Consider the following 210920-nt stretch of genomic DNA (forward strand, 5'->3'; position numbering starts at 1 on the left):
CCCACCCACATTGACTCACATCAAAACCAAACAAGAGCTTCAGCCTTTTCTCGCCTGTCTTCTGCAGCTCCACCAGCACCCCTACCTCCAAATCTTTCCTGTAACCAACGACATAGATAAAAAAGGCAGGCCCATCATGCAGGCCCATCATGGATCCTGTCTAACAACCATGGGATTCCATTCCTTGTCCATCTCTTGGACGTTTTTCTAATCATCCCCACCCCCCATCACCACCCGCTTCCAGCCTGGTCACTCTGACGTCAGTCTTCTCCGACCTCGGGGTTCCATTGTCCGCAGAGAAAACAGAGGGCCCCTCCACATCCCTCAAGTTTCGGGGAATCACTCTCAACACAAACAAGTTCCAGGCTTCACACCCGGTCGAAAAGCTCAACCGAATCAGCCTTCTGATCTCCAACTTCCTCTGTGCCCCGTGCTGTACCAAACATCACTTTCTTTTACAACAACCAACTGACTCACCCGCACAACATCCATTTGTACACCGATGCTGCTCCTTCTGTTGGTTTTGGGGGTTTCTACAATGGAAGATGGTTTGCCGCAGAATGGCCCCCAGAGCTCGCAAATGAATGCCAGGTCGCTTCCTCCGCGCTCTTCGAAATCTACCCCATAATAGCTGCTGCTATCCTGTGGGGACATGAATGGTCCTGCAAGGACATTCTCATATACTCAGACAACCTTGCAGTCATAGATATAATAAACAAAGGGTGCTCCAACTCCTTAGCCATCATGCCATTCACATGATGCCTAATCTGGCACTCCGTTACACACCAATATGTTCTCCGCACAGCCTACATTCCTGGTTACGCTAACACCATCGCTGACTCTCTGTCCCATTTCTCGTTTCTAAAGTGCAGAAGCTTGGCACCTCATGCAGATGTCTTCCCAATGCCGGATCCTCCATATTCAGCACTGAAATTCAGCTTGTAAATCCTGTGCTAATACCCCTGATAGGCGACTCCCAGAGCTACAGCCTATCACTCTCAACCCTCTCTTCCTACCGGACAGCTTGTAAAAGCTTCCATTACTTCCACGACTAATACAACATTACCTTTCTGTCATTCGATCTCATCACCTTGACTTTTTTCATCACTTACGCCCATTCTATCACAGCAATTAAAACACACACCATCAAAGCTTACCTTAGCGGTATCAGCTTCTTTTCCAAGCTAATAACCGGCAGTTCGGGCCTGGCCACCATCCCGAGATAACTTCCCTTCCTAAAGGAATCCTACATCAATCCAGCCAGAAGCCCTCGCTGTCTTCCTCCTACCACCAACTTGCTGTTAATCTGCCTCCACACCATCCGTTCTGGGTACGGCACTCCTCAAGTTGCCCGAACCCTGGAAGCCATGTTCTTGCTTGCTTTTTTTGGTGTCCTCAGATGCTCCAAATTCACTGCCTCAACCATTCACTTCGTCTCAAGCCACCATGCATGCATTCAGACTTGTCTCGCTTTTCAGAGTACACCATGTATTCTATTTAAAATGAACTAAAACCAATCAATCTGGTCCGCCTACACCCCTTCTTCCTCTTCAAGGTCCAGTCACCGCTGAATCCTTTTGAAAGCCTTGCTAACTTCCTGCAATTCTGAAAAGAATGTCAGGTCATAAACATGTAAAGTGAATGTGGTTAAAAAACGTTTATTGTAGAAATGTCACTTGGTGTCGTGCTGATAGACAGTGACAGTCATTGACTACAGAGCTGTACCACTGTAACATCGGGTTTAAAATGCCCCCACCATAGAGGAGTTAGTCTGTTGGCCTTTGTGACCCTTAGAAGAAAACTGAAAAGAAGTTTGTTTGCTCTGCAGGCCGTTTGTGTGTTTCTTTAGTTCACAGCGTCGTTACGTTATTTTCTTAGTTTATCTCTAACCAGACATGTAGCATGGAGACGAAGGCTCTTTTAAACCTGACACAGGATGTATGTCGCTGATGACAGAGACAGTTGTCTTGGCTGGGTCACAGTGACAGTGGGAAACACTACATTAACATTCAGAAACACTTTGTAACTATCATAGCATTGTAGGCACTTGTGAGCAGACTACAGGGTCACTATAATGTATTTTTAAGCGGCTATAAATATTACCTCCATAACGTATCTGTGACTGCTTTATAAACAGATAATGGATCATGTATAAGAGTGAATAAGCGACTGTTATACAGTAGTTGTTCACAACAACACTGTCAATGCAAAGTCTTCATATCTTCTTAATGTCAAAAATGTGAAGTTAAAGGTCCCATATTATGATAAACAAGTTTTCGATGGTCTCTACATATATAAACTGGCCACCCACTGGTGAAATGGTGCACCTACAGGCTGTTCAGATTCAGCTCCTGATGTTATGTAGTGTAAAGACTTTCATTGGCCGGCCTCCTCTGCATGGTGATAGGAGATAGAAGAGGGGACCCGAGGTGAAGTTGGGTGTGTCCAGTATTACACAAGCAGTGTTTCGCAATGTCATTGCTCAGAGCTAGACATGCAAATTACTCTGTTGTTGGTTATAAAGATCAACATCAGTGCCCATATTCTGTCCCAGCTCCAGAAGAACAGAAAAGACAGTGGTTGTGTTTCATTTTTAACGGCAATGTGCTGGCTACACTGTTTTTTGTATGTGTGTGCTAACCACTTCACGTCAGACTGCTTCAGTAACGAGGGTCAGTACAAAGCTGGCTTTGCCTTGACACAGATCCTCGTAAATGGATCAGTCCCACACATACGGGACCCAGCAACTGCACCCGAGCCACAGGTAAGTGGCACCACGTTTTGATAGTATTTACAGTTGCCCACAAGTATGGTGGAGTCAGTTTGAAATTGGCTAACTAGTTAGCTCTGTTTTGGTCCGCTATGCAATGGCATTCGAAAAGAGTTTAATGTTTAATATTATGAGGGAGCTTAGTTGCCACAGTAAAAAGTCTGGAAACATGTGCAGACTGGAGACATACTATGTGAACAGTGTCCATAAGTTTGGAGACTCAAACACAGCTTTCGCTAGCTGTTAGCGATTAGCTACATGGTAGCAAATGTAACAACACATATGAACAAACTAAGTAACATATTCATCAACATCTTCAGGAGCCTCTCCTTCTGGGTCTGAATCTGGGTCAAACCGGTGAAAAACAGTAAAATATGGGACCTTTAACTAAACTTTTGTTTATACTTTTTCACTGTTAGCAACAAATAAAATGCTTCATAAACCATTTGTTTAGCAACAGAATAAATTCAGCTGCAACTTTATAAATGGACTTGTGATGGACTATATAGTAAATATCCATATATAATTATTATTGTTTGTTGTACTTATCTTTAGAAGCAGTTTGTAGCCTGTATAAATACATCAGACAGGTAGTATAACACAATATATAACATGATAGAAAATAGATTGTAAACATTATATAGATAATAATAGGTTTGTTATTGTGAAGCCTCAGTGATCATTCACGCATAAAGACAAAAAGACTCTGCAGGTGATTCTTTAATTAAATAATCCATTGCCAAAAGTAGCAGCATGAACACAACCAGTGAAGATGTATATCTGCAGTAATTATCTGATGAGCGATGACTGTATTAATAGAGTCACAGAGGGGTGTAGAGCTCACTGCTGTGAACAGGAGCAGCAGAATGCATCTTGCATGAGTATTTAGTTGTGTAGGAAGACTTTAATCACTATAGATGAATCTATACACAGAGACGGGGGGGGCGTCCCTCAAGGCTTTAACGTTGGACGCCTGTATTTGTATTGTATAAATGTTGCATTTTTGAGAGAATCTCCTGCTCTTCATTTAGACTGCTCATTAATCATTTCCTGCCTATCACACAAAAGCCTCCGTCAGGGCCAGCGAGCGAGTGGTTGGAAATGTATCACCGTCTTGCATGGCTCCACAGGTTGCTGTCATTATGGCAGCAGGGAGGCATAAGGGCAGAGGAAGCGGAGATGGGGGGGGATCCAAAAATAACCTGCCAGAAATTAGGTGATCTGAGGCTGTTCACATGAATGATGGATGGATTTATAATGTGCTCTCTAATGACCAGCTTTTATGAGCCAGCTGAAGTTTTGTGTTCTCAGATTCAGAATCAGAAAAGTGCCGTTTAGTACGGAGCAGATCATCATTTCATCCTTGACTCTTTTACTGGAGAAAGCAAAAGAAAGGCGCTCTTAAATGTGCGTGACTGTGAAACTCTTTTATCAGTTCAAAGCAGACGCTGCGGCTGCTCATAGGAACTGTATTTCTGATGTGGATGTGTCAATCGTATCATTGATTAAGAGCCAGGTAATCCATCTGACGTGGAGATTATTGGATCAGTAGAGCACCTGCTCCGGGCTGATTCCCCTGAATAAAATGGCTGTGTTAATCCGTATAGGAAGAGGCAGTCCTTCAGGCTGGAGCAAGGACAGGGAGCGCTGCCTGCCGGAGATACTGAGTGGCTGTCTCATATTGGTGTTTTTTGAGGAATCAGGGTTTGGAAGCAGAGAAGAGAGGGGGGTTGTGTGGCTTTCAGTCAGTCATAGAGGGTAATTTAAACCAGATTTAGGTGAGCTGTCTTCAAGGTCACGGCAAATAGAGGTGCAGGGAGAAGCAGAGGTCAGCAGTGCAGGCTGGGGAAAGAAGTCATTGAGACAAATTTACTATGAGACGCTGTTGAAATGTAACAGCCCTTCCAGTTCAGTGTGTTACTTTTACCATTCTGAGCAACATCATGAAAATGGCTCAGCACTATTACTTGGAGATATAAAGTAACCACGCGGGACAGTGGTTAAGTGTTTGTTTTACCACTTTAAACAGCTAGAATAAACAGCAGCATTCATCAGCGCACAGACATTACTTCCAGCCATGTCATTCATGAGATCCGGAGTCAAATCTCTCAGGTTACCCTTGCTACTGTCAAATGTCATGTTTTACAACCACTGGCTTTTATTACGGCCCTGTGGCGTCCGCACAATGGGCCCCACTGTGGAATGTGCCGTAACGCCCTCGCCGCTCCACGTATGCACTCACATGCAGCCGCAGTGACGCATCGTGTAATGGAGATGGTTATATCAGAGGCAATGCCCTATGGCAGCACTGACATGCCACTATAAGTGTATGTTGTTATTGGAAAAAAGCAGAGAACTGAGCGGGGTCATGGCTGCTGCGTACCACCTCATCAGTCAGCCCAGCAGCCCAGAGGACGGATTGTTTAAATTTGGCTCTGCGCCTCATATTGAGTTACGTCCAGATGGTCGATGAGAAGTTGAGAGACGGGTTCTCGCTTGGTCAAGCGTTTGGCCAGTCACAGCTTCAATTCTGAAGCAGCCAATCATTTCACATGACATCCTGTAGGCTCCTTTACTTAAGCCCTGAGGGGCAAGGGAAGGATTATTATTTTATTTTGATTTTGATTGTATGTGAGTGTTATTGTAATATTCATTTTGACCACAGCCACCAAAGAAAATCTCTTCTGCCAAAACCTTTTTTTTTCTTTTTGTTTCACAAATTTGTGAAAATTTTTCCTGGCATCTTTTCACAGACGGAAAACAAATGAAAGACTCATAAACCTTTTCTTCACCAGTTCTCGAGTCATAAACACAGCAGACAAAACAATTTAGATCAGACTCACAGAAAATTGATCAGCAGAAGAAAAAACAAGTCCTCTCTCACCCCTCAGGGCTTCTGTACTTCTTCTTCAGACCAAATGAAAGAAAGAAGTCGTGCTGCTGATCATCATAGATTCACTGTGTATGTTTAGTTCACTGCACGAGGTCACTAAAATGTGCTCAGGCTTATTTCATGTAAACTGTGGTGAGTCTTTGAGCCAGATGGCTTCCACACCACATGAGAAGTGGTTTCACCTGCAGTGCAATCAGACTTCGGGTCCATGGGTACCGAGTCATTGAAAACGAGCTGACATGTTTCTGCTCATGTGTTTTATTACTAAACATCGGCTGAATGTTTCCATGTGCTTTCTGTTTGGAGTCCCATGAATCATCATCTGCTGAGTTTAACCAAACACGCTGTTTTCATCTGGAGAAGTTAGATTCTGTGATATTTACTGTCACTCGTGTCACATCTTTAAGAACTGTGAGTTAAATGGACACAAGGAAACTGTAAGGTCTGAGACAGTTAAGTTCAAATGTATTATCACCCCCAGAAGTACAAATACCTTGTTACAGTACTTAAGAAGATTTCCAGCATTGGGCAAGATACTTGGAAAGTGTAGTAATCTAAGCCCCCAGTTACTCTACTTTAAATTAAGGTTTATACTTAAATTAGACTTTTTGTCTCGGGATCAATTCATATCCGTCCTCCTCACCCTCTGCCATCTTTCCATCAAGTAACGTAACGTGTATCAAGCTCACCTGTCTGTTTTCCCCTGCGGCTGAGACATTGTAGGCATCAGTCCAAGGATTGGTTTGTGATGTCACCATCATACAAAAGTGCTTCTGTCGGCTCCACATACATGGCGCTGGCGTCACTGACTGATCCTTTTATGTCCGACAGAAATCTCCGCTGCGCTGAGCTTCAGAGATGTTTGGAAAAATGTAGCTTGTGTGGACGCTACCACACTACTTGGTCAATAAAAGAGCTAAGCTACTGAGAAGCTATTTGATTCAGAAAACAGCGAAACATCACGCTACTGAGAAATGTAGTTAAACTACAAAAATTACCAAATAATAGCTGGGGCGTTTATTTGTTTCAATCACTTAACAGACCAGGCATTTAATAGGGCCCAGGCGGAAATTTGACAGGCGTTTAATTCAATAGTTGTACTTTTTCTTTAAGTGAAGTTGTTGCAGCGGAGGAAACAATTTAGCCAACCAGCACTCACAGCGAACTCCTCATCTCCGCTGTCACTCACGGTGGCGTACATTTGTTTTGCCATCGGCCTGATCATTTTGCGGGACACTCTCTCTTGGCTTGCCCGTTTACTGATAACCGAGTCCTGCATGTTTATCTCAAGCTCCTCACAAGCCTTCTTCCTACCTCCACCAGGCAGCCTGGCCCTTTTTCTGTCCTCCTCTGACAGGCGCTGAAGCTCAGTTTTATTTTTTCACCTCTCACTCTCTTGGGGTCGACAGAGAAAAGTCTAACAGCTGCGTCTCCTGAGTTTTCCTCTGCATATTTTACTAACCCTTTACTTTTTCTTTTTTTTTTTTGCTGCTTCATGGCCATGGCAATCATCAATGTGATATTGACTGACAGAAAGCAAGCACAATACATGAAAAAGGCAAAAAAGAAAAACGGTAGTAACTCTGCTACTTCCTACTTTTCCAACAGCTGTGGTCTTCTATGCCTTTGACATTTTCTATACAAGCTTTTTACTTTAGTTTTAATTCAGTTCAGTGAATTTGTCAAGTATTTTTATTTGATTGAGCACATCACGCATGGCAAACGTAACGTAAAGTAAAAAGTGTGAACAGATAGAAAGGGAGAATGGAATGGGGAGAAAAGGCGTGGTGATGTCTCGATGTTGCTGCTCGGTCTATGTGTCTATTTGACGTCCTGGGAATGAGACTCAACAATCAACGGTCTTTGTGGTGCGTTCAGAAATAGCTGGGACAAATCTTACTGATTATACCTTTAAAATCAATTGTCTTTGAATGATATTAATATGACGTGAGCTTCAGTTAGCTTTGACCACAAATGTCCTTCAGAGGGAGACTTTTTCCTCTGATACTCTGAGTAAATTTCAGAGCATGTACTCTATCACTTCACTAGAGTAAGTTGTGAATGAGTACACTTTTCAATAGTCTTTAAGAATCTGTGCTTCTAGCTGAGTAAACAATATTTGTAGTTCTTCCACCTGTGTTCAGCTGCATGTTTTAACACTTTCTGAGGTTGGTTACATAAAGATCATGATTTGGTTTAACATTTCTGGTTCTGTCGCCACAAACATCTTTACAAGTGCCCATGTTTTAGAAGAAATGTGCTTGCTTACATGTTTACTGGTGTATGCATCACATAGCTAAATACCAGAAAAGTTCAAGATTAATGTTACTTTATGTTGAAACTTTATGTTTGTTTTAGATAATTCTCTATTTCTCTAATTTAGCTTAAAATACCTGTTTTGGATGCCTGGATATGCTCCAACCGAAAAATAGCTGGTCAATATTATGATATCCAGGTGACTGGGCTCTGTGCGGCCTCAGTGAAGAAATGACTAGAAGTGTGAAAAAGATCTCCAGCTTTATATAGAAGATGTTTGAGGTTCATGAGCTCCCAATACGCCGACTGAATAACATACGAAAGCAGTGATGTGTGAATTGTGTTCCTCAGGCATTTACAGGACATCATGATTCACCAGGATAATCTCTGATATGACTTTGTTGTGCTGATATGATTCAGGAAACAAAAATTTGAGTTGTGTATTTATAGTTTGTTCTTTATAATGATTTGTATCCATCTCTTTTTATACTTTCATGCTAATCTTAGATGGATTTTTGATGTGCATGAGTTTCTTTTGTCTTTGGTGTGTTATTCCTTCCAGTATTTAGCTGTTTCATGCCTTTGTTGGATAAATAATGGATGGAGGGGCAGATTTCCTTCTCTCTACTTGTGACAGTGTTTGGTCAGTACCTGTTCTAATTGCAGGAGTAGGCAGACAAAGAGAAGGCAAACAGACACAGAGGAGAGCTGTGAGCAGAGATATGAGCCTCTACAATGCAGCAGTAAAGTGAATCTGGGGAACCAGATGATGATGAAGATGATGATGATGATGATTTTGTAGATGATAGGAGGGCAGTAACCATGAGGAGGAAGGCAGGAGAGTCTTGTGCATGAAGAGAGAGGAGAGACAGAATGAGACAGAGAAGGATTCAAAGACCTTCGGTAGAACAAAAGTGGAGCGGGGACAGCAGACATCAGAGGAGAGGATATGAGAAGAAACCCACAAACAGTCTGGAACCAGACAAGAGGAACAAGATGACAGTGAACGAGTTGGACAAGGAGAGAAGAGACGACGACTGTTCAGATCCACTGTGACACAGAGATACTGTGATACTAGATAGTTTTGTGTGATGTGGGAGTTGCCAGATTTATAAAGAGACCAGCGTAGAAATTGGATTCACGTCAACGTCCGATTTAGTCAATGATTTTTAACCTGTCTCTGCAGTCAGTGTGGGTGTGGGCCAGTCTAGTCACCAGGATATAATGTGAACAGTGAACATGTCATAGGCCACGTACCATACTGTAGTACATCACGTCCACGTGACATGTTTGACTTCAACTATGGGAGGTGGAGTTACAGGCGACCAGGCTGCCAAAACAGATGACCAAAGACTTTGTAAGCGTGACACCACTGTTTCTAAAGAGACTTGGAGACATTTCCAACTGTGTTTGACCAAAACCAAATATTTTTCGCACAAAGTCGGTCGATCTCTTTTGTGTCGACAGAACCAACATTTTTAAGGAGACCTATGGGCATTTCCAAAAGAGGTGCTCTAAGGTGATCCACGATGTTTCCATAACCTTACCAGAGCCTTGTGGCAAGAGAGAAAGCGAACACTTAAACTAAGCAATGGTAAAGTTTCAACATGAAAAAAGAAAAAAAATGAATTTGTCAGTGGTTTTGCAGAAACATGTTTGGCTAAGATTCATTCTGGTGATTGTGTCGAGGAATGCGTAGGTCAAGAACGTGAATAAATGTTCATATCATGACATAGGTAAGTTGTGTTGTCAGTCTGTCTCACGACTGCACACGGAGGCCTGGTCCTGCCCTCCAATTAATATACTACATACATACGTCAAACTCAGACTATATATCTGCAGAAAACATTACTTCTCATCAGTTTGCACCTAAATATCTTGTCTTTGTGCTCTGATTTAAAACAGGTCTAAAAACATTTGCATCACATTATTTTCTCATGGCACACAGCATCCCAGCTGTTTTGGGGAATTGTGGTTGTATCATCATTTATCACAAAAACCATGATACAAAAATAAAATATCCAAATTACAGTGTATTAACTAAAAGATTCAGTAAGTATAGTGTACAAAAATAAATAGAAAAGACTGACTGACTGACTGACTGGATGGATGGATGGATGGACGATCTTTGAAAACAAACGAACAAAAGCAAAGCATCAAATGGTTGAAAACATTTGTTAGATTACACTTACAGCTGTACTCCAGTTCTGTCACTGCGTTTATTGCATCATTTCCTGTCAGTACAGAACATTAAAGGACTGGAGTTTCTTGTCTAACAACTGCACAAAGTGCCTGCTGTTATTGTATTAAAGCACATCTCGTCTGTACAGTGGGATGAAATCAGGACACACAATACTAACGTGTCCATTTGATGTGACTGTGCAGATGTAAGAGCTCAGAGAACAAAAAAAATGAGGTTAACTGTATTTTTCAAGCGTATAGAATTTTATGAAACATTTTGAGGCTGACTTGTTCCGACACCGGCTGTAATATTGTAATAGCATATCATTCATAAACCTGGTCCATAATCATTAACTCATCTGCAGACTACTATCATATGAAAGTGGCACACGCGCTGCACTGCCTCTGTTCACACACTGACAAGATATTTAACTGTCCTCTCCCAGTCCCATTCATCATCATGGCTGTCTTTAGCGGAGAGGAGCACATTTCCTCTTCCACTTCTGTCTGCAAGATGAACAGCTCCTCTGGCTCAGCTCCGGCTCGCTCTCTTTTTATCTTTCTGTCCTCTCAGCGTCTCTCTGCAGTTGGACGGCGCCGCTGACGGCTTCACAACTTCAAGCTGTCGGGTCTTTCAGCTTGAAGCACATGTATTGTTGCAGTGGGATTAACGCTGATGGCCATGATGATGCTCGTACATAGATTAAAGAAGCGTCGCTGCGCTTCTATTTTTAAAAGTGTAACCCTTGTAATCCACCAAAGTGAGCAACAATCTTTGAAATGTGTGCATGTTCATCACGTCAGCCTCCCTCCGCCCATATCAGAGTCAGAGCACAGATTTCATGCTACAGTGAAGGCAGCACACACACGTCCAAAAGGCTTTTTTTTTCCCTTTTTGTTTGTGAAGAGCGTGCACATGAAAAGCTTTTGAAGTAATCCATGTGTTAATTGCTTCTCCACAATGTAATCTGGCCACAGTGGAAGAAAACAGTCAGTGGTGAGCAGAGATAAACCATTGTTGTGATGTTTGGTTGAGATTTACTCCATTGTTGTGGCTGACTCACCGTGTTCAAGGTTAAACTGGATTCTGTGAACCCTGGAATGCTCCTCGTACACAGAGATGTGTCCTTCTTTTGTGAGGATTTTATACATGTTTGTATCTCGGTCAGTAGTCCAATAATATACAGTTTAGTTCACATGTATGACTGTTCACATATACTGTACTTCAATAATGTACTGCTTTTAAGTGACTTCAAGTTGGAGAAATAATTACCTCTCCTCATCTTAATACTTGCATCAGGTAGTGCCTTTTCTGAAAATATCAAACAAGCAGCTCATAATCGAGGCATCTGGTGCCATGGTTAAAGTCAACTTAGATATTTAATCAAGATTACATCTGTCACTCATTCCCGGATCATGAGATCCAAACCCAGAATAAACCCTGTTTCTTTATGTTGCACCTTTATGTTTCTTTAGGTTCAGTTTTCAATGCCGTGCTCATGGTCTGGTTACGTTTAGGCAAATAAAAAATACTTGGTTAGGTTTTGGTTTTGATACCTGTGTTGATTACCATAAACACGACTGGAAATTGCCTCGATGTCTGCTTAAAATGATCCAGCAGTTTCACACTTACAAATGTTGAAACCCAGCATCTATCCAAGATCACTGGCTCGGCAGCCTTCTCCTCTGTAACCCCACCATCATACCCTCCACCTTTAGTCAGGTCATATACATGTAATGTGAACATGATGTGAGCTACTAAAGTGAATGTATGTGTTGTTTGCAGAAAGTTTTATCCAGGTGACAGGGCTGGAGAGCCACACTTTTATCCTGATCACGTGAACTCTTGCCATCTTTAGGTTGCCTGTACAAGACGTTTCCAAGTGTTTGGCACAAGTCTTCAGTCTAAAAGTCGACACTTGAGGTGTTTCAGTTTGTGACACATGTGCATCAGCGCCTGTGGTGAACTTTGCCTGAGCTCTATAAACGTACAGCAGGGACGCACTCCCACGCTGTGTGTCCGTCTTCGTCTGTCAACCCATTTAGTCTGCTGAATAATACATGTTGCCTGGTTTTAATCTCCTCTACCATCAGTGTGACCTCGTCTTCCAAAAATGTTAGATTTTCTCCTCTCGTCCCCGTTTATTACTGACTAAAGCCTCATTTGTGCTGCATTACATAAGAAGAAATCATAGGGCAGGCACATCAATCAAAGATGATGGGAGCCTAATGGATCACAGGTGCAGAAACTACAAGTAGGATTCTTAGTACCTTCTTAAAGTTTTCATGTTCAGGATCTTTTATTAATGGAACACAAGCACACATTCAGGGATGATCTTGACCAAAGTTCTCACTCTCAAATATATTTAATATTAATGAGGCCACAATGAGGTCACAATTTAGAGAAGGGACCCAAATGCAGGAAGTAGAATAAACAAAATGTGACATTAATAAACTCACTGCAGCTGGAGAAAGGCGGCTGGTCCAAGTAAATACAAGTCCAACTGTAATTAATCTAGGAGTAATCCTAACAGGAGTAATCCCAACAGGTGTAATTGCAACAGGAGTAATCCCAACAGATGTAATCCCAACAGGAGTAATCCCAACAGGTGTAATTCCAACAGGAGTAATCCCAACAGGTGTAATCCCAACGTGAGTTTTCACAACATGAGTAATCCCAACAGGAGTATTCCCAACAGGAGTAATCCAAAAGGCCACCAAGGTAAATTCCAGCAGGCAGGAACATACAGTCATCATATAGACAATCCTGGCAGATCAATTTTCATCTTAATAAATCACTATGACAACGAAGCCACTGGCGCAGATATGATATATCAACAGGGGGCACCGCTCCACCATCATGCTCTGGACTTCTGACAGTACCCTTAGTTAGCATTTGATAACATCAGTGGGTATGAATCCCTCTTAAATACACCAATTTGCAGCCATACTTAAGAAATGATTGAGGTTGACGCAGGTGACAGATTTGTGATCACTGAATGGCTCCGGCTCTTGATTGATGGCGGTCGGGATGTCAGAACAGGGCGAGGCCTCTGCGTCTTCATCCGGCTCAGAGCGTGACCTTTCTTCTTCCTCTCAATCTTCGTAATGATTCATCGTCCTGGAGCATGCTGATGAGTGCTGAGCCTACAGTTCTGGCTGATTGATGAATGGAGTCAGAGCGGGATGCTTGTCTGTGTCATGTAACATCTTGAGATGCTCGATGACACTGCGTCTTTAAGTTTGGAGTTGATTAATTATGATGACTGAGTGCTTTAAGAAAATGTACATTTGAATAAAATCTTTGGATTTGTGTTTTCACATAGACCTGTGTGTGTGTGTGTGTGTGTGTGTGTCTTTGTGTGTATTGTATGGGAACCAGCTGTCTTTACTGGGAGCACCATTTTCACACAGGGCTTGGTTCCAGTGATCACTGCTGGTTTGAGTGCTTGACTTGCCTGTGGGTTCGTTGTGTGATTGTTTCTTAGACAATTGTGTCCTGTAATAGAACAGACACACACCGCTGCCTCTCTGAGGGCCCCCTCCTCAGCCCCCCACCATCCCACCTGGCATAGCTGTCAGAGGCATGGCTCTGTGCCTTGGCATGGAGCGTACCATCTCCCTGGCACGTCGTCCGGTTGCGGGACTGAGGAATGGCACCGTGCCAACTGGGGCTCCTCCGATCATTGTGGTTGTCCACTCTTACAGTGCCCAGGGGGGGGCTGTTCCACCTGTTCAGTGGGAACCTGAAGTGCCTCCGGTGGCCTCCATATGTCCCCCAGATTCACACCAGCCACTCACGGCACTGATGTGTGAGTCTTCATTAGCAGTATCTTAGACAACCCAATCGCCGCAATACATGTTGGCATGTGTATTTCTAAATGTTTGTAACATTTGTTTAGGTTCAGTTTTCTATGTGATGTTGTGGCACTTATCCTGTGGTCTGGTTCAGTTTAGGCACAAAAAACACTTTGTTCGTTTCAGGAAAAGACAAGATGTTAAAGTTTAAAATGCTTTAGTCTCAAAAAACACAGCTGGAGATACCTCCACTCCCTGTCAGAAATATCAGATATTTGTCAGCAAGGCTGGAAATTGTCCCAAGGTCTCCGGTAAATCATCCCCTGGTGCATTTCTGCTGAGACTAGGGGTGTTGAGAGTATAGCAGCACCTCCTGAAACAAGGCATCAGAAACACCATCAGCTGATTACAGTGACTCACAGCAGAGAAGTAGAGTCCACAGGATATAAAAACATTCTTCAATCATGGAGTTGAAAGTTGCTCAATTCTGTGGTTTGTCTGGTGTATGAACTCTGCAGTCTGGTGTCAGACTGCCCCTCACCTGTAGTCAACACCTGTCTCCTCACTGCGCCGCAGTATTATGACCTAGGAGGCTGTTTTTCTGTTTGCATTTACATGTTCTTTGGTGATTTAATCACAAGATGGACAGCGTTACATCATATCACTGAAACAAACGGACATCAAGAACTTCATGTATAATGCATGCTGAATTAAGAAGAAGGTCCAAATAATTAAGATTTCATCAGTGACAGCATTTCACAAAGTTTATAAAGTTTCTCCTAAATCAACAACTCACAAAATTGAGCAATTTTGTAAAGGAGTCTGGGGATTTCTCTCAGCTCTGTGCTGTAGGACGTTGCTGCTCCAGTTTGCCGTATGCTGTAATGAAAAACGTTCTCTGCTGGAAATTGTTGTCAAAAACTATTTACTCTAAGTTGATTTGATCATTTAAAATGAATACAAAATTCTTAAATGTTGCACACCATTTACAGTAACATCATTATATAGACTGACCCCTCAGAAGGGGGCGCGTCCTTGCACTGGTCTCATGGTTACAAATGTTGAAACGCAGTCTCAAACGGTGGTCACTGGTTTGGAAGCCTTCCTGCTTAAGTCTACCACCATCCCCTCCACCTCCTGAGAAGACAGTTATGTCGTAAACATGTGATGTTATATGACACGTCAGTATGATACATAGCCTAGAACACATCCAAATGTGAACATATAAATGTGTTGCAGAAACATTTCACTGACCGAGCGACATAAACACAAATACTTTATGATCGTGGAGTTACCAGGTCAGGCAGACAGCTGCCAGCCTACAGCTTGACAGCCTGTATCTTTTTGGTAAAACCAACTTTACACCTCCTTAGGTTGCATCTCTTCTCCACATGGTCAAACTTTTTTGTAAAAAGTAGCCATCACAAGCTTTTGACACAACAAACACAAATATAAATATCCAGAGGTGTCCACTGGCTGTACTAACACCACCACTGTCCTCTCCTGATGTCTGATGATGCCATGTTTGCTACAAATGTCAACCTCGGACTGATCTGTGGTCTGTAGAAACAGTCATTGTTGACATTATGTGCTGGTGATTGCCAATGTGACACACATTATTAAATCTGTTTTCAAAAGAAAGTGATGAATTCACCACACTACTCTACATTGAGTCACTATAATGTAATAAAAGAAAATGATCCTGTTTGTTGGAGACCTGCTCTCTTAAACCAGCCCCTCTGAGAGAATCTGCAGTACTTTTAGGGAGCAAGTCATTATTAATCATTAAGTCGTTGTTTGTGTCCAATGAGGAAATCACTAATATTTACTGACTCACTCTGCTGTGTTCACTATAGACAAACCAGGAATTCTGCACAAAAGCTGACTTTAACTTGTGACTAACTCGAGTCACAAGCTGCAGCTGTTCTGCTGTTCTGTCAGCTCAGAATGTATTTGGTACATATGGTAATGATTTTCCAGTTTCCCCTCGGCATATTAAATGTTTTGCAGTTTTTAAGCGCTGCACCAGGAATTTTGGCACAGATGAATGAGAATATTTGGAGCTCTATTAACCTCCTCATGTTGCTTGAAAGCTGTTGTAGTCTCATCCTGACTGCCAGATAACATATAGAAGCACAGAAATGATGTTACTTTTCAGTTGGGTATTTGGGTCACCCTCCCACTTTAAATAAAAAATTAAGTATAAGGAATATTTATCATATTGTACAATAAGGCATTTAGGTGATTTTGAGGTCTTGGTTGCATGCTGCACAATACTGGCGTCTTATATATTGTTTATTAAATAATATTGGTAAAGATGTAACTTCAAACACAGGATTAAGTTGCCACTTTGCCGCCATCCGACCCCACTTGAATTATACCATAAGCTATTGGTTTTCAGTGCTCTCACAGCGTTGACAGACTCTGTCGTACATTTTGGAGCAGCACTGACATTTGAAAAGATCAGACTGGTGTGCTGAAATATTCTCTTTATGCTTCACATAAATGTCTGAACTGAACTGCTATCTTCTCCCTCATGGTGGCTTGTGTTTATGACACTCACCGAAAATTTCTATAATTGAACATTTCAAGATCATGAATTAGCAAAACTGATCTTAAAAATACATATGCTTTTGATAACAGCTCCAGTAAAGCTGGTGGAATGAATCCAGCAGTCACAAGAAGGATCTTTTGTTCTGATCACGCTGATACGGAACAGAAAGAATAGTAATGTTCCTAAAAGACCTCAATACTTCAGCGAAATGTGTTCCCCAGCTAGTGACTGCAGCATCCAGCTCTATCAGCCAAGCTCACTGTCTTGGAGGGTTATGAATGGCTTAATTGGCAGCAGCACCGCGAGTGTCACACAGAAAGTCGGCAGTGAAAGAGAGGCTACTGGAACAAAGTCCCCAGTGTAGTGACAGTGTCAGCAGAGAGTCGCTGTAAGGCGCTCTGTGAGTCAGTTAGTTAGTGAGGCTTCAGAGAACAGAGCAGGTTTATTTCCTGTCATCACAGGCACATAATTACTTTCCAACCCATGTCATTGTGAAAAAAAGACTCAAGAGTAACTTGTGGGTGGAGGAAGGGTCCTTCACTTCGCTGAAAGCAGAGACAACACAATAAAAAAACACTATGATATTAATAAAAACATGGCTAGCGCAGTAAAAAGTAAAGTAAAACACAACCATAGAAATCCTGATTGGACCAAGAAACCCTGATCTCAGTGCTGTGAAAGAGTTAAACATTCACCTTGTGTTTATATTCCTGACAAAAAGGGGCAGCATATTACCAGAGTAACTGCTACTAACTGTATATTTGTATACACCCGTGACTGGTGCTACTGTTAGCTTGTTAGCTCAGTTCGCACTGCAGCTAGCTGAGTATCAGGGGAATGTTGGTGGAGCTTTGGAGAAGGAGGTTTTCAGGCCTGGGGCTTATTTTTTTTATGACTTAAGTTTTATTATGTTTTGTTTTTACATGACCACCAGCAAACAAAACAACAACAACAACAAAAAAAAAACAAACAGTGGGCACCTTGACCCAACAGAAACACAACAAATACAACAGAACAAAACATAAAGCCCAAGGCAGTGTTGATGTGACTGAAGTAGAGACTTTAGCATAAAGTTAGTCCAATGTCCACTGTACCACTGTCACATGAGGATCCATAATCTTTAAACATTGAAATCCAGGCCTGGGGCTTATTGATGAGCAGACATAATGTCAGAACTGTTATTTCTTCACATTCTATTGGTCATTTTATTTACTTGTTGATTGTCTTTAACCAATATTCTCACATATCACGCTTTGTTTTTCTATCACTCTCCTTTCCTCCTTCTTTGCCTCCATCAGTGAGGTTCTTTGTCTTGTAGTGTAGAGTTTCCACAGTAAGTCCAGTTCAGTTAGACATCTCACATTTGAGATGTTTATTATTGCAGATAAATATGGTCAGAGTTTGACGTCTAGCCTCCGACCTCATCACTATGTAGAGATATGTTCGACCCAGTCTGAGCCTGCAGGTGGCTGCTGGCTCAGTGGTGGGGTGGAGAGATCGTGCAGCAGTACTGAGGCGGGGCAGCGGTGGCATCAACAGGCAGAGAGGGAGAGATTGGAGCGTTCTGCAATTTAAATAGACCATCTCACCGACAGGGTGTGGTTGGTTGGTTGGCTTGTCATGTGTGAGCAGTGTGTGAGTTGTCTGCCTGATCCATCTTGCAGATGTTGCATTATTTGTTCCACTGTTACCTGGGATAGTGACCGGGGGAAACTATGGCTTTTCCTGTTTTGGTTGCACAATGACGTGATGTCTTGCTTTGTGCCCAGATGAACTGCTAGTTTTGTGTAAACTCCAGCTGGCATTTTCTTTTGTCTGTGGTCAATCAGACAAATTAGGTCTCCGATCCAGCATAGGTGAGATAAGAAAGCATCAGACATGCATTTAAGATGAAGGATTGGTTTGCGTAGCATGAGGAGCTAAAGCCTACTGTGCATTTAATTTAAAATGACAAATACATGACCTTGATTCTTTCTTTTTCCATTTTCAAGAATGAACTTTTAACCCCACTGTTACTGGATTATTATTAGTGCCGCATCAACTCATCCATCCATCCATTATTTATGTCCAGGCAGGGTTTGGGGGGCGAGACCCTGTTCTTACACCGTGGGTGAGGAGGGAACAGCCTGAACAGGTGACAGTCTCTCAGCTGGCCGACACATTCAGACGCAAAAGCATTCATGCTCATATTTACACCTGCATGGAACTTACGTGTGCTCTCCAACTACCCACGAACACTCAGGGGAGACATCTTAATGTAGTGTTGAAATTGTTCACAGTTCAACTCTCTTTAGCTACTTTAAAGTAAAATCTTAGAAATGTGTAACAACTATTCTCTGACTAAAGATACAGTGGAGGACCAGCAGCCTGATCAGAGAATGACGTCACACTCGCTTTGTGTGTTGTGATCTGAGCGTCTGAGTGAGAAATAGGCAGTGAAGTTGCAGGATCTTCATGCATATTTTATCAGCTCCTCCAAATTTAACAGTTCCATCTGAGTTCTATGAGAAGTGTGTCTTCAGATAGCTCTTACAATATTTTTTATTGTATGTATTGTTTGGTTGGTGGTTTTGTGTGATATCTAGAGGCACTACTTAGTTAAGCCTGACACCCGTCCCTCAGTACAGGCTGTAGCCCTGTCTCTGTAGCAAGTCAGGTTTTTACAGGGCAGAGGTGCTCACCTTACACCCAGCCTTCCTCTTCTCTCATCCGGGCTGAATGTTGTGTATCTCACCTTTAAATTTGTTGTGTATATCTGTATATTCTATAAATCAGTGTGTTGCTAAAGCTCTGTGTGTAGTGTTGTGAAAGTTGCTTTAAAGGTGCACTTTAAGAAATCCAAATCAGAAGAGAAAATTCTTCATTGATTATTTTATGCCTAAACAAACTAAATGATCAAACTCTCTTTTTTCTCATGACTTAATAAACAAACTGGACAACACAGTTTATACTCTTTTACTTTGTTTATATGTGGCGGACCCTGCCACCTGTCTAGCTTCAAACAGTGTTATGCTATATAACATACTATCTGCATGTTAGTGTTGGTTATATCCACTCTTTCACTGTTTTGTCAGGTCAGGGTCCCAGTCGCTGCATCCTGAGCGTGGTTCAACCCAAAGACAATCGTGATGTGTTCAAAAAAATACACAATGAGCAAGGCGAGGCATCTAATGGTGGTGTAGTCACAGCAGAACGTGTGTGTACCTTGTGCTACAGGTGCCGTTCATGACTACAACTACAACCTACCTGGAGAAGTCTCTATCAAGCTCCGTCTCCTATAGCACAACATACAAAGCAGTTATCTTCCTCATTTGACCTTAATTCCTCCAGTGGACACGTCTTGTCTTCTTGTCTGATCCTGTCTTTCTTCACTCTTTCTGCTTATTTTGTCCCCTGTCGGCCTTTCTGAAGCAGCTAACAGAGTTTAACTGAGTGCTACATTCATTTTGAGATCGTGTCTACATTAACCAGCCTCATATGTTGTGGGGATGCATGTATCCCACTGTATTTACAAGCCTGATGTGACTTCATTTAGTATTCGCGTGTCGTCGGATCGTACCAGTGACTTAATATTCTCTTAACACAACTTCAAGTGCAAATATATTTCTGCTATATTTCACCTTCAAAGCCAACCGCTCAATCTCCTGGGAGCGTTTGTCACACCACGCTGCACAAACGCCTCGATTTATACAGCAGCTGGTGCAGTAAATGTGCTGTAATTGCACAGTCACACATGGATTCGGGTGTGTTCATAGTATCACACCAAATCTATTCATCTGCAGTCCATGTGATAATGATGCTTGCCGTAATGCCACACCACCACCTCCCATTTGCCTCTCAGTCCGTCTGCATGTTATTTAAGGGTATTGTTATAATGGCCGCTCACTGCCCGCATGTGAGTCACTCTCCCTCGGTGCATTGCTGCTTGATTGGAGGAAATGCTTTTGTGTTACGAACTGATTTTTTGGGCATCAGCACCGAGCTCCTGCAGTAATGACCCGTGCTGGGAGGTGTTACGGGAGCAGATTTGGAGGCGCTATCCTGTTAACAAGGAGCCTGCTGAGACAAGCTGCGAGCAACACTGCGTGGAGATGTGTGATTTGAAGCGAGGCCTGCTCGTGCCAGACAGTTGGTGATCTACGTACCACGTTCCTTTTTTGTTGTTATTGAATGTGACAATGAAAGAGAGCGAGACTGCTTCAGCAGAGGAAACACAACAACATGAGAGGTGGATGCTCATTTTTTGAGTTTCTTACTCTGTGAGTTGATTTTTGATTCTTTTGTTTTCAACATATTAACATATTGATATTTATGTGCCGTCCTCTGTCTTATTTCTGCCAAAGGAAGCTCGACACAGATCGACTCATTCATTATCCTTACTGATTTATCTGTCTCCTTGGTGATTTGACCTTTTTATCCTCATCAACCACAATCATAATCTACAAAATAACAATTCCATTAATTAGCCTTATTAACCTCAAAATGAAACCCCCTGGTTTTGTTTACCAGCATAATAATGAAGCTCTGAACAGAATTAGTTTTAAGATGAAATCCTTGGCAACCCTGCAGAATAACACTCATGTCTCTAATTCAGATCAGCTGTTCCTGATCAGCTGTTCCTGTCATGGTCTGGGTTTTTGGTTTTAGTGATTTACTGTTTCATTTTGTAGATTATGTCCTCATGTGTCATGTTTTACTTTCCACTTCCTTAAAACTAAACTCCAGTTCAGTTTTGTGTTCTTGGAATTGTTTTGTTTTGTTGCCCTACTTTTGTTGCTTGTACTCTGGATTTTGGCTGTATGGACCTCAGATCATCACATCTCACCTGCCTGTCTTGGTGTTTTGTTTAATTCACTATTACAACTTTCAGTGACTTCAACAATCAAGTCAGAGTTCAGATCCGACATCATGGCTCTATGGCACAAAGAATTCTCAACATTTCCTTATGTTACGACTGTACATCTCATCCGGTTATATTTTCAGTTCATGTTAATGCTGAGCTTCTGATCTGGTTATGTTTAGGCACAAAACCACTTAGTGAGGGTTGATTATATCCACTTGTGATAGACAAACAGATGTTGAAATGCCTCATGGTGCCTCGTCAGAAGTATCCAGTGGTTTCACTTGAGCATGTATTGATACGCAGTCTCAAATTGCCGTGAAGGACTTGACAGCTTTCTGTGACTACACCACCATCCCTTCCACCTCCCAATATGACGGTCAGGTCATAACCATGTAATGTGAATGGTAGATGAGATGTTTTGTAGAAATGTCAACATGGTACGTAGCTGATGACATGTACAGATGTAAAGGTATCAGTAATTTTGCAGGAACATGAAGTGCCAACTTCTCATCCAGGCTGTGATTTCTATTGGCTGGACTGTAATGATATTAAGCACACACACTCACACAGGACAATGAATTGCAATAATGTTGGTGGTATCTTTACTTTTCATCAAACTCCACCGGCAGCTACATTTAGCATTTGTCCAATTAATGTCAGAAATATGTGCAAAAATTATGACATTTCCATCAGCCGTATGTTTGGTGCTAATTGGCAAATAGTAGCACATTAGCACTCAAAACTTAGATGCTGACAATGTGCTTAATGTCATTAGCATTTTAATTGTGAGCTAAATGCAGCTTCACAGATGTTATGGTGCTGTATAAATCTATATGTAGTTGTGCCCTTTAAAACAATACAGGTAAACCCTATATTGCATTATATATATATATTTGTTGAGCTTCTGGTTTCCAGCACACTTTATATTGAACATCTGTTCATCACTTATTATACTTCTGACACATGCATCCAGTCACATCAGTCTCAGCGGCAGCTGCTAAGCTCCAAAAGCAAATTGCCCCTATTATATAAGCCTCTCCATGTTCTACTGTTCAGATACAGGTAGTACACTTACAGTAGATGCAAATGGCTGTGCCTTACTTACATGACTGATACCTAAATAGAAAAAAAGAACATTGCTACCTAAGGAGAACAAAGGAAGAACTATCCATCACTGCTGAAAACCACCGTGGCTCCCCCTGTGCACCGTAGGCTACGTGCAGAGTAATCCTCCGGGGGATGTATTCCAGACATAATGAGAAAGAAACATCGGGGTAAACAAATCGACTTTTTTTTTGCAGGCAGGCCTAATTACAGGGCAGGAATAAATAACTATTGGAGCACAGACAGGCACGCTAGTGTAATGCATTGTAATGGGCCGTGGGGAGTTAATGCGTCATTTTTCTGCCTGACATGTTGCTGTGGCACGTTCACTGCACAGTGAGCTTCTCTGATCATACAGATGTTTAGCTGCTCTGGCATGCTGATGTGACATGGATTGTTTTCCAGTCACTTCTGTGTTCTTTTAATTTTTACATTTTTTCTGTATGTGCCAAAGACAAACCGCCAGGCTCATTTCGAGCACATATTACTGCAACCCAAAGGCCAGCAAACCTTTCTGCAAACTGCGGATATGTTGAGGTTTAACATTTCTTTATGTTACAACTATACATTTGTTTCTGCACACCACAGATACATCCATACATACGTGTCACAGGCTATGTATCATATCGACAGTTGTACATGTTTATTAGAAGACTTTCGTGTATGGAGGGGGAGGGTTGTGGTTTCCAGCTAAGTTTATGGTGACCAGAGAGGTGTTTAAAGCAAAACCTACAATGTTTCTAATCCTTATCAAGTGTTTTTTGTGCCTAAACTTAACCAGAGCATAACCACAGCATTGTGACAAAGGAAAAAAATAGAATTTAACTTAAAGATGCATAAAGTTGCATCATAAGAAGTTTTAACTTCTCTGTGGTTTTTGCAGAAACTGACTTGTTTGTTTTTCAGCCAGTTGCTGTTTTGCGTATTTTTTTCTTGTGACAGCACTGTGCTTTTGGTCCTGTTAGACTGCGGAAAAGATCATTTTGACCTAAAATACCTGATTTGATCACACAAACATGGCTTAAGTTGTCCCAAAAGTGGATATCTTCCAAAGGTCTCCTTAAAAAAATCCAGTGGTTCCAGAGTTACAAGTGTTTGAACACAGTCCTGAACAGTGGTCACTTGCATGGAAGCCTTCTCACCTGTATCCACTTGTTTCTCGTATTTTGTCACTGAAATCTGTATATTCTGTTATTCTGTTGTTCTGTTTTGTTTTTTGAGTCTCCTTAGTGAGCCGAGGGTCTGAGGACAGACAATGTCATACACTGTACAGATAATAAGGCCAACTGAGGAAATGTTATTGTGATTTTGAGCTGCATGAATAAACTTGACCTGACCTGCCAACATTTTGCTCTAAATAAAGAGATTCACATTAACCTCGTTGTTTGAATTTGAATATATGACTTTGGAAACCTTTGCCCTTGGACACCCTTAAAGTGGGGATAACACAGAAATGTGTGGCTGCAGATGCATCTGCCTTAAAAATACCATGGCGGAGCAAAACGTCTGGGTGTGCCCGGGGCTGTCTGGCCCAAGTGTCACTCCGATAAGCGCTGGAACCGTTGAAAATATTTTCACTTTTGTGCATTTCTGGAAGAAGGCATGTCATAAGAGATGGGTGCATCCCAGACACATCATATCATCATCGGTTTTTCAGGTCCAGTGAAGTTTCTTTTTTTAGCACAGCCACCCAACCTCAAATAACCTCCTTCACTTCTGCTTGTTTCCCAGAATGCCTTTCAGAACACAGTGTGGGGTCTACCCTTGTTGTTACTCAAAGGTCAACATGTGAACATACATGTGTCACTGCAGACACACCCGTAACTCAAACACATCATGTCATGTGAAGGTTCTACCTCTGTGTGGTGAATGTCTCAGGTGAAGGAGCCAACTGAAGTGGAAACACAGTTACATTTAGGTTCAACTGAACTGTTTCCTTTGTTATGTTTGTTTTTTCTATGTTACATTATTTTTTTTTACAGCCCAAACACACACCACAGAAAACTGAAACAGTCCTTCTCCTTACAGTGACTCATAATAGGCATGTTTATAAGGTTTCTTAGTCATAATTACAGCAGAAAAAACAAAGATAACTAGATCAACAAACACTCAAAATGATAAAATAAAAAAAAACAACAAAGTAGTAGTTTGGTCTTTTGTGGTTCTGCTGCTTTGGAAAAAGTACAGTCACATCCTCAGTTTGACAGTTTTCATTCTTGACCTTAGAAACAGCAAATTTCTCAACATAAGGTCCAACTAAAATGTCTTTCAACAAGCCCGTTGTACTAACACAAAGTTGTCATCGTTGTCGTTTCTTAACATCAGGACAATTTCAGGCCATGTTTGTGGTGACAAAAAATGTTTTTAAACCAAAAAAGCATTGTTTCCAAATGCTGTTTAAGTGGATTCTTTGGGTTCTGAAAATTGGACATAAGGAAATGTATCATTTCAACACATCAAATAAGAATATATTTTCACTATATCTGTTGTCAGCAGAATGTACAATACCAGTATTTACTCTAGAGATTTGATTGCATGTTATGGAAAATCATTATCATTATAATTATTATTACCTTTATTTAAACAAGATCAATGAGGACAGGGTAACAGTTTAAAATGGAATAAAATATACAAAATACTCAGAGATACAAAAAAACATGAATTAAGATATAAACATATTTACATAAAACACCAAAATATATATATATATATCAGTTTAACTAACACAAAAATGTGCTCCATCATCTTTTTAGAATTCTTTAGAGAAGCTCAGTCACTAACAATCATACAGACGACTGACACACGTCGTCTCTAACAGCTGTTTTATGAATCTACATGAGATTTTCTACGTACGAACCTTCTCATCACTCACTGCTCTCCTCACAAACCAAGATGTATCGGTGACGCTTGCAGACATAAAGGCATGTTTTGGCAGTGACTGCTGTGCCGCCGCTCACTCGCTCTCAGTCTGGTCAGAGCATTCAGGCACTTCATGACAGATGAGGTGGAGTGGAGGGAAAAAAAATCCCAAAACTGAATATTCCTCTCGCTGTAATCGTTTCAATCTGTTCTGCCAGAACAGATTGCGGTATTTTGCTTCCCTGTTGGAGAGCTGTATATTTCTCCTCCCTCCATCCCTCCCTCCCTCTCTTATTTCCTCTCTCCCCTTTTCCCATTATTGCAATATGGCACTCTCCATTTCATTGTCAGTGTGGGCAGCGCGGCTGTAGCATAGACTCTTACATTGTGCCGAGCCCGCTGCCCACCTCCCTGGTGGAGGCGTATGATCATCCATCATGGATAAAACATTATGCTACACCCATGTGGCCACAAGTTCCTGCTTAGGCTGGAAATGGGGGGATAAGCAAGGAAGATATGCAAGTAAAATTGGCCACCTACTATCAAAATGAAACACTTAAGGAAACCTCCAGCCTATTTGTCAGATCAAATTGAATGCATTTTTCTGGACTGAGAGAGTGTGGAACACGCACGACTAGCTGCTGCTTCTTGTTTTATATTTTCCAGTGATCTCCGAGCCCCATTTAAAGAGTTGCAGTCCCTGTTGATTGAGAGAGCCTCTGTAAGTGGCCGTGGCAATTCCAACAACAACAGTGGACCTCCTCTGGCAGGAAGAAGGCCCTTAACCACAAGGGCCGGGGCTGGAGGGGGAGAGGTGGGAGGTGAGCCAGGAGGAAGGCAGCTTGCGGTCGTACATCTTGGGAAGACTGCATGTGTTGGCCAGACAGCCCCTTAAGTGACTTCACCTCATCTCAATGGTGCTCATTACGAGCGATAGAAAGCCATCCATTCAGGGCAGCAGTATAAAACAAACCAGCCCCATCTGGAGAGCGGACAAGAGGGTGTCAACATGGGCCTGCAGAATTGATTGGGTTGTGTACAGCGCTGTGAATGGTCGAGGGGTTGCGCAACTCATCTTTTTAAATCGGTCTCTAATTTTTACACCCTTCACTCTTTGGTGTCACAATTACCGCAGCATATTCTGAATTATAATGTATTAACAGGGTTCCCACAAAACCTCTAAATATTTACTCATGGAGCAGAAAAAAAACACTCAAGTGCCTCCGCAGTTGGCCGCTTTAAACATATTTCAATGGCTATAGCTCAAAGTGGGGCACCACCACAAAATCCACACAGCATCAAGTATTCGTTTTGAAGCCGATGTTTACGCTGCTCAGTTTGGTAGCCCAGCGCCTCCAAGCAGAGGGCTCCTGCTGGGATGAAGCCTTTTTTTTCACAAGATGGAGTCTAAGTGAAGATGGGCAGCAGACTCTCGATACTGCATTATCCTCTTCTGTCAATGTGTTTGAAATGCCAGATGTGACAAATTACACCGTCCTTCAACCTATCATCTGCCTGTAAATGCTTTTTTGCTCTGAGCACTGCTCTTGAATGTACATGTGTGTCTTTAGAGTGTAAGAATTGCCCATATTCAGAAATGAACCTCAGACTGAGTCCCTCACGCCTGCAAGAGGCAAAACCACTGAATTGTGCATATGATCAGAACAGATCCAGCCAACCAAGTGCTGTGGGGCTTAATGGCTTTGATTTGAATTTCTATTCCTTTCATTAGAAACCATTGACATTTTAAGCACACCTATACGCTGCTGTCACTGACTAACCTTTAAAAAGAAGAGTGATGTCTTTCCTGAAGAGACAAAAGCCAGGAGAAAAACCCACGTTGACACACTCTCCTTCTTTTCAGTCTGCGTTACAGCCAGAACCCTAATCCACCTAATTAGGAAAACAACTCACCAGGTAAATTCAATCTAAAATGAAAATGTAGTCTTTATCAGTTCAGCCCCAACGTTTCATAGTCACACAGTTCTGGAGCTTTTCAGCAGAACAGCGCTGAACAGCTGAAGTAGGGGACTTGTGTTAAAACAAATAAAAGAACATGAAGATAAAAAATAAAGAGGCCCCAAACAGTTCATCCAACGTAATCCAAGTCTTTGGAAGTCCTGAAACTGAACGTGGTCAAGCTTGTACACCAGCCAAGTCACCAGGATACCATGTTTCTGTGAACCACTGATATTTCCCAGGTGGACATTTGTTCCAAACGTTGCGTATCACGTTCAAATCAGGAGGTGGAGGGGATGGTCAGTCCGCCCCAGGGCAGCTGAGGCTACTATCGTATGACTGAGTGTGAATGAATGGAACCTGGAACCCTGTCAGAGTGCTTTGAGTGTCTTGAAACGCACCATACAAATCCATTATGGTGGGGACATTATTACAACTCAACATGACAAAGTCGGGTGTTAAATTGAGGAGACCTGTGACAAAACAGGCTGGTTTTCACAGTAAATCGGACCCATCTCCTTCTGTGATCGACCAAAACAGCTGTTTTAAGCCAAACCATGATTATCTTCCTAACTCTAACCCTCTAAGATAGGAACGGAAAATCCAACAGACACTTAAAAGTTGTGACATAAAGAAACAAAACTCTGGGTAAACTAGCTACCATTCAATCAAGTGATTGTGTTGTATGCACCCACAAGCAAGACAAATAAATGGTTTGCCTGTAGGAGTTTTAGGGCTTAGGATTTTTAGGATTTGTACAATTGCATTCTTTCTACGGTTTATTCAAGTGTTTGACGTGCCCGTAAACACCCATACATTCACTATGTTGGTGTTTCAAAGCAGCCTCAGCTGTACCTTTGCAGTATGTCAGTTAAATATTGCATACTGCATTATATATGTAGCTCTCATGGTGTTGATAAATATGAAAGAGAGTCATTTTTCATGGAGTGAGGTCTTTATCTTTGATGTAATGAAGTCAACACTGCTAACAGGGCTGGCTCGTGTGTGGTTTGAAGCTGTTTGGTAGTGTAGTGGTAGGATGTCTCACATCCCTGCTGGTTACTTTCAGCTCACGATTCTGCTCCTCCTTGTTGACGCAGTCTGACTTTATTTGGCATATGCTGTCAAGATTTATCTCCCTGTCTCCCCACAGCATCGTTGGAATTCACGGTCTAGGTCTGTGGTAAAACTGAGGCTCATCAAAGCTGATTGTTCCTCTTGAGATATGAAACAGTTTTACACCTGCTGGTTGGTTGCACAGAATTTGGAGCTCCTGTTGCTTTGAAAACTCACATATCAAAGTGATTATGTCCAGACCTCTGACACAACTGCGCGTTATTAATGTCCCACCTCTACTGAACTGCTTCTGATTGTGTGACTTAAGTGTTTGTATACTTTTCCCTATTTGTCTTTATCACATATGGTGAACACATTTCAAAATCACTGACTTTGTGCCAACTATGTGCCTGAGGGTCTGCTTGCTGGATTCCTGATCAACTAAACTGTAAAAGTGTCCAGCAGCATGATCCATCAGTTACCATCAGGGTTAAGTTCCAGTACAGCAGAAAAAGGAGAATGCTCACGCAATCACACCCTCCCTCCTGTTTATAGTTCTAACATCATTCTGACTAGGATGACGTCTTCATGTGATTGCACACACCCGCAAAATATTTGTGGATGTGCATTACAACCTCAATTCAGAACAGTTGTGTTCCTCGCCCATCCTCGCATGCAAATGAGGATTCCCCTTTCATACCCAGTCATGATACTATCACCTGTTACCAGTGAGCCTGTTCACCTGTGGAATGATACAAACAGGTGTTTTTGATGATACCACAACTCGCCCAATCTTTTGTTAACCAAATCGCCAGAGCACATTTTAGCAAGGTGCATCTCTGCAAACCAGTGATTCGTTGAACTTAGCATTTCTTTAGGTCCAATCTTAGAGTCTCTTTTACAAATTCCCATGGTTTCAAACTTACAAATGTTGTCCAAACTTGTTTTAAACATGTCACTGGTACTAAAGTCAGAGCAAACATATATTTAAAAAAAATAATGAAGTTGATGAGGACAAAGATTATTGTAAATATTATCTTTGTATTGTTTACACTTGTTATAACTGTCTTAGATTCTGTTAGCATTGTGCATACTTCTGCTTTTCTGTTTTCTCTGTCTTATATTTTGTTCATCATATGTTTTATTATTTCCTTTAGAACCTTTAGAAATCTGGATAAAGGTCAAGAGACTGTTTTACTGGATAACCTCTAAGTGCCCCCCCACCACCACCACTCACTCACTTATATTCATCGGTTGTCATTCTTAATTAGTTTCAAAAGAATGTAATATTAGATTTGGCTATTTTAAAACCAACCCTTCCGACGGAGGTCGGCACTGTGGATTTTTTAGCCATCCAACAAAATCCACCATTACCTGAATTAATTCGAGCTCAGGCTGTCATAGATTCCAGTTTAGGTGGTGAGTGTGAATCTGCTCCTCTTCCTCTCCATCCTCGTCCTCTCTATGACTTTTAACGTCAATCAGGCCACTGGTTTCAGCGGCTGCACCCTGCGATATTTCAGCTGCACACTGAGAGGTAATTAGAACAATGAATGCCAGCATTCAGGAAAAGAGCAAAGACAGGGAAAGAAAATGCTGACATGTGTGAGATGAGCTGTGCCAGGCCCTGAAAATATGCCCAGGCAAGCACATGTATGATGGGGGTCTCTGAGTGCACACCGGCTGCTTCCTGCTCCACCAAGTTATGTGGTGCGCAGTGGCAGGTGAGAATGCTCCATGAGGCCATGTGCCGCTGCCATCCTTAGCCCTGGGTCCGGGCCAGGTACACAGCAGCTGTTTGTCTCCGTGGGCAAATAACCGTCACACACACAAAAACACACCCATGCATGTCGGTCAAATGTGTCAGATTAGAAGAAATATCACGTCCAGAGTGAAATGTCCTCCTTTTACTTTGGGGTGAATGCGATTAGCCCCAGGTGAACTTAGATTTAAACTTAAATACACAGGCTTGAACACAGATGATGAACTACCACTGATGGAACGTAACAAAGTACATTTACTCAGGCACTGTCCTTGAAGGTGCAAAAGGCAATTCTGGAGGCAGACAAAGTAATGAACCAAGACACCTGTACTTTACTCGAGGGCTTCCTTTTCCTTATTTACTTTGTGGATTGAATCCTGCATCAGAGCCAAAGAAGCACATCAATAAATACTTTTATTCACAATCTGCTTTAGAATAAAAAAGCTGAATATGATCCAATGATATCCATATGATTATCAGATACTACTTTGCTCTGATGCAGCATGCAATCTGCAAAGTAACTATTGACTAAAGTTACTAAATAAATATAGTGGAGTGACAGTATAAGGTAGCTGAAGAGGAAGTACTCAAGCAAAGTACAAGTAAATCGGTACAATGCTTTGGATCGTCCGGTCAGTACAATCAGTGATCCACCGACTGTCTTTCTCCAGAACTGCTACTTTCACCTTCACGTACAGTACTTGAGTAAACGTCCAAGTAAAAGGATGACATTTCAATCCTGAACCTGAAGTGATATTTCCTCTAATCTGACACATCTGACTGACATGCATGGGTGTGTATTTGTGTGTGTGTGTGTGTGTATGTGTGTGTGTGTGTGAAGCTATTTGGTCATGGAGGCAAAGAGCTACAGTGTACCTGGCCCAGGCCAAGACCTAAGGATGGCATCTAACGGGCCAACCCAGAGCATAATATATGCAGACATGTAAATATATGTCTAATTTATTTGTTTCTGCATCTTTATTTTTTTTTTATAAACTGCATTTACTGCCAGAAAACTACATTTCTACTTCAGTGCATTTTAGATACTTTTACAAAAGTAACATATTAACACAGCATCTTGTTTTAACTCGAGTACTGCCTGACTGTCACTTGTTACAACGCTGTGAACTACACACATTAAGCCAGCACAGACACCAACACTGCTGTGATGACCATAAGAGTCGAACCTGCTCAATAAATGGTTTCTTAACTGAACTTGTGCTGTAATTTATCTCTAGAGCTGAACCTTTGTATTCACTTGATGGGATGATATTCCATCCAGAGTGTAAATAATCCTCAGGATGCACCAAATGCTCCGCTAAAGACGCCTCATCCGGCTCAACTACAAGTTGAGCTGCGTGCCTCTTAATCTGGTTCTAAATGAGATCAGGATCATGCTGGATCGCATTCAAGTCAGTGCCAGTATCGGTAATCCACACCAACCGTTTCATCTGAATAGCTGATTTGGTGATACTATTGGGCATTATTAGAGTTGATATTGAAGAGAAGATGCTGTGGCATATAATTAGTGATTACATTTAAAAATAATGTTAAACAGGGCGAGTGTGTGAGTGGATTTCCTTTTAATCTGTACTAACAGCCTTTTTTTCTTCCAGACATTAACTAATGGCAACAGCAGTCTTGCTCATCCTCGCAGTCCTCAAACAAACACACATGCAGGAGGCTTAATGACGCCTGAATGTGTTTTACTGTACATATGGTTGATGCTTTCAGCAGAGTTCAAAATATTTAGAAACGTTTGAAACATTACGCTCAGCAGCTGCTTCAAGTGCAAGTTAATCCACCGTCCTTTCCGTGCGGTAATCTAATGGCCATTTCCTGGACTACATGGTTGCCATTACTTGATTCATGATGTGAATATCTCTTTAATGTTAGAGATTTCAGATTTGGTATGACCTTGTTCTTTAATCTGGAGGAAGTATGTTCCCAGAACATGGAGCAACAGGCTGTGGGGAAAAAAAAAGGACAGACTATTAAAGAAGCAGAGGTCAGTTTGAGCCCAGCTGTGTGCATGTACATAATATAATTGGCCCGTGGATGTGAACGGACTCTAACTGGCAGGTTCTACTGTGGGATATATTGCTTCATTATAAAGAGCAGAGCACACAGTAAAAATCTGTGTTTCATGTGGGGATAAATGTTTTGATTTCTAACCTGTGACCTGTGGAGGAACAAGTGTCAGCAACTACGTTAACATGGCTGCTAAAGCCAGTTACAAGTTAAGCCATGACTATCTGTCACACTGGACAGTAAATTGTCTTTACTGACATGAATATCATGTTTTATGTAAAACAGCTGCACCTACCTTTTAATGCAGATTCTCAAGATTTGGAGCAAGAAATGAAAAGGTTTCCTTCCTTTTGAGAATGTGAGACGTTTTTGTCTCAGATCCACCAGACGGAAATACAACTTTAATTTAAAAAGAGACTTGCTGATAGAGCTGCACACATTATTGGTTAAATTTAGTAATGAGTAATGTGTACAATCACGTTTTCCTGAAGTGTCTTCCTTGCATTATAATCTATGACCTACTCAGATTTATTTAAGTGTATTACCGATTATTATCATCTTAACTTTTATGTGAAAACTTTTTTCAGTGATTATAATGCAAAAAATGACGCATGATTGATTGATAACCACTAAATTTCTATGAAAATGTACTGTTTTGGTTCACTGATGTCATTTAAGACAATAAAGTTCATTTTTAAACTGTAAAATATCCTGTTTCAATGACATTAACACTTCGGGGATCACTGAAAATAATTTGAGTATATTTGTCGATGTATGGATGTCTTTTTTCTCCTGAATATTTGTATTAGCAACACCCCTCAAATTTGTCAAAAGTCAATGAAATATCTTTCAAGATCTACTTTGAATATATTCTTAAATTGTGTAACCAATGGCAACCAGTGTGGAAAAACAAAATAAATGGCTGATGCACAAAGGTCACTTCACTTTGAGGTTCAAGCAGGATTATTTAAAGCAGCATTATGTAGAAATTGACATTCATGCAATTTGGCACCCCCACAGTTTCTGGGTGCAAGACCATGTTCTGTATCGTGAAGTAAACATGTATGTAACATGTATGTGACACCATCCACACCATTACACAACGCTTTGCCATCCAAATGATCTATGTTTGTTTAGTAGTTAACAATTAATACAAGTAGTATTCTTGTGAATGCGTTGTGTATTCAACATGTTACTCACTTACATGGTGTAATTCATTCAGTCAGTCATAATTAGCCTGTCTGGCCTGCGTCTCACCAGGACACATGGCAGTCTACAGATGACACCATGAAGCTGAGAAATAAAATGACAAATGTATAAGGAAAAAACGTCGTCCCAAGAGGTGAGCCTTGAGGCACTCCACTCCGTCAGTGGAGCAGAGGCTGAGAATCAGTAATTGAAAGTGAAATTGTGAAACGTTGACAGTAAAAGTGAGCAGCCACAGAGACACACAACAGACCGAGGCTCTGTCGGGCTGTGGGGGGAAATGGTCGTGATTAATGTGTCATTGATGAGTCAGACCAGTGGGGGGAGCTGTCCTATGGGCCTCAGTGAGACACTCCTGTTGTCCTGTTGGGTGACACAGCAGTGTTGGGATATCACTTCACTTTCTGAACAGGCCAGCCTTCCCTTTTCACTTCTTCCTGAAGCCAAGTCACAAGCTGATGAAGAATAAAGCACTTATTTTGTCTGTTTTCATACCAACAAATCTTCCTCAGGAAGTGAAAGGTGATGCAGACGTCAGCAGATTTTCACCTTGGTTTGAAAAACAGGGATGTATGCTTTATATCCTCCTTCATCCCTCTGTTTTATAACACCCTTGGATTATTTTAAGCAACTTAATCTGAAATTTAAAGGACTTCATCCTATTTTATGTTTTCCAGGCACCATGTGACATCATCTGCTGGAGTAGAGTTACAGATGTTGGCCTCTGCATATGTTTGTATTTCAGTGACCATTATAAACAGGAAAATATATTTTTTTTAGCTATTATTCAGGCTACATGTAAACTAGATATGAGGACAGCTACAGGGGGCATGGACATGTCCTTGCAGCTGGCTCTACTGTATGTAAGCTGTTCAAGTATCAGACTATAAAGAGTAGAAATGTCATCTGCTGTTCTCTAGATTCACTGCTTTTGAATTCACGAGAACTGGTTATAGAAGACTCTTGCAGCGTGAATTAAGATCATGTTCTACTGCTTTTGAGATTAATCCCTGTCTGTGTCCCCTTGAGAGTCATGAACACTCAAGAGCAGTGAAGGATAAACCTCCCTAAATTCAGTTTATCCACATTTTTATTTGCTAAACTTCAGCTGACATCAACTTTTATGGCCCAGATTTACAACATAAAATATACAGCACTAAACAATGTCTAAGAGGTGTCAGTAAATAAATGAGACTACAGCAAGTTTAGGGATGTTCACAGTTTTATTCTGAAAATCGAATTCATCTTTTTTATTGGCAGAATACTTTGTGTCAGCCCACACCACACAAACATCACTGATCTAGAAATACAACAGATGAAAGCAAGGTGAGGTAAGATGAAAATCTCACTGATATCAGGCAAACATAAAAACATACAATGGCATTAAGCAGTCTTCAAGCACTGGTGTGGCAAATTAGTATGACTAACCTGTAAGCAAAGCCCTCTTACATACATAACCATTACACATTCAAAGACAACTTACAATTATTTTCCTCATTACAGTTTGATTGAAGGTCGAGGTAAGAAGAAAACTTCTTCACAGTTCAACTTTCTCCTGTTTTACAGGCGCATTTACAGACAGTTAGCTTGTAGCTCCATTTGCACTTGTCACATCATAGTTATTACATTTGAGCATCGTTTAGGAGGTTTGCATGGATGATTAACACAATCTGAGTGACAGGATCAGCTTTTGGTTTTGATTGACTTGTAATGTTTTTGGATTTTGATCAGTTTGGGTCTCTTGAGTTAAACTGACCAGAGTTCTGGAATTAAGACTGGGGACATTTCCTGTTGAGCAATGAAAATATCAATATGTGTTTTGTATGTGTGAAATAAATAAGGATTCATGTGTTCTGACCTTGGTAACTGTAATCAACAATGATACACGCCCACTGATATTGAACTATGGAACACTCATTAAAGAAAATGGTCAAAGTTTAATATAATATGAAACACATAAACTGTGATGGACAGAGACATCTCTGTATCTGATCTGAATCAGTCTCCTCTGTATGCCCTCGTTCCATCTGCTGGCCTTGTAAAACAGCCTATAATTTAACATTGCTGTCTGTTTTTAACATACAGTTAAAATTGGGGACATATCCTGAGACAGCCACTAAAAATTGGGACTGTCCATGGAAAATTTAACTGTTTACTTGCTTATCTTTATATGAGAAGTGTGTTCTGTTTATTAGTTTATTAGAACTGTCTTATGTTATAGCCTATGTTTTAGTTGTTCAGTGCTTCATACTTAGGAGGAGATGGCTCACTTCCGGCAGCCATCTTTGTTTGGGTCAAGAAAGGAGAATCTTTGGAGGGATAAATCCAGAAATGTCAGCTGATGTTAAATATCAGGGTTATGGTTCAAAAATATATCCTGCTTTAGCGTTAACGTTAGCTTTGGAAGTTGAACTAGCTAACAAGAAGCTAGCTCATCACCAATGCTAACGTTTCAAATATGACATATTCTGATTGCTGGTAAGCCACATATTAATAAAAAAAAATGTTGTTATGTATATTTTAGGCCACTAAACTTCATTGAAGTGAGTCAAAAAAACAAAACAGTTGAGAGCGCAGATTGAAGCTAAAGCTATGTTAGCCCTGAGTAATGTTAGCAACAAACTGTCCCAAACAGTATTTATCTTAATGTGAATATCGAATATATATTGTGTTACTAAACTTAAATTAAGACAGAAAGCTTATGGTGGTATACATCGTGTGTGCTGGACTTAGAGTTTATTAACATTGTCATTAATGTTGAATACTGTGCTTTATTTTCGCACTCAAATAGACGTGGGCGGTGTGAAAGACGAGCCGGTGTCTGCGGACTGAAATGCCACACCACAGTTTAGTTTTTGCCTGAGCACACAGGATCCAAACTTCCGTGTGAGTCCACGCCCTGTTTTCCGGGGAGCCGGTGGAGATCCAGCCCTTCAACACGCTGCTCCCTTACGTCCCGTCCGTGAGCAGTGAGGTGGCCGCGGCGGAGATTTCTCCTTCTGCTCGGATCTCATCTTTTCTCCAACTGAGCTCTTTCTGCCCTTTTACGCGCTTGGCGCACATCGGAGTAGTTCATCCGGCGCCTTGGTGCTTAGTCGCCCGCAAATCTCGTCGTCCTCGCGCTGCGACTCCGTGGCAATGGATTGATTTCAGTGTTTTTCCTCCGACCTCTGCCTCGACCAAGTTGAGAAAACAGTCTGTGTAACCTGCGGCTCTCTTTCCAGCTACATGTTTCATCCGGCCAGTTTTAAAAGTACCTGGCTCCCGATGTTTCTGCACATTTTAGGACTCTGAACTTTTCTCCCCCCCTTGTGCATTTCCAGGAGGCGGCCGGGGATTGTAAGGATTTCTTTTTTTTTCTTTCTTTTTTTTGAAATCTTCTCCCGGGTTCCTGAAGCCTGCAAAGATTTATTCGTGAAAAGTGATGGCCGAGCGGGGAGCTCTGTCGCTCCTCTCTCTCCTCTGTCTCACCTCTCTCTACACGGAGACCACCGCGGCAAAGCATGTAGACAAAGGTAAGACCCTCACCGACACTGCTGCTGTTCTCATGTGTGTCTGCGGCTTCACGCCTCGATCCAACTAACTTAACCTCCATCGGGTCGAGTTGGGAGGAACAGAAACAAACGGAATGCTGGCTCTGATCAGACGGGGAGCTAGGAGGCTAATTCTGCCCCGTGTGGGTCAGATACTCTTCCACCATATACACAACTTTAAAACCAGGAGACTTTCTCCTAACAGGCATTTAGACCCAGACCAGATCTTTACAGCCCCGTTCGAGGCTGAGAAGCAACACGCTTCCAGCCCGTCCTTTTGTCTGCACGCAGGTTGTAGTGGCAGAACTGCTCCCTGGTTCCTCTGTGTATGTCTGTAGAGATCCAGACATGCGGTGTGGTTCTGTCTCTGGACTGATACCACATGTGTGTGTTAGACAGAGATCCATGCATCTATCTGTGCTTGGCTGGCCCCGTGATCATGGAAATGGAAAAAGGATGGCAGGTTGAAAAAAAAAAAAAATCCACAATGCAAAGAGTCATTAGTGTTCAGTGTCAGGTAATAAGCTGCCGTCATCAGTCCAGCAGACATCTCATTAGTTTGGCGTCAATACACGTTTAGCTGATGGATCAACAGAACCAGTTCATTTGCTCCTGTTAATTGTTTTGAAGAGAGGACACTGCACTGCAGTGTGCACTGCTCACTCCAACTGGTGGTGTTCAGCACTGAGACATGTCACTGGCATTACAGGTGATGCCTTGATATTAGAGGTATTGATTGGTGTCTGTATGTTTCAGCAGAACCAGTCACAATCTGCTATAAGCACTCTCCGAGCCATGAGTGCCTGGGATCATTTGGAAGCGGTGAGGGAGTCGCTGGAGCACACAGCTCCAGCCCTTATCACAAACCCTATCGCGACCGAGCCATATCTTTTATCACTTGAACTGCTAGACACCATCACACAGCAGCATGTGCTCTGGAAAATTGTGAATGTAACCAAGTCTTGTGCAACATGGCCCAGTTTCTTTTCATTCTCGTGATATGCAAAATAGTTGTGTGTGTGTGTGTGTGTGTGTGTGTGTGTGTGTCAGACTAGGCAGCCTGTGCACCTTTTTGAAATTTTGTTGTTTATTCTAAAAGGAATGAATGTGCAAAGAAGAAGGGGGTTGGAGTGACAGGCCTGAGCGAGCTGCTTGGCTCTCTTGCGTGTGGGGCCTGATAAAAGACCCTCTCCTGCATGAAAAGAGCTCTGCAGTGGTGGAAGAGGAGATAGAGAGGGAGAGAGGGAGAAAAAAAAAAGCCCCTCCTTGGCTTTGCTGGAGATCAGTACAAAAGAGAGAGATGGGGGTAGGGTGAAACAGGCCGACTGTCTGGAAAGTAATAAAACCAGGAGATTAAGGGGACCAGGGAGTTCCTTTGGGAGCTTTGATTGATTCCAGAGAATTGGACTGGGACCCACACGCAGAGAGAGTCTCAAATTACTAATTGTGGGGTCCCCTTCTCTGAAAATATCTGTTTATTCAAAACACATTTCTTTGAGGTCCTGACTGTGGCCAGAATTTATCTTTATCAAAGTTGGCAGAGTTGCAGCCCAAACCTAAAGAGTTTCAGCCTGCGTCGTTTGGTGCGGGCGCAGATATGAAAGATACGACCTGTAAGAGTTAGAAGTGCTGCCTTTTTCAACCACTTCCTCCTCTGTTGCTAGAACTTCAAAAAAAATGCCTGAAAAAGTTTGCCCTTTGTAAACAAATCCCTGTTAGAGGAGTGTAAAAGCCATTTAGGCCCTATCTTATCTCCAATCCTGCCGGGAGGGAGCTGTGTGCTGATTGTCTCCCAGCGGACAATGCAAATAACTTGCTGAAATGTGTAAACATTTGGCAACCCTCCCTCCTCTCAGACCACTCACCAGAGTTCTGTCCCCACAGACCACCTCAGATGCAGCTTCGCCCAGACTTTATAAACAACTGCCGTTTTCTTTGGCACATTTAAGTTCTTCTCCGTTGACTCTGCTGCTAAGAACATAATTTACCACCATTGTGTGATTGTGTTTGGAAAGCCCTGGTGGTCCCACACCCCAGTTTGTAGCGAGGCTAAGTAAGAGAGCTCAAGTTTGGATTTTATTCATCCTGAATTTCAAGAACAGTTCCATCACCGCCCTCATTTCACAGTGTAATCTGTATGCAACGTGCAGTAAAAGGCTTCTGTTCCAGCCAATTACACACGTGAATTTTACAACTTCATCTCCAGCTAAAAATGGCAGAATCTTTTCCTCATATCACATCATCTTGTGATGAGATGTGAGGGGGCGTCACGCAGCGTCACCTGCTGTCTCTGCTCTATAGAGTATGTTGTTTACTGATCATTTATTTATGGGCTTCAATCGCTCATAAAGTCCTAATGACCTCCATCCACTGAGGGACGAATAATTGCACACTTGGCCAAGTGTAGGATTCATCTGCTTCACTAATGCAAACCACTCCTATTTGGAAATGCTACTGGCTCGCAATGGCCGCTGATGTGGAGGCCTGGCTTGTTTCTGCTCTGTGTTCTCACGTAAAAGGCGGCGTGGGGATGTCACCACTTTGAGACCGCGGTTGAAAATAACGTGTTGATTGTGCCTTGTTCCAATTTGGTTTCACAGCAGCTACATCTGCCTGTCCGGGGTTTGTAGGGGTTAAATGACAGCTATTATTGAAATGATTAGTCCTAACAGTCACAGCAGTTAATCACAAGTAATTGGCGGAGGGGGGGGGGGTGTTGATCAATAACCTCTGAATAGATGCCTTGACATCTGCTGTTGCATCTTTTGGGAGGTTGGGGTCATCACCCGCTTTCAGCTTTTAGCTAACTATTGTGGCTTTTAAGATTATTGGCTTTTATTTCATTTAACACGGATCTCAAGTTTAATTTACTCATCAGTTGTGCGGAGAGTGACAGCATTTTCGAGCTGGGTAAACAAATCTTAAAATACTATTCCAATATTTTCGGTTTTATACCAATAAACCATATATATATCAATATTGTCAAATCTTCTCAGTCATAGATATTAACACAATGAGAGTTTTCATAAATAATCATCAGTAATGTGAATATAATGAAAGATATGGATAAAGACAAGTATTACAACAAGTCCAGGAAATGAAATCACTTTTCTGTACAGCAGCCTTTAAAACCAGGACAGGACAACACTTACCATATCACAATATATGGTCTCATTTACAGTTGAATCTGACCTGCAGGTAATATTACCCCCCTTGAAAGCTCAACTGGTTTGATCCCATTCCTCACAATATCAAAGTTTCACACATCAGCTGTTAGTCTGGATGTTTAATGCTTGTACACCAGACTGAAGCTACATGAATTCTCTCTCCATGCTCTATGAATTTTAATTCAACATTTTTCCTTATGTTTATTGATCACTACTCAGTATGCTGTTTAAACCCGTTTCTTTAACTAGCATTGTGAGCCCCCTGTGTATCTGAGGTGCAGACTGGGCCGGCTGTCTCGTGGCAGTGAAAGTGGGGCTGTTTGAGTGGAGAGGAGTCTAAAACTCAGAACGGATCAGGGCCAAGTCCACAGCTTCTGCTGCCCCCCTGCTAGGATGAAATTGGCTTTATCAGAGCTGCTACTAGTCTTGTGGTTCAGAAGATCATTACTTAAGTCTGCCTTTTTCGGTCTCTCCACTACAGCCAGTGTATCAGCCTCTCCTGCTCCTTTCATTCTGGTACACATCGAGTGGCCTTGAATTACTTTCTTAGAGCTCTTCGGAATCCCCCCCCCCCCACCACCATACAGTGTCAGTGTCGATATTTTATTTGGTCGTGTGTTTTTCCTTTGTTTGGATTTTGAGGCTCTGGTTCTTCTGCAGTATTTATTCATTATCTTGTATACCACCAGCAAAACAATCAACTTTTTAGAGAACTCAGAATCAGTTTTTAGGGTGACTTTGATTTTCATTCATACTGACACTGCAAAAATATTGATATCGTGAAATAATTTCACCCTTATTGTCCAGCCCACCAAGTGCATTCTCATCTTTTATGAGTGTGTTTCTGCTCTCTTAGTTTGTTGTTGTCGGTGACACCACAGGTGGAGTGTGATGAATTTCTCCACACTGCTGCAATTTCCTTTTCTTTTTTTTTTGTTTTGACGTACCTACCATCCTTTTTACAATTTTCTGAGGAAGCTAATGCATCCAGTGAGCTCCAGCACAGAAAAACTAGGTGATGTTCACATCACAAGCAGCAGCTTAAGGAGCTGCAAATGTTTTCTAAAAAAAAAATGATCACGATACAATATGTCATTCTAAGCTCAGTAGATGACACCAATTTATCAATCACGTCTACAGATTGAACATTCACTTGGTAATAATTAACTGCAGAAGTTAATGATGATGATTAATCAAGGTAATAACTCACGATGTTTGAATAAAAACATGATGTTAAAGTTTTTTTACTATTTGTAATATTAGTAATATTCACCTGCATTTTAATGTAAACAAGTTTCTGGTTCCTGGTTTACAAGCTCCAGCAGGACATTTTGTATGCATTAGTAAAGAATAAAGACTTTTCTTTGAAGGAAAAAAACAAACAAAAAAAACACCAAACAACGTTCAATAATCAATTTCCTGGGGGAAGCCCTGCTCCCTGGACATGGGGAAACCCTTTCATTCAATATGGTGCAGAGGGGTATACAGTAGGTGTTGTCCTGAACCATCACATTTCTCTGTACTTTGAAAGCCAGCCTATTCAGTGCTATGATTGGTTGGTTCACATAAAGCAGCTTACATCAAGGTGTTCCTGCTGTGACTAAAGCAATGTCAGACGCAGCACCTCTCCAATCCGACTGCTGTATGTCTCCTTTGTGTCTGCCAGTCCTTTCATGTCAAAACAAAAAAGCTGAAAAAAACTTTTAAAAAAAAAAGTTGAATTGTGTCAAGAGGCCTTAAAGCTGTCCACACTTCCCTGTGTGATGACTCCTCTGAGACTTTATAGTAACCTGAGGGACATTACATCAACAGTATTTACAAAAAAAAAAAAAAAAATCTAGAGATGTTGCTGCGAACATTTTCCACTCACTGTTTTCTAGTTTTTCTTTCTTTTTGCTTTTCTAAAATGGAACAAAAATGCAAAATGTCTAATTCGCTGTGGTGCTGTGGTGCTCTCCAGGACTCTGTTCTGCTGTGATTGAATGATGCTTGGGCTTAATGACCTCTGGGAGAGCAGAGTCTTTTCGGTTTCCATGGCGCTAACGTACATAGTGGAGTGCGGGGAAATCATACAGAGAAGAGACTGGAAACTATGGCTACACTTCAATATCAGTGCAGTTTATCATATTTGTCATTATGTGGTGAAGCACTTCAGGTATACGGCGACTTGAGAGGTGCTGCAGAGAACTGAACTGGCCTCACTCAAAATAATCAACAGATTAATCTACACAAAGGTCAGCGATAGTTGCAACCCTGGTGTGTAGCAATAATAACAGTAAATGTAAAAGGATCCAACACAAAAGCCTCAAAGGGATCTGATTCATTGAGAAGCTGCACGGAAAGTCTTTTCAGTTCCTCGTCTGTTACGAGGCATTACCTTGACTACCACTGACTGCAGGTATGTGGCAATTGTACATGAAGGTTTTATGTTAAACCAAAACAAACAATTAATCTTCCTGATGTACAGATACTAGCACCATTGTTCCCTGAAGCTTTTACGAGAGCTGCACATAAAGTCTCCAAAAAGAACTAAGTGAAGGTTGTATAAATAGCAAGTAGTAGTGTTGCAGCTTGACACGTTCTATAATATTTATGTTCTGCTACACTGCAGTCACAGTTGGTTATGTTCTTCTGGACAGCGCGCCACTGTCCAGTCTTGCACTGCCTACAGAAAAACTACAGTAGCAAAGCTGCCGCGCTTCAAGAGCATGTCTTTTAAAACTGCAGCATGACAGCAGCAAATGGCAGAGTGTGTTAGATTTAAGGAAGAATTATTTCCCCCTGGCCTGACATTCAAGGAAACCTTGAAAGAATTGGCATTGTGGCCATTCCAAAGGAATGGTTATACCAGCTCAGCAGGGTGGTGAGGTTTTTTTCCCCTGAAAATTTTCCTCAAACTTTGGCTATTTCGGTTCTGCCGAGTCTCCTGTCGTGGTGTCTCCTGGCAGTCGTGGCAGCTGCACAGGATTATGACACATGCAAGCTGTGCTTGTCAGATGAGCCTGGACTAATGAGTGCAAGACTCTGTTATACATGGAACTGTTTTTCAAGCCCTGGGGGGCATATTACAGGCATTTCTTATTAAAATAAGATCATTTTTAAATCCTGTTATTTTATTTTTTGTTTTTACATCTCTAAAGCAGGACCTCAATGACATCTTTGTGATTACAAGCAGATAAAGAGTAAGGCTGGCTTTATTGTATCGTTTGTCTTCACCAGCAGACCCCCGTAATGTTTGAAATCAATAATGAATAGTTGGAATTGTTTGAGTTCGTTAAAATCGTTTGGAATCAGATTTTTAGCTTTCAAAGCAGACACACAGCGTTTTGCGTTGATGGTGTGAAAATTGATGCTGTATGTGTTGTGGGATGTTACAATATTGACAGATTTTCTGCAGAGGCATCATCTTACAATGCTATTTCATAACAGTTACTCCAACCCGAAGAATAATAAGCCACAGTCATTTGGAGAAAAATTCTTATACTCAAAGATGAAAAGCATGAAACAAATAAAGTGTAATAACCTGAACAGGAAGTCGGAGCACGTTGCGAATGACAGAAGCTGCAGAATGAAACTACTGAAAATTAGGCTTTTCAATTACTTATGATTTTGCAACTTGTCCCCAATCAGCTGTTGCTCATAATGACCATAAATATAATTAGCATGATTTATATTTGACACAATTGTGATGTGGCATGTTTCATTCCTGGCAGCTGCCCATGTCATAAATTAAGAGCGACTGATATTCCTCTTGAAACACTGATTAATAACCTTCAATTGGATGCACTGTACCTGCTGGAGTTCCAACATCCTGCAGCTCTCAGACATGAATTTATTCTCTGCCGTCTCTTTGGAGGACGTCCAGGGTGTGATGAATTAACCTGAAAGTCTTCTCACTGGCGAAGATTATGGTGTAGTGCAGTTGTTAAGTAGCTTGCGCTTCAAAGAGAATGCAGGCAAATGAGAATCAATGCAGCTTTGCCAATATGATGATCCGTGTTCATCGTAATCGTCTAGTGTGGATGACGCAATTTGAATCTTGTATTCCAAACAGAGAATTGTTTTAATGGATCCTGGGGCCTTCAGTTCAGACTGCGGCTGATCTATTTCATTCAGCAAATTGACTTTTATTTTATTTCTAACCTCAGACGTTGTCACCCTCTATATATTCTCCATGTTACTGGTGCTAGGTTAACCAGTGTGTGTGTGTGTGTGTGTGTGGACGATATCTTACATATACATTAATAACGTATGAATTACTCATGTACACATAGAGCCTCTCAGCCCTCATTCAGTCAAAGAAACTTTTCATGTGCGCGAAGGGTGTGGGGGCAGTCAGTCACAGAGAGACGATTGTGAGCGCCGCTCAAATGAGCTGCCTGCCATCATCTTGTGCCCGGCCTGTGTCTCTTGGCAGCTTTGGACTTGGTGGGATGTGTGTGTGTATGTTTGGGTGGGTATTTGTATAGGCGTATGCCACCCATCTGGGGTTGAACAGCTGTTTTTATCAACAAGGTTCAGAGAGTTTCCCTTCTTGAACTCACTCTCAAGCTGAAAAAAGTGTTTCCCTGCTTTCACCGAGAGGATGGGAAGAAATTAGACCATTTAGACTCGAGTTGATTTTGTATAGCAGCTAGCAGCCAGCATTGGCCCTCTTTCTGTATCTCATACTATTTATCTTGTTAAGCCATTTTTTTATTGTGATTGCTCAGTTTAAAACAAAATTATAGCTTTGCACACGGTTGTGAATTGCTAAGAGCTTGGTGGTTGTGTGGTTTTGGTTCGTCAAAGAACTTTGATTTCTAAAAATGCGCTTATGAAAAGATTTTAAAAGGTTCACATGACGAGCTGATGTTTCCCAGTGGAAAATATTGACGTGCACTGGAAAACCCTGTTGAGTTTCACAACTTTTTACTTTCTTAGATGCCACACGTAACCCAATTCAATACCAGTGCTCCAACAAAGATTTCTAATTATGGTGTCTTTGCAATAGATAATGAGCTGCTGCGACTAGTGCCTGAACAACTCTGTTTGAAGTTGCTGTAATTCTCCATAATTTTCTTGGTCCGTTTTACAAGCCAAGAACTGATTTATCTGGTTTCTGTAGTGGAAATCCATAGAAACCACTTGACTTTTAAACATGGTAGGCGTAGTGTGTTGAGACCTCAGCAAGAATAGAGGAAGGTGTCATTTTTAGTCCAACACAGTACTTTTCCATGGCATGCAAAGCACAGCAGTGTTCTGGATTGTTGAGTCTCAGACGTTTAGTTTCAACAATTTAGGATTTAGAGTTAAGACCAGCACCGACTCTGTGCTGGTCATGTATATATCAACTAGTGTCTCAGGTCTTCTTGGGGCCTTTCCAGCCAACCTCACAGGATTTATTTTGATTTCACCTGCTGCTATGGTGACCCCCGGAAAAATTCTCCTGGTATTAGCTGATGTTTTTGCTGCTAAAACCAAGCTGAAATGCTTCTTTGAAAAAGTTCAGATTTAGATAGAGGCTCCTTTGTGCCGTTGGGAGCTCCCTTTTGGCATGGCGCTCCAGTGACTGCAGCGACTTCTTACTGTGTTATTGGAGCCAGTTTCTCCGCAGCTCTGAGCTCATCTGAAGCTAACAGAGGTCAGCTAAAATGGTGAAATTACTGCTTGAAGCCTTTTTAATACACTGACATGATGTAATGGAACTGGCAGTGTCTTTTTATTCTGCTATTTTGGCTCTCCACAGTTGAGCAAATGTGACCCTCAGCACCACTTACTTGAGAGATGATGGCTTTTCTCCTTGTTGTATAAATGTTATGCAGCTTTTTACACAAAACATGTGGAGTTTAGCCTAATTGTGCCTTTTATATTTGATTGAAGTGGAAAATAAGTTTTACTGTTGATAAAAATGTCAAGGTTTAAATGCGGATTGTAGTGCTTCTTTTCTATTACAAACATTAGCAAAAAAGGAGATTGTAGATGGTTTTTCATTGCTTTGATCAAGAACCTCGTCAAGTCAAGTCAATTTAAGCCCAATATAGCCCAAAATCCTAATCAGAACACCTCAGGGAGATGTACAATCTGTACAGTATAAAAGACGATCTGTCCTGTGACCCTCGATTCGATTAGGGGGGAAAACTCCCTCCAAAATTACCTCCAGAGTGCCAGAGGATGGATCCCTCTCCCTCTACTATTTGAATCAAGTGAATTATACGAAGTATGTGTGAAGAACGTGGATCCAGGAGGATGAGCGAGCAGGTTGTTGTGTCGCTAAGTAGCAGCTGCGCCGTACGCCGTCCTCTACACAGTGGTGACCTAGATGAGGACAGGCCACCACTATCCTCTGTTCAACTTCTTAAAACGGCAGAGTTGTTTTAAGCTGAATTGTCTGTGAAGTGGTGCTACGATTACCATGTGACCGTGCACCCTGACAACTTTGATGACAGCTATAAAATTGGACCCCACTCCCTTTGCTCAGTTATGACCGTCTGTTTCTTAATGTGGATCCCGGTCCTTGACCTTTTGGGAAGATGATAATTTCCGGTAGTGTCTGTTTTATGGAGGCAGATAAAGACAGGGTTTGGCTGTGATATGAAACCTAAGATTCTGAGACATGGTGCAAAAGAAGGTTGCACAATTCTCACATTGTGACTCATAATGCATTTCGCTCAAGTGCACAATTGATGACATTCTTGGGCGATTTTGTTGAGAATCATCTTGTTCCCTCTCTTAGTCACCATATGCCGTAATCACTCTCACCCCACATAGAGTACAGCTGGGTTTCAGTCACCGTTGGCTGAAGCCACACAGAACCTGAGAGCAGCATCTGGGAAGACACAGTCTCCTGAGCTGTGGCTAAATACAGACATGACCTTCCTCTGCCTGATGTGGGGGAGGAAGAGGAGGATGAGCTTGGTGAAGAATTATAAGCAGGTTGAGGCAGGGCAGTAAGCTTCCAGAGGTGAGGATTTTCATCCAGCTTGAAGTGTACACAACGGGTAGTGATGGAAGGCAGCTGCATCAATTCCCTCTGATTCCTTAACCATTGTCCCTTGAACCTTGACTCAGCTCGCTCGGCCTACTTCAGAGCCTGCGACAGGTCACTCAGCCACAGCACACAACACCACCATGGCTGCAAAATGGATGGCAGCCAGCAGGGAGCACCTGCGGAGGCATAGCAGGCGAGTAGCATTCCATCACAGGACCTCGAGACACAGATGTCATATGAGACACGAGGGACATGTTTGAGTGGGGGATGGGTGGGAGGGCCAGTGGCAGAGGTTTTGGCATGGTGGGGCAGTAATGGGGTAGGGTAGCAAGCCAGCTGCTGCCAACAGATTCTTAATGAGGTGTCCCATCAAGAACACGGGGAGAGGAACATTAATGACTACAGCTAAACTAGTCTGTTCATCTATCCCCCTCCCACCCCATTCAATCACACTACGATGAGGTGAATGACATGTTTGGGTACATGGTAATTGGGTTTTTCTTCCAAGCCAAATTTGAATGCCCTTTCTGTAATAAGGCTCTAGTGAGTTCATCTATTTGTTTTATTGATTCATCTGTTATTTTTTTAATTGGTGGATTAATTGTTTATTTCGCACAGCCAGAATTTCCCAGAGCCTAAGGTAATGTCTTTCATTGTGCTGTTGTGTGAGACCTACAGTATAAAACACAAAGTTAATTTACTGTGATTTAAAAAAAAGAAAGAAAGCAGTAAAGCCTCACAAAGCTGGAACCAGCGTTATTTTGCTGTTGTTGTTGTTTTTGCTTGATAAATTACTCAAATGAGCAATTGATTATCAACATTGTTGACAAATTGTTTAATTATCTCAGCACTTGTCAGTAGGCAATCAGCCAAACGGGGAGTGCAAAGACTTGGAGAGTTGACAGGTGTTGTAGTGTGGGTGTTTGTGAGATGTGTGATTCAGGTGCCATGGCTGCGCACAATTAGAATCTTTGACCTTTATGAACAAATAAGGCCACACAGTCGCTTGATGAGTGAAGTAACAGCTGAAAGAATGACCGTGTTTATTTGGGCGGATCCCAGATTCAGCAGAAGTGTCTTCTTATGTAAAGTGTGAAACTCTGCTGTTCATGCGCTGCCTTTTCAACATGTATAACAGACTGTGGAGGTGTGCCATAACCGTTAGGTAGAACCATTAATATGGGATATTTCTCTTGTAAAGGACAATGAGTTCTTTTGTAACATTTTTCTCTGCAACCAACAATTCAAGTGCTCGAATTGCTGGTTTGGGAGAAAAGCAAAATGTTTTTTCCGCTTTCATTCTTCATTTACCTGGAGTGGTCTGAATTAGTCCTGAATGCATAAGCATGTCATCCATGCTTTCAGGACACCTGCTGAACAAATTCACTCAAAGAGCAACACATACACAGCACAAACACACACCCGTGCAGAGCAAGATCCTCAAATATGTCCTGCAGTCTGTTTCTGCCATATGCCGTGTAATATTGTAGTGAAGTGTAGCAAGTCTAAATGAAAATTCACCCGACATTATCTAATTAAGCAGGTGTGAAAGCAGCTTAATTCAAGTCGGTTTTGGCACTACCCACTGGTCCATTTTCAGCGTGAAGCAACAGTTCATTCAGCTGAAAAGATGTGGATACTTTCATTAAGCTGGGGACCAAGTCACACACTTTCATTTCTTCTCAAAAGAAGATGTCAGAAGTAGTCTTGAGTTATTAAGGGTGGTGGTTTTATTAGCCACCGCTAGTCCGTGGGGTGCTTTTTGTTGCGGACTGACAGGGGACTTAATAATGAAGCTCTCTAACCCAGTGAGCCCTGAATCAGTGAAGCCCCTCTTCCCCTTCTTTGTCCCTCTCCCAATCCCCCCACAGTGCCACTGCATTCCCAGCCTGGCGGGGCAGTGTCTCTGGGCCAGGGCCATGTCACGCACCCCCTTTGGCCCCAAACGACAGTGGTGGGGGGGTCAGGGGTTCAAGTGCTCCCCGTGGGGGCGATGCATGGGACGCCTAGCGACGCTGTAGCTCGGCCCCTACACTGGCTATGTCTGTAATTAATTTCTAATGAGAAAGAAATTGGCTGACCTCGCAATAGCTAGCCTCTTGGCTCTAGCTGACTATTACTGCCCCTTTCCCATTTTGGCTTTCTCTCACACAGACTTCAAAGGACAGGCGAGGATAGCCCCTCCTGGCTCAACGCTGATAGTGAAGCGCTCAGAGAACATTCCTTGCGTGCTAGACGGAGGTTGAGTGTGGATTTTATGGGCTGTGTTTCTGCCAGTCCCACACATACCTGTGGCTCATACGCATGCTGTAGAAGCTAAGCAGTGTTAACCCCTTCACACATGTTATGTCAGGATACAGCTGGGGGTTATGAAGATGGGGAGACGGTATCAGCCAGTGGGAAATCTTAACTGCAGTTTCATCCCATGACCACACTTTGCGTCTAGGACTCATCTAATATGTCGGGCCATTCAAGTGGTCTCAAAGGAATACGCTGACATTTTGGAAAATGCACTTATATGTTGTCTTATTCAGGGTTTGAGTTTGAAAATCAATAGCAATTTAATTTCTGCACATTTAATATGGAGAGAATGCTTTGATGCATTCAGCTTAGCTCATCAGAGAGCCTAGAAGCAGGGGGAAACAGTCAGTCTCTCTCTAAAGTAAAAGGATTAGCTACCCAGCAACTCTAAAATTGTCTTGTTTACCAGCACATTGTATATTTTTAGCAAGAAAGCCACTGTGGTCACCGGCACATCAAAGACTTGGGTGCATTTTGCTCAGCAGTTAAGAAATGTGTCAAAGCTGGCAACTTTAAACTTTTCAGATGCAGGGTGCAGCATCTGGCCTCCGGGTCCAGTTGTTGTTGGTACGGAAGTCGCTCCAGAGTGTAAGTTCACTGCTCCTTTACATACAATTTCGTGTTTTCTTTCTCAGCATGTGTTAAAGATACATATCCAACCTGTGAATGTGACAGCTTTGGAGCTGTAAAGTTCCTTTTAAAATGTGTTCACTGGTTTGGTAACCTGGTTAAACAAGGCACCTTTGGAAATAAAAATTGAGAAGATCGTCAAACAAATACAAGTAATCTTCCCATTTAAAGACACTTGATTAAAGCGCAGTATCCGTGTGTTGTGGGTTTTCTGGTCAACACGGCGGCAGTCTATCGATAAGATTTCCTGATGGGAAACAATTGTGTGAAATGCAGGAAGCTATTAGGAAGCCAGGGAGTCATGTCTGTCCCTGCTGAGTAAATAGTGTCTACCCCTCCGCCCCCCTCAACCCCCCTCTTTCATCCACTTTTGAATGAGCCCAGCACTTGTAACAATAAAGGCAGGAAATGAACTGTACTCACACAGGAGCGTGCAGGATGCTCATTGTGTTCCTAATTGACCAAACTAGGTTGGGTGATAAAAGCAGACTTTTCTCTTGCTTAGTCGAAAATAGCTCAAAGGTTGCGGCACACAGTAGGTGTGGTCAAAAGGCAGCTAATGAGGCAGCATTTCATTGCATAATTTCAGATTTTTTTGGGGCTGTTTTGGTCATGTCAAAACTGACCTAGTTTGAGTGAAATTGGAGCTCACAGTTTGAATGCAGCCTTGCATTTCTTACACGCAATATATAGCACGCTTATGCGAGCATGTGATGGAAAAACACGTCACCTGTTGTTGTGGTACTGTATGTGCTGTATGCGACCAGTGGCGGTCCTCTGTGTCAACCTGTTTACTATTCGCTAACCAAGCATGCCTTCAACATGCTCATTTTTCTCCGTGGAATGCAGGCGTGACTGAAAGCCAGACAGAGTGTTACTTAAGTTGTCACCTGAGAAGCCCTCCAGGGGAAAGTTGTTTTGTCCTTGAGTGTAGACCATAAGCGTATTTGAGCTGACCTGCATTCAGAGAAGATTGGTAATGTAGTTTGGATTTAGGTTGTCTACTACCAATCCTTCTACTCATTAGACAAAATTGTGTGTGTGTGTGTGTGTGTGTGTGTGGCAGCAATGCCCACTTTCCCAGCTGAGCCGTTTTTTCTTCCTTGAGCATCTGCTTTTAGGTAACATGTGCCAATTACTCAATAAGAATCAAATTAATCAAATGAACCAGTTTCCAATTGCCTTTCTGTTTTCATTGTTGGGCAAGGGATCAGTGGCTATCTGGCCCACATTTTGTGCTTAGTGTAATTGATATTTGCTTTACCCTAGATTAAGTGACAACTAAGCAGGTTAGCATTGAGGATTTTCCCAGATTAATTCCAGGAGTCCAATCTGAGTCCCCTGGCCACTCTCCCTGTATCATCCCAAATGTCTGCCTTACCTGGGATTTACTAGCATATGAAAAGGAAATGAGATCAAGGGTGGTGATAAATCCTGCAGCAAAGCCTCCCTCAGACAAAATGAGATGCACACAAGGCCTCGCCAGTCACCAGCCGCTCATGTCCTCATTTCCGATAAATTGAAGGACTACCCCACATCCCATCACCTGAACACCCAAATATCGGAGTGGAGCTTTGTTAGCTAATGCCGCTGTCAGTTTGGCCGTGCGTTTCTTACACTGGCCTTCTCGTCTCTAATGATATTGGATGCAGAAGTGAAACGTGCTCCAGTGAGGCCATCTTCCTTTTGATGTACTCCATTTAGTGTCGACCGATGTGTTACACTTCACACCACAAGTCTTTGCACTACGCTGCCCATTCATGTGGTCTCTACAGACTGTTAGGTTCCCCATGTCCCAGCAGATTTGCAGGCAACTAATTTAGGGGTTGTTAAGTGATTTAGCATCTGTTTTTTATAGGACCCTTGTGAGCCACAACTGCTCCCCCCCCCTTCTGCCCATCACTATCTATGCCTGTGGCGTTGAGGCTCGCCTTTGAATTTCAATCAGCCTGGGATGCATTGTTGTGTTTATTTGAGGGGGATGGTTCAGATGGGGCGTTAGAAGTAGTAACTGGTTGTGTGTGTCAATCACATATTCAGCGTGACCAATGGGCAGCTCATTGGAGGCTAGTTGGTGCGTTCTCAGGGGGCACGATACTTTAACTGTTGCCCGCGGGGCGAACCCTGCCCTTCATTCTTCACACATCGCCCTCCCTCCCCTTGTCATCCAGTACAATCAATAACAGCCTCACCCTCCTTCTCTTTCCACTTCCCTCCCCCCTCCGACTCCTCCTCTGGTCAGCCGTTCCCTGCTTTCCATTTATCAACACTGTGTTTGATGTTGGCTTCATCATTCTCTGTCAGCCCCCTAACACCTCCATGTGCGTAATTGTATTAGATTCGTCATGGTGGTGCGGTTATTCAGCCCGCCCCAGCTGGTACTGGGCCGAAGGGCTGCTCCCCGTGTACCTGCAACCCCAGACTGGAGTTTAAAGTATCTTTAGTGTTTAATTAATTTCCATACAACGTTGCGCAGTTTTGGTTCAACGACTTCCCCGGTACTCTAAGGTACATTGCATTCTTTATTAAAGCCTGTTTTCCTTTTCCTGATTCTCCACTGTTCTCAAAATCCAGTGAGGCGTTAAGTGTTGAGCTTCCTTTTAAAAATCAAACCCCACAGCGGGCATGTTGTGGAGGACGACAGTGAAGATCCCTGCATTATAGTCGTACTGTGGGATATTTCTTGAAAAATGAATGGGAAAGTTTTGCAACTTGTGCTCATTAGCAGCCTATTTCTAGAGGAATGTCCTCCGTGTGAATATATTTCACAGTTACACGTTTTATTGCCCCCACAAGAGAAACTGGCATTAGTGACTGAAGATCTGTTGTTAGGTGTGTTTGTGTGAATCTGAACCAGGGCAGCGACTAATGATTGTTTATTTCGTTATCATCTCTTCACTCAGTATCATAAATATCAAACAAAGGCAGTAAATCCTCACGTTTCAGCTTTGAACAGATGAAGCCATAGATGATCAAAATAGTGACAACTGATGGAGTAATTAAAGTTAAAATGTTGGCACGTAAGGTGTGTTTCTTAGGCTTTAGTTCTGAAGATCAATGTAATAAACTGCAGATGTATTCTCACTCTGGAATCAGTGCTTTATTGGAAACATTACCGATAAATCCCATTTCATTGCGCTCACCTTTGTCTCATCTAATCCCTTCATCAACTAACAGGCGTCATTTTCCTTTGTTGGGCTGTTCTGTGCAACCTGTTTAGTCAGGATAATCTCTAAACCAAACCTTTGTTGTTTTTTGAGAAACAGTGGGAGGATGCGCAGGGAGTGAAGAGAAAGACGATGTGCAGAGGGAGAATGGGGAATGGGAACGACTTAAGAGGCACAGTGAGAGAATCTGTCTTTGTCGATTACACACGCACTACAACCTTGGCGGCCACATTAGATCTCTTTCTCCATACACCAAACTACCATCAATAATGGATACGGCTCTCTAGCTCTTTTGCTTCTCTTCCCCTCCCCCCCAGCGCTGCCCCTTAAGGCGTCTACCCTCTCTCCCTGTCCCCCCTTCACTGCCACCATCCTGTCCTACCCCCTTCCCCCCACTGTTCGAGCTGTGAGACCGCTAGCCAGGAGCCACGGCAGGTGTACATACATCATCATGGCACTGGCCACACAGCCTGCAGCCTCCAGACCGTCATCATCAGACAGACAGATCCACCTGCCGGAGAAAGAACATTGTTGAATAGTTGAGTGTGTTTAGTTTCACGTTTTTTAGCAGCCGGTGTTCAGATTGGTGGACATACGCTTGTTTTGTTTCTCCTGACAGAAACCTACAGACAATGACAAATGAATCACAAATACATTCTGTAGAGATATTCAGAGCAAAATGGAGTGTATACAAGCAATTCTTGTCAACCCTCTGCATGCACAATGTAAAACAGCTTGTTTTATTAATGTTATTAACTGTTTGATTGTCACTTCAGCGTTGCATCTGTCATTTGATCCAAGATAACGGTCCCTAAACAAAAGCTTATCAGACTTAACCCTTTCATATTCTTTCCTCACATTACAATATAAAGAAGCAATATTCTACTTTTGTAGTTTATCTTAAGATTTATCTACATCTCTGAGCCCAGGAATAAACACAAAAGGAAAAATCCATAACTGCACACAATAGCTTGCGATTGCAAGTGACACGATTTTAACAGCACTCGCCAGACCTGACTGATCTGTTGGATAGTAGGTCCATTGAAATCAGGGTTTGTCAGCTCACTACATTATTTGTCTGTTGATGGTTACACCTTTCGCACTACATAGCAAAATAGTTGCCATATTTATATATGTATAAATCTGTGTATATATGGATATAGATACAGATATTGTATTTAATCATGTCGGTGTTTAAACAGAAGGCTAAATGAGCAAACCACACACTGATGAGGAAATGACATTTCCAGACCTAAGATTAACAGTGACAAGTAATCTGGTTTAAGTCACCATTTTAGGACTTTGACAACTTGTCCTTGGATTTCATGCATTACATGGCATAAAAGTTGTCAGATTTTATAGCCATTTTCAATAGTGCACAACCACGTGACACTGTAATCACGTGTCTGTCTGATCATGGATAATATCATCAACAGACGGAGTACATGTGACATCGGAAAGACACTAATGGCATACTAATCCTCTCACCGTGGCAAATGAAAGATATACATAAGCAAATGGGACCTAGATGTGTAGCATCATGGTCTCTGGTGTCACTGCTGGCTTTCAGAAATCCTCTTGTCTTGAGATCTCATTGTCTCAGATTATGGCTGACACTAAAACGGTATGAAAACAGTTTGTATTCTCGGTAGAAAAGGTACAAGCAGATATGTCTTTTTATCCAAGAAACATAAATCCCTTTCATCTTATCATTATTTTGTCGTGGTGACCTGTTGTGGGTGGTGTTGTTGGTCCTTATTTAATGCGTGCTTCAGCAAGCTCCATCAATTCAGTTATTGATGAATTATTACTTAACGATGGCAGGTTGTAATGCTCGGACAACAGCATCCTCACATTTGATTGCAGCAGATGTGTTCTAAAGCAAATTGTGTGTCTCCAGTCACTCATGTTTTGTTTTGAGTGTCTCTGTGGCAGGTAGTAAATCTTCTTTCAAAGACACCACCAAACGCTTTGGGCCCATTACGTCAGAAACTGGACCTGGTCATGGATTGTCACGGTCAAACCAGAGTACAATTTAAAAAAAAAAAAAAAAAAAAAGAAAAAATCAATGAATAAAGGGGGGTTAGATGATGGAAGGACTCCCAGTTGACAGAATAAGGACAGGTTTACATCACTCGTAGTGGAGAAACCATATTTCCTGCCTACTTCTCTGGGATTATCCTTATCTGCTGTAGCTGTAAACATGCCCTGCTATATTTGTGATAGTGTTAATGTAGTTTAAAGCACTGCGTGCCTTAATGCTGCTAAGTGGTATGACACCATCCCCATTAAAGTGATGACTTGCATAGAGGAAGGAACATAACTGTGACCTTAATGGTTTTGAGTTCAGTCAGCGGTCTCACACTGCTAACCATATAAACTCACTCTATCTGTATGGAGCAGTATTAGGCGTGCAATTCACAAACAATTGCTCAGTTGCTGTTAAATAATTGGTGACCTTTTCTTCAAGGGAAGTTCAGAGGAATGCAGTGGAGACCAAACCTCTGTGTATCAGATTAACAGATGTGTGCATGTGCCAACACCACACAGAGGAAGGCGGGATGCAGCAGTTGGGGGTTAGGAGCATTGCCTATCGGAATTTGTTTTCCTTATCCTCAAGGGATCATCCTCCTCTCTCCAACCATGGTGATCTGTCTTCCTGTCATTCTATTGATCCCCTTCAACGCTTATTGATATGGGGAAAGAGCCAATGAGCTCGCGTTGGGAGGCAGGTGGCTGTTGTTCGACATTGCAAAGGTGTTTAAATGGAATAAGGGGAATGATTCACCAAGGCCAGAATTATATTTTCAGTGCTGTTATACCTTCCATTTCTGCCTTGAAAATGTCTCCCTCAGAGGGAAGAGACTGCGATACGAGAATGTAAATAAAACTGAAATATCATCCCTGCGCAGCCAGCCACGGAGGTGTGTTGGTGGAGATGTTTGACCTTGTGCACATGGATGACAAATCCCGTTCAAGAGGAGAGTACATAGAAACAAGGATTTTAATCTCCCAGCATCAAGTGGCACTGCTGAGAATGTCAGCTTGCTATCAAGCTGCAGACGCTCTCCCTTTGCATTTTGCTTATCAAACGGGAGCGGGTGGCGGCTTCTAAATTGTTTAGTCAGCTGAACATTAAACATATTTCAAATCCATTCTGGGAAAACTACATGTGCTTTTTTTCTTTATTTCCTCCCATCCAATGTTGTCCTTTAATTTGAGCTTCATTTACATTCATATTGAATTTGTTGTGAGCCATATGCTCCCTGACGTTGTCATGGGATACAGAGGCCAGGCTCATCATTTCCTTTTCGGAGGCAGCTGAGCACATTCATTTGTGTTTGTTTTAAATGATGAGATAAGGAGATGAAAGGTCCTTTCTCAGGCGGTGGGTAAATGCTAGATAAAAACCAAGATGGTAACATTTTCCTTTTTCCATTTTGGTTTGACATATGGAAGCAGCCCACAGGTTCTCTTTCGATGTAATGTTGGGTTTCCATTAGAAAAGAATTGTGCTGGTCCACATGTGCTGCAAGTTTTCAATTTCCTGGACAAATGGGAAAAATTCCAGTCACATATTAACAGTGTTTATTGAGTTTAAGAACAATTCACAGGGACTACTGATGCCGTGCACCACCAACTCTAAGTGCTGGTGTTTGACGACTGGGGAATGAGAGTCAACAATCCACTATCTTTGTCCAGAATCGCTTTAATGCAATTCAAATAGTGTGTTTTCACTATGACCGCCGAGATATAAATATGTTGGATTTCCACTGGTGTTTCAGGTAAACAAAGTTTTTTGTTTTTCAGAACAAACAGACGGCATGTGAAAATGCCACGCAAAATGAGCAACAAGCTACTGCAGTGAGCTCTTGGTATGATCCAGTCTTGTTACTAAATCTCTGCACGAATAAGCTGTAAATGAGAGGTAAAAATGACTAGTTTTGATGGACAATGACATGTCCTTGGAGACTCAGTCGTGGGCACTTGCCGGGCAGCAATGGCACAATCAAGGGACTATTGCACACTAATTTACAGCTAAGTTTACCTGGCACGCCCCAAAACACACTCCAGCTTCTTAAGCATGGGATGGTCTGGCAGGATCTCTCCATTCAGCCCTCCTGGACTTGTTAGTAAATCAGCACCATTGTGAGGTGCCAGAGAAATGCTCCATTAATAAGCACTATGCCTAGTCAAGTGGCACAGGAAGCACAGGGGTCAGACCCGCCTTCCAATCATTACACCTCATCCACTTCCTAGTAAAAGGCCCCCAGCCACTCAGCTACAGGTCGTCATGGAGACCCAGGACAGGGAGCGGAGAGTTGGGTGGGGGTCGGGGGCTGGAGAGCGGTGCAGACAACCATTAGCAGCCCATTCCATGGTAATTAACGATCATCCCACTGGCTCAAAATCAGGGTTGGTGGAAAAACAGACACAGAGCTCGCTGTCTGAGAACAAATGTCACAGCAGCAAGAAATATGTCTGCGGACTGGAGAGGGGAGCTTAGATGTTTTTTGTTGTGGCTGGAAAATGGTGACAGGATGCCATGAAAAGCTATCCTGCCGTGCAAGAGGGAAAAATGATGGACGGGAGGTGTCCCTCTTCACATAAGTCTGTCCTCTGTTATTCATGACAGAGTAATTGACAAGAAGAACTTTGCCTGATTCCACGTTTTGCATATTCAACACCTTTGACTGGTGTCTATCTGGCTGCACTAAGATAATAACATGTCTAATGGAGTTATGGGCACTGTTCACATTGTAAATATAAAGCTCACATTATTGGGTTTGTAATCAAATCTGAGGTCTGCTTGCCCTTAGGGGATTTTCAGTCAACTGGCGAGCCAGGCAGCCAATCAGCCAGCCACAGCGGCTTTGAAGTGCCAGCCGACCAAACTACCCATCTTCCCCCTCTCTCCTCAAGCAGATAGCTCTTTGCGTGCGGCAGCAACCAAATGTGCATACACTCAGACACAAAAGCAATTCTGTGGGCAAATAAAAATGCAAACAAATGCCACACAGATGCCCATGTTTGAGCATGCTGCTGGGCATAGACAATAACATGGTACACACACACACACTCGCATCAGAACAATTGGTGGCACACAGACAAACATTGTTGCCACACCATTCAGTCAGGGCCAGCTCTGCTCCTCCTGACAAGCATGCTGTCTGGCTCAACACACACACACACACACACACACACACACACACACACACACACACACACACACACATACACACCTTTATCACACAGACACATTGGACAGATTAAGAGGAATTTTGCCAGATTGATGTGCATGTGGAAAATCAGATGTGATTGCAACAGTGTTCAATGGCCTGGAGTTTTTGAAAATCACTGATTTGTGTGAGACACAGTATTAGGCTACTGGGATAATAAAGCCTAGTGGTACATTTCTTGAACTTATTTCAAGTATTCCATGTTCTTTCACAAAAAACTGATGAGTTATGACTTGACAGGTTATAATTTGACAGGAAGGTTGACAGTTGTGTTGACAGGTATGCTAGTTGTTAGATGGCGTTTTGAACTATGGGTTTTATCCTAGGCTAATCTTGTTGTGCAATATTTGCAACCCAGTAATAAGATACATAAAACTGCGGGATATAGCTTCAGTTTTTAGGCTTCCATTTTACTTTTGGCTAAATTAACAAAAAGGTTTGGTATTACCAGGTACTGTCCAAGCAAGTTAACCCGATCTACAGGTTGAAATACTAATTTGTAACCTGCAGTCAATTTTTAAAACTGATTGAATGGTATTTTTACATGAATTATCCACACACAACTGAATGTACATCAAATGCTTTAAATGCTTCAGATTTTTGTTGACAACAGTTATTCTTATCAGAATTAGAGCATGCCTCTACTATCAGGTGTGTTAATTCAGGATATGCCTAAGTTAAGGTTTTAATTGTAATATTCTAATTAATGTTACACAACTCTGTGGTTTTAATTCATCAATGCCAGTGTTTTATACATAGTGATTGAAAGCTGCAGCAGAGCTAATGGACCTTTTTGACTCTCAAAGTGTGAAAAATGTGCGATGAATAAAGATGTAGAATAGCTGTCTTTTCATTCAAAAATATCAGAACTCTGAATGCATTCATGGCTCAATTGAAACTGAGCATTCAGAAAAGCTTTTGTATATTTTAGACTGTTCATATAGTCTAGAATAAAAGTGCCATTTAGTGAACCAAACTAAATAGTATTCTGCCATCATAACCATTCAGACCTTTGCAGTTCATAGTCTACATTCAGCAGGTCCAGTTAGTGATACAGGCAGTAGTTGTTGATATTCTAGACATTCCTGCTGAGGGATGCATTATCCTCTGTGGCATGGCGGCGATTCTAGCATGTCTGTCACCCACCGACTCATCCCACAGGCGCTATCAGTGCTCAGCCTCTCACAGGCATGCATGTACACACTGTGTCCCACTCTCTTAATCCCTCCCTCCCTCCTTCCCTCTCTCCTCCTCTCTAACTCCCGGCTGCACCTCTTATTTCCCTTTGCCTTACCTTTCCCCCCCTCCCTCCTCTTCCCCTTTTCTCTGCCTTGCAAAGGCAGTGGAGAGTATTATCACCAAGAGACCGTCCTCCCCTTGGCTAGGCTAATGCGGCCCGACCGCACACATACGAACACACTAACATGCAGATACTGTATATAGACACAGAGCGAGAGAGCAGCCTTATCAGCACCCACTGGTGTCAGACCCTCAATTAATTTTGTCATTAACTGAATCCCATTACTCCCACTGCCTTTACAATGCCATGACGTCTCACCCTCTCGGATGGAAGACACCACCAACACTCATGTATTATGCTCTTATTCACACACACATCTACACAGCATAACACACACGGATGCTTCATTCTGTCCTTTACCACTGACATCCATTTACATCCTAATGATGGAAGCAAATCCCCTGTGCGACCATATGACCTTTCACCCCTACTTGCCAGTCACTGTGAGCATGTTCAGGTCTGTGCAGCCTATCTGCCACCAGATATGGAGAGATGAGACGGAAGGGGTGATGGATACAGATGCAGACAGGCATGGTGAGGAGGAGCAGGGCTGGAATAAGAAAGGAGAAGCAGGGGGGTTATTAAGTAAAAGAGAGCACATGCTACACAGAGATGAGGTGAGAGAAATGGGGTTGGGATCCTCACACATCTCCTATTGTTGTATTATATTATGTTTTGACCTCCTCAACATCTGATGTGTTGCTGCAGCCCCTAGGCTACATGGGGACCAGTGGTGGTGAAGCTGTTTTCTAGACTCACCAGCTCATTTCCTTTGGAGGGAACTGCTTGTGGCCCGGCCCCTCTCATGCCTGATACCGATTTCCCTCCTGCTGCTCACCCTTGTCTGTTTCTGTAGCTCTTCTCCCCCTCTCACCACAATGATCTCTGCCACAGCAGGCTGCGGTGCAGAGTAATCCGACTCCATTTTGAAACCCAAGTGGTGTTGTTTTGACTTTTCTGGCTCATGGAGAAAGTGATCTTGGCTTGAGGGCACAAAGAGACAAACTCTGTTTCTTGGGAGTTCAAACTTCCGGAGTTTGAATCCCAAATAGTGCTGATTTTGTTATTGTTTTGGAGAAACTAATTGATGTTACACTGCAGTTCTGTCTGTCTTTTCTCCTCGGGCCTTGGTGAGTTGGTTCCCCCCCCCATCTTACATAAGACTTGTATTTTCCTTCCTCCTCTGTCCCCTTGCAAATAAAAGTTGCTTGCGGCGCATTCTGTGGGTTTGAGTGAGCTGTGTGCGTTGGGTACTGTGTGCTCATGGCTTATGGGTTCGAGTCTGGTTCAAAGCTTACACTGCTGTTTAGATTATCCCCGCATCATACTGGAAATAATACAATACTGGCGTGTCCTGCTGGTGCATTTGGCTACATATGCTTTGAGACCCCTGGTGTTTGAATTTGACCCAGGATGTCTGTCACATGACTCCCTTCTCTTCGTCTTCTACACCTCTATACTGCATTTTAGGGATGTGTGATTTAGGGGAAATTAGTATCAGTTATTATGATACAAGCAAAAACAATGTGCAACACAATGTTGAATCATTCTGTTTAATACAGTGCTGATAATTCCCCTCCAACACATTGTACAATGCTTTAAAAAAGACGTTAAGAGAAAGTCTTTCACAAACATCTGGCTTTTGTCTTCAGTTGAAAAGTGTAAGATCAGCATTCGCTTTCAGGTCAGATGCCTCTGCAGTAGTCATGGGTATTTATCCACTCCAGCTCCAATCAGCAGTGATGGAAACTCAACACCCAAGTGGACACATTTATTTTTGCCATTTTTCCAGTGGTATTCAATGACGATTTTGAAAGCTCCAGACACTTGCACGAAAATGAGTTTTCCTCAGTCTCCTTTTGAGCAGAGGTTGAACACCACTGAGTCGCTGTTAGGTTTGAAAGAGAGACTTAAAGTAAAAGATACTAAAAAACAGGGACCACCATAGAAACTGAAATAAAACGAACTGAACTGGGCAAAAGAAAAGAAATCACCAATTTTCAAATTATCCCCTAATCCATGCTGACTCACATGGATCTAACATGTAATATCCCAGTGTGCTAGCTTGTACCTGCTGATGATACATCCCTGTCCCATGTGCTTGACTGGTAACTCTTCTTAGCATGCACTTTTTTCGCTCATCTCTCCAACTCAACTATTCCCCTTCACAATCAGCCACCATTCAGCCTTTGTGTGCTACATATTTATACATGTGTGTTTTAGTACCTTCACCCCTTCTTCCCCCATCCCTACCCCTAATTCTGTGTCTCCTCTGTCCTCCCCACCCTTGCCCAGGGGGCTCCATAAATATCATTTCATCCCGCGGAGCCGCTGACACGCTGCAAAGGGCCTACGATAAATAATTCACTCCCCTGGTGCAGGGCAGGCAGACTCCCCTGCTTAGGAATTCAGCATGAGTCTGTGTATGTTAGGGTGGAGGAGCTTGTGGTGATGGTGGGGGGTTGCGAGGTGGTGATAACACACACCGGACGTACAGAGTCAACATATTCTGAATACTAACACACAATTCATTGCGTATAAAGAATTGAAATAGTTTAGCGGAGGTTGTGGAGTTCTCAGCCTTGAGCTCCCCTCGCTCGAGAGTGGTCATGCAAACTAAGATGGCTTTTCTCACTCATCCATTGATCACTACCCTGCTCTTATACATACAGTAGATATGTCTGGAAAAGCCCTCCTCAGCCCTGAAGACCTGCTCTTTTTGCTCTCCTCCCCCTTCTTTGCTCCATCTTCCTGCGTCGTTCACAGCATGCTGAATTAGGTTGATCTGGGGGATTGTGCACGCACCATCACCTGCCCTCTTAAACTACCGGTTCCCTGATTTATTGATGATGCTTGGGATTATTAAGTCCAATCGCCTCCTCTCTGCTTACTGAGCTGGCATGAGCGCTGAGCCTCCCCAGTTATCTGAGGACCGAGCGGCAGACAGTGGAGGAGACAGTAAGTGGGCTTTTGTGGAAGCTTCGACTCAAGAGTTGGAAATCAACACCAGTCGGCGTCAGACAAATTCTGGTGCGAGTTGGCAAACACTGACAGACACTTTTCATTCTGGTTGTTAGATGTTTTACTGTAGGGGGATGCGTGGTAGTGTAAGGGAAGATGAATGGCAGATTGAGGAGGAATGTAGTCACTGAAACTGCGCTTTCTGTCAGGCTGTGAGATGAACAGTATGTGTGTGTCTGCTGCCTGACTGTGTCCTGTGGGTTACATGGCTGTGTATACACCATAGCAGTGTATGTTCAAGGCATTCCTTCACACTGTCTCGACAGGAGCTTCTTATCCATGTTCACTTGCTTACTCACCTGGCCTCAACCTGATGAGGACTCTTATGATTTCTTTCCAAATATATTGATCTCCTCCTCCTTCCTGTGAAGCTCAGTGTTGCTGCTGGTTGCAGCTTCTTAAAAGTGAGGATTTGCTGTTTTCCTTTTATTTCATTTATCATTTTTCACAGTGAATGAATAGTATTTGGTTCTCAAGAAACAACGTAAAGTTGCGTCGGGCTCTGGGAAATTGTGTTGGGCATTTTGAGATTTCTTTGTTGACAGTTCAGAGATCAAACGGTTAATCGGGAAAATATCCAGCAGATTAGTCAATAATGACAATAATCCGTCATTGCAGCCCCATCTTGAACAGCAAAAAGAGGCATCTACTTACCTGTTGGCCTTTTGTCTGTCGATGATTTTTAACTTTTCATTATTATTTTTTGATCTATCTGCATTTATACAATAAACATGTAAAGAAGAGGAAGTCTTGTCCCCGATGTCCTCTGGCCAGAACCAGCCAGTCTCATTGAGATTGAGACTGAGAATGAGTTTTGATAAGACAATCTGACGAATGGTCTTCCTGATGAAACATCAGGACAGCTGTACAACTTCATCAACTCCACCATACAAAGCCTGGCTACCAGTGGATCCACTTAAAGGTATGATTTGAGCCTGCCATCTCGCAATTTGATTCTGTTACAACAGCCCCTTTTATCTCAAGATCCTCACCACTCTCTGGCCCAGTTGTTTGTGCTAGCAATGGTGTTTACTTGTTTGTCTGAAGCGTGTATGAGTGCTACTCCAATACAACACACGCGCTCACACTGCAGGCCCACTCACACCACAGAGCTGCTGTAAACAATGTGGCGAAAGGAAGAAGTGACTCGCACCGTGGCTGCAAGAAGGCAGAGGCCACTAATGTTTAGCATTTCATCTTCACCCTCCGCCCTCCACCCGTTCTAATGGATGCCAAGGAAGGAGAGAGAGTCTTGGATTTGATTAGCCTCAAGCTGCAGCCTCTAATTGCCCCTTCCACCAAAGCCATATTGAAATGATTTATTCATCATCAAGCTCCAAACAGTCCCTTGTAATAGGCTGCCAGAAAATAGGATGCTCAATCCTTGCTCCCCTCCCGTGCACTATTGTCTCTGTCATAGGAGAGGATAATGGGCGTGATGTTTCCATTGCTAGCAGGATGTAGGTTGATGTTTACAGCTATAATAATGGTGGATACTACTGTTGTTAAGCAGTCACTGAGTGTAGGAGGGAAGGCTATCTTGGCACAGTGGAGAGATACTGTCTTTTGTGCTACTGTGCTGCTCTATGCTATTGTTGCATCTCATGTGACTGTGATTGGCCTCAGACCATAATGGATCAGGTACAACAACTGTTACGTGTCTTTTATGTGTTTAATTTGCATGGAAAAGGAGCCTAGTCAACCCTCAACAGTTCATTTTAAAGCAAATTGCACGCAGAAACTATCTATCCCCGGCTCTATACTACTTAAGCCATTCCCCTTTGATCTCAAAACTGAGGGAGTTTGTTAAAGGTTTTCCTCTGAAAATGTTCTAAAACTTTTAATCTCTTAGTTCTCAGCGTCTGCATCAGCCTGCTCTTATCCCTTATCCAAGAACACATTTCCACACCAGTGGGGCCACGATCACTGTCGATCCAGGCAGAGGAGCCTCTTAAGTAGTTTAATATGCCTTTTAAAGAACACACTCCACTTGGCTTTGGAGCTCTAAGATAGGACCCGACTGACACTGCGCTTATGGGGCTGATGCCAAAAGAGATATGAGAGAGAAAAACAGTTCTGATATCGATATATGAACCCACGTTTTTTTGTGTTGCATTAGTTGTCAAACGCATAAAGGCAGGATATTTTACAGTTCTACAATGAACTTTACAGAATGACATCAGTCCACTGAAACAGTAAACTATATTGAATAATTATAAATAATCTCATGTTGAAATGATCTGTGCAGGGCTAATATTGGCCAAAAGATATCCTACAACATATTGATCAGGCTAAAATTAATTTTATCCATGATTTATGGGCTAAAAGTGGTGGACAGCAGAAGGTTGAGACTGATGCACCATGTTAGTTTCTACCGGAGCACTCCCCGTATCTCTAATATTTACTGTATTTCTTCTTCAACTAACCTCAGATAAAATCTCCCTGGACGACAGTAAGTCACCTTGATGTCACCCGAAAACTGAACAGCCCCACAGAGGATCAGTTTAACACCTAAGCAAATCGGCTTTCAACAGAGTTATATTAATATGTTATTGGCCACCGGCTAGCGGCAGGTTAAATATAGGATGCTGGTAGTGTGGGGCTATTGAGGTGACCCTGTTACTATTCAAAGGGAAACAAGAACCCAAGCACGTTGGCTCAGTTGACTTGCTCAGGACTGGCTTGCATGTAGGCCAGTTGTGTGCCCTGTTGTGCACAAAGACTGGCCATATGTAGTGTCACAGGGTTGGCCGGCCCAGCAGCTTTTCTCATCCTGATGGCAAAACAGCCTAAGCAGTCTGCCTCGGATCCTGCAGGCCAACGTGGAATGGAGTTCAGAGAAATGGCTCGAGCTTGTTCCTCTTAATATCATCTGCTGCTGTTTCTCTGTGACCCCACTCTATCCTCCTCCTGCAGTGTGGAGCGCGGCGTCTGTAGGCCAGATTAATGCTATTCCACAGGCCTTGACTTAATCCTCAAAAAGGATTGTTCTAAGCCTTCACAAGGTAATATGGGCTAAACAGATTGGTGCACAATCAGAGTTACTGTAATGTGAGGCTACAAATCTGGGTGTTATTGCATTAGCGCATTATCCTGTAACCTTCACAGGTTTACCGGTCGTGCTACCATTTGGGAGATTCTAGTAGTATTTCACCATTGTTATGTTTATTTACTATGCTTTTAAGATATTATTTAATATAATTTTAGCAACGTGTACTGTCCCATTCAGTGAATGTGCTGAGAAGGAGATGAGGATATGAGGCGTGATAAATGCTTATCAAATTGGAAGTGTCTCCCACCATCACATTACTGCTTTGGAGAGGCTCCATCATCACAGTCTTAGCTGCCAAGTTTAAAAATGTGCACAGAGGAAGGAGCGAAGGCTGGAGTGTGGTAGTACGAGATAGCGTGCTTAACCTTTAAATATTGTATTGTGCTATTCCTGAGGTTCCTCCTTTGTTAACCTGGTATGAACGTCAAGTGAATGAATGTGTGGCTAACCTTCTGTTTGAGCCAGAGCACTTTTTAAAACCGAAGAGTACAACTTGCGTCAAGACCCTCTGTTGAAAGCAGTGATATTGTTAAAGGTCTGGAAAAGACATGTGATCCTTCTTGTTGATCTGTTTGCTTTCTAATGAGATGATGATGATGATGATGGAAAAATTAAGTCGGCTTCACACGAGCCTTCTTCAGGTGTGATGTGAATGTTTTTTGGCATTGATTGTTAATTGTAGCCTTAATTGTTTCCTCGTGTGGCGAACCTTTGTTTCCCTGCTTTGTCGCACGCAAACTGTGCTTCTTTTCAAAGAAACATGAACATTTACTTCTTCCCTTTGAGCTGGCGAGCAGACAGGACTAAAAAAAAGCAACTGATAACTGCCCGGGAAATGAGAAAATTAATGGTTTGACATAGACCATGAAAAATCCACCTAATGCATGCCATTTATTTATGTGTGATTAGTGTCAGCTTTTTTTTTTCTTTTTTTTTTTTCTTTTACGTGCAGGCTTTATTTGGCTTGAAACAGGCACACGGAGATGAGGGCCAAATTGATTCTGAACGAGACATATCGGCTGGCTAATGAATCTGGTTAATTGACTGTGTAAGGGGGTGCCATAACAGTCAGACAGTTAAGAGCAGCAGCAGCCTGCAGAATCCAGCCAGCGCATCTGTGATTACGACACTCTGCTCTTATTGATTTCGGTCTTCTCTTGATGCCATGACACCATCAAAATTATTGTAAGCGGAAAAAAGGATTATGACCAGTCATCATTGCTCTATCAGGGGTTTTTGGATGTCTTGACACTCTTGTAAAGTGATTAGCCTTTTCGCTGAGTGTAGATGGGTCCCGTTGGGCTTTGCAATCCCTCCCCCCCAGGGACTTGACAGCTGTGTGTGACAGGTGGGGGACAAAGAAACTTTCCCAAAAAAGAGAGCGCGGACTTCTCTCCCTCGGAGACTTCTCCACTCTGCAGCTCCTCCCTTGTTCCCCTCCTTTCAGGTGAGGGTGTTCGAAGAGATTGTGGCTCTCACATCACAGGAAATGAAACGTAGAGCTCCAGACCGCACAGTGACAAAGAAATCCATGGTCCCTGTTCTTAAGCACATATACACCCACTCACAACCAGACGGCTTGTAAAAACAGCGTCTAAGGAACCTCCCTAGATATTGGCTGGGCTCTCCAGGAGCTGCCGCCTCCTCACAGCTCCTCCTCAGATCATCGCTACCTCACTGTGGAGATTTTATTACCCTCTAGATTCTCTGGATCTCAGAAGACCCACTGAGTTACAAAACCCCTCTCTCTGCACTCTCCCTAATCCTCTTTGTTTGTTTGTTTGCTACTTGATTTATTCTGCCTGTATACGTTATTCTGCTACCCCGTTCTGTTCTACTGTACTTCCCCAATCCTCTTCCAGCTCGTCTTCTCATTCCTTTTCTTACATTCCCTCCCACCTTGCTTGCTCCAGCTCAATAAGCAAACAAACCCACTTCCTCTTGACACTGAGCTCCGTCGCGGTGATTTGCTGTGCTTGTCAGGTCGAATATTGAGCGACATTGTGGCCCCTGTCAACAAAAGGAAGGCCCCGGAAGCCGGAGGGGCGGTGTTATTTGTGCATAGGGTGGATTATCTCCCCCACACGCCATTCTGCCTTTTCTCATTGTCTGGCGTGTAACCGGCATGCAGCATGCCAATGCCAGGATAGCTCCCTTGTGGCATCCACAAGGCACAATGCCTGCCATGCTTTACCAAACTCGCTTTGGTAAAACTGAATATTACACAAAAGGTGTTCTCATGCAGACAGCCAGGTTTCATCCTGCATCCCTGGTATCCTTTCTCACTGACCCTATGGACAATGTCCAACACCATTTTCTTGGTTGAACATTGGGTGAGGAGGGAAAATGGCAAGAGGCAGTCCCTGTGAACGTTTCAGAAGGTGACCTTGTTGGGAGTCAAGGATGTAAATCCATTGAGCATATGTCCTATGTTACATAGCTCCCATCTCTTCCTGCTTTTATTCTTGCACGGTGTGTTCATGGCTTTGTCTGTGCGCCTGCATTCTGAATTCAGCGCACGTACTTTTTATGTCTGATTGCCCACATGTCTGTGTTTGTATGCATAATGCTGCCTCGCAGTCGGACAGACAGTTTTGAAAGTGAGCGTTCAAGCTGCGAAAAGACAAAGAACATACCCAGGTAAAAGACAGAATGTGAAACGGAGACGGGGTCTTGGCTGAAGTAAGAAACGACAACCAGCATACCCATCCTCCACCACCCTGATTACGCCCCGCTGAGCTGTGGTTGGACATTGTAATCAATGGCGCAGCAGGTGCTTTAACCCTCACTGACACAGGTAGCGTTGCCCGTTAACACACACCACTATATGCAATTTGCTCTCAGACGTAACGCTTTTGGTCACAGAAATTAGACGTGTACAGCACACACACTTCCACCATGCACAGTGTTTGTTTTCCAGTGGGTAATGAGATGCAAATGATCATGCATGGGGGATTGGGGACCCCGAGCCACAGGAGAGGATGTAGGGGGAAGGGATATGACACATGTGTTTGCATGGTGGAACATTCTTAGCCGGTAAACCCAGCAGACAAACAGATTTCACGGCAGGGAACACCACCACGTGTCAAAGGTGTCATGCTAAAATGGCATATCGCACCAGTCTGTTGGTGTAAAAATGGGCAGGCATGGTAGCACTTGGTGCTCTCCACGCCTTACAATGTAAGACGGCGATAGTTTGGTCCCTGCTTCTCTGGCACTATTGTGGATGTAGCCGAGGGTATAATCAGGGAAGCTATGAGAGCCTTGGCAGTCGCTGCACCGAGCAAGTAGAAGGCTTGTCACCTTCTTTAGAGGAAACACAGTAGCTGCGGGCTAACAGGTTGTTTTAAGTAGGATATTGGCTTTTTCTATGCTGGTTTCCTCATATGAACACAAGGATGATGGAAGAGAAAGGGATAAGAGCTGCAAGTAAAGCAAGGCACCATAGAATCAGAAACTGCATGACTTCAAAATGTTTAAGCACTGATTTTTACACATGGAGTTTGAATAGATTTGCATGAGCAACATGTACATGCAGTATCAGACAACAGTCAAGTAGAGCTGCAGTGAGTAGTTGATAAACCAGTCAACTGTTTAATTGCCAGCAAATTTAAAGTTTTTTTTTTTCTTTCAGTCATTGTAATTAGGCAACATAGCAAACATTTGCTGGTTCCAGCTTCCTAAATGTCATGTTTTGCTGCTTTCCTTTGTCATTTATCAGAATTTGTAAAGAGTCTTTGTGTTTTAGACTGTTGGTTGGACAAAGAGACAATCTGAAGATGTGACTTTGGGCTTTTGGAAATTGTAACGAGCATGAAAATGTTAATCAATAATGAAAATAATCAGTAGTTGAAGCCCTACAGTCCAGTCCAGGCTGGATCTGGATAAGTGAAATCCATCCATATTCATGCCGTTTTCTTTAAGCTCTGTGGACTGAATTGGTTTTGAACCAATATGATATCAAATAGAATATCTAAGAAAAGTCTAGTGACAGACCTCATAGTGACAGAGAAAACAAGTACTCATACACAAACACTTCAGGAGTCCCTCTGAAGAACGCCCCAGTGTTGACATGTTGGAAAAACCCTTTGTTTGCCCGAGTTTATACACACTGACATTCAAGTGTCAGTTGTGTGGGCTCACAAGTTAACTTCATCTAATCTCCTAGACAATGGCTGTAATGGTGCGACGGGGCCTTTGGCTTTCAGTGTCAGCCATCATCATGCATGCGTAGAAACAGGCTGGCAGCTCGGTGCTTTGGGACCTACTGTAGTGGCAGACGGTGCATTCAGGGGATGGACTGTAGCACGCTGTGTCAACTATAATCTTGTGATGGACTCCAAAATGCCCCCTACCATCTTAGCAGACATGTGCCATAATTTTGCATATAAACCATTCGTCTGACATCTTGACAGCAGTATCAGACGATCTGATTAAAAAGTGCTGCTGATTTTGTTCAGTGGTCGCCTACAGTTTATACCTGTAAAGAAGGTCTGCATGATAATTAGATGAAAAAAATAGCATCATATTGTCGGTATTTTTTTTTTAATCATGTGAAACCTTTTAAATGTTGTTTTCAATTTGATAATTTCAATATTTCACGAAGCAGCAGCAGTTTCAAAGGGCTGTCATCGCCTCGCTGTTACTTTTGTTCTCTTATGGGCTTAAAAAAATTCAAATAACTAACAAGTACAAGTGAGGCGCAGCTACACCTCAGACACGCTACACCTCAGACACACACTACACCAAGTCACACAGCATTCCCTCCCCAACACTGGGTCAACCTATTCTTTTCCACTCATTGCTTCTCTCAAAGTCGCTTATATGAGATTTATCTTCTCGTTTCCCATTACAGCTGCCGTCCTATATTGACCTTAGCATCAGTCACATTTATGCATAAAAGATGTCAGAGGACGCAAGTAATAGAAGACATTGTTAAACCACACTGGGATGTCTCGCGTAATTGAAAATTGAACAGACATTTCCGTGTCACTCTCTGATGCCACCATAAATTGTTGGAACATATAATAGCAGGATGCGGCTATTTGTTATTCATTTTGCAGCCTTATTTGAAGGAACAGAGGAGCACGGAGGGTCCCTTGGGCCGAATGTTGTGCGGGAGTCTGGACATTTGTCTTGATCTGAGCTGTGTCAGAGTGAATGTCAGGAGTGTTTGTTTGGCTCCACAGAGGGAATCTAAATGAGATCTTTATTGCGGTTTTATTCTTATTTACTATTGTGCCCTTTTTTCATCATATTGAAATGGATTTGTGTTTGTGTGTATGGATACACACACACTCTCAGCTGATCATTGTGTCTTGAGCAACTATAATCCATTTTAATTAATGTTGATTATAGAACGTGTAGTTGTGTGGGTGCATGTGTGAGATGAGCTCAGTAAAAGCTCCACCAAGGCTTTTGTTATCGGAGCTGGTTGCTGAACCAACATTAACCCTTTGAGTGTGAAGCAGCAGCTTCTCTGTTATAGAACTGAGTAGAATAGTTATAGAATAATCGATTACTTGCCAGCTATTAAACTAATTGCCACTATTTTTATAGTCAATTAATGAATGTTTTGAGATTTAAATGTGAAATATTTACTCATGACAGTAAACTGATGACCTTTTGGGATGTGGACAAAAAGCTAGACATCATTTACAGACACTTTGTGGGCAAATAACTAATTGGTTAATTGAGAGAATAATGGAGAGATCCACTGAGAGTGAAAATTGAATGGAATAGATTTCCTTGAATGTTACTCTTACAAAATAGTTGTCAGTTGCAGCCCTTACGTTATGTCACTTCTGTTTTTTGCATGCAGGACATGTTTCCAGTCATGTGTGTGAGTGTATGGCTTTCTGCGTGCTTTTGCCTGTTCATGTTTGTGAAGTGAAAAGTGAAAGAGACTAAGAGACTGGGAAAGAGTTGCTCAGTCTCTATTCCAACCACCTCCCTCCAATTTATAGCTCTTGGAGAGAGATCTGTCTGACAAGAGGCCTGTAATTAAAGCTGAGAAAAAAAAAACCTCTCCAAATTCCCTCCAGACTCTTTTTTTTTTTTTTTTTTTCCCGTCCTATTTTTTTGGAAGAGCTGAGGGAAGAAAAAAACTTTTCCATCTTCTTGTCTCTCTGCTCCTCCTACAACTTCAGACTTTACCCCCAGGGACAGTTGTGAGTGAATAATAAACATAATGAAGTAAATGTTATTTGCTTTTAAGTGGGAAGTTGTTTGTAAAAAGAAATGCTCTGTTAAATGTCACCAGAGTCGCCTCGCTTTCTTTTTCTGTTGCTGTTTTTACTGCGTTACTGACTTCAGCCTGAAGCGTCTTGAACGCTCATGTAGCAGTTTGTATCATCACCATGTTGGCCACATACCACTACACGTTATAGACTGACATTGAGCCCTGTTGATTGATCTGAAATTATGGTCTGACTGACTTGTACGTTTAGATTTGACAGCTAATCAATGCCTCCATCAATAACCTCTCCGTACAGAAACCCTGAGGCTCCTGAGCTACAGCTTGCAGGTCTTTGGCTTCAGTAATAAATCAGTGGAAAGGTCCTTTGACACCCATTTATATTTCCCTGAATTGTTTGAGTTTATTTGTTGACTTGCCAAGACCTGAGTGATGTTCGTATGCATTTTCACCTTCTCAAACTCCATGCTGGCCTTTGTCAACACTATATTAGGCTTAAAGTGTAAATTCAGTACACAGCAATACAACGTGGTATATTTTGATTATGCTGGAATACTGTCTGACAACATTATCTTCATCTTCTCCTATTTTGAAAGTCACTATTGATGCATGAATGTAAGCACATTCAGTGTGCAGTAGTTACCAGGCAGCAGAGCTGTAGGTTGTGAACTGTGATTTTGTTCATTAATGACTATTTTCGTGGTGTTACAGACAGGAGCCTTTTTATTTAATGTTCCTGTCATGGAGAATATAGCACCACTGTTCACTGTGACTCTGACATGGTTCATTCCATGGACTTATAGAACCCCGAAGATGTGTTTGACATAGATACACAGTCCACCCACAAGCGCAGCATTGCTCATTTAATGGTTCAGAAATGCACTCCTTGAGAAAATCTGAATAATTACATTAGTTATATATCAAATTTAGCAGTTTAAACTTGCCTTTTTGTGATCATCTGTGCTGGTGCCACCAAGCTGGATCTGAACTCAGAGACCTGTTTCATCTAGGTTTCTTTTTATGTCACCGTATGCTCTCCTTGGCTGTTTCCTGGCCTCTCTTTGTCTTTTTTTTTGTTATTTTTTATTATACTGACCTGACATCGGCACAAGAGAACAAAAGGGCATTGAAGATGCTTTCTATAGTCTGGTGAATCAAAAGACCCAGGAGGACTCCTTGGGGAGCGTGAGGCTCTGACCAGGTAACCAGTCTGAGCGCAAGTCTGCAAGGAAACTACTTATTTATTGTTGTTGGGATTCCACTGTGGAGCTATTGTCAGAAGGTAATTGTGCATGGAGATGGTTGATTATTTTCAGAAGTAATAAGCGTTCCCTTGGCTGTTTTGGCCCTTTTTAAATTTCACACATGTTGAAAGACTGCTTTTGCATCAGCGCGGGCTTCCCTTTCTAATTCTGACCTGAGTGCAAACGTTAAAGTGAAGCCTGAAAGTCTTCACAGTCGAGCCGGGGCGGATTGGAAACAGTTAAAACCTGCTGGAGTGAGCGTTTAGTCTGGCGTGGTGGACCTGCGCAACCAGCCGACTGAAGCAGGACTAGCCCAGTGACTGATCTGAGCTGGCTGACTGCCAGGAGCGCCCCACGCTGCAGACAATACCCACCTGTGTTAGGCAGAGGAGGGGGTTTGTGTGTGTGTGTGTGTGTGTGTGTGTGTGTGTGTGTGTGTGTGTGTGTGTGTGTGTGTGTGTGTGCGCGCGCGTGTGTGCATGCGTGTGTGTGTGTGTGTGTGTGTGTGTGTGTCGTAGCTAGTTATTTTGCGCTCACACAGCCAGAGTGGCTCCTCCTCCTCCTCCTCCTCCTCCTCCCAGCTCTCCCAGCTCTCTCTGTCCTGCAGCTCTCCAAATGTCTATCAACAGGCTCCAGCTCTTGTTTTGGCTCATTGTGTTGGACGCTGATGTTTGAAAGCAAACTCGGAGATGAAAATTGAAACTGTTTTTTTTTTTTTTAAATGATGGGGGCTTTCAATTGGACAGAGAGTCTGTTGGTTGCATGTGCATGTCTGTTCAAAGGACACCCCCCCCGTACCAATGCCAGACACCCCCAGTTGGATCCCTTCGACCCCTCTACAAACGTGCCGGAGGCGAGAGGGGTGAGGGGAGGGAGGTAAGGGGGTCCCGAGGGGTCTTTACTCTCTGGTTACTGCAAAGAGGCTGCTGCTGCCAGAGGGTCGCCATGGCAACGCTATTTGATTCCTACAACAATGCCAGAGCACCACTCCCCCTCCCCATCCTCCTCCATCTCTGAGCTACAGACACAGACACACACAGACACACAGTTACACACAAGGTCTGAATGATTGAAAGATTGCATCGGGTATCACGCCAAAGTGGCTGTAGTCATGGTGGATTAAAAAGAGGCTGACTGACAATGCCCACGCGAATTAAAAGATATTCATGTGTGATTAAAATATTGTCTTTGAATTAATTAAATTCTTATAATTAACACAAATCCTTATTATCATAATAAATTTAATCTATTACCCACTGTTGAATTAAAAAACAAAGATGCACCAGTGAGCCAAAAAACTAAGATTGGATTCCTATCTGGGCCACGCTGGAGTTTACTCTGATTGGAAGATGAGCACCTTTTTACAGCATTCATGGAAATGAACGTGGCATCTGACAGGAAGTGACAATAAATGATACACTGCAACCTCTTGCACTGGTCAGATCAACAACATAACCGAGAGTTATTGGACAACAGCAAGGCAGATACAAAGACACTGGGTGAATTAGAGGCATAAAGCTCTTTTAAAAGAAGTAAGTAATCAAATTTAATGTTAAGTTGTTGTGAATTATTCCTGAAAATCTGTCATGACCGACTCCTAGCAATGCGCTTACATTTCTCACGTCTTTCTATCCTTCAGATGTAGAAAACTGTGTATTTTTAGCAGCTCTGTCATGATGCTGATTAGAGAATGAAGCCAGGTGCTCAATCAATCACTAAACCCTCCAACAGTATTAAAACACTCTAGGAACATGTTAGCCTGCATGAGATCAGATCAGAGAGAGAGAGAGAGAGAGAGCGTGTCTATTCTTCTGTTACACCAGACTCTAACAGATCGTCACTCCACTGACAGTGTAAATGTTTGTTGGTGGATACTGCTGCGAGAAGAAAAAGATGTCAGGCATGAAGTGTGTGTTTTACGGAGGCTGCGTGTGTGTGTGTTTGCCTGTGCCCGTCTCAGAATAAAGAACATAGAGGACTTGTGGTGGAGAGAAATCATGTCTTACTGTAAGAATTCATTGTCTGCCTGTTTGTTTGCATGCCTCACTGTTACAGGATGAACACCACTGTGCCCTGAGATACACACCGCTTCTGTACCCATTTTTTAATAATGTAAAACTCTATTATGAAAGGCAAGCCTTTATAGCTGATATGTTGTACTTTTTATGTTGTTAAACAGCTGATACAGCAGTGTTCGATGTCTAAATCTCTTCCAGGTGTCCAGATTCATTTACATGACATGTCTGCTAACTACTTCTATTGAGCCTGTTAGATGTCTCTCCCCCTCGTGAGCTGATGAATCATAATTGGAAGTGGTTATGTGCTCTCAGAAAATGGGACCAACAACTAATTTGAAAGATTAGCTGCTGTGAAAATCAATAGGAGAATCTCAACATGCTAAACAGAAAATACTATTGCCATATGCCCTCAACACATCCTATGGCGTGCCCGGTGCCAAGCTCCAGGGTGCCAGCAGGAAATGCCATATTGGCCTCCCAGGACAGTGAGATCACTAGCTGGGCCCCCAGGGTGTGGACACATGGTCCCAGACTGCCTCATTCTCCAGTCTCAGTCCTTTGTCCTCCTGCTGACATGACAAGCTGTACACTTCTAAGATTTCTTTTGAACCTTTTCATCAAGCCTTTCAAATTTAGGATTGATGTCCTCCCTTTGATTGGCTTTCCTTGCCAAAGCACAAAGATTAATGCTGGAAGGTTACAGTTAAGATGATGTCAGGCATGAGTCAAATACACCTGTGGGGTAATGGGGGACATAACGAGTAACCAAGAGCCAGAACAGAGGACAATTTTCTTAATCACAGCTAATTAGAAGGGCAGCTTGTTGCTTCTTACTGCATGTTCAGATGGAAGCCAAGGAGTATTACCTATATCTTGGCTATAGCTGGCTGGCCCTTGCCGGCCAAGCAGGGTCCCTTTAATATGATTAGGACGGATTATGGCGTTGTCTGCACATCAAAAGAGCCAGGACCAATTATCACCCCTGCCTTTCAACACGACAGCCGCTCCTCCTCCCTCCCCGCAAACGCAGAAAGAAAGGGAAAAAACAGAGCCTGGGCGTCTTGTAACACACCAGAAGCCCCACACTAATGGATGGATTCATCATTCATTCAGGCCTTTCATGTACAGTATTAGCAGTGATGGTGCACAGTTGCCACTGCTTTAGCTAGTCCCTAAAATAGATTGAGCGTCAGAGCTAATTATCCCAGTCCCAGAGGCCTGTACAAACAGGTTCGTATGACAGAAAATGTGGAGTGCTCTAAGGCAGTCAAAAAGAGCAGGGTAACTGAAAACAAGCATACCGTGCCTGCAGGTGATGTTCTTGAGTATTCGTCGATTTAGTTTTTGGCAGGTTTTTGGGTTTTCCTGCATGCTGTTAATCAAGCCGTGTGCAGGGTAACCGTAGCGACAGTTAGCTTTGCTCCGTTTTGCTTAGGTGCCCATTACCATAATCCCCCGTCAGAGCAGGCCTTCTATTCGCCCTTTGTGCTGTCTGTGCTCATGACAGGAAACTAAATGGATGTGGATAAAAGTAGTCCCCATTACCCCCTCCCTCCCCATCTTACAATACTTACACACAACACATACGCACACACACACACACTCACACTGCTTTGCCAAATTACTCTCATAGTTTCACTTTTCTCTAAAAAGCCAGGGCCTAAGCGCTTGAACAAAGGTGCCCCCTGGATCTCTACCACCCATCAAAGGCAGAGTTGGAGTCAACCCAGAGTCCTGTCAGGAGTCAAATGAAGCCATTAAAATCCCTTTTTCCACTGCCCTGACATTCACTTTTTCCCCTTTTGTATGCAGCATGGAGCCTGCACAGCAAAGGCAACGCATAATTCATGTCGCAACTCAATGGACTGTTTCCATATAGCGGTGTGCTCTGTTTCTCTTTGTAATAACTGTGTGGCCTTTATCAAAGTACAGCACAGATGTGTAAAAAATGGTCCACTTCTCAGGCAAATCATCATTTTGAACCAAGAGTAGATGAGTTGTCAGAATGTGGGACATTTGAGAGACAAGAACAAGAATGGAGAATGTAAAGGACCGAAAGCTGCATGTATACTCTCAATTTTTCCTTTCCATCTCGATCAAGGTTCAGGCTTCCCAAAATGAAATGAACATGATTTTCTGGGGAATAGACATTAAAAGTTTGCACTCCCCTCTCAGGAAACTTACATTGAATTGAGTGCCTCCTAAACTAACTAAGCTGACCACCAGGGGGCCATCGTGGTGATTTGGCTTCACTTTCAGGGAGCTGTTTTGGTGCTGCGTGTGCACCATGCGGCCACAGCCCAGGCCAATAGTGTGCATGAAGTCAACACTAGAAGGGTGCTATACAACAGAGTGCATGCAGGAAAAAACAAAAATCTGGAGCAGAAGGCAAAGAGCTAGTCCCTCAAAACTGCTCATCACTCATTGTTTGGAAGTATTTTGCATTCAGAGATTCAGGATTCAGTTACCCGATAATAAAATATGACTTACTACAGGAAGAAGAAGAAGAAGCTTGTTGCTAAGGTTACTTCACTGAATCCCCGTCCATGTCCAGGGTCAACTCAGACATCCATGACATCTCTGCTTTACAGCACGTCACTACATCATCCAACTCCCAGAGAAGGACTGATAAGTGATTTTAAAACCATTTAAATTTGAAAGTGCAATGAAAATAATTAGACAGTAAAATGAGTAAATGGTTGTGAAAAATAATGATTTCAATATTGATCAAATTCATTTTGAGCCTCTAGTTTGAACCCACTGAACTTGGATGCCAATGAAGACGTTACTGTGGGAGCTCCTTGGTGTATCTTTATTTCCTCCTCTACCTCTTCCTCTGCGTGCTTTTTTTCCTTTTTGTTTACTTTTGTCTGAGTCGCCTAAACCAGCAGCACCGAGTAGAGCTGTTACCTGCCTGTGAAGATAATTATGCTCTGTGTTCTGAGCTAATTCCAATGGGCAGACGGCTCCTCGTATCACTGCACCACAGCTGGTCCCAGCACGTGCACTTCCAGCTTTCCTGCAGTGCTCTGTTTAATCACAGAACCTCTGCAAGCCACAGCCATGAATTTCCAATCCACTTGGGTGTACACCGCATGTGGATTTATGCCTTTATTCCCCATATATGCGGACAGGTATGTATATTGAATGCTTTGTGTATAAGAGTAAATCCATGGCAACCGTGTTGGCACAACTGACATCACTGTGAGCGATTAGCAGGTGAACACTCAATCACAATCCCCACAAGCATGTAAACAAGGACTGAAGTGGCCTCTGCACACAACATACTACCGTCGTGCCTGCTGGCTAACCTGCAGTCTGCAGGGGCAACATTAATAATTCAACCAAACACTCAGACGTGATGGAGCGGACAAGGACACCCAGCGAGAAGCACTCTGGTTGAGAGAAGCTATTAAATATGAAAAGTATTTGCGGTGACTAATAGTATTTTTGTTTTCCTAGAGCTTAAAGTCTCACATACTGTAGCATCGGTTCTCCAGGCCAGCAACGGTAAATTGTTTGATCAGAAGAGATTAGGCTGGAAGTGACTGCAGTCTGGGTGTAAATTGACTCTCCGTTTGATATCACTGTGTACCTTACATGGTTTCATAATTTCCTAACTATAACATTATTTTGATTGCAATTGGTATCTCTTTGGGTAGTTGACTGTAGAGCTGCAACGATTAATCGATTATTAGATTGAAAGGACACCACTTGGCTTCAATGTTGATCAATCAAATAATTGTTTATGTCATTTGTCAAGCAAAAACGTAAAATATTTGCTCAATTCAGCCTTTGAAGTTTAAAGATTTGCTTAGAAAATTAAAGCTCTCACTTGCGCTCAGGGAAACATTTTTTGGTATTTTTGATAAAGTTGTGAATATAATCTGCAGATAAATCAATAGCGCATATAATGGTTAGTTGCAGCCCTTGTTTACAGTCACTGTACTGGTCGTTGTCCTTCATGACTAATCTGCATGACTGAAACAAATAAGTGCAAGCAGATGTGTTCTCTATTTAACCTGTCAGCCCAGTATATAATGACACACACACACACACACACACTGGCAGCAGCCACTTGTATATTTATACATTCATGGGGTGCTGCTGCATGCTCCATGAACATACATACACACACACATACACACACACACACATACACACACAGGGGCCTTATTCCTGTGTTGAGGATTAGATGGGTTCAGGGCCAGAGTGCCCCTGTGGTTGCAGCTCTCGCCTTAGTGTGGCCTGGGGTGTGCATGAAACCCTCGGGGGGGGGAACTGACTGCAAATCATGACTGCTCATCAGTTGCTGCCATTCAGCTACTTATTTACTCAACAGCTTGGTTTGGCTGGGATGTGGATAGACAGGCACACACTCACAGAAACATGCCTCATTATACATCAGGATTGTGCAGAAGAAAATGATTGAGAAACACTTTTGTTTGTGGGAGGATGTGTTGTTGTTTTGTGCCCGCTGAGTGGGTCAATACCTCAAGCTGATAACACACAATTCATCATAAGTTCAAAGTGTGTTCTGAATGAAGTTTTCACAGCTGACATCAGTGAGCAGTTTTCATTTAGGAGAGAACTGTCAAGTGAGCCTCGACATGACAGAAAAGTGTTGCTTCAGCGATACGCAGGCCCCAGTCCAATAGCTCTGCAGTGAATTATTTATGACCACCATACCACGTAAGCTATATGTAGCATATTAAATACATAATCCTCTCATCTTTTATTGATGCTCCCTGATACAAGCCTCTGTGATAGGATTGATAAGGGAGCTTCATATGTAGGCCAGTAAGCAGATTTGACTGCCACATTTGAGCCAATAGTGATGAAACTTTACCCAAGTCCCACTGATGATTCATTTTTCTTCGGAGGCGAGGACCGGTGGGGGGCAATTCGGACCAGATTGCTCTGGAAGAGATTACGTCTGCTTATGATATACTGTAAACACTTGTACACAAGCCCGTCATGGTCAGTGGTTGTCTGTTTACGCACCTTGGCTGACACTTAAGTGCGAATTTCAGCTGCGCTCTGATCAAATCTGCCACGGCCAACGAGCCTGTGTCAAGTGCTCTCCGCTTCCTGTGTTTTTATTGCGAGAGGGACAGACAGATACAGACAGAGAGGCGGGAGGGCGAGGGGGAGTCCCTCTGATGGGCTAGATCTCTTGCTTTGTGATCGGTTACACACACACGTAGACATTCACGTCACACAATGGCGTTTAGATACAATCCGTCAGCGTACAGGAAATGGGACTTATCTATCCAACTTGCTGAAGCACCAGCAATTGCACAGATAGCACTGTTTTGTAACTGCTGACGGCTACCAAAGTGATGCTGATGATATGGTTTAATTGCTGCAAATGAGCAACCACAGAGGAGTGATATCTTTCTGTTGCTTTCAATCACATTCTTTAAACACAAACTCGCAAGCTCATGGCTGTCAGCCATTAATACGTCTAAAGTGAGTACAGCTAGTTAGTGAACCTGTTTTCTTAAGCAAACCAGTATTTACTGTGCAAATGAACGCAGAGCTCCTGAATAAACATACTTATGAGGATGGTACTACTACTCTGTCTTTGACCTCAAGAACACCCTGTTTCATATTACCTGCCTGAAGGCGTGTCTTTAACAGGCAACACACTTAACAGCACCCTGTTTAATATTGCACAATGGTTGTTGGTAGCCAGCTGCTTATCATCATGGATACTCAGCCTGTTTTGTTTCACTTCTACTTGGCTACCTTCAGCCTCAGAATGATGACAAAGCAGTGATATCACCACAGCCTGCTTCGAGGCAGTTGGACACTTGGAGCTGACTCCAGAGAAAGACCATCTCGGGCACAATTCGGCACATTAAACTGGCAATGGAAACGCAAATCAACACAGCGTGGTTTGATTCAGCGTGGCCAAAAGTGCTAATGGAAACGCCCCGCAAGACACGCAGTCATTGTCTGTTGACTAAAAGGACAGTGTGACATTTTCTCGCTGGATTCAGTTGCTGGTTTTACCTTTCAATATCACGCCATCTGAAGCCTTTTGGCAGCAAGTTTAGACTGAAGAATCAACACACAGCATACATTGTGCACCGTGATATTGTTGTAAAAATGATTGGACAGTGAGAATGATACCCACTGGGATTGAGTCACGCCGTCTTTTTGTCGCTGCTGGGACACAAGGCTCTGTTTTCATTCAGCCCTTATCTAAGCCAGACTGATTGAGGCCACATAGCCATAATTCTCTTTGTAAACAAATGAGTCGATCTTTTTTTTCTCTCTCTCTCTCTCTCTCTCTCGAGATGTGCACACAAACACGCAGTGAGTGACATTCACCTTGCTGTGTCCTGCTGGATTTTTTTTTCCTGATGTCTTGACTACACAACAAAAAACCCATTACTCTGTCTTGTTGCCACATCACTGCGCCTCTCCCTCACCTGCAATATGATCCGCATTAGCATCCGACAGCCTGGGCAGCTCCTGCCGTCCGAGCCGACAGGACTGAGAGCAGAGATAAGCTCGCTGCGTAATGAGTGTTCAGCCTCTGTTGGGCAGGAAAAAGAAAGGCCGGCCCTTTCATGCTGCAGTGTAACAGTGGGTATCAACACAGGTCACATGCAAGCATTTATGTCGAAATCAGTCTCTGTGACCAAGAATGCAGCTTTGTGAGGACGTGTGGTGATGGGACGCTTTGTTAGATGGTGATATTTATACATACTTCACCTCCCATTTACACCACCAGCGGCACAACATCCTCCGAGCTCTTTTATTGTAGTAACACCCTCGGAGACTGGCAAAGGTTTCACGTTGTGTGGCGGAGCACGAAGAAGAGAGAGGCTGATTGCAAAAGAACAAAGGTCCAAACAAAGAAGTGTGATGGTTGAACAGAAGTGGACAAAGCGAAGGAATGAACGTGAATGTCGGAGAGGCAAACCTGCTGAATGAAACAGCAGACGGTCCCCGAAGACGGAGAGGATCAGCAGATTGCATCAGCACAAATTACTCGCTGCACGTCGTTTTGCTTTTGGCTCAGATTTAGACTAATTTAACTCTGCATTAGGCTGAGTTTACTCATTTACACCAGTCACCTCAGCAATGCCTGTCTGCATGTCGGTCAGTTTCAAAGATCCTTCAGATTCATTCTAAATACGGTACATCTAGACAGTTCTGTGGTTGGACAGACACCAGGTTTGTTCCTCATTTCTGACCTTAATGTCGTCAGACGAAAAGATTTGTTTTCCTTACCTGAATTGATTTTTAATAGCCTGTTTTCTATTTATTGGAAACTGACAGGACACAGGGGTGGGAATGTCTAGCCACCTCATAAAACAATCCTTTTCCGGTCTGATTCAGGGGCTCGGTGCAATTAAGAACGATTATTGATGGAATTTTCAGAATTTTAGATTTCAACACATGACTTATTTGTTCTCACTGTGTTACTACCTGCTAGTTTTAAAACATAGTGTATTTGTAATGATCCATATTGAAGTTAAACAGAGGGCTTTGGTAAACAGACGATCATAATGTTGAGAGTTGCTGATTGACTTTTTTATCGAGATATAATCATTTAATAGAGAATCACAATTGCGTCTAAGGATCGATTCACCCTGAACAGAATAAGAGGTTACATGAGGATTCAAACTCTGAATGCATCACAGCGCCTCTTTGTTCTGTGATCTCACCGTGCCCCTGGTGTAAACACTTAACCCCTGTAACCACTCTTAACACCACCATATAACTGTGCTGTCTTTAGATGGCGTTCCTCTCCTTGGCCCCCGCTTTTCTAACTTAAATATATTGTTCAGAGTTATTTTTTATTTTGTTTTAATTTTGTTTTCTGAGACGGAGAACATCCGTTGCAAGTAAAATAGTAATTGAGTCTCTCTCCCATTGTTGGCTTGAAGGCTTTGATCCTTCCTGTGCTCCGGAGTTAAATGGCTGTGAACATGCAGCGACTGGCTGCTCTTTTATCAGCAGCCCGCTAACAGCACCTCCTCGCCGACCACTTTGAAGCCACAAGCAACGTACTATGAAAAGAACAAAAAAGCAGCAAGTCCTGCTGTACTGTACATGCTGCTTATATAAGGCTTTTTTTTTTTAAGGGAAGGTGTTTTTTTCTTGGTTAAAGCTAGAGAGACACAAATGATGTTGAGTCATTTATGAGGGGACAGGATAGGAACTGGAGACCGTGTCTAGACTTTTGGGTTTCTTTCTGTTTTCAGAGGAAAATGAATTTTATCATTAATGTTTATATGACAATAATTGGCCAGTGTAATGGTCTGTGAACGCTCATTTAGAATTTAAAAGTGGGTGACTCAGCTTTCTTGTTGTAATTATCTAAATTTGCATGCAGATCCTTATCTTAACAAGGGCAGGAACTGAGATAGTTTGAAATGTTTTTGTGTCTAGGGCTGGTAATTGGCAGCAGGCTTATCAGAGGCAAATTGGCCACACTTGACCGCTCAAAGGACCTCAAGCAAGCGACTGTGATCAACTGAACACTTTGGATGTGACCTCCAGTAGACTTGTCCACTGTGCACTGCACTTTCATCCCCAGCTTTTTATACTTCAGTGCAGCACAGACTTGACTGTCACCATCCACCCTATGTGTGAGGTGCACTGTGCTGTTTCAGTTCTTTTCTCTTGTGATTAAAGGAAAACACACAAAATGACAGCAGTCAAGGACGAAATAGGCAAAGACCCAGACTTTGAAACCCAATGCTGATAAATTGCCGGGTGTTTGACTTTGTGAGGCATACTGGATTATATTGATTTTCTTTCCTCTGTGTGTGTGCATGTGTTTGTGTGAGTGAGTGTGATAGCAAAAAACCGGGGGCAAGAGAATGCAATATTGTGTTTCATTAAAAAATCTATAGGATATCTCATTACAGCCACATGATTTTCTTGAGTATCAGGGTTAGTGGGGACGGGGCAGAGCTGGTGGGTGGCGAGATGAATTTGCTTTCCTGTCTCAGATGACTATCTCATCTTTTGTCGTTCATGGAGAAAGGAGGAACTCTGCTCAATCTGACCAGTATGTCGACTACTTCCTGGCCATGTTTACCCACTGCCCGCTGATGTTACGTATCGGATGACTCATCCCGGCGTGGCAGAGCCGAATAAAACTTATGAAACTGCAAGGTCTCGAGCAGATTTGGGCATTTTCCCAATGTTATCGCCTCATTTGTATTTCACACACTTGCTCTGTTTTCATTGAACACACTGAGCAGTATCTCTGAGTCTGCTCCTGTTTTCTTTGACAGATGCTGCGGGTCAAAGGGAGATGTGCTTTTCCTCTCTTTTTTTATCTAGTGCCACATCAGAGCTTTAAACAGGAGTTATAAAACTGAACGGCATTGTGTTTTGTTTCCTAGCTGTATTTTAGGTCTCGGCATCGGATGGTTTAAAGAGCATTTTTACTTAAAATCAGCAGAGAATGGCATCTAGTGAGATTTTCACTAGGCTGTCTCCAACAACCAAAAAAAGGTTATCCCACTTCTCAAATATGGACATTAAGTGATGGTTTTAACCTTTGGTTCAGCTGCTCTGTGTGTTCCCATTTAGCCCAGGAAACACGCAGTTTCTAGCTATTTTATTTTCTAATTATTCACCAAGAGGCATGTTTCTGACGCTCTCTCACACTGTACCCCCGCGCCATCTCTAAACCAGCTCTCACAGTAGGCTCGTCTGTGTTGCTGTCGTCTCAGCGGGCCAATCCTTCATCGTGGGCCCGTGGGGAGTCTGATAAGAGGGGGAATTTGAGCCTCAATCAGTGCTGGTTAATTATCACAACCAGGGGAGGTGAGAGAGGTTCCCCCGTCTCGCCAATCCCTTCAGGATCTTTGTCTCCCTCTCAGACACACTCATCTGTTGGGAGCTCTGTCAAGGATTCCTTTCCTCATTTGCTAATTTCTCTGTTGCAGTGCGCGTGTGTTTCTGCCCGGTCATACTGAAAATAATGGAATAACGTGTTGAATGCTTACAGTGAGTGCAAGCACTCGACAGAGTTTGGTGGCCTTCAGTTATTATTGTACATCTTTACATTAATGTTGATAAGAGGGCTTTACTATAACAGTGAATGTTTCCTTTGGCGACATTTTCATTTATACACTTTTGGAAGCTGTATGCAGTATAAAGGCTTGATGATTGCTGGGGTTCGGGGCAATCATGCTGTTTTTCCTGTTGAACAACTGCATGGATACACTGTTGTCTGCACACCTTTTAATGGAATGCTGAATAGTGACGGTAACCTAACTTGGAACTGTTGTGTTAGAGTCATTAGCAGGATCGAGGTTAATGAAGAATTCTGTATTTGTGAAGTGTCTAATATAGTTATTAAAAACATATTTGATTGCATGCACATCCTGTTTACATGCACAGCCACATGGCAGAAGACTACAAATATGCATATTTTAGAAACATAGGCTCCAAATGTAATTGTTGTTAAAAATGAATGCTAATGAGTGTAAAGCATGAATCACTCGGCGTTGGAGGGCTATTTCTTGCATTTCAGAGGAGGTATTTGTCATCTCAACATTCAGCGTTCTAGTGGAACTACATGCAGGGACATACAAAAAGGAACCAATGAGTTTGACTGACTAAGCTTAAGGGTGAAAAGTGGTACAAATTACCACAGTCCCTCTAATTGTAATCCCCAGTCATGACTTTTGACTTGGAATAATTAGTTTTGGCTTGATTTTTGTAGGTCACTGTGGGTTATTAAGAAGCTCAGCCCAGTGACGTGGGAGATTTGGAGCTGTGCTCTCATTTAAACCGGTGCTTCAACTGACAGTCATTTGCACAATGCTTTAAGTAGGGCTGCATCCAACTGTTATTGAGTCCGTTATCAGTTAATCTGGCATTTAGTTTATTGAATGTCAAACATGTGAAAAATTCCCACCACAACTACTATGAGTTACAAACGACAAAGAAAAGCAGAAAATCTTGTCTTGATTCAGCTTGAAACGGCGAATGTTTGACATTTTTGATTAAAAATGTCGATGTCGAGCATTTCTCCATAAAATGCATTCAGCAAAGATGAGTGATGATCACATAGTTGAAAGTGATGCTAAAGGTTTGCTTGTTTCGTCTGATCAGTCACAAGCGTTGGTAGGCCCCGGTGGATGTGTCGGCGCTTCACGTGCATGCATCCTCACGACAGCGGCCCGGGGTTCAAGTCTCAAGTGTGGCCCTTTGCTGCATGTCATCCGCCATCTCTCTCCCCGTTTCCTGTCATCTCTCTGGGCTGTCTGGTAAAGACACGAACAGGACAAAAGAAATTAAGTGAAAGGTGAAGCGTTGCGTATTTTGAGCTTCCACACTCAATCACCAGGAGCAGTTCTAGATTTGGTACTGGTTTAAGTAGAAGCCTTGTAGCGGCTGCAGAATTACTCCTGTCTCCAAGGTGGTCTTGGCTCAAGCCTCTTACTGCAAAACAGGAAATAGGGGTCAGTGTGTGTGTGGTTCTTTGGAAGGAGGGATTGTGCGTTAATGTTGCTGTTGCTGCATGTTACCATCACGGAAGAGTCAGAGTGCAGTAACCGAAAAAAGAGAGCGTCAATCCCTGTAGTTTTCTGCACATTGGACACGGTTGTTTTTAATATTTTGCTGAATGCATTTGTTAATCCTATTAACCAGCCAGTCATTTGAGTGGGATCTGTCTTCATCTGATCTAAACAGAGACTGACATTTGTGTTAGAATGGCATTTTCTGGCAGTACTCAGTGAATCCAAGGCTGATGCTGTCGCAGTGACTCAGCCTTGCCTGTGACCCGTCATGTTTTCTCCGGGCCTCCAGAGTTTTACAATGGCACCGAGCAGACAGGATGACAGAGAACCGTGAGCTGAAAAAATTGGATCCTTTCCTCTTTTAATCTGCCAGTTGAGCGTGTGCCAGCGCAGGACAGCCAGTGTGCGCTAGGCACCCCAATCATTTTGTCCATCCCTTTATGGCTTGGCCTCAACCCCTTCATTTCATCTACTGCTGAGGGGAACACTAAGAATACTAGAATCAGTGGGTTGTGGTATCCTAGATCATAGCCTCCTCCCTCAGTTATGTCAGGCATCAACTCTTAGAAGAATACTTGAGTGGCCGCACTAACTCTGATGAAGATCTGTTGCAAATTGTGAAAAGAGTTAAAAAAAAAAAACCAAGACGCACTGTGTGCGCTTTGTTTTTCTATGCACCCCATTCTGCCATTTCCTGTTTTCATGTAGCGCCACCCGCTTATTGCATCTCGCACAAGCGCAGAACGTACACGCTACTGTGGATTAGGCAGCACGTCGGAGCGGTGTGTTCGATTTAACTTTTCTGCCAAACGGGTCAGACAAGAGGCAACAGAGTGGTTGGATAAAGGCAGGTGGCTGTTGGTTTGTGTCTGGGGGCTTTTAGTCTTTGCTTATATGTGTGGAAACCAACAGCACTCAAGACTAATGGCAGGCGATGAAAGTCTTTCATTGCATTGAAAACACAATGAATGTGCCTGCTTCTCCTCTCTTTTCTATTACCTGTTAATGAAATGGGTGTCTCCACTCACTCACATCTTCACTGATTCATGATTCATTTCAAGTCAAGTGCCCAAATGTCGATTTTAACGAAATGAAAGGGAAAAAGCTGGCCGCCTAAACTTGCAACCACTCCATAATAGAATCCTTGAGGGGACCTCTGTACTCGTCCTTTGATTAGAAAAGGACACTTTTCCTTTTTCCCCCCAAATAGATTCATAGCTCCAATGGAACAAGTTGGCTGCAGCTTTTTCTCCTGCTCCGTGAAAGACACCTTGTCCCTTCACATTTGGTCTCAAGACGGTTGTTATTTCCCTGAGGTGTTTCATGCTGACAGATGGACTTCAGAAGGGAGTTTGGCGAGATGGGGAGATGAAGGATTCTGCAGAGAGGAGGAGAGACAGAGCCGGGGTGTAAAGATGAAATAGAAGTCGGGGAAGCATGTGGGAGAGAAGCTGAGACAACTCTTTCCATTAGTGTCATTAAAGCGACCCCGGCGCTGAAGGTGGAAGGACAAACAGGGGAAGGGATGGAAATAACAGGGAGGCAGCAGCACATTGAATAAGTGCTCAGGTTCATTACATGCTGTCGTTACTCCACCTCTATCTGTACCTGCGTGGACGGTTTCTTTTCATCCTTAATGTGCTGTTGATGACTTTGCACCATAGCTTGTTACCTTATAAAGGTTTTAGAGATCCAGTGACACCTTCTACAACTGGAATACAGAAACTGCAGACAGACAGACAGATTTATTTATTCAGCAATCAGACGAAAAAGAAAAAAGATTCTGATAATCAGAAAAAATGCTGCGTATCAGATCTGATAATCACCTAGAAAGATAATCGGTCTCTTCCTAATCTTGATTATTCTTTACAGTGGAATTACAATTTTCCAGTGGTTGCAAATGCCTGTCAAGTGTGTTTACTTATCAGGATGTCCAGAAATTCCTTGTCCCCAAGTCTGAGCCATAAAAGGGGCCTCTGTTGTTGAAAATGTGACTGGTTCAGAGAGCGTCTGCTCTGTCTCAAGAGCCGCTCAATGTGGAGCATAGTCAATATGGCTACTCTTAGACGGTGGGTCAATGAGGGAGGGGGCTTCCTGCTGAGCCAAGGGTAGAATAGGAAAGAACAGGGGGTCTTTGTGTGGAGAGCAGACCCTCAGCCACTCCTCTTTACTGCCTTTTCTGTGATCTTAAACTTACCGTTTAAGAGACTGCCTGTGTACCCTCCTGCAGGAATTGTAAAGCGACCGTTTACAGGTGCGGAAAATAGAATATATGCTGCACAAGTGAGTTATCCAGTTTTTACGGCTTACTGTTCTGCAAACACATTGCCCACACACCTCAACCTGATAGTGAGCCCTGTAAAATCTAAAAATATGCTTGCAGCACTGGCTCAAGATGGGAAATACAGCCTCAGTTCCGTGTCTCCATTCTGTCTCCCATCTAAGAGAGAAACTGTGGAGGGAGAGAGCAAGGCAGCATATCAGGGCACCACCTTAAGCTGGGCTCCCAAACCTTTTATGACTGCTGAGCAAAGTGGATTTGGGACAGAGGTAACAGCACATACTTATCAAGCAGACAACCTCATTTTCTAGCCCCTCGTGCTCCTCTCCCCCGGATCTTACTGGTCGCCTGGTGCGGCGGTTCTTATTTTTCAAAGAAAAAACGGGGGCTCCCACACTGCCAGGCTTAAATAGATTGGACTTTCCACGCTGTAATGTGGTTTCTGACACCCCCCCTCCAGCAGCTGTGTTGTTAAAAGCCTGCAGTGTTTCAGTGCCAATACATTCTGGTTTAAAGATGTGTGTGTCTGTTCTCTGTTGCAACTCTAAGAAACATTTTAGAGAAAAGTAATTTAATTCTGGTATACTCTGTGTTACTTAGAGAAAACAATCTGGGTGCATAGGTTTGATGAATACATTACCACATACAAGATACAGCGTTCCATATTGTAAAATCTCCCCTCCGTTTTCATTATGCTCTGTTGCAGCGAGCTTTGGTTAGATTTTGTCTCCTGCACTTTAATGATGCGTGTGAACATACGCGCTGTTCAGCTCTCTGTCAATGAACACCTTTGAATACATCAAGAGAGCGCAGCTTCTCTGTAGGTGTTCATTAGAAATGTTTTCCAGGCCTGAAACTCACACTCAGGCTTATTAGTTCCCAAAAGTAAACTTTTTATTCGCTTTAAGCTCAAAGTTTGAACTTACCTGAAAGCATTTCTTCGGATTTGTCGTTTCTCTGCAAGATTCTGAGAACTTTGGAAGGTTTTTGGCAGCTGATTTTGCGTTTCATCACAATATTTGTTTAGTCTGCATGTTGTAGGTCCAGTATTGATTACACCGACCCACCTTACTGTGTTAGTGGAGTTTGGACATTACTGGTGGAATCACTGTTTTGCTCTGTTGTCTCTTGAAATGTCTGCAGTTTGACTTGTATTGGTGGCATTAATACAGTTTATTTTCTAGGTAAACGTAAAGAAAATGACAAAAAAAACCATCAGACATCTGGCTTCTGTACACACTTAAAAAGGCTACAATCGGCACTCATTCACACGTCAGATGACTTTGCTATCATCATGGGTGTTTATGGGCTCCAGCACTGATCCGCTGTGATGGAAACATGCCTCCCTTTGGGTGCAATGCTGTGGCACGTTTTCATGTGAAGGACGCTGGCATGTAAATTATTTTCTGTATCTCTCTGTTCAAGCAGCGGTAGAGCATTGCTCAGTCAGCGCTGAGTTTGATAGGGGATTTGGACTGAATTAAAAGTAAAAAGTAACCAGGAAAATACTGTCACTGATTTCCATGGCAATACCCGATCTGTGTCAGCTGTACAATCGGTATTGTGCATACAACTCTGAACAGAGATGAGAGAGGCGTGATGTGTCCCTCCTCGTCCAAACTCTTCCGATGGCAGTCGCCTTTTTTAGCGGGTAGACCTGCTTTGTAAATTGTAAAAGAACTGCATACATGAGCCAGTTTTGGTGTGGAAATTGTAAAACGGTTGAAAGTGTAGTTGGGCGCCAGCAAGCCTCATTAGCCTTTTAGGAACACATCATAACCCCTCATCGTATCCCCATCTCCAGTTCCATCTTTCTTTCCTTCCCCTGCCCTGCGCTGCTGACCGTGTATGTTGTCTCTGCAACTAAAAGCAGATGGTTCGCCATTTTGACCGACAGTAGAGCCGAAGCTAAGCCCTCCCCTACTGCTCCGACGATGGGGATAAAAAGCTGCTAAAGGCGGCTGTTTTGGCTCTGATAGGATGCCGCAGGACCTTCAGGCCCATTCAGTTTTCTCCTCAGATAAAGAGCAGCTGAAGATAGTCTTTTCACTGGAAGAGAGCCAGGCGAGGGTCTGGAAGCTCTGCCCAACCCACACACCCACTGTTCCAGCAGAGATGATTAAGCATGCCATGGTGCCTCTGGTCTGCAGGACTGACAAATTTCCCCCACTGCTACTCCACTCTGGTCTCCCTCCATCTGTCATCTACACCATCAGTAAAATACATTAGCTGGTGTTGTCACATACTGCCCAATATGTACGCTAGGCCCCTCTGAATTTATTGATTTCCCAGAATCAGCTGCTTACTTTCGTCTAATATAAAGCCCCTTGCTTACTGCTAAGAGTTACAGTCCAAAATGTTGTGCTGGCTTGGGAGGTGGTATATTGTATTACTTCCTCTGTTTGGTCACTTGAATCTGGCACTCACTTCTGCCTGAAGGGATTTTCAAAATAAAATACTGTGTGCATGAGCACTTGAGCTTCATTGCATCAGCAGATTTCGCGAGCTGCACATAAAAAAAAAAATCTGATTTGAAAGTTTGCAGTTGAACAGTTTGCCTTCTGTAAACATGGTGCTTAGCAGTCACACAAGGGTATATGTAAGGCAGCTTTCTTAATCATTATTATGGCTTTTTGAAAAGGGACCATGCTAATCGATCTTGTCTTGATGCATCAGAGCGTCCCAGGTCCAACACTGTCCATTGTGCAGTCCTTTCCATTATTTCTGCTCTCCATCGGTGAGAAAGTGTGAATACAATGGCTATCGTCGTTAGAATGCAGTGCTGCTTTACCTTTTATTCCCTCATGTGGAAGTGGAACATATTTATTCCATCCAGTCATTTGCTGCAATTGTTTGCGCTTTCAAGAGAACTAAGTGCACTGAGGACAAGCAGCCATGTTGCCACTATAATGGACCACGCGTTATGCTGCTTCTCTCTTTGGATATCACACCAGAGACTTGGTGCCGCAAGGTAGAGAAATTACCTCCCGAGTAGTTAAATAGCTGAACCATTGACATAGCATCTCTCTCTCTCCACCCCCTTCTTTCTCTGATTCTGTCTTCCTCTCTTTCTGTGTCTTTCTGCTCTCGCTCTCCCCTGGAGACTTGCCATTTCCTTGGAAGGGAGCAGACATATTTTAAACTACGTTTAACATTCAGCCACTTATTTCACTCCGTTCGCTGCATTATTAAAATACCTTCATACCCTCTTAATTATTTTTCAAGCTCTCCTCCATCCCTGTAGAACTGATAATTGGAGTTATTTATCTAAACAATACTACTGTGTGACTCTTAGGGTTGGAGCGCTTGAATAATGGATGAGGACAAATGCAAAGCAATCGCACTTACTTTGGTGCTATCCATGTCAGCGCGATGTTGCCATTTATGCTCGAGGAAAGGAAACGGCAACCGCGTTCCAAAGTGTTTACTCCTCCTCTGCGCTCTCTACTTATAATAAAGCAAGATGTGATATTAACTTGCCAGGGAGGCTAGACTGGGTTAAATTTGTCAGTTCCTCTCGTCCAATTCCATCGGGGCTTGTGGTTTCATAATGAAAAGCCTCTCGGAGTCTCCGGGATAGACTGAGGCGAAGCAGTTGAAAAGATGAAATGAACAAAAAGATGTTTTGCTTTGGAAACATTTCATCGAGCATTTGGAGTCCTGTAGTGTCCTTTCATTTGAGCCACCGGCAGATTTTGTGAGAGTGACTTAGAATGCGCCGTTGAAGTCGATGACGTCTGAGGAGATGTTATTCGCTGTCACTTTCCATGTGGTTGAACTCTAAGAGTGGTAGTTCCGTGTGTTCCAGGGTAATAGTCAGCATTTTACAGCTCTCTTGAATTCTAAAAATACTCATCAAATACTCATCTGTTACAGCAGTTACATGCACTCTGGCCATGTTTCTTTGTATAACCCTGATTCCTTAACTGTCGGGGCAGTGCACAGAACTGAATGAGGTAACTTACCAATGCTTTTTGACATATTCTCAATTAAAAGCAGGTACAAATATTTAAAGTTTTGCATCATTAACGTCAGATTACTATAAATATATGCTTACACTGAATTTCATGCCATCAACAAGTATCAAAGAAGTTGGGACAGGGTCAACAGAAGACTGGGAGTGTTGCAAAATTTGATTTCACAGGTAAATGGATTCATTGTTAACAAGTGATCGTATGATCAGATTTCACGATTGGATGCGAGGGGCATCCTCGAAAGACTCAGTTGTTCACAGTCCAGGATGGGTCGAGCTTCACCATTTGTAAAACACATGGAGGATATTACCACATTGGTTTGGTAACACCTGTAACACTGATTGCATTTTAATTTTTTTTTTATGTTTTACACAGTGTTTTGGATCTGAGGTTGGAGCTCACAACATGTCATGATTGAAGGTTTTCAGATCAGGGCGTCTGAAGCAAACATCAAATATAGACCTTTGAAACTGGTGAAAAGAAGACATGCACAGGCATCGCATTAAAAACTATTCATATCAGTATTGGCATCAGCTGCAGTGACCATGGAACAGACCAGTTGTTTGACAGCAACAGTTTAATTTTGGTTACTGCTCTTCTACCCGAGTGCTCCTGTTCTAAAACATGACATATAGTCTCGGTGGCACGCCCAACTAATGTCTCTGTTCTGTTCTCTTCCGTTACCCCTCCAGGTTCAGCAGCGCAGCCCTTCAGCCCCTTCTGGTTCACAGTGGAGCCGCAGGACACACTGGCCATCCGGGGGAACTCGGCACTGCTCAACTGTTCGGCCCACAGCGACGCAGCTACAGCGGCACGCATCGAGTGGAAGAAAGACGGCACCTTCATGAGCCTGGTGTCAGACGAGAGGCGAAATATACTTCCCGATGGCTCGCTGTTCTTCAACCACGTGGTCCACTCAAAGCACAATAAGCCCGACGAGGGGACCTATCAGTGCGTCGCCACGATAGACAACTTGGGATCCATTTCCAGCCGCACAGCCCGTCTGTCTGTAGCAGGTAAGGGCTACCACATCTATCAATCTAGTTTGCATCTGTGCGTATGTATGTATATGTGTGTGCCCGCGGGCACCATGTTGGTGACCCCTGTCCCACAGTATAAATCACTCATGAATCAGACGTATAGCATTTAAAGAACCATGACGCGCCTCTCTGTCAATCCTTGTTGCATCTTCTCACGCTCGCCTTCTTTCCAGTTGTTTAGAAATGATTGAATGAAAGAAAATGTACCGTTTGTTTTACAAAAGATTTCTTCCCTTGAAATGGTTGTTTCTCCTTGGCTCCACTGCAAATGCACAACCGCATGAGGGATGTAAAAAGGTTCTGTAGTTGCTTTCCCTTGCTGATTGTGTTTTGTCCTTGAATAGCTTGAACCATTTGTACTTCTGCTTCTGTAAATTCCTGCACCTCGGCGGAGCCTGAATGCTTCGCCCTACTCTATAAATGCTTGTAAAAGGGCCTGTATTTTTTTTTTCTTTTTTCATCACTAGTCCTACAATGTGACCTTGTTCCGTTGGGGAACATCAAGTGACGTGGGATTATTAGGTGTTTTGAGTCAAGTCGTGCCCCGAAATTCAATTTGCAGCTGGAGGAGTCACATAATGCATTTACTGTGTGCTTTCTTCTGCTCAGCGGTGCTCTGCCAGGTTTTAAGACGCTCCAGAGAGGCCTCTTGTTGACAATGGGATAGTACAGTATAAGCCTCTCTGATACTGAGTGCCTGTGTGAAGAAACTGTCTGACTGCGATTCTGTTTCTTCTCATAGGCTTTTGAATTCGAAGTTAATGAGCCAGCCTTCACCATCACATAGGTTGAGAAGATTCTTTTGTTTCTTCCCTTCTTCGGTTGTCTATAACTGCACAGGAGACGTGATCTCTCAGAACTTAGAAGCATACAGTAGGTACATGGTGCTTCAGAACAGAAAGGCCAAATAACATTTCTATTTATTTATCTGTGATATGTTACACACCAGTGGACAGGCTTTGATTAAATTGTGAGAGATGACACTAGACTTGTTATTCTTTCTGTCTAGTATTTACAGACCTAATGAGGTGCTTAGAGTTTTAGGTAAAGTTTTAACTGTTGCGAAGACCCTGGAGATGTAATAATTACTTGTTTACTCGGTACAGCTGCCTCACGTATTGCTGATCCAGCAGCAACAGGGAGGAAGATGTATGCCTGTTCTAATTTTTGAATAATAAAGAGATGCAAGTAATGATGACTTTCACTGTCACTTGATACGTCACTTATTTTTTGGAGTCACTAATCAGTTTTTTGGTCTAGAAAATGTGAGAAAATTGTGAAAAAAGCTTGATCAGTGTTTCTCAAAGCCCAAGATTATATATTCAGAAGTTTAGTTATGTCCACAACACACAGATATTTAGTTTATTATAGCATTATTACGCAGATTAATTAATCCATCATCAAACTAGATGGCGATTCATGTATTAGTTGATTTATTTTGCAGCTTTTGCCACATTTGTTTTTTTCTATTTTCACCTTTCCCATAAATTATCTTTAGTGATGGCAGATCCCATGGTTACCACGGCAACGCTCCTGACCTTACACAAAAATAGAAGTCTAGTGTATACCATATGCTTCTCAGTAACACAGGTTCATTTTCTAATATGACAAAAACAAGTCATATTGTGATAATGGCAAGTCACACCCTTCAAACACAGCAAAAGCAAGCATGCCTGAAAACAAGAGTGTCATTGCTTCTGGCTTCAGGGTAGAGGAGTTTGTTCCAATAAGGGGATTGACTTCTCTAATGTGGAAGTGGTTTGGTTACAAAAGATCAAATACACAGTAAACCACAGTAAAATGTAACAAGTGCAAGAAGACGGTAACCACAAAAGTTAAAAATACAACAAACTTATTTTACCACCTCAAGTAGAAGCACATGGTTGAATACAGGGAGCTCAGTAACTATGAGTGAGTTCTGAACCACAAAATATGTTTGAAGTATTTTGTCATTTGATCAGAATTATCATTCTCACAGAACTACCCTGAACTACTCCTGCATATACAGTATGCACGTATCTTCAATCCATCCTGGCGCTTCATCAATACATGTCATTAAAGCTGCATTGATATCTAATGCAGAGGGGACTTGTTTCACTTGCTCTGCCAAGAAGAGCTGTGCTATCAGACGGCCTCACAGCCAGTGGGATCTGACTGGGTCAACCATGATGTGCTGTTAGATCCAATCAATTTCTACTTGAAGAGGGGAGCAGGTGAAATCTCTTAGCTATTATAGGCAAAAACACACACACTGACACACACTGACACACTTTTCACATTAAAAATCACAGATGTAAAAGCTTCAACCATCGTGCTAATGCTTACACGCATGCACACGCACACACAAGTGTTGAACACATTAAGCTTTTGCGTTTATGGTTCTCCTCACACACACACACACACACACACACGCACAACGACTGATGTATCTCCAGCTGGCTGGCAGGTGGCCAATAAAAAGGTTAATTGCAGTGTAGAGAGAGCAGGCCATTAGGCCGCCATCAGACCCAAGAACGGCGGTGCAGGCGGGGGCGGAGTGGGCGTGACCTCTCTGATGTAATGACGGAATGAGTCACGGGTGGCTGGGTGGCAGAGAGCATATCTGACAAATACCGGGGTAATATCTGGGATTGATTGTGAAGAGACGTGTGGCTCATTCTTCTTGAGGAAACTCCTCCACTTCCGCTCATGATCCCCATCACTTCTTTGCCTTTCCAGGCTCTGGCTCGCTCTAGCTGTCTTGAAAAGTTTTACACACGGGAACTATTGTGATAGTAGATGAGTCTTTCTATCCATTTCAGAAGAACAAAAGCCAAAAATCTGATGGTTCTCAAATGTGAGACTATAATGTGTACCTGACTAACACTGTAACACATTGAATAGCTTTGCTACTATCTTTTTCAACTTATGGTTATTTTCATTATCCCTGAATCTGCCAATTATTTTCCAGATTCAAAATTTAGTCTATATATGTCAAAACATCTGTGAAACATGTTGTTCACAATTTCCCACAGCCCAAAGTGACATCATCTTTAAATTGGCTTCTTTAAACAACCAGCAGTCCAAAACCCAAAGACTCTTCATGTTTTGTCATACATTACAAATAAAAGTAGCAAATCCTCACGTTGAAGAAGCTTGAATCAGCAAATCTTAAAGAAAGTGAAAAGACATGAGCCTGGAGTCTGAGAAACTGGGATTTACATTTATTGTTGTCTGTCATTTATATAGAAAAAACAAATAACTCTTTATTATTTTTTTTTTTTTACATGGCCTTAATTTTTGATTAATTAGTTTTTAAAAAAATAACTATATATAATATATATATTTGTTATAGATACACTATAATTTAATTCATGATTAAAATAAGGTGTTCTGGTTGTGGACTTGAATTATTGTCTACATTGTGGAGCTTTTGAAGTCTGATTCATGTGCACAGGGTGTCGTCTCTCTCTGCCTCGTGCTTCTTCTTTGGTCTTGCTTTGTCATACATTCTGCCTCTGTGTGTTTTAGCCCGTGTGCACAGTCAGACACTGTTGAAACACAAGCAGACTAAAAAGGAATGGAGGGGGAGTGTGGCCCACTGGGCCCAATCTTATGTATTCAGTTTGAGTCTCTGCAAGGAAAAAAAAGGAGGGGGAGAAAAATTATAGGGCAGAGAGCGAGCGAGCGGTATACAGCAGTGATAGCCAGGACACGGAGCGAGACGCGAGTAATGAGAAATCCCATCTTAACTGTCTGCCGAGCCCCCACACAGCCGTCCCTCCTCCCACCAACACGCTTTGAACTCCTGAAGAATTGCTTGAGGTGAGCCCCACCTCACCACCGCTTAACAGGGAAACCCCCAAATGAGAAAATGGAGAATTCATTTGGCCCCTTTCTCCTTCTCTTCCACTATCTATCAGTCTCTTTGTTGTGTTTCCTGTCAGACCCCTCCACATGTCGATGAGACAATTCTCTATTCCAATAAATCAGCTATTTGTTTCAGTGTATGTCTGTGTTCCTACCCCTGCCTCTCTCACCTATATAGGCTGCTGTTCTCTATAAAGATAACCAAAGCCACTTATCACTTTGCTTTGATATCATGTTTCACTGAAATCTAATTTCTCCCTCCGCACAGTAGTAATAATTATAAACTCCACACCCACACTCCTCATGTGTCATGTGTGTGTCGCCTCATATTTAAGCATGCTTATCCTTTGATAGAGTCGGACGCCCTTTGAAGGATTTAGGGGTGTCGGCAGATTCTTTAATCCCTTTTTTGATGTATTTTAATCTGTTTTTTTGGGGAGGGGGGGGTTGCATCCCCCAAGGACATGACAGCCTGAAAATGTGAAAAGGGATCTTTGCGTCACTGTTGCATGGATCGCCTGTTGTGTGACTGTCTGTGACACTTTGTAGAACATACAGTAGATTAATTCATCTGGCATCTTTTACATATTGCAAATACTCAAACGTCAGCTATGTTTGGCAACATGAAAGGGACGTCAGCCAAATCGTGGATAAAGACGTCCAACTGGGATAAAACAACCTATTGGTCCACGGGCACTGAGGCCGCCATGGTTAGCTAGATTTTCTGAAAATGCTTCTTTATGCATGACTTCACATTCTGCCTCACTAATTGGATTCTTCTTCTAGTGAGTCAGATGAAGGAAATGTAAATTCTGCAAGAGAGCCTAAACTTTAATGCATATGTAATGTAATATGCCCTATACTGTTATCATTTACAGTGTTTAATTGGATATAATCAGAATGCAGCAACTTCTAAATGATTAGAAAACAATGAGTTAGTTGAAGCACAAGCAGTCTCTCGTCTGTCCTGTTAGGGAGACTGATGAGGTGAGCACCGCTCTTCTGTGCAATTACAAACTCCTACATAAACTCTGACTGGCTGCTCAGTTTTGCTTGCTAAATGTAAGATATATCGTTACGGACTTGAATAGATTCAACTCATCATAACCAGTTTGTCTGGGGAAGTGTCAAGAGGTGCTGTAGTTTGTGGTGCTTTCGTATTGTCTTGTATCAAATTGAAAATATGTACGTGACATTTCTGCATTAAGATACGTAGAAATGACTACACCTGTCTGCTCAAAGTAACAGAGCATTGAGTGTAAAACACATGCTCCAGCCTCCGACTCAGACAGTTGGCCAGAAGTCTCAGTCTCAGGATTCTTTCATTCGCCAATTAAGGTTGAGATTTTGGAATCAGAAGGTTTCCATGAAGCCAAAGGCAAAACAAGTAGGATTTGTCAGTTGTGGTTTGTAAATGCAACAGTAGAGGGAGGCCCTTCCTTCCCGGCCTCCTAGCAATATCAATAACTTAGAACCTGCAACTGGTCCAGCACTCACACCTTCGCTGAGGGGTGAACACACACTGCCCAGTGGTCGATGCCAGAATACGTCCCAAGCAGACTGATAAAAAAATAATAAAGGCAGAGCGTGGAGTCTCTGCAGGTCAGTGATGCCATACTCTGACCACTTTTTCGAGTAAAAAGTAATCTAACTCGTTAATATTTCCAAACCAGTAATCAGGTTAAAGTTACTTATTCAAGTCACTCTGTATTACTATTATTTTTGTCATTTCCCTTAGTGAAAATATATATTTTTGCTTTCTTCTTGCATCTCGGGCAGTGATGTCATATACACGACAAGTCACGTTTTCAGCACGAGGACAACTCACGTGTAACACCACACAGCGACTCAGACACAAACAACAATGGAGGGAGGAGAGAGATGCGTGTTTTCTTAGCTGGAAATACAGTCATTATTTTGAGCTCTTGTCAGCTAAAGATGAAAATGTTAAGGTTTGTTGTATACTGTGCTGGCGACAAAGTGCTATCATGCTTCAAAAAACATGTCAGAATTGAAGAAACATTTGCAGTTGCAGCACAGTTAGGTTTACAGAGCAAGTCCCACCAGGTGTTAAGCAGAGAGCTGCTAGCAAAGCCACGGCCTTGACCTCTGCAGGAGGTCCCCCACCACCCAAACTACAAAAGCTGGATTGTAAGTACAAGTAAGCGATACATTGTTAACTTGGCGTTACTGTTAAAAAATGCACTTCCAGGAAGATAAGTGTTGGCAAAACCGGTTGTCATTTTTATATTGGGGCAGCTGCTGAAAGTAACTAATAAAGTAACTTGTAATCTAACTTAGTTACTTTTAAAAACAAGTAATCAGTAAAGTAACTTAGTTACTTTTAAAAACAAGTAATCAGTAAAGTCACAAAGTTACTTTAAAAAGGTGTAATCGGTAATCAGATAACCTTTTCAAGGTAACTGTGGCAACGCTTCTGGAGATACAGACACAATCACACACTTCAGGTGGCTCATAAGTGATTAGGAACAATCACAATGCTTTGTTGCTGTCAGCTTCCTAGATAAAAGGAAAAAAAAACAGAATCTAGTAATTTAAAGAAGGCTTTTGGTATGAATATAGGTAAGTTTTGAAAGAGGTAGAGAAACCTGGGAAGAGCCACCATTCTGATTGCATTGACACGACCTAACATGAACAGAGGCAGCAGTCTCCAGGCCTCAATGTTAGATTTAAAACCCTTTATAGGGCACTCATTGAAATACTATGAAATTCAAAAAATCAACTATAGACTATGTGTCTGTGCCATAACCAGAGTTTATTTCTGTTTTCAACATTTTCAAAAAATTCCATTGTCTTGCAGAAAAACAAAGTAAACGAAGTTACCATATTTGGTTCCTTGCCCTTCAGTAGTAAAAAAAAAAATCCATTAAGTGTATATGTTACATATACAACAAAAACACCTCTAAGGTGAAAGGAACATACAGGAATACAACTTTATGTACTGTATAACAGTATAACACACAGTACAACTTTATATACTGTATAACATACAGTATCACATACACAGTACATCTTTATGTACTGTATAACAGTATAACACACAGTACAACTTTATATACTGTATAACATACAGTATCACATGCACAGTAAATCTTTATGTACTGTATAACAGTATAACATTCATCATAACTTTAGAAACTATATAACATACACAGTACAACTTTCAACATTCATGTTTCTTATTCATGGTATCTAATGAAGCAGTTGCGCTCACTGTTCATGCAAAGGTGGACCTTGCAGACCCTGCATACCACATTTGACCTCACAATGTTGCCTTTCCGGCTGCAGTACTTGCAGGTCTGGCGTTTGTCATGTACAGGGGCATGGAAGAGGGACAGGTCAAAGCGCACAGCCTCATTTGGTGTGTGGCTGCGGTGTCCCCGCACAGGCTCAGGTACAGCGACATACATGCTCAGGCTTTCAACAGATGAGGATGAGCTTCTTCTGGAGCTTGATTTGGCAGATGTCTGGCCGCTGGCACCCCTGAACACCTGGATTCTGAAATCTTTCAGAGACTGGTCTTTCACTCCAAGGGCCATACTATCCCGTCTGTACACAACCCAGGCATTTGTGATACTGACATCCACGGCATATGCGAACAGACGCAAGTACCACCTCTTGGACTTCATGGGGGTGCGGTAGAGGTGTACCAACATGTCACTTTTATCAATGCCCCCCATGTTGGCGTTATAACTCTTGATGACGGCTGGACAGCTCACAGCTCCTTCATCTTGGTCTCACTGCAGTACCTAATGACTGAGGACATCGGCTCCACCCCCATGTCTGTTGACAGCAGAGTGACCGTTCTGTTGTCCTTCCATCTGACGGCCAGTATCCCATCATCACTGGTAGCATAGTCATAAGTGCCACGGGGTACAGCCTTCTTCTCCATCTCCTTGATGGACTTGAGTGGAGGATTTTTTATTCTATTGTCCCTTGCTGTCCCTGTGTACCTGCAATTCTGATCTCTGAGGTACCGCACTAGCTCCATGCTGGTAAAAAAGTTGTCAGCAAAGATGGCTGTGGTGGTGGGGGAGGACATGGTACTTGCCAGGACAGCAACAATCTGACTGGTGGCACCCAGCACTTTTTGTTCAGGCGTCTGGGGTACATCATGGGCCTCCAGGGTAGTTTTGCCCTGGTAGAGCACCATGTCATGGATGAAGCCGTCCTCAGAAGCCCTCGCGAACAACTTAAAACCCCACTTGTCTGGCTTGCTTTTGATATATTGCCTTAGGTTGCCAGCTGTCTTCCCTTTGTAGGCAACCATAACCTCATCTACAGACTGTTTGGGGGTCTGTGGCTCACGCCTGAAGGCATTATTGAGATAGCTGAACAGGGGCCGGACTTTGAAGAAACGGTCGCTGGTGCCAGGGATCTGAGTGTTGTCATTGAAGTGGATAACCCTTTTCAGCAGCCTGAACCTCTTTGATGACATCAGGTCGGCAACTTGAGGGACCCTGGTTTCCATGGCCCAGTAATCTTCAACAGAGGGGAGCTGAACAACACCCATATAGATGAGGATGGCCAGAAAGGTCATTATTTCATTCTCATTGGTGGAGAAAGTGGTGTTGATGTCCTTTTGAGCAGCATACAAGTTTGTCTGATATGTTATGTGACTGATTATTTGGGCATCAAAGTACCTAATAAAGTACTGAAAAGGCATGTCAATGTAGTCTGGGGCAGCGTGCTGGTATTCAGGAAGGGCTGTGTTGTTCAGGTCAACTTTATGCCAAGTGGTTGGCCTGGGTGCCGACTTGCCAGGCCTTGGCCTCTGGGCTTGTACTGCTGGCTGCACATTATCATCATCATCGTCATCATCATCATCGTTGTCATCCTCACTGTACTCACTGTCCTCACTGTCATTTTCTTGGAGCACTTCCACCACAGGCTGGATCCATTTCCTCCTGGCAGAGGGGTCAGTATCACTACATGGAATGTCCTGGTTGTGGGTGGGTGGGACAAAATCAGGGTCTGCCACATCATCATCATCCTCCTCATCATCATCACTGATGGCAGGGTGGGTGGGCACGACAGTATTCTGCTTCTTGGCATAAAACATGCGGGCAGACATTGCCTAAAAAAATATAACAGTTGTTAAAAGGTCACAAACTGACAAAAATCACAATTTTTCACTATTTATAGCTTTAATATTTCTAGAAATCGGTTAAAATTATCCCTGAATTACTATATAGTATTATAAAAACCTTTGGCAACATTTAAACATAATGTTTTTAGTTGTATTGTTTTTTTTAATCAAGAAAATGCTATAAGCATGCAATGTTAGATGCATCGGGCATATGTCCAAAAATGGACACACCTAATGAAATCCCTCTTTTAGGTGAACCGGGCATATGATCAAATATGGTGCCTGCATTTTTCAAGCTGTAATTTTACAAATTTCCACAAGTCCTCCACAAAAAACACATATGTCATTACTAAGCACAACTATTTAACTATAAAATGTGTGAAATTCATCAACTTACCATGGCTAGTTTCGAAGTTTAGTACAGAAATTTACGGGCAGCTCGGTCTCTTTAGCATCTTTTAGCGCCATCAGTGGAAAGAGAAAGTTAGATGGACTCCAGGTCTCTGCTGATTGGTCGAACGCCACAGTCATGTGATCTGTGATGTAGGGTGATCTCTTCTGATTGGCTGAGTAAAGACCACATGGTTCTTGATCTAACTGACGTACAGGAGGGTGGCCATTTGCAAAGTGTGCGGAAATTACCAAAAATAGTCACTCGCCCAATAAAGGGTTAAATTTTTCTATCATATTCAAGTAATTCAGCTTATAAATCTATTTGGGATCTTTGGGGACACCAACCCCTAGGTATTTGATATTTGATTTTTTCACCTGCGAACAAACCACTACACTGTACAACAGAAACATCCATGAATAAATATTTTGTGACAGCAATGCGCAATATGACTGAAGCTGGAAGTTTAACTTGCTCAGTGACAAGCTTTTTGGCCCAATTGAGACACAGTGACTTCTATAATAGAGCTGCAAACATAAATAGATTCATCGATTAGTTGTCAAATTTTGAATTAATTGCAAACTATTTAAACACTTAATTAGTCAGTTTTAATAGTTTGTTTTTAAAGCCAAAGAATCAAATGATCAGTTTCTAGCCTCTGTAATGTGAATATTTTCTGGTGCCTTTGCTCCTCTATGATAGTAAGCAGAATATTTTGGGATCGAGGATGACATTTGAGGATGTCCTTTCGGACTTTGGGAATTGATCAACTTATTGGCATTTGTCACTGTTTTCTTGAAAAAAAAAAAAAAAAAAATAGAAATTACCCCAGTATGCCAAGATAGATAGAGGCGGCTGTGAACTGGGACATAGAGCTCGTCATCCAGCTATCGAAAGGTTGCTCAGATTCCTCAGCTACCGGTGTGTATCCTTGAGCAAGATGCTGAACCCCAGATTGTTTGTGGCATGCAGGCCAGGTGAATGTGACAAGTGCTGAAACGTGCCTTCAGCAGTCAGTAGACTGGAAAGCGCTACATAAATGCAAGTCCATTTACTGTTCACCATTATGAAAATTAAACAACATTGTTTAGATTTACAGTATGCACCGTCGTGCAGGCATTGCCTCAAGCCAAGCCCATGTCGGTATGCACATGTCCAGGTGCAGGCCCTTCCCCCTTATGCCCAATTATGTGTTGCTTTGCTGCTGAATGCCAGGGTAGTTGCCATGACGAATGGTTCTGACCTGGAAGCGGGGTCAGGGTCACAGTGCTCTTCCATTACCCTGATTTCCATCCGTCCCTGGCACATGTGAGGAGGAATGGAAGCCGAGAGGGTGCCGATAAAAGCAGAAAGGGGGCTGCACTTCTACTGAGGTTCATTAATCATTTGAGCTGAAAAATAAAAACATTCAGCTTTCCTCAGAGCACAAGGAATGGGAAAGGAAAATAACTAAAAAAAAATGCCGTTTAATAAAAGAAAGACTTGTGTTTGAGCTGCTGCAACCAGCTCGAAGATGAGGCTGTGAGGGAGACAGAAAAACAGGACGCACCAGAGCAATGGCTGAGAAAATATGATGTGAGAAATGTTGGTTGCAGATGGAGCTGCAGAGAAAGATCCATCTCTTTTTCTCTCAGGAGGACGGCGGTGGGAGAAAAGTGTCAGCAGGGGGTCTGTTGGGCTGGAGGTAGATGACAGCCTGCATTTTATGTGTATTTACTGACTGATTAGGTCCTCTGGGTGGGTGTAGGAGCTGATGGAGACAGCCCTATCTCTACTCTCCAGACACCTCAGTGCCTGGTGTGTGTTTGTGTGTGCGTGGGAATGTACACCCATGCGTTTAATTGTCTGTGTGTGTGTTTCTAGAATCCACCTAGTGTTTGTGACACATGGTCTTTCAACATGACTTTTATTCTGACTATAGATGAAAAGTTGTGCACACATGCCCCTCTGAAGGTGAAACACAGCGAGAGATATTGCATATTGAAACAAGGTTCCAGCTCATGTTTGATTATTGATACCAGTCTATATATGAATATGAAATTGTTGGAGTTTCCACAAATCCTTCATTTTACTGCAAGTACTTGATGCAGTTGTATTAGAGCTTGATAAAACATGGCTGTCGTCTATTTGCCATCCCCCTTTGTTAGTCTTAGTGTGGCAGCTGCCAGCTTGGCAGTGCCTGACTTTGCCAATCTCCCAAAGAGGTGTAGCGTGGGTGGAGCTGATGCAGGCTGAAGGAAGCCTGGTTACTGACGGCTAGCTAGACTGCTATTGGTTAGCTGTCACTCAAAGCGCCCACACAATTAATTTAGCATAACTTTTAAAGCTTAGTTTTCATTAATGCAACCATTCTTCTAATTTTGAAATACACTGAGTTTTAATCAGTTTGCAACGAAAGCTCTGTAGATATCAATTAAATGAGTCAATATGCGGGTTGCATAAAAAAATTCCCTTCTAAAATGGACGGGGAAGTTGGAGATTAAGATTAATTCATGGGATTTTGAGGGTGTAATGGACTCACTTTTGGACTGAAGTGGCCATTTAAGGAACTGCAGTTTTTGGCATCTGTAGGTAGGCTTAGTTTTTCATCCCTGGCATTTGACTGACAAGGTTTTTTTTGTTGTTGAGATCTTCTTCAAATGGTCTCTGCGATGTGTTTTTTACACTGGAGATTCACCAAGGTGGAACATGTGGTGTAACTTATAGGATTTCTCTATTTGCTCACCATATGAATGCTTAGGTAAAACTGTACCCTACAATCAGGCTCAGTTTTCTTTACTGACAGTAATACCAAGGTGGGCAGAAATAGCCAGTGTTACACACCATACCTGCATATAACTTATTAGAATACCTGTTTAGTAGATACAGACAGGAAGTAGCCTGTTCTCGGTAATAAATTCTGTAACTCTGTTGTATGAAGCACAAACATGTCTTCACAGGGTGTTCTTTGTCTCTATGCCAGATTGTGTGCCACTGCTCAGTGTGTTTGGAATAACTCCAAATACCTGGGGATATTTTCTTCACTACAATGAAGCTGCATTTAGAAATTCAAATTAAAGTGCACTGTCCAATTGTACAAAACCATTTTCAGCCTGTTTCGGCACTGTGCTTTGGCTGGTGCAATTACTGTGTTCTAATGAGAGTGATAATTGACTGCTGGAGTCAGCAGATGAAGATAAACTCTTTGTGCATAATGACTTTCCCAATTCGCTTAACTCATCTGTGTTTTCGAGCCCACTGCTCCCATCCTGCACTCAGACCCCCCCCCACTACTTGAACTTCTGTACATGGTGCATCTCCCAGTGCTTGTGAGGCATCCGCACACCCCTGATGTTTTCTCACTGCTCAGGGCGTACACAACCTCAGAGATTTCTTTTAAATTCGCTCATTTTCATTTTGGACCCGAAGGATAAAAACATGGCAGTGAGAATGGGGCCGCTAGCATGACATGTTAATCAGCTTGAGTGTTCTGTTTTTATAGATGCCTTGCTACCATCTGCTCTAAAGTATACACTTGTACGTGAGTAGCATCATTTTAGGATCTCAATTTGAAAACGTTGAACAACTACAGCTTGTATGTGGGATTTATTTTTTTAAAAATGTCTAAGCCTCCTGAGACTGAAATATCACATAAGTGTTGTTTTTTTGAATGTGGTGTTTATACTGTTAAATAGTGCAACAGTTATCCTTTACACCAATCAAGTGGAATAAATGATTTGTATGAAACCAGTGTGGTGTTGGATGTACCAAGTAACAATTTGTAAAAATTAAACCAATCATGCACATGTGCATCATCTGCAGCTCGTAATACTACACAATCAAGTCATTAGTCAGCGACTCGCTGCTGCTTTCCTATCTCCAGGGCCTGGACTCTACTTATTCACAGTACGGAACACACTTGCGTGGTAATGATGGTTGTGTTCTTGTGTTTTGGCAGGGAACTATAATCTAATGCTCACTACAAGAGTAGCTCTGCATTAAACAGAACCACTGACCGGGACGGGAGCAGTTTCCACCGTAGCAGCCAGATCTTACCAAACATGACTTGGTTTAAACCGATTTGGTTTAACTCTGAACTTTTGACTCGCATACATTTCTTGTTTGTGTGCAAGCAATGTACCATTCTGGAATGCCAATAATATCTTAGAACAGAAAAAGAGGCTTCATTCTGCAATCTAGTTCTGTCACTTGTGGTTGTGTTCTCTTGTAGTAGTTGAGTCTTATTAAAACTGATCCAGGTCATATTATCAGGCATGCTAGCCTCTATCCCCGAAGTCACAGTGCAAAAGGGGATTCAGCAGATAAAGCACTGAGCGCAGTGCACTCATATTGCACCAAACAGCAGGGAACAATCTAACCTAAATGGTTGCTTTCAGTGGTTTCTCCCTCCCTGCCGCTGCAAGCAGCAACTGCATCAGGTCAGCAGTGAGAGAGGTGACCATACGCTTCCTAGCACCACAAATACTCTGTGTGGCTGCACTGTGTCCGTCATTTGTTTTTGTTTTTTTACTCAGGGAGGGGAATTGTTTGTTATCTTTATTTCTTTTTAGTTTTTTTTTTAAATATAGATTTTTTTTTCCAAGAAAATGGTTACAAAATGCACAATTTTCTGAGTTCCGTTTTAAATTCAGCCAATTATGGTGAGAAATTTGGTGGTAGCTGGGGAGAGTAAAATACTCCTGAGAACTATTCGATGTGGAAGGTCTCCAAAAGCCAAGGTGTATTACTCAGTCCTGCCCTGAGGATATGCGATGTATGTACTCCTTATGTAGACCTCTCAGGGTGGTGTGCATGGCAAAGTTCACACTTAAGTCAAAAAATAGCTGCTTTGTGCTGGGTGTTCACCACCTGGGCAGCGCCTCATTCAAGGCCCTGAAAGGTTTGTACAGTGGACAGCCCATCACTCTCGCAGTTTCTCTCAATCTGCATTAAAAAGAGGTGCAGAATGCACTTGAGGGCATTTGTTTGTCCTCCTCTCCCTCATTGACATTCACTGTCCATGTCTTCTTGCTTGCGGTTCTACAGATAGAGATAAGGCAGCAGTTAGGGACCAGTGTGCTCCACACACTGGCCTTTCATATGCCGCTGCTCCTCCCAGTGAGCATGCATGAGGCACTTTTCAGGTTTTCATATTAAAACGTCCCCATGTTTCAAAGTTAAATTGGGCTTCATAGAGCGTTTGAACCCTGAAAGAGAGTTGACTCACGGTTTTTTATTTTTTATTTTGATGGCTCTCCATGCCCCAGGGAAATCTTTTTAAAAGCACCTCAGTATTCATCAGACACGCGGGTTGGGCAGAAAAAGTGGGACTCAAAGTTTTTATCCCAGATTGTTACGGTCCAGCTCGTCTTGAGTTTTTCTATTCAAGGCCGTTTGTCTTGACGCATAGAAAACAGCTTCAGAAAAGCTTATTCCAAGATCGATGTGTCCATGAGCCACTTTTGTCCTCACGTCTTTCTGTTGTCCCTGTCACCAGGTGATGACAAGCATTTCATATTTTCTTTACAGGATTTCCTTTGAAATGTGGAATATGATTTTGCCACTTTAGATGTAAATAAAACATGTTTGAAATGCATATTTTACTCATCTCTGCTTGTGCTGAGGAGGCAGAAATATGGTGTAACAGTGAGTGTTTCATTGCATATTCTGCGCCTTGGGCACAGATGGAGTGAATACTGAAGAAACCAAAGTGTGAAGTGCTCAGTTGGTGAGCATCTTGGTTTCTTATGGTTCAGAGAGTAACGTTATTTATGGATTACCTTTTTTCTGCTTTTTTTTTCTTTCTTCTTTTTCTTGCACCATCTGAGCAGGTTTCTGTAAGCACTGATGGTATTGTGATGGCAGAGGAGAGACAGGGCTCTAACTGAAAGGGGCACGCTCAAGGTGTGAGGGGTGACACTGAGAAAAGCATTTCGCTCCACTTCCACTCAATTCATATGCCAAACTCTGTCTTCCGGCTGACTGGATATCAGTGTCTCCAACATGCTTTTTGGGCTGGTGGGAAAAAGGGGAAGAAGAACCAGTTCCCCATTTCCCTCAATTATACTAGATTCAGTGATACTTTCTTCGCAAACAAAAAGGTTTTATCCTGGGAACATCCTCATTTTGCTTGACAATTCTTGGTGAAATCTTCATTTGCATTTATTTTGTTGCATTTAACCAAAGACAGAATGCATTCCTCACTCAGTGTCGCTCAGAGCTCAGATAAGGGGGGGAAACGGGGCTTTGGAGGGTGCAGGATGGATGGGTGCTGCTCGCCAAGTATTGTCTGTGGGTTCTTCAGAGCAACAGGGTTGAAAATAAAAGCTGTGAATGAATGGGGCATCGTACGTGTTTCTAATCTTGAATAAAGACTGTTTGGGGAGCTGCTGGAGCCTGTACAGGCCTGCTTGAAGACACACTCAGTCTTAATGTGCAGGGGCATGACATGTGTGATGCAGGCAAGACTTGGCTGAGTAAGAGCGAAGTGGGAGAAAGGCGAGAGTGTGATAAACAAGGAAGATGGAAAGCATGAAAGTGATACCCCCTTTCAATGAGTGATTCATCTGTGCAGGGAATGCAAAGAACCTATGGAAGTGTGTGTGGGTGTGTAGGTGTGTGGGTGCATGGGTGTGTGTATATGGATCCTCCTCTGACTGAGCTGTCCTGAACTCTGAGTGTACAGTCAGAGCCCTGGGGAGGGTGTTCAGACTTCTCATGTCCACACTATGCAGCGCCTTCACACTTCTGGCTTGGTGGGTACAAGCTGTGCAGGCGTCAAATTCAGAGCTGTGTGTGTATTAACATGCACGCTAACGCGTGATTTCAGGGCGCGGTGATACCGTTTGATTCACTGAGTTGAGTCTGATGAGGCTTGATTGATGACTGAAAAAATATCAAGGCTTGCAGCGTTGGAGTAGAGGCTCCCTGCTGTGACTGTTGATGTGTGGTGTTATGGAATTGCCTTTTGTACCAGTCACTGCATCCTGCTGCATCATAGAGGGAAGCTCTTGGCTCGGCTTATAGGCAGCAGTCAATGTTCGGTAATAGAATCATGAATAAAATCAGCGGTCAGTTCAATACAAACATACAGTACAGACAGCATATACACAAATAGACACAAGTACCTGAGTTAATGCCAATCTGTAATTGTTACCATCATCGTCTGCTGAAAGAGTTTATGCTCTCAATCTCTAGTTTCAAGTCTTTTTCAATATAAGATGATGTTCATTTAGTTAATTATGGTCCCATTTACGGAAAACTTGATGATAAATCATTTTATGCTTTTTGGCATAGTTACCTTGTGATTGACTAGTTTCAACTATGAAATGTTCCTCTGGTTCTCAATCAGATCCAGTCAGGATAATCCTCCCCAGCTCCATCCTCTGGTCCAAATATTGTCACTTCTGACAAAAAAACAAGTTGCTCATGGCCAAAATATCAAACGCGTGATTTCAAAACGGTAGTTTATGAACCAGTGGGTGAAGTCAAGTCAAAAACCAACAGATTATAGCAGTTGTAAGAACTGATTCAGTAAGAGAAGTGTAGAACACTTTTGGTATTAACACTTTCTGGTTCTGGTTTGCATTAATAAAATCTGTGTTTATAATCGAGAAATGGTTCCCAAGTATTTGTACTGCGGGACTGCCGTCACAGAGTCTGCAGTAATGATGGTAGGAGCAAGAGGAGCAGGTCTTTTTCAACAGTCGGTGAAGATTTCTTTGGTCATCGACACATTCAACTGGAAGCAATGCATAGTCAGGATTTCCGCATACTAAGATCAGAAAGCACTCCTTTGCAAAGAATATTTTTCATATTTTCATACATTATTTGTCATTGTCAAAACCTGGCACCTACATTACCCAGAATACAACTTTACCACTGACACTTCATCAAGACCGTCAGAATTCTTCCCTTTCAAACTTGCACTCCTGAGCCCAAACCAACTTGGGGCAATTTTATCAGATTTCCCACTGTCACAACAGACTCAATACAAACTTGTTAACATATGCAGCAGTGCTTCTCAAAACCTGTGAACACACTTTAACGTGGCGGTGTTCCCCTTTGAGTTGTAGAACATAAGCTCACCCCAGGTTGCTGAAACCCACTTACTCCCAGAAAGAAATACAGTAGACAGTGACCGCAGTGTCTTCGGTGGAAGCTTCAACTCTGGTTGTAAGAAAGACTTTTCACACTTACTGAATAATTCTCCTGCTCCTGGGCTGTGACACATCCACTAAGACAAGAACATAACTGACTTCATGATAAGTCTGACAATCATTTGTGTACAAGACAAATTATAGCAGGAAAAGATGAAGCCTGAGAGATCCTGAAACAGGAGGGAAACCAAAGAGAGAACACGAGTGTGTGCTTGTGAATTCTTCCAAGCTGTAGAATAACTTGCTCCAAGGTCAGTGATAAGCATCTCCCCTACTGTTTATTCACACAAACACACACACGCGCGAGTGTGCGCACACACACACACACACACACACACACACACACACACACACACACACACACACACACACAGTCCTAAGAGGCTAAACAGCACTAACACCATGTCTTCTATTCCACACACTGCACACACACTTTTGTTTTTAATCCTTCCTCTACCTCACCTTACAGCTTCCCTGCACCTTACTGCTGCATTTTAACACTCAGGTCTGTTATATCTACAGCCAGGGAGCGTAAAGCCAGCCTGGATTTGGCTTTTGCATCAAAGCAGTTGTCATGATGTTGGGGGTATACATATCAAGTCTTTCTGGAAGCAGGGGGAGTTGTGCAGTCCTGTGCTAAAAAGGACAGAAATATGCCTCAGTGAAATATGGATTACCCAAAGACACACACATGTTATTATTTCAGGCCCATGAATGCTTGAATATAACATTTATAATTAAGACTCATCAGAGGTTGAGGTCCAGAGGCTCCCAGCATAGCACCTGCTGTATTAGAAGGCAATGAACTGCATATGGACTGGAGTCATTGCTAATGCCACACTGTCAGACCATCCATGCATTTAAGTGATCCATTGCATCCTTTTCCATTCAGGTTGACTGATCGATTAGATTAGTCTTCATTGAGACTTTGTTTTCTTCACTGTCCCAGACATGATTATTTCAACACCTCCGCTTTTCTTTGCTCTTGCTATCCGGAGAAAAGACACTGCTGCACTTCAGCAAATATATCCAGTTAATATTTGCCAATTTAATTAGCTACGATAAATAAACACTGTTTGGATCCGTATGTGTAGTTTGCCACTGAGGGTTTAAATGCTCCGTGTGATCCTCACTCAAACATAAATCTTGCCCTCCTGCTGCCTATTCAGTATGTACGGTATGTTTCCACAGTATTTGATGTCTATGTTTGTTCAGTCAGTATTATACATGGCATCTGCATCTCACCAGACAAGACTAATGAACTTCGAAACTGTTGTGTTTTATGTCTGAATGGAGATATCGGTCATCTCATTATGTTAGATCCCTCTGCTTGGTCTGTTATTGGGGCTCACTGGACCATTTCAGAAAGATGTTTACCTGAGTTTGATCTTTTAGAGCTTGACAGGCACAAGTTTTCAGATATTTTCACTGAAATTCATCACCATAAACATGGATTTATAATGATCCGACTTATAGTGCCAGAAAGAAATACACGTTTCTGTTTTTTTTCTGCTACTTTTTCTGCTTTAATTTCAGCACTCTACTTTCATCTACTCAGGGATGATCAAACGCTAATAGTCCGTCACTCAGCTCTCCAAGTCCGTTTTCCAATTTCATCATTAAACCTGAACCTCTCACTATTATGTTGATCCCACATTTAAAGCCTTATTATTTGCACCAAAACATGATGAAGTATTTTTAATGTGGAATCTGATATTATGGCTGTGTTTGTGTGGTGGGTGGGAGCAATGGAGGACCGCTAACTGACGTTAATTTGCCACACCATCACACCCCTCGACGAGGTAAACGATGATGAATGCCCCTCAACATGTTGAGTGACATCATCGCCCTGTACTGCATCTGTGTTTCAGAAACATCTGCTGCTCCCAAGCTGCCAGTACCATACTCATACACATGTATACGTACTCAATACAGGCGTGGTCCCTATTTGAGATTAGTAGTTCTGAGAGCAGCCCATCCATCTCATGATGGATTGTTAGCAGCCTCTGTAATCTACACTTTGAGAGACAAATCAGGAGACGGGGCTGATGCTGTGAAGGGCAGGCGTGACTGCTTGAGCTGCCTCTTTCTGTCTGTGTCGCATTTCATTATGAACAATACAGCAAAAGCCAGACTGATATTTCCCAAACAGCAATTGCAGATTTTTCACAACGAGCTGCATCTACATATGGTGACTATATGTGCCACTGTGTATGTTAACCATCCTCTTGAAGCACGCCACTCTTCTTCTGCGCCATCTGAACTTCATTGGGGTATAATTTGAAGCAAACACCCGTTCATAGTTTTAAAGATAAGTGCTGAGTTACGCTATAGAATATATAGTCTGCTCAGTGCTTTTATGAAGCGTTTGGCACAGTTGCATTTAGCTCCCATTGATCAAAAAGAAGAGAATTCTGTGAGAAACGTTGTCGCCTTGCATCATTCTATGATGAAAAGCAATAGTCAGCCTTTTTGTAAAATAAGTTATACACTTAATTTTACGGTGCAAAGAATGTGGTTTGCTGTGAACATTGAGCCGTTCTAATGAGCATGATCTAAAGTTTTTCTACAGATCTACAAAAAGGCAATACAATGTTTCTTATTGATTCATGCAGCCATTGTATCATTTGTAATTAAAATGAATGCTGAAATAGAGCTTTCATGAGCTCTAAATCCAGATTTACATGGACGTAAAGTTGACATGCAAGAAAAGATTTTTGTTTAATTTTGCAAAGCAGGTAAATTTAGAGATGGGGTGGTAATTATTTAAATCTTCTCTACCACCACCTTTACGGAGAAGACTAAGATGGTCGTATTTCCAAACCCCAGGAAAAATGTCTCTCTCTCTGTCCCAGACTCCGTCAGTTCTGCCGAGAAAGATGCTCTTATTTTTTTTTGGGCCCCATCCTCCATCTATCTCATTTCCCTGGCTAGCTGCTTGTGCTGGGCTGGAGCATAAACAGAGCAACAGAGTCACTGATAGCATCTACAGATGTGCCGCCAACATCCCCAGATAAGAACCAGTAGCAGCATGCCCCCTCTCTTGCAAACAATAGAGCTCCCACTGAAATGTGTGGAGGGAAGATGGAGAGGAAAGGGGAGGGGTGATCGGAGCGGGTGGAGACTGAATGAATGCGTCTCAGAGAGTAATGCGAAGGAGACAGCACAGTTGCAGGGACGAGGCTGAAAAATTGGAAGGAGAGGTTGATGGTGGTGTAGGGAGGGAAGGAGGGAGGGGAGTGGGAAAATGAAGCAGAGAGAGGTGCATATGGAGAGGTTATCCTTTCAGCTCGTATCTTTGTGTCCATCAACAGCAGGGCAGGGGTGTGTTTGGCTTCTTTATCTGGATGGCTGTTGAGCTAGTGGAGAGTGGAGGGGCCCTTCATTCCAGTGGAGGGGGGGGGGGGCGTTTCACGGGGCCTTAAGGAAACAAGCACTTGACGAAAGATGTGAGGACGGGCCAGTGATCACTGCTCTTTGTGGCACCTGTCTGTGTTGGATTTGATTGACGTCTCCTTCATATAGTCCTCTGACATCGGGGGCCGAACTACCAAGCTTCTCTCTACCTCCTCTCACCTCCGCCTCCCCTCTTCTCTCTGATAAGGAAGCGAAGGAAAGGGGGGGAGGTGAAACATAAAGAGCAAAGGGATGTACGGTGGAAGCACATTTATCTGTGCTCGGGTAATAGGAGCAGCCACGGTCTCTCATGGCAACGACCTCTGCAGAAGGTTAGCCTCAAAATGGGCCATGAATGAGCTAAATTCCCAGTGATAAAATAAGACACCTTAACATGATTAAGGGCTCTAATGCAATCAGTATTGTTTCAGCTACAACTCAATTACCGATAATGAAAAAGGGCTCTCTTTCCCCTAGACGCTGGGGCGTTTGCTTGGCTGGAGGTCTAACTGTGAACAGGTGAAACACACATGGGAAGCAGACATGTGACACCCAGGAAGGAGAGATTAAATGGTTACATGCCGACTCACAAACTGAGGGTCATGCAGAACTGTCAGAGTCCGGTATGGAGATTGAGTCACATCCCGCAGCTTCCTCAGTTAAAAGAAATGTAGTACAAACACTCCACGAGAGCTGGTGAGAGCAGATTCTGGTAGAGCAATTATCAGGTTGATTTATTTATTTATTTATTTTTATCTTCAAGGACAGGCGCAGTGACACCTCAAAGGCTGACAAATGACCCCTGCCGCGTGGTGGCAGTTTCTGGCTGGATGGTTCATAACGACTATTGACAGTTTTTGTCTGCGTGAAGACAAAGGACTGTAGAGAAACACACCCAATTTATATTCCAGGTTTCATGGTTTTGCTTATAGCAGCGGGCACATACGCGATTAAAGCGTTCTAGTAAATAAAAGTTATCGTCGCGTGATATGTACTGTGACATTTCAGCTGTTCTATTGTTCTGTTAATAATGTGGTAATTATCCAAATCAATGAGCAGGACTGTTGGACACACAATGATGCTCTGATTTATTACTCGCATCCAGACATTAAATGACCAATTTCCTTAAAGAAATAAGTGATTTTGGCCACGTTGCTATTGTAACTGTTTGCTTCAACAAGGTGGTTTCTAGAGCTAATCACAGCATTAAACTAAAATAAGTTTGCACAAAACATGTCACCCAAACTAACAAAATTAAAGATCCACATAACATCAGTAACTGGAATACGACTTTGACGTAACTCACATACAGTGAAAATGTTGTCATACATGGTGCTACCAAACATGATCTGGATGGGTGTCATAGCAATATATACAGTAAATGAATTCATTTCCCAGTAAAGGCATGAAATTGAAGCAACATTTTCAGAAAAGGACATATTGATCGATGTTCCCATGGCAACTGACCCGGCCCTGTCATGTGTCCGTCTCCATCCATCTCCATCCATGAGTCTCCTTGTCGTCTCTCCTCATGTCTGTTCCCACATCAGACAATCAGGAGCTGTCAGGGTGCCAACTGTGCCTCATCCTGATGTGTCACTTCCCATCTAGACACAGTTAATGGTGTGTGATTTTATCTCCTATTTATGGAAGTAGAAATGGACTTAGCACAGGAACAAACAACTTGACTCACATTTGTTTAGAGCAGACCTTCCACACTGATTGTGCTCTGAAGTGCACGTTATGCAGCCTATCTTCCTAATCGTGGTCGTAAAAACAAAGCAAGAAATCACTCCTGTAAAGAGAGAAATGTAGTAATCAGGCGGAGGTGACTTCTCCTCGCCTCAGTTGTAACAGCAGCTGCGCCCCGTGGCCCATCCGCTGATAGTCATAAATGTTTAGAAGGGCGTTCTTAGCACAACATCTGGCCTGCACCCAGAGTGCTTGAGCAGTTAAAAATATCCCTCCCTCGGCTGAGAGCTATAAGAGATGTTAAGCCCTGCAGAGCTAACACACTGAAAGGTGTTTGTTGGCTGAGGATCAATGACTTCAATACAAGACTACTGCTCCAATAGGCTTCTGTTCCACCAGTGAAGTGATCTCTCCCCATCAGTGTCTTCAAGTTCTCATACTGGACATTTAACAACAGGCTGCTGCGTCACTCTTGGACACCAGCTGTCCTGTGAGGTTGTTGCTGTTGTCTCTGACTGGATACAGGGGGGGTATACATGAGGCATTTTTACAGCCCGGTAGATAAAATATGAAGCCCCGTCTGAAGGTGACTCCTGTGGACTGACACCTGTCCATCTTGGGCCGGTCCTTCTGATGTGTATACACAACAGAAGCTCTTCTGTGTTGGGGAGTGTGTATGCTGTCATGGCTGCCATTGTTCTGCACTACATATCATAGAGCTCCGAGTACTGATTCATCGTCAAGCCACAGTCTTTCCACTGATTAACTGATTGTTCACAACATGTTTCAGTCTGCCAAAGGTTTATGGAGTGAGCCGCTCTATGTTTAGCTCAGTCGTAAACTGGTGTCATTGTTCTCTATGTGTGTTGACAGGCAGCTGTTTGGATCAGATGAAAACCCAACAAATTTGAGGAGTGAAGATTTAGACAGTTCTTATGGTCCGACATCAATTCTGTAACGGTAGTCACCTCTCCCTGTTGGTGAGGAAGACAAATATGTTGTGATGACTTAGCCAGACGGTGCATTTCATCATTTGCACAACGTGTCAGGCTTGTCAGGCTTCATACATGATTAAGTGCCTCTGTGACTTCTTTATTAGATTCCAACACACAGTCATTAATTAATCCTGTTTTCAATCTTGTCAATCTTGGGAGACCTCCCACCTGTCACCCCCCGACAGGATGAAGGTTGCTGTTACATTTTTACGGTGGAGGGCGTGAACGACATCAGCAAACGTGTTTTCGAAGAATGACAGGGCCATCAAAGTTTCTGTTCCCTCACTTCTCTTGGATTCATTTACCATAAAAGAGCACACTGTTTTCCTCTCCTTTCGTTTATGTATTTTTAGATGAACACCCACTATTTTCCTCATTAATTGGTGGCTATATGTCTGTTATCTTCCTCTGCCAGCCAATACAACCTTTCCAATTAAACGTTGAGGTTTTCTTTGTAAAATCAGCCCCATTTCTGACCACATCCCGAAAAATTCATATTAAACCAAAAGAAGCAAAAGCAAACTCCCTGGTGGTGAAGGATATAAAGAATTCATGCTGTGGTTTTCATGTAACATGCACTGCCACTTAAGAACATCACTGAACCACCCGTCCAAGCTAAGCTTCGCAATGATCTTGGCTGCATCAGAGGGAGGGAATAACCTTTTTTTTGCTGTGTACCATAAACCCTGACGTGCCTCTCTATTAAGAGTGATAGCGGGAGGTGGACAGTGTTGTCTCTGTGTTGTTTGGAGGGGATGAGATTGAGTGGGTTTGGCAGTACAGTCCAATTAAAGTCTCAATACAGAGTGAAAGAGAAATGGAAGAATTTGTCTCTTGGAGCATGAAACTTTTTTCCACTGCCTGTCAGCTTCCATGTTGTTGCACACATGAACCTACGCACACAGAGTGCATTTATGTATTAATAACCACACGTGCCTTACCAATGAGAGATTTATTTTCTCGCATTAAACACTGTGAACATTTTGGCCCCACGGTACTTTCTCAGAAACCCAGAGGTAATCAGCCCGATGGCTTTTTAATCCAATCTCTCTGTAAAATGTAGATCCTGAAACTTGATCCCTCACACTCAACTCAGTGAAAGGTCTTGTGTTATTTTTAAAGCTTCTGTCTGGCATTAGACAATTCTGAAGAAGATATCCTGACTTCCTCACAACTACAGAACAAGTTATCAGGCAATTTTTTCAAACTGACACTGATCTATCAATTGATAATGATCACTGGTGCCACATTAAACTCCAAAACTAAAGGCCCCACGACTCATCTGGCTGCTGTAATGTTTTGATATCCAGTCTACACTGACATTGTCAGGGAGGTCAACTGTGGTTACAAATCGGCAGAAGAGCTGAGGCAGAGATACGGTGAACAGTAGCTCCTCAGGCCTGTTTGAGCTGATCAATCAGAGCAGACTGGGTCTTTTGGGAGGCAGGAGTTAAAACTGATTATTCAGATAGAGAGTGATATGAGGTGTTGAGGCTATGGACAGTATGCTTTCCTTTTTTTTTTTTTTTACATTAAAGCATGCTGGCATGTTCTAGTAGACACCCAGAATAAAAGGACATGTCTGAAAAAAAAGAAAATGAGACTTTTCACAAAGTGACAGTGATATCTTCATAACTTTCAAGCATTTCCCTTTGTGTTTGATTGAGTTGAGTTCTGTTTAAATTCTGCATTTGAAATCTCCTCAAAGTACAAGATGGCAAAAAAGGCCCAAATACTCAACTGTAAGAATTAAAGTATGTAGGTTGAATGGCATGATTAATGGAAGAAGCCCTTAGAAAAATCCCCCCCTAAAGCCCTGAAACCTTCAATTACGGAATTAATTATCGCTTACGCTACAGCTGGCCTTGAAGGCAGTGTGAACATAAAGGAGTCACTGAACTGAATAAAGCGAAGAACATATTGTTCAGGGGGATTCTACAGTGGGGAAATACATTTAGACTTTGCCTGAGCACGCACTTCTATATCTAATAGATATTATTGTCTGTTTTTTTTGGACTACCTGATTACCTTGCCACTCCCCCATTCAGCCTGAGTCTCAAATTTTCATTGCCATTGATCGGAAGTCTCTCCACACACGGTGTAATTTACTCCTCACCATGCTGCCTGGAGTTGGTCTTTTTTGGTTCAGAAGCCTCGATCTGCCTGTGTCTGGATTTGTGAAGTCTGGCTACGATGCGCCAGCCATGAGATTGTCGCTCTGCATTCTTGTACATGTAATAGATGTATTGATGAGGGACGACGATGCTGCAGAGAAAGGTGGAGTTCTTGAAGGTATCGTTATTGTGCTTAAAAGGCAACTCTCCTCCTTTTGATGGTCATTCACCAGTAAATATCAATTTGTAACACTGAGTGCATGCTACAGATTATTCTGACATGAAGGTCTTTCATTTGCTTTTTTTAGTGTGCCCACTTTTCTTCAACCTGACTTCTGTACTTCAATTTCAGGTATTGATTTCCTGCATTTCCCAGAATGATATTCACCAACCCCCAAAGGACGGGTGTGAACTTGTTGCATTCAGAGAGGGAGAAAGACAGAGAAGTAGTGGAAATAATGGCGTAATAACAATGAGAGTCCCGATTGAGGTTGTGTTACAGTCTGGTCCACTGGTTCTGGTATCGGTGTCTCTTTTGTCATGTATTGTTCACGCTTACAAAATATTGTTGCTCTTTGACACGACTCGATCCAAACACAAGTATTTACAGCTGATCTACTGATCTTCTCCTACCAGGCTCCATTATATTTGTGCTAGAAGGATCATGACATGATGTCACATGTTCCACAGGATGGTTGACTTCTGATCTGATCTGATCAATCACCAAAAGTTCATCTTTACATTATCACTGTTATAATTAATCAACATTATTCTGATGATAGATTTAATAGTTTTAGTCATTTTTTTTAAGAAAAAAGCTTGAAATTCTCTGAATCCAAATTTGGATATTTCCAGTCCAGTTACATTTCAGTGTTACAGTTTATTACATTTCTGAAGATGTCATCTTTGGCTTCAGCAACACTGTCGACATTTTTTACCAGTTCTGTTATTTTATGGACCAAACAACTCATCAATTAATCACGAAAAGATTCAACAGATTCAAGTGTTGGGTGCAGTTGTAATGTTTTCAGTAACTTTAACTGTGTTTCATATAATATACTCCGTCTTTATCTCCTATCATGCCCCCCTTCATGTTTTGCTATGCCAGCTGGGGGGATTAGCAACAGCTTGCTAACAGACAGTGACTAGATGGTTCAATCTAATTCATGAACCTGATACAAGAAAACTAAGCATCTCAGAGTTGAGGAAGTTGCACATGCATGGCTTCACCATGTCTCGTCCAGTGAAGGCTCAGTGTGTTGCCGCTGTCTGTGTTGCTGATGTAGTCTGTTGACAGCATTAGCATAGCATAACGCCTTTTTTTGCAGTGCTCAGGTGTTGCCTTCCAAACTGAAAGTTCAAATGACTGCTGTTGTGCAGGACAGCTTCTGAGTGGCTATCTTAAGCATTTGGATATTGTAGTCTTTTTTGTTTCGATTTGTGCCTTTGAAGAATTACCATATAGACTGTTGCCTTAGCACCAGGGCTCCAATATTCTCTGTTTTATTCCTCCTCTTTGTGAATACAGATGTTGTTTTAGAGATAAATGTGAACTGAGGCCGACTGTTATGTTACAAATGCATTTTTTTAAATCATCCCTGTGGGAGCATGTTATCACTATACTGGAATTATTTAATTTGATTACCTTGAAAAATATTGATGATATCACAATATTAGATTGTGTAAAGAGATGAATAAAACCAGGGTTGTTTTAACCTTGTGTGTTATGAACAACTGCACCTGAGTTCATTTCTGGAGCAGACGCGGCTTTGTGAACACTGCAGTGGGTCAGTGTCAACACGATGTCCGACAGGAGAGTGAAACTAATTCTGATGTGTTGATTCTGCTAACAGTGAGTTAAGCATTTATATATGTATGCATATCCATTCTTCTATGTTTTTGACAACATTACGATGTGTCGTGATTTACTTGGAGTTGGTTGAAGGAAATGTAACATTACATATTTACACAGATTGCATTGATATGTCAAACCATTCTGGAATAAAGGTTTATTTGATACACACAAGTACTGTTTACATTTATTAGTGAAATAGGGTAATTTCTATGCTGGTAGGCAATAAAAAATCAACGCTTAAATTAAAATGCGGCTGAGTCCTAACTGATATTGAACGCCCTGTTATGACGTATTTAAGTTAAACCTTGTCTGTTATAGAAGTGTATATATATGTGTGTATGTGTATATGTACGTGTGTGTGTGTATATATGTGTATGTTTATATATATTATATTATATACTATATATATATATATATACGTATATATATATATATATATATATATATATATATATATATATATATATATATATATATATATATATATATATATATATATATATATATATATATATATATATATATATATATATATATAATATATATATATATATATATATATATATATATATATATATATACGTATATATATATATATATATATATACGTATATATATATATATATACGTATATATATATACGTGTATATATATATACGTATATATATATATACGTATATATATACGTATATATATATACGTATATGTGTGTATATCTGTGTGTATATAGTCACATACAGTATACATATACAGCTGACTCTGCTTTAAAACATGTGACGTAGAGAACTGTTGTATTTCTGATGGGAGATGAACGGCAGCCTTTCTGCAGTCGGTTGCTAATTCAGCTGAATCTAGAGGGAGATCCTTAAAGCTGTCTGCATATTTCATTAAGCTGCTCATTATTGTTCTATACCTGGTTCTGATTAAGAATAGTAGGAACCCAACTGTGTGATTCAAGTGTGTGTGTGTGTACGTGCATGGGAGTGTACTCTGGGTTTGCTCTGAGGCAGGGGAGACCGCCGTCACGCCTGTTCGTAGCTCTCTGCAGCACAATTCTTTTCTGCTAATCTCCATCCAATGATGGACACATTCATTCATTAGCATTCATATGATTATAAGCTCTGCTGGCAAAGTTAAGCAGATGATGTACGGTTTAGTGAATTTAACCAACCAATCTTTACAGAGGAGGCATTTGGTTACGTCACTTTGTGACCTGCTTTATAGTCTATGAAAATGTTGTTCGGAGGCACAATGATAGCAGCCGAGTCATTTATGTCGAGTGAACTGAACAAAGAAACTGCTTTCTATTAGGATAAAAATCTATCCATGCTGGTGTTTGACCACTGAGACATTATTGCTTTCTTGGAATCATTTGGCCTTATCACATGCGGGTAATAAGTGTTGAGATTGGCACTACAGCACTTCAATAGATAGTGCTGAGCAGGGGTGTGGAAATTGAAGCTCCCCTCCAGTCGATTTAAATGAAGAATTGTGATTAATTGGAATCGATAGTGTTAGCATCGACACTCACCACTTCCCAGCTACAAAGCTCTGACTGGACGCTCACTTAATGTGCTTGTGTGCACTTCAGCTCTTCGACATCACACTCATGCATGGACACTCACACACATATTCGAGACATCATAACACAGAGCATCCACTTCATTAACACTGGTGGTTACTAAAAAGGCAACGCTACATCTTAATTCATGCCGATGCGAGTTAGGATCCACACACACACTCACACACAGGCACCCTAAAGACACAGCAAACTGAAGAAGAGATGTGATGATGCTGGAGGAACGAAGGATTAGTCGATTGAGAGCTGGAAGCTGTCACTGCAGACAGAGTCCAAAGTGCTCACAACCATATGAGTTGTGATGGGTTTTTGCTCTCCTCACTGCAAAGGTTCAGTCTTTGTGGAAATATAATTTCTGTCCAGGTCTGTGGATCACTTTCAGGGTTCTCTCCTGTGTCCTATTTGGCCCAAATGTCAAGTCTCAAGCTGCTAGACAACGTTGTGGGTTTATCTCTAGCTATTAGACCTGGCCGCATTAACTCAGGGCATCGTCTTCAACCTCATCTTATGAAATGTCATTGCTCCACAGGCCAAAGAATTTCTGTCACTTTTAAAATTTAGCATTTCCAGTCCATTTCCAGTCCAAGTGTCTTTATCAATCTGGTAACGAGTCAAGAGATACATTGTTTGATCTTTGCTTGGAGTAACTCCAAGTGAATATTCAAGTATTTAAATCTGTATCTTGAGTGCAGAGCAAACTTAGACAAACATATCAGTTTGTGTGTATGTTGGGTAACATTGGAACCTATAATCTCAACATTGAGAAATAAAAGTAAATATATCAGTCTCCAGCACCAAAACAGGTGGATGAGTAAAAAGGATGCTGAGGACCGGATGCACACAAAAAGAAACAATAACTGGTTCACTGTACAAACACTTCACTTAGTGAAGCTCTGGCATGTTACTGACAGTACAATACCCACATTTAGATAATGTACATTTTGTTAAACACTAGGTATGTAATTTCTAAATCACAACTCCGAGAGAAGGGTCGGGCTAACCTCACTAGTTAAGAAATGTGATTATCTGTGATTATCTAAATGATCAAAAAAACACTAAAAACACTGTATACCAAACAAACAGTAAACTAAAGCAAACTGTGAAAAGTGAGTTTTTTTGGCAAAGTCATGGATGAAAAAGCTCTGAGATAATTGTAGACGTGTTCTGTAGAACTGGCACCTGTAGCAACAAGGACGTGCGCTTCAAAAAGCAGATATACATCACACTGCATATTGCAAATAGAGAGCTGTCCTCAGTTGACGAGACACTGAACCCTGGTCGCTCTCCAGACACTGGGGATACACGAGCCAATGCTTTCTTAATTGCCGCTTCCAAGCCTGGATAAATGTGGAGGGTTGCGTCAGGAATCATAAAAAGCTGATGCCAAATCAAATATGCAAATCAGATTTCCATGCAGGGTTGGCCAGGGCCTGGTTTGCCAGCAGGAAGGAGGCAGATGATTTTCTGTGACGACTCATTACGGGGAAGCAGCCAAAAGAAGGAGAGATCAGATCATGATATTGATCAGCATAACTGGAAAGATAAAAGACCATCTGTAAGAATTTCCAGTTGATGGTGTAAAAAAAAACAAACATGAAATCCAGATTTAGTGGATTCATTATCAAAGTAAAAACCAACATAATGTAACTAACGTTGTGACTTCCCACACAGAGCAACGCAACCCCCAGGTTTATCTTATCTTTATAAAGCTCAGGCACAGCAGCACTCAGCACTCAACACCTCAGCTGAATGAATGAAAAGCCAATCTGGAGCGCATCAAACCTAACAATATAACGTCTATGTTTTTGGGTGCTGTTTGATTATTATCTGCTCGAGCCATTCCACGTGTTCATAGAGAGATAGTCTAAGTGGTCCAATATGATGTGAAATTGCATATTTCTTCTTCTTCTGACAAATATTTACACCTAACTCCTCCACAAGCTCAGGGAAACACTGATTGATTTATTTTAGTCAATACATTTATTCTATCTTCACTGAACGCCTGATATATATCCAACCCCCCCCCCCCCCCCTTTTTTTTTCTGAGGCAGATTACTCACCCATCACTACAGCTGTTAATTATAAAAGAAGTATTTGATTCAGTGTAGAGCTTCAGTGAGTCTAATCTAAATCATTTAGATGAGCCTTTTTATTTCTACCCTGGCATGATTATACAGGAGGTGATTGGCAGCTTCGATATCAGCAACGGAATCAGCTAAGCGCATATTAGCTGAACTATTGTGCTGAGATATGCTCAGAGGAGCGGTGTGCGTTGGCCCGGGCCAGGGGAAAGTCCCTAGCTGTTGGGGCCTTATCTCACAGTGTGATTTACTGTGGAGCTGCTGTTGGCAGGGGATTTGAAGAGCTGTCAGTAGGTGAGAGAGGGCACAGACACCAAATCATCACTCAGCGAGTCTTCAGCATCACTTCCTGCGCAAGAGCAGAGTTACACCAGGCAAAGTTGCATTCATAAATAGATAAACTGAGGAAAGCCTTTTCATCCTTAGTCACACATCTTTTTATCTCACACACGCGGCACGCACACACACACACACGTTACCAAGGAGGCAAACAGAGTCAGCTCAGAATCACAAGAGGCCCTCCATGGTAATAACACAGCATGATGTTCTTTCATCGTGGATGGAATGGCCTTCCCACTTTTTAAAAACAAGTCTCCCTTCGTCACTAATAAACCCAAGAATACTATTTGCAGTTTACACATTGTAAGTTCTTTTTAATTGAAGCCATTGTGTGCGATTGTTTCGAACGCAGCCCGCGAGTGTTGGTTTCAGATCAATGGCTTCAAACGCAGGAAATAATTATTTTGCGTGGAGATGAAAGTCTGGCTACAGCAGCACAAACAGCCTGTGGATCCAGCCTTTTTTAATTAGTGCTGTGTGTCTCCTGCTCTGCATGGCAAATTAACATCCACCATCGAGGATAAGTGATTGTGCTACACAACTGTGTGTGGGTGGTTGTGTGTGTAAATGAGGATTTGTGCGCAGGAGTTTGGGGATGGGTGGGGTTACATTTGTTTGGCCCTTTCCACTCCTGAGGATCTATTCTGAATATGGTTTGCAAGATGTCGTGTCCAATATGCTGTTATGTTTAGATCTTGTCATAGTTTGAAATAAGTTTTTATAACTTCCCAAGCTGCTGTGTTAAAGGTCCAGGATCAATCTGTTGGTTTTCCCAAACCGACTCAGTAAAAGTGTGACTTTCTTCCAAATGAACGCGAAAGTTTAATGAGTTTATTTGATTAGCAATCGTAGCTTTTTTGCTCTCAAAGTAAAATCTGTTAAGATGCACTCACTGCAATCAGTCTGAAAGAGGTGGAATTTTAAAAAGCAGACACTTTTATAATGCCTTAATTAAAAGCCCATGAAAACTCAGTTTTAAATCTCGAATATCTAACATTAAATATACATGACTAACAACAACCAAAGTTAAAAGTCCAGTGTGTGGGATTGAGGAGCAGAAATGAAATATGATATAAATAACTACGTTTTCATTAGTGTAAAAGACTCATTATGTTCTGGTGACCTCAGAATGAGACTTTTGTATCCCAGAGGTGACAATCCAAACAAGCTCCGGAGAGCATCAACCATAGAGGACTGCTAGATGCCATTAAATGTTGCACTCTGGTACTTAACAATATCATGAAGTGTTATTCATCAAGGCAAGTTACTTCTAGACATGAGGGAACTTAAAGTGTAATAACGGGCGCATAAAATAAGTGTTCGGGAGCTTCAAACATGTTTGCATTTTGATTCTCAGTGTGTGCAACTTTATGTCTTCAGAATTATATGTTGTTCTGTCGATGTTGGGAGTGAGTGCAGGTTTGACATGCTTGTCTTGTCCTGTCTTGTTTTTCAGGGATGCCCAGGTTCGCCAGCCAGCCGTCAGCGGCCACTGCGCATCAAGGGGACAACCAGGTGATGGCATGTGAAGTCAACTCAGATCTGGTGCCCTTCACCCGTTGGGAGAAAGACCGTCAGCCGCTGGAGCTGAGCACCAGGCTGGTCCAGCTGCCCGGTGGAGCCCTGGCGATCAGCAACGCCTCAGAGACTGACGCTGGCCTTTACCGCTGTTTGGTAGAAAACGTGGGGTCGTCAAAGTCCAGCGACGAGGCCCAGCTGCAGATAGTGCCAGGTGATTGAAGGAGATTAAATTTTGTCAGACTGTGGGTAAAATATACATCTAATTTGTAAACTGATTATTTTAATTGAAGATTAACCATTTTCTCAATTAATTGATGCGTTGTTTGTTGTATAAGAATGACAGAAAAAGATGAAAAATATCAGACAGTATTTCTTAAAACTGAAGATGACGTCCTCAGATGTCTTGTTTTGTCCACAACCCAGAGATACAGCCGTCAAGAAACCAGATAATATTCACATTAAAGAAGCTGTGATTGGACAATGTTGCAGCCTGACATAGTTACAAAAATATAATTTCTGTCACAATACTTACAGGAATTATTTCAGCTTTGTTGGGCACCACACTTCCATTGTTGTCCAATAGTGACATTGTTCCAGCCTGTCCTTAATTGCACCTGTTATATAAAATGTTCCCATCCTTGTGTTCAGTGTAATTATGTTTCTATTGTTGAGGCTCTTAAGCAGTAAATTAAAATTAAAATCTAGCTCAGTGCATCAGTTGATTACAGCGGTACATGGTGTCCGCTCCGGGTTGCTCATTACCTTCAGCTCGAAGAAATCTGTAGTGTTGTGAGAGGTGGGTGAATGCCAGAACGAGTGGTGGAGCTCCCACTGGGGTTATCATTGATGCTAACAGTAACTCAGTTGTAGCTCGAAAGGGGGCTGAATTCCTTTGTGGCAGTGTCTCGCCTCACCCCTCCAGAAGTTTTATTTACTGAGTTGTTAAGCACCAGGCTCCTGGCAGCACTGAGAAGATATTAGAGGTCATAAATCAGACTCCAACAAGACCCCAGTGGGGGTCTTTATCTCTGTATGTCTCCTCCAAGGGTGTGTATTGGAGTGGCAGTAGGGCTAGATGCATACAGAAGCATAACTCATAAAGCTGGGAAAGGAAATTGAAAGAAATTTTGTTTAGATGAAACCAGATGTTAAAGCGACAAAAAAACAGTTGTCTTTATTCGGTTGCGCTGAAGTCACATCGAATCGGCATGACAATAAAGTAACTTCCCAGAGAGTGTTGAATAAAGGCGCTTGATGAAAATGATTTCATACATTTACTTTAAGTACTAGTTTGAACTTTATAGAATTATAATAACAAAGCTCAACTCGTCGAATGATTTAAAAGATGGAGCTTTGCAGTTACTCTGCTGGAGCCCTGAGTATGTGCTGTGGTTACAGATGACCCTCAGTTCAGTGCAGGATGCTGCTCGGGCAGTTCGTTACAGCTGGAATTATATGGGATCACTCTGAACTTCTGAAGAGCTGAGACTTTAGCCATCTCAGACATCAACATGGACATTATTCATTTGATTTGGGTGTCAGGAACAACTGCCCATCAGACATGAGTTCTTTTGAGGTTTTTAAGATGGATCACTCCTGTCACTTAGAAGGTCACTGCTTTGCTTCACTGACTCACCCCAGCCTTAACCTCAGCCTTAACCCTGACCTTTCTCTCCCATCTCAGAAACTGGAGAAGAGAGGAAACCGGAGTTCCTGGTGCAGCCTGCGGCTGTGACGAAGGTGGTAGGCGCCAGCGTGCTGCTGCCCTGCGTGGTCACCGGTTACCCTACGCCGCGTGTCCGCTGGATGTTTGGAGACAAGCAGCTGGAAGAGAGGTATGAACATGAGCTCAGGCCATTTTGATACATCCCAAGAATTTAAAGTTTTATATTTATATGTTTTCCTGGAGAATGTTTCTGCTCTTACTTGTGTAGAGACTAGCTGTTGTGCCGGGGAGCGCTCGCTGTGTTATTGTTAACATCCTGTCTCCAGTGGAGAGCAACCTTTGCTGCGTTGTTAACTCAAAGGGAATGTCACTGCTGTCCCAGACACTGAATGGGTGCAGAAACACACTACACACCCATCTATTTTTCTTTGCCTCACATTTGGTTACAGTTGTTCTGAGGCGTATGTTGGTCAGCTGGTCGCTACACTTGAGTTCACTGCTGCACTAAGTATCTGAGCGACGGCATAGAAAATGTTCACAAACACTGAAAATTAAAAACGTTCTTGCGACTGTTTGCCCTTTCAAGGTCATTTACAAGATAACTTTAGTATGTGCGTCGTAAATGTTGTGGGTGTTGCTCGGTTATTTTTCAGCCCAAAATTCCTGATGTTCAGGCCTGGCAGGGGGTCAGCATGATAGAAACGCTGATAGAAACGCTGGTGGAAGCAGTAACAGAACTAATTCAGTGTCTATGTGAATAGTCTCTTTTGCTTCTGGATCACTGGCAAGATCTAAAATGACATAATGAGCCAACATTATACCAACATTGTTTGTTTCAGTAATTAAAGGCAAAACTGGCGTAATGACATGTCGTCTTTACACCAGAACTGCAGGATATCTATTTGAAATGGGCTGAAGTCACCTGTAGTTACCCTAAATCATTACATTCCTGTGCTCAATGTTCCCCAGCGCTGATATATTCCTAGCTTTTGAAAAGCAGCTGAGACCATAATGCACTATTCCTTTGTACCAGATGGCTCTGGCCTCCAAAAGCTAACCTGTTAGTCCTGGTGCCTGCTCCCCAAGGTGTTAATGCTATTCTGCCACTGCTACCCAGAGAGCCCCAGGAGGGGGACCTGGACGTGCCAATGGAGCCACTTCAGCTGGGATACGAGGCTGCAGGGTTGCCAGCTGAGGGGAAGTTCGCAAATTAAGAGCCGTGAGAGAGTGTCACAGCTCCTGTGCGCTCAATCCTCTGGCTCTCATTAGCTCAGCCAGAGCAGCTCAAATCCCTTGGAGAGAATTGCATTGGACATGGGAAGTTTGATTCTCACCAATTAAGAAAGCACATTGTTTATCTAACCCCTGTGTACCAGCCCTGCAGAGTTATAACTTTGTGACTTGTGGGGTCGACAGAAAATAGCTGAAATAGCGCTCATTCATCTAAATCCAACCCCAAGAGGCAGAGAGGGATTTCTACCTTCAGTGAAATTAAATGTAAGGTCATCACATCGGCAACCACAAGACTCCAGTGTGGTGTGAGCGAGAATATCATTAGATTCTCCAACCTTTAGCTCCGAGCACCACATCTCAAGCTAAATGTCTCAAACACCTACGGAATTGTCCACGAGTACCTCTGACCTCCAATGGGAGCTGGCTAAAAGGTACTTATTAATCTACCTTGTATTAATTACAAAACACCATCCAGCGTGCACACCCGCCCCTCTGGGGTGTCAACGTTGGTAATTAGCAAGCGCACTCTGAACAACCAGGGAAGTCTTTGCGAAATTGAAGTGGACCCCCACGCTCCTGCCTTCAGAGCAGAAACAGATTGTGTGGTGAATACATTACCAAGACCATTCTTTAGATTTTAATACGACATTGACAATTAAAAAGAATAATAGTGGGACTTTTTCTCCTTGAGAGTCTCCTGTCCCTCTCAGGCATTACATGAGAGATAGTAGAGCTGCTGTCAATTAAAAATTGGTGTGGCATGAAGTGTAAGGCAGGGCGAAAGGGGACTCTGCAAAGAGTGTCTAATTGGTCTTTCGTGCATGGCACAAACGGGAAGAGACGACGTCGAAACTGCAGACATGAGATGAAGGTTTATGAAGTGTCAGGGCCACCAACTGAACGCAGGGTGACTCCTCAGCAGCAGGGATTATCACATTAAGCTTGAATGTGGTCATTTGTCTTGTTTGTCTCTTTGTTCACAATAGCAGAAAGACAGTTCTATCTTGAGCCACAAAAATGTAGGTGATTCAAAGAGAGTGCCATATGAAACTATTTCTAGACGTTTCAGACATGCTGATTCTTGGATGTCTAACTCTCCCCCGGTATTCTTTGCTAGACACTCTGACTGACTCCTCTGAAGTACTTTAGGTTACTTTTAAAACAGTGGAATCCTTCAAAAGTCTGCCATATAAAGGAATTTTGTCTTAAGTTGGATTTCTTTGAAGAGTCTCATTAGTATGTTATTCATAACCTGTCAGCAGATGAAATCTGCTGTTTCTTTTGTATCACCTGTCCATATTTCCATTGTAAGACTTTACAGCTGCTATAAAAGTCTTTGATGTCGGTGATGGCAGATGGGGACCGAGCAAAGATCTGGAAGTGAAAATTTAGAACAGGTGGTCGTCAAACTCTCAGTTGTTGAGAGGTAGATTTTTCTCAGTTGGGTTACTTGAGGTGTATCTTACCAGTGGAGCATGCTGGGATCATACTGCACAATGTTTTGGTCCTTTCAGATGGTCACGCTGTCAGATTAGTTTTTCACAGCTGTAAATTCTTGGCGAGACTTGGCAGCAGTGTGTAAGTCTACATGCAGGACCCAGGTTGGTCTTATACAGTCCATACACGTAGGTGATTGGGAAGGAGGTGCAGAGATGACTTCAATTTTCCTTCAGCTAATGATTATTTTTATGATCAATTAATTTGCCAATTATTTTCAGGACTAATCCATTATTCAAAAGAATTAAATGAAAAGAGAGTTTAAATCTCCAGCAACACCTGTAGTATATAGAACAAATATATTGATAGACCAACACGTGTTGTCTTGTGGCCTTGTTAGGCTCCTCAGGGATCAGGGTTCCTACCAAACCCATCTTTTTGTTGGAACATCTTGAGACGTCACTATACTTTGAATAGCGCTAGAAATTGTTTGTTTCCTCACGTTTCTCGGGTTATACCATGCCGATCCTGTTGCTATTGTGTAATGTTATCACCACATTTGAGATATGAGACACACACATATATATGTGTATATGTATATTTGTGTATATATGTGTATATATATGTATATATGTGTGTGTATATATATGTGTGTGTGTGTGTGTGTGTGTGTGTGTGTGTGTGTGTGTGTGTGTGTGTGTGTGTGCGTGCAGGTGAGCGGTGTCTGACCAGGTCTCCTGGTACTTGCTCTTTGTAAGTCAATATAGGTTTACGTGGACAAGTAGAAGCAACACCATGACAGCACATGTAACACTTGATGCAGCTCAGTCAACATGTTGAATTCATGCATTCTTAGCAAATGCCTTGAGTGTCATAGATTGCATCCCCAGGTATCGGTATGGACCGAGAGACAGGTCTTTGGATTTCTCACACACACTGGTCCTGATGACACTGAAAAGGACAGTCATCTTTTGTTCTTGGAAGTATCACTCTATCGCCTAATAGAATTCCCCAGCAGTCAATAAAAAGGATGAATTATGCATGTCGGCCAGCTACAGGCAATTGACAGAGCATGTAAATCAACCCCCCTTTCCAAAGCCTCCAAGCCCCCGCCTCCTCTCCCCCTTGTCTACCCACCCTCATTTAAATATGATTATGTATATATGCATTTACTTGCGTATGAAGGGTGAAGCACGGTGTGGGAAATTTGTTTGCAATTGGACTGTAGTGTAACCCTCTCACACATATGTCTGACAGGAACGCACACACACATAAATGCAGCGACACACTTCTATCCATGGCAAGTCTTTTATTTTGGTGAGCTGCTGTGGGAGCCAGAGCCACATGACGTCTGGTAAAAATGTTTTTCAACACAACTGCCCATGCCACAGTATATTAGTTTAACAGTATAAGCATCCACCGTTGCTTACTGTACATGTGCAACAAGGGATTGGACCCGAAATGCAGATGGAGGAGGCAGAAACGGTGCAGTTTGATGACTTTATTGGCAGAAATGGTACAAAAGGCTTAAAGCGAAACTCTCGCTAAAATGCAACCTAGGCTTTTTTTGTCAATATACTCAAGTCAAACCTTCATATAAAAGCATCATTAGGACGAAAGAGGCACTTATTGTTCATTTGTAGAGACCCTGGTGATACTACAAGCAAAGTTCCATGTTGTGTCGAGCCTTCTTAGTGTTTTGAAAATGGCAATTTTGATATCAAAATAAAACTGAAAACAAAGAATGAACAAGATGACACAAAGGAAACAGAACCTAGGAACCAGAGCAGAACATTATGAGAAGACCGTGTATCGATATGAAATTGCCAATTTACAACAGAAATGTTGCAGTATTTTTTTTTATACTGGTGTGAAGATTGTGATAGCCCTGGCAGTGGTGCATGTACACACGAACAAATTGTTTGTGCTTCTCGTGAAAAGACAGCATGGCTGAGCAAATGCCTCTGCCATTTAAATTTTCATCTGAGCTAACAATCCTTCAGATGCAATCATCTGTAATTGTCTGTGTTTCTGAGTGAAGTCACAGAGTGACACTCAGAACTTTAACCTGCTTTCTTCTCTGCGTGCAGTGCAGTTACGTTGTTAGCACCCAAACCATCAGCTGCTGGCATTGATTTTTTTTTGATACACCTTAGCGTTTTGCACCATTCTGCTCTGTATATGTTGTCTCAAACAGCACAGAGAATAGCCCCTGCAATAAAAACATGGGTATTGCAGCTGAACCTTTCAGCCTGTCAGAGATAAAAACCTATCAATGTTAATGGCCTGTGATTTTCACTTGCTCCTTTCTTCAGAGTAACTATTAGTGAGGTTAATGGCAAATGTCCGCCCCGTGCTGAGCTCTTACGCATCCTGCAGCACCAAATAATACAGTTCTTAGTAGTGTTTCACATGACATTGAAAGCTAAGATTTGGCTGATAAATACAAAACATACTCAGGCTGCTTCGGCCTAGATTATTATTAAGGATGATAAATGGAGAAGAGTAGTTTCTTGTCTAAGCATCAGAATGTGAGTATAGAAACTAGTCAAATGCATTACAGTACCACAACAACCACTCTACTCATCTCCTTCCTTTATAAAGCTTCAAGTGATAGTCATTTAAATAAATGACTCTTAAGTCACTATCTGTCCCTGAGCGAGTAATGGCTGTCACAGCGGTGACTGAGCCTGACTGTGACTATCACTCAGTGATAACAGCGCTTCTATTTGCAGTATTATGAGCTGGATGTCTGTGGAGAAATCTCAAGCAGTGCAGTTACTGATCATAGTGCAACTGTTGTGAAACAGCATACTGTATTTTTTTCTCCACTAGCACTAGGGTAAATGGTTACCATGGCCGATCAAAGAAAAAAAAATGATGACCCATGAATAAACTTCGAAACAAGGTCAAGTCCAAAGATGTCAAGCCAGCGAAAGTGTTCGGATCTCTAGTTGCACGTAGCGCTTATCACCACAGGTGTCGCCAAATAGCATGAAATGGATCTGTAGAGATGGTTCCTTTAAAATGTTCTGTTTGTCTTCAACTTTCCAGAGGTTGTAATCAGTTTTTGTGTTGTACATGTAGGGATGCAGCGATATGTGGGTGTCAAGGTATTCGTGTATAAAACTTTATGATACTATATACATTTGTTTTTGTACGCTAATTAATCTATCATAGTAGTGGTGTGTGTGTGTGTGTGTATATGTATATATTATGATTTTTTTAAATATATATTTCAAGTTTAAGTTGAGTTTATGACTCTTGGGACAAAATACTTTTTTGAAATGATTATAAAGCGATCATTCCAAAATGTTCTTCCAAGATTTTAGATTAGAAATCATTATGGAATCAAAACAAATCAAGGGAAGCTGTAAGATCCATGTGAGTATGAATAGAAACTTGAATTGTTCTGCTCACTTCGCACGTTGACATCTACTGTAGGTATCCAGAACACTGCATTCTTTCAGACAGACTTAACCAATATGGTTAGAGCTCTGTGTGTGACTCAAAAGAATTCCAGTAAAATGATAAATGGCAGCAGCAGTGTGGGTTAACGTAATTGAGAGCTTTTTCTGGCATGTGGGGCTGAGAGAAAACAAGACTGGCAACATGATTCTCTGACAGTGGAGCATCAGAAATATCCTTTTAGGATGTCTCTCAGTCTGCAGGACATCACAGACACATGACTGTCTCCTGTCATAACAGCTCCTGGTCGTCTTAGCTCTCTGGCAGTGATGTTGCTCATAATGTCAAGTAGGAAGTGAGGATATGGGGAAAACATTGTTTTTTTTATTGAATGGTTAAATCCAGTCTGTTGCATTTTATTGTTTGCTCTAAAACACCAGAACTGTAAGAAGTGTTCTACTTTAAAGCTAAAACTGTACAACATCTTCAGATGAAACCAAACCAACAGTCATCTTTATTCAGTAGTGGCCTGGACCTGCACATTGTCTTCCTCAGCATTAAACCGCTCACCTGCACTCTTTACTGTGGCTCTTCACCAGACATTTTGTGGGAATATGTCCTATTTAAAGGCTTTATAATCCTGAAGTCCTGTGGTTTTGTGGACGTGACACTGTATGGCGCACGCAGGGTTTACATGGCTTTAACCTCCTGGAGGGCCCGCCAGAGCCATCTAAAAGTATGTTATGCCAGTTATGGGCTGCAGGCTTCATTGTTATATGAACTAATCAAACGATTGGCTTATTCTCAGGGAACCTAGTAGGGTAGAAAAATACAAATAAAGTCAGGTATGCAGCAGTTGTTTTTGTCTCAAGGGCCCTGCGGCTTTCTATTACGAGCCAGAGGAAAACAAGAACGTTTTCATGGCTGAGTCATTTGAGAAGCCCCAGCCTGTGCTGTTGGCACTGGGTTGTTTCTCGCATTAATCTCTTTTAGTCTATTCATTAATTTATTTCCTTAGATAGTCTGACTTCGTTCCGCTTTCCTCTGCGTCTTGCATTTGTTTCCCTTTTATACAACAGCTTATATCTGAAAAGAGCGACGCACATAAAGTCAGGTCTTGAGTTGACCATGTAAAGAACAAACTGTGTTGTGTGAAGCAGGAGGAATCATTCCAGTCTGCTGTCTGCACGCCTTGGCTTTAGAATGAAATCCCACTGCTTTATTCACACCTTGAACATGGTTCAAAATTCATGGGCCTGTTCTGATCTTGCTCTGGTTGGAAGAGGGGAAGTTCAAATTGTGTTCACTGTGAACCACAACGCCGCAAACGGCACAATAGTCGGATTCATAGTGCGTGGTGGAGTGGAGAGGGCTCAGTAGTCTCAGAGAGGATGAAGGTAGGGAGTGCAAAATAATAAAATAATAGAAAGAAAAGTTTGGAGATTCCCACCCTATCCATTAATAATGAATCCCTTCTTTGTTGTGACAGTTGTGATTCCACCTGCCTCCCCCCCCCCCGTGCTGCAGATAGCATGACCCATCCCCAACTACTGTCACAGCAGCACCGATTGCTCTGTGACAGCGTCCTGCACTGCCTCCATCAACACACACTCACACACCCACACCTCCACAGTGATCTACCGCTCCCCCTGCCCAGGTGTACTGACCTTGCCACTAGTCTTTGTTACGGAAGGCTGAGTCACCAGTCACACATACCAAATGTGTTCTTTCCCTCTAAAGCTGTCTCTGAGGTCTCTGTGGCTGTCGCTGCCTTCAAAGCTGAATGGCAGAACAGGGGACAAGGCTGCAGAGACCTCTACATGTTGACAGGACATTCGCAACACCTTCACTGGACAAGGTACACACCGGAGAGGATCTGAAACAGGAGGATGTTGTTGGTCGTTTAACATCTGATAGATGATGTTACATAAGGAATCGTTGCTTTATTTGCCTCCTTGGGGTAATTGATTTCACTCCGTTAGTAATTTTACACAGACAGGTCTGAGCCCACACAGAAACCTTGATGTGATTGACGTGGAGAGCTGTCGGAGCGATGGGTCTGATGGGCGCCCTGAGCTGTTCAGACAAAATCAGGCATTGCAGCAATTAGCACAGGGTTGTGCAGCAGTGTTGGAGGACACTTCTGGGAAAGTATCATAATCTGTTTTGTGAACTCTGTCTGGATACACCCGGTTTGTGGCTCCCTGTTTGGGAGCAAGAACTCTTCCAGAGAGGCTTTCTCCATCTGCAACACGTTAGCAGAGTGTTTCTCCTCTGCTGCTGGTGCAGTCTCCTGGCAGCAGGATGTTAATTGAGGCACTAAGCAACATAATAGAAACTCTGAGCAATTTGGCGTCTCTCTGAATCTTTCTGCATGCGCTTTTCTTTGGCCTATATGACAGTATGTGTTAACGGTGTCATGGCATCCTGAAAATTTTCATTACAAGCATTACAGTCGGAGCTTTTATTGATTATATGAATTATGTAAATTATTATAAGTGGCAATACTGTTGACCAGCTGGTCGAGTGTGATTGGCCACCTCAGCATCACATCTGGGTGCATTTCCAAAAGTTGATTCTGTTTCTGTTTTTCCGCAACAACGCAGAGTTTATTTCTGGATTGGGGTTGTCATCATATCACAGACAAACAAATTCATGATACACGACACACAGTGAAATATGCCACGACATGTCATTTAGATGATGCTTTGGGGAGGGAGGGAACATTAGTATTTGTATCGGCAAACATTACATCATTATCATTTTTCTATTTTTTCGGTGATTATAAAATGCAGTTTTACCACTTCCACTAGAACCATGACTCATATCATCAAAATGTCTATCTAAATATTTGCATTATGATTTTATTTGTTGTTGTTGTTGTTGTTGTTGTTGTTGCGTATCTTGCAGCCCTGGTGAACCACATCCACTTAATATTTTAGCTGCTTGTAACAACATTATCTGTCACCACAGAACAACAGAAACATATGGAGAGTTGATGCTGCTGGAGTGGAGTTAGTCACCACATGGACACAAAACCTGAAAGAGATCGAGGCCAGTAAGCATCAGTGCACCTTGTCTGCCTGACACGCTCACCCTGTAATCTTTACTCTGCCTGTGCTGTAGGTGTGTGCACATCCACGGCGTTGTTACAAGATAAAAAGTGACAGTGGATACACAGAGCTAATTTTCCAGCTCTGTGTAGGTGAATACGGTTATTGCACTTTTAATTAGTGCCTCACTTGCCAGTATCTCACACCAAGGACCTGCAGCTAATGCACAAGTTGTCCTCCGTATCCTCACAGCAGGCACCTTGTCTTAATTTAAATGAACACAGGTGAGGTGAGCTCCTTTTTACAATTTCAGCGCAAGGTGTCTTCAGCCCATTCAGCTCGAGGCGAGCTAATTTACTCCATCCCCCTCCCTCCTGGTCTGTAAACAGAAAACACATTCCTCGTTTCACAGAGCACTTTAGCTGCCGCAGTAAGAGCTAAGATTGACTCGCTAAGATTGAAACAGAACGAGATACGGTGGTTTGATGTATGCTGTATGTTTCTCTTTCATGTACAAGGGGAAGCTGTCAATGCCCTTTATGGTGCTCTAAAGGCCAAAAGTCTGAATAGTTGTCCTGGTGAGATAACCGCGGGGATGCCTGCTACAGCGGACTCAGGACGCCATTCAGGAGGGTTTTTCTTCCTTCAGCGGGGACATGACTCACAGAGCCTCACACCAGAGTCAGCCACTCTCTAATGGGCACGCTGAAGCAGTCAGTGTACAGCAAGACATTTGGTATTTTCACTGGTTCTGCATTGTTTTCTGCATTCTGGGGAACAAAAGAAAAGGCAGCTACCTGCTTTATGTTCCCCCTTTATTCCCACCTTGAAGACCTCTGGCGTTCTCTGTCAGGCTTTCTGCTGAGTACTTCTTTGGTGTATATTTTTATTTAGTATACACTCTGTCAGAAACTGCCCAGTGTGCTGTTTGATACTCCTTTTAGATTGACGGGGTGCTATGGGAACACTTGTGTTACCTGTCAGTCTGAACGGGTTAAAGTGGCTTTCTTGTCCTGACTTTATAAACCCGCTCCCGGCTTGAGTGACACATCAGGTCACTTGTAACAGTAATTGCAGGTTTTCTTGGGTTTCTATACAGTTTATAGCATTAACACACACATATATTTTACTTGCACAGTCTGCCAGGTATATTCTCGGCCACCCAAGTACATTCATTGACCTGTTTTGGCATTGTCTACTTTGGATGGATTAAGTAGTTGACAGTCTGCACTCACTCTCCTGCTGCTGTCAATCACACATGCTCTTTACAGACAAAGGTGCTTTCTGGTGTTACATCCCGCCGGTGGGCAGTGATTATGATGCCACCTCTCCTGTAGGCTTAATGTAGGCTTATTTATGCCAGTGTATTTTACAAACTTGTAGTTGCACCTGGTTTTTGCAATTTTGTGCAGGTTGGTTTTGACTGACTCATGGCTTCCATGAGAACAAAATCATGGTTACCTTTTTTTTTGGGGGGGGGGGGGGCAACTTTATAAAACTTACTGCTGACAAAGGAAACTCATGATGTTGCTGGTTGAGAGAAAACAGAAAGGAGAGATGAACAGAATGTCACATCATAATGATTTTAAAAGTTTTTTCAGTGAAAATGAAAATGCAAGCAGAACTAATCATCCCCGCTAATCATGAATCATATTGCAATCATAGCATAATCGCATTATGAATTTTTTGACCATATTGTGCAGCCCTGCTCTCTATGTATGCTACTTAATTAACTATCTGTCATGCTTTTAAAAGAAAATGATGATTTGTCAAAAAATCTGGCCAAAAATGATCTTTAAGTGTTCTTTAAAAGCACGTAATTTAAGTGTCAGATACCTGAAGACAGCCTGAACATGTTCACTTATTCCATCTGAGGGTTGTATTAGGCAAATTGATGTGACCTGCTACCGTCAGTGAAGAAAATGTACAAAAATGTTACAAAGCAGTGATCTGTGATTGCATTTATATCCTCAACATGAATCATTCTGCAATCAGAGTTTCTAATTTTCCAGGTACTTAAGTTTCAATCTGCTTACCTGAAACTAAAGTGTTAGCTGACTATTATGTACTTGAATGTGACTGTGGATCACACTGACGGTAATAGTTTATTTTATCCCTCCATTACAAGTGAAACAGTGATGTCATTTTGGTGACAGCAGGTCGAGTGCCACTCGAATGCTCCACTCCGGCACAGACAGACAGGCAGATGGTCTCGAAGGCTACCGCTGCCAACACCCACAAGTAGTCAGGGAAAGAGAAGCAGGAGCTTGTGTGAAAGCCCTCGCTAGTCAGCAGTTTGTTTAAAACTAAATCAGCCTGCAGCACAGGGTTGTTTTCCTCGGAGCACTCTTTAGCTCTGCGTGTATCCTCACTCCTCTGTGCAAAAACCATTATGCACTGATGCTGCTTTCATCGGTTCCATCGCACTCACTGTGGCGCTCCTTCGGATTTTATCTTCCCCAGCCAACCAGCCGCTCCTGCTCATCTCCCCGCCTCTCTGTTTCCCTCTCACTGAATGCAGACTTCTCTCTGTTGGCTATTGATTTTTGTTTTCTTTCCTCTCAGCCTCCTCCTGCTCCCAAGCTCCAGTGGTTGTGGAATCAAGCCAGAGCTTTGCCACAGACTGCTTCCCCCTGGGCCTATCGGGAAAATCAAAGTTGGGGCTGTTTAAAATGCGGAGGGTGACCGGTTCAAAGAGAGGCTGTACAAATAGATGTGTGGTTGTATTTTTAGGTCATTCGTAAATAGTTTAGAATGATCAATATTTAAGCTAGCCCAGTCTGAAATCTTTGGTGAGGAGCATGACTTTGATGTCAGTGAGCTTGTCCTATGTGCTGCCACTTGGTGTTGCAGTATGTAAATGTATCTTTTATGCATAGATAGATTAATTTTCACAATGAGTTAACTGATGTATAAGACTTTTAATTAGAAAAGTAAAAGACTGTTGAAAAAATGTTTTGAGGTTGTGACCCGTCAATAATCATATCATAATTTTCCTGGATATGAAAAGATACACTAAATAGCTGCTGAACTGAAACAGTCACAGTTCTTGGAGTCATCAGTTCTGCTTGTTATCTGATTGTTGCATCAATATACGATAGACGCATGTCGCACCAGTTAATTAAGAGCTGATGAAAGAAAATGAAAAGATCTGTTGAGTTTCTGCTGCAGTGACACAGTGAAAACTACCAGCTTCCGCCTCAGTGTGTGACACAGTTCTTGTATTCCTCAAAAGTATTAGTTATTCATAACCAAGTTGTTTTTTTTTCTTGTTTTAAATACTGTACCGGATTTCTAAATGGTCTCATGTCTGTAAATCAATATATAAAATATAAAAGATGTAAAAGGAATTTTGTTTCTGGGCGGCTGACTCTGCTTTAAGCATATTTTATTAATTCAGAGAGCTGCTGAAAGGTGACATAACGGTGGAGGCGAGGAAGAGAAGTGGAGTCAACTTGAGGCCAGCAGGGTAACATGGAGCTCCAGAGGCTGCAGCCTTTAATCACTCAGTGAGCTGAATGGAAATGAGCTATAATTACTTTTTACATATTTTACAAGTCTGGTTTAAAAGAAATGACTCATCCAACTCTATCTCTGACCCTGTGAGGTCAGTAGCAGCCTCCCAGGTCTCCTGCATGTGACGCTGACAGCGTTACATGCAGCAAAGCCCCAAATGCTGATAATACTGAAGCTGGATGAAAGATTGGTCAGTCAGATCTAAATAGTATTCCGTCTTTCCTCTAGTGACGGCCGTGTGGAGCTGCTGGGAGGAGGAAGTCTCCAGATCTCCAATCTCACAGAGGAGGATGCCGGCGTCTATACCTGCATGGTGGATAATGCCAACACAAGCATTGAAGCGCAGTCCCTCCTCACTATACAAGGTACCCTCAACAATCCACATCGTCTGCTTTCTCTTGTAGGAACAGGTGCTGTACACTGCACAGACCGCTGATAGCAAGATGCTACTTCAGAACTGTCCTTGGGAAGGCTTTTAAAGTCAAAGCTGGAGTGAAGAAAAGGGGGAACAAAGCAAAGAGAAAAGAAAAATATAGTACAGTTACAAATACAGTAGAGTACAATTTATGGAGGCTCCAAATCACAAGTGTCATAGAAACTATGCTTTCACAGTTACAAATCAGCCAAGCTGAAACATATTCATTGCTGATTTTTTGTAAATAAATGAAGAACAGTGTGACTGTACAAGCTACAGCTGAGCTGCTGGAGACTGTTGAGGATCCATTAGCAGTGGAGAGCTGAGTCATCAGGGCCAACTGAACTATAACTGAACTCTCAGACCTCTCAGACTCTCCTCCCTCATCACAGAAAACAGTCTCATTTCACCTGATACTGTTTGGGAAGGAGTTTATAACAATGACCCATATACCAAGCCTGATGGAAGAGGGTGCATGGGCCAAAACATAATACCATGATATATTTAGTTGTGAGTAAGTTGTGATTGTATTTCCATACTTTGAAGAACACAGTTTGTAGAAAACAACTGTGCTGGAAATAGCCTGCTTATTTCTGTATTTGCACATTTGCACAATGGCATTATATTATTGCATTATATGTTGGCATTAAAGCTATAACTTTGTCCAGTTCTTTACAATTCCTCAGCTAAGGAAGAGCCACATGAAGTAATTCAGCCAATCATCTTAGCATAGCTGGTGACATCACTACCGTAGGTTCCTGTAGCGTGGATCAGTTAGTCTGTGAGGTTATGTGAGGTCTGGAAACAGAGGATGAAGTAATGAAATACTCTGATCTCTGTGATTTTTCTAGTATCATCTATCACCCACTCCTAGGACAATTTGGTTTGAAATTTAATAAACAAGGTGTATTTCTGCCAGGTAATTCAGCACAATTGAGATGTGCTGCACACGGTAAAGAGGGTTTTTAGGTATAATCTTAAAAGTGTGCTATCTCTTCAGCGTTAGTAGGCAGCATAAGGACCGTTTGAATCTGCCGTTTCACTTAACTTCACCCCATGCAGAAATTACAGAAAGATTTGAGTTGCACATGTAGCTGGCTGCAAAAAGTCAAGGACAGGAACTGTGAGAGATTGAAAGGGGAAGAAAACAGCATTTTCTTAGACACCAAACAACGTGATGAGAAGATTCAAACAAAAAACAGCTCGCCAGTAAAAACTCCTTACTGTGTCCACATACATTTATTCAGACAAATCCATCTTAGTATTGAGTATACAATGTGAAAAGTCATCAACACTGCTATTTAGTGTTGCTCTGTTTTATATGACAGCAACCCTACAAATAAACTGTGTCTATACTCTATACACAGTCACTACCAGTTAACAGGCTCTGGGTGGAAGAAATATTCAGTCTTCCTCTAATGTTGGTTCAGTTCTGTGAAGGAACCAGACTGCAAGTGTTCTGGTGTTTTTCACTCAGAATTCAGTGTTGACGAGTGAATTTGAATTGTGCACATATTGGGTTTGAGACGCATTTTTTAATGACTATTAATTATCAGTCTTTCGTAAGCAACAGCTGCTATTCCCCAAGTGACTGCTGGCGAATCTTCACTTTTCGCAAAATCCTATTTTGAAAGTAAGAACCTAATATGTACGAGACTGGCCTATAATAAATACATAAGCAAGCTCTGTATTTGTGTCGTGACGCACAGTACAGAAATGAAAAATTAATGCATATAAGATCTTGAGAAAATGAGCTGAAATGTGTCGCGTGTCCCAAAACATTCATACCAAGGTCACTAGTATTCTGCAGTGTAGAAGTCAAAGCAGATATCAGCACTGGAAATCATCACGGATTTTTAATAATTAGAACGTGAAGCACTTCAATTAACTTTGAATCGCTGCATGCTGTTCATTTTCTGTCACCACATTCTCTGTTTGCTTCCCTCTTTCCATCACAGTAACTGCTCTTGGAAAATGTCTGCATTTGTTCACTAAGTGACGGTCCTCAGTTCAGACACGATATCCACCCCCGCCCCATGTGACGCCAACTAAATGGAGCACACTTTGTCCCCACACTGTGCAAAAGTTTCAGTCAAAGCAACCGTGGGCATTGCATCATATTGTTTTTGTGTTACGCTGAAAAAGAAAAATGACATCACTAATTATCTTCTCCATTTCCTCTACCAAAACTGTGAAACATCGATTTGAGTGCAGCAGTTGAGGAGAGCACTTCACAGCTGTCGGTGTGTCACGTTTGGTTGTGCGTCAAAAGAAACGTGTTTATTTTAAACAACACGGTCCTGCCGCAGCGGTCAGTGTTTTTTGTGGGAAATACAGATGACATTTCTTGCCCACTACCCCAAAGGTAGTTTTTTATTTATTTATTTTTTTTTTAATTTTTCATGAATTTGGAGTTGACAAACACTACAGCTACCAAGAAGAAGTTTCCTCTGTGGGCAGCAGCTCCAGAGTAGCAGGAGTCAGATTCTAATGAGGACCCTGACAATGTTGATGAAATGAAATCATTTCTATATAAAATCCTCTAGATGTTCCAACTAACTGACTATAAAGATAAACAGATATCACATAATATATGTAAACATCTGTTCACTGGGATATTGGGAGAAAACACAATATTCAGCACACCCACAGTAATTGTGTTGTAATTGCTGTTGTCAGACTTTATGTTGATGAGACAAACACACATGAACGCAGACGTGTTCAGTGTGCTTGTGTACTTTTCCCAGGTGAAGCACGTCAACAGGATTTGCTGTGAAATAATTTGAGAATGGGGAAACACCCTGAGGCTCATTCCCGGGTTCATTGCATTTCACATGCAGCCGCATCACGCTACGTCTCCCATCGTTTCTTCCCAAATCCCTTCATCCCACCAACACCCCTCCACCAGCCTTTCATCATTTCCCGTCGCTCACTGTGATTAAAGGAGACAGTAATGGAAAAGCGGATCAGGTCACAGGAGGACACCTGACTTCACTCGTTTCCAGTCTTCAAGTCTGCCTCTCAGAAATCCCTCATGTGTCTGACCCGACCCCTGCCAGTCCTCCACCTCTGATGTGACAAGACTGTAGAGGATTGATTTTGGAAAATTGTTGAAAGGCATCAGTCATCGTAATTCGATAAAATAGTTTGATTAGATCCTGTGCTGTCGCCTCACGGTCCTTATTGTATTTGCTTCATCCAGATTCATAAAGCAACCAGATTGTGTCATTGATTTGCTCCCTTGACAGCAGAAGTGACACATGAAAGGTCAATTGATTCCCTCGTGAAGTAGTTTTGTTCCTAAAAGACACTCGTACAAATCAGAGTGGTGTGAATCCATACTTACAAAAAAGTGTTTTTTCCTGAGTGACTTCTTCTGAAACACCTCTGGGCCTCTTTTGCTGCAGTAACAAGAAGAAATTGTGTGTTTACGGCAAGTGGCTTTTCATAAACACTGGACCATTTGTGCTGAGGAGAGGATGCACAGAGTCAGCTGGGGATTTGATACGGTAAAACATTGTTAAGAATCGCCTGGAGATGGCTCGAGGGTTTGTGATGCAGCTGGTGCTCATCTGTGGAGGGAGTGATACATGGGGCTGCAGCAGGTGTGTGCACACACATTAACACACAGCCATGCATACGTAATGATGCCACACAAGGTCAATTATGCACATACTCTTTACACCTGTATGCATGTGTGTATTCACATGTTTATGTGGCCTTGTAGCACATCAGTTCAGTGTCTTGAAGTAGTGTCTACGGCCCCACTGGTGGTCCGCTGTACCCTTCTTTTTTTAATCAATAAGCCTTGATGGCTCATATTATACAATTTGTAAGATGAAAGGGCAAAAACTGTTCATGTTTTTGAACTTATTGATTCACTGCACATCACATACAGAATGATGGCAAATGCACAGTTGTATACACACGTTTCTGAAAGTGGGGAGAACCAAAGGGTCTGGTGACATGTGAGCAACTTTACAGGAGAACCAAATCAAAAAGTGACCAAACTTTGTCACGACAATCTGATATTGAAACTTCATAAACACATGGATGACAGTGTACTTAAACTGCCAATAGAGATTTCTGCGTCATGGTATCATCATGAAGTAAATGTTAACTTCACATTGTAATGGATATAGAATAATGAAAACATCAGCTTCACATTGGTTCCCTAGAAATCTTGCTTACACTATTAAAAAAAAAAGTTCTACCACTGGGCATGTGGTCAGCTGGGAAAAGAGGTTAACTGGTGATCATTTCCATGATATTCTAAATGATTTAATGAACTGTTGTTGTCATTTTTGACTGTGGAAAAAGGAAATGGTCGAGCTGTCTTTGCAACAGCGGTGCCGACAAAAGCACAACTTGGAGATAAACAAAAATGAACTATACGTATATTTTGCCCAAAATGTGACTAATGACCCTCTGGTTCTCTCCCCTCAAATGAGGTCATAGTATGATATGTTATTGTCCATCAGTCAGGTACAGTTTAGTCACACATGTTTAAGGATCTGATGAGTATTGACCACAGTCGTCTCTACCTGCAGTGTACGGCCCTGCTTTCACAAAAGTTGGATGTTGTGTAAAACATGAATCAGAATGTGATAATTTACTCTTTTTGTCACGTTCTCAATAAGTTGGGACAAGAGACAAAAGAGTGGAAGGCTGTGGAATTCTCACATTTCACAGGTAGTCAGGACCATTGTTAACAGGTGGCTGTGTCATGTTGGGTATGAAAAGAACATCTTGGAGGGTCTTAGCTGTTAGCTTAGCGAGGGTGGGTGAGGTTCACCACTCTTGTGTAACACATGATTGTGTAAATGGTTTTACTGCCTGGGCTCAGGAACGCAACGTAAAACATACTGCCAGTATGTTTGCAAATGATTTTTATTCTGTTTTAACTTAATTTTGACAGAGTCCCAACTTTTTGGGAATCAGTTTTACGAGCTGCAATCTATTTCCAAGAAATAACCACGGCTCTTACTGTTCATTAAAACTCACCATCAAGGTTACCTGTTATGAGGTATTTTAAGCCCTGAGAATTCACACCGGGCTCCAATACAGGCCTGGAGTGATGAGTGCCTCACAGAACAGTTAAATGTCTGTTGTGTTGGCTGCAGAACTTATCTGTGCGTGGACAAAACATCAGAGCAAACAACAATACATCTTCGCGATGTGAAATGACGTACAAACAGCTTCCGCTGAGATAATGTCAGCAGCTGTCAAGAATAAGCAATAGGTATCCGGGAACAGTGTGCTCCATATCTTTTTATTAAATGTAATCAAAGTGCCAGTGCGATAGAGAGGATTTCAGCTTCTATACGTGTAAACACTAACACAATCTGGAAACTTGTTCGACTGCAGTCAAACTCCAGACAGCTACTTTTGTCAGGCGTTAAACAACAGCGATAACAGTAATGTTCAGCTCGCCCTTGCCATCGTATCACATCTAGGAGCACAGACATGCCGCGTGTTTGTCAGAGCGTTGTGTTCAGTATGACTTTGCTGTGACATCTCACCCTCTATTAGACCCGGCAAGACGATAAATGAGGCCAGAGGAGGCAGCAGCTTCTGATTATGGTGTTGTGTGACAGGGGCACCACCCAGACCTGGTCTCTGTATGTTTGCAGGACAGAAATAGTTTCTCCACAAACATGTATGTTTCCAGTTTTACGTGGCTCCCAGTCATTGGCCTTCATCTATCATGGCCTCATGCTATCGTGTCATCAACTTAATTGTATTTTCCAGGAAATCCCTGCCCTCTGTAAAAGTTTCATTCCTTTCCTATGAGCTGAGGAGATTTATATCCACAGACAGCAGGGGTGTTTTACCTTGTTATAGAAATGGCCAAAAATAGACAGAAATATAAAAACCTTAGATATGCTAGATTTCAGCTCGCAGTTCCACTTTCTTCCTCGCTCTTTTGTAGCAGGAAAAAGTGAGACATTGATTGTATATCACATCTACATACCTTGTGCAGCTCACATTGTTCCACCAGGAAAGAATAAAGAGATGTGACTGTAACTTAACAAAAGTCAGTCTATTAACATATCAGTTGAGGATGCTGTAGAGGGATTTCTTTTTGTTGTTTTTTCTGAACTGTGCTCAGAGTGTTTTTTCCAGCGAGGGACAGGAATAGTTGTAAATGACGCGTGGAAGAATTACAGATTTGAAGATCGGGTGGATATTTTCAGTCTGTTTTTACTTCGGCACACCGTCTTCCTGCCTCTCGCCAGTGTCGCAGGGCAGTTCCTCTGTGGCTGACGTAAAAACAAAACTTTCCATTTAGCTATTAAAAGAACACTGATCTGACAATAGGCGACACCCACGGGTTCACGACTTTTCCCTTTTTAAAATACATGGTTTTATCTAAACCAGTGGTGAGAGGTTTGTGTCTGTTTGCTTTCCATCAACACCTTCCCCCGTGTCTGCATTCGTCTCAGGGGAATCACATCACGTGTGTCGGTTCTGTTGCATTGCGTCTGGAGCTTTGTTTTGAGAGAAGTTTTTGTCTGGCCCATGTTGCTTCATCTGCTGTGGGGATCCAGTCCAGCTTGGCCCACCTTATCAGGTGTTTGAGTGGGCAGCCGATTCTGACTGTCATTACTCATCCTGTCCAGCGACAAAACTTTGACTCGCACGTCTCTGATCCTCAGGACAAATGCAAACACACAGCCATTCATCACCACATTTCTAGTTTAGGTGTCAGATTCTGGCAGTGTGCAAGAAAATGTTACCTCCTTATGTAGCTGTTGCAGTGCAAATAATGTACCTGTTTTTGTTAGCATTAACATACAAGTCCAACATTATTACGGTTTCAGTATTCAAGATTTGCATCTCAAGAACAACCGTAAGTTAAACCACGACAATGTAGCTACTGTAAATACTGGTGTTTTTTGGGATTGACTTGAACATGAGCATCATATTAGCATTTTTGGAGAAGCCTTTTCCTAACAACAACAGCAACAACATTGGAATGACTGTGAGTTGTTAATTCCATAGTCCAATCTCCCATGTGGACAAAAGTGGTATGAGCACTACCACCAACTTGTGTCTAAAGATCTTGATCTTGCTTTTGTTAAGTGAGGGATAGAGACACAAGAAGTTTTAATGCTGTTCCTGTGTTTTAAACACAGCTGTTTGCAGGATGCTTGGCACTCAGGGTTGTTTATCTGTGGCTGCATGAGGATAAAAACTTTGTGATCATGTGATCCTACAGCTAACGGAGTCTGTAGCTTTAGCTAAAAAAATCCCTTTATAATGTTACGTCTCCTCATAATGATAATAAGCCAACAGTAAGATTTAGATCGGTTGCAAGTCCAAGTCCAATATGAAATGCTACGTTATGAGCCAGTTGTTGTGCTGCCGTCAGTCTACAGAGCAGCTTCCCTCCTCGGGCTCTGAGACATCCTCAGGACTTGGCCACCAAAAATAGCTTTAATCTTCTGAATCTGGCCCGGTGACAGGTGATAAGAACAACCATATAGAAAAAGCAGATCTTCTCTCTGATGGTCTTGCTCGCTTAAATCAGTCATATATAGGCATCAGTATTGAGCTGAAATGGTTTCATAAAGGTAAACAAAGTAAATTGGAAGATCTCGGGCCTCTGCTTTTCTTCAGTTCAGGTCATTTTAGACCAATCAGAGTCCACGAAAACATCCAGAGACTGAACTCTCTGGCTGTGATGCTGCCTCCAACAGGACCTGATGTTCTCAGTGACTAAAGCAAGCACCGAGACTCTCTCTTGCCTTACTGCTGAAGCTGTTTGTTTTGGATCGGATTAAGAGTGAAGCTGTTATCTTTGGAAGAGCAGGGTGGGTAATTAGTGCAGTCCGAGCTCCAGTTGCCCTCAGAGTAAACCCCTGGCTGCCCAAGAGCTATTGTTTAACTTTATGGAGCTCACTGGACTCCAGCCAAGCTAACAAAGCAGAAAAATTTCTTTCATATTCGGATCCTTAAGCTTCAACAATCTTATACTGGGTCTTAATAGATGCCTGCTGTATGTCTACAATCTATTTATTTCAATTTTAGACTCCTCCTAGAAAGGTTGAAGTGTGCTGACTACAACAGCTGCTTTCTTCAGCTGGTTGATATTTCACCATTTTTATCAGGACCAGTAGACGGAGGAACGACCGTTCTTTGCTCAGTATGTCTCTATTCCAGTAATCTTCCTAGAATCCCTCTAATACTCCTAGGTTTTGTTTTAACAAGCTCACAGTGGGACACACACATGACCTTTTTTTGGCCCTCTTTTAGTAGTTCACTGGAGTCAGTGTAAGTCTGCATTAAAGCTTCTTTTACTAAGCTACAGGCTGGAGAGATGATACCGGCCGCAGAGAACTGGCATCAGAGTTCCCTCAGCTCTGCTCCTCTCTTAATATTTGTTTCGGTGTTTGTTTTCTCCCTCTTACGCTTGTATGCATTTCTCTTGTTTTTTTTTTGTTCTGTCTCTGCTGGGTTTCTTTCATTAGAGCGTTTTTTTTGTTATGTTCCAAAAACAAGGCCACCCATTTGGAGACGTTCCAGATGGTGGAGTTGTGCATCTGTGTGTCTGTGAACCGTAAAATATAGAAAAACATGGACTTGGCGTCTGTACCATCATCCATATGTTGCAGGGACATATTCGGCCCTGGATTTGGATTGATCACTTGTCATCATTTTTCTCTGTTGCTGGGTCCAGAGTTAATCAGAAACATGTGAGCAGCAAAAGCTTTGCAGAGTTTAACAGGCTTGACACCTGTCAATCAAGGAAATAGAATCCAAAAATACACCCTTAAACACACCAGCACAATTTTAGGTATTGAGCAGTATTTTTTTAACAGCTCTGCAGCACTACAGTACTTCATTATCATGCTGTTTTGTCACTTGATCAAAAAATTACAGCTTCTTGTAATCTGAATATTACGCTTTGCCATTGTGTGATATTAATATCATTTGATTAATTATGCAGCCCCACTGTTGTGTCCTTTCCAAAGTCCTGGTTGTGGGCCACTTAGTTTTTAGATAGATGTTAGATGTTAGTGTGTAGATATTCTCACAGTAACACCATTGCTGACGGGCAGCTGGCTTCTTCTAGTTCAGCTTTGCATATTCGTGTTTCATGCTGCAAACGGCCAATTAAGGAAGGTCATCAGACCAAACACAACCCTCCCCGCATGTCACACTGTTGAGTCCTGAAGCTTCCTCCACTCCCACCGCCCCAGCACTATTGGTATATTGAGGCGTTTCTTCTCATTGCCCAGTCCAATAGGTTCCAAATGTCTGAACTCCATTTAGAGAAAATGGTGCATGTCTGCCGAGATGGAGAAAGGGAGGAGGGGAGGGCTGGAGATGGAGAGATAGACGGGGAGTTATCGGAAGATTAAGAGCTGGGAGACTGAGTCGAGAAATGCAGAGAGAGAGTGAGAGATAAAGAGAGCTGCAGGGTACCAGTCACCATCAAATCCCGTCACCAGCAAACCTCACCGGGGGGCCTGAGCACACACACACACGTGCACACGCATGCACACACACACACAAAATATAGACATTAACAGAAAGACATTGAATGTTATACCAAAAAACACACAAATGCAATGAACGTGCACAGACAGCCTGGATGTATGGAGACATATTTTATGTATAGACACGCACAGACAGACACATTCACACACACTCACACACACACGCTTCTGTTATGCAAACAAAACCCTTCACCACCCTTCCACATATTTCCGGCATGTAGAAACACACACAATTATGTAAAACCTGGAGCAGCAGTAATAATAGGACAAAGCATGTATCCAGGCTCATTTATTCAGACACACACGACTCAACCATTCAGACACACACACACACACACTGTCTCACTGGTGTCTTAACACCAAGTCCCTGACACACAAAGTAAACCAAGATTCCACCTGCTTCTGGTGCACAGCTACGAGAAGCTGATATCCAGGGGACACCACACTGTGAAACGCATTATTCACAGCTCACACATTCTCGTGGAGGGAACACCGGTACACACACACACACACACACACACACACCCTCACACACACAGATACACAGAGACATAAACACAAGCACCTGAACACACTCAAGGTGATGGCTGTCTTGACAATCTACAGGCATCACTGTCCTCATTTCCGTCCTTGTCTCAGTCATCAGGATTCGCCACAGAAAAGTCTAGACACTCATTAAGGCCGGTGAGGGAAAGCTTCCATATTCTGTGGCACTATCCAGTTGTTTTGTGTTGGACTGGTTCTGCTGCACTGTATGGTTGGAAACGTGGCAATTGGGAGTCACGGAACAAAATCTTGATACTGTACAGCGGGCTTTTCTTTGGAACTTCCTTGTCGCATCGAACCTGAAGGGAAACTGCGCCCTGGGATAATCCTACAATGTCAAGTGTGTTTCACTTTTTGAAGTTTAAAGCGTTGTAGTTTCTACTGAAGAACAGCTTTTGACAGTCTGAGTGACATGTATGAATTCTTAGCTGTCATTGAAAAAATGAGCCTACGGGCATAGACAGATATAGCGCACAAGTCTGCTTAATGAAAACAGTGAACCATGGGCCATGTGTACGACTTGAATCCCCAAGCTTAAGAACAGGTCTCTATTTTGACTGCAATGTGTAAAGTGTTCACAAAGAAATACTGTAATCTTTTCAAAAATGTGGGGCACACAGTGTTGAAAGGGGTTAGTGTTTTGATTTGATAGTTCATATGATCACAACGTTAGCTATTTACAGGATTGCATGCACAGAGGATTCCACACAATTATCCCACGAACAGGACTTTCTGGAGGAATATGTGGAAATGTCTTCTGTGGAATTTTACACAGAAATGTTATCATTTTATAGGAATGGCATTGTATTTTTTTGTATGAAACTTCTGTCGAGTTTTACCTCTCCTCCCACCTTTGTTCCATGTGCTTTGTGTAGGGCGTGAAAATGCCAAACAGATGGCTAGAAGTGCATTCTAAGGTCAGGATAATACAAACATGTTCGAGTGCCCAGTGTGACCTGGAGCTGCACTGCTTCTTGATGTATTGAGGCTATTATAGCTGGAGACGTGCGTGCAGAGGATGGTTCCTTTAGCAGTTTTAATTACAATTAACTCTAATTTGGGAGTCTTCATTTTCCTGCCTAATGGGTTAATTTTAGAGTAAATTGGCCACAGCTACATCAAGCAAATGAGTGGGACTCGACCTGACAACCTGGTCCTCTGCTGGATATAATCAGGAAAGGACCTACCCACTGCTCCTAATATCCAATCAGCCCTTGTGAATAGCCACAAAATAGATGCTAATAACTAGCTATCACAGAGCCCACGATGCTGATGGCTATGCTCTGACACACCAACAATACAGTCATTTAGACCGTGGTCAGCGAGGTCGGTGTTTATCAGAGAATGCACAGAGGCAACAGAGGCACACACCCGCACACACATGCACAGACTGTCTTACTCTGTCTCTCCTCACATGCACATACAGTCCAATTATAGAGAGAGGACGAGGCCTGGGCCCTGCTCTCCCAGTGACCTTGTTCCAGGACAGATTGATGAGGCACTGTATCGCCCCAGCAGATCAAATAACTCCTTTCTGGCCCTCATTACCAGGACCAGGGGAGATCTGCAAGTGCTCGGCTTAGCTAGTGTAGCATGCTTACATGCTGTGCCGCAACCAAAGTGACTGTTGTTTGTGACCAGAACAGAGGTTATGAAACCTTTTATATCAAATATTCCAAGTGCTGGCATCTGCTGAAAAGGTCACGGTTGTGTGAATGGTGCAGAAGATAATTGGATAAGTTGCTGTTAGATGTTTTGTTTGTTGTTCTTTCCATCTTCCTTGGCATCATTCGGTCCTGGCAGGGACCAGTGTGCTGGAGTTTGATGTGCCTGGTCAGTTGTGATAAATAAATTGGTTACTTAATTTCATAAGAAAAAGATGGATCGTACAAAATGTTTCAGTCATCTCTCATTCGTTCGTCTTGGCCAATTCTAACAAGAAAATCAGTGTGATGTTTTATTCTTTTTAACCCTCCTTGACACGTCTTCTTATCTGGTTTCCGCAGTTCCTCCCCAGTTTGTCAAGCGGCCGGCCAACATCTACGCCCACGAGTCCATGGACATCGTGTTTGAGTGCGAGGTCTCAGGGTCACCAGCTCCCACTGTCAAGTGGGTCAAGAATGGAGATGCTGTCATCCCCAGCGACTACTTCAAAATAATTGTATGTTCATTTGGAACACGTGTCTTTTCTAGCCTTTCAGTACTTGAGACTGGTTAAAAATGCTGCTTGTGACATTATTAATTGCTTGTTTTTTCCCTTGCTTCCTGTTCTGCAGAAGGAGCACAATCTGCAGGTTCTGGGTCTCGTCAAGTCAGATGAGGGTTTCTACCAGTGCCTTGCGGAAAACGATGCTGGCAACATCCAGTCTAGTGCCCAGCTCATCATCTTAGATCACGGTACGCCACTCACCACGAACACCCACTAATTTGCCAATTAGACATGCTACCTAACTAGTTAGTGCTAATATCCTGCTTTAGGAGGTGACAAAAACTTCACTAATAAAAGGTGCAATATGGAATTTTACAAAAACCCAAAATATCAGTCGAGTTTTGACATTATTTCATAGACATTTATGTATTTGTCTACTGACGTTAGGATGTTAGCCAGCTAGCCCCTGCCCATCCTGTCTCACAGTGCCACTTTGTCAGACTGGCCGTCATCATTCTCAGAGGCTACTGAGTCTGATGTACACATCCCCATCAATCCCCTGGTGCTCCGAGCTCCCAGTAGGGGCAGAGTCAGCTTATAGCCCCTTTTAGCTGCATAGCTTAATAAGCTAACTAGCCGACGGCGGCTACAGTATACAGTTATGCTGCTGATACGCTGCACCCTTTTTGTTTTAGATAAAGAGTTCAACAGATTTCTAATTCTTACATATTGCACCTGTCAATAATTAATGTCAGCAACGGCTCACAGAATTAATCAGTTTTGCACAGACAGCCAGACATCACAGTTGGAAATGTAAGCATCTGTTCACACCCATTCTAACATCCGCAACAGTCTTAACACATTGCTTCTGGTGATTATTTCTTAGCTTTAACAGCCTCATGTGAACATCACAGTTTGGATCAGGTTGGGGGCTGTAGATGCTGAATGCTAACAAAATAATCATTGTTCTGTCATTGTTAAAATCCAGTTCAGTAGTAGATGCACGTAGCTCATAAACGGCTTTTAAAACACAAGCTAGCTTGGTAACAGGGTGGGTCTTCTGCTTTCTATAGTTTACCTTATTTATACACACCTAGATGGATCCCGAAGGCTGTGCACATCTGTGAAGGTGTGAAGAGTGTGTGAGAGTGTGTGTAGTGAACAGTGAAATGAAACCACTGGGATCTTGTTAGACCAGAGGTGACTCACAGGGAGCAGACTTATATGTGGGGCAAACCATGCTTGCACTCCATTCCACACTGAGTGTGACAGAAATGTTGTGAGGACTTTAGAGAAGCTGCTTCACACAATGCCAGTGCTTTGATGCAGCACCATTAGACATCTTTAACAGGGAGCTTCACTTACCTTGAACACATATCGTGTGTTGATTAAATGGCTGGATAACTGCAGCACAGCCTTTCTTGTTATACGTCTCCATTTAAAGCCAAAGACGAGGTTTGAAATTCCCGGAGTGGAGCCGCTGAGTGCAGAGTGGAACAATGGAACAACAAGGACGGTGGCTGGAAGTGCCAAAAAACTAAGTGCCTGAAAATAGAATCAAATGTGGAAAACAATGTTAACATCCTAGTTCTTGAGGTAATTTAGTTTCATTACCTCTGATCATTTGAGAAAATGTAACACAGCTTAGATTTGAGATCATTTGCGCAGTCATAATAATCATAGTCTAACCCACGGGGCAAGTTAAAACCTCCCAACAAAACATGAAAGCAACAAGGAATTCAAGATGATGAACAAGACACAGTTTCACTGAAAAACATCATCTGAATACAACGAAAAGGGGGAAATGGAGCAGCAATAAAACGGCAAGGGGAGTGAAGGGAAAACACTTCTGATACAACAGAAAATGAAGCTCACTGTTCACTCACAATCCCCCATTTTAGTGAGGAAGGCGCCAGAATTTAATCAAGCGTGAACTCCCCCTCTCCTGAAGCAGGTGGCTAATGGATTAGCATAGAAGGGTCCAACCGGTGGCCCCCCAGCTGTGTCACTCACTCTGATTGGAGGACATGAAGTCAGAAATAATGATGACCTGCAGCTCATTGTGTATTTGTGTTTGACACCATTGATAAGGCTTTTGGTTGAAGATAAATGGGATGAATTACTGAGGCAGCTGGCCTTGTGCACGGGGTATGCCCTGAGCAGAGCTTTGGCGAAATTAATCTCTGTTTAATCCATAAATATCACACAGAATCTTTTTCTTTCTTACGTTACTGTGAGAGTGAGGATCTCGGTGTTGATCACGGTAATGCCAATCCACACACACTTACCAGCAGAAAGTTTCCTGTCTGTTTGTTAGTTTGTTATTTGGTCGTCATGCGAGTGTCAGGTGATCGAAGTAAAAAATAAGTAAAGTCGCAGTGATTGTGTTTATTCTTGCTTGCTTCGCTGTGTCAAAGTAATCTCCCCTCTCAAAGGTGCAGCGGTGAATCGTTGAGAACGTATTCGAAATCTGCTCATTTTCTACGGCTGTTAGTGTTTTGTGGGTTTGGCTCTGTGATGTGAGGCTGGAGTGAATCTGTAAGTTGTGTAAGAGTAGCAGTGTCTGTCTCTTCCATTGTGCTCGTCTCTCTTTCCTCCTGTGCTGCTCGGTATGGACACATTCAGTTATACAGCCATCTGCCACCTTTCTTGCCACTTCCTCTCACTTTCTCTCCGCTTGTCTTTCACAGCCACCTGCTCTCTGATAATCCAACTCACTGGGCTTTGTGTTAATTGTGCTGCCTTGAATATTCTCCCTACAGTATACTGCTGCCCCCTGACAGCTGGGTATCTTTGTCCACTTCTTAGCCCAGGCTGCCCCTCCTGCTCCTAGCTGCCCCTGTGTGTTTCGCCACAGTCAGGTATCCTGCTCACACCTGCCGGGCATGAATCCTCCTGAAACAAGGCCAGGAAAACACCCTGTCTGTCGGCCGGCTGCCTCACAGTCAGGGGAGATAAGCCAGGGACTTGCCACAGGGATAAAGTTGTCTTCACCCATCAGGGGAATCAATGGGGGTGAACTGCATCTAAACAGCCAGCCAGATGCAAGTTGGCTAATATTCATTAGTGCTCATAATCTTTGATCTTGACACTGCCAGCTGCAGTTAAATGTGGCTCCACTGACGATTCCCACTTGTGGGCGTTTGGAATGGAAAAGGTCAGCTGTTAACATATGTACATGTATGTTGACAGTTATTTATAGTGATATGTGCTTTGTATCAATACTGTCAGCTCTGAACTCCTGGAGATAACAATCCTGTGCTTCATAAATTCGGTAGATGACAAAATTAAATAATAACATATATACCGATACCGACCAATATTGTAGAACAATGTTGTGGTGAGGACTGTAGTTACTATAATTACACAAAGCACAATGCCCCTGTTATGTTAATTCAGTATTCCATGCATTGCCCCTTTCCAAAAAAAAAAACAAAAAAAAACCAAGCTGTTTACATGACAAATGAAGAGGAGGAGAGCATAATCTTTGATTATGTTTCATACAATGGACAGCAAAGTGAAACTGATCCTCGCAGGTAACCCAACCTATCCAGTGCATGTGGTCAAAGATACCAACAGGAGAATCAACCTCTTGGTGCATGTTTTGATTCATACATTCAGAATAAGGCGTAATTCTGAGTATCCAAAAGGAATATGCTGTTTTTTGATATTCATCAGTAGTGTGGATATAATTACTAAGTGGGCAAAGACGAGCATTAGTTCACTTTATTTTAATGCTGTCTTTAAATCAGAAAAAGACAGTATCTCAATATAATGGTAGTCTCAAATCTCAGTAATGATACAGTATTGAACAACTGTCAAGACCTACACAAACAAACTGCTTCAGCATTCTTAACATTGTGAAGAACAGATTTTTGGGGGAGTGGAGGTAAAAAATAGAACCACAGATTGCAGTCTCAAACTATTTTCCTGGAAATTCCTCAGCCATGTGCAACACGGGTCAACTAGTTGCAAACAGATGTGGGTATATAAGAGCGCAAATGCCAGAAGTGGACCTCGAGAGGACCTAATTATGCAGTGTAATGCAGACGAAGTAAGCGCCTCTTAATGTCCCTTGTAAAACTGCCACATTCAGACTTGTCGTCTTCTGGAAGTGCCTGAAGATTGTGCAGTTGAGCTGGTTTCTGTTGTAAGTCATTTTCTTTGGCCACAGAGGAAGGTAATTTAATTTGGTATGACTTTCCCACTGACAAATGCAAAATAATGTCATTATACCGGTAAATATGGAAACTGGTGACCTGTACAGGGTTAGCTTTTGGCCTGGTGTCAGCTGGGATCAGCACCCTGCATCCCTCCAGAGGATCTGGAGCTGGGGCTCGTTACTCAAAAAAGTAGTATATTACACATTACACATTACTCTCAAAAATAGTAATGCCTTACATTACATGATTACTCCCTGAAGAAAGTAATTAGTTACATTTCTAGTTACATTACTCTTGTTTGGCGTCTCATTCATGTTGCTCCATGGTTCCTTAGCATCAAGCTTTATGTGTGCGTGCTGTCTCTGTAGTTGCTCCGTTAAGTTTGAGGTAGTGTTAGCAGCGGTGGAAAGAAGTTTCCAATACGGACAAAGTGTGCACCTTACAGTCAAGTTATTTTCCTTACATTCAACAAATTCAAAGTAATGTTTGTATCGCCAGCCGTCAAAAGTGGTTTTATGCAGCGGGGGGTCACATGCAGCAGCATGTTCTGCTCATGTTGTTGACGCTGCCATTATTATCCCATCTCCCCTTGCAGGTGGCGACTAACCAATCGGTGATGGTGAAAGATACCTCGTGCCAAACTCCAACCAATCACTGTTCCATTATTGACGGCCCCCGACCCCGGCGTAGAGTAGTACACTGTAGTACACAACGCGTTACACCCAACACTGATGAGCAGTAATAGTTAAGAGATGAAAGAGCCACAATAATGATTTGAACTTACTTCAGTGTATTGTTTTAAATCCAGTAAAGACGATTTAGCATGGAAAGTTTTCACAAACATTTGTCGCAACTTGTGTGTGCTGTTCATGGGGTTTTATCAAGTTCCCAGCACGTTGACCCATTCTGTCCACACCTAACTATAAATACAACCTGTAATCACCATCATTAATGTTTCCTTGCGGGCAGCTTTGATATATGCTGCCCACGTGTTACTCTTATTGTCAAAGTGATCATGAGGGAGGTGAGGCAGCTGCAGATTCTATGCTATTTAAGTGATTGTCGTCACATGTCATCTACAGACAATGTGCTACAACAATTTGCGGTCCTTTCCATCCACATGATTATGTGACGGGATTTTGCCTGATACTGTAGTAGGCGGCAATTATAGCTTGGAGAGGAAACGGGTCACGGTTTTCAACTTTGAAGCTGACATCTGTGACCAACGCCTCGACAAAGCACTTGTTTATGTGATTGTCATCTTTCCATACACAGTACAAAGACTGAGGCTGTGTTTGAAGTTTTCTAATGTGGAACGCTAGAATCTATACCCACGTTTGGCTGTGTGGTAAATCTTCATGATGCAAAGCACAGCCAGTTCAAGTACTTTTGGGATAGCTGGCGTTGAAGTGGAGAGCTGCATCTAGCATTTAGATTTCTTGGCATTATGCATTCCTTTTTTTTTTTCGGGAAGAAAAACCACAGTCCAGCCTTTGAACTCTTACCAGATGCCTACTTGTCAAAAATGGAAAGTTTAAGATTTGAGCACGTAAGCTTGATATAAAAAGAGCAGAGCGATCTGCATTAACAAAAGCAAACAGAAGAGAAGTGCATGCACTCCTCGCTGTTTGCCCTTAAGTGTGTTTTTTTTTTTTCCCCCTGTTGCTTTTTTATATTTGCATAAATTCCAGAGATGCACTTCCATTTGCATGTGAATACTTATTTTGCTCCTTCCATATGCTGGCTTCAGTATGGAAATGCTGCCCTGTCTGTCTGAGTCCATCTGTCTCTCCGTCTCCATTCCCACAGCTCACAGGAATAATGTTCAGAGTGTTTGCCTCCTAGTGCCCAAGCCAAGTACTTCACTGGAGAGCCTGAGAGCTTGTTTGGATGAACGAGCTCAGAGCTCTCGGGCTCTTTTAGCCACCATGACTTTTGTGAGTGAATTCCATGATAAATGACAGGAAGACATTTGAGGGACGAGATAACACAATTGAAAAACATCAGCTGCTTGATGCTTGCTGCTGTGCAACACAATTTTAGCGTCTCTATCCTGTAGGCTAGTGTTCCAAACCATTATTCAGGTCATTTTATGATGAAAGAAAGAAGACACACTGTTTCTGATGTAAATGCATTTGTTCGAGCTTTTGTTGGAATCAAAGCTTAAACAGGCGAGCAGTCTTTCTCCATCCCTCCCTCCCTCCCTCCCTTTCATCTCTTTCTCTTTCTCTCGCTTCCCTCTCTCTACCTCTATCCCTCCTCCTCTCCCTTCATGTTCCCATGCTGCCATTAGTTTCCCCTCCCTTCCTCTCAGACCTGTGGCAGCTAACAGAAGAGTCCTGTCCTCCCCTCCCGTCAGAGGTAGCAGACCCCCACAGAGAGATGGAGATGCCTCATCACTGCCTGAGTGCTCGCTGTGCCTTCTCGTTCTCCTCTCCCTCCATCACTCTGTGTATTTATGAGCACAGGCACCAGGAGTGCTGGCATCATAAACTGACATGTGTGCTGTCCCTGAAGCTGTCGTCAGACACAGTGACAGGCTCAGGGAGATACTGCAAGGGATATGCAGAGAATCGCACATGCTGTAACTTCATCAGTAAATCCATTAATTACGGTAGACCTGAGCACCAGACCACCCTCTGAAAAGAGACAGAAACCAAGAGTCTCCCACTGTATCTGCAGATGACTGCACAGCCACTGACCTCCACTGAATGCTATTGGCTCTGATCTGGGTCAAGACACTTCACACCTACTAAAGATTACACCCCAGATTAAAACCCACACAAGTTTATTTAGATGCCACTAATTGACAACACATGAAACCAAATGAGGTGGAAGTTTAACCTTGACTGTGAAGCAACAGAAGACAAACTAATTTTAGGCACCGTGGAGAATTTGGTCCTATTTAATAACTAGATTTGGAACAGTGATTATCGAATGAGACAAAGCTAATCTGGATATGTGTCTGTATTACAGGCCAGTCACATAAATTAGATGTTAGTTGTATGTTTCTGCATACAGCAGATTTAGGTTAAATGTACAGGAACTATTCGACGGTTGACGAGATGTCTGGGCAGTTTCTAGTAGAAGCTGTTAACCTTAACAAAGTGTTTTTTGTGCCGTAACCTCACCAGACCTAAGCACAGTGTTGCCATAACATCAAACTGAAAAGCCTTTTTTTTTTTTTTTTACTGACAGTTAGGTTGCTGTAAAGTCTTTAAGCTTGAGCAAAAAGACTTAACAATACATGCAGAGCAAGAAAGTGAACCACAACTCCTCTTATTGAAAAAGCAGCTACATTTATCTGTCTGGAGCCACAAAGTCAGACTCCCATGAGAAAACAATTGGCAAGAATCTCCCACAACATAAAAAATACAGAGTATTAGACTGGTGCTATTGTAGCTGGCCAGCTATAAACTGAACATGACCTGGCAAAACAAAGTAGTTACGGACAGACCTGGTTGCCAGAAGCGATTCTGCTCACCGTGAACAAGAAGCAGACAAATATCTGAACTCATCCATTGTTCAAAATGTTGTATTAAGTCTTAAGAGAGCTGAATTTTCCAAACATAACTGATAACTGCAGCAAATTTGTAACGCAAACTGACCCTCAAATATTAAAACTATCGTTTCAACACAACAGTGATTTCCACACAGATCAGTGAGACACACAAGCGGCGGGAACACAGCAGCCTCGATCCATCGTGGTGGCTTTGTTAAGACAAGCAGGAAGGGTTTTATGTACAAATATATCTTGATGCTGAAGCTCTATTGTTGAGTCTTCTAATACAAATCAAGAAGTATTTGAATTGATAAGGAAGTGAAAGTAAAGGGAAAGATAAAGAGGGATTCTTAAAAGGAGGTCCCTGCCGTCCCAGTACTGCTGTCAGTGTGATGTGCTGCAGTGGAGCTCTAGCTGGTGCTGAGGAGAGAAACTCACTTTATTATGAATCGATGTAATATAAAATGTAACTGGATCATGATTAAACAACAAAGAAACAGACTGAAGCTCTAGTAGGCAGAGCAGTAAAAGAGCGTTTAAAAAAATCCCCAAACACATTTGTAGCAGGCGAGCCACACGCGGGAATCCTTCCTCTGCATCGGAGCACCACCCTTATTCCCTGTTCAAATCAAGAAGTGAGAATAGGCTGCTAAAAGACCCTCCCCTCCAGCCACACTTCACCAGTACAGAATAAAAGCCCAGGCCCACTTTAGGGAATACGGTGTGCTCCATCATCTGCTAGCAGGGTCACGGCCAGGCCAGCCGGAGTGAATGTGTAACGTTGTGAGCATGTGAACATGTCAGCAGCACAGCTAGGGCAGCGCAACATGTCTGCTGTTGGCACGGCTGCTTCGTAAGTCTACCCTCAACAGCAGACAGCAGCGGGAAAATATGACTCTTAAAAACAACATGCCGTGTACTGCTGGGACTCATGTACATGGACACATATGGCCACACACCTTCACGGGGTCATGGGGACACAGACTAATTGTGTTTACGGAGTGGTGCAACTTAATTGTTACTCATAGTTCGTTCAGGCCTGCTGTCATCACATCAAATGTGCTCTCGCTTTCCTTCACCCTCCTTTTATTTTGCTGCATGTCGTTCATGTTATAGAATAAATCACAACATTTGTTTACAATAACACCTGTATTAAGCACTAGCTTACATACGTTAACTGTCCTCTTTCATGATTTTATTCAAAGTGTTTACGGTAAACAAACACTTTCATTCATGTTAGATTTAACATTTATGCCGATGAGTAAAGAAAGTGACAGCTTGAGTTTATCCCACAGTTCACAGTTACTCTGAGACGCAGAGCAGAAACATCTGTTGGACCATCGTGTTCAACTATATATCATTAAACATTACGATAACGGCTGAAGCTTACAACAGAAATAACATTTTTGCTTCTTTCTCGTATCTCTGCGATACAAGTCATCTGCCGGTTGTCTACCCGGATGTGACTGTTGTTGTTACGTGACGTCAGGGTGATGCCACCTGTACTAGATGCATGCTAGTGTCTGCGCTCACATACAGATTACTGTAGAGGTTTTACCAAGCAATCAACAAGCTGACTATCAGAATGACTAGACGCTCTGAATTGTTGTAGAGTGACGTTCACAGGGAGCATCACTATGTGTCTTAATGATGGCCTTCTACAACATTGACAGAACTTTTGTTGTTCTTGAACGCACATATTAACAATCATTTTCTACATAATACCACGTGCGTTAGATAACAGACTTTTAGGTGTTATCTCTGCAAGAAAGCAGTTGTTTGTTTTTTACTGTGCTGCAGCCTGTTGACTTTGGTCCAACAGCCTCAAAATGGCAATTTCCAAAAGTCAACATTATATTATAATGAACATCCCATAGAGTGGTGCAGTAAAAACAGGGATAAGACGCCTAAACGGGGAGACGAGTGTGTTGTTGGCACTGAGCGCGAGCTAATTAAGTGCAGCTGGGGGATAAAATTGCCTCCAAAAAAGTATTTGAATCCTTTATCCATTAAAGAACATCAGTAAGCACCAGAGTTACCTGTTCCCCAACAGCTGACTTTCACATTACCCACATGTAGCTGCGGGGGCTTTTTTAATAAGTGCCTTATCTCAACTCCCAGTGTTGACTATTATTTGCAGTCGGTGGGTTATGGTTGATTAAACTAATACGGTAATATTGTTTTTTTTATTTAGAACATTATAGTTATTTATAAATGGCCGTGATCATGAAAAGGCAATATAAAAACAAATCAGGGGCATTCAGTGGAGAATATTAATTATATGTAAATGTTAATATATTCAACAAAATTTTGCCTCATAGCAAAATATATTGAAATTCAGATTTGGGGATGAAGCCCTAAAGTATGAACACAACATCTTAACTGGAACACACACACAATATATTTGGCGCGCGCACACACACACACACACACACACACACACACACACACACACACCATGTTAGTGCTAGTGATTAGTGAATGTGTTCCCCCACTGGGTGCTGCAGGAAGCTGATCAGAGGGATTGTAGCCTAAATTGATTGTGAAGAGCTGAAATCAGCCTCCACCAAATTGCTGTTAGTCCGGACGCTGATGGCGAAGTGTTTGTGCTGCGGCTTGGTCTCTCAGGGATGCTGCTGAATGTGTGTGTTTACAAGCCGAAGCTCTCACAGCACGGGCTGAACTTTTCTATGGGTTGTATTTACTCAAGCGTGGTGAAAGGCTCAGCCTCATTTATAAATGGTCTGTCGCCTAAGTGCTAACTGCAAAATGTTATGGGTGCCTATTCGGCTCTTGTTTTGCAGAGAAAGGATTAAAATAGCTTCGGTACCTGCGTCAGTGCTGGTTATTTTTTAAGGTCAGTCTTGTTATCAACAGATGTTTTGGGCTCGACTGCATTCGTACGTGTGCGAGATCCGCTTTTTCCTGACAGTCTGTTTTACACACTTCAATACACGTGCCCTTATTTAGGATATAACACCATCCATCTCCAACACACACTCATCCAGGATGTTGATCTGATGTTTTTGGATGTGGACAGTCCTCTGGGTGCAGTAATTGGAAGAACCACTCGGCACACAAACATCACTTTCCCTTCACACCCTTCCCTTAGTTGCAGGCAGCTGACCCCTGTGAGCGGCGCCACCAAAGCTGGAGCTTTTATTTTTCCTGTTAGCACCCACCCCCTTCTCCCCACTGAGCCTCCCAGTTTCCATAAACTAAAAGTAGAATAGTAACATCACAGTGGGTTGTGGGCATCCCGCTGTCTGCAAGCGTAGTGCGGTAGCCGCTTCTCAGTGGGTCCAGCCGAGGGAGGCCGCTTTATTGGTGGGAGTCTGATTAGCTCGACTGTTTGTTAGCAAGGCTCCCAAGGGGAGGTGCAGCTGCTCCCACTTCTGCCAGCACACCATTTGACCTTTTCAGCTTGTTCCTGGTTGTTCAGCTCCACTCACTTTATACATCAAATGTTGCAAGTGCATGTATACACACATCCACACTGCTGCAGAGAGCTTTCTCTGAAATCAATTATTCCATTCTAGGCTTGCTCTGTTCCCCTGGAAAGGTTGAATTGTATCCTTGTACCTCCAATGCAATAAGATACAAAGGCAGAAAGAAAAGCCTGTTCTGGCTCTGGGCATTGGTGGTGAAATGCTCTGGAGACGTACAGCATCACTGGCTGTTTTGATCGGCTTGAAAGACGTGCCCAGGAGGCCTTGCTTTCCTCTCCTAGCCAGCATGTGGAGCACGTGACGCATATGATGCAGATTTGTTGAAGTAGAAACGAGGGGGGGGGGTTTACATTGCACATCATAGCCACACATCTTCATTTGCATACCAAGTCTGGGCAGCTGTTGGCTTCATGATTGTGCATGTTTCAGCGAGCAAGCGTGTGTGTGTGTGTGTGTGTGTGTGTGTGTGTGTGTGTGTGTGTGTGTGTGTGTGTGTGTGTGTGTGTGTGTGTGTGTGTGTGTGTGTGTGTGTGTGTGTGTGTGTGTGTGTGTGATGAAGCAAGGCATTCAAGGAAACAAAGCAATCACACCCAAATGAACTCACCAGTGGCTCACGGATCAAGGGGGTACATGTGTTTGATGATGAAGGGACGCTGTGTGTACACACAGTGGATGATTAATTATTGATGCACCCAACTCCATTCAATTACTCTCGTCACTTCCAAATAGGGGCGTTTGTTTTTCCCCCACACGTTGGAATCTGTGGACCCTCTGGGTTTTTTTATGTCTCAGTAGGATGTATGTGGCATTTCACAAATTCCCACACATTAAGCCCTCCTGCTTAGTGTTTATTTTGAGAACCCAGAGCAGGGATTGTCACTTTTTTATGAAAACCAAATTACCAGAAAGTAAATTGCCGGAGGGCCAAGAGTGGATGCAAACACAGACATACCATCATCCCCTCCAAAACATACCCCATACAAATTCCTTCTCCTTGTTTATGTAGGCCCACAGGGAATTTGAGAATGTTGATTTTGGATGTGAAAAGCAAGATAAATGTAAAATTGAACAAACCGTGCCATTTAAGAGGAAATGTGTTGCAGGGTTTCAAAGGGACAGCTTTTCTGGTTGATAAACAAGAACATGCACAGGCTTTCAGAGGTTTTAGCCGCCTGATAAAGAGTTCCCTGGAGGTACAAACACAACCCCTCCCCCAATCCCTGAAGTATGTGCTGCATCACCACATGGCATCCAGGAGTCTCATGGATTTGTCAGATGGGTCCTCTCATATCTCAGTTCATCTCTGCCAGAAGACAGCAGGGGTGTTCAGGGAGTGCGGAGACGTAAATACATCTGTGGCCCACTCCAAACCCTTTTTACCTTTTTGGTTTGTGCTTATCGAGGCGGAGGAGATCTGTTATGCTGTCTGAAAAATATTTGTAAGAATGTCTGCTGAGACACACTGTCTGCGTCATGAAGTCCAATTTTTCCTATTCAGTACATTAACATGCGGCCGGCCCAGTCAGTTGGAGGATTGTAGGCCACGTCTGGCCCAGAAGTGAATATATTAATCTAACTACATATAGGTTATAGTATATCTAGTGTGTACTCTCACACATTAATGTTTATAGATGTGCTGCACATATACCTCACCATAAAGTGACTTCACCAAAGGTTTTTATGTTGCTGTGGTAAAAGTGAGAGTCAGCCATACAAGTAACACTTGAGTAAAAGCACCTGATTAAATGTTCACCTAACTTTATTGTGATAATCAGCGTTTTGTTTGTTTTTCCATCTGATTGTCAATAAAACAAGTTGATTTAAAAATGCACTGTCTGAAAAGTAACTAGTAACTAAACTGATCCAAGTGATGTTGTGGAGTTAAAGTACAATATTTGGCTCCAAAATGTAGTGGAGTGTAAAGTAGCAAAAATGGAAATACTCAAGTAAAGTAGAAGAACCTCAAAATAATACATATTGTATGAGCCGTGGAACAGTGAAAGACATATTTCCAATATTGCATCGATGACATTTTGAATCTTGCTTCTTGTAGTACAGTACTTGAGTAAATGTCCTTGATCACTCTACTTTAGTATTCAGAGCCACCTGAGGAATCAAAATAAAGAGACGCTGAAATGCAGAGTTTGATTACATCTTCCGATTGAATTTGCGAAGGTTAGAAATGTTTCATTAGCAAAAAGAATGTTTTTGAATAGACTGCTGAAAGTGTGCGGCCCAGTTGAATGTGTAATTGAGTAACGCTGCTTACCTCTCGGAGTTATTCCTCCTAATGCGCCTAACTTTGATGTGTCCCTTCTGGCTCCACCATCAGCATCTCCAGCGCTTTAAAATGGTTCCAGAAAGATATTTCAATCACTGAAGATTTAATGAGGAGAAATTCCTTCATTTTTGGGATTGCATTTTTTCGGATTAATAAAAGCTTATTTCTCTCCTGGGGAACTTTTTCATATTTGGAACTTTTTCCGACGATGTTAACATGCCCCAGAAAGTGATTGGGGGGAAAATGTGTTTGACACATTCAGGAGAATCAGTTTGAGACACAAAGACGTTTTTTTTTCTTTTCGGATGATATCAGTGAGTCGGTACACCTCGTCAGTTTACCTTTGTGAGGTTTCAGCTGCACTTTAATCTTGACTGTCTCTGATTATCACAGCGAGGGGGCATGTGTGCCATTACTGATATGCTCCACAGATCTGATACTGTATCTCCGTCAGTTTCCCCTTGGCCACTGATAAGGTGGAACACAATACAAGGTGAAGTTTTATCCCTTGTTGACAAATGTGTTGCATTTTTATTGCTTATATAATTGCATTCAGTTTATCATTTTATTGCTCGTAGGGTGTTGAGATGGTGTTAATGGAGTTTGTTATTGATATGGCAGAGGTACTGGAGGACATGAAGAGAACAAAAGAACACTTGCTCGGTCACTCCCCCGTTTCTCCCCTCACCTCTCACTTCTTCTCTCCTCTCTTTACTTGAAACATTTGTCTGCTCTTTCTGACTCAGTTTCCTTTGTCTGCACATTAAGACGCTGCGCGAGTGTCGTGAGCTGTCAGGCTGCCTTGTCTTTCCAGCCTCATCTTGAAAGAAAGCAAGTGAAACAAGGCTGTAGAGGAAACATCTGCCATAGTTATCACAAGTTTCAATGAGTTTTTGTCTTGGTTCAGAAGGAATCTATGATTTCACTTTAATCACCATCTTGCACTTCAACTAGACGCCCAGATGTGTGCTGCTCAGTTTATATTTCCTCATCATGCCACTTGTGCATGTTCGTAAGAAGCATGACAAAGACTGCCAGCTTTAATTGACGGTCTGCTTTGTGTTGCTTTTCTGAAGACTCCGGACTATTGTTCACTCTGCTCTGTTCATTCTGTGGCAGATAAAAGTAGTGACTCAGTAATGGACCATTAGCATTGTGCCGGATCTGTCTCTTACGCAGTCATCATTACCGAACCACATTAGACACGGAAACTAGCCCTGAGAAAATCCATTTTGCAAGAGCCTGGCATGGCCTGCTGAATTCCCTCTGAAGAGGCTATCTGTAGTTACAGTGCTGTGGGTGCTTCTGACAGATATCTGAATTCAGTAGATTTATGCTCTCTCGGTGAAGGTGCATAGTCGGAGCCGGTGAGGTACTGTAGGCTCTCTTATCTGTGTACTCTGACCAGATGATGAAAAAACTACTTGGCATAACTTTACGGCTGCGGTCTGTACAGCTGCACTCGCGGGGGAGCAGAGCAAAGGATTATGGAGGTAGCAACAGAAGATAAAAAGTTTAAGTCATGAGGCTTTAATCAGAACTTTAATGCCACTCTAATTGTTTTAATTTCACAAACGGCTTTTGCCTCTATTGAATATTAAGATGAATGCTTTGCAGTGCATGTCTTTGTCTTGACTGTTTTGCGTATCGGTTACCCAGATTTATTATGCAGATCTGGAGTAACCTTCCTCGTTAAGCCTTAATGCCAGCCATTCATTACCTCTGGCACAAAGACTAATGACACTATTAATCAGCTATGAATAGAGTTCGACAGAGGAAGAGGGAGGCTGACACCTCCTTACTGTAACAATCCTAGGCATGCACGTACAAGACAGATTGTCAGGAGGACACCGAAAACTGCCCAGCATGTCAAATACCTACAGCTGACAAGATGTCTCCAGATGGAAACTGCATCTAATGGTTTTATTTCCCCTCCTTCTCCTAACCCATAATGCAATTCTCATTAGGCTTTACAAGGCTGTGTCTTGCCGCAGCAGCCCAGGTTTGACCCAGGGCATGTCATGCTCACGCTCTCCTGCCTGTCTTCAGCTGTCCACTAAAAGCCAGAAAGAATCTTAAAAAGAAAATACAAAACATTAATGTTAAAAAAAAGAGGCTACTTTTGAGGGGAAGAAATACTGCCTTTACTATAACACCTCTAAATACGAGTAAAATATATCATAAATGATTATATATAAAGCCCTAGTCTTTCTTCTATAAGCAGAAAACACCTCACATTCATTGTTTTTAACTTGTTTTGAAGCGGCAGTCGTTCCAGTCCATCTCCCGACACTGATGTCAGCATTTCTTTAAAATGTATGTGTGTTACTGCTCGGTGCATCTGCTTCAAGAAAGGTGACACATTCCACCTCTTATCTCAGTTCCTTTGCCCTTAGATCCGCACTGAAATTCACTCAGAGAATTAAGGCAGTGTCCAGAGTGTGTGCAAGGCGCTGCTGCCTGTGCCCTCTGAGAAACCTTTCACTCAGCCCGGCACTCAGGCTGTTTCTGTTTTCAGTCTTTCTGCACCAAAATGATTCCTCCTCTGCAGAACAATATGCCTGTCGGAACCCAAGATAAGGTTGTTTTCTTTCTAAATATCTTTTCTCATACAACGCTTGGCTCAACTTCTGTCATGACTTATTCTTCTGTCTCAGACAACAAGCAGTGGCTCAAATCCAGACGATGCAGAACTGACTAATATGAAACATATTTTGGACGCATGGGATCCTGTCCTACTTCTCTAGTTCAGCATTTCAAGCCGTCTGCTCATTTAAAGAGAAGAAAACAGGCTTTAAAGGGAAATCTGGATGTTTGTTTGTACACACAGTATGTTGGACTAATGGCGATGGTGCATTATTAGATGGCACTGACACCTATCTGGCTTATAGATATTGAAACGCAACGTTTTAAATGTGTTGAAAGTGGTTCTGTCCTAACTGTTACAGCAGCTATCCATTAGTAAGCAAGCAGAAGTCACTCATAAATCTTTTGTCCATTTTCAGGTTTCTGTCTCTCTTCTGTAATATATACAGACAGCATGAGCCCCTATGCATTAACTGTACCAGTCAGCTGCCCAGGCTGACAGATGTAACAGATAAGGGTAGATAGTGGATCGTGGTTTGGGTTTTAAATCTAAGAGGCTCAGATTTATTTGAATATTTTGCCTGCAGTTATGAGTCTCTCTCCGAATAAGACATGCAAGCCTTCCCAATATTAGATTGAGTGTTTCCGTCTGTGTTTGTTTTGGCTTTTATGTATTCATAATGAATGGACCTTTGTCTCCACTGCCGGGGTGACTTGCGGTGTTTGCTGTGTATTCTCACAGCGTATGATCCTCCATGTACCGCGGATTGTTTTCTCTCCTGTCTGTATTTTTTAGTAATATGCTCGAAGTGCTTCCTCATCAACAAACAGGCTTCGAGCTCCTGTTTATCCTGCAGGCCTGCCGCTGGTGTTGTGATAACCCCATCACCAGTGTGATGTGACACCACACTTTTTCTTTGTGTGTGTGTTTGCGTTTTTGTGGGGACCAGTAGACCTCATGGGGACCAGAGACTGGTGCTAATGCAGCAAAACATCAATTCTGAGGTCCCGGCTGAGGTTAGTGGTGGGGTGTGAATTGAGGTGAGATTAAGGTTAGGGTTTGGGTTAGACTGTCCACAATGAATGTCAATGTAAACTCCTAGTGCGGGTAGCTGTTTAAAGTTGTGTGTGAATATATGTGTATGTCACTTTATAAATGAGGATAATCGTTCAGCAGCTGGTCAGTCACACTGCAGTCAGAAACTGTTAGGATGATGATGTGTTTTCCTTTGCTTTCAGCCCAATTCCAGCAAACTGGATTTCAGGTGAAACACTAGCTTTGAGGATGAAGTCGTTCGAGGTGGTGGACATCCAAAATGAAATGAAATGTAGTTGTCCTTTCCCATTGTGTGTTAGTCGTGTTTGTTTCTCCCAGACAAGGCCATCAATGAGTGTTTTAGATCCAACCAGTGGAGTTATGTGGCCTGACCCCATCAGACACCTGTCTTCAATCTATCTGAATATTTCTGACGGCCACACTGAAGCAAGAAACATCCTGGAAGAAGCGGAAGTGAAGTAATCGAGTGTCTGTTGACGTCTCGTGGTTGTAGCTTCAGTCATCTGAAGGTGTTCGGAAGGTGTATCTCGTCTCATTTTAGTTATTGATACATTATTTTTGAGGCAGTTGGTATTTGTACATGGTCTTGTCTGGAGGACACCTCTTTAACATTGTTTTATGCATTGATGTATTTTATTTTGAGGCAGTTTTAACCGCCTTTGTTCTAATCATTGTTGTTCTCGCCAACACATTTCTTTCTTTGTGCTCTTTGGGCTGGTTTGCTGTTGGCTTTGTGGTGTTACTTTGTTAAAGAGCATAAAAGACTTTTTTATCTTCCTTTTTGCGATAAGGGTTTGTTTTAATAAGCTGCAATTCCGAGTCTAAAGTTAGATTGTAACTGGCAATAAACATGACAATAAGTTTTGTGATTCAAGAGGCAAAGTAATAGAACAAGTAGTGTTTCAAAGTGCAAAGAAGTAAAGTCATACCTTACTTTGTTAAAAGATGAATGTAAATGTTAATACATTACTTTTTTTTAGAGAAACAACCTCCTATCAGATGTTTGATCGATGTTGTTTTGAAAAGATTATAATCAACACTGTAACTCGACAACACTGAAGAGCAGAGACAACACAACCTTAAAGATGTCAGATGGCTGCTGAGTGAACTCTGTGTGCTGATGTTCAGATGTAAATACACATGCAAACACTGACATTCGTGTCAAGCTCCTTCAGAGGTTGCAGAAAGTCAGTTCTCAATAAACACATTGATCACAGAGTGAGCGAGCGAGTGTTTGCGCACAGAACGGTGTGTTTGCACCATGTAATTGTTTGCAGCAGATCCTTCATATCGCTCCAACCAGAAAAGACTGAACTCTGCGAATTGGAAATGTAAGCAGATATTGAAAGCCAAGTTAGCGGTGACTGCACATGCCATGACAGACAAACATGCCAGCAGCCACTTTGAATTTCAAAACAATCTCTGCAGTAATAACGGCCCGTTTGCACACTTCATTTTGCTGTGCGATTCTGTGTTTCAGCTCTGCCCTGCAGACAGCTTCCCTGACCTGCCAACAAATGGAAATGTCATATGCACTGACATTCTTTCCGTATGGTTTCGTTTCGCCCACTTGCGTGGCAAATGGAAAGCAGATCTCTCAGAGTCTGACCACAGATTGTTCCTCCAAAAAAAGGATTAAAAAAAAAACACCAAATGAAATCACCAACATTTCTGTGGCGAAGCTGTGGAATGTGACGGCAGAAGTGTCTTAAAAAAAAAACTCATCTGGTGTGTTCGTTGTGAGAATCGAGACTTTTTTTGGGAGGGGGTTAGACTTCAGTTGTTTTTACTGCATCTGAAATAAAAGAGTTTATTTACCTGAGCACAGACAGCTTTTCTACCACTGTTTTCCAGCCAATACGATCCAGTTTTTAATGAATAAGAATGTCAAAAAATGCAAATCAATCATTTTAAACCACAAATGATTGGCAGAACCTTCTGTGAAAGTGAAATGTGTGACGCTGCTTATGTTCTGCCCCCACTCCCTCGACATTAGAGAGCTGTGTGTAGACTTGCATGTGTAGTCCCCTTGTATTGTGCTTGTATTTGTCAGCTTTGTGAATGTAGTAGAAGTGTTTTATTTCTGTGGTTCCTTGTCACACCAAAAGTCTTTTTTTTGTTACGTTGTTGTTATTTTGTTTTTTCTTCTTTTTTTTGTTTCCTTCCTTTCCTTCGTTTCACTGTCATTTCCATTTCAACTCCTTTCCTCTCCTCAATCTATTCCTTTCGCACGTGATATTTCTCCCCTCCCCTCCCACACTGCCACTGTCTCCCTCTCTCCCCCTCGTCCCTTCACCCATCCTGCCATCCCTCCTTCCCTTCCCTCCTTCCTCCTCCCCCTCCCAAACCAAAGACGTAGCCCTGCCCTCTTTCCCTCCCCCTTCACTGACTCCTAACACTACTGACCATGTAACGCCAGGCTCCGGAGGTGTAGCCAGTCCCGCAGGCCCCACCCCCTCAGCCCCACGAGATGTCGTGGCTTCGCTGGTTTCAACCCGCTTCATCAAACTGACCTGGCGCCCGCCGGCTGAACCCCACGGAGATGACTTAACCTACTCCGTTTTCTACAGCCAGGAGGGCACTAGCAGGTACTACACACACTCAGCTGTACTGTAGTACTGCCAGGAGGGTTCTCATACTCACATTACTGCTGGAGTCAGCAGGGTGCTAATATACAAACATCCCCGCGCCAAAGTCTCAGGCCACTCTGGAAATATCTCATTAAAGCAGTTAAAGCACTTATAATAGCAGTAAGTGTTCAGTAATTAAAAACAAACTTCCCTCCTCAAAGGATTATATTTTTACATCAGTTAAAATACTGTAATATATTTTCTCAAGTATCCTTCTGATAAATTTCCCTAAGCTTCGTTTGTGGAGGATTTACTGTATATGACTTAAAGGTACATTGAAGAGGCTGAGAGGATTTTGCACATTTCCTCATTTGCATTTTGGCTATTATTCTCTGTAGAAAGTTAAAAAAAAAACAAGAAAAGCTTCAAGATATTTTCCTGAAATACTGCAGCAGCAAATACTGCTGCTGGAGCTTAAGATGCAGGCACATACATCACCATATGTGCAAATACACGAGGTGTACAAGCAGCAGTACACAAACCAGTGTGGGTGCACATGTGGGATTTTTCTCTCTAACCATGGTTTATTTCACTGTAGACAGACAACTGCTAATATGCTCATCATTATCAATCAATCAAACTTTATTTGTGTAGCACTTTTCATACAAAACAGTAACACAAAGTGCTTCACAATGAGAACAATAAAAAACAAAGCCTCCCACCCCCACCGCCCTACACACTGTGTAGATACATACACAGCTACAATACAAACAGCAGCTTCTGAGGAGCGAGGAAGTAAAACACGTCAAAAACGCACAATCATTAATAAAATACGGGGACAGTACCCTTTCATTGATGGCATACTTTAACATAAAATGTTATAATTAGTGAATTTGAAAATCAGAAAGTGTGAGACCACCAGTCAGAACACCTCGACCCAGCAGCAACACAGGCCCAACAGTACAAGTGAAAGGCTGAACCCTGAAGTTACCTGATTAACTGGCGGACAGAAAAATGTGTCAGTTGCATCATTTATTAAGCAAAAATGTCAAAGATTAACTAGTTCTATACTCAAATACTGGTATTAACAGGTTCTATACTCATCACATACTCAAATGTTAAGTTCTACTTCTTTTCTTTTCTTTAAGTTCTGCTTCATTTTAGATTGCTGTTAACTGAATATCTTTGAGTTTTAGTCTGATGCTTGGACACATCGAGAAAGGTGTCTCCCCGAGCTTGGCTAACATTTAAAGGGTGTTAATTGTAAAGAAAAGAATTAAAAGATACAATATCTACGACATCTACCATAAAGAATGCAATATGTAGGTCTATTACCTGTGTATTTTGCCTTGTATCAGGTTAGTAATAATCACAAACCCTGAACCTTTTAATGAAGTTCTGACACTTTAAAATTGAATTATTGTTCAATTAAAATGTTATGTGTGTGCGTGTGTCCGTGTGTGTGTCCACTTCAGGGAGCGAGTAGTGAACACCAGCCGTCCAGGGGAGATGCAGGTCACCATCCAGAACCTGATGCCAGACACCAAATATCGCTTCAGGGTTGTTGCCCACAACAGCAACGGGCCGGGAGAGAGCTCTGCAGCGCTAAAAGTGGCCACCCAGGCTGAAGGTAAAGACACGCATACACACACACACACACACACACACACACACACACACACACACACACACTCATTCATATGTGCTCAGTAAACAGGACACATAAACATAAAGTCGAACTCGAGCCAGTTTGTTGGAAACATGCTCGCGCTGGCACAGTGAGGCAAACAGGATGCACTCAAAAGAAGCACACACAAATGTGCAAATAAACATTCACACAAACAAATATTCCCTCACATACAGCATATGCTCACTTCAAACAGACACCCTCCTCTCTACACAAAGCACACACACATAGAGGAGGACGCTGTGTGTTAAGTCAGACCACCCAACAGCAGACCAGAGAAATGCAGCTTTTTCTTCTTATAAGCCACTTCTTGTTTACTCCACAACATTTACTATAAGCCCTCTGTGTGTGTTGCTTAAACCTACCTGAGTGAGGAATGTCAGAAATTAGCCGTCCAGATTTTGCCTCTCATCCAGTCTGTCGAGAGATGAGATGCAGAGGTTAATTGAGATGTTTTTTTTGGCTGGAGGACACACAAGAATGAATAAGGTGACAAAGAGATTATCTTCTTTTTGTTTCCTCTCTGTGTTGGACTGCGCGTGCCCCTCTAGATCACTTAGTTTCAGCCATATTTGAAAGTGCTGCGCAGGGGGTTTCCCAGCACACTGTCAGGAGGGATGTTCCTTCACCTCCAGACTTGGCTACAGCTCAGTCACTGTCGCTTTGTAGGTCAGTCGGTGTTTCTCTACCTGTGTCCTTGGTTAGAGGGCGGACAGATCGACATGCGTGCACATAAAGATGCACACACAACCACACCTTAATGCCTGCCAGCAGGCGCCGAGCCTCCCATAGGGATAACAGAGAGGGCGGCCTGTACCTGTGCAGTATATCTCTGTCGTGTGCGTGCACTTCAGTGGAAGAACATGCTTCGAAATGGGGCTTAAACTGTTGACCTGAGTCTGAGCGCCAGCCGTGTGCACACAGTGCTGCCCCCGTATCACCTCTCCTCAGAGACCAACCTAATACACCTGCACACACACACTCAAACATACCTCCAACATCAGAGCATGCTGACAAATGGGAGCCCCTCTCCTCTGTCAGGAACACCCGCAGCTAAGGCTTACAAGATATTTACGGCACAGACCTATATCTGTGGCTGACAGCCGGCACTTTAACCCCATAGTATTTATTTCATTTTAAATCCAATCTGCCACAGTACAGACACAACAAGGACTGTCCCTGTACGTCAGCTCAGAACGTTCTGTTTAGAGCACAGTTGCAAATTATAAAGGCAGAGATACATATTTTATTACGTTGGCTCTGTCTAATGGGCGGCACACACTGCACATATGAAATATAGACTCGGAGCTGAAAGTGCTGACTGCTCTATTCAAGTGTATTTACATTTGCATCACATGAACAATGTGGAAATAGTATTTTTCCATCATCCCCTATTCCTGATGGATATACAGTAATAGGACAAGATCACATCACGTAAATGTATACATCTTACGTTTTATGTTGTTATTTGCTCAAGGGGAATTCCTGCATTTTTAAACTTTGGCGTAAATTATTCATACTAAAGACTAAATCAGTCCAGTAGATTGCCTCAGCTGGCAGCAGTGACGCAGCTGCCACGACGGCAAAGTAATCCTTAAGGGCAACTCTCACTGTCAGGGTTGCGTCCACTAAAAGTATTTGTTTTTACCCCTGACAGGCTGAGGTTGTTATTCTAAGTGTCTGACAGCTTTATAGAAACCATTCCTACAGATAGAGAACAGTATGCTCCTGTTTGTAACCACAAACAGAAGTCTCGCTCTAAAATCTCCCAGGGTGAGCTGTTGAAGTTGTAACTTCATCTAGACTGGAAATAAATCAGCTGAATATTCTTCAGTGTAACAACTGCTGGCAGTTCCTCGTAGTAAACTCCAAAACTTGTCTCTTCAACTCCAACTCACTTTTCCACACTCGTCTTCCTGCAACAGCTCGCCTCTCAAGAGATTCAGATGCTGTTTTTGGTCACAAAAAGGATCATATTGTCTCATGAAAAGGTCTCTGAATGAATTGTTTCTCTAATGTTGTCAGACACTTAGAGTAACAACCTAAGCCTGGTCAGTGGCAGCAACAAACATGCTTAGTGGACCTAACAACGTCCACTAAACATTTCTGTCGATCTCAGTTATCTTGCAAAAAGATATGCCTGACAGCCATCATATCGAGCTGATAAACAGACACATAATACATTCTGATTCCTATCTTGACTAACCAGACACAGAAATAAACTGTTTACCACGCTGAATACAAAAGGAAATGGAAGAAAGTCAACATGGCTGGCAGCCCAGTCCAGAGAGGACAGATTGGTCTTGACGGAGCTGCAGCCTTTGAGCCCTCTCCTGGTCTAAGCTCTGACCCACACGAGGGAAATGTGTCTTTGGTAGCCAAGAATGTGTGTTTGGCAGCAATCAGTGGACACTGCTTAATTGAGTTCCTGTCATCCAGATTAAGCAAAATGCCTAAAAATGGGTCAGGTGTAACCCTAACCCTATCCCCATTACCTAACCCAAAGACGGGAGAAGGTTCGAGAAACAAACAAGGTGGATGGTTTTCTAATGGCTGCTCTTCTGCTTCATTTCTTTCACCAGTCCAAGTGCCGGGCCCTGCTCCGAACCTGCAGGCCACGTCCAACACGCCATCCTCAGTGTCTCTGAGCTGGGACAAACCCGTCACTGGCAACGGAGACATTGTCACATACAAGCTGTACTACACGGACAAAAGCGTTGGCAACGAAGAGGTAGGAATCAGTCTCTACTCACTCAGTTTACACCAAATATAGACAGAATTATGTCACTTTAGATGTATGATCGCAGAAATCTTTTCAGATATCCAGACAGGCTTGATGTGTCTCAGTCATCACGTATAACCACTGATCAGCCGTGTCTGTGTCTGCAGAGACCCTGCACTCTGCCTTGTATTGTTTTCTATATATTATGCTGTATTCGAGATGTTTCTAGGTGTCAGAGATTCTGGAGTAAGATAGTTGATTTACAGTAGAAGATTCCACGGCACATGTTGAGCTGTGTAGCGGCACACACTGCGGTCTTCAAGCTTCTGTTCCCTACCAGAGAGCAGCTTCATCGCATGTTGTCTGAACTTCAGAGCACTTGTGATTGCTGAGTCTCGTTTCCAGGACGTATGATAACCACTCTTCTGGTCGTAGCTCGTCACTCCACAGTATTTGATGGACGGGAATTGAGACTCAACTTTCTTTCTCCCGGATCTCTTAGAGCACATTTGAATGCCTTTTAAAAGCTGGTACTGACTCAGCCTTTAAGCATTTATAATATTTCCTGCCTTTCAATATTTCCTTGTGTACTTTGCCTTCATTATATTGATGATATATTATTGAATTCACTTAACATTCATTATTCTACTGGTGCTATTCACGCTTTGCCTTGTAAGTGGAGAAGTACTGCATGTAGCTGACGCTTGATTTTGCAGGGTTCATTAGATAAAGTAGAAAGAATATGACTGCATAGTCTAATGTAAATTGTGATGAGCTAAGGAGTTTCTAGTCATTTGCCAAAAGACTCTTTGTACTGCTTATTGGCTGCACTCTTGATTACACACCTCATGCTGAAACACCTATTGAGCAGAAAGAAAGCACATATGATTCACCCAGTTCTTCTCTGCGGGTGTAAATCTGTCACAAGAGTGGAATCAAGCTAGTTAGATATTGAGTCAGCCGCAGCAGTAGCAGTGCACAAGCCAGTGAGGCATTAAAAAGCCTTTAATATGATAATGAATGAAACGTCAGCCAGCACACTGAGTAATGATGCCTCAGCTCCCTGGAGGAGAGTCCCTGAGATGAGGTGAAAGGGGCCAGAGATGAAGAGAGGGACGAGAAGAAAGAAAGAAGAGGTGAAGGAAGGAGAACAGAGCTAGAAGCTGGAAAGAGACAGTGCTGAATGGGTATGAAATATTAAAGGACAGAGAGAAATCAGGGACAACCTGTGATGCATCTCCAAAGGTGACGTGGTGACAGGCGACCGTCCGACCAGAGTTCAGAGGTTGAGATTGGACCGCTCCCGAAGCAAGATTAGATTTCCAAAAAAAGTCTTCACTTTTTACTCCAAGTGTCAGAAGCGAAGAGCTGAATGCAAATTGGCTTGGAATAATTGGGCATGTGCCAGCAAGCCCAATTTGTAGAGCAAAAAGTCGGAAATCACAGAAAGCATAATTTGTGTCTCAGTGGAAGATGACAGATTTACACAGAATTACAAATAGACAAGTTAGTCTGATGAAACAGTGAAAGCTGCCATCACATTTTGTAGCTTTGTCAGATTTGACTGGCTGGATTGTGAATCAGTCGGTGCGTCTTGTTTACAACATGTTTGATGCTGTCTCAAGGGTTAATGCTAAACAGGCGTGAAATACTCACGTTAATGTATTCTTTATCTCCTCTTAGAGGTAATCGTTTCCTTTCGCTTCCTTTTTCAAACGAGCTTTACATTTGTTCCAGTTTTATCTTGTCTTTATATTCTTAATTGTTAGGGAGCACATTATTTTCCGGTTCAGAAGAAAAGAAGGTTTATTTGTTATATCTGAAAATGTTAAATGTCTGAGTTGAAGACCTTGATACGTGTTTGCCCTCACGCAACTTAAACTGACATCTCTTCCTCCGTTCTTCCCTTTCAGGATGTTGACATAGACGGTCAGTCGTACACGCTGACTGGCCTGAAGAAGAACACAGAGTACAGTTTCCGTGTGGTGGCCAACAACAAGCACGGTCCAGGCGTCTCCACGGAGGACATCGTAGTTCGCACCCTGTCTGACGGTCAGTTAGTTCATGAAGAGCAAATCAACCAAAACTGCTTTTCAGAGACGGATTGATTTTATAAAAGTTACACACAAACATAAGAAAGTGGACACAGCCTATACTGATGTCTGTCTACGGCAAACATAGTGTAGGCTGACCCATATTGTTCAACTGATGGTATGTCATGTGTTCAAGGGCTTAAACAACCAAAATAAGTGCCGGTTTTTCAATTGCTTAATCGGCAAATCATTTCAGTTCCCAGCAGATCATATTCTGGTCTATGTTACACTGGAGTAAATGACCTGTTTTCTTTTCTTCACAGTACCAAGTGCTCCTCCTCAGAACCTCACTCTGGAGGTCCAGAACTCAAAGGTAAGACCTGAACCTAGTTTAGATGTTTCTGTTGCCTTATCGAGGACCTGAAAGTGTTTGTTTTTTTTTGCATTCACAATCTCAGATGCAACATACAAATAATAAATGCACCTAAACTGCCTGCAGCTCGACTCTTTGCCGTACAGCTAATGTTGCCGCTTCACCAAATCCACAAACACTCACTTGTGCACACACAGAGTCTGCTGAACAAATAAATAGCCTGCAGTCCAGAACAGTTGTTCCTCTGTGCGATTAGCCGCGTCAGAGGCCAGTAGCTCCAGCTGGTTAAGAGGGTGTGTGAACCCTCATCGATCCTCTCATTGGCAGGAGACTCGCCTGTCAGAAGGTTTTATCCTCCATATCACTTTCCCTCTGTACAGCTTCTGGCAAAGCAGCCTGCGGCTTAAATACAAGTGGATACGAGAAAACAGTAGCCTGGGAGATGTGAGCGCACAAAAATAATTCTTAGGCAGGTGAGACGAGGGTTTATGGCCCCGTGAACATAGATCTAAGATGGGTTTGGTCTGTAACTTGCCTAAACAATACTTATTAGGATTATGGCTACAAATGACCATCATTGTCTCTGTTGAAAAAGATTAGAGTTAGGTTTAGAATGTTGATCAATGTTTCTCAAAACCCAAGCTGACAAAGACATTCAGCCATCTGTCATAGAGTAGTAAAGAAAGCCTAAAATCAGTCACATTGAAGAAGCTGCAATCTGAGAATTTTGCCTTTTTTTCTTAAAAAAATCAATCCTACTCTGGATATGTATTAAATAGTTAACAACTAATTGCAATCAATCGCTGCAGCTCCAGTTGCAGAGCTGCTGCTCTTATGTTCAGAGCAACCCTGGTAAATATGTGTTTAACGTTTCAGGATTAATAGAAGAGCGTTTGAATGTGTCATTTGTTTTATCTCCATTGAATTTGGATCAAATTTCTCCCAGCCGAGGCGACACCTCCTGGTGGTCGTTTTAAGTTCATTGTTCATCAGCTTTATTACAGTTAAACATATTGTAGCTGTTGCATGACATTCATTATTAGATAAAGCTGCTGGGGTGGCTGCGGGCCTCACAACAGGCTCCTGATTAAAACAGGAAACTGGCCACGGCTGACTATCTGTTGAGCCATTTGATCTTCAAACAGAGAGCTGTAGGCCTGTTTATTGTATATTTCCACCCGAGTGTTGGATTAAATTTGATAAAAGATGTTTCTCGCTCATGACACGTGAGACAGCAAGTGCAAACCGAGAGAAGCAAAGAGAAGAAGAACCTCAGGGCGCGTGCATTGACTACAAAAGCAGCAGCCGGCCCTCAGCCCTTTGCTGGTCGATGCAGCCGGAATGAGAGCAAACTGTCAAAGCAAACTAGAGAATGAAAAAAAAAAACAAAAAAACTGGTAGACAATCCTATCACACACTCCCAGCTTGAGTGAGAACTGGCCACCCATGCTGAGGGATACTCAGCTGAGATTTGTGGAGAGAAAACACTCTAATGCTAATGTTAAGAGAGAGATGAAGAGGAGACACTCTGTGGGAAGGACAGACACTGGAGCAGCCCGGTTGTTTGAAAGGATAGTGTACATCCAGCTGTCCCTCCCCAATTAGACCCAGACACGCCAATTTAAAGCTGTGAAGCAAACATCTGCCATCCTTTATTCCTGAACACTATTGAAATTAGTCATCTCATTTTTTTTTTCCTTTGCTGTCGTTCTGTTTAATTCTGAATGTAAACAGTCATTATGTCAGTAATTCTGGTACAAGTATATAGATACAAAGCATTTATGCAATTAGCTGTTAGTTACGCGCAGCCAAATGGAACTGGGGGGAAAAAAACTAATTAACATGCATTTCATATTCAGTCTCCTCTTTGGGCCTCTTCAAGCAGAACCTCACATCTAATACCTGCGAGGCGACCTGGAATTCCTGTTTTTGTGATCTTGTTTTTTTTTTCCTGTATTTTTCCGGCATCTGCGATCTCACCTTCCCCTGTGATTTTTCTAGAAGTCAATTAAACAGGTTTTCCTGATTAGGGAGAAGAAGGGAGGAAAAGCAACACACAAGACGAGCCGGGACCGATGGTGTAATAAGAAATATGGAATAATTGAACACACTTAACACAAATTTAATTTGTGCAATTCCCTTGTCTCAGCTGGGGAGGAGTGCGTGTGTGCCCTCTGCGTGTATTGAGGCTTTTGTGCATCAGTGTGACAGTGGGGAAGCGTTAATTAACTCCTCTCTCACGCTGGGCTACCCCCCACCTATCTCTTTAAACACACACACAAAAACTCAGACGCATGAATCCCACAACAGTGCAGCGGAGGCCCGCCAGCTAAAGTCCTTCATTCATCTCTCTGCATCAGTGTCTCTGCAGGGGTCACCTGTCCCCACACTGCACACCTCCTTCTGTTATTCATGTGTTTATTTCTTCCTAAATGCATCGATCTGAACTGAACCACCCGTGCTCAGAAGTCTGTTTTTGGCTTTTTTTTTTGTGTCAGAAGGAAGGGAAGGGAAGGTGAGACTGTTTCTGGTGAAAAGAACAGTGAACCTGCAGAGAAACGTTAACACACCCGCCTCCGCCAAGGTGTGTGGGAAGGTGTGATCCTGCCTACTAAACCATGAGGTCACCTCTACAGCTGCAGGCCCAAAAACAGATGGTCGCACATGTGCTAAATGTAAGTTTGTGTTTCTTCCATCCTCAGGGCATCATGCTTCGGTGGCAGCCCCCGCCCCTTAGCGGCCAGAATGGGGAGATTACCGGCTACAAGATCCGATACCGGAAAGGGTCCCGGAGGAGTGAAACATCTGAAATCACTGGAGGCACCCAGCTTTTCAAACTCATCACCGGTAATGGCCTCTGAGTCAGCAGCTAGCTGAACTATGATCGCCAGTGTCAGACTCAAACTGCACCTGCCGTTTCATCAGCCCCAAATTTATTTCATGACCGGTATTGCCACAGAGATTATGTGAATTTAGCTACCAGCTCTGTTGTCTTTCATTGTTGTTTCACAGGAAGACTTCCCGATGAACCTGCGGGTGGGTGTGAATGAATGCATACATTACTTTATATGTAGGTGGAGAGGAGCTGTAGGCCGGGTTACAGGTGGTTTGGATATAAATCCAGCAGAGAACAGAAGAGGCAGTTCACACGTGGGACGTGATCTGGAGTCAAAGTTCACCTTGCTCTTATGTGGTGGTACTGAGGGTAAACTTTGACTCGCTGCAATTATGTTTTTGAGGATGGAACCTTGATTGCTGCAGAATAGAACAGTAGAACAGCTCATACATCTGTTTCATGAGGCAGCTGCGTAGGAGAGGAACGAGAAGATCAAAAGATGCAGTCAAAACTCCTGCAGACTGAAATACATGTATTTGTAACGTTTCAGTGTTGGACGGTTAAGTTTAGGGTTTCCCTGATAGAGGTCTAGCACACGAGTGTCACAGATGAATGTATTATTGCAAGTTAGAGTGTGGGAGTTAGAATAGATTAGAAAATATGTATAATATATTCAGCAATTAGCCACAATCCAGTAAGTATTGGATTGATAAATGCAAAGAGAGACACATCAGGTGGTAACTGAATCGTACCTGATAGAGGTGGTTTGGAAACAGTTTTTTTTTTTTTTATTTTTAGGTACCAGCTCAGATTACTTTATCTGTATCTGTATGTAGATTTAGTTTGCAGTAGTTGAATACTATACATTCTTGTAGCACACATATTACAAACAAGACAATAGACAAACATGATCCAAGGATTTGAGGCTCCACTAATGAAGACTTGAGTAAGAACTGAAGTGTTGAGCCTTTCTGTATGTAGCGTGTGGAATCACAGACCAAGGCCTCCCTAACCTGAGTGACTGTGCCACACTGTGTCCTCAGTGTGTCTCTGTGTTCACGCCAGTGTTTTGGGGCTGTACACTCAGATCACTGAGGGTGTGTCTTGATGCAAAGTGTGAACAGGCCCCTGAAAATGTTATGGCAACTGATTTGTGCCCTTGATGGTCTTCAATGTGATTTTTGAACAGCATTTTAAAGAGGTGGTTTTCTTTGTTCTCAGGACTTCTGTTCCTTTTCTTCCCCGTACGCAGGTCCAACAGTAAAGCTTTTAGACTCAGTTTATCTCTGCTGGATGTGTCTTATATACTGTCAGCTGGATCTGACATGCTGCAATATTAAAATCTTGATCTTCAGATCTCAGGTTCTGGTTCGGAGTCAGTCGGGCTGTTTATTTAGTCAACATCTGAACACTGTGAGCTGTAGTCACATGTCTTACTGTACCCTTACATTACCTGCTGCTACCACAAAAATATGCACAGTATCACTAGAGACACACTGCAATGGTGATTAATATTAGATGTTGTCTCAGCATCTTTCAAGTGGCCCGGCCTCACACTGTGTACTGCATCAAAGAGAATATACGCTTAAAAGTAGATTTTGAGAACATTCTAGGGGGTGAACAGAGGGGTGTTTGTTGGTTCAAAAGCGTTTAGAAGGAGATGTTGTAGCCTTGGAGGCACGGATAGTTAGGCAGTCTTCAGAAGCCACCCCCAAGGGTGGCCCAGAATATTGGGTACAGAGAGAAAAGACCACAGGATTAGCATGTAGTGTGCAAATGGGACAATATGACGAAGATGAAAAATTTTTACAGAAAATTAATACAGCAACACATCATTTATCAGCAGGCGTTCGCCTCTTTTCTGAATACCAAAGCCGGCACCCAGCGGTGAAATGGCTCATTTTGAAGGAGACATGGCTTTAAAATATGAACGGATCCAGACTCCAGAAGTCTTTTTTCTCTGCTTTTTAGTCCTTTAGTGTTTTACTTTTAGTGCAAGCTACTATTACACACTTTTCTTAAAGGCAAAACCACCAAAAACATATGAATCAAAGATGAGAAATAAATCTCAATCACTTGAAGATATTGAGTGGAAAAGAAAGTTAATCGCGCCACAGAAACCTTCACTTGATCCGTCCCTAAGGCGGACTTACAGATTTTCTACTTAAATTGTGCAGAGCAGTATTGGGCATCTGTTTTAGATATTTGCGCTTTCAAAATATTTATTGTGTCTGCAACTAGAAACCCAGCCAAGCGGAGAGCACGGATAAATCAAGAAGTAAAACTAGAGGGAAGTTTTAATGAAAGGGTTTTATTGCTGCTTAAGATTCAGTTCAGCCACGGCTCAGTTTGAGTGCTTAACTCTGACCTGTTTGTTTTGCTCGGCAGGTCTGGAGCGTGGGACGGAGTACTCCTTCAGGGTGTCAGCTATGACGGTGAACGGCACGGGACCGGCCACAGAGTGGACCACGGCAGAGACATTTGAGAGCGACCTGGACGGTACAAACACCCTGCTGTATTTGCTTTTGTTTTTTGATGCGTTATTGTCTACTATTGATTATTCTCTCTCAGCATTTCATGTAAGAGCCAATATTGTCGAAAGTGACATTTTATTTAAATGAAGTGTAAAAGTATCAAACGGCTCAGTACATGGACATACATCTGTAAGGCTGTGATGTCACAGCTATACAGAGGGTGGTATCTGCTCAGGCCTGTGAGACCAGACCAATCAGAGCAAAGTGGGCTTTTCAGTGAAGGCTTATTAAAGGGACAGGCAACATGTGTTTATTGAACATTAAAGCCTGTAGCATCAGTCTGAACCTGAAGATGAGCATGAAATGAGATCTTTGACCAGTTACTGTCACTGTGACGCTCAAGTTCTTCCTGCATTCTCCTCTCCAGAATCTCGTGTACCAGACCAGCCCAGCTCTCTCCACGTCCGCCCACTGGTCAACAGCATCGTGGTGAGCTGGACGCCGCCGGAGAACCAAGACATCGTGGTGCGTGGTTACACCATCGGCTATGGCATCGGCAGTCCCCACGCTCAGACCATCAAAGTTGACTACAAGCAGCGCTACTACACCATCGAGAACCTCGGTAAGAACTAACCGTTGTGTGTTTGGCTCATGTGTATCATTTTTGCTTCTGTCTCTTTGCAATGCTCCTGTTTTTATTGGCATCCTAATTCACCCACATAAAGAATCTAACAGTCAGATGCTGATGAGAAAATGTCAGCATTTAAAACAATGCAGGGATTTTTCCTCCTTTCGAATATAAATGTGGTCTGTGTGACACTGAAAGTATTCTTTGAAAATGGAATTTAATGAGCAGACACACACACACACACACAAACAATATGAAGCAGAGTCATCTGTACCTCACAGTGAGTAGAAAATTAATGAGCTCTTCTCCACCACACGCCTGAGCCACTAATTACACAGATTAGCCTAATGGGGACACAATAATTAAAGGTCAAAAATGTTTAAATAAAACAAACTTGTTTTGGTCATTTTAATTCTTGCTGTCATGAAAGCAAATCAAACATCAACACAAAGTTCTTTCTAGATAGCATGTTTTGAAAGAGTGGCAATTTTCTGCAAATGCTCAGTCAAACCTTTGAGACGATGACATTGATTATTGTCAACACAAACTTCATAATTGTGGAGGATTTCTTGATTTAAAGTGCCAGGCAGTTATTTCATTCTCGTGTAAAGGAAGACACACACACAGTGACAAATCCACAGGAAATGACATTTTTGTCTTCCTGAGTCTGTTGCGTAGGTCTAACTCAGCCGGTGGTTTTTATTAAGAGTGTAATTAATCACCATCAATAATACTACAGTAATCCAAGCCTCAGGAAGGTGAGTAGAAGTGGATTATGAGTTAAGAAATAGTCTTGGAAATGGAGAAGTTTGTTGTAAAGTATCTATGTGCATAATTGAAGCTTCCATTACAATCACAGTAAGAGGAATGATTGTATTCAAATACTCATTCTGGCTAGCATCGCAATTATGAGCCAAGAGTCTCGAGAGTTTTTATCTTGATTAGAAGGCTGCTGCAACACTTTATCTCGCTTGTCGTGTCTCTCTCACTATACTTTGACTTCACCCCCCCTTCTCTCTCTCTCTCTCTCTCTCTCTCTCTCTCTCTCTCTCTCTGTCTGTCACTCTCTCTCTCCCCCTCTCTCTCTCTCTCTCTCTCTCTCTCGCCCTCAGACCCAAGCTCTCACTATGTGATCACACTGAAGGCCTTCAACAACGTAGGCGAGGGCATTCCTGTGTATGAGAGCGCCATCACCAGACCACAGTCAGGTATGAAACACGCATTAGTCTGCTCACCAGGAAATCCTTCGGTCTCTTCCACTCAGAGACAGTGCAAGAGAGGAATTAAGCAGTTGCATTTATACTGTTTGTCTTCGACAGAATAACTCACACCTCTTTAGCTCGAACACAACAGAAACCAGCCCCCAAAGAAGAGAAAGGAAAGCTTGCGACTGACATTTATCTTCGCTCGCTCTAACCTGGGATCATTATAAGGCAGAATGTGTCTGGACTCCAAATTACCAAGGAGATAACGGGTCATCGGGGTGTCTCACTGCTCTAATTAACTCTCTCCATAATGGCCCCCAGTATACTTGAGTCTCTTTTTAATCAAATGTTCAAACCCTCACACTTTGCCCTCAGATTACCAGTTGTCTCGATGTTAAAATTCCTGTAGAAACCTCTCCCATGAGATAAGAAGAAAGGGGGATTTGTGTGCGCATCCAATCCTAAATTCCCAATCCATCTGCAGGATGGTGAAGGAAAAAAACAACAGTATTCACATTATTTGAGGAAATGAAATACAATGTTCATGAAAAAGAATCAGCTGAAACAAAGAATAGTTGTGCCTCTGTTACTTTGGAATGAGCCTTTTATATTTTTAGATTTCTTCTTCCTGGGAGTCCGCCATGTTTCTACTGTAGCCTAGAATGGACATACCAAGTTAAAGAACAAGATTAAGTAACAGTAACCATTACCGTGTGTGATGATTACCAAAACAACGTTGATTCTAGAAACAAGAATGAAAGTAGTAGCCACATTACTCCAGCATTACAAGGACGGCAGCATGTCCCCTGTGATGGGAGTTATCTCTACATATCTGCCTGAATCACGGTGAGATAAAATTTGTTTCATCAGAGAAAGAATATAGAAACTCCAGTTTAACTCCCAGCCTGACGATCTGTTAACCTCACAGTCTCAGATCACAGCCTGGTTAACAATTAGACATAGAACTGAAGTCTCACCGCCTGACAGATGATCTTAAAGTGCAAACACGCTGCCAGTTAGACTCCCTGTTAGCTGAGTTCACGCAGTTTATGTGACAGTGTCATAAGACAACCAGCCCATGCTCCCCGGGGTGTCCCAGAACGTGGGCTGCACCCACCTCCCCTCCCATCCAGCCACCAGTCTCCCCGCTCAGCCTTGATCACTCCAGTTTGTCTCTGCTGCAGCACTATTACACTGCCGAGCTCGATAGGGGTGGGATGCTGGATGACATGAGTCACGTCAACATGCTTCGAGGGGGGGTGGCAGTCTAAGTGCGCACACACCCGCACACTGTCATACTGTACACTTCTCTGTATGAAGTTCCTGCTTCCTCACATCCTCACACACACACCCACAACGCTGCACACACTCAGACCCCCTGTGGTGGCTTTGGCAACCCTTCGTCAGATCCAAACGCTTCCTCTCAAAGCAGAACCAAAGCCCACCACCATCGTCTGCTGCTGAATCCTCTGGGGCGCGTTCCGTTCCTGCCAGTTTGTTCAAGTCGGGATTAAAAAGACGGGCTGACCTACATAGTACTTTTACTTTTGAAAAAAAACTGAGGAGAAACTTGGTGAACTTGTGCTGAGTGCGTGCTAGGTTGAATATGTTAAAATAAGATGACGTCTTACTGAAAAGCAGGAAATGATTGCACCCCCGTCTGTACGTCAGCCTCTCCTCTGCAGTGTTTTCTACTAACACTGCAGACTGTTCTTCCAAGTGGGTAAAGAAATGCAGCTAGCATGCCACTCCAAAAACCTCAGTGCCTCTCCACAACCACATGAATGCTTGGATCTTCATCACACACACGCACACACTCGCATACACTCACCGACTCAGTCTTGGGAATATAATGAGGGCAGCTTTGCACAAAGAGGTGTCAAATGGAGCGAGGCCGAGAGGAGAGGACCAACAAGTGGTCGAGGAGGAGTGTCACCGCGGGTGACTGACCAAAGCTTTTTCTGCCATCTCAACTAAACCAAGCACGGAGAAACTGACGGCCAGAAGGACATTGTGAAGCGTTTATCCTTCAGACTGTTGGCCAGTGGCTGCCTGTTTGAGCCCCTCTCGTTCTTTATAGCCACACACAAACACTCCTAAGGCTTTATAGGGTGTAATGGGCAGTCAGCACACACAAACACTCTCGAGTGCTCTCCACGTATGCACACACACACACACACTCTCACATAAACACAGAGGCTGTTAATATTATGTGTCTCATTCAACTGGCCTACTGGTTTGTGTAGAGACCATTCATTTAAAATGTAATTCAGTTCTTCCTTCCTGTAGAGATGGATAATACAATATAAAGTGAGACACTAAGAACTGAAACTGTTCTTCTTCTGCTGAGGGAGCTTCCCTTTATTAACTCTGTTTGCTGCATTTAATGTCAAATCAGCAAACAAGAAGGTTTTAATTCTGGGATTATTGGATTTAGAGAAATGTTGTATCAGTGTGATTAAGTATGTTTACTTCCCAGGTGGATTGTTCAGTGCATTAGCCAAAACCAGACATTTCAATCCAAACACTACATTCTTCTATTTCTATTTCCAAAAACATCACTAATGTACAATTTACATTATATTGATTCCAGATTTAAAAAATGATACAGACTGAAAAAAGACTGAAATCTGATAATAATATTAAATGTGTCTCTTAAAAGATGTAAAAATTGTATAGAAGTCTTTGAAGTCATTCTTGTAATTTCTTCTAATAAAATGAGTTGGACGTTACACCTGCACTTACCTGTTAGATTAACCCATGTCTCTCTGATATTCATATTCCCGCATAAAAATCTCACTGCACAGGACAACATTATTCCACAATCTTAAACTCGTTTGACGTTCACATTAATAAACTGTTTTGTAGTTAAAGCGATCCAAAAGGCCTAATTTGCATCAGATGTGACAGAATACAAGTAGATTTTAGATGTACTGAAATAGTTTAGGAACATGAACAAACGGTACACAACATACAGAGCAATAAAACCGAGTTGCTCTGAACCAAACCAGACAGGATGGGACTGTAGCTCCTCTCCTCACAGTGGGAGAGGCCGAGCTCTACCTTTCACCACGAGCTCTCCACTGAACACCTTTGAGCCTCAGATCAGAAGCAGCAGTCGGCACACACATATCCAACCACAGCCGCCACTCATCCGTGACCGTCTCCTCTGCCTGCAGGCTCTGCTTTCTACATTTTCCTGCATTTCTCTCTACAGTTTTCAAGGACAGAATCCACCTTGTTGACGTTGCTCTGAAAAGGGGGAATGGTTCCAGCGTCCTTCTGTTTATCCACTGTGCATTAAAATGTTGCCACGTCTAAAAGTTTACAGCACTGCCTCCTTCTGAAAGGAAATCTTTAATGTGCTAGTCTGAAGAATTTTCTCTAGAATTCTGGGTATCTGCTTGCTCTCCAGTTTTCCATTTACTGTAATCTTTTCTTATGAATGGAGACTCTCTTCTTCTCTCTTTCTAGAGCTACAGTAGCCATTGATAGAACACCACATGCTGTATAGTGACTTCTGTATAGCAACCAAGTCTGTAGATCCGTGTGATTGTAGAGATCTGTTTTTCTAATAGAATCTTCTCTCTCTTTCTCTTCACCCCTCCCAATCCCATCCTTGTTGCACTCACGTTATCTTTTTCTTCGTTCCCGTGGTCGTCCCTCATTTTAACTCATTAACCTTAATTACTCCTGCTGGTTCCTCCCTGCATCCTGTTTTGACTCCACTGTCTGATCCACCGCACCACGCTTCTCTTTATGTTTTAATTTTGGTCATTTTAATTTGCGTGCATGCATGCGGGTTTTCTGCCTGACGCGCAGACCCCATAGACCCCGATGTTGACCTCTACGAACTCTTCCATGCTCCATACACCCCAGTACCAGACCCCACTCCCATGATGCCGCCCGTGGGCGTTCAGGCCTCTGTGCTGAGCCACGACACCATCAAGGTGACCTGGGCCGACAACTCGCTGCCGAAGAACCAAAAGATCACAGATAACCGCTTCTACACGGTGCGCTGGAAGACCAACATCCCTGCCAACACCAAAGTGAAGGTAAGAGACTCTGCTGTGCCCTCATGTGCATATTATGTGTGTTTAGCTGCCTTCAAAATGGAACTTGTGAGCTTTTTTACATATTTGTCGCGTTTAAGTTGGTATCTTACTCTTTTAAGCGCGTGTACGAGCCTTGCAGCATGCTACTACTTATGTCAAAAACATAATAAAAATACGCAAAATAAGTAGGTTAAAGTCTTTTGTGGCTCCAGAGGAAGTTGCATGACATGGCGCCTGTATTACCCACAATGCAACTAAGTCAGGGATTGAACTCACTGGAGGACATCTATCAGATTACATGCAGCTTCCTCTGGAGCCACAAAAGGCTTTCTACTGGGGGAGGACCTGGATTATCAGCCCCGGCCAATTATGGTGGGTGATATCCAACATTTTCAGGTTATCGGTATCTGATTTCGCCATTAAATAAATGTATTTGAACATGTTCTACTTTTGCTCTGATGTGACCTCCTCTTTCCTCGTTCCTCTTTTAGATCTAGAGGCCGCCAAAGCCATCAATTTACTGAGGAGTTAAAGTTTAGCAGGAAATGCAAAAGACAGATGAGGCTGTGGAATATCAACATTTGCCTCAGACATTTAAAGTTACAAACATAAACTTTATAAACTAGATGTCTAAAATTAGAATGTATTAACTTACCACCCACCAGATGTCCAGCTAGTTTGTCTTTTATCTGATTCAAAAGGCCTTGTTCTGGTTTAGCTCAACAACTTTAAGAACTTGTTTACAACTTGGTGGTAGCTCAGTGAAGTACAACTCAAATAATTTCAGTCTGTGAAACTATGGCAATACACCTTCATTTAATACAGCGAGCTTTCTGCGTACTGTGCAGTGGGACCTTCTGCATCCCTTCACTCCTACACTTACCAGAGAGAGGTATTGATGTGCTGAAAATAAAAAGCAATGTCGAAGGATGATACATAACAAAGTATTCCCACAGCAGCGCCCAGGCACTGTGGCAGCGTGATGCTGACATTTGCAATAATCTGTTTTCATCCACATGTGAAGCGCAACAAAGAGAAGAAGTCCCTCTGCTCAAAATCTTAACTGAGAAATTCTTCCCCAAATTTTACGCATTAGTCTTCCTCTCGGCATTTTACACATGTTTTAGGTGAATACACCAAGCTTTCATTTTGTTGATTCTGGTGGACTAGAATCTGCAGCAAAGGATTAATTCCGTCATCTGTTTTAACCCACAACATTTCCATCCTTGTTGATCTGACAACATCCATGGTGACCGTGGTTGCAGCAAAAATACGGCAGCTAACTCTAAATAAGCGAACAGCTACTTTGTTAGAAGTACAAACAAAAAGATCTTCTGTTTGATGGTAGCTGAGTGGCTATGACATATAACTGATGCCCACAGTTCAACCACATCCGTTGACCTGTTTCTCCTCTCCAGCTTTTCACCTCCAGCTGTCCAATGAGGGCAAAACATTTCCCCATCCTCACCCGTAAGATGCAAACAATAGACTTGACGGTTTTCTTCAGCTGTAAGAGTAGACATGATGGTATAAAGGAGATGGAAAATATATGCATAATTTGCATTCAGAAGCAGAGTAGGTTTCTGGCAGAAGTGCAGAGGCATAAGAGGCTCGAGGTCTGAAGGCCACAAGCCAAAACGCCTTAATCTAATACGTATGTTTCTCTAAATGCTGCAAGTGTGGCTAGAGCTTTTCAGCAAAAATGTGATATCAGCAGAGGTCTAATAGTGTGCAGCCCTAGTGCCTTTAATATCACTGTTGTATATTTTGTTAATTGATCAATAGCGTTGGCTACAAAATATCCCAAAATGGTGAAAATGCTAATTACAGTTTTCTTGCATTCAAAGATCAGTTGATAAGATATTAAATTATGATACTACATAAGCTCATTTCTGGAGTTCATAGTCCAAGCAAAGACCTACAGCAGCACTGTTGTATTCCATCGATTCTGTGGGATCAGTGTCATGCAGATACAAAGTGCACTGAGAGTGAAGTCGCATGAGTGTAAAGTATTAGATGGAGTTACACTATTTGCAGTGAGTCACGGTGAGCTGAACCTGAAACAAGCTCTGTGAGATTCAGCTTCTGATTCTTGACCTGCAGCTGAATTATGATGATTACCTATCTCTGGAATCACTGTGTGTGCGCACGCACGTGCGTGTGTATGTGTGTGTTTGTGTGTGTGTAAACCTGTGACCGAGACAGAGCTCAGATAAAGGCCTGCGTTCACTGTTCAATTATTCAACAAGGACAAGACAAACTGTGGACTAAAAAAGGGGGTGCAGATCTTACAGTGTATTCTACATAGAGCCAACACACACACACACACACACAGTCACGTCTTGCAGCCATGAGTGGATGCTCAAATTGGTTTCATTCTCACACTGTGGCGGTAATTAAAGAGTTCCACAGGCTCATTATGTTTCTGTCCTATTAACCAAATACAATATATTAACGAGTCTATTAGAGACGTCTTTCTGCTGTTTCTATCTGTGGAGTGTGGAGGCCATCTTGTAAATCCTGTACACGAGTATAGCTGTCCTCAGCACCAGTCTAAACAACAGGGATGCCTTCACCCTAATGCTGCTTCTCTTCAAGCTCGTACATTATTGAAGAGACGGCTGCTCTCAAACTGGCAGCGTGTTTCTAAAGGACAGAGTGTTTTCTTTTCCTATCCCAGTGCCCTCTGTTTGACAGCCCCCACCGGAGGACTGCACTTTTGTCATAGCACGCAACGTTATAGATAGGGCTGCTGGAGACCTGGCGAGCCTGACATGACCCCCAGCATGCTAACGCTGCGCCTCCACCCCATCCTGCCGGCTCAGGCCAGCAAAGATCAAGACAGACAATTACATAACTCAAGTTTTTAAATCTGCTGACTAATTTAACATTTGTATCGCTGTAGCAATGTGAGTGCTGTGTTGTTTAACACTTAGACTTCTCACTGTCGTAAATTGTTGTATTTAGTTTTACAGCTCATTCATAATGGCTACACTTGTTTTTTACTGTCATGTGTTTTAGTATGGTGGTCACTATGGTTATTTAGCAAAAGTACAGGTATATAAAACACATACGGTTGCATTCAACATGAAGTCATTTACAAATATGTAATCTGTAAAGTAATTAGTAACAGAAGTTATCACATAAATCTAGTCTAGTAGTACAATATACTAAACTACACATCCCTTGAAATTACAGTACTTGAGTAAATGTATTTGGTTACATTCCATCATCGACTATGACCTCAATAGTAAAGATACAATTTAATTTAACATTTCAGACAATGTAAACAAAGAGGGACTATTTTAAACTTTGTACCGACAGCAATTATGACAGCTTTGCGATTGTACAGGTGTAACTATTAAAGTATCCCACATAAAACCAGATGGAACAACACAACACGTAAAAGGTTCTACTTCCACTCAGTGGTCAGTGTGTGAAATGTGTCCTAAACTCTGCACAAAATCCAGAGTTGTGATTAGTCATGTGAACTCTCAACACAATCAGCTGAGAGGATGATGCAATGATTGTTTGAGGGTGTTCCAGCTTCCCACTTATAAAGATTTCCTGCACTTGTTTTTTTATTTGATAGTGTACTTAATGTGTTAAGTGTTTTTAGTTTTAATCAGAGACAACAAGACATTTAAAGATGTCAACCTGAGCTTGAGGAAGTTGTAATGGGCATTATTTTTCACATTTGTAGACTAAAATATGAAACAGTTAATCCTGAAAATGATCAGAAGATTAATGGCAGATAAAGAAAATAATTTGTGTTGTTTTCTTGGGTGCGTGTGTGTGTGTGTGTCTCTTGCCCCAGATGGCCAACACCACCAGCCTGAACCACATGGTGACGGGCCTGAAGCCCAACACACTGTACGAGTTCTCTGTCATGGTGACCAAAGGACGCCGCACCAGCACGTGGAGCATGACTGCACAGGGCACCACCTTTGAAACCAGTAGGAGCACAGATGATGACACACACATGAAGACATACACGAAGACACGCACATGATGACACACACGCAGTTAATTTTGCAGAAAACACAAAATGTACACAATCACAAACACAAAAATCAAGAGGCTAACGAGCTCCTGGCTGGCTGGGAGTAACATTTTACCTTTTGCAGCTCAAAGGGAAGGAGAGGACACACCTGAGGAAATGAGATGTCATGGTTTAATATAGGCCAATTGATAAAAAAAAAGGTATTTATCAGAAGATTAACTCAGATTTACTGCAAGTGAAACTGAGGAAACCAGCACAAAATTTTGTGATTGCAGAATTTAATTTCAGCACTTCTCTTCTCTGAGGAGTAAGTTGGACTAACTTGGCTTCCATGCAAAATATGTGATTTGACTAATCATGAACCAACAATAATAATAATAATAATAATAATAATAATAATAATAATAATAATAATAATAATAATAATAAGTTTTGGTGTTAAAACAACTTATTTGTTGTTTTTAGTTCAAGATTAACATAAAACATTTTGTTTTAGTTTTGGTTCATTACTCTGTTAATGCTGAACTTGACTGGTCACAACTTTATGTTGCCTTTTGCTCAGCACAGTAGCTGAGGAATGACATTAAGGCTTACTTAGGAAGGAGGGAATAGGAGGGAAGCACTTAACTTCAGGCATGTAAGAGTGAAAAATCACAGAGGGAAAGATGATTACGGCCTCCCCTGCGTCAACTGGAGCAGAAGTGCACAAATTGACTGTATCAATGTTAATAATACTCATAGTGCTGTCACCATGGCAACATACAGTCCTTTAAAATCCCTCTCCAGCCTGTGTTGAGAACATACAATCCCCCGAGTGTCTGTATAGGATTCTTGCAGCGCTGTGTGCCTTGACTTGTGAGATGAAAAGTGTCGGTGCTCATTCGACATTATAAGTTGTAATTGCTGAGCTAAAAGTTGCCTGACAATAAACCAGGCATTAAAAACAAAAACTAATTATTGAACTGTGATTTATTAAGCTGTTATAAAGATGCATAGGTTTTCTTTTGTTTATGTTTAAGAGAGAATAGCCAGTTTTCATTTGTGCCCAGCCAGGGGTTTGTGTGTGAGCGCAAAAGTCTGTGTGCAACTGAATTACACATGCAGGGTCATAAACACACACACACACACACACACACACACACACACACACACACACACACACACACACACACACGTATAAACCAGTGATAAACAATAGGCCACATATACAGAGAACATACAGTGTTCAACATGTGCTAAACCACACGCTACGTGTATGCAAACACACACACAGGTTACTCATATCATATACTAACAGTCTCAACCCTCCCACAGTTCCCAGCTCTTCCCCGAAAGACGTGACGGTGGTGAGCAAAGAGAACAAACCTCGCACCATCATCGTCAACTGGCAGCCTCCCTCCGAGGCCAACGGGAAGATCACCGGTAAGTCTGAACCCTTTCAGAGTGTCACAGATGAATGACTCTCTGCTCACTTTTTATATATGACAAAAAATATTCTGGCCTGAGATGTCCAATTTAAAATGTACTTTATTTGCACTTTTCAGACTTTTTATGTAGCAGTAGTCAGAGAGGAAGCTCCATCTGATCACTGCACTAAAGCCCTTTTATTAAAACTAGATATATTGCAGATACATGACTCTGATTGTGCAGTTTGACTTGGAAGAAGTAGCACAAACACATCATAGTTTATCTTCTTTTGCACAGCTAAATGTTAAATGTATCTCTCTCCCTGCTGTAGGTTACATAATTTACTACAGCACAGATGTAAACGCTGAAGTCCACGACTGGGTGATTGAACCAGTGGTAGGTAACCGTCTGACCCACCAGATCCAGGAGCTGACGCTGGACACCACCTACTACTTCAAGATCCAGGCCCGGAACTCAAAGGGCATGGGCCCGATGTCTGAGGCCGTACACTTCCGCACTCCTAAGAGTAAGTCTGAGAAGATGGGAGTATAACTATACATATATCATCACAGCTAGCTATTCAAGAGTCATACATTCCTCCCAGGAGTTGGTGGACTCCTAAAGAGACAGAATGAATGTCTACATTAGTCAGGTTGCCATACGACTCGGAATGAATGCTAATGTTGACGTCTGCTGAATGTGTAAACAGGCAGCTGTTAGCTAAAATGTCATAGCTGCCATAACAGCTTCATTAGTTGGCATTCAGAAGGATAACAGCCCTACATTAGGATCATGCAGGAGGCTGCAGGAGCCTGCAGGGGGCTGCAGGGGGCTGCAAGGGGTTAGGTGTGCTGTGCAAGGTTCCAGTGAGACAAAGAAATGCAGTTCAGAAAGTCCAGTTTGGGAAACAGATGAATTTGTTTAAATGAGCTTTAATTGGTCTCAATGTGCCCTCAGTTACAATTATTCTGCCCTTGTCCAAAAGAATCAACTAATGAAGTTTTACATTTGACTTTCACTGGCACAACAAAGCTCCCCATACTCCAACATATCTGACCTGGTGGAGGATTTGCATGGTTAAAATGTTAAATTACACAAAGCCTGTCATTATATAATATCACAAATGAAATTCTAGCAATGTGCCGTTTCTCTAGCATGGCAAATAACTACATACAGTTCTGGAAGTCCTGACTTAATTAAGATTTCTAGTCAACACTTTAGGCAAACTCTCGTGAAGAGTTGAGAAAGTATCCTGAGAGTGGAGACACTGATCTTTTACCCCAAGAGACATTTCAGATCAGATTTTAGCTGCTTAATTTTCTTTTCATCCAAATATTCTGACAGGACTGCATCCAGCGCTTTACATTCTCAAGTCTTACATACAAGTCCTCATACTAGGTGTATTTAAGAGCTAATGAGGGCGGTCAAGTCCTCGTGTCCTTATTAACATTAAGACTCTGATTGTGACTAAAAATGGCAAAAAAACGTTCATGTGTATTGTGAAATGAAGCTAAATGCTTTTAAGGGCATAATAAATGATGTATTATATCTTAATGAAGAAACACCAAAGCTTAGTAGAAGTTATCAGTAATATAAACTCACTAATTGTATTTGTAATGTTATACAGTTATACACATACATCTTATAAGGGCTTCTAAGTTTCCTATAATCTGTTTATATTGCTTGTATTAACACTTCCGTAGTCTTGGACAATGACTTTAATATAATGTGTTCACTCCGGAGATGTTGAGTGTCTTAATGAAAGTCAGCGCATGTCTTAATGTACTAGTTGTATAAAACTTGTATTTAGAAGCTTTGCTCTTGCTGTCAACTTGGTCTGTTGGACACTGTTGCTGTTTTCACACTTTTTCTCAATCTTCTAGTTTTTCTCTTTTCCTCACAGTTCTCAGCTCTGGCTTTATCACCATCTCCCTTGCTGCTCTTCTCAGCTAACCTGTTTTTTGCCTTTTATTGTCTCTCCCTCCCTGCTCTCCTTTGGCCCGTTAAGCTGAGTCCTCTGACAAAATGGCTAATGACCAAGGTAAATTCCCCCTCCACACTTTTGTCTTCCACTGCTGACTCTGCACCTTGTGTTTCTTTCCTTGTAAAGATTTCCATCTCCTGGCCTGAGGAGAACGTGGGCTGCATGATCGGCAATATCTGTTTGTGCTTGTAGAAATGTTGGGATTATAACATATCTCAGAGAAATGAATGTGACGTCAGAAGAGGTTGTAAAAACACTTGAGTTTCATGGGGTCATTTTTTTCTTTCCATTTTGAATCAGCCTCAAATGTTCCACCGAAACATGGGCCTCAGGGACACCCACCACAGGACCCTGTCAATGGAGTTGGTAAGCTTTTCCCACCCATCGTCTCTCAAATCATGATCTGATTGTGTGAAAGTTGGACTTTCAAAAATGAAAATGAAGTCCTTTTCTTCTGTGCATTTTGAAACCTGCCAATTTGGTTCCATATTTCCTGTAGTATTAAAATGTGACATGTTCCCCTTGGTGTCTCTTAAAGACTTACTTACACATGCATCGAGCCTAATCCAGTCTCTCTCCTCCCGAGGTAAATCAGGGGTGGGAGGCAGTGAAAATCACATCCTGGTCATCATCATCATCATCTCAGTGGGAGCCTTCACCATTATCGTTGTGGTAGTCGGGGCTTTCCTGTGCACCCGCCGCACCACGTCCCACCAGAAGAAGTAAGAAGCTCAGTCACACTCAGCCTCCTCCTCGTACTTTGGCCACCGTCTCTGTGTAAATGAGATCAGTCTTTCATCATTACCCCTGTGCTTTTCTTGCAGAAAGCGGGCTGCCTCAAAGTCCTCAAATGGCTCCCACAAATACAAGGGAAACTCCAAAGACCTGAAGCCTCCGGATCTCTGGATTCACCACGAGAGGCTGGAACTGAAGCCCATGGACAAGTCGCCAGACCCCAACCCAGTCATGACAGAAACGCCCATCCCCCGCACCTCGCAGGACATCACGCCGGCCGATAGCAGCCTGGACAACAACCCCCACCTGCAGCAGCGGCGCAACTCCTACCGTGGTCAGTCTTGCCCAAGGGGGAAGACTTAAAATTTGATGTTATGGGAATGGGATCAAAGTGAAATGTCCCCCTCACTGCCTGAGCTTACATGAATAATAACACTGAGCAAACTTCGAGGGTTTGGCTGGCAGATAGGAAAGTACAGTTTGGAAGCTTTACTAAGAAAACTGTTGTTTTTTTTCAGGCAGGAAATGTGTTGAAACCTCAGGTTTGCTTCCAGAAGCACAGCCGGAGGAGTTCTGCAGAATTTTGTGGTGTTTGTGATAATCATGCACAACATTTCATGCTTTTCATACATTATACTCATACCTGCAATTTCCACAGGTGCAGTTAATCCACTCAGTGTAATCACTTCATAGAAAAAGACTGAAGTGTGATGTTTAAAAATCCAACCAAACCTCAGTGATACAAACTGATTGATGATCCTGAGATCTACAGATGGATCGTTCTCAAAAAGAATAACAGAGTAGCAGCACTTTCTGATTGGCTGGTTTCCACCATACCTTTTAGGCCACGAATCAGAGGACAGCATGTCTACACTAGCAGGCCGACGAGGGATGAGGCCTAAAATGATGATGCCTTTTGACTCACAGCCGCCTCAGCGTAAGTGTGTGTGTGTGTGTTTGTGTGTGTGGGTGTGGGTGTGTGTGTGTGTGTGTGTGTGTGTGTGTGTGTGTGTGTGAGTGATGAGTAGAACTGTAGGAGCAAAAAGATATCCAATTTCAAAATATATCTCATGCTAAATTACATTTCATTCTTACATTTTCATTCATACAAAATGTTTGTTGCTATTGTGTGTTTATCTAAAACGTCTTCCCTCCTGAATCTGGAGACAGACGGAGAGAGAATTCAGATGTGTTTAAAGAGAACTGCACGCGTGTGTGTGTGTGTGTCACCAGTAATACTCCAACATCTCCATCATTACAGCCGGTTTAACATCTCGTCCTGTGTGTGTTTGTGTGTATGTATCCATTTCCATTCACAGCTGTGATTAGCGCTCACCCCATCCATTCCCTTGATAACCATCACCACCATTATCACATGGGCAGCCTGGTGTCACCAACACGCAGCTACCTCTACCACCAGGGCAGCGGGCACCCTCGCCCGCATGCCTGCGCCTCCCCCATCTCCCATCTAGACAGGGTGGACTCTACAGGTGAGACACTGCCACCTGCTGGACAACAGGAGGACAGAGGCTCATATTCATTCATTGATTACTCATTTCCTCATTCATTGACATTTAGCTGCCATGTTCATATTTTAGTGTTCCACAGTGTTACTAACCGTACTTCTTTGTTGATGCTCTCTTCTGCTCGTCTCGGCTTTCAACAACATAAACTCAACTTTGTCGTCAGGAATGCAGTCGATATGCCAACTGTTAAAGCTTTGTGCCATCTGGTTGTTTCCTCATAATCCAGGAACAGTTAGTGACTCAATGATTGATCGATTGCCAAAAAATGTGGTTTATAGCTTGTAAAGTAAGGAGCAGGTAAACATACTCAGTGGCTGCAGCTTCAAAAACGTTATATTTATAGATTATGAAGTTAAAGAAGATTCAAACATGCATCACTGTAGTCTTCAGTAGTCATACCTGAACATTAGTTACACTTTATAAACGCCGTTATTCTCTAATCAGTGGTCAGTTTGTAGTTAGTCTTTAGTTATTTCACTGTTCTTTTATAATCCATTTATTAAGCAGTTGTTTCTTGTAAAGTTGCAAATTATTTTTAAAAAATGTTCTTAGTCATTTATAAATACTGCATTCTTCTATTAACATGATTTAGATTGTAACATTGAAACTATGTGTATAAACCTGAACAGCTGTTGAATAAATTGATTATGGAACGGATAACTTTTAACTTCAACTACAAATAAACCATTTATTAATGATGGTGATTATGAAGGAAATCAGTAATTACAATGTGAGTATTATAAACATCGTAGGTTTGTCTGTAATACAGTTTATATCATAAGATGCTGAAGATGCAGGGCTGATTGCATTCCGGCGCCAGACCTCCGTGACTGCCAAAAAAAAAAAAAAAAAAAAAAGGAGACGAAATCAAGTTTGCCCAGAGATCTAACATACAGTTCTCTGGATCTAACGGAGGCGCAACTTTCACTCAGTCACACTAATGATAGGTCTACTAGCCAATCAGAAATACGGTGGGGGCGGGCCTTGGCCAAACAGATTGATCCAGAGAGCAGTCACTCCAGGTGCTGTTGAATCTGGGTTTTCCATTCTGGCAACACGTACCGTAGTGTCAGGATGAACCGCAAATTCATGAAGCCAGGGGAAGACACTAAATATGTTGCCTGCCCACGAGACGCACCGCTCTCTCAGAGACTATAACCCCTGGACTCCCCTTGACAATGCCGTAGCTCTGACATTATTTCTTATCAAGAACAAGAAAAATCATAGCTTTACCCATAGATGTGCTCCCCCCTGTACACCCCGGTTGGCATGGAAAAAAAGTTCAGGCCCAGGACTTCTTTTGCAATCACCCCTGAAGATGATTCTTTAAACTCATCTGCTCTTCATCACTTCTGCATCTCCAGAGTCGGTGAGGAACACCCCCAGCTCGGAGCCCCTCCCTCCAGCCACCGCCTCCTCCCAGGCCTCCTGCCCCTCGGAGATCATGGCCGACCCCGAGGGCAGCTATCACGGCTCCACCACCACAGAGGAGGAGCCCAGCTACTCCAGCAACCTGCCCCCTCACCGCCCAGCTCACCCGCACGCCCATGCCCACCCGCTCAAGAGCTTTGCCGTACCTGCGATCCCAGCCACCGGTCATCCAACGTACGAGTCGCCTGCCCTGCCCAGCACTCCCCTGCTGGCTCAGACCGGTGAGCACACACACGAAACATATGCACCCGACGAGTTTACCGACGGTAAACTCCAGCTGATGATCCTTTAATCATCCATTCAATCCAAGTTTGGTATAAACTCTGTGAACTTTTTAAGATAGAAGGATTTCTTTTTCCTAATACTCCATTATGGAGAAATAGATTGCTATCAATGATGCTTCAGAGTGGCAACTTTAGATCTTGGTAGGAGAAAGGTATTTGCTGCCTAGAACACCGCCATAAAGATGAAGTATTTATGTCTCTAGGACAGTTAAAAGAACATTTTGACAAATAAAGATTTCCTAAGTTATCTCCAGTTACGTGAATTTATGCGAGCCAATCAAAAAGGAGACTGGAATTTACCTCCCACATCTCCAGTTGAGCATCTGTGTCATGCTTGCCAACCATTACCTCAAGGGTGTATACAGCTCTTATGTCTGTTACGTCGACTGTCTATTGTCCTGTCATTGTGAGTTCATTTCATTTTTACTTTGCCACCTTGTGGATAATGAGTTTTTCCTTGATTTGATTTTGTCTTGTCAGTTGGTAACTGTGACTTTGTTCTTGAAAAATCAAAAATAAAATATGTATTTAAAAAAAAGTCAGTCGACGGATATCCAGGCTGTTCAGACTGTGAGTGGGCAAAGACCAGGATCCCCGATGAAAAGGATTGATGATGCATTATGTGGTAACCATTCATCAGTTAGTCTGGTTAAATGCAGTGTCATCTGTTCACTGACCGTTGTTGATTTGTATGTTTGTGTGTCACATTTAGGGCCTCCCACTCACCCTCATGTCGTTAAAACAGCCTCTATCGGAACGCTAGGAAGGACACGAACACCGATGATCGTCACTGTGCCCAACGCCCCCGATGTGCCAGAGACCAGCAAGATGTTGGAGGATGTAGACAGCGTGAGTACAGCGCCCCACACTGGCTGCCTGTAGGACTGCAGTGTGTTTAGGCCTGATGGTGGTGAACATGGAATATTTTTATCTTAAAGAATTACACTGATCACGCACACCTTCCAGATCCATGTCAGATTCCTTTGGGCAGTGGATTGTACACTTTAAACTGAATTGGTTTTAACCACATTTTCTGTTTGTTCTTTCTCTCTTTTTATTCTTTCCAATTTCAAATCTCACCATTTACTTGTGGCGGCAGCCTTTTGATCAATTCATTTAACAACTGATCTTAACATCACTGGAATGATTTTAATTTTTTACATCCGTGTCGTAATCCTTGGTTGGCCGTTGGCGTCTCTTTGGTTCTGGATGTTTTGCTTTTGCTTCAGTTTCGTCGCTTCAGTCCCATTGATCCATCCCCCCCCAGCTCGCCTCACCCCACCCATACGACTCCCCCTGTCCTCTGTGAGAGATTCCCTGACTGACCCTCTCCTCCTCTCCTTTCCTCTCCTCTCTTCTCCTTCCCTCCCTCCCCGCCTCCAGGTGCTTGCCTCCCTCCCCCCCTGCCCCTCCCCCGCCCCCCGCAGTAACCCTGTTCCTCTCCCTCAGAGCTACGAGCCCGACGAGTTGACCGAGGAGATGGCCCACCTCGAGGGCCTCATGAAGGACCTGAACGCCATCACCACAGCGCCATGAGCATGCACACACGCCTCCACAAACGCAGACACACAGTCTCTGTCATCAGCAAACACACACACACACACACACACTCTCTCAAGTCAAGCAAACACACCCAAACATAAACCCTGGGAGCCAGAGGCTGCTGGACACAAAATGGCTTCTTGTGCCCAAGAAAACTCTCTCGTCCCCCTGCAGACAAAAAACAAAACTCCAGACTGAAACTTAGGAACTTTTTTTCGGCTCACCTTGCTCAGTCTCAGGAAGGAGATCGCCATGAGAGGGAAGAAAAAGTGACACACTTCATCTTTTTATGAAGAACCATTCTCAGAGACAATGAACTTTTAAAACATTGGTCGCTTTCAACCAGAAGATTGTGAAATTTTTTCCTCAGCAAAAATAAGTGCGATAGGTTTTCTTTGTGTTCGGGATGAGACGGCGGTTGATTCAGTGTCACGTCAAAAGGAGAAAGTCCAAAAATATGCTGGTTTTGATGTTGGTGCTCATGCGGCGAGTCTACACACAGTGTTTGTTTGATTAGTGTTTTCTTTGTGCATTTTGTATATCTATTGGGCCGTTTCAGTGAAGTGAACATTGGATATCAGCCCCCTCCTTTACAAGCCTACATTATTCATAAACATTTCTTTGTTTTTACCCCTTTGTGTCATATATTGTGCCATGACTTTTTATTATTTTCTATGTTATTGTATTATTTTTTTACACACATATCCTTATAAACATGTACATATGTTGTGTTTTTTTTTTTTTTTTTTAAACTGCCTCATTCTTTGATGTTTCCCTTATTTCATTTATTATTATTTGGATGCGAGTGGGAGTCCTGACGCTCAGTTTTCATATCACGAGGCGAGAGACGCCTGATGTGTTTCTACAGTACATTCTTCTCTGACATTGTGTTGCCCGCTTTGTACATTAAAACGTCTTCTTTCTCAGTCTTTTCTTTGTTGTGGGAGCTCCGTTTTAAAAGCCTTACCAACGTGTTTGTATGTCGAACGGTCGAGACGACTCGACTCTCCACGGATGTCATGCTGTCACTCACTGCCATGGCAGTTTCTGTATAGGTCTGTGGGACTTGACAGTATCTCCTCACAGGTCAGGGGTACCAAGGACTCAGGGCGCTGACCCCCACCCCTCCTAAAAACAAAAGAAAAAAAACACAAAAGAGGAAGAAAAAAAACTCACATGGCACCCAGTCAATCAATCACCTGCAACAGACGAGTTATCTTTTATATGAGAAGTTCGGTCGAATGTGTGTGTAACGTTTCCAAAAAACCAATATTTGGTTTCAGACGTCTGTACTGCTGAACCACGAGTGCATTTCCCCACAGCGGAGTGTGTTTGCTGTATTTCTGCTGTTCTTCATCAGATGCCCTGGTTCTTTTACAAATCTTCTATGATGCAAAGATGTTGGCCTTTTGAATGGGACTCCCGGAATTTTTTTTTACATGGTAGTTTTTGTATGAAGAAAAAAAAAAGAAGAAGCTTGTTCTGTAAACAAATCTGATGTAAAAAGGAAAAAAAAAAGTTCATCTAAGAAACTAGTTTTTCATTCATTACCCTCTTACCCAAAGAATTTGTCATTCACAATCATAGTAATTTGCTCTACTTTTGTGAATACCATGTTTCTCATAAATGTACATCGTCATGAATGTCAATATAACTGTAAGAGATTTTAACTATGGATTCAACAAGGAACAAGTTTCGGGGTAAAAAATGATTGAAAACAAACGGGGGAGAAACGGACCGAACTCCATTTGGGAAATAATCTATTGAGTTGTAAACAGTTGAACCTGTATTGCACTTTTTCACAATTTTTGAAAAGTACATTTCTTACATATCTTGTGTTTTAAATATCAGAAGCTGTTTGTGTAACGTAGTGTCCTAGGTAAGCAGCAGGCAGCTGGTCTTGTTTTTTATGTTCATTTTTTGGCTTCAGAGATGATATGAATTTGAGGTACCGAGTTGTGTTACTCCGCAGCTCATGATGAGGAATTCTGTTGTTGCTTGTTCATGTACAGAGCTTTCTTTGCTTTCTGTAGGAAAAAAAAAACAAAATCTGTGGCTTTTTAAAAAATGTTGAAAAAAGGTTTGGAAAAAAAAGATGTTTTTTTTATTGGTGCTCCTATACATTGTGTATACAAACTATTATGAATACTAACAAAGTAAATGTTTCTGCTCGTCTTCTTTTCATCACACGTGACCTGGAGCTCCTTCAGCTGTTAAACAGACACTTCACACAAAAATCCAGAATACAAACAATACAATCAGTTTGGGAGATTCTGTGCATACAGATGTCTGACTTCTCTTTAATATATTGGAACTAGATGGCTCTCTCAAGAACAGCAATGTGTCTATCCAGAAAGCATGACCTAGTTACTCAAGATAATAATCCACAGTCCTTGTTGTGAGTAGTTTCATGTAGGAACTATTTTCTCTTAACCAAACCACACCCTCCAACCACATCACACACACATAGATGCCTATGGATGGCAGGCAAGCTATCTAAGCCAACAATGCTAGCTAATGGAAGACGCCAATAATTCCATCCTAAGCTGTCACAATCATGAGCCCCTCCTCCATGAGAGATGAGCAGATGCACGCTTCATTCTGTGCAGAGATATGTGTGGTGTGTGTAGTTTGGTAGAAAGTAGGTGTTGGAGTAACTCATGATATGATACGGTTCACAAAACGTTGCCCACGATAACACTATTTTCAAGATCCAGCAATTGTGTGATATATTGTAAGACATTCATCTAATGATGCATCACATTATCTAACTGAAGAAAACAAAACACCCCTAAAAAGGCAAAGTGCAGGAATTATGTGTTCATTCTCTGGGTTGTGTCGTCAGCATCACAGAATTTGACACCTACTGGCATGAGACGATGTACAAAAAGGTGCCGAGTCAGCGTAGTTACTCTTTATCACACACGGACCGCAACATGTCCATTTTTATATGTGTCATCATCTCGTGTCCCGCATGTCTTAAAATATTGATATTTGGTGCAAACACATCAATAAACGCATCTCAAGAGAAGGTATCATGATATATTCGATATGTCATCCCGGCCCACTGGAAACAAAAAAGTTCCTACACTGAACCGCTTGAAACGGGTTCTGTGGAATATCTTGAGTGACTTTTGGTTTTATAGATCAAACAAAATAGTTGACTGACGGAGGAAAATAGAATATTTTGTAATGAAAAGAATCATTAGTCCTGAAGTTGAGGATTCATCGTGAGGTTTAAAACATTTAGTTGACATGAATGTGAACACAAAGCTGTGTTTCAGCCTCAAACAGTAATGCTGAAGAAAGAAAGCATCACATTAGGCATATTTTAGATAGACAGAACTGCCTTGATTAAACTTAAAGTTAATTGCACAACAGAAATTGGAAAGACGGTTTCATAAATGTTTTCACAGCTCAGTCCTGTTTTGTGTCCTGTATTTAGATACTCTCACACTAACTAACCTCAAGTACAAGATAAAAAGTAATTGATCAGATTTCTTGCTGATGTTTTCTCACCGTAGTCTTCATGTGAAACCAGATCAAACCAGTCTCTCTGCTTGAGCGGCTGATGGAGCTGATTCATTCGGCATTTGGCTGCCAGTCGGTGTAAATACCAGGTTCTGTTGATGAATCTGCGTCTGATGTCATAATCGCTGACATTTAAAAACACTGTCATGCACAATTGAGTTCAGTGAATAAAGGTTTAGGTTTGGTGTCGTATTTATCAAGACTATTTGAAAAACATGTTTAGATTCATGAAGCAGTTTCAGTTTTTAATTGTTCATCAAGAATGGCTGAAAACTCTCAGATGGGAAACAGATGTTTGACCTCACTGCTGGAGACGACTCTTTCTGAACTTTGCCTTTAAAATGTGGATCAGACTCAGAATCAGCCTCTTTCAGACGTTCTCATTAAACTGTCATCATGTTAAATGCCCGTCTCTTCAGGTACATTGCAGAGAAACTGATGAATAAATGAAGGAAAAGTAAATTAGTTGAGGATAAAATCCTCCGAGTCATTAACACATTCAGTCTTGTTTTTATAGTCCAAGGTAAACTCTGCAGCAACTCTGCAGTAAGTCAGAGGTGGAGGAGGCACCTTTTCCGATCCTTTACTAAAATAAAGTCCCACAATGTAAAAATACTCCCAAGAGTATCAGGACTGTTAACTTCAAGTACCAGAAGTAAACTCTTACAGCGTATGTCCTCTGTGAGCGTCACATTGTGTTACTGATGTAAGAACATGGAAGCAGAACTTTAACTTGCAGTTCAAGTCTGGAGGATTTGTCAGTTCAATCTGCTCTCTGCAGTTGGACAATTATCAGTACACAAAATCATAATTTGTTTAGAAGTGTTTACACAGTGGTCTGACAGCGGAGTGAACACACATTCACACATGAAGCTGCTGTAGTGGAGCATGTTTCCAGACAGATAACAGTGAATCTCCATTTCATTTGAATTTCTGAACAAACCTGAGACGCACTTGATGATTCCATGTTGTCCAACCAGGAAACCACATTACCAGACAAATGTTCAATTAGCCTAACACAATTAGCATGACATAATTCAATCAAACAGTGAGCCTGAGTCTCCAACATGCAGGAGCCCCGGGGGTCATTGACCACTTTGTCAGGTCATCAAATCAGCTTTGAGCATAGAACAATATCTGTAAAATGTAACAGTGATTAAGTGTAAAGTAGAAATACTTCTATCAACTTCATGTATCTCAGATTTATGTTAAAAGGTGCATTACGTAGTTGTGGGGAAGAGACTTTCTTCAGAAGAGAGACGTCTTTATCGATGAATTTTTTTTTGCCTAATCAAATTAATTCTGCAGCTTCATGAATAAACTGAAAAGACAAACTGCCGACACAGTTTATAATGTTTAACTCTCACCTCTCCAGCTTCAGACTGTGTTCACAGGTTTTTGTAGTGACGACTTGTTTGTCCCAAATGATCGCATTTTTCACTGCCTGAACAAACCCCAAAACTCACCAAACTAGCTTACACCTGCCCAAAAACTGTATCTGTTTTTGTTTGGAATTCCCACCACTAAGTGGCGCTATAGACAAGGAAAGTGCGTTTTGCCTCATAACTCCCATATATTTTGTCTCACATTCAAAAACCATATATCCCTGTATTCGCTGAATTCTAGTGAATTAGGCCACACACATTTCCACCTATCATTATTTTTCCGTAAATTTGCGAAATGTCGCAAACCTACTTTTTCGAACTCCTCCCAGGCAATTTCACCCATTTGCACGAAACCTTGCACACAGTATCTGTGGACCCTCCCGAGAAATCTTTATCAAAAGAATTCTGATGTTCTAAACAATACTCAAGTTATTGAATAACAACTTCCTGCAGATTTTGCTCAAAACAGGAAGTCTTGCATATCTCAACAATGGTGTGTCCAAATGACAAGTCTTTATAACTTCAACATACAATTTCCCATGTACACCCATTTCCCATGTACAATTCATCGGACATGTATTCGCCCTGAACACCTCCATACATCAATACTGTGTCATATCCATAGTGCCACCTACTGGACACAGGAATTCGGACAAACATCATATCTACATGACATTTATACCTTTATTCCTCCATATCATACACTGTAAGATGACATGCAACTAAAAGGTGAACACATCCTCCGTCAGCGTCGCCTCCAATCAATAATCAAAACACAACTCACCACAAATTAGTTTGAGGGATTTTTCACCTGTACTCCATTTTGTTTTATGTATATTGCAGAGAGTTCTTCTGACTTCAGCGTACGTTATTTAATACTGGCAGGAGCAGGCCACCAGATCATAAAGGAACAACTCCTTATTCCTATCTAGACCAAACTTCACATGTTGGATAAGAATCCTGCCCTGAACACATAGGCCAATATACAGTCATAGTCACATCGCCACATGTTGGACACAGAAAATGACATTTAACCCCTTCCTGCACTGTCTGAAACACGGATAGTTAAGAGATGCATACACAATAATCAATAATAATTCATTGCTGCTTGCAGTTTTAATTATTATATATTGTACTTTATTTATATAGCACTTGGTTTACATGATTGAACCAGGATTCAGTCTGTCTGATAATAATCTCGAGGTCTCTAATAAGATTAAATATCTGACACTTTATTACAGAACGAAGATGACAGATGATGATGATGACATTCATAAACGCCACAAGATGTGTGCACAAGTGTGTAGTGTGTGGTCATATTGAGAAGTCTCTGTACTGAGCATACAGAACACCATCATACTCCACACTTATGCACAAACAACACCACCTGGAGCAGCTCCCTAAACTCAGCCACCCTCCAGCCGTTGAGCCTCAGTTGTCTACCAGAGGAGTTCATTCAGACGACAGTAGGAGGAGCATCAGCCTGAATACACGGAGCGATGGGAATCAGGTAACATGACTAATATACAGTGAGAGCTACTATAATATCACAATGTTATTACAGTC

The 210920-nt window shown here is 42.4% G+C and overlaps 1 protein-coding gene across 12 annotated transcripts; it reads left to right on the plus strand.

The window, feature by feature from the left end:
• The first annotated feature begins 35991 nt into the window (after nt 1–35991).
• Nucleotides 35992–206603, plus strand: neo1a (neogenin 1a). Of its 12 annotated transcripts, none has more exons than XM_037095244.1 (29): nt 35992–36787; nt 93569–93892; nt 126912–127187; nt 128661–128811; nt 141518–141654; nt 153763–153917; nt 154033–154153; nt 173297–173531; nt 174989–175143; nt 177783–177931; nt 179836–179974; nt 180279–180328; nt 183031–183175; nt 185553–185663; nt 186066–186260; nt 187379–187474; nt 191294–191526; nt 195344–195482; nt 196844–196951; nt 197268–197462; nt 198945–198977; nt 199221–199286; nt 199507–199642; nt 199745–199989; nt 200500–200592; nt 200975–201145; nt 202546–202833; nt 203642–203745; nt 204280–206603. In XM_037095244.1, exons 1-29 carry the CDS (start codon nt 36697–36699, stop codon nt 204430–204432), a joined length of 4494 nt encoding a protein of 1497 aa, XP_036951139.1. In that variant the 5' UTR covers nt 35992–36696; the 3' UTR covers nt 204433–206603. The 12 variants fall into 12 exon arrangements, with proteins under 12 accessions (XP_036951139.1, XP_036951144.1, XP_036951146.1 ...); XM_037095249.1 differs by having other exon boundaries at nt 35993–36787; nt 204346–206603; XM_037095251.1 differs by lacking the exon at nt 204280–206603 and adding an exon at nt 203996–204270 and having other exon boundaries at nt 35993–36787.
• The last annotated feature ends 4317 nt before the right edge of the window (nt 206604–210920 follow it).

The sequence above is a fragment of the Acanthopagrus latus genome, chromosome 4 (assembly GCF_904848185.1).
Source record: "Acanthopagrus latus isolate v.2019 chromosome 4, fAcaLat1.1, whole genome shotgun sequence".
Lineage (NCBI taxonomy): Eukaryota > Metazoa > Chordata > Actinopteri > Spariformes > Sparidae > Acanthopagrus > Acanthopagrus latus.

Bases quoted from the DNA above. Each gene is read 5' to 3' on its own strand.
- neo1a (XM_037095240.1), top strand. From the start codon at position 36,697: ATGGCCGAGCGGGGAGCTCTGTCGCTCCTCTCTCTCCTCTGTCTCACC. The intron at 179,975-180,278 runs GTCAGTTAGTTC...TTTTCTTCACAG, and splicing joins AGTTCGCACCCTGTCTGACG to TACCAAGTGCTCCTCCTCAG. The intron at 187,475-191,293 runs GTATGAAACACG...CCTGACGCGCAG, and splicing joins CATCACCAGACCACAGTCAG to ACCCCATAGACCCCGATGTT.